This window comes from Urocitellus parryii, chromosome 9 (assembly GCF_045843805.1).
Source record: "Urocitellus parryii isolate mUroPar1 chromosome 9, mUroPar1.hap1, whole genome shotgun sequence".
NCBI lineage: Eukaryota > Metazoa > Chordata > Mammalia > Rodentia > Sciuridae > Urocitellus > Urocitellus parryii.
This window is the reverse complement of record NC_135539.1, coordinates 112615027-112841630: the sequence shown is the minus strand read 5'-3', so window position 1 is coordinate 112841630 and position 226604 is coordinate 112615027. Positions and strand designations below refer to the sequence as shown.

Here is a 226604-nt window from a genome sequence, read left to right as displayed (position 1 = left end):
TCGGCCCACACCCTTGCCCGGTCCTGTCGGTTACCATACTTTCATTGACTTTATTTTTGCTTTGTGCATCTTCCAAACCTCCAGACCCAATGTCTCCATTTTCTTTTGAAGATGTGTTCCTGGAAAAAGAAAGAATAGGTGGATTCTCCCCCCAGGAAACCACAAAGAGACGGAAAGGACGGATCCCTAACAGAACGTAGAGAAGAGCCGTAGTATTCAAACCGCCGCTGGGCCAGCATGTTTCCGGAGGATGCCTTTCTTTGCCATATTGTCCCCCACCCTTGCTCCCAACCCATCTGCCTCTGTCTTGTCAGTTGCTGAGCTGGGCTTGGCTCCTTCCTGGAAAATGACAGTATTTTTTGGCAGGGAGAGGGTGGGCAGTCGCCTCGCCCCTCTCTGGTTCATTTGGGAGGTGAGTTTACCTCTGTCTCCTCGTTCTTACCCTGCCCCTGCCTCCAGAGTGTCCAAGAATGAGCTGCACTGACTTTGAAGGAGAAGCTGGAGGCACAGGAGTGGGCACTGATGGTACGAACTTCAATTGCAATGACTGGACCTCAGCAGAAGAAAGTCAGGGGTCTGGTCTCTTGGGAACTGTGAGCACCTCTGGAGAGAAGCAAAGGGCTGGGTTTGGACTCCTTCCTTCCCATCAGTGAATACAGGGATGTAGGAGAGAGGACCACACCCACCATGTCCAGAGCAGAGGGCATCCGCCCACCTGGCCAGGGTCTACGCTGCTACCCTCAAGGAGTTGGAACCCTGCAATGCAGAAGCCTTGCTGGTGTGTTCGGGGGTGTAAACCACCACCCTCTTCCTCCTCTAGCAGATGTCGGTCGTCTCCTTGGTCAATTCTTTATGCTGTTGAGACTCGTGTTTGACGTGATGTGTGGGTGGAGACCTGCTGCCCCGAGACTGAACCTGTCTGTCCTTTCATTAGGGTATATATACATATCAGGGGACCCTGTGGTGGCGCCATCTAACAGTGCTGTGACGCCCCCACCCAGAGAGGACTCAGTGCTCTTCGTATGCCTTATGCAGTTCTGATCTGTCCCTGGAATTCCCAGGTTCCCAGCCCCTCCCTGCAAGCCTTGAAGCCTCCAGTGACGTCTGACTCAGAATCAGGGCAGCCTATGCAAGTGTCCCTGCAGGACCACAAGCAGCCACTCCATACACACCCTTACCCCGTTGCCCACATGGAGACTCGCAGACCTGCAATTCTCAGACCGAAGGTGCTGCCTTCACCCTCCCCACCTAATTCATTTTTGAAACCAAAGGTACCTAGCCTCAGTGATGCAGAGAGAGGGAGATCTTGAGCCTGCGTGTGCCCCTGTCACTGTTTCTGTAGCTCAAGTCGGTTTCAGGAGGGTGAGGCTGAGCCCCAGGAATGGATCACCTGCTACTGACGCAGCCTCCAGTTTGAGCCTCCAGCTGCCATCCAGGGGCCCGGAAAGGACCAGGGCCGTGTCCTTCAGAGACTTTATTAAAGCATCATTTGCCACATGTTTAAGCCACAGAGGTATTAGCAATGCTTACATCACTTAATAATCATTCAGCTGAAGGTCAAGCTCATAGGCACACACGCACTCTGTCTGCAGATAAGAAACCATAGCCCAGAGCTGAGCCAATAATGTTGTTTGAACTAGAAAGTAATGGCCCTGTGGCCCAAGCTGCCCCCAGGTCTGCTGCCCAGAGGCCTGAGAGGCAGCTCTCTCATGGTGAAAGGGGACAGGGTAAAGAGAAGGGGACTGGGGATGAGCTCAGGGTCCTGTCCCCTGGCTCTCTTCCAACTCCTGCTTGGATGCAACTGAGCAGTCCTGCAGTCTAGGCCCACTGTCCCTGAAGGGAAGTGTCAGGGACATGTACCTGTGAGCTGAATCAAATGACCAGCCTTTCCAGAATATGCTTTGGACCTGAGCAGTCAGTTTCTCAGGCCCTCACTTCGCCCTGCTTTGTCCATGCTAGTGAGCCCATTCACAGAAGGCCCTAGGGAGGAAGAGGCTGTCTGACATCACAGAGCCATCTCCTCACCTCTGGAAAGTCTGTTGCACAAACCAATGGCTTTGAGGGGCTTTCTCTATCTGAAGGGTCTTGGGGAAAGGTCAGCTCAGGTCATCTTTGCACCTTGTTCCAGTGTCCCACCGTGCTCTGTACCATCATCCTCTGTACCATCGTCCTTTGCAGTTAGTGCCTCTCTCGGGCTGTTGTTTTGTGAGTGCTGACAGCTGCCCCCCCTACACCACCACCACCACAAGACCATAGCAGGAGCATTTGGGACTGAAGAACCGCTTTCCCCAAGCAAAGATGACGGGTGCTCAGAGAGCTCAAGACTGGAGGTGTGTGGGTGGCAGGGCTAAGGAGGCATTCCTTAGAGGAAGAGGAGAGGCCATTTTCCGTAGCACCCATGCCGGTCCATCCAGCTCAACAGGAAAGCAGTATTGCCCAGCACTCCCTGCTAGCTGGGCCTCTCAAGCAACTGCCCAAAACATCCTCACAACAACACCAGGAGTGGGCCCTACCATTGGTGCTTCAGCCTCTCCGGGTGGGGCAGGTGGTCATCTTACAGTGGCTCTAAAAGTTCCATCGACTAGAACTGCCATCTGCCAATGTGCTCAGCCACAGTGCTGCAGCTGCCTGAGCGCTCGTCTGCCCTCGTGTCCATTCATCAATACTCTTTGAAGATCCAGCCGGGCCAATGCTTGAACCCTGAGTACCAGGTGAGGCAGGTCAGGAGTGGTCTCAGCCCTCGCAGGACTGACATGACTGGAACCATCTTGAGACAGGAGCCACTGAGTCGGGAGCATTCTGCCTTTCATTGCTCAAGCCTCTGATGGCTCCAGAGTGGAAGGGAGAAGTTTCCAGGACTTAGTCCGGCTGGTCAGCAAGACCATGCAGGACAGGGCAGTCAAGACCCGCTGGGTGGGGCAGAGGATCAGTCCTGCTTCTGGAGCCTCTTTGCTCTGCCCTTTGGGGCGAGTTGCTTAACCTGTCTACTCCTGTGCCTGTGCCCCCATTCGTCCCTCCTTTCAATACCTCTCTGAACAGACAACAGGGGTCCACCTGAAGGAGCACGGAGGTCAGGATAGCTGCCTCCCGCCCTGCCTTGTTATGGTGAATAGGTCATGTATTTCCCAGTCTTGCTTTTGAAGAGATGGCTGAGTTGATGCTAAGAGGAAAGCCAGACCCACCCCTCCCTGTCCCTGCTCTGTCACCCTGCGAGGTCGGAGACATCTGGTGTACCCGCTTGCTGGCAAGTCCTGAGGTCTGGAAGTGATGAGAGTGAGCCAGTGCCAACGTCGCTCATCCTACAAGGTGCGCCTGCACCGTGGGCCCAGATGGTGCGCCCCTGGTTTCCCTGACCACAGTTAGTGTTGGGAAGGGAGTGCAAGCAGATCTGCAAGGGTTTGTGGGGTTTCTAGCTAAGGGACAGCTCCCTGCTACTGAGCACCCACATGTGCTCACATCCATACAGCAGAACTGTCACAGAGCAGTGCCTCCAGCAGGGAGCAATCCAGGTCATTGTCCTGGAGAGAGTCAGTCCATGCCCGGGCTCCTGTGAGATGAGCTTCAAAGGGCTGCGTGTAGGCATGGTGCGCAGCCTGGGGGAGGGGAGAGGCCCTATTTGGGTGACTGCTGTGGGCAGGACCTAGAGACAGAGTGATCCAAAAGAGAGGAAAACATTCCCCAGGAGCTGCAGCCTTCAGGGCATGTCCTGGAGGCCAGCCAAGTCTTAGGGCATTGCCCTCAGCCTTTGATGGAAGGAGCAGGGATTCAGTGCATTTTTATCTCAGCTTTTGTGAGGTTGATAATCTGAAAGCAAGAAATTTCTCAGGCTTCCATGGGCTGAGACTGGGGCCAGGGACACTTCTCAGTGGGAAGGCAGCAGCTTCCTACCTGGTAGGCCAGCCCAGAGCTTGCCTCCCACTCGTAACTTTGGGTGGGGTCCCAAGGCACCAGTCCAACCAGCCTTGCCAAACCTAAGCCCATGGCTGTGGTCGGGTCCACCCAGTTAGGCCCACGGAGTGACTTCTTTCTAGTGAAATGAAGGATTCTGCCTGAACTATGTGTGACGGAGTAGCGTGTGGGAGGTCACTGATTAAAAACGGAAGACTCAGACCAATAAAGCAAAGAGCTTGAAGTGTAAGGAGACTCTGTGCCCTGGGAGACATAGGCAAGTTGGCCAATGCCAGGCCTGGCCAGGCCCCTCCCTTAATAGACAGGGTCACCCTGCATGAGCTCCATTGGACCTGGTGGCACAGTCCAAGCCCAAAGAAGTACGCTTTCTTTTGGTCCTTTTCTAGGAAGGGGCCTTCCTGAGACACTTTCAGGGGAGGGGCCAAGGGGAAAGAGGATGACCACCCAGAGAAAGCTGTAAGACCCACACAACAGCACCTAAGCCGCCTTGGGAGGCAGGGCTCCTCTTAGGAGTACCTTAGTATTAAATGGATGCTCATGGCGATAAGGGTGGAAATGAAACAGATACCAAGGCATCTGGCTCAGGACAGTCAGATTTCAGCCTGTGAAAGAATCTCAGAGCTGATCTAATTGAAATGACTCATTGGGCAGACAAAGAAATGAGGACGCAGGCAGGCAAGCACAGGGGCTTGCTCAACACCACAGAGCTGGGACGTTTAGGTAGGATTAGGACTTGAACTTGGGCCTTCTGGCTCCTTGTCCAGTGTTCTCACCACAACTGCCTCCTTTAAAGCAGAGGTATTACTGCAGATCTGCCCGGCTGGTTCCCCCTGCCATACCTCTACCACCTGCACATCCCCCCAAGACCTCCCCAAATGAAAGACAAAAAAGATTTTTCTGAGTTCACGATCAGCCTGTCTGTGCAGTTAACCCAGCCCTGCAGTGACAGGCGGCCCTGGCTACTAGACTGGAACTGACCGGCTGATCGATATCTGTTACTGTGAAACTAGACTGTACCCCCCACCCCAGCATGGCAACTCTCGCTCCATCATGTATTGGACCCTCAGCACACTGTATTCCCCAGAAGTGAGGGTGCAGAGGGGTCTCTGTCCTTTTCTTGGCTGCAAGGTGCTGAGGGGGCAGCAGGGCTCTGGCGAGCCTGCCACCTGGGATTTGCTGGGCTGGAGTTCAGCCGCTGTAAAGACTTCAGAGAAGCAATAAACACAAAAGTCTGGGAAGAGATATCCAGAATTTTGTGTATTACTCGGTTTGTTTTTTGAAAAATGATGCAGATCAGATGACCCTGGCCTGCTCTTTTTTTTCTGATTCCCAAATGCAATGTCCTCAGTCAGTGTTGTCCCTCTGCCCGGCTCCCCAGCTCTTTGCCAACTTCTTCTCACTCCTCTCGAGCTGAGCATTAGTCGCCTGTGACATGGCCGCCTTCTGTCCTGGTCCCACCCCCAGCCCATGCCGGACCCCAGAAGACCTGGGCCCTGCGCCCCACACACCATTCCCATGTATTCTTTTGATGGGGAAATTCTTCCCGCGTCTCCATCCCTTCCCATGTCCCCACACGCCCGCCCATCGGTCTGATCTTGGTTCCATTGGTTAAACATGTAACTCTCCACAGTAGGCCTTGTTTTAACCCCTCTCACATCGTGTTCTTTCCTTTTCGTGAGTTGATTTTTGCATTAACCAACGTTGTCGGCGACAGATGCGTATCTGAGGGCGTCACCGCGACCTTCAGAAGGGAAGATTTTTCTGGGCTGTGGAGGATCGTCTAATACATGGACTTATAAACTGACTGCATGAACAATGAAAAGGCCAAATTATTCCGAATTTTTTTTGAATCACTGTAAAAAAAAAAAAGACTGATTTCTTTTGTATAGAGAACACTAAACGTATAATAAAAGTTGTTCAAAATGGATTCTGGGCATGCGATGGACTCATTTTCCTTGGTGAATGGGTAGGTGTCACATCTGCAGGCCCAGTTGTGCCCCGGGGAAACGGAGTAGGTTGCAGAAAAGCCAAAGAAAGGGCCTAGAGACAGCCCTCAAGCATATGACTCACTGGGGAAAGCTTACCAGAGATCAGAGGCTGCCCCACGAGGAGTTCTGTGGCAGTGGATTGAACAGAGAGCTCCTCCGTACCTCGAGGTGCTCTGCCAAGCATCCTGTCCAGTGGTGGGCCAGCGGGACTAGTGACATGTATCCTTGCCACAGTGCCCTCGGTTTTACACCAGTCGCCACCAAAAGGGGGGTTTTATATATTAAGTTGTAGGATAGTGATACTCAGCGTTAGCTTGCTTAGTTTGCTTTTATGAACAGCCGCCCAGGAAGCAACTCTCCCGGTGTGCATGCAAGTAAACAGCTTTCTCCAGGTAACTCTGACTTGCCCTGGATCCCAATGTGCAGAAGAGGAAGCCCGAGTCCTTCAGGGGAATATGTATCTGGACTTTCCAGCCACACTTGTTCTCATTGTTCCCCTAACTTGACTAGGCTTTTGGGAATAGAAAAAGGGGCATGTTGTTTTACTATCCTTTCTTTCTTTTTAAAGGACTACACAGTGGGAGAGGGTGTCAAGTGGTTCACGACACAAGGAATCAAATGGTTTTGAAGGGCCTCAGAGAGCTCCTCTGGTGTTGGTGGTCTACCAGGCCATCTTGAAGTCACTGTCATTTGGGGGAAACTCTTGCACAGTTTGTATTTTGAGGGTAGGGCGCCTGGTTTAGGAATGTGTGCAGTCGTGGAGAGACCCCTGATCCAACATGGCTCTGTGTGCACACAGCATTTAAGAGGTGCCATGCCGAGGAAGTTGGGAGAAGCAGAGACAGTGGCAGGGATACCCTGTCTCCTACCCGTCTTCTTTCTGGACCCCATTCATCTTGCCTGGCAGGGAACAGACATTCAATATTGTTGAAACAATGCATAAAACTGCATACTAGAAAACAAAGCCCCTCAAAGGAATCTCTGTCATTAATCAAATAGGGAAGGGAGAGAGAGAGGGGCCACGTTGACTGAGGAGGGACGTGGCTTTGCCAGCCTCCTGTCTTGATGATTTGGCCCAGTTCTGGTGAGTCACATGGGGTGGGGTGGGGGATGGCCAAAGAGCATCACCTGGGAAGGATACATTGCGAAGGGCCATCGTGTCTGGGGTCCTCGGGCAGATGTTGGGGTAGGAGAGAGGGCAGGGCTGGGGGGTAGCTCTGCTCTGTGGGAAGATAACTGACCGCTCATAGGCAGTCATAGCAAATAAGGGCAAAGGGCTCCATTGAAAACGCAGACCCCACTTTCTTGGACAAAGAGCCCCTTGGCTCTCCAACCTGCCTGTCCACTCGTCCTTCAGAGGTCCTCAGGGTGCATTGTTGACTTGAGGAGTGATCACTTTATTAGCTTAAAATGAGACCTTCATTTCCAGATCCGGCTCCTCCTGGACCGTTGGGGTATGTCACACAACACCTCTGAACCGCCCTGCTCACTCCCTGGAATATGAGAAAGGACCTTTCTCATCACTCTCAAGTTCACAGGCTGTCTCTGAAATTCGTCCTTCAAGTTCATTTGCACAGTCACACCCTTAGTCCAAGCCCTCACGGCTGGAGTTGACAGTGTCCTTGTCTCCTGTGTTGCTCGCACCCGTGAATCTGCAGCCAGAGGAATCTTTTCAAATACAAATATTACCCTACAGCTCCCTTACTTAAAGTCTTTGTTTACTACAATAGAATAAAATCTATACTCCTTGGTTTGGCATGTTAGACTTTTGGTGCTCTGACTCTCACTTCTCCAGCTTAATTTTTCACCCCCGTCCCACATGTACCCTAAATTCTAGCCATTCTAACTTATTTCCAGCTACCCGTGACAAGCAAAAATTCTCCTGCTTCCCAGGTTTGAACTATTCAGTAAAAAAACGTGTCATAATAACCTACTCTGTGCCAATGAATGATGTCAGTAGAACAGAATTGAAGTCCTCTGGAAGCTGTTCTGGGAGATAGTCAAATCAGCAAAAGTGATATTAGACTGTCCTGGGCAAAGGGCTCGATAAATGTGGATTCAATGAACACACTCTTGACCTTCTACACCCCCCACTTCTGGATAGTTCACGATCACTAGAGTTGATGCTCATAACCAGGATTTGCAATAATTTGGCGCCGCAGACTCCGGACTCCAGACTCCAGACTCTTCCTATTCTCACCCCTCCTAATTCCTTTCTGCTTATAGACCATCCCTCCCATACACCTCGAGGCAGACAGTGGCCTCTGTGCTGGGTCATGCATCTATTAACTTTTTGAAGTAGATCCTCACTATGTTGTCTGAGCTGGCCTTGAACTTCTGGGCTCAATCTCAGCCTCCTGTCTTAGCCTCCTGAGCGGCTGGGACTACAGGTGCCAACACCAGGCCTGGCTTGACACATCTTTCACAGTCAGCTCAGGTGATGCTGTCCCAGGAAGTCTTCCCTGATGCCCTCATGTGCACCCCTATTTTCAGTCTGGTTAGACAGCCTGCAGAGCACCTGTTTCACACATAATGGGATTTGGTGTATGATATTTATTGTCTCTTTCTCTCATTAAAGTGGGAAGATCGTAAGTCTAAGAGACCTTTCCTTTTCCTTCTCTGCTTCTGGAGGCCAATGCCTGGCACGTTGCAGGTGCCATCTGAGGGACAAAATAAATGGAGATAATTGAAAGGAGGAGCTGGGAAACCTGCATGCCTCTTGCTGCTGTTCTTTGTTTTCTGTGGTGCTAGGGATGAACCCAGCCCCTCTTGCAAACCAGGCAAGCACCCTGTCACTGAGCCCCCTCCCAGCCCTTTCTTTCTTTTTATTTTGAGATAGGGCCTCACTAAATTACCTAGTCTGGTCTCAAACTTGTGATCCTCCTGCCTCAGCCTCCCAAGTAGCTGGGATTACCATCGTGCACCACCCTGCCAGGTTGAACTCGTGTTTTTGTATGATACTCTTTGAATATTTGGACACATGACATTTCAGGGGAGAGGGGTCCACTTTTTAGAGCAGGCGTTTCCACTCCAGAGGGTGGAAGTGAGAAGATGAAGAGAGCATCTTGTTTGAAGAAAGCCAACCTCAATTCAACCGAGGCCAAACAAAGCAACCGCCTCCCTTCAGAGCCCCAGGGACCCCCAGAATATCTGTCATCTCTCATCCCTGTCTCCTGAAGCTTGCACCTCCCAGCCCATTAGAAATGCTAATCTCCAGCTTGGAGTTGGATTAACAGACCCAGCGGGGAGGGGACAAGTCATCTTCCAATCTTTATTAAGAGGGAAGGCTGTACCCGCTTTTGCCCAGCTGCCCCCAAGGGCTGGAGTCTGGGCATTCATTACAGCCCTCCTCATCAAGGCAGCCTTCCTGCACCACGATGTATTAGGTGGAGGCAAACAGGGGAGGGCCACCCCGGGGAGGGCCACCCCCACCCCCGCCCCACTTAATGCATCAGAACCCATTTGTTTGATGTCAGTTCCTGCTGGAGCAAGGACCAGGCAGTGGGCCTCACAGCAATTTGGAGCCACAGCTGCGGCCCAACCCCAACCCCCTCTCCCACCCCCACCCCAGAAATTGCTGTTGATTAGCCCAGACCCCACCACAGAAAAGCATGGCATTGTGCAGAGCAGGGACCACTGAGTTGTATCGTTTCCACACCCAGACCCCCGGTGCTGGCGCGGGTCCCTAGGAACCACCTTCCCACCCGGAGCCCACCCAGATGTTCTCGTTGCTCAGCTTCACCTGGGAGAACACAGCGGAGTCAGGGGGCGGCTGGAGGGTGGTGATTTCACAGTGATACCAACCTGCAAAGCTACCCATTCTGTATTTAAAATACCAATTGTCCTCCAAAAAGGACAATGAAATGAAGAAGGCACTTTGCAAATAGCAACCGGGGAGAATCCCGCATAAGATTCGGGAACTCCAGGGCCATCCAGGAGAGCGTTTAGGGAGCAAAGATTAGAGCACAGTTCTCTTGCAGAATCAGTCACCTGGGAACTGGCAGAAATGCAAATTCTTGGGCCCCTCCCAGACCTTCTGTATCAGAAACTCTGGAATCTGTTTTAACAAACCATCCGGGTAATTTTGACACAGGCTAATAATGCTTGAGAACCACTAGGTTAGAGGGACAGTGAAAAAGTCACGTACCCTGTGCCCTCCAAATTGGCAGTCAAACCTACTTGATTCGTGAATTTGCTTTGTTGGAGCCGATGCTTTATGCAAACTACAAGGTTTATGGATTTCAGATCCAAATTGATGCAGGGGGAAGCAGAGATGGTATGAGAATTTGGGGTCAGTGCTGGAGTCTCCAGAAATCAGGCAACATTGTGGGAAGGGCTTTGACTTTCTCAGACCACAGAATTGGCAGGAACTGAGCCATTTATAACACTGATGTCAAAGAAGCAAGAGGACAGCAGATGGTATGTGGGTCACAATACATTTACATTGAGTTGCTTATGAGGACGACACAGTGATGCTCACTTTATGTCAACTGTCTCGAATGTGCACACAGCTCTTGGAGGCTGGTAGCTTTACATCCTGAAGTGCTTGAGGAACTGTGACTCCAAATGGCAGAGTAATTTGCCCCAGGTAAATGACAAAGCCAGACCTAGCTGCCAGGTCTCCTTGCTGACTCAAAAAACCCACTTTGGCTACTACACTGGGGTATGAATGGGCGTCTCTATGAAGAATGAGCCCTGGCGTCTGTGCCTCAAAGGCACCTGGCCAGGGCGGCCCCTGCCAAGTCTTCAACACACTCAGGCAGCCAGTCGCCCCTTTCTCCTCTGCTCTGCTGTGGTAGGTGAACCCCAGAGAGGCTGTGGGTGCTGTGCAGCTCATGGTCATGTGACAAGGGCAGCAAAGCAAGAGGGACTGACTTACAGAGGGACAAGTCTGCCTTGTTCATTAAATAAAAGGTGGGATTCTGCAGATAGGTCACACACTGGCTATGTGACCTCAGGAGAGTTACTTAACCTCTCTTTGCCTGAGTTTCCTCATCTAGACTGGGATTATAATTGTAGCTACCTCAGAGGTGAAAAGTTCTAAGAACCGTTTATATAAGAATTGGTTGATTCAAATAAATAAGTGAATCACCTTACATTTCCTTTTTTCTGTTTACCAAAATATTCTTCTAGTCTGCCTTCAAAAGCTCTCTAACCTTCTCAGCAGGCTCAAGTCCAAATTTCCTTCCGCCCTGCCCATGGGGCTGCCTCACCTAGGAGCTTTTCTCCCTATTCTTGCTCCTCTTGACCTTGGCCTTTGGCATAACTCCAGATCCTGCAGAGACTTGTCTCTTCTCTTGCTAGCCAGAGTACAGCCCTCCATAGGCTCTTATACCGTGCAGTACCCAACCCTGTCCCTCACAAGTAATAGGTGCTCCATAAACACATGCTGACCAAGCTCAGGGACCCAGCAGTCCCTGCAGCGTAGCCAGATCCCATTTGGACTCTCTGCAGCCTGTGCCTACTGCCCAGGTTCGGTTTTAATCCTGTGGTGCTGGGGCCAGGGATGGGGAGCGGACCGGCCATATCCGATTTCTAAGCAAGTTTAGCAGGTTCCAGTGGCTGGATGGAAAGACCAGCAATAAGTGTTACGAGCTGGAGGTTCATTCTACAGCCCCATTAATTAACTTTCCCAAGGTCCCCTAAGTGCTCTTGTCTGTCTTTCAAGCCTCAGAGCCATGCTCGTTTATGGGAAAGAACACATCTCTCCCTCCTGCTCTTTCCACCTGCAGCCTGCCTATCTGGACCCTGCACAGCCCTCTACCCACAGGACAACCCACATGGCAGAAGAGGATAAGGCGAGGAGTCCAAAAGGCCTGGCTTTGTCCCAAGAGGGAGTGACCACAGAACAGGACCCAGCCCACATCCTCTCCATGAGCCCTGGCAACACAGGTCTCCAAGGAATTGAAGGGCGTTACCTCCCTGGGGCCACTTTACACAGAGCCTTAGGAGCCTGGTTCCCAAGCTTAGGGCCTCTTCCAGGTCAAAGGCATAGGATTCAGGGTTCCTTCCTTCTCAGCACCTGGCAAAAACTGACACCCGTGTAATCAGTTCTGAGGCCCAGAGGACCCAGTATCTACCCAACTTCTCCCTACTGGATCCCAGCAACAACTCTTGAAAACAAAACCCAAAGGGCCTTCCTTCTGCAGCACCCCGTCAGCCTCCTCCCTGAGTGTCCAGCCAGCGGTCAAGGCTGCAGGCTAACTGCAGGAGAGAGAGCAGGGGCGGGGCTGGACTGGGCATCTGCTGTAGGCAGGCTCCTCTGGGAGGCCCCAGGTCCCTCTCCATTAAATGCATGTGTCTCAGACTCACAGAATGACTATAGGGTTCCAGTGAGCCTTGGTCCACTCCCTTGTTTTATAGATTCCCCACATCAAATGCAAAGCCCCAAACGGGCTTCCCCACCACGCAGCAAATGCACCCTCCCTCCTTCCACATTAGCTAATGCATCCTCCGGGAAAGCAGACACTTTGCAAATGAGGCCAACCAGACGCATCAGAAAGGGCTAAGGGATATATATTTTGGGGGGTGGGGGTGGGGATGGGATTCGGGGAATAACACATGAACTTCAAAATGTGCTCATTCCAAAGGGATTTTTCGCTGCCCAGGACTCTCGCCAGCCCTCTAGTTGCCTACCAAAGCAGACGGTTGTGAGCTGAGCTCGGTTTGGGGAAGTTTGGAGCAGCAAGAGGCAATATGGTAATTCTCCGGCACTCTCATCCCCTGCCAAACTGAGGAATATAGGTGAAACTCTAAGAGGCTGGCAGACCCCAGACTGGGGCAGAGGCCCTCCACCCCTCCGCTCCCCTTCCCCACCCTGACACCCACCCCTTTCCAGTTCTGATTCTCCAGCCCCTCTTCAGAGCTGTCAGATTCACTCTCGAGGGTCCATCAGTGGCTTTTAACCGAGCCCCCGGCTTTCATCCTATTAGTGAGCCCGGGAGTAATTATGACTTCATTAGCCAAATAGGTTCTTGGTTCAGAGACTCCCTCCCACAAAACCAAACACACACCCGCTTCCTCCATCTGAAGTCTGTCCCGGGGGGCTTCTGCTAACAATGGAGCTGGCTCCAGGGAAACCTGGCAGGAAAGGGGGAAGGAGCCAGGATGCTGCCAAGGAGGAGGAGGCCCCCACCCCCCTCCGGGGCCCATCTGTCGGCTGGTCCCCAGAGAGATTTGACAGGGAGAGGGATGGCACTCCAGCAAATGAGGGGCCTGACCCCTTGCATCTCTCTCTGCTGCTCCCTGCCCTCTGGCCCTGCCTGCCCTTCCAGTCATGGGCATAACTGATGGCCAGTCCACCTCCTGGGTGGACGGGAGGGCCTGCTCAGCTGGGGACCCTCTGGGCCAATGCCCAGAGACCTCCAGAGGATGAGTGTCCCCTGTCCCCCTACCTGTCTGCCACTCTCTACTTCAGCACTATAGCTCCCAGGGCAAGGAAGTCATAGATATGACAAGCAAGGACCAGCTGTGTCCAGACCACCAGGCTAGGGGACTATTAGCAACCCTCAGCCCTAGATCAAGCAGGTAGGTCCCTGACACCTGAGAGAGTCCACAGGTCCCATGGTCAATTATCTGTCATCTCACATATCAGTCTTAGAAAACATTTTCTTTGGATCTAAATTAATCCCATATTGTAATTAAAAACTATCCACGCTTGAAAAATTGCTTATCATCCTTCTCTTTTCCTATTCTTCTAATAGATTTGGGGAGTCCAGTACTCCTGGCTCTAAATAGCACCCAGCTCCTCGGCTCTACCCCAAATCTTCCTCAGTGTCTTAGCCACACAGAGCTAATCACATCCTCCCGTGTCTCCTGCAGGGCAGGTAAGCTTCCAGAAGGAGGCCACACTTGCTCCAGCCACTCACACTCCCCATTCCCTACCAGGAGAAGGCCCAGGCCTCCTGCACAACCCTCAGATGCAGGACTCTTTGTCCGTGAAGCTTTCAAAGAGAGCTGGCTGCCGCTTCTGGGTCTTTGCAAGTAACAGCTGGTAAATTCTCATTCCTGCTGAGGGACCCTCTGCTTGGGTCCTCTGTTGGCAAGATGCCATCTGCTGGGGCTAGACCCAGAGGCAGAAGGATAGATGAGATGACCTCCAGACAGTCCCGCCACTTTCAAGATTGAGCTATGGGCAACCTTGGCCCTGGATCCTGCACTACCCTGACCCTGTTTTGCCCCCAGGCCTGACATCTCAGTCACCTCTGCTTCCCTCCCCACCATCCCCATCTTCCACCAGCCCAGAGCCCTGACAGGAGGATCCCGGCCTCTCACCCTTCAAGGCAAGGGAGTCCTCAGAGGCCGGCCCAGCTGCGCATACTGCGCCCTGCTTGTATCCCTGAAAGTAGCTCCCCTTTTGTTAATTCTGCAATTTCCCAAAGTGCCGGAAGCCTCTCATCTGACAGCCACAACATCTGTTCCTTGCACTCTCCAGAAGGTCGGTGGGAGCGTTGCCAGCCTCTTCCCTGAAGCTCCCCTAGCCGCACGCTCCTTCGCCTAGAGTTTGGGCACCCTGCTTACCTGGTCACCTGGGAGCGCTCCAGGCCCCTCTTTTATCCCCAGCCCTTGGTGTCCCTCCCATGACCAAGAGTAAGGACCTCGATAACCATTCCCTTTCTAGAGTCAAGCTCACCTGGCCAAGCAGATGAGCACCTATCCAGGTCCTTGGGGATCCAGGAAGGAGGCTATTCTGCCTCTTGAGGCCTGCCCAGGGACCTAGCAGGAGCCAGGACTGGAAAGCCCCCTTCTGGTTGCCCTTTCCCGGACACGCTCCTTTTTCAGGCCTCTCAATTCCAGGGCAGTGGAAGCTCTGGCGGGTCCCCAGCCCTGCTTTGGCCTAGGGCTGCTCAACCCCAGCACCATTGACACGTTGAGTTGGGGAATTCTTGGGGGCTGTCCCAGACATGGCAGATGGTTCAGCAGTCTCCTGACCTGCACTCGCTGGAGCCCGCAGCACCCTAACCCTCCCCACCCCACACACCCATTGTGATGGCCACAGGTGTCTCCAGACCCCACCAGTGTCCCCTGGTTGAGAACCACTGAGCTAAAGCAAAAGAAAAAAGAACCCGACACTTGAGTTTCCAAGACCGACATTTCTCTAGAATTTCTAGAATCGAGGTGGCAGAGGGGTGGCTTCAACCAAGGTCTGCAAACATTTTCTGTGAAGGACCAACCAAGTAGTAAATATTTTCATCTTTGTCGTCATGCAGTCCCCATTACGACCACTCAACTGTCACCGTGGCATGAAAGCAGTCACAGACAACACCAAATGAACGAGTGTGGCTGGGTTCCAATCGATCTTTATTTATGAACACTGAAATTTGAATTTCATATTATTTTCATGTGTCATGAAATAGTCTTCTGATTCCTTTTAGCCATTTAAAAATATAAAATTCATCCTTTGCACAACAAACTACATCACTGGCTTTAAGGACCTCAGAGGAATCAAAACATTAGGTCCCAGTCCACCAGCTTCTGTGACATCCACAAAGCCCAGGGCAGACACCGAAGTTGCAAGTGAAGTCCTGCTCCTCTGAGTGGGACCAGGGGGTCGTCTACCCCTAATTCCTTCTGACTCGGTAGCTCTGATACTGGTTTTAGGGAGGCAACTCCACTGACCTCAGCAAGACTAATAGCATAAGTAGCAAAACTCAGTAAAAACTAGGAGCTCTTTGTCTAAAAATTACTTTTAATTCCAAGAGAGCAGCAGAAAAGCTTTGAGCCAAGCACAGGCCCTCTGAGGACAGACTGTGCAACTGCACGGGTTGCACCCATATAACCAGCACTGAACCTTGGCCTTCCTCCCCCTGAGGTCTGCACCCATCTTGCAGCCAGCCTCTAGCAGCCAGGGAACTGGCACATCAGGCTCATCTCTGACCCTGATGAACAGCTTCTCCCAAGGGACCTCAGGCTGGGCCGCACATATGACAACTAGCAGGGATGGTGAGTGGGGCATTAAACCCCGTCCTGCACCTTTTGCTGAGCTGTGTGCCCTCGTGTCATGCTGCACCTACTTGGTGGAAAGCACTTCACCAGTTAGTACTGGCCCTGCCTCCAGGGCACCCTGGGTCGGACAGAAGCAGCCAACTATGCTCCAACTTGGTCCTGCCTCCCTCCATCCTGAACCCCCAGGGAAGAATGGATGACCAGTAAGTCAAGAATGCAATCCTATCACCACACAGATGCGTGAGCCAGTGAGCGGGGTGCCTATGACGTGGTTAGGACACGATACACAGCCACCAGTGCCTCAGGTCTGGAGGGGACGACTGTTGGCCTAATTCTTGAGAGTAAGGGGGATTTCGCCAGGTGGAAAGAAGAAGACCACTGTTCCAAACAAGGAACAGTACAAGAGAGTGAAATGAGAGAGTCCGGCACTTTCCAGAATAGGACTAGATTGAGCTGGGATCACAGAATCAATGCAAAGACTAAAGAAGTCTGGGCTGGGGATGTGGCTCAAGCGGTAGCGCGCTCGTCTGGCATGCGTGCTGCCCGGGTTCGATCCTCAGCACCACATACTAACAAAGATGTTGTGTCCGCCAATAACTAAAAAATTAAATAAATATTAAAAAAAAAAAAGACCAAAGAAGTCGGCTCAGAAATGGCAGGAGCTGAGGGAGGCCAGCCAGCAGAGACATGGGACCTCCCTAGGTGTGGTAAGAATGCCACCACTAGCATCACTCACACGGGACACTATCTCCACTGAGGCCAGAACCCAGAGATTCCCATTGCCCACCACCACCGTCCAAAAGGTGAGCATGGCCTCATCAGATCCATGGAATTTGAGTTGGGTCTCCATTTTACAAATGAAGAAATTGAGGCTAAGAAGCTTAAGGTCATTGCTAATGAGCACAGTAGGTAGAAACAGAATCAAGGTCTGTCTGCCTTCACGGCTGTCCAGCTACCCTGCTTTGCCTCCTTCTGAGAGCATCATTGTTCTAATGTCAGTGGAGCTGTCTGAGACCCTACATTGATGTGCCTTGATTAAAACTGCTTCCAAGATGTTGTAGCAGGTATCCAGGGATCCTGGAAAACACAGGTCTAACCTGAGGCTCCGGGGGCCTGCAGAATCTAGGCAAGGACTCCAGTGTCCCCCTCTGCCCTTTCATGGCTGCCCATCAGCTACCCTGGTCAGGCTTAGGCAAGAGCACTCAGAGGCCATCTTCTCTGTAGCCCTGCCCACTCTCAGGCCCCAGCTCCTCCCAAGACTCTTCCTTGTGCTCCAAAAAATGCCCCTACCAAGGATCTCCTGGGGCAGTCAAGGGCAGAGCTCAGACAGAGAATCCAAGCACCTCATCCTAGTTCTCCCCTGCTCTGTGACCTGGCGCACGAGTTGGGCTTCGAGTTCCCTGCACCTCCATTTCTCCCCACTGCCCTACCCTCCCACCCTTCCACCACCTACACTAGCCAAATTGTTTCATTAAAAAAGAACTCAGGGTTCTTTGAGCTCTGTGGAGAGACCACATAAATGGGCATTATTAGCATCATTACTATTAAATATTAATAATGACATTAGCATTGTCTATTATAAGCCTGAAAAGAAGTTCCAAGAGCCCTGGGTTGAAATGGCAAAGAGAACAATTAGTCCCCTCCAAGCCACAGACCCCTCCAGGCCCTCAAGTGAAATGAGGAGGGCAACTGCAGATGGGATATTGCACGGTCACTTTCGGGGCCCTGCATGGGTCAGCCTGGCTCCTCTGGACCCTGCATAAATCATGCTCTTCTCAGGCCCCAAGTCCTGGCTTCTGTCACCGCCCATGCCCTCAGGCCATGCATCCTCCTTCTCTCTGGCCAATTCCAGATGCACCTTACCCCGCCTCCAGTGAACCTCCCCACCAGCTACCCCTCCCTCCCCACCCTGTAAACCGTCACCACACTCACCTCCACTCATTCACCTAGTTAACAAAGATTTACTGAGTCTCTTCCATGTGACAGGGGCTATGCCAAATAGGAGGAGGGGGACTAGGAAAATACGGGCCTCACTAAGCTGACCCGGCCTCCAGGGTTGCATGATTGTGGGAATGATAATGGATGTTCTGTAGGACAACTATCAAGGTGACAATTCACAAAGTACTTTTAAAAATCGTATGTTTTAGCCAGGCACAGTGATGTACTCCTGTAACCCCAGCAGCTCTGGAGGCTGATCACGAGTTCAAAGCCAGCCTCAGCAATTTAGGGAGTCCCGAAACAACTCTGCAAGACCTCTGTCCCTAAACAAAATATAAAAAGGGGCTGGGGAAGTGGCTTAGTGATTAAGTGCCCCTGGGTTCAATCCCCATACCAAAAAAAAAAAAAAAATTTTAATAAAATAAATATCATATGTTTAACCCACATATCTCACTACCATCCCAAGTAGCATAAGTTTATTCCCATTTTACTGATGAAGACATGGATTCTCAGAGCAATCAAGAGTCATCAATGGGGCCAGGGTTATGGCTCAGTGGTAGAGCACTTGCCCAGCATGCATGAGGCACTGGGTTCGATCTCCAGTACTACATAAAAGTAAATAAATAAATAAATAAATAAATAAATATAAACAAATAAAATAAAGGTCTTGTGCTCATCTACAACTATATATATATATATATATATATATATATATATATATATTTTTTTTTTTTTAAGAAAGAGAGAGAGAGAGAGAGAGAGAGAGAGAGAGAGAGAGAGAGAGTCATTAACAGCCTGCCCCTTGTCATTCAGGTAGAAGCGACAGAGTGGTGCAGTCTGTTCTCCAAATATTGCATCAGCCAGAGGAAGAGCAGAAAGGGCTCAGGCTCACGGGAGCACACCCTGATTCTACAAATGGGGTTGCCAGTCCCAAAAGGCCAAGAGAGAGGCATCAACATTTATTGAGCACCTTTCATGCTGGATTCTTCACATGTAATTCAAAGCTCACACCAGCTCAGGGAGGTGTGTCCATTTTCTTGATGAGGAGGGAGGCCGTTTGTCTGTGGCGGCAGAGCTCCTCAGGAGCAGGACTGGGTGCCAAGTTGGTCTGTCTTCAGAGCTTTGCCTAACGGCCACCTCACTTGTCCCTTACCACTGTGAGACTGCTTCCCACATGTTTACTGGCACTGTGAGGACAGACCGCGTCCTCTGGCTCCTGACTCCCCTCCTATTTGAGGCAGAGATACTGCTCCATAGACACCTGGTCTCGGGGAACTCCGAAGGGCTTAGAGTCCAAAACCAGAGATGACAATGCTGGTGGCCGGAGAAGTCAGAAAAAGAGAAGTGCAGACGAAGACAAGTGGGGAAGGAGATGACAAAGCCACCAGCACCCGGGGATGATGGCGGGATGTCCTCCCCACACCACTTGTTCCCTGGGACTGAGAGTCCTCTAGACTCTGTCATTATTGATCTGGTGGAGCTGCCACAGGGAGAAGCAGATGGGAAGGGTGGGGGGGGGTGTCCTCAAAATGCCTTCTGATCCTCCCCAGGGGAAACAACATGTTTACAGGCAAAACAGTGGTCCATTTTATTAGCGACCTGATCACCTTTGGCTGGTCTTTCTTTGCCCTGTTGATCGGGTGTCCCAGCTCTGGACCAAGTGGAGTTGCCCCTGATGGTTAGTCACACTGAGGATTCCAGGCTCTGATAACCACCAAAAAAAGAGAAAACCAGATCATTTTCTATTCTCTGTCCCACCCTCCAAGAAGAGTGGTAGTGGGCATTGGGCACCCACAGCACAGAGGTAAGCCAGGAGGCTGGAGCTGACCTCTGGGCACTGCTGCTCCACACTTGACAGGTATGGCATTTAAAGGTTCAGTGTTTATTTCAAGCAAGTTCCTGACTGGCACAGAACCTCCTCTGTAGATTGAGGATAATAATAATAACCACACATACCTCTTAGGTGAATGAATGGTTTAGGTAAAAACTTAGCTTGGCTCCTCAATTTTTGGAGATGTTCAAAACAGATCTTACTTCTGGTATTATCAAAATAATGACCCCCACAAGCATAACCCAGCCTGGACCTCCAAGCATCCACCCCACGATCTGAGAGCAGAAGCGTCTCAGAGACTGGCCCTGAAAGTCCCCAGAACCCCCCAAGTTCATCTGGACCAGGTTCAGATGAGAACTCCACCCACACGGGAAGACAAAATTGAGGAACTATCTTTTCAACTCCAGGTCTAGTTGGGTAAATATTCCTGTTCTTACCCATTGTGCCCCTCAGAATCCACCTGGGGTGGGGCAGGCTAGTTGCATGGGGATCTGAGAGAGCCTTTGAGATCAGAGCTACCTGAGCTAATAGTCCTCCCCAGGAACCCAGCCCTCAGCACAAGGGCAGCAGCTGTCCTAAAATAGTCACAGAAACAGCTGTCTCTGTCTACAGTGATCCTCGCAAGCATTTCCTGACCCTTGGCTCCAGGGCCAGCCAATCTCCCAGCCCATCCACCCCACAGCAGCGACATCATCCCCTGCCTGGGCAGGGACCTGCTCCTACCTCTTTCCCCTGGGAGATAGACACCTCTCAGAGCCTCTGCAGGGCAGGGCTGACCTGGGAGGCACCAGGGGCAAGGCTCACCTCAGGAGCTTAGGTCAAGCGTGATGGTCCCAAGAGAGACAGACAAGACCATGTGGGCAAGGGCAGGAAGGGGTTGGACGTGCCCGTCTTTAGGCAGCAGTATGGCAAGTTATCCAAGAAACGTCATTAGCAAAACCAGAAATCTCCATGTCAGGACAAGGATGGAGCTCACAAGTGGCACGAGCCCTAGGAGGGGAGCTTAAGGAAGGGAGGGGGCCCGTGGGAACTGAGCAGGGCGTTTGGGCCATGAAGGCTGGACGGCAGAGCCTCCCCGCTCCTTCTCCTTTCCAAGCCTTCTCCCTCCTGCGTAGGCCCCCAGGTCCCGGTCACTCAAGAAGACACAGAGTCATGCTCCACACTTGACAGGTATGGCATTTAAAACTCCAGGCCTGCCAGCCCTGCCAGCTGTTGCAGCATCTGGACCCTTCATCAGTCTTGCCTGTGCGAACTGGACAGCAGGCAGACCAGAGGGGGGTGGGACAACAGTGACAGCCTGACAGGGACTGACTGGTGCTGCAGATGGCTGGTCCCTCTGCCTCCAGGCCCCAGCCTTCCAGGCACATCCCCACATGACAGGAGCTGGGCAGAAGAGAATGCATCACTGACCAGGGTGAGCACCCAGAGTCTCAGAGCTGGCAGGGACCTTGGCCATCTTTAACCCCTTCCGGTGGCCAGTGAGGCTCAGAGAAGGCAAGGCACTTAGCCAAACACACACAGCCAATCAGTAGCAGAGTGCAGAGTACCCTTGAGACATCCACAGGCTGAATCCAGTGAGCTTTTCGTGACATCACACGGCTGGTTAAGTAACAATGGGCTTGGATCCATATGTACCGACAGGCAAAGGTGTCCAAGATCAATTATGTAGTTAAAAAAATATATATTTTGCAAATCATGATCTAGGGTGTGATTCCCCATCTTCATAAAATAGTACTAATGATCCAGATCATCCTACACATGAAAATTTGAGGCAGGTTCTCAAATTTTTTGAGGGTGGTGGTTAAGGGACTTGCACTATCTATTTTTAAATTTAAGGTTGGGATATTTTTATAAGAAGGAGCCTGTGCTACTTTGGAGCAAGGGATGCAGGGAAGATGAAGGCCATGTGGGTGGGCACCCAAGCCGGCCCCTCTCCACCTCACTGGTACCACACACAGCCGACTGGGCATTTCTGATTTGGATCTTTTCCTCTAATAGGAAATTTCTGGGGGAAACTAGAAGTTTGGGCTCCATGAGTCTCCAGGGTTTGAGGAGCAAGAGCCACTTTCTTTGTCCCTCCTGGCCTCACCCCTCTCGGGCCGGGCCCCTTGAGCTCGGGGTGGGGAGAGAGGGGCAGGCAAGCCAGACAGCACGGGTCCGCGAGGAGCTGCCCATGCATTATGGAAGACGGGCGATCGGCTGGCTCCCTGGTCCTTAAATGACAGCAAATGAGGTAAAGCCAGGAGGGTGGGGACGGAAGGGGGCGGGAGGGGGGCCGAGGAAGCCATCTCCAGGGCCCCGAGCGTTGGCTGAGGACCGGAGCCAGCCAGTGAGCGGAGCCTGGGGGAGGGAGGAGCACATCTTGATGCAGAGATGCTGCAGTGGCTCCGGCGGGCGCGCACACACACACGCGCCCTCACCCGCCACCGCCGCCACTGCCGCGGCCGCCGCAGCAGCAGGACAGCAAGCGGCCGAGGCCAGCAGGGGCCGAGGGGAGCCGGCCGAGGGGCTGGCCGCGGGGCCGGCCTCCTCACCGACCAGGGCAGCGTCCGCCGGCTCCAGCCAACACCCGTGCTTCACCCCAGGTAGGTGCCCCCCGCTTTTGTCTGCCCCAGTCCAGGGGCTTCCTCGGACCCTGCTACAGCAGGGGCACAGAGCTCAACCCCTGTGATTATGCCCCTTGTAACTTGGAAGGGGACAGGGACACCTGGCCGGCCGGGCCAGTCTTGACTTCTCAGCCCAGCTCCACAGTGGCCAATGGACAGAGGTTCTCCTCCGCCCTGTCTACGTGGGTGGCATCCTTCAGGGGCCTGGCAGGCCAAGCCTGCCCAGGAAGCCGGACCCCAGGAGTGAGTCCAGGAATTTGAGCTGGCCTGCTGGCAGTCACAAATCCAGCCGACAGGGCAGTGGCTCTTGGGCCTGCCCTGGGCCCCCTGATCTGGTGTTGTACAAGTCCTGAGGCCAGGCTCCAGGCTCTGGCCTGCCCTTAGAAGCCCCTGGGTGGAACTGAGCCTGGGTTCCCAGATTCCAGGTCACCTGGGGGGCCGCCTTTACAGGGTGACCTCTTTGCAAAGTCCTGCTTCAGTTGGACAGGGGGAAGCTGGGGAAGAGACAGAGACAGAGGAGAGCACAAGTTTGGGAAAAGGCCTGTCCAGGAGTGGGGACTCAGGGAGGAGAAACCCAGGCAAGTTGCACCCCAAGGGTGAGCAACTGGGATGATGGGGACTGAAATTCCTTTTCTTCCCCTCCCCCCTGCTCAACCTTGTCTTCTCCTCAGATCCCTCCCCCTCATTCTGGCTGGTAGGAAGGAAAGACTTGCTGGAAGTTTTCCTTTCCAGGGGATTCTGAAAACAGGGGGATCCCTCTGTCCTGCACCTTGGGCTTATATAATGGGCCAGAGGTGGGGAAGCAGCTCCGACCAGTGAGTGTCCCGAACTGAGTCTTGTCCTCTTCTCCAAGAGGGACTTTGTGCTCTGGGAAGCCAGGGGGATCATGAGGCAGTGCCTGGGGAAGGAGCTGCCCAGGCAGAGGAGGCATCAGATCACTGGACCAGGGGTGGCGAGCCCGTGTCCCTGGGGGAGAAGCTCTCAGTCAAGGTTGTCTAGAGGTTTGGGAATCCAGTGTGGTCAGCACAGAGTGGGCTGTGCATGTCATGGCCACAGCCCTGGACAAAGATGGGCTGGGACATCTTTTCCCTCTGCCCAGGAGGGAGAATAGAGCAAGTAGCCTGGTCCATCCCTGAGCACCTGAGCGCAGTTGCAGATGGCAGCTTCCACCTCCTCTGCTAAGCCTCTGGCCAGAAAGCCCCTCAGTCCAGGCAGCCCCTGAGTCTGTCTGTCAACTTATCCCCGGTCTACCTAAGAGACACCGGACAAGCTGCTAGAGACCAAGGGCAGCAAAGAGTGGGCCACCTGTAAGAGAAGCTGAGATGGCCATGGCTCCTGGGGGTGGGGTGGAGCAAAGGCCCGGAAGTCAGAACAGGTGCCCTCTCTCCTGGCCTTGGCAGAGGGAGTTTTGCCCTCAGAGGCATTTGTCCAAGCCCCCTCCCCAGGGTGCCCACCACTTAACCCCTTTCTAGCCAAGCTCAGCAGGAACCACTTACAAGTCTTCCGCCACAAGGTCAAAGTCCTGCCTAAGATCCTGAGGAAGTCCTTAGCCAGTGGTGGAGGCAGGAGGTGAGACAGACAGGGGCCCCTGAACTGATGGTATCAAAGTCACCCAAGTCGCCTGCCTCATATAGAAACCGCTATTCTTCTCCTGCTCTTCATGAGCATCCAGGGTCACAGTGGTGCGTCCTGATGAGAAGAGGCTGTGCACTGAGGAGCCTACTCTTGCAGGTGCTCTCTCTTACTCTCCTTCCTTCCTCTGCTCCCCACCTCCCCACTGGGCAGCTCCCCCCTTGCAGCACCTGCACCCAGCCCTCAGCCTCCCCACAAGGCTCCCCTGCCGGCTTCCTCTCCTTATGCAACCCCCCTCCGGCATCTCCTCCGCCAGCAGTTGTTCAAATGGGGACACGTGTGGAATGGGCTCCATGCAACTGTGTTCAATGGGACGGTTGCACACACTGCCTTTGGCTGACCAAGCTTACGCTGCAGGGGCGAGTATGCAGTAATGAGTACCCCAAGGTATCCTCTCTGCTCTGACCCCATCAGCAATACATTTCAGGGTGGTTTGGAGATTACAAACCACTAGCAACCTTTTCAAGCCAAATGTTGATAAGAAAGTGTATTTCAAAGACAGTCTTCAACCTGGATGTGGGTGGAATTTGTGTTTGGGGAGGAATTCCTAAGACAGAGCCAGTGGTTAGGGGAAAAAGAGATGGTTAATCAATACACAAGAAAGAGCCAGAGCAAAGAATAAGGTAGTAAAGCAGGAGGGATTTAAGTTAGACTGCAGGAGATACTGCCTAAGTAGGAAGATGGGCCACTCACTGGGCAGTCTCGTTTCAGATGGCTCTAAAGAAGGCTTGAAGAACTGGGGCGTGGTCCAAAGTTAGACAGTCTTGCCTAGAGGTGGTGAGGGGTGAAGTGACCCAGTAAATTTCTTCCAGTCTCAAATGGTAAATGGCAGTTATGATTCAGGAATCCATAAGACAGACCACATTTTTTTTTCTCCTTCACACTGGCCATTTCCCAGCCTGTAAGAGGACTGTGACCCCTAATCCAAGCCCCCCAGGGGATATTACTAACCTGGACCATTCTTGGGAGGCGTGTGGACCTGTGCGCTGATGTTAGCACCCTGGAGTGAAGGGGTCCGTTCTTTGTTGGGATTAGTCCTTGCTACAAAATTAGCCCTGGTTTCTTTGTTTACCAAAGAGGTCGCAAACAAAAGCAAAGGTGTATAATGTCCTCACTGAAGACCTGAGCCCCTTCCACCCCAGCACACGACCCAAATGCACCTCAAGGTCCTCCTCTAAGGAGCCATTTAGTCCCTCACTTAGACGTGCGTGCCAACCCCACGCCTCACACAGGACACCCTCCAGGTGAGACCCACTGGCTCTCCGTCAGCCGGAGCCCTTGTCCGCTCAGTCTCCACCAACCTCAAGGACCACGAGGTTTCCCTACCTTGCGTCCAGTGGGAGGGGGGCAGCCTTCCTGCCCTGTGCACCCCAAGTTTCTGCCATGAACCAGCCTATGGGAAACTGGCTGGGAAATGGGGGCGTCTCCTCTCAGCAGAAAGGGGGGATACGCAGAAATTGTGTCACGAATGCAGGAGGGACTTTTCCCCCGCTGATTTTTTTTTTTTTTAGAAACAAGTTGAAATTATTGTTCTTACTCCTAGAACCTTAGAGGTGGATCCTTCTGGGGCCAGGGTGTAGCTCAGGGGTAGAGCCCTTGGCTAGCACGTGTGAGGTCTTGATTGCCGTCCCCTGCCCCCCAAAAGAAGGGGGAACTCCTCGTATCAGAGCCCTGACTCCCGGGAGCCAGGCAGCAGGTAGGAGACAGCAGGTCTCGGGGTGGCTTGCTCCTCCTGCTCCCGAGCTTCCTCCTGGATTAAGTCTCCCCTCCTGTCCACTGGAGATACGGGCACACGGGAACCCAAACCATAGGCTGCAGACCAGGCACCAGACTGCCCCATGCCCAATGCTGAAAGTTCAGACAAATCCGTGTGCCTGGGAGTCACAGTGTCCCCAGAAGGCACATGAGCACCTCAGGGAACCTTCTACGAACACAAAACTAAGGGCCAGGAGGAGGGGAGCATGCTGCCCCTCCAGCCCTCATTTGGTGTCAAGGCAGTCCCTGTCCCACCCATATCTGCTCTAAGAACCTCTCCAGCCCAGGAGACCAGCTCAGGCCACCACAGAGACCTCTTGACCATGGCCCTTCCCTGACCTGGCAGGCCAAGCACCCCGACAGCACCCTCCAGACTCCCACAGAGCCCTGTCCTTCCAGAGGGGCAGGTAAGTGACGGAGACCTTCCTGGAGGAGGATGGTTCTGTCCCAGGTGGCAACTCCCATCCTAGGCAGGGGACATGGTGGTGATCTCGGACCTTCAGTCCCCCAAGGCAAGAGCTGGGGTCCTTGAGAGGGAGGATCCTCTCTGGAGGGCTCCTGTGGTGCCCCCGCCATGTTCCTCCTCTGCACATGGTGCCAGTGTATCTCAGCCATGGAGCATCCTTGTGCCCTAATCCGAGGTGGCTGCTGGTGCTCACTGGGTCCCTACACCTATAGGATTAAGAGGAGGAAGGCGCCTACCGGGGAGAGGGTGGGCTTGTCAGTGTCCTCACACATGGAGGACAGCCTGGAGGCGGTGGTGGTTTGAGTCTGACTGCAGACATGAGTTCTGGAAGGTTCATCAGAGGGTTCCTGATCTTTCCTGAGAGCTGGCGATGGCCCCCAGTGTGGCTCTGAGAGCTTCATAGTCCCTGCGTTGGAGCCTTCCATCTCCTCCCCATTTTGCAGATGGAAGACTGAGGCTTAGAGAGGTTAAGGAATGAAGGTGATAACCCCAGTTACACTAGTTAGCTACACTGGGATTATGTAGTGACTCATAACTGACTCACCTGCCCTGTGGTGTGCTACAGGGTGGAGGCTGGGGAGAGATCCCAGGGGTGCCTACAGTAGTTTGAAGGCTGACAATAATCAGTCTGTCCCCTCAAGTGGGCTCTAACTTCTCTTTTCCTACCCACCATCTAAAAGTTGCCATATTTCTTAATGCACCAGTCTCCATTATCTAGGGCAAGAAGAGATAGATCCAGGGTCAAGAGGAGAGCATCCCAGTGTAGCATTTGGGGGAGTTATCTGTCATTTTTGCAAGCTCCATGCAGGGGTCCTTAGCCCAGGAAACCCTGTTGTGTCCTAGAGACCATCTCACAGCCTTCTGTCCCCCAGCTGTCCCCAAGCCCTTTGTTTCCTGGGCTCAGAACTGCAGCCAGCTTCCCCTGTGCCCTTGAACCCCCAAGTGGCCCATTCCCCATACACTGGTCCTCATAGGACCAGCCCCCAAGTGACAGCCTGTGCCCGCCTGTGCCAGCCTGTGCCTGCACCCCTGCACCAGGGCAGCTGGCCTGGGCAAGAGTCCACTGACTCAGAGCTGGCAAGGCCAGCTCCGGGCCTGGCATAGCTCCACTCCAGCCTTGCTCTTGATAAAAAGGCCTTCTCCACCCTAGGTATTCTAGAATGTGTCATAGGACAGATGATGTGGGGACATGACTGGCCTATGGACCTGGGAGCCCTTATGGCTGCTCTCGGTTGGTCAGGGGAGTTCCCTGAAGGCTGTTTCTTTCTTTTTTTTTTTAAGGGTGTGGGGTTTAAAGGGGATTGAACTCAGGGGCACTCAACCACTGAGGCACATCCCCAGCCCTATTTTGTATGTCAATTAGAGACAGGGTCTCACTGAGTCGCATAGTGCCTCACCCTTGCTGAGGCTGACTTTGAACTTGTGATCCTCCTGCCTCAGCCTCCCAAGCCGCTAGGATTACAGGCATGCAACACCATTCCCAGCAAGGCTGTGTCTTTAATATGGTCTCCCCTGTGCGTCACACGATGCCTCGCCATGGTTAGAAGATGGAATGGGAAGGCATGCAGGGCAGCACTGGGTGCCAATCATCTCACCTTCAGGGAGGCAATAGCTCCAATCTTTAGCCCAGTTCTCTGAGCTACTGACCCCACACACACTCTGTGTGTGTGTGTGTGTGTGTGTGTGTGTGTGTGCGTGCGTGCACATGCGCGTGTGCGTGCGTGTGTGTCCATTTACTCAAGACCTTGGCACAGAGGGGAGCTCAATATTTATCTGATGAGGCTGACAGGTGTCTAGTGCTCCCCATAGGCAACCCCAGGTCCTCCTAGATCCCCTACATATATCCTCTAAGGCTGCAGGTCTGTTTCCAGAGGGGACTCAGGGTCTTGGGCTGGGGAGATGGCTGATAAAAGTCTGGATGAAGTTGAAGTTTAAGGTGGACAGTGGGATTGGACTATCCGTGATCTACAGTAATGACCTATGGTAATCTAGACAACAGGTCATTCTGCAGGGTGGGAGTGATCATGGTGACATCCGCCTCTGCCTTGCTCTGGCACATTCAGAATAAGTGCCTTCAGCCCAGACTCCGCCCAGGCCAGCCCCTGCCCCTCCCTGAGTTCCCAGGCCTGGCAAGCCGACAAAGGGTGGGAGCCAACGATGATTGAGCACCTTCTCTGTGCCAGACGCCAGCTCGTGGCTCCCTAGTGCCAAGGGGGTGATTTTCAAACTCTCCGGAGGAGGTTTTCTACAAGGGAACCTCCTGGGAAAGTCCAGTAGATGAAGCAGATACTAGTGGGGATGTTCTTGCAGAGGTGGGGAAGGGGTCCGGTGCCCCAGCAGGTCTCTGTCTCTCCCCACTGTGGCCTGAGGCTTCCTGGCAGCTTGAGAAGCGCTGCAGGGCACTCTGCTGATTGGCTCTGTGGAGGGCATGGTGTCAGCTCCGCTTTGCAGATGAGCAAACTGAGACTCCAAGAGGGAGACTAACCTGTCCAAGTTCACAGAGCTGTTAAGACATGAAGTCAAGTCTTACCAACTCCTGTCCATTAGATTCCAAACCCTGGAAGGTTCCATACTGCCCCGATGGCTCCCTTCTGAGGGCAACTCCCTGTATCTGAATAACATCTAGGAACACACTTTCGAGATTTCCTCATGACCAGACACCTGCCAGCCTTAGAGACCTGGGCACATATGTGTGCACCAGCGTGGGCCAGTTTGCCCCGGGATTGCCCAGAGAGCACTGAAGTCCTATCAGCCTGCTCAGATACATATTGACCTCTGTTATATGAATGTGCGCGTGTGTGTCGCTGGCTCCTGGAGACATGTAAGCACAGTTGTTCTCCATCAGTTAAATGTGACACACAGTGACACCTATTATGGACCAGGCTCAGTGATACCAAGATGAACGTGACACGGTCTCTCTCCTTGGGGAGCGCACAGCCCTCTAATGGAGACAAACAGCTCCATGGGTGGGACGCCAGGGAGTCAAGGTCAGAGCTGAAGTCTGACTGAGCTGATGGGGCATCTGGGGGATTCCTAGCAAGCGTGAGATGGGCACAGGGCCTGGTAGGAGGGGGAGCCTCTCTGCGGAAGGGCACCACAGGGGGGAGAGATAGTGCTGGGTAGTGTCAGCGGGGCTGGCAGTGCCAACAGTCGGAGTTCAAGACTAGAACTGAGTGGCAAGGACAGGGAGGAGCAGGCCCCCTCCCTAACAGCAGGAAGTGGGTATGAAGCTGGAGTTGGGGTGGGGAGGGAGTGCCATCTGCTCCCTGAATGCATACCCAGACACCCCATTTCTCGGCTCCACACAGGATTCCTGCCACATCCACCCTGACAGACCCTGGGGCCATTTCTCCGCTCACTCCCAGAGCTCCTTCAGGTGCCAGCTGTGGCTGTGGAAAAGGTGTCAGTGTTATGGTGACTATGTGAGGAGGGGCGGGGCTCTCTCCAAGGAGAAGGAGTGTGAAGTGGGGCAAGGGGGTGCCCGTCCTCAGGCCCTGCACCACCCAGTGCAGCCTGCAGCTCCCCCACCCCACCCGCACCCAAAGGGGAGCACCTCCCGGACCTCAGTTGCCTGTAATCTCCAGGAACAACAGAGTACCAGTGCTGAAGGGACCTTAGCGCCCATTTTACAGAGGAGGTCACAGATCCAGAGATGGCAAGGGTCTTGCAGCCAGTTAGTGGAGAAGCCTCTAGCCTCAGGCGCCCCCCCCCACCCCGCCCTGCTCTTTGTTTGGTTGGTTTTGTTGTGGTGGTGGTTGTTTTTGTTTGTGTGTTTGGTTTTGGTACCAAGGATTGACACCAGGGGCACTTAACCACTGAGCCACATCCCCAGCCCTTTTTCCTAATTTTTTTATTTTGAGACAGGGTCTCGCTAAGTTGCTGAGGCTGGTCTCAAACCTGCAATCCTCCTGCCTCAGCCTCCCAAGTTGCTGGGATTACAGGCTTGCACCATCGTGTCTGGCCCTGTTTTTGGTTTTCTGCAGGGCAGGCAGGTGGGGCACATGTGCAGAATCTACCCCAGGTTATCTGGACTCTGTGGCAGCTCTGGGAGGGGACTGTGGGAGTCAGTAGCTCAGGCTGACTGCAATTACTGGCAGGCAGGCTCCCAAGAGTCCCTGAACCCTTCAGATCTCAGATGTTCTCCTGGACACAAGAAGTGGACAAGGAGGTTGATTCTGCCCCTGCCCTTCAAGATGAAGTCTCAGCTCTCAGGCTGATGGGTGGAGTCTCTGGCTTGTCCTCAGTGGCCCTCAGTGGATAGTTTCTTGGGACCTCTGTGTAAGAGTGGTTCTGCCACCTCTGTGTAAGAGACCTCCCGGGAGTTGCGTTAACTCTTTGAGCCCAGAAAGCCTCTGGGGCCATTAGCCGACCGGTCAGAGTGTGGCTAATGGGTCCAAGGTCATAACTCCATCAGACAAAGTATAAAGTGCTTTATCTGGAGCCCTGGCGAGGGGTCATAGATAAATCATGAGACCCCGTCTCACCACTAGAAAAACAAGGCTGGTCCCGAGAGACTAAATGCAGTTCCCAGAGGGACTTGTTAGCCCCCACCCAGGCAGATGTGGGGGTTGGCGGGGGAGAGTCGGCCCCAATCCCCAATTGCCAGAGGAAGGTGTGCAGGTCCCCCAACCCAGAGACAGGTGCTGTTCTCCTCCTGATCCTGCATCAGGAGCCAGTGCCTGCATGCAGGCAGGTGGGTTCCTGTCTCCTAATTAGCTACTGCTTTCACTTCCTGAGCAGCCCCCCGCTGGCTGGAGGGGGGCAGGTGGGGGCACAGAGCAAAGCCAGACTCCCAGGGGACGGTTGGAGGCACTCAGCCCCAGGAAGAGCGCCTTGGTAATGGCCAAGCCCCTTCCCCTGGGGCTCCGGGAGGATGAGAGCCTGTGCAATCATGTAGGGCTCAGGCGGGTGGGAAGCAGGACTGGCCAGATGAGCCTGTGCTGGGCGGGCGCTCAGAGCCCTCCTCTCCTGCCTCCCCAGGTGCTCCTGTGCCTCCAGCCAGACCCTCCCTGAGCTGGGCTGAGGCTCCTGTCCTCTGATCCCCTCCTCTATCCGCGATGCCCACCATGGAGACATTGGCCAGGAGGAAGCCACATCTACTGCTGCTGCTGCTGGTCACCATGGCCCTTGTTGCCTCCCCAGGTAAGAGGGGCTGCCCAGGCTCCAAAAGGATCATTATATCATTAAATCATTGCTGTATTCAGGGCAAATGACTACAGATAATTGCCTTTACACTGCTGTAGCATCTAGATTCCCGAGACCATTTCCTTGCTAAAATTTTTGCATTTGTGGATCTTACCTTCCCTTGGAGACAAGGAAGGAGGAATATGTCTTTGTCACATAGTAGATAAAAGAAGACTGACCCAGAGAGGGTGAGTGGATTACTCTGGATCACAAAGCAAGATAATAGCATAACCAGATCCCCACACTATCAGCTTGGAGCTGTAGCTTCTAAGGCCGTGCTGTTCAGTAGGATAGCAATACCCACAGAGGGACGGCTGACCTAGGATTCAGTTGGATTAACAAATGATGCCCTCAGTAGCACAAGCCATGTTTCAAGGGCTCAATAGCCACCTCTAAAAGCATAGACCATGGAACATGTCCATCATATCTAAGAGTTCTCCTGGAGGGACCCTGACACTAGGAGACCACAACAATATCACTGAACTCTGGGATGCTCCCTCCAGGAACCCCTGTATCTTGCTGAGGGACGGAGAAAGGGCAGGATGTGGGATGGAATGAAGCAGACCTGGAGACGCTCAGCTTGCAGGAGGGAAGGAGGAGGCTGCAGATGGAGGGGAGGGCAGAGAGGGGGGCTGGAGAACTCAGCTGTCCTGGAACTGAGGGACCAACATCTCCCAAGCCTGCTTCAGAGGGCTCAGCCTCTTCCTTGATCTCCTGCCAAGGTCAATTGACATTTCTTTTCCCCCTCAAAGAGCTCCATGGGAGAAGGAGTCCATCCCCACAGTCCGTCTGGAGTCCTAACCACCTCAGACTCCACCTCCCTTCCCTCCCAGGCCCCCGTGAGGCCACAGCCAGTGTGCATTGGTCCTGGGTCTCCACTGGCCAGGCCTTCTCCTGTCCTCGCTGCCTCCCAATCCTACATCCAACTTGGGCTGACCCAGAAGGTGGGGCACTCCCTAGCCCCAGCCCTGGCCATCTGTGCCAGGGCCCACTGGAGTGAGAGGAGCTGCCAACATGGGGAGCCTGGCTGCACAGGAAATCCCAGATGGTCAGAGGGGCAGAGCTGGGCTCCTCAGCACCCCTCCCTCCATCCGAGGCAAGGAGCATGAGCAGTCTCCAGGGTCCTCAGACCAGGGTGCCCAAAGGCAACTGCCAAGGAACCAGGACCTGGTCTGACACCTCCCCAGGCAACAGAGGGAGGCAGGGTGGGAATCCCCCTGGCCCACAGCCCTGCCAGGCAGGTGCCCAGCTCTTGCTTCTCTTGGCAACCTCACCTCTGGATACGGTTTTGGACTCCTGGCACCCAGAGCAAGGAAAGGCCAGAGGATTCCCCCTCACCTTCCCATCCCTCTACCCTCTTCCTCTGCAGGGTTTCTGAGGCCTGTGCAGGGGGGCAAGAGTCACCAGAACAGGGAATCAGGAGGAAATCGGAGAATGTTAAACAGGACAGCAAAGAAGGGCTGACTTTGCCCGGGAGCTTGTGTGTGTGCACGTGTGCATGCCCACATGTGTGGAAGGTGTAGGTGGGTGTGTATGCAGTCATGGAGGGAAGTGGGGCATGTGAGGGCATGTCCATGCACGTGGGTGTCATATTCAGATGTGTGAGTATCTGGCCATTGGAGCGAGGCGTGGTGTGGAGGGGCATCACCCTGGGTGGCAGTCCTGGCAAGCCTAGCAGCACAGCACTTGCTCTCGACCCCTGCTGTCCTTCCGAACTCCACCAGGCATGTTTTACAATCCGGATGCCTAGTGATTCTGACTTCAGATCTTGGAAGGAACAGGGCCTCTGATGGTTCCAATGGGGAACCAAGGTCAGGAATCAGGGACGGTGGTGGTGAATGACACGGGCTGTGGAGCAAGTCCAGCCAAGGTCAGGACCTGCCCTCCTCCGCCCACCAATCTGCTCCTTCTTGCTGTGTGCTGTTGGGCTACGTTATTTAACCTTCTAAGTCTCAGATACTGCGTTGGTTAAAAAGAAAACGCAGTACCTATCTGTCAAAGGGCGTGAGAAGCAAGTGGGGAATGTGGTATCTGATAATCAGGAGGCAATCCATCAATAGCGTCTGTTTTTATTATTTTTATTTATTTTATTATTATCAACAAACACCTACTTATGAATGCGTGCATATGTTAATGTATATACGTGCCACTTGCAGCAGTTCGTGGGTGGGAACAGATGTGTGTATACACTGTGTATCTGGCCATTTGAGTAGCTGAGAGCCACATGTCAATGTGTATCTGAATGTGACCTAAGAGTGCGTGTGAGGAAGTGTGCCGGTGAACCACGTGAGGTGTGTCCATATGGATACCCGAGGGAGTGTGACGGTGTGCACTGCAGAAAGCTTTTTTCGGGAAGAGGGACAGTCTTAGAGCATCAGTGTGTCCTGGCCCACTCAGCCGCCCCACCCCGCAGAGTTCCTGGAAGCTGCTATTGTACAGGCAATTCCCAGCGCCCTGGCTGCCTCCATCTCTCTCCTTCCCTCCCCTCCCAGTGGTCCCAGCTGGGGCAGGATCCCTATCCTCCACCGCCATCATTAAATGGGGATTAAACTGGGCTTTCCAGGCGAGATGATGCTGGTGCCTCAGACCACCGTCTCCAGGCCTGGGGCGGCAGTGAGGGAGAGTGATGGGTGGCGGGAGGGGCCGGGTGCCTGCACCAGGCCGCTTCTGGAAGCCCCATCTCCTCCCTCATTCTGAGAGCTGCTTAACAGCTGCCCTCATTCCCAGGGGGCAGGGCAGGCTCAGCTGCAGCATGGAGACCCTCCCTTGAAAGGAGGCCGACAGCTGGATGCACTGGGGCACTAATTGTTAATGGGGATCCCGGCCTCCTCGTGACCTGCTGATCAGGGCCTGAAATCAGCCGCGTGGAGAGCTAGGAGCCAACTTGGCGGTGGGCACTGGCTCCTGCTGACACCACAGAGACAAAGTGCACGGGCCCCATCAGGCGGCCGACAGAGACACCCAGGCCCTGTCACCTGTGTCCCTCATACACTGTCCCTGTCCTGGAGAGGTGGGACAACGGTGCATGAAGTGAGGGGTGCCTGCTCAGGAGACCGGACTGGCAGGAAAGTTCCATTTGTGGGTGTGGTAACCATTCTTTCAGCAATTTCAGGAGAAGTGGGGTTTAGACGGGTCTGTGTCAGACTTACCGTGTGACCATGAGCAAAGCACTCCCTTTCTGGGCCTCTCTTTCTTGAATTGTGGCACAGGGATTTTAGAAAAGTGCCACCAATCAGCCATCCACTCATCGACTCATCGTCAGGCTGCATCCCCCGCCCCTCCCGCCCCACACTTGGATCTGATCTGGCAGACACACCAGATGCCTGCTAGGGCTCTGGCTGGATCCTCCTGTGGGCCCTGGAGGGGGTTCACAGCTTTCCTTTTTTTTTTCTTTTTTCTTATCGGTACCGGGATTGAACTCAGAGGCAGGACTGAGCCACATCCCCAGCCCTATGTTGTATTTTATTTAGAGACAGGGTCTCGCTGAATTGCTTAGCACCTCACTTTTGCTGAGGCTGGCTTTGAACTCACAATCCTCCTGTCTCAGCCTCCCCAGCTGCTGGGATTACAGGGGTGCACCACGGAACCTGGCTAGTTTTCTTTTCACAGGTAGAGACCTGGGAGGTCAGAAGAGTCCCACAACTTGCCAAAGGTCACACAGCTGTCGGTAGGAGGCCAACCCAGCCCCCAGCCCAAGGCTTTTTACTGAGTCACATTGTCCCAGAAAGGCATTAGACTCCAGGGACAAACCCCTTCCCCTGGGGTTGGCCAGTGACTTTTCCTGCGTCTCACGCCCAATGGATCAGTTCTTTAAGGCTCCTCTGAGAGTCTCCCAGGGTGGCAGCAACTGCTTCCATTCCAAGGCCCCAGCGTCTTGATCACTATTAGGACACGTGCCACCTTGGACCATCAGTTTTCTGTGTCATGTGCCGCAAGCTCCTCCAGGGAGAGGGGCTGTGTCTGCTTCACCTTCGCAGCCCAGTCTCTAACCCAATGTCAGGTACAAAGCAGGTGCTTAATACCTGAGTGTAGGGTGGGGACCGACTATGACAACTTGACCAGAGGGGCCTGCCCAGCCTATTTAAATTCAAATTTAAATTAGTTAAAATTAAATTTAAAAACTGATTCCTTAGGACTGGGGCTGGGGCTCAGTGGTAGTGTACTTGCCTGGCATGTGTGAGGCGCTGGGTTCAATTCCCAGCACCATATATAAATAAATAAAGGTCTATCAACAACTAAAAAAAAAAATTTTTTTAATTGCTTCCTTAGCCACATTTCCAGTTCTCAATAGCCTCAAGTGTCTAGTGTGCAGAAGATGGGACATCTCCTGCACTGCAGGAAGTTCTGCTGAGCAGCGTGGCACTAGAGGCCAGGCCCCAGCTAGCCTCAGGCTGTGAGCCCCTCTGGTGATGTCCTCTTCTGCAGCTTGGAGTTTGGCCCAGGGATCCCTGGCCACCTTTGGGCCTGTCTTTGAAGAACAACCTGTTGGCCTGCTATTCCCAGAGGAGTCTACAGAGGAGCAGGTGACGCTGGCATGCCGTGCCCGGGCCAGCCCTCCAGCCACCTATAGGTGAGGGCCCTGCAGGGAGTCCTTGGACACCCTGGGCAGCCGCACTGTTTTTCCCTCACATCAGCCCCGACTGCAGGCAGGATTCAGAGGTTCCCCTCCTCTGTCCCTTTGTCAGGTGGAAGATGAATGGCACCGAGATGAAGCTGGAGCCAGGTTCCCGCCACCAGCTGGTGGGGGGCAACCTGGTCATCATGAACCCCACCAAAGCACAGGACGCCGGTGTCTATCAGTGCCTGGCCTCCAACCCAGTGGGCACTGTGGTCAGCAGGGAGGCCGTCCTCCGCTTTGGCTGTGAGAACAATGGGTGGCCAAGACACTGGGGGAGGGGAAAAAGAGGCAGGAAGCCCAGGGTACGCCCTCAAGCCAGGCTTTCCTGCCCTCCCCTGACATGCCCTCAGGAACTCTACTGCCCCGGGGAGGGTGATGAGATGGGGAGGGAGCCTCGGGCACGGAGGACGGTGCCCGATTCCCAGTCTCCACCTCTAGTTCTGCAGGAATTCTCCAAGGAGGAGCGAGACCCCGTGAAGACCCACGAAGGCTGGGGGGTGATGCTGCCCTGTAACCCACCTGCCCACTACCCAGGTGAGTGGGACCCTGTGGGAACACAGGAATGACTTCCGGATATTCAGCCAAGGAAGGTTGGAATAAGAGGTGGCAAGTGCCCCTTGCAAGCACTAATGCTGGGTCCCCCTACTTTAAATGACTCTTTGTTTGGTGGGTCTGCCCTTTTCTAATTGTCCCTAAGGGTGCGTTCACCAGTACCTTGTGCTCCCTGAGAACAGAGCCTCTAGGTCTCTCCTCAACTCCGGTTCAGAGAGTAGGAGGCTCCCAGAGCAAGGTCCACAGATTCTCTCCAGCATGTGGGGTCCCCCCACGATTGCCCCTGAGCCCTGCCCCCCTGGTTTCCTCAAACTACCTGCACCCTAGGCTTGTCCTACCGCTGGCTCCTCAACGAGTTCCCCAACTTCATCCCGACGGACGGGCGCCACTTCGTGTCCCAGACCACAGGGAACCTGTACATTGCCCGGACCAACGCCTCGGACCTGGGCAACTACTCCTGCCTGGCCACCAGCCACATGGACTTCTCCACCAAAAGCGTCTTCAGCAAATTCGCTCAGCTCAACCTGGCTGCTGAAGGTCAGGGTTGCCAGGTGTGGCGGGAGGAGGGCGCTGGAAGCGTCAGTGGGTTTGGGAATAGGTCCCTCATCTTCCTCAGGCCTCAGACCTTTGCCCCAGGCCCCAAGGGGAAGGGAAGTCCTCTGAGACCCCACCAAGCTGGAGACTGCGGGCTCTGAAGGGTGCCTCACAGGATCCTAGCACAGGAGCTAGGTGACTCCCCTGGAGTCACTTATGTATAATGCGCACCTCCCCCTCTCCCCAGATCCCCGGCTCTTCGCGCCCAGCATTAAGGCCCGGTTCCCAGCAGAGACCTACGCGCTAGTGGGCCAGCAGGTCACCCTGGAGTGCTTCGCCTTTGGGAAGTGAGTGGCACAGAGGAGGGGATTCCCTGGGGAGCCCCTCAGGGACACAGGGGACCCCAGGGTGAGAATGGACAAGGCCAACAGGCAGCTTGGTGCCCCTCTGCCCCAAGCAGAGTGCTAGGTGGGCAGTAGGCACTGTGACCACCCTCTGATCAGTAATTGCAGGTGAGGCATCCGGTGCCAGGGCCCTTGCACACATTGGATCACTTGGTCCTGACAGCAGTGCATAGTGGGCTCAGATGGCCTGAGCAACACTGGGGCAGGGGCGGGAGCAAAGTGGGCTCCACCCAGCCCGCCTGGTGCAGATCCTGGAGGTCACTCACTGACAGGGAGGCCTTGGGCATAAGATGAGATAACCCGAGTATCTCAGCTTCCTCCTTTGTAAACAGTGAGAGTAACAGTAACCACCTGGTAAGATTGTTATGAGTAAATAATATACTTAAAGCCTGAGAACAATGCCTGGCATTTAGTAAGCATTCCTTGAATGTCAACAGTCACCTATTTCAAAAGTACTATAGAAACCATTAACCTTCCTGCTCTCCCAGAAAAAGCCTTCACTGGAACAGGGCTAAGAAAGAGCAGGTGCTCAATAAATGTCTGTGGAATGAATGAAAGAATGTGATTTGGCTTTGGTCCCCTCTTGCTTCAAATATGTCCTGGGGCTGCTGCTTTGTGGAAAGTTATTGGACCTGCAGAAACCCTACCTGAAAGGCACATGGAAGGGTAACATAGTGGCCCTTCAGGATGCTGATTCCTCAGTCCATTTTAGGACAACGGTTATTCATAACTAAAGCGCCTTTGAAAAGTGGGGCCATAAGAAAGGGGACCATAAAGACCCAGCACATAGACTACAGCTGACCAGGACAGTGAGAGGGCAAACCGGACCACCTGAAGACCACTTCGTTGGCTTCACAGCTGTGGCAGTGGACAGGGGCAGTAGAGGAGGCCTGCTCCTTGTCCCTTCCCTGATGGCATTCCAAGCCTAGCAGGGAGAAGAGCTATGAATCAGCCCACATGTGCCCTCTGTCCAGCTGTCCCCTCCCAGGACTCCCACCCCCAACCCAAGAGCCCGGGCACGGGAGGAATATGCCCAGCTCAGCCGTCCGCTCTGGCTTTGTCTCCCCTGCCAGTCCTGTGCCCAGGATCAAGTGGCGCAAAGTAGACGGCTCCTTGTCCCCACAGTGGGCCACAGCCGAGCCCACCCTGCAGATCCCCAGCGTGAGCTTTGAAGACGAAGGAACATATGAGTGTGAGGCGGAGAACTCCAAGGGCCGCGACACCGTCCAGGGCCGCATCATTGTTCAGGGTATGGAGCCGGGGACACCTTCACCTACACCTTTGGCCCTGAGGAAACACCCCAAAAGTCAGAGGGAGTCCGGGGGGCCTCGCTTCAGCCTCTTGCACTGAGTGTGGGGTCAGAGAGGCTACTGCCGTGGCCAGCACAGAGCTTCAGTTGGGGGTGCAGGCGGCACACAAACACTTTAGAGTGATTTAAGTTGTTAAAACCGCCACTACACAACCACAGAGGGCCGACTTTCCTGTGCCTGCTGCTTCTTGCCCTCTCCTCATCCTCTCCATCCCCAGGGTGCAGAGCGCGCCCCTGCTGTCGGACACACCCACCACAGCCTCCCTGTTCCCTTCTATTTAATGAGCCAGAGGCTCCTCTCAGGTCATCCCAGCTTTCTTCTCCCTTGGTCCCCACAGCTCAGCCCGAGTGGCTCAAGGTGATCTCAGACACAGAGGCTGACATCGGTTCCAACCTGCGCTGGGGCTGCGCAGCCGCTGGCAAGCCCCGACCCACCGTGCGCTGGCTGCGGAATGGGGAGCCCTTGGCCTCCCAGGTAGACCTGGGCTTCCTCCCACATAGCACACCCTCTTCTGCTCCCCTGGTTCCCTTGTCCCCAAAGCCCCCCCCCCCCCACGTCACTGGTAGCCCTTCTTGACTGCCAGGGTGTTGTGGGGGGTTCTGGGTGCTTCTTTCCATTCCAGAGTCACCTGGCCATAGGCTGGTCAACTGGATATAATCTCCGAGACCTGGGTCCAAATGTGACTCAGACACAAAAACAGAATGTGGTCTTGAGTGGATCACCTGGCCCTCCTGGCTTCGGGGCAGGGCTGGGCTGGGTAACCGCAGAGTCCTCAGATGCCAGGTTGTGCTGAGCTAGGACTGGACACATGAGCCCCATCCCAAGGAGCTACGAGCCTCGAGCCTCCGCTGCATGCATCCCTGCTGAGCCCTCCTTCCCAGGCCTCCAGTCATCCCGATTCCCCTGCCCTGCCCTGGGCAGGGCTCTTCTGCACAGAACCGGATGGAAGTGTTGGCCGGAGACCTGCGGTTCTCCAAGCTGAGCCTGGAGGACTCGGGCATGTACCAGTGTGTGGCAGAGAACAAGCACGGCACCATCTATGCCAGCGCTGAGCTGGCTGTGCAAGGTAAAGGGCCCAGGGAGGGAGGGGACATCCTTATGCACATGGCAGTTGGGGGGTGGGCCATCAGAGTTCTGAACTGAGCATCTCCTGTGGCTCACATGTGCAAGTGCACAGGCGTGTGCGGGCAGCTGCCCTCAGTTTTCCAACAGCCTCTGAGTAGGAGAATTGAGAAATTTCAGAAAGGAGATGAGACACCAGATTGACAGGTCCCAGAGGACCAGGTCTCTGACTCATTCCACGTCTGGCAGGGACAACGCAAATGGAGTAGGAGAAAAAGGTAGCAAAAAGGATCAAGAATCAAATTGATGAGCTCTGTTTAACCCCGCCCCTTCAGAGATGTGGACTTCGGCAAGTCGCTTAGCTTCTCTGCCAGTTTCTTTTCTTTTGTTTTTCTTTTTCTTTTTTTAGTACTGGGGATTGAACTCAGGGACCACTGAGCCACATCCCCAGCCCTATTTTGTATTTTATTTAGAGACAAAGTCTGAGTTGCTTAGCACCTTGCTTTTGCTGAGGCTGGCTTTGAACTCACAATCCTTCTGCCTCAGCCTCCTGATTGCTGGGATTATAGGCATGTGCCAACACACCCAGCCACAGTTTCTCCATATATAAAATGTGGGCAATAATGGTCCTGCCCTGGCCAGGCATGGTGGCACACGCATGTAATCTCAGCAGCTCAGGAGGCGGAGGCAGGAGGATCACTAGTTCAAAGCTAGTCTCAGCAATTTAATGAGGACTAAGCAACTCAGTAAGACCCCCGTCTCTAAATAAAATATAAAATAGGGCTGGGGATGTGGTTCTGTGGTTAAGTGCCTCTGAGTTCAATCCCTGGTATCCCCCTCCCCGAAAAAAATGGTAATAATGGTCGTGCCCTCGTTCTGCTACTGTGAGGGTAAATGAGTTGGAGAGGAAAAGCATAAAGCGCCTGCCCATCTTATGACGAGTGCCCATGAAATGTCATCTAGTGCTTATGCTTAGTTCATATGCCTTTGGCTTGCTGAGGCTCGGCTTGCCCAGCTGTAAGGTGGGCATAATAATACTTACCTGGTTAAGTTGCAGGGAGGCTGGGGATATAGCTCAGTTGGTAGAGTGCTTGCCTCGAATGCATAAGGCCCTGGGTTCAATCCCCAGCACCACAAAAAAAAAAAAAAAAAAAAAAAAGATCGGAGCTGGGGTTGTGGCTCAGTGGTAAAGCACTTGCCTCACACTCTCGAGGCCCTGGATTCAACCTTCAACACCACATAAAAACAAATAAATAAAAATGAAGGTATTGTATCCATCTACAACTAAAAAAAATTATTAAAAAAAAAAAGTTACAGTGAGGCTAAGGGTGACTTGCTCATTCACCCATTCAGAACCTCCAAGGGAATGAGCAGAAAGAAAAGATAGTGCCTGTGTCCTCAAGCAGTTTATAAACTGTTGGAAGGAGAGGGACAAATGGAAAACAAATTTGGGATTTGACCTGTGTGTTAAGGAGGAGCCAGCCTTGGGAAGAGTTGGGGAATTTCTAGCCACAATTAGAGCAAGCACAAGGGTCCTGAGGCAGGATAAGGCTTGGCAACTTTGAAGGACAAAAGAAAAAATAAATTGGCTGATAACTGGAGTGTAATGCGCGAGGGCCAGGGGAGCAGAAGGGATGGGAGAGGTGGGGACTTGTTTTCCATGGCTGTGAGCTGCTGGCTTCATTCTGAGTGCTTGATTCACGTTTTTACAGACATTGCGGGTTGCGGGGGTGGGGAGAAGTGACTGTAGGAGGGAAGCTGAGTCCCAGGAAGACCAAGTATGGGGCTTTGTCAGCAGTCCAGGCAGGAGAGCTGATGGCTGGGACGAGAGCAATGGCAGTGGCCAGGAGGGGAAGGGGCTGGATGCTGGGTGTGTCCTGAAAGTGGTGCTGCCGGGAGCTCGTGGGTTGGTCTCTAAGGTACTGATGGTGCTTAGTGCCTGGCCCGGCCAGGGCGACAGGCACTGCTGTTACTCTATGGTGACTGCACGGCTCTCCCCTTTCCCTCCAGCACTGGCGCCTGATTTCAGGCAGAATCCGGTCAGACGTCTGATCCCCGCCGCTCGGGGAGGAGAGATCGTCATCCCCTGCCAGCCCCGGGCAGCTCCGAAGGCCGTGGTGCTCTGGAGCAAAGGCACTGAGATTTTGGTCAACAGCAGCAGGTACCACCCCGCATCCCACTCCCAGCCATCCACGCTCCTCCACATTCTCCTTGGAGGCCGGTTCCCCGCCGTGTCTGCAGTGTGTCCCTGGGTTGGCCAGATCTGCTTTGTCCTTGCTGCAGAGTGACGGTAACTCCGGATGGCACCTTGGTCATCAGGAACATCAGTCGGTCCGACGAGGGCAAATACACGTGCTTTGCTGAGAATTTTATGGGCAAAGCCAACAGCACCGGGATCCTGTCTGTGCGTGGTAAGGGCTGTGGCTGGGGGCCACCTCCCCCACCAGCCTACTCCTGTAACCCCAGATGGCTTCTGGTTGGGTGTTGAGACCACCCCAGGATTCAGTTTTGCATGGGGCCATCCCCTTGTCACTGTCCAGAATCTGGTCCTGCTTCACTGCTGGCCACACACGCATAGGGATGCTGAGGGATCAGGACACTATCGGTCACAGTGCCTCTGTTCTTTCCTGGGGCCCAGGACGAAGCCTTGTGCCTTACTGCAGCCCCTGGCCTGGCCTTTTCCCTCCCCCACTCACCCAGGGGTCCTTTTTTGTTTTGTTTTCAGATGCAACCAAGATCACTCTGGCCCCCTCAAGTGCCGACATCAATGTGGGTGACAACCTCACCCTACAGTGCCACGCCTCCCATGACCCCACCATGGACCTCACGTTCACCTGGACCCTCGATGACTTCCCCATTGACTTTGACAAGCCTGGGGGTCACTATAGGAGAGCCAGTGTGGTGAGGACTAAGGCCAAACTCCCTGTCACTCCTCCCTCCTTTCAGGTAGAGAGGGGACCCAAGATGTCCTCAACTTGAAGGACATCTGAAGCCACCATTGTCCACCAACTGAAGCCCCTCCAGAGCCTTCCCCATTCCCTGAGGCCCATGCAGGCAAACTTGTCCCTCCGGGATCCCAGTCACTCAGCGGAGGGTTGGAGACAGACTGGGAACCCAAGCATCCCAGGAAACTCCCTCCCGGCTACTCTTCCTGTTATCCTGCCACCCAATGCAAATGACCAATGGCTTGCAGTGACATTGACTGTCTTCCGTAATAAGCTTTGTTCCTTAGTCTCCGGGGTACTAAGCAGGAAGTAGCTGATTCCTCCCATTGAACTGAGAGGCAAAGGGGCCTGCGGACATAATGGAGCAGGGGAACCCCAGATCTCTGCTTTGATCTCATGGCCCAGTGAACTAGTAAAGGCTACTTTCTCTGACCTGGATGTCCCCTTGGGTGCAGAAGGAGACCGTTGGGGACATGACCATCCTGAATGCCCAGCTGCGCCATGGAGGGAAGTACACGTGCATGGCCCAGACAGTGGTGGATAGTGCATCCAAGGAGGCCACCGTTCTGGTCCGAGGTGACGGGTTCCCCCCACTCTGCCCCACCCCTGCTTTCTTGGCAGCCAGCAGGGCTATTCTGGCCTGCTGTCCCTAGCTCCCCTCCTCCCCTGCAAGCTGTGGGGAAGGGCTTCTGGCTCAGGTCATCTGCTGAGCCTGGTATAGCCGTTCTGTGCCTGTATGGTTGATTTTTCGTGGGTTCTGAATGAGTCGAATATTTTTCTTGCGAAGACAAATATTTTTTAAAAATCCATCCTTAAACCAAGGCAGAATACTTTGCTAAACCCAGTTTTCAAGTCTGGTGCTTGGGAATCTACACATCGCTTTGCCAGTGCCTTTGTGAGCACCCCCAGCTTGAGGCCACCCCTCCCACTATGCCCCCCCTCCCCACTCACTGCCCCTCCCTTACCTTCCTTCCTGGGTGTGTCCACTGCTCCCTCTGCTGCCCTGCTTTGGTAATGCACCAGCCCTGGAGAAGGTTGGCTCAGATAAGAAGCTGCCCAACTCTGACCCAGTGTGCTCTGCTCTCGGTGCAGGTCCACCAGGCCCCCCAGGAGGCGTGGTGGTGAGAGACATCAGTGACACCACTGTCCAGCTAAGCTGGAGCCGTGGCTTCGACAACCACAGTCCCATTGCCAAGTACACCCTGCAGGCCCGCTCTCTACCTGCAGGGAAGTGGAAGCAGGTTCGGACCAGTAAGTGTGAGGCCCACCTGGCTCAGCACTGAGAAAGCTGGGCTGTATGTGTCAGAGGCAGGGGGCAGGGTGTCGTCAGGGTCAGGAGTCAGGGGTCAGAGGGTCAGCAATGAACCTGGAGTTTTGAAAAGATATGAGTTTTGCCTCCTACTATCCAGAAGCGTCCAGGCAAATAAAGAGACAGAGAGCAGGAGAGGGGAGAGAGTTGAGGAGGGGATGCTCAGTCTGCACCCTTGAATACTTGGAGGAAGGATTAATACTAGAGAAATGAAAATACTGGTTAGGGTGTGGGGTGCACACACCAGGGGAGTTGACTAGTTTTTCAATCGTGTCTGAGGAGGTTTTGAGTGCTTAGTATACAGCAGGTGCCACCATGCGGGCTGGGTACCAAGGTGATCAGGCCCAATGCCCACCCTCATCCAGATGAATAACCAAGTTTTGTGCACTGACTCCCTGGTACCTTGCAGATCCTGCCAACATCGAGGGCAATGCCGAGACCTCCCAGGTGCTGGGCCTCACGCCCTGGATGGACTATGAGTTCCGAGTTTTAGCCAGCAACATCCTGGGCACCGGGGAGCCCAGTGGCCCCTCCAGCCGAATCCGGACCAAGGAAGCAGGTCAGGGTCCTGGATGTCCCAAAGGAAACACAGCAGGGCAGAGACATTGGCTCCCCCTACAGGGGGACTTCCAGCATGCAGCCAACACGGAGTTCCAGCCCTGCTCACCAAGCTTTGGGCTCTAACAAGACAGCTGAAAGGACACACAAGCGAGGGTGAGGGCGAGGCTGCTGTGGGGAGAACCGTGAAGTCCAAACCGCTCATTCAAAAGAATCAACCTGACAACTGCATGCAAATCCATAATTATTTTTTAAGTTTACATTTTTAAAAAATATGGAAAAACAGAAGTTTGGAAAAGGGAAGGGGTCACACCAGCAGAGCCTGAACTTGAACTTGAATCATGGGGTGGCATTCCTGGAAGTGCAGAAGCTGCAGAGATCAGTTAATGAGGAAGGGCTGTGTGTGTGTGTCACCCAGTGGGGACAGGGAAGCAGCCAGTGTCTCCAAGCCCTTTTTAGATGACCTCTTTGGGAACAGGAGGAATTGAAGAGTCTGCCCATGACCCTCAGTGAAAAGTGTATGTCTCAGAACCTGAGTGGGGACAGAAGTGGGGAGAGAGCCCAGGAGGAGGAACAGGCACAGGCCCCATCGGCATCTGCTGGGAGGCTCTTGCCCACCTGCCTCTGAGCCATTTGCAAGTGAGGGCCTGGAATGAGGGATCCTGGAACAGACAGGACTCTGAACCCTGCTCCCTCATCCTGCCTCCTCTGACCTGCTGCACCACATGTGTAGAGAGGGTCCATCCTGATGTCACCTTTAAGCGCATTCTATGTGTTCCAGGATGACTCTCCAGGCTGGTTCTGGAATCACCAATATTTTTAGTTGGTACCTCTTAGTAGTAAGAAGTTTCAGAGGGAGTACTTTCTTTAATTAACCCTGAACTTCTTGGTGATGTGAGTAGGAAGAGGTCTCCTCTATTCTAGTCTCCCAGGAGTTGTGCAATGGAAAAAAAAAAAAAAAAACGGGCTTTAAAAATCAAAAGAACTGAGTTCAAATTCTAGCTGTGACATATGTTAGCCATGTGACCTTAAGCAAGTCACTTAACTGCCCCAGACCTCAATCTTTTCTACTACGACAAGGATGATAATAATGCCCACCTTGCAGAATCAAATAGGCGATGTATTTAGGTGACCCATGCAAAGTAAGGCCTGAAGAGACCATCATCGGAAAAGTGAAGTCTCCCTGTGCTGAATTCTCTGCAGAAATATTTAGACCCCAGCCAGGTTACTTTCAGCCAAGCTGCATGAGCAGATGAAATACATTCTTTTTTAACATCAGCCATTTTTTTTTTTTTTTTTTGTACTGGCGATTTAACCTAAGGGTATTTTACCACTGAGCTACAGGACCCTCCCATCTTTTTTTAGTTTGAGACAAGGTTTTGTTAGGTTGCTTAGAGTCTCACTAAGTTGCTGAGGCTAACTTTGAACTTGCGATCCTCCTGACTCAGCCTCCTGAGCTGCTGGGATTATAGGTGTGTGCCACACAACATCAGCCTTTTTAAATACTATAGCCAATTAGGGAATTAAATCTGTCACAAAAAGAATAAGTAAAAAACACTTTGGAGCTCAAAAGAAATAGTTTTTGTTTTTGTTTTTTATCATTGTTGTTTATTCAGTGGTGTGTGTGTGTGTGTGTGTGTGTGTGTGTGTGTGTGTTGTGGTGCATTAACCGCCATTCTGAGTTATTTATTCTGCTTAAAGCAAACCCAAGTCGGTGTCTGTGATTTAGTTTAAGCTGACAGGAGTGAAAAGGGCCATGACCAATTTTTGGAGCAGCTCCCTACCATGTGCTCGCCACACCTTTAATTTCGTTTTCATTATAGCCTTTGAGAGAGACATTATTATCTCCATCTTATGAAGAGGAGAAGCAGAGACTCAGAGAGGTTGAGTTTCTCGCCCAGGAAACCCACGTAGTCAATGGCAGAAATGGGAGTTGATCCTGGGTCTGTCTGACTCCAGAGCCCATGCCCAGAAGGGCTGCTGGGGACAAAACCAGGATGCATTTGAAAGGATGTTCCCATCCTGAGATGTGCTCCAGGCACAGGCTCGAAGCTTTTGTTCCTTCATTGCCCATTAACAAGCCACATCTGTGTCCCTTGGCCCCTGACAGCCCCCTCAGTGGCACCATCAGGACTCAGCGGAGGAGGTGGAGCCCCGGGAGAGCTCATCGTCAACTGGACTGTAAGCTGCCAGGGACAGAAGCAGACGAGTCCCACCCCCTCCTCCCTTCCTGACTCTTCTGCTTGAGCCCCGGGCAGAAGGGTCCACCGCACAGTTCTGACTCAAAAGCTGCCAACTTCCTCCTCCCCTCCCCTTGCACCTGCTGCCCCCGACGCATACCCACTGCAGGCGCAGGTGTCCCAGGGCTGCCCCTCTTGGTGAAGGTTGGGTGGGGACCAAGGCTGGGCAGGGAACCACATCCGTGACTCCTCGCCCATGCCACCCTCTTGCCCTCAGCCCATGTCACGGGAGTACCAGAACGGAGATGGCTTCGGCTACCTGCTGTCCTTCCGCAGGCAGGGCAGCACTAGCTGGCAGACCGCCCGGGTGCCCGGCGCCGATGCCCAGTACTTCGTCTACAGCAACGACAGCATCCAGCCCTACACGCCTTTTGAGGTCAAGATCCGCAGCTACAACCGCCGGGGGGATGGGCCTGAGAGCCTCACAGCACTTGTGTACTCGGCTGAGGAAGGTGGGCCACTCCTGGGCCACCACTCCGCCCCACCCCAGCCTTTTGTCCCTAGGGATATGGGATGGGGAAACTGCTGCTCCTGCCCCAGCTTGATTCAGAGTAGGAGGTGGAGAGGGCCCCTGGGTGCTAAGCCACCGGACTCACTTCTGCTCATTGAGCAGGAGAAGGAGGGGAGCAGCTGTCTGGGAAGAAAGTAAGCCCCAGGAGACACTCTGGGGGCTCCCACCCGGCCTTTGTCCTGGGCCTGCACCCTTCCTCTAAAATCCTGGGCAGTCCTGATTGGGAGCTGCTCTGTAGGGCATAGGAATGCTCCAGAAATCCAAACCTATTCTGTGTTGGTCCCCAGAGCCCAGGGTGGCCCCTACCAAGGTCTGGGCCAAGGGGATCTCATCATCAGAGATGAACGTGACCTGGGAACCTGTGCGGCAGGACACAAATGGCATCCTCCTGGGGTATGAGGTGAGCACTAACCCGGGGCCTGAGAGAGGAATGCGGTGTGCAGGGGTGCTGGGGCTTCGAGGCTTGTGGGGGACGCCTGACAGCTCACTCAGCACTCTTCCTGGAGTCACTCACTCTCTGCCTGGCAAACTGAGCTGCCAGTCTGTGGAGCACTGTGGATGCAACTTCACTAAGATCGGTGGCTGAGCCAGGAGCGATGGCACAGGCCTGTGATCCCAGTGGCTTAAGCGGCGGAGGCAGGAGGATTTCGAGTTCAAAGCCAGCCTCAGCAACTTAGTGAGGCACTCAGCAACTCAGCGAGACCTAACTCTAATATTTTTTTTAAAAAAAGCTTGGAATATGGCTCAGTGATAAAGAGCCTCTGGGTTCAATCCCTGGCACCAAAAATCATCATCATCATCATCATCATCATCATCATCATCATCATCATCCATGGTTGACCCCCAATGGGGAAGAGAGACTCATAGATGTCATGCATGAAGTGAGTGCTTGGGTAGAGCTGGCACAGGACAGACCACACAGGGAGAAGTTCATTCCAAACTCTCCCCTCGATTTGGAAAAATGTTTAGCAGTTCTTAATATTCCAGCTACTATTAAATCGGGTCTGTGTTGGTTGAACAGCCATCATAAACTTGCTGGAGGCCAGGGGCTACTTTGCAAATATAAACATGATGTTCCTGATGAGTTGGGCTCTGGCAGGCCATCACCAGGCTGAGCCGGTGCTCACCCCTGCTAATCCCTCCCCCACCACTCCCTCATCCCTACACCTTTCTTGGACCCAGTACTTTTGCTGGCACTGAGAGATACAGGGACTCACACCCGGGTTACCCTGCTCTCTGGGTGCTTATAACCAAGTATCCCAATTCTAAGACTCAAGAGAATGAGTCTCAGGACCAGGATGAGCAAGAGAGAAACAGAATGTGGGCATCAGGATTAGGGTAGCCCTGAGATCCTGGGCTTGACCACTGACCCTAGGGTACCCTTACCCCCTTCAGATCCGCTACTGGAAAGCTGGGGACAAAGAAGCAGCTGCTGACAGAGTGAGGACAGCAGGGCTAGACTCCAATGCCCGAGTCACCGGCCTCCACCCTAACACCAAGTACCACGTGACCGTGCGGGCCTATAACCGCGCCGGCACCGGGCCTGCCAGTCCTCCCGCCAATGCCACAACCATGAAACCTCGTGAGTCTGTCTGCCAGGGGTGATGGGGATGCTGGGGGTGCTTCCAGGATCACTGTTTCTCCAGCAACAAGACACATGCTCTGGTCCACAGAAACAAGGGGTGAGCCTGTTAAAAACGAGGTAGAAATTCACAGCCTCTGTCTTCTCCAGCCTTTGGACTTCCAAGGACTTTGTTTTTGAGGCACTGGTGGCAGAATGTTCTGGGTGTAATTAGTACAGGCAGACATCGGGAGAAGGGCTGGTGGATGCTGAGGCGGGGGCAGGGGAGGGACAGGGGACCATGTGGAGGTCTCTCCAACTGTCCCTCCCCTGGCAGCTCCCCGGCGACCTCCTGGCAACATCTCCTGGACTTTTTCAAGCTCCAGTCTCAGCATTAAGTGGGACGCTGTGGTCCCTTTCCAAAATGAGTCTGCAGTCACGGGCTACAAGGTGAGGAAGAGATCCACAGGTGAGCAAAGCTCTGGTCTTTCTGGTAAATATGAAAGCTACAGTCTGCAGCAAGAGGGATCTGAGTGAGATAGAAGCAGAGTGTGGGACCGGTAGAGGCTTGCTGCACAGAGGTGCTCTCTAGCTCGCCTGTGGTAGAGACTATTAAACAGGAGCAGATGGGATTGCTGCGAAAAGGCAGGGGTGGTGGGGCAGCAGTGGGGCTGGAGGTGAGTTTGCAAGCTCACCTTCCACCAGGGAGGAGCTTGGCTAATGGAAAACCCAAGGAGGGGTGAGGAGACAGAACCTCAAGGGCCCAGAACTGGGCTCCCCCCAGGGACTAGATCTGGGCAAGAAAGAAGGATCTGCCCTGGCATAAGGAAACTCCACCCGGAAACCTTCCTAGATGCTGTACCAGAATGACTTACACCCAACTCCCACACTCCACCTTACTGGCAAGAACTGGATAGAAATCCCAGTACCCGAAGACATTGGCCACGCCCTTGTACAGATTCGGACCACGGGACCTGGAGGGGATGGCATCCCGGCAGAAGTTCACATCGTGAGGAATGGAGGTGCTGCCTCTCCCCTCTCCTGTCCCCCAGAAGTATCAGGCTCCACCCAGACACCCACCCCAGCCACCTCCAACCTAGACCCCAGGAGAATGGAAAAGCCAGGCAGGAACCAAAGTAGAGCAAAGCCATTGCCTTCTCCCACTCTCCACCCAGCCCGAGGGCCACAGAAGTGAGGGTGCTTCTTTTACTGGGTACAAAAGGAGGCTGCAGCCAAGGACAAAGGCCCTGGCAAACTATGGGAGTAGGACTGAGAATACCAGGCGCCGTTGACACTCTGGGGTCTGTAGTGTTCCACCCCCTGCCCCCCATCCAGTGTCTATTTAGGAAAGGTCTGGATCCTGTTGCAAGCATGGGGCTAGGGTCACCCAGGCCCTGCTCACTCAGCCTGCATTTCTGCTGGTTTCAGGCACAAGCATGATGGTGGAAGACGCGGCAGTCTGCCCAGCCCCACACCCCGGCGCCATCCTCTCCCACTCCACAGCGATGCTCATCCTCATAGGCTACCTGGAGCTCTGAACTCGGCGCTTCTCCTTCTGCAACAGAACTGGAACCCAACTCTGATGGACACAGCCAGCTGGCCCTGGCCCTTCCCAAGCCAAGGTGGCCCAACACTGTGCCCAGAGTGGTTGGTTTTAAACACCTACTTTAAACAGGACCCTTTGTGCAGGAGGTAGGATAGTTCATATTCTGCCACAGGACAGAACCATAGGTGGATCTTTTTCTCTAAATGAAGATATACTGGGCAGTGACTTCCATGATGATACTGAACCCAACCCCTCGGCCCCTAGGGGTTCTGGATGGAAGAAACGAGCCCATGGGAAGAAGGGGGTTGAATGCATATCTTGAATGGCAAGAGATGGCACTCAGAGTCCGCATGTAGACTCTGTCACCTGAGTGCAGAATCCTGGGCCCTGTGGGAACACCTGGCAGGAGTGGGCTGAGGACCTCCCTCAACTAAGAAAAGGACGAACCCTGGGACCAAGACCTCTCCTCGTCCTCCTGTTGAGGAGCAGCGCAGCCGGACCCTGGCGTTCTCCTCCGACTCCCCAGCAGCCCCTGCCTGCCTGGGCGGCTAGAACTCTTGCCCTGCTGCTGGGATCGGGAGCCTGAGCCCCTTCAGCATTGAGGGATGAGACTCCAGACTTTTAGGGGTGGGAAAAAAGAAGGGTTGGGAGGCTGGGATGCCTGGTGGAATGGGGCACCAGCCTGAGCCTGAGTTATGGGCACCATGTGGGTGACACTGCCCTCTCAGCCAACACTGCCAACCCAACCCTGTCACCCGAGTGCCAGAGCCACCTTAGGTGGCTGGGACTAAAGGGCTTGTCTTGGGGAAGTCCCTCACCAAGACTTATCCTGCACAGCCCCTCCAGGGTTAGGACAGGAGACTACCAGGCGCTCACCCGCCCTTCCCTTCCAGCTCTGCCTGCAGACCTGTGGCCACCTCCCTCACTGCCACCCTCAATGCAGCATTCCTTCTCTGTTCCAGCATCTGGAGGCTTCTGAGCCAGGCAAGGATCAATATGACCCTGCCTGCTCCCAGGAATACCCTGGACCACCTGGAGAGCCCTGTTCCCTAGACTGCCTGGACCGCTCTTTAACCCCAGAAGAAAGAGGGATTAATAAAGGGGACAACCCACCTTGAGCTCAGGTGTACTACCAGTCACGGACAGCAGAACTGGAAGAGGCCTGAGAGCTCAAGTTGTCCACGTCCTGCACTCCCCAGATGAGGAACTGGAGGTCCAGAGAGGATCAGGGACTTCCCAAGGTCACAGGGCCTATAAGTAGAGGGGATGGGACAAGAACACAACTCTTTTACCTGCCAGTTCAAGGCTCTGTCTCTGCAGAAGAAGGAGGCAGTGCTGACGGCTGTTATAAAGGTGGTCAAGGCTGATGGGGGGGTGAACAGTCTACTTCAAGGGTCCCCATTGCTGACCACGAGGATTGCATGGCTGAGCCCAGCCCAAGGTGTGGCATATTCTGGGAGATGCCCAGGCCTCCCTTGCCTTCTGAGCCTGGCTTCTGCTGGGGACTAAACATGCACTACCAACTTGAAGTCCCAACCCCCTTACCCTTGCTCCAAGAAGAGGCCAAAGCAAGGACAGAGTTCCCCAATCCAGGCAGCAGTAGCAATGCAGCAGGAAACCCCAAAGCCTGTGCTCTGCCAGGGGACTCTCACATCTGGGAGCAGCGTGGCAGGCATCTTGAAGGGCACTTGTCCCTGAAGCTCCCTGGGCCAGTTTTCTGTAGTTTACAGTTAGAGCTCTATTTTGTTATGGTTTTTTAAACTTTTAAGTCCTGCTCTATTTTCCTGGGCAGGTTTATGTTGATGTTTACCCAGTACAATTTTTTAAAAAACGTCAGCTCACACAACTTCTCCCTGCCACCCCACAGCCACCTCCCTGCAATCCAGGACTACAAGGAGGCTACGGGCTTAGCTAAGCGACCATTCCCCCTCACAGGGACCCCAGATTTGGCCTAGCATCTCTCTTTGTGCCCTGCTGGCTATGATTTGGCCTGTGCCCAGTTCTCTACCAGAAGGGGACACTGAAAGAAGCTTCCCCAAGGTTTATCTGATTCTTTCCTCACTGCCTGGGGCTGCAGCAGGGGAGACAGGGAGCCTACTTGCCAGGCTGGGATGAGCTGCTTTGGCACAGGAGCTAACCAGGGATGCGGGAGGCTGCAGCCCCTAAGCTTGTTTGAAGGAACACTCATGGTCAAGTACCTTACTTCAAAGAGGTCCATTAGAAAGAGGGGGATGGTGATCTGCTTGGGAGACCCAGGAAGGTTTCTTACCAGAAAACCTGACTGCTCCACAGACAGAATTTGCTTGGGGGACAGAGCCATAGAACTCTATTATTATAGCAGATGTTCCTGAAGCATGAGACTGCATGTGACTGAGGTTACAGGCTTGTAAAATGGAATAGCTTCTTGCTGGGGTGGCTTGGAGGAACAGACTAGATTAGGCAGCTTCCAGAGTCCCTTCCTGCCTGAGGGGCCTATGATTTTGTCTTCTCTGCTTGGATGGGCAGGGGGAGCTAAGTAGGGCTCAGTCCTTCTGCAGTCCGGACTCAATTCTGAATTCCCTCCTCTCACCAAGCCCCAGAGAGAGGCAGAAGCAAGGGTTAGTTCAAACAAGTATTTTGCTGCCTCACAGTTTAATAATGACGAGTAAATGCCCTGAGAACTAGGGACAGCCAGCCTAAGATGCCTTCTCAGGGCTGGGCAGACAAGCGCCCACTGATCTGCAAGCACTGGGGCTCAGGCAGCAGCACACACCTCCTTGGTCCTTGTGTCTCTAACAGGGCAGGAGGGCGGGGACTCTCTGCATCTGCTCACAGAGTTGTGGGGCTTACAGGGCAGCTTCTACTTTCATTCAGGGTAGCAAATCACAAGGTGATGCCAGGGAGTAGCAAGGCCATGGGGGGGTGGGGGGGGTGGGGGATTTTTTTTCCTTCTTTTAATAAAGTAACAGGAGAGACTGAAGTTAGACATGAGAAGAAGCTTCTGCAATGAGACCCTGGAATAAGTAAGCAGTTACTTCTCTAGAGACCTCTGAGGACTTTGGAGTGTTGGTGTAGTCTAGGTTAGGTGAAGCTGTGACTGGAGGGATAGGAGATGCTGTCTGTCCTTCCAGAGCTGAGTCTTAGAATCAAAGCATAGGAAGATGTCATCTGTTGTGGTCCCTGTGTCTTAAAGGAAGCCATTAAAGAGGAAGGGTCACCCAGGAATTGTGGTGGCAACCCAGTGCCTTCCCCAGCACGTACTGCCCCTTGGCAGACCCCAAAGCCATCCAGCCTGCACTCTGGGCAAGAGCCAAGACGGCTAAAGATGTTTTCCTCCTCTCTTCCTGAGATCACCAGTGGGGCTCCTGCATGTCACAGGGATAGTAGTACCCTCACACCTGTGTCACCGGCACGGGTGTGATGTTTGTCTCCCCAGCTCAAGACTCAACCTGGGCCAAAGACTCCTGGAGTAGTTTAGTGATCAGATAGTCATTCTTTTCTAAGGAACTTCAAAGAGTCCCGTGGAAACAGGTACCTAGGAGCCAGTGGCAGGAGGGGCGGTGCCCCATGAACTTGTATATATGGTCATAGGCTTTGGGAAGGAAGGGCCATAAAGGAAAACTGGAGAGGAACAAAATGGGTCAGACAGATTTGCCCAGAGTCCTAGGAAGCCCCAGGCCTAAGGCACTTAGTACCCTTGGATAGGGTGCACCTGCCTTGGTCCAAGGTGCCTCCAACTTGCCACCTGCTTCAGGGCCTGCCCAGCTTAGAGAAGCTCAGGACTTGGCAAATGCTATGGCCTAATAGACCACTGACTATACAGCTTTTGTTCAAATGGAGCCACTCCCACGGGCCCATTGTTCCGCTCTTATACTTCTTGTATGGTAGTTATTTATTGACTCTGGTAGCAGACAGTTCGTAAATAAAGATGGTTTCTCAACCTGTCGGCTGACAGCGGCTGTGGATTTTTATTATCACTTAGCTCTAGCACATCTCCTATCCTGTCTGGTAACCTGAGGCCTCTATCCAGGGCCTTCAGCCATCACAGTGAATCCTGTTAGAACATGCAGTCTGTATCGCTTCATCCAGTCCTGGGAAGGGAGAAAACTGCCAGGGGACTCAAGCAGGTGACATAGAACACAGCAGGCACTTTGCCAGATGGGCTGGCTTCATCTAACACAGTGGCAGCAAACAATACCTGTGGATGGGACCGCTTTAAGGTCCCCTGGCTTTGAAAACATTTGAGGTGTTGACTCAGTGGTCCCAAAGGGAGGTCTTTCCCCTTAGAGAGATCCCAACTGGGGGGCACGTGACTGCTCCCTCTGCTCTCTGCAGCCAAAGGTTGTGATTACTACTCAGTTTGCAGCCACAACTCACACGTTCAACAAACACTGATCCAACATCCACAACAGATGAGCTGTGCCTGCGGTGGCACACAGCCCTGTATTGGATTTTCAGTGCAAAACAGGTACAAAGGGGTCCATCCTGTCTCATAATTTTCTTGAGGGAGATCAAGGTGAGTGGAGAGGGCCTGTTCAGCAAGAGAAAGGTCCCATGTAGACACCAGTCTGACACAACAAGGTCACCTCTTCCTTTTTCACCCCAAGTGGATGTTGGGAGCTCAGGTCACTATCGAACCCAAATTTTAGTCCAGTCAGCCTCTCCTTGACCCTCTAGAGGCAAATTACATGCACAGAACTCCATTAACTGAATTTAGTTTGTCTTTGGTAACTTGTGAGAGTTTTTTGTTCTTTTCTTTGCTCAAACCCTTGAGTCAAGGGATTTGCCATCCTAAGTCAAAGTTTAAGAGCCCAAGGCACAGAGGGCAGTAAACCAAGAGCTGTGGGATAGGATCATCTGACTGCTGGTTTGCAACTGAGTGCTGGAAGCTATTTAGCTCTTCCAAGTATCAGTCTCTCCATCTGTAACATGGCAAGCAGCAGCCCTCAGCAAAGTCAATACGCAGTTCACTACATAAGATGCTGTTTCCCGACTTTGAAGTACAGCAAGCTATCTCCTGAATTCTTCAGTAAAACAGTACTGCAGTAAAAAGAATCATTAATAACATTCCCAAACTTCAGTTTACCTCACTGCACCCTCATAATCACCTATTTCCAAGATAAGGCCTACAAAAGGTGTTAGCTTGTTCCAGTACAGCCCATAGCAGACCCAGGCCAGAGTTGCATCTTCTGAACTCCCCTTTGAAGTGTGCAGATGAGAATTAAGGGTCTGTGTACAATTTAAGGTCTTTTAAAAATAACAGCAATAGTAAAACAATTCCCTATCCATGGGCCTAAGCTACTGATTGTCAATCTCAACTATGTATCATAGTCATTGATAAACCTGTTAAAGATGCTTTGATCTTTTATGTATAGCTTATCATCAATAATCATGGGCCAATCTAACACCATGAGCCACCTAATGTGACATAGTAAGTATGGATCTACGTAGGGCTCTTGTCATAAATGTCTAAAACTCATTTCTTGTGAATCTAATGTTAAAATGACAAATCCAGATTGTGGGACACCACCCAATACTATTGGACTAGCCAGACACTTCAATAAAATCAATGTCATGCCCTGTGCGGTGGTGCACACCTGAAGTCCTAGAAACTTGGGAGGCTTATACAGGAGGATCACAAGTTCAAGGCTAGTCTCAGCAATTTAGTGAGACCTATCTCAAAATAAAAAAATAAAAAAGACTGGGGTTGTAGCTCAGTTGTAACGTATCTTTGGATTCAATCCCTAGTACCACAAATAAATAAATAAATAAATAAATAAAGGGATTGGGGATATACCTCAGTGGTAAAGTACTCCTAGGTTCAACCCCCAATACCCACCCCAAAGTAATAAATTCTACAAAATCAATGTCATGAGAAAACACACAAACGCATATATATGATCTTGAAAAATGAAGACTTGAGAAAATATTGAACGCAATACATAAAGCTTTATTAGCTCCTAGATCAAGAAATTACATCAGAAAGCTCTAAGATTTTGAAAATTGGAGCAACTGAACATAAATTATATGTTAAGACTGGGAATTGTTCATTTTCTTAGGTGTGGTAGAGGTATTGTAGTTATATAGGAGAATGTCTCTACAAGATACATACCTGATTTACTTTCCAATAAAGGGTCACAATGTCTGTGACGCTTTCAAGTGGTTCATAAAATCTGTAACTTAGGCAGTTGTTGTCAAACAGCTAACAACTGATGAACCCTAGGCAAAAGGTTTATGGGTGACCACTATAAACCTTTCTTCTAACTTTTCTCTGGGTTTGAAATTTTTAAAAGTAAAGGAAGTAATAAGGACCCTTTGACCATAATTTAAAGTGAAGTAGCATCTCCAGAGTTGGGGCTCAGGAATCTATTTCCCAAAAAAGTTATCCAGGTGATTCCGACACATGGCTCAAGGGAGAGAGAAAACCACCAGTCTTTGATTCCTGACAGTTCCATAACCCAATTATCTTGGATAGTCTCAATGGTCCCCAAGAGTCTTAACACTGGATCTTGTACAGAGGAATAAGGTGCGAGTCCTCCCATGGGAGCTTTGGCTACTATCAGAGACCCATACATTGATCTTTCCAGGAGCACAAACTTCAGGGCACTGAGCAAGCAAAAATAAAGGAGCAGGGAGCAAGCCACAGAACTGCTTCAATGATCAGGTGAAGTATCTCTGTTTTGCAAGAAAATTTAATTTAACATTGAACATAGAGGGTTCACCTGGGGAGGGCAGAGAGGGCAGGTTAACATTTAGGGATTATTACACACCTGAGTCAGGTGTCGTTACTAACAACTTCTGCCACCTATGGGCATGGGCCCACTACAAAGCAATTTGTCCATTGTCTACTATTAAGAAATCCAAGGGAAATTGAAGCCAGGCTGATTATGGGACCATTTAAACAAATGCAAGAAAGAAAAATGCTAGGTTTCCATATAAATTACTTTTATTGAAGAGGAAAAAAATGTTTTCACTATGAGTACGCTGCTCAAGAGAGGGGAGATGGAGATGGGAAAGCACAGAGGTTAGAGAGAATGCAAGTTTGAAAGACAGAACTCTTCCCAGGAACAGGAGGTTGCCTGCAGTCTCCTGAAAACTTAGAGCCAGGGAGATGTGGAGCAGAGACCCACGTGGGACACAAAACAGCTGGTGATGGTTGCCCACAGCTAGCAAGAGGCTGCTCCTTCCACACCCCTCACCCAACCTTTTGGCAGTAGGAGCCTCCCTCCTAGCCGATTCACTACCTGACACCCAGAGCATTCCCTGAAGAGCTAGCCTGGGTTTCTGGGTGGCAGTCCCTCGGGAGCAAGGCTTGTAAGCTCTTGTGGCTCCAAGTGCCATCAGTCCCCCTCCACATACTGCAGAGGACAATGCTCACCAAAATACCACCAACCACTCCACCAGTAATTCCTATTCCCAAGGCCAATGTCACCTTCTTTTGCCACTTTGGCCGGAAAGGCTTGGAATGGTTGTCCAGATTAACCTCCAAGCCCTCATCTACTAACTTCTGTTCCTCGGTAAGAGATTGAGAGAAATTCAAGTTCACCAACTTTGGAGGAAGGACCCTCAGCCCAAAATACAGCCTCTTCACAAACCTCAAGTTTTTTAGCAGCTGCACATCACAGCGGTATGTCCCAGAATCATACTCCTGGACAGGTTTAAACCTCAAAAAATAGGATTCAGCTCTGAAGGGTCTGAAGAGCTCATCGTCAGTGGAAATGATACCCCGTGCAAGTCTCCAGGTGAAGCGGAAAGCTTTCCGTCCAATCTCCAGGATGTCTGAACTCAGACAGCTAAGCTCAAACTCCTGCCCATCGAGGACGGTGAAATGCAGCATCCCACAGATCCAGTTGGTCAGACATTCCAAGCGCTGAGACTGACACTTCCTCCTCACTCCATCAGGGCCCACCTCACAGATGGTCTCCTCTTTATAGCCAAGGCCGCAAGTCACAGTACAGGTTGTAGCATTGACAATAACTTTCCCTACAGCTTTCTGAAGCTTTTCAGGGATGGCCAGTGTTTTAGGTGAAGTCACCACCAATGGCGGGTAGACAGTCAATGCCAGACTTGTGAGGATGAAACCAGTGGCTGAAGTCTTCATGTCTCCATAGGCATTTCACCACCCTTAGCCAGAGCCCTCTGGGTATTCCAGTTGAATTCTCTCTGCATCATAAATGAATTCCTTCAACATGGGATGTCCTTCAAAGTCAAGAGATATATGATGCATGCACTGTCAACTAAACAATGCAACCAAATACACAAAATCTCAGTCCTTACTCACAAGTGTGGTCCCAAGGCAGAAAAAACAACAAAAATCAATCACAATGTTGCTGCTGCTTTACTATCTATGCTTGTTAATGACCACCTTACCAGTCTCCGTTCCTTTCATATCCTCTTAATAGATTTAAATCCACCTCTTGAAAAGACACAGATGGAGGGCTGGAGATTGGCTCAGTGGTAGGGTACTCTCCTAGCACGTATGAGGCCCTGGGTTCAATCCCCAGCACTCCAAAAAACAAACAAAAAATCCCCACAGATGGACAAGTGAATTTCCAAATGAAGTTACATTCTCCTACCCTTTCACTCCCCTTCCATGTGGGATAATTAAAGATTTCAGGATTCCCAAGTTGAATCTGATCAAATAAAAAAAAAAATACCAAAGTCTAAAAAGAACAGATAGTTAAGCAAATTAAGTTCCAGTTCAATACCTTGAATTATTTACTATAAGTGCTCCTAAAGATTCTATAAAAAGGATCAAGAACTCTGGACTGGGAGGCAAGTGACTTACCCTTTCTGAATTTCTAATTGTTTCCTCCTCCATAAATAAAGCCTTCCCCACCTATTTCAGGGAGATCACTTTTGACCATCAAATGATGCAGGGCACGTGAAAACACTCTATGAAGTGTGACACATTGGTCGGGTATAAGGAATCTTTAAAAAGAAAGAAAATTCATGAAGGCAAGGGCCAAGACGCCCTATCAGATGAGCAAGAGAGGCTGTCAAAAGTAGCGCCGCTCCAAGCTGAAGGTTCTCCTGTCTCAGGGTACTGAAGACTTGGGCTGGGCCAAAGGATGCAAGCTGCTGCCTCTGGGCCTGTTCCCTTTGCCCCACAGAGCACAGGGGCTCACTGATTCCTTATGCTGATGAGGGTTGCTAGGAAACAGCTATGAGGTCAAAGACAAGTTCTCAGTAATATGACAAAAAATTAATAAACAGACACTCAGATTTGGCAGTGATTAAAATCAGACTTTGAAAGATCTTATTCTTGAGGAGACAATGAGTAGTTGGTGGATTTTAAAGCTATTTAATACAGGAAAAAAGAGGAATAAAGAGGAATTTAAGAAAGGTCCCTTGGAAGCCTGGAATTTCCTGGCATGCATTTTTGTAACCTCCAGAATTTAAACTATGGCCTCTTCATGGTAATTAAACAAACTTACACTGAGTTAAAAATCTGAAGAGATCATTCCTAGATGATCTTTTTGATTAACAACACCTTTTGTTTCAAATCATTTATTTATGATCTTGTATAAAGGCATAAATTTAGACACTGTGCCCCCACCCCACCACGCTCTCCAGCTCTCTAGTTCCATACAGGGCTCTAACACCATCACAGGAAGTCACATTCCCCAGTATATGAAAGTGGCTGGTGAGCTCCAGAAGTGATCAGTGTTTACAAACGAACATCTGCACCTGTTCTTTAATAAACATCCGATTTTATTTACAAAGCATTAAAGCTTCAGCAAGAAGTACCCAAGGCTACGTTTTTATCTTGTACAAAACTACAGAATATTTGAAAAACAAAATGGTGGGCAGGGAGAAGATGACAAAGGGAAGAAGAGAATATACATATATTACACAAATCAAACTGAAATGCACAGACAGTTTTAGGGGCTGAAAAAAAAAATCCCCAAAACATAAATAATTATCAGGAGCTGCTGCCAGAGATAATCTGACAGGACGTGATTTTCTCAGTAGCCAGTTGAGGAGTTGGACAGAGTATAAACACCAAATGCCCAGGTGAGGAAACCAAACTCCTTCATCATGGGAGTAAGGCAGAAACCCTCTGTATCAGTCTCCACACTATAGTGTGCAGCACAGAGAACAGGAATGAATATAATGTCTGCAAAACAGAAACATGTCCAGTGAGCCATCTGCCAATCTTAACCACTGTCCAATTCATGTGAAATTCACAAAATGAGCACTTGAAGAAGTAGCAGTGGCAACTAAAAAATTCAGGAAGAGTTCTGACTTCTGGGAAAAATAAAAAATATATATATTCTGAAAGATGGGATGGGAAAAAGAGGCCCTTACTGATGTGTTCTACTTTGATTTCTATCCTACAATCTAAAAAATAATCAATGTGTTTGGCTACCTAAAGGAGCATCCACCAACTGATAAAGACTTCCCAATAATCGCTGTATTTAAATTCTCCTTTGAAAATACTGAGAAAATGATGATCCAGGGTAAGCACTTTGGGTCAGCTAAAAGCTCTACTCAGACAGGCTACTAAGCCCCTTCCACACCTGGTTTCCTCACTCTGGAGTTTCAGAAAATTTCAAACACCTAATGTACACATCCATCCAATCTGCTACTTTTTATTTAAACAATAGCAAAAAAAAAAAAAAAAAGGAAGAAAGAAAAAAAAAAGCTAAGCAACCTTTCACAGAAAGGAAGTGACTGGGAAACACAGCAAGAAAAAGGAGCACGAATGCATGGATGCAAGAGGGGAAAGATGCACTGGCTGATGGGGACAGGTTTCCATAGGCAATAATAAAAAAAAAAAATTTACCTTGATCTTTGATTTGAACTGTTTTGCTGCTTTGATTTTGGAATCTGTACTTTAGTCCTTGCACAGGTTCCCCACCCCAATAAAAAAAAGAAGCTTGTTGAGAAACACCTTGTTTTGTTTCCAACTCTGGAAGCCAGCACAGATAAGGTAATATAAACTGTTGATGATTCTTGGCTGGAGATGGATAAAACTAGTTATCTTCAAAATCCATGATTAATGAGACTGAACCAATACTGGAGAAACATGCAATGCAAGGAAAAACCCTGAATCTCCTACTGCCCAGCTTCTTGAGCAAAATGTATGACAGGAAGAGGGGGCCTTCTTATCTTTCTTCTTTTCCTGTAAATTTGAAATCTTTCAAGCACGTTCTTTTCTGCCCAACCTTTGTACACTAAATGGAAATACAGGAGTTATCTGAGATAGGGTACATTTAAAAATGAAAGAGAATATGCAACAGAAGTTTTCCTAGGATATTGGAAACAAAATTTCAGATAAGAACAAGTCACTCGAGGACATGCATTGAGGACGGAAGGCAATCAGGAGACAGGAAATGATATGTCAAAATGATTCTGGGTACAATAGCTAGATGAACAAAACATAGGTATCTTTTCTCCAGCAACACAACCAAGCGTTGAAGTTTATGTGAGTCAAATCTCCTACTGGATGCCTTCACAAATCCTCGTTCCTGAGAGCCTATTTGGACTTACGCTTGAAAGGGAAGGTTAGGGACATATACTCTTCTTCCATAATTCACTTCTTCATTCAAACATAAAATTCACTCCTTCCACCTCCTGGGTGGGAGGCAGAGGCCTTTGTTTTAAGTTAAAGTCAATCTCAAATAACTGACCACACTGTCCAGAGGCCACCTGATGGCAAGTGAGGAAGAACGAAGAACTTCAAGGTCTTCATAATAGTTCTGAGATTGCTCCTCCTGCTAAAGAGATTAGACACAAAAAGAATTCTTTTACCATCAATTCAGATTAGTTACTTCTAAGAACAGAAATACTGATGGATGCTGCACTCCAAGCATATATGCGCCAAGAATGTCCCCCCTTTAAGGAAAAGTTATAACCAATTCCAACTCCTAATTACTCTTTATTGAAGCAACAAATAATCTAAACCCCAAATCTCCTCCCCAACACTTTTTTCAGTACTGTCCCAAAGGGATGGGGGTGGGAGGTACTAAGCTGCTGACCATTCTCTATGGTGTTAGAAAGAATGCTTAGCAATCAAAAGGGTGTGATAAACAGAAGAAAGGAAAAGTATTGAACTTTTTCTATATTAGACTAAAACAGTCACTAAATGATTAACAATGAGAAACCCTGTTCAAGTACCACTATTCCTTAAGTGACATTTCCATTACCTGAGAATCCCAAATAAAGTGAAATGTTAATTAAAGCTATTGTCCATATGTCTACACACCAATAACTAACTGATACACAAAATCCTAAATAGTGAAATCAAATGACCACTTCCCTGGTTACTTTACAGAAGCTGTTCAACCTCCTAGGGATGTCCTTAAATGAACTGTTGTAAAATTATAAACTAGGAAGCGTAAAAAGAGAACAAAGTGAAGAAAACCCTCCCAGATGTCACTTGGAATGGGAGAAAATATACTGCTTAAGAGTAAAAAGCTAAAAAAAATAAAAAGAAAAAAAGAAAAATTGCCCAAGTTATGAAGGAAAACTATCCATTTATAAAAAAATTAGCTTGAACCGATTTTAAAGTTCCAGTATAAATGAAATTAGTGTTTATAAAAATATATTCACATTTGCCTGAGAACAGCCTGAAATCAGGACAAGATACAACATTCTCTCCCTGATATAAGCTCTCTGCTGAATACTACACTGTTAAATCAAATTAAAAAATTTATGTAGCACCTGTTTTTCAGATCACTCCCAAAATAAAACATAATAATAAATTTGAGTTTGTTTTAAAAAATCTTAAGATAAAAGAATATACTCTACAAAGCTCAATATTGTGCATTTACCCACTTAAAGGCTAGTCTCACTGATTTTTCCCATAGGTACCCTGATCAATTTAGTTTTAACAATTTGGAAAGAGATACAACATTGCCACTGTAATTCTAAATCATGATGGGAGAAAGTGGTTTGATCACAAATCAATGGCCTTGGGGCTGGGGTTGTGGCTTAGTGGTAGAGAGCTTGCCTAGCATGCATAAGGTACTGAGTTCAATCCTTAGCACCACATAAATGTAAAATAAAGATGTTGTGTCCACCTAAAGCTGAAGAATATTAAAAAAAACAAAACAAATCAATAGCCTTAATAATGGACACTCAAAATGACTAAGCACCTTATACTGATTATCTGTGTAATTTGTGTTTCAGTAACATCCTTATTCTTATGAAAAGACATGAAATACAAACATACATAGGCTTGTTGAGGCATTAGGCACAGAACAAAACCAGAGCATAAGATACCAAGCAACGTAATATACACAGAAATAGCAACACAGAAGACCCGCAGCAGTTGCCTGAAGGGAACACACTGTTTAGCTACAACATAAAGGAAATCTCCAGTAATATAATATTAAGGAGTTCAGTTTAAGATGAATAGCCATTTTTGGTACCTCCTAATAGCAGCCTCATCCAGAGTAGCTTAAGAGAATGCAGGGTCATGATTTTCAAATTCTACCTTATTCAGCTAATAAGATCACATGAGAAAGAATATCCAACTCGCTGAGTATAGCAAGATTTCATAAAATTAGTCTTTGAGACTGTTCATAAAAAAGAAAACAAAACACACACCTTACTCATTAACAAATGATTAAAACAATTGGGTTCTGTGACTTGTAGGTGATGGGACAGCATCAGGGAGCAGTGGTGCAGAATGGCCCAAGGCAGGAAAACCTGCAATGGTGTCTGTCGGCCCCCAAAAGCACCACCTCTGCTCACTTTGGCCTTTGCTACCCAGAACAGACCCAGGTGCACACCAATCCCTCTTGCTCACCGTCCCATGAGGCCTTTAGGCCATGTATGTGATAGACCAAAACTTTGTGTTACTTTGCTCCTGATAAGCCAAATTCACCACCCTACGGGCCCTATTTCTTAGGCTACATGGAAACGCGAGTCTGCTCACATCTTGTTTCTTTCTAGGACTCTCCTCTGGAGAGTAGCCAATATACTGAAGAACAGACATTTGATAGATGGCACTGATCTGCCAGCCTGGCCTTTCCCTGGGAAGTCCCGAGCTCCAGGGTTACTCCTGCCATGCTTCACTGATGGGTCCTCACTCAATACAGAAACCATATCTTCATGAATGTAGGCACTCAGTTGCTAATCCAATACTAATGAGCTGTTTGATAGGAAAGAATGTTCTGTAGCTCTAGATTCCAGGTGAATTCTACGGTGATTCATTTGTCTTCCAATTTTCCCTTGAAATGCACCGTATCTCAACACACACAGGGTTTTGTGGAACAGGTTCTATAGCAACTGGCTAATTGCAGATATGAGCAAACAGTTGCCACCCATCTAGCCTGGGTAGCATAACAACCTACACCTAAGACCCTGCCTTCAAACAATCTGGTTTTAAAACAAAAGCTGTTCCATTAAATAAAGGGGGTTTACAAAACATGAAAACTCTCAGACTAGATGGATTTCTAAAGATAGTTCGACCTCTGGCATTCTGAATTAGGTTTCACTTCTTAGTACCTGTTGCGAAAGCAATGACTACATACGGACTTTTATGGAAAAGCTTGAAGGTAATCTTTTATTGAAAAATCTTCTGTGGAAGAATGAGATCCAGATGCCAGTTTCCCTCAGGGGCCTTGAAGGGCTGTGTGCTAATCAGCTTTGCCTGCTCAGGGTCCTCAAGATGACCATGCCAATGGATGAACCCCAACCCTCAATCAAAGAATCCCACACCCAAGATCTGATAAGTGTCCTAAAATGGAGACTTCCCACAGGTTATCTAGTCTCACCACTGTCCCAAATTTGCAGCCTTCATAATGATGGAAACTACACTGCAGCTAGCCACAAAAGCTACTGCAGCCCTCCTGAGGGTCCAGAACCTCAAAAGCTGCAAGACCCTGCTGGGGGTTTTTTGTTTTTTTGTTTTTTTAAATGATCCTACTCTGTCTGTTGGCCCCCAGAAGCAACACCTGTCCACTCTGAAGTTTAAACTGGCCATATCTGTTCTGGAGATTTCCATTAGGATAAGGTTGAGGAACCAAGGCCAAAAAAAGGAAGGAGAAAATGGGAGGGACAGATAAATCAGATGGGTAAGTATGCAATGCATGCAACCACGAGGAACTGGGGAAATGCTTGCAGTCATCTATGCATTGCTTTGTCTCTATCACAAAATGTATCATCACTCTGGCCCTTCAAAGGAAAGCCTCCTCTAGCCCTTGTAAGGGGTAAATTTGTTAAAGGAGCTTCCCCTCTGCTTAAGGTTGATCCACTTTGGTGTCTAACAAAAATAAGTAGAAAATAATAGTCCAGAATGAAGCACCCTGCTATTATAATACACAAGCAAGGTCAGTACCTCCTAACCTTATCAACAGTCAGTGTGAAAAATCTTGTAATAGCCACCCCTCCCTGCCCCCCAATAGCAGTATCTACTCTTCCTAGAAGGGGCTTTAAAATGCTAACTTGTATAAATACTATAATACGTATATCCCACATTTAGTTCAAATTTTTACTACAAACTTTCTTCTGTCACTAAGATAATAATACTAATGCATTTGAGAATTTTAGGGAATTAAAAAGACTTATTCCTTCAGGGCTGAGTAAACTTTTCAACATGGTTTACTTTAATTCTCATTTAGACAGTTGCTGTCCAGTGACAACACTGTATTACTGAAGAAAATGTGAGTTTAAAATAAAAACAAAAACAAACTTAAAATGGTTTATTTACAACCACTTCCTACAGAAAACACAAGATTAATTACAGAAAAGTTTAAAGAAGGTGGGAGACTATGTCCTAAAGAGTTTAAATGAATTAAATTCCTTTTGGTCACATTTCTAATTTTTATTTTTAGTTATAGATGCACATAGTACTTTAATATTTTTATGTGGTGCTGAGGATCAAACCCACTGCCTCACTCGTTCTACACAGGTGCTCTACCACTGAGCCACAACCCCAACCCAGTTTGGCCACATTTTAAATCACCCTAAGCATTTCTTTGGGTCAGGGAAATCTATTTAAACTTTAAATTGCTCCGTCTGTATAGCATCAGTTTGTCCAAGAAGTGGGCTATGAAAGATCATCTTTATTTATGTCTAGTCAATTACTGATGTGCATTTTTTGTTGACAATGACCGTCTGTTACAGGCTATTTTTTTTTTTTTAATCGGGGAGGAGGTTATTGTGAATGGGACAGTTTTCCAAATTTCTTTGTCAGCTGATTCTTCATTGGTGTATAGGAACACAACTGATTTGGGGTGTTAATTTTATATCCTGCTACTTTGCTGAATTTGTTTATGGAGTTTTCTGGTGGAGTTTTTTGGGGTCTTCTAAATATAGAATCATGCTATTGGCAAATAGAGATAGTTTGAGTGCTTCTTTTCCTATTCATAGCTCTTTAATTTCTTTCTTTTGCCTAATTGCTCTGTCTAGGGTTTCAAGGACAATGTAGAATAAAAATAGTAAAAGAGGACATCCTTGTCTTGTTACTGTTTTTAGAGAATGCTTTCCATTTTTTTTTTCCATTTAGAATGATGTTGGCCTTGGGTTTAATATTTACAGCTTTTACAATGTTGAGGTATGTCCCTATTATCCCTACTTTTTCTAGTGTTCTGAACATGAATGAATGCTGAATTCTGTCAACTGCTTTTTCTGCATCTATTGAGATAATCATGTGATTCTCATCTTTAAGTCTACTGCTGTGGTGAATTACATTTACTGATTTCCATACATTGAACCAACCTTGCATCCCTGGGATGAAACTCACTTGATCGTGGTGCACTATCTTCTTAATATGTTTTTGTATGCAAATTGCCAGTATTTCATTAAGAATTTTTGCATCTATGTTCATCAGGGATTTTGTTCTGAAGTTTTCTTTGCTTGATGTATCTTTTCTGGTTTTGGTATCTGGGTGTTACTAGCTTCATAGAATGAGTCTGGAAAAGTTCCCTCCTTTTCTATTTCATGGAATAAATTGAGAGGGATTGGTATTAGTTCTTCTTTGAAGGTCTGGTAGAACTTGACTAAGAATTTGTCTGGTTCTGGGTTTTTCCTTGTTGGCAGGCTTTTGATGATGTCTTCAATTTCATTGCTTAAAATTGACCTGTTTAAATTTTCTACATTCTCCTGATTCAATCTGAGTAGATCATATGTCTCTAGAAACTTGTCAATGTCTTCAAGATTTTCTATTTTGGGCTGGGGATATAGCTCAGTTGGTAGAGTGCTTGCCTAGCATGCACAAGACCCTGGGTTCAATCCCCAGCACCACAAAAAAAAAAAAAAAAGATTTTCTATATTTAGGGGAGTATAAATTTTCAAAATATATTCTGATTATCATCTATATTTTCAGTAGTGTCCATGGCAATATTTCCTTTTTCATCATAAATTTTAGTGATTTGAGTTTTTCCCCTCTTTCTCTTGGTTAGCTTGGCTAAGGATTTATCAATTTATTTTTTCAAAGAACCAACTTTTTGTTTTGTTGACTTTTTGAACTGTTTTTGTTTTAATTTCATTGATTTCAGCTCTGATTTTAATTATTTCCTGTCTTCTACTGCTTTTGGTGTTGATTTGTTGTTCTTTGTCTAGGGCTTTGAGCTGTAATGTTAGGTTATTTATTTGGTAACTTTCTACTCTTAATGAATGAGCCCATTGCAATAAACCTTCCTCTAAGAACCGCCTTCATAGTGTCCCAGAGATTTTGATGTGTTGTGTCATTATTCTCATTTACCTCTAAGTATTTTTTAATTCCATCTCTGATTTCTTCTGTTATCCATTGGTCATTCAATAGCATATTATTTAGTCTCCAGGTGTAGCTACTATTTTTATTTTAGCATTGATTTCTAATTTTATTCATTATGATCTGATAGAATGTAACATATCTTTTTTTTTTTTTTTTTTTTTTTTGCCAAGAATTGCTTTGTGGCCTAAGATATGGTCTATTTTATAGAAGGATTTGTGTACTGCTGTGAAGAAAGTATATTAAAAAATATATATATATTCAGCCACTGATGGATGAAACATTCTATGTATGTCTGTAGAGTCTAAATTATTAATTGTATTTTTTAGTTCTATAGCTTCTTTATTTAGTTTTTTTTTGGAGGGTCTATCCAGTGATGAGAGAGGCATGTTAAAATATCCCAGTATTATTATGTTGTGGTCTATTTGATTCTTGATATTGAGAGGGTTTGTTTGATGTACGTAGATGCTCCATTGTTTGGGGCAAAAATATTTATGATTATTATATCTTGCTGAGGTATAATTAAATAGTATGAAATGACCTTGTTTGTCCCTTCTGATTAACTTTGGCATGAAGACAAAAACCCCTGCTTGTTTAGGAGATCCATGAGAATGATATGTTTTTTTCCCCATCCTTTCACCTTCTGTCTGTGGATGTCTTTTGCCTGGGAGGTGAGTCTCTTGGAGACAGCACATTGTTGGGTCTTGTTTTTTAATCCAATCTGCCAGTTTATGTCTTTTGATTGATGAGTGTAGGCTATTTACATTCAATGTTATTATCAATAAATCATATGATAAATCATATTTTTTATCCCCTGTCATAGCCCGGCCTGCTTGATTTATTTCTTGTTTTAAACTTGAATTAATTTCTCCTTTATTTGACTTATTTAATTTCTCCTTTATTTGACTATTCTTCTAGTGTGTTCCTCCTCAATATTTTACTGAGTATGTGTTACAGTGCAGGCTTTGAATTGTGAATTCTTTTAACTTTTATTCATCACGGTTTTACCATCAATTCTGAAGCTTAGTTTTGCTAGGTATATTTTCCAATATAGACAGAGTATTAAGAGGATTGAATGTGATGGTGGTAACTGAATAACAGTGAAGCATACTGTTGATGGAGGAAAAAATACTAGCACAGAGTGGCATGATATCAGGTTATGAAAAACTAAAGTCTAAATCTAGCATACTTGAGGTGGAATATTGCAAATAATGACTAATTCCATTTGTTTTCTGTTTTCTGCCTCTCTGTAGAAGAAAAGTCATATTCATATACAATGATTAACTGACAAGGTATAATTAAGGAATTCTGTTAGCATTCTAGTGCTTCATTGTATATGGGTTAAAATTTTTGATTGAAGTTTTAAAGCAGGAGGGAAAAAACCTGAATACAACACTAATATTTTATTAATCCTGCTTTGAGACTACTCAATTAGCCTAAAAAATTGAAAGTATTATATTAACTCAAGTAGTGCTTATATATAAAACACTACACTCCAAAATTCAACATCTAATAGAAATGAATTCCAATCTGGTTAATATTTTTCCAACAAATAGTCTAGGTTAACAAATATTTGATAGGAAATTAAAATGGCTCTCTATCCTCCAATAAAAATCTCTCAATCATATACAAATGAGAAAACCAAATGTTATATATCAAAAGGCTTAGGCTTAAGAAGCTACAAAGAGCACAGTTTCTGTCTTTTGGGTAATTTCCTCCTGTTCTCAGATATGGGGTTTCATGTAAAAACCTCATTTTCTTCTTTACATGATGGTGCTATTTGTGCAATTTGAATAATATATGTAAAGAAAAGATGCCACAGACAGGGGTTATATTTTAAAAGCTTATATTCTGGCTATTTATGAGGAAATGAATTAAGCCAGTGTTCTGACCTTTTTGGGTCAGAGATTCTTCTATAAGAATCTGATAAAACCTAGGAGTATCTTCCCCAGAAAAATATCTCCCTAATATTTTGCATATACTACTAGGGGAATGAAGGCCCTCTGAAACCTACTTATGGATCCAAGGTTAAGAGCCACTGAATTAATCCAATTGAGGTTTAGCCTACCCTTAGCAGCTTAAAATTCAGGCATTATCTGCTGCTGGAAAAAAGGAGGAAAGGGGGGAGGGGAATGCTGCAGTTATAGGAAGTCAGGGATTGTACAAAGCAAGGCCACAAAGCAAGCCAGACAGTGCTCCCAATGTGTCCTTACCTGTCAAGGGCTGGCTGAGTTCCGCCTGCACTTTACCCTTCGTTGATCCTTCCAGAGGTAAACCTCTGTCCCCTTTGTAGAGTTTCGGTTTAAATGGAGAATCTTTCTCTTTACCTTTTGATCCTTTAGGCCGGCCTGCTTGCTTCTTCTTGGATTTGCCATCCCCCTTCACACCCAGTAGTGGATGGACTTCTGTAGAACAAGGATAGATAGAGATGGAAAGGGATCCACACAATAACAGTCTCAGCACCCCACCAGACCTCTGTGAGCAAAAACAGTGCTTTTGTGTCCCAGTTCTAATATCATAAACAGAAAAGTCTGCCTTATTAATTGTTTAAAAAACTACACTAATTGTGGTGGTACACGCATGTAATCCCAGCTTCAGGAGGCTGAAGCAGGAGGATGGCAAGTTTGAGGCTAGTCTCAGCAACTTTGCAAAACCCTGTCTTAAATTTTTTTTTAATTTTAAAAGGACTAGTAATGTTGCTTAGTCAGAGAAGGCCCTTAGTTTCAATCTATAGTACCAAGGGGGGGGGGGAACAAAACAAAAAAACTATAAGACTATATATTATATGACAAATAGTTGCCTTACCCAAAGGAACACACAGCCTATATATGGTTCACACCAAGCCATAGCAACTCTAAACTGAAAACGTAACTGAAAGACACACTGATAGTATATTAAATCAAGCTCTGGTATGAGGGAGCAGAAAGGGAATAGGCTTTGGGACTGGGGATATAGCTCAGTTGGTAAAGTGCTTGCTTTGCATGCACAAGGCCCAGGATTCAATTCCCAGCACCAAAAAAAAAAAAAAAAAAAGAAAAAGAAAAAGAAAAAGATGAGCTTTGGATTTAGAAAGATCAGGGCAAGAATCCTGGCTCCACCACTTTCTGTAAGACCTTGACCAAGTTACATAATATCAGCTCAAATTTTCTCCTTTCTAAAGTAGGGAGAGTAAAAGAACTTGCAGAGCCGATGTAAAAGTCAGCAGGAGCATATAAACTACACGACAGTGCCTGGAACAGGGCAGACACACACAATCCAGAGCATCGGGGAAAAATGCAGTTGCATATTTAATTGATTTGTAGCCAAAGAAAGGAGGACTCCCAATAGTAACACACACACACACACACACCCACTTCCATCAATTCCCCTAACCATCCCAACACAGGATAATAAAGGTTTGCAAACTCAGCTTATAAACGCAGACAGGCCGAATAAAATGACTGTCAGGGTCTGACTAGTACTTTACCATCTAATCAGACCACTCTATGGGAAAAGATTAAAAAAGAAGATGAATATAACAAGGAAACAAATTTTGAGCCATGAGTCAGAAGACTTAAAGCATGTCATCTTAGGTAAGGTACCAAAGGGCAGAATTTCCATTTTAAAAGAGATGTGAACACAGATGTAGTCATTAAAAAGCTGTAAAGTACAATAAAGACTCATGGGAAAATTTCCTTAAGGCAAAATTGCTCAAATAGGAAATGATCAGTTTTAAAAATTAAAAGTGGTGCCTCTTGGGCAGCAGGGAGATGCAGCTCTTACCGTCATTTGGTACTCCTTGAAGTTCAATATTGGTTGTTTTGGGTTTCTTCTTAGGTGGCTGGGACCCATCTGTTGAAGATTGCCTCTTCTTCTCTGAACCAGCCCCTTCATCCATCAAGGAAGTTTGGACAGCATCTGGTGGAGGGCCATAAGGATTTTCTTCTGGGTCTTCTACCTCAGGGGCAATGGGTAAATACAACAGAGCCTTTGAATCTTCCAGTTCTTCATCACTATTTGGAAAAGGATCAGACAAGGGATTGGAAAAAAAAGGAGAGAATAGCTTAAACCATAAGCCCTCTTCCTCTGACGCCCATATTAGCATATACAACAGGTACAGATCTAGAACTTTAGGAAAGCCAGGAGGAATCACAGGAAATCAGACAACACGAATCACAGGAAATCAAAATTCAATAATCATAAACAGATTACATGTATTACTCCAGTTTCTTTAAATTCTGTATCAGGAAGATAGGGAAGAGAAAGTAGGACTAGAGAATAAAGACTGAATTGTTTTTCCTGTACCAAAAGAGTTCTCTCTTTCAATTAATATGCAGATGGGACTGAGAGGGCAGTCAAGGAAGCAGAGTTACATACTCCATCAAAGACTAAAGAGGAGCATCCCAGATGCCCAGCATTCCATGCCAGCTCACCTGCTACAGAAGGCAGCAATGGGGTCCACACTGGTGACATCCACCTCCTCATCTTCTGCAGCATCAGCTCCTGCACGACAGAAACACAGGAGAGGTTTGAGGAGAAGTAGAAAACGACTTTTTATTTGCAGCTTAATGATTTCATAAACTGAAATTCGGGAGAAACAAAGGAAGAAAACCAAGTACACTTAATCATTTAACAAACAGGTGCTGAACTTCCACCATATGCTAGGCACTAGGAAGAGTATGATGACCAAGAAAGGTGTGAAAAGTTCTTCAGTAAAACCTTCACAATCTAAGAAAACAGACACAAACAGATCACTTCCATTTAATATAGTAAACACTAACACAAAAGTATTTGTAATGTGCTTACAAGAAGGAAGGAGTAATTTATGTAGATCTTAGAACATCACAGGAAATTATCCAGGAATGCCAAAATAATCCAGAACATTCTGCAACCCTGGAGGGGTTCTATTTGACAGGAGGCATACAAGTTATCTAACACCTAACGTGAGTGGTAGAGAACTAAAATTTTCCTGATTCCTTGGTTCCTGGCACCATACAGTGGAGTCAATGATTGCTAACTGTAATCACATACACAAATCCCTACTACATATAAAAACCTGTTTAAAGATCATCAGGATAAAAAGGGAAATCTTTATTTTTATCTTTAAGGAGGTCCTATCTAGAGATTCAGAAGACAAAAATAACAATGATTAGGCTGGGGATACAGATCAATAGGAGATCAATTGCCTAGCATGTGTCTGGTCTTGGGTTTGATCCCCCATCTTGCAAAATAAGATTACAGTCATAATCATAATAAAAAATGACATTTAAGCTGGGCACAGTGGTTCATGCTTATAGTGCCAGCTACTCTGGAATGGAGGTGAAAGGATAACTTGAGCCTCCGAGTTCAAGACCAGTATGTAGAAAAAAGAAAAAAAAGACAAGCATGAGAAGACCCTATCTCAAAAAAAAAGACACCCCTCTCCAAAATAAAAAAATAAATTAGGGACTAAGGCTCAGTAGTCAGTGTTCACCTAGCATGCTCAAGGGTCTGGTTCCCAGCACCATAAAAAAAAGAAAGAACAGGGCACAAATGATGCATACCTGTAATCCCAGCTACTTGGGAGGCTAAGGGAGGAGGACTGCAATTTGAGGACAGCCTCAGCCACCTAGTGAGACCCTGTTTCAAAATTTAAAAAAGTAAAAAGGGTTGGGGATATAGCTCAGTGGTGAAGCCCCTCTCAGTTCAATCCCTAGTACCACCCCACCAAAAAAAAAAAAAAAAAAAAAAAAGAATTGGGGTGCTTATTACAGCCTAGTCACATACTAGGTGCTTTACATGAATTATTTCATTTATTCCTATAATCCTAATTGACAGGTACTATTATTACACGCTCCACCCTCCCCTGCTTTTTTTGTAACAGGGATTGAACCCAGTGGCACTTAACCACTGAGCTCCATCCCCAGCCATTTTTATATATTATTTACAGACAGAGTCTCACTGAGGGTATCACTAAGTTGTTGAGGCTCGCTTTGAACTCATGATCCTCCTGCCTCAGCCTCCTGAACCACTGGGATTACAGGCATGTGCTACTGCACCCAACTTATAACCCCTATCTTACATTTGAGGAAATTCAAGTTAAAACTATTAAAATTAAATTTTTTGTTCAAAGCTGTCAGACTCTAGAGTCCATGTCCTTGACCTTGCAAACAAGTGACAGAACACCATAAATAAGCTGAGCACTCAGCACATCTAGGTGCTCTGCTAGGTGTAGCAAGTAAATCCTAACAATCATCTGCACTTAATCAGAAAATACAAGTGAGATATCAAGAGGGCTGCTTGAGCCCTAGTAATGCCTTAGTAAACCCTTAATTAATGTTTTATATATTAAGACTCCCCAGACATTGTGAAAACTGTACTCTTAAAGAAAAAAGGTGAAAGATTAAGTGCTAAAATAAATTTATACAAGAGTATTAGGTAAAGCAATCATTTTTTTCCTTTTGGAAATATTACCTGTCTGCTCAGGCTCACTCTTATCTTCATCTTCAATATCAAATTCTGATTCCCTTTCCTCATATTCTACATTTTCATCCAACTCTTTGAAATCTGGTGCGAATGCACTCCAATTTTCCTACACCACAAACAAAATAAAAACCACACAAGAAAGCAATAATCTGTAATCTAGATATTAATGATAAAAATGAAAGAGTTAAGCATGAAAGAGACTCAGAAGTCTAAGATTAAATGTGGGAGGTTTTCCTATCTTATGGTATTTTCTATTTAAACATTCCAAGTTTTAAATGGTGGCTCTTTCACAAAAACTGCCTTCTTTAATATTTTAAGATGTAATTTTGAGGTGAATTGTTAAATTTTCACAAATACAGTATAAAAGTGTTTAAAGCAAAACCAGGATGTGAAAATAAGAAAAAGAAAAACATAGCTCAAGAAATAGAAAAATATAACAGAAAGTACACTAGATTTTCTCCATGAAAACAGAGCTAGTAATCTAGCTTGGGACCAAGACCTTCCAATCAAAATAGAGTGAAATGAGACACACTGAACATAACTGGGTGATAGAAATCATATACCAGATTAAGAAAACAAAATAAGGTAAGTTCCTAGCCTTTTATAGTGTAAGGCTCTTATATGTAAGAACTACCTTAATATGTGTGAGAAGTATCTAGTTTCAAAGCAAGTCAACCAGAAAAATACTTACTACTTGATTTTGTGCCCAGATAGATACCACACCACTAGAAATGGATGCTATGATGGGTCGAACAGGATGCCACTAAATTTTAACGAAGGAAAGAAAAATTGGCTGTAAGAACAGATTCAAGATGTTCTGGATTATGTGAGTAACAACAACAATGCCCTGCTCTACTCACAGCTACATCCAGGAGGAGTTCTCCTCTCGTCCCATGGAGAATCTTCACCAGGTTGCCAATGCTCTTCTCCCAGATGTACAGGGCATGCTGCCGAGCTGAGCCTGCCACTATGTACTCCCCATCCCCAGAGAAGCAACATTTCTTCCATGGGGTCCTAAGGAACAAAGAAAGTCCCCACGGGGAACTGGAACCTGAGTCCCAGTGAAGAACTAACTATCATATACTCTTTCAAGCTGTGATACATACCTATTCACCAGGTCCTGCAATTTTTGCATGGGTTCAGGCTCTCCATCTCTTCCACAGGTTAAGATTTCTCTGCCATCATAAACTCTGATTATTCGATCTGCTGTGTTAATTAAAAAGCAACTAAAGAAAGGAAAAACATATTGACAGCAGAGGTCAGAAATCTGTTCCTATTAACTACCAGATATGTAGAATAGTACCACAAAACAAACTGGTGAGAATCTGAGTAAAAATGTAAGTGTAGAATTCTTGTATCTTCTTGTCACCTTCAAAACTAAGTGAAGTGAGAATATATGTTCTTTATCCCTTCTAAATATCTATGAATCCAAATGTTCCAACTGTCAGTATTTAACTAGGATCCAAGACCTCTAAACTGAAGCCAGCTTGCTAAATTCAAAGTTTATGTAACATGTATATAAATAGTTCATTTCTCTGGCCTGTTCATACACACAATATGTCCTTCTTAATGAGTTAAATAAATATATCATTTTAAAATGTCCAACTTTTTACATTTAGGACAATAAAAATCTTAGAAATCTGTCTAAAATAAGTTATTTCATTACTTACATCACTTCACTTACTTTTCTTCTTCTTCTTTTTTTTTTTTGTTGTTGTTGCAGTCTGACAATAGGCAAGCACCCTTTCACCGAGATACATCCTCAGGCCTATTTCATCACTTTTTTTTTTTTTTTTTTTTGTGGTTCTGGGGATTGAACCCAGGGCCTTGTGCATGCAAGGCAAGCACTACACCAACTGAGCTATCCCCAGCCCTCATCACTTTCTTATAGATCCTATTGACTAACCTTTTCTTAACTCAAGGGCAATTTGAGGGACAGGGAATGTAGCTCAGTATTAAAGCACTTGCCTAGCATGCAAAGGCCCTGGGCTCAAACCCCAACACTACACACACACACACACACACACACCACACACCCACACCCACACCCACACACACATTGTACACGCATGTGCTTCAGCATTTTTAAAAATTAGTGCATTATAGTTAAACATAAGTGAGGCTCATTTTGACATACTCATAAATACACATAACATAGTTTTCTTCATTTCAATCCCCAACAAAGGAGCATTTTTATTTTATTTTTGTACATGGGATAGAACCCAGGTGTGCTTAACCACTGAATCACATCCTCAGCCCTTTTTTATATTTCTATGTAGAGAGAGGGTCTCCCCAAATTGCTTAGCACTCCCTAAGTTGCTGAGACTGGCTTTGAACTCGCAATCCTCTTGCCTCAGCCTCTTGAGCCACTGGGATTACAGGCCTACACCACCATGCCTGGCCAAAAGAGCATTTTGAACATGAGTATCAAATATATATGAGTATCCCCAAACAGAACAGGATGAGTGTTTTCTGACAACCAATTTATTTTTGTTTCTGTTGATATCTACTTTTAACTTGGGTAAACAGGTTTTCAGTAAATGCATGTTCAATTACCACGTGAATTTTATGACATCAGTTCTGATTATAACTGGGGGTTAAGTTCAGTGGCATAACACTTGCCTAATATGTACGAGGCCCTGGTTCCATCCTTAGCAACACTAAAAAGCATAAAATACTAAGTGCTTAATACATGCCAGGCATTCTGGCTTTAAGCACTAACCACTCAAATATCTTTTCTGTAAAGGAACTATCTGATAACTATCAGATAAGGAAAATGTGACTAATTATGAACCAAGAACCAGATAATGAAAGTTTCTAACAACTTTAATAAAAGTTTTAAAGTTTAATATATAGAAAAACTACAAAGTTCAAATTTTTGCATTCTTCTTACTTTTAAAACACTCCCTAAAAAGACAAGGTTTCACTCACCTCCCCTTCCGGGCAAACTCAATTGACTTAATGGCTGTGGTATTGCTTGTTCCAGTTGTTACTCTGAAGGAAGCAACAAGATCCTGAGAATCTGTTTTTAGGACCAAAATCTAAGGTTTACAAGAAAAAAAGGGGGGAAAAAAGAGTAAATATTGTGAGAGACTGGGTAAAAATGTAAACAACTCTATTCCCATGTATTCAACCTGAGCAACTGATAGTCCCTTTTCCCTCTTCAAATTTATTTATATGTCCTTTAGGACATAGTATAATAGAATATTTAACATTATTTACAATAGTCAAAAAGTGGAGCCAGGCATGGTGGTACATGCCTGAAATCCCAGTGGCTTGGGAGGCTGAGACAGGAGGATCACGAGTTCAAAGCCACAATCAGCAATTCAATGACACCTTAAGGAACTTAGTGAGACCTTGTCTCCAAAAAAAAGGATAAAAAGAAAAAAAAAGTGGAAGCAACCAAAGATGAAAAAACAAAATGTGACATATATCTACAATATTAGTGAACTTTGAAAAAGAGGATAATTCTGACAAATGCTGCAGCATGGATGAACCTTAAGGACATCATGCTAAGAAAATGAGCAGCCACAGATGGGAAAATAAGATCTGATTTCACTTAAGAGGTAACTAGAGTAGTTAAATTCACAGAAACTAAGTATAATGATGATTGCCAGGAGCTGGGGGAGAACAGAGACTGGGAAATTATTAATGATTACAGTAATTCAGTTTTACAAGATAAAGAGTGTTCTGGAAAGGATGGTGGTGAGGGTTGAATGTACTTAATACCACTGAACTTCACATTTAAAAATGCTTAACATGGTCAATTTTATGTTATGTGCGTTTTATCATCATTTCTAAAAAATTGTCATTTCTAAAGTCACCATGAAATTATACTAGCTCTCATGCCCCCATCAAATCAAAAAACCACAAGGTGCCTAATGCAACTACAAACTCTTAAAGCATAAAAAGAGTCTGAAAGCTCACCTAACTTGACTTCTTATTCCACAGAAGAAACACCTACTACAATGCATCCCAGGAAGGAGTGCCTACACCTTCCAAACATTCCAAAAGGCAAGGTTAGACGTTTAAAAGGAAGGGAAAAAGAAAGATGATGAAGTCTCAGTACTGCAGGTTAAGGCAGCCTGAATAACACAAGATTTTTTTTAGTTGTCAATAGATCTTTTATTTTATTTATTTATATACGGTGCTGAGAATCAAATCCAGTGCCTCACACATGCTAGGCAAGTGCTCTTCCACTGAGCTACAACCCCAACCCCACACAAGGTTGTATACAACTAGCTGTGAAGATGTTTTCATCAGCAGTGTTCCAGCTGGTGACAGGACTTCTAAATTTGGTTTTATAATTTAGTCATAGCCCTTCATTAGCATCTAGTAATGACCCTTTTCTATGTCAAATAACCTCTGCCCACTTTAAATCTAAAGAACAGAAGTGATTATTAAGGCAAGAAAGAAAAAGAACCTACATTTACTACAGGCAAAAGCCATGCTTAATCCAGCAATGTTTTAAAAACTCAAAAGAAGTAGAATAAGTACACATAAAATGAGCCAATGCAAAGATACATGATCCTTTCACCAACCTTTAGGCTTCTTGGCTTACCTTGCCTTTTGCATTTCCTGTATAGATATATTCCCCTCGCCTATCAAAAGATGCCACCACGTTCAAATCAGAGTCATCGTCTACCGGCAGAACAACATGTTTGGAATCTGAAAGGGTCAACATGACAGGAGCAGATTTCATGGGACACACGAGAACCTTGTTCCTGTTTAAAAATATGAACAGCACATTGGCTATTGCTTTGGTATCAGCAGGCTGATTCCCTGTCCTTTTCACTGATCCTGTCCACTACTCTCATCAACTCTCCCAGACCAACTTTGAAATAGTGAAAAAGCAAATAATCTACATGTCTTATAACAGTAAAAAAAAAAAAAAAAAAAAATTTAGAAAAATTATGAGATCTTATTTTAACAAAATCTGATTATTAAAAATAAATATGAAGATAGAAAAAACTAGTAAAATATGAAATAAAGTAAAAAACACTGATTACAACTATGTAAAAAATGCATATTTAGGTACATTTAATATGGACTGAGCTACAAAGCATTAAATAATAAGCTTTATACTTACAGAGAAGCTGACAAGAGAACCCAGAGAAATAAAAGTAGTTCTGTCTGGGTAATGGAATGTAGATATTTCTTTTTCTTAAAGGTAGTTTTAGTATGAACTACATCCCCACGCTAAAGAAATCCAAATAATCAAGGAAGGAAATGCCCCAAGTCAAGGCCCAGTTATTATATGTATTCTCACGTTTGCTCATTTCTAAAGTCTTAATATTGGCCAGTTTTTAACTATATAATACAATCACAATCTCCTCAAAACGTACCCAGAAGGCTCAACCTATATGAAGAGATTATTTTATTTAGATTTGAAGATATGTGCATATGCCTTCTAAAACCTTTAACTATCATGAGCCCAGAGCTAATCCTTTTAGAATTAGACCCCACCCTAGGAAAGGAACAGCTTAAACATACTGATCTCTTGGATGATATTGGACTTTTAAGATGGGTGAAGGAAATCGAAACCTCTGGTCACAGTCTCCTGAAAGAACATCCCATTGTGACACTATGTTATCAGTGGAAGCACTCACGAGCTTATGGCCATCTCGACTCCAGCTAGGAAAAAAAAAATAGGTAATTTAGCATATATTTGAGGTTAAAGTTTAATGTGCCATGATTGTAGATGAATCGTGTTAGTCACACACATTGCTCTAATTGCACAGGTCAATATTTTTTTTAAAGTATACTCAAACTGGGTATGGTGGCACACACCTGTAATCTCAGCAACTCCAGAGGTTAAGGTAGGAGGATCACAAATTGGAGGTTAGTCTCAGAAATTTAGCAAGGCCCTAAGTAACTTACTGAGAACCTGTCTCAAAATAAAAAATTAAAAAAGGGGTGGGGATATAGCTCTGTGATATAGTGCCCTAGTTTCAATCCCAAGCACCAATAATAAAAAAGAAAGAGAGAAAGAGATTTTGTCAGGGGGTGGGAGCTGGTTTCAGGGGTGAAAAGTATCTGAATTTTCTGAAGGTATCCCAGAAGTAGCACCATGAACAAAACAAAAAGAAAGTATCAGTTATTTAAAAATAATTAAGAAAAGGAAGAATGAATTTTTCCTGCTAAGCACATCTAAATACCCTGAACATGATATGAATACCAGAAAAAACACTGCAGCCCACCCACACCCCAGTCCTCAAGGTCTAAACAGATAGCCCAGACTCTACCTTTACCCAATTGTAATAGGACACCTTTACCCCATACAAGGGTGTTGTCAGAGAAGGCTGAGTGGCAAGTAAGACTTTTTTTTTTTTTTAACCAACAACAGTAATGAGGTCCCATCACCACCGTGTTAGTGGAGGCCACAAGGAGAAGAACAAGGCATTCTTATCCTTCCCACACAGGATGGCATCAGCAGAAACCTAGTGGAGACCTATGCTTCTACTCTCACCCAGCAGTATCTGCAAAGTAATGGAAGATAAAAGAAAAGAACCACTAAATGGAATTCAAGAACTGAAAAATATAATAACTGAAATAATAAACTCTATGGATTCAAAACCAATGGAGAAAGATCAAATGAAGAATCTGCAAACTGGAAGACAGAATAATAAAAATACCCAAACTGAATAGAAAGAAAACAGAATAAAAAATTAAAAATTAAAAAAAAAAAAAAAAAACAATGACCATTGCCCTCAGGTACCTGCAGGACTATAACGAAAGATCTAATATTCATGCCGATTCCCAAAGAGAATGAGACTTACAAATACTTAAAAAAAATAAACTATTAAATAAACTGGATGAAATTTCTTCTAATTAGGTAAAAAGATATTAAAACCTACTGATTCAAGCTAAGTGAGCCAGGTGCAGTGTAATCCCAACAACTCAGGTTGTTGAAGCAGAAGAATCATAAGTTCAAGACCAGCCTCGGTCTCAAAATAAAAAATAACAAGGGCTGGGGATGTACTAATAGAACAACCCTAGATTCAATTTCCAGTACAACTGAAAAACAAAGAAACAAAAATAAAACCATTATAGATAAATAAAAAACAGAACTGTAAAACCTTGTTCAAGTAATCCACAGGAAAGCAGGAATCAGAGAAATAAATAACAGAAGGAATGCAGGGCATAATGAGCATGCCTGTAATCCCAGCAATGTGAGAAACATGTCAGGAGATTGAAAGTTTGAGGCAACTTAGTGAAACCCTATCTCAAAATTTAAAAGTAAAATAAGAAGGGCTGGGGATGTGGCCCAGTGATAGAATGCCCAGGTTCAATCCTTAGTACTGGAAAAAAGAAAAATGATAAATTATCTAAGAAATAGTTGGGGGCGAGGGTGGTGGTGGCTCAGTAGTAGAGCGCTCGCCTTGCATGTGTAGGGCCCTGGGTTCAATCCTCAGCACCATATACAAACAAAATAAAATAAAGGTATTGTGTTTTTCTACAACTAAAAAAAAAATATTAAAAAAAGAAAAGAAATAGTTCCCAAAAATGGCAGTAGACTGGTAGTGCCACAAGATTAGGGATAAACAAAGGACAGCTTTTGTGCTATTCTTGTTAAGCCTTTTTAGTACAATCTGCATAACAGTGGTGGCTGTGATTTCATTTTCCTTTAAACCTTTCTGCACTATAGCATTTTTCCCTCTTTCAAAATGAGTTCATATTTCTGTTATAGTAGAGGGGAATCTAATTTTTAAAATTATGTTATAAATAGAAGTGAAAACTAAGAGAGATTTCCCTTCTAAAAAAATAATTCTTGGCTGAGAGTATAGTCAATGGTACAGTGCAGTTAGCACATGTGAGGCCCTGGGGTTCAATCTGCAGCACAAAAATAAAATAATTCTTTAATTTTAAATTCTATAAACTCAAGAATTAGGGATTATGACATCTGAAAATTTTGTATCTTTGCAAAAAAAAAAAAAGATAGATCTTTACTAAAAGTGTTAAGAGTTTTAACGATCATTTAAATTTTTTGGTTTTTGCAGATGGAATCCAGGCAGCACTCCATTACAGAGCCACACCCCCAGACCAAGACTATATAGCTGTAAAGATTATTTAGTTGTACCTATGGCCCCCTCCCAATGTGCAAGAGGGGACAGAAAGCCTTAGCAGGGAAAGTCCCACTGTTCTTTTTGGGCAGTCTATCCCATCCATGGCATTTCTGTTGGGAAGCTCTTCTCTAATCTAAGCTAATAATTTGTTTTCCTATGACTTATATTCACTTATAACTTACATTGACTGTGTTATGGTTTAGATGTGGTGTCTCCCAAAAGCTCACATGTAAGACAATGTAAGAAGGTTTGGAGGAGAAATGACTGGGTTATAACTTTAACCTGTTCAGTGAATTAATCCCTGATGGGATTAACTGAGTGGTGACTATAGGCAGGTGGGGTGTGGCTGGAGCAAGTTGTTCACTGGATTTGTGGCTATCGGGTATATATTTTGTATCTGGAGAGTGGAGTCTCTCTCTGCTTCCTGATCCTCGCTTCCCTCTGCAACACTCTTCTGCAGTGCAATTTTCTTATCTTCATTCACTGTCCCCTTCCATCTCTTTTCCACATATTGCTCTAAAGACCTTTTAAATAAAAGCTCATCAAGTCACTTTCCTGCCTAGAATCTTGTAATGACTTCACAGTACCAAGATAAAGTTCAAATTCATGAATATGGCACACAAGGCTTTCCATGAATATCTCATCTTACCTTACTTTTGTCATATCATGTCTCCCATAGCATCATCTAGCTCTCCTGAAATATCTTTGTTCCATCTTATCATACTTGTTTAAGGCTGATATGCAGTGCCCTATGCTTGGAATGCACCTGGCAGATGCCTACTCATACTACAAGTATGAGCTAGAAACCACCTCATCTACAAAGGCTTTTCTGAACACTCTTCTCCATGGGCACAACTGACACTTCTTCCTTTATATCTTTGCCTCCACTAAATCTTAAATATAGTTCTAGTATAGAACCTTTATTATATGCACCTGCCTGCACACTCACTTCCCTTTAATAATCAAGAATTTTGCCTCTGGGTTCAATGCCCAGCATGGCAATAAATAAATAAATAATAAAACAATAACTGTTCATTTGTTTTGGGATTCCCAATGCCAAACATAAATCCTGGGACATAAATGTTTGCTGAATCAATCAATGACTATATGAGAAAAACCTTATGGACAAAGACATACACTAAACATTATATAACAGGGGAAAAAAAAACCACAAAAAAATAGTTAAGTAAGTTATAAAATGCAAGACCTTGGATTTGATTTTAGCACTACAAAAAGGGAAAAAAAAACTACAGTTTAACTGTCAGAATACATGTAGCCATAAAAAAGTTATTAAGTAGGAAAATGTTTAGATAGTGTTAGGGAGGAAAAAAAAGCAAAATATAAAATAAATTATAGCATTAACTTTAAAAAAACTGTATGTAGAAATTTATGAAAACATTTATAGAAGTAATATCTAGATGATAGGACAAAGGAGAAGAGTAGTTCTATTGTTTTATTTTCTAAAATGATGAATACATATTTCTTCATAATTAAAATGTACACATAGTTTAATAAGTAGGAGTTTCAAAATTAGATTGTGATGATGGCTATGCAACTTTTAAAGTAAAAGAAACAGTGAACTGTACACTTAAACTGGGTGAATTTTATGTTATATGAATTATATCTGTCCTACTAATGCTGTTAAAAATACATGTATCTATTTAAATCTTTATTGTAAGAATACAACAGCAAAAATGAAATGCACAGGAGCTGGAGGGGACCTAACACATCATCCAGGCCAGGCCATTTTGTAAATCAAAGTTTGACCAATCATCGTTCCTAGATCCCAGATAGGCATTCAAGCCAATTCCCAAGCCAGTGCTTTAAAATACTGCTGCCCCCATTCAGACAACAGGAAATAATTATAATTTAAATAACCCTGATCTAACTAAGTGCTTTTTAAGGGCACCAAGTTCATTAAAAAAAAAAAAAAAATTCAGTCCCCGAATTTTCTGACATGAATAAAGTAAATTCAGAGAGTAAGAGTGAAGTCAATGGGAATTTATATAACAGATATCAGCCCAATGTATTTGATAATAAACCTTATCAAATACATTTCAATGAAGGAACAGGCATGAATTCAAGAACAAGACTTGAAAGTTGGACTAGATGACTTCCAAGGTTTCCTCTTTACCATGACTTTATTTTAAATGAAAGGTCATGTAATGATTATACTATAGCTACAATATCTCATTTCAGTAATGCAATATTCCCAGAAGGAACCTGACTAAAAAAATCTCTATGATATCCAGGCGCAGTGGAGCATGCCTGTAATGCCAGCTCCAGAGGCTGAGACAGGAGGATCCTGGGTTCAAAGCCAGCCTCAGCAATGGCGAGGCACTTAGCAACTCAGTGGTAAAATACATAAAATACAAAACAGGGCTGGGGATATGGCTCAGTGGTTGAGTGCCCCTGAGTTCAATCCCCAGTACCAAAAAAAAAAAAAAAAAAAATCCCTATTATAGTGACTGTCTCCCTACAAAGATATTTTAAGGACAGTATGGGTTCAGGGTCTACACGGACTACGAGCTACAACCCCAGCTGATGGTATGACTGATGGCTGATTATCTAAAACTTTAAATATTAAAATATCTACATTGAAAATGGCAGATACATAGTCACCATTCATTCCTCTACTTTAACTTGTATTTAACATATTAACCTAAAAATTTCTAGAGGTATATCTCGGTAGCAGAGTATTCCACTAGCAAATGCAAGGCCCTGGGTTCGATTCCCAGCAGCACCCAGAAGCAAAAAACAAAAACACATAAAATTTTTTTCTATGTACAGGTGATGGATTTGTTTTTTCATAATGCTGGGGATTGAACCCAGGGACTTGCACAATCCCCAGTGAGGCAAGCATTCTAACAACTGAACTATATCCCCAGCTCCCCACCAAAAAAAAATTAAAATAAAAATTCCTTACCATAAAGAACAGACCGGATGAATGTGTGCACTAATTATTTTAGCAATGCCTCTTGTCAAGAAATCCCAGATGACAATTCGGCCATCATTACAGCCAACTGCAAGCAATGTACCCCACCTATTAAAGGTGCAAGTCAGGGCCATGCTGATGCAATCCAAAGTTCCATCAGCTTCCTAAAAATTAAAACAAATACAGAAATATAGACAATAATGGCCAGGCATCTAAATTATTTCTTAAAGGCTTTCTGCCATTTATGACATTTCTCTTGAATTTAAATAATAATGCATATGGAAATAGTCTCTATATGTCTTCTTATACCTTTCAATTATGCAAAATGAAGAAATATTTATAAAAACTAACCATGAATTTTTGGAAACAGATGTGATCTATCCCTTACATTCCACTATAACTGTATAAACTTTCTGGAGGCCAAATGGGCAATATCTAAGAAAAACCACTAGAATCATACCTGTTGACCATTTAAGAATAAAAACCAAAAACACATAATAGCCTAGGTAACATTAGGGAAATCAAATAATTATTTTATGTCAGTATTAAGCCACTTAAAATAACAACAGCTATGCTGAAACATATTTAAGTGTTGTAAAAGCACACTGAAACATATTGATTATTACTATGTAAAAATAAAAGCCCACAGGAACAAAAAAAATGTATGTACAAGTGATGGAAAAAAAAACTCAATTAAAATTTTCTGTTTTGGGGAGCTGGGGTTGTAAACTCAGTGGTAGAGTGCTCGCCTAGCATGTGTGAGGTCTTGGGTTCAATCCTCAGCACCACATATAGATAAATAAATAAATAAAATAAAGGTATCCATCTACAACTACAAAAAAATTTTTATAAAAATTGTGTCTGCTTTTTTTTTTAACCTAAAGGCAAATGACAAGATTTATAACATTATGGTGAAATTTTTAGCTAATATTATTTATCTACTTACCCCCCCCCTCAAAGTTAAACATCTACATCCAATCCCTTATCCCTTAGTCATAGCGAAAGATCTATCACAATTAATGTTATTTTGTCAACCAACATAATCACTACACAATCACGATTTTCCTAAAACTATGACAAAACTATACTCTTACCTCCGGATAGTTCTGCCCAAAGGATTCTGCAACAAAGCAAAAGAAAGAGATTGATGAAATATGCGTCATACAGCTCCCGAATAGTACAGAGCAGAGGTTAACCAAGTGAAGGGGCAACTGCTGCCCTTTCTGGGACTCTGTAAGGTCACACCTATTTTCATTATCATGCACAGATGGTATCTTCCTTCTTAACTCCCATCTCCCAAGTATGCAGATGAGTTTTCCTAAGGCTATGTGATCTGTGACATTTCAACAAAGTGAATGCAGAAGCAGATGTATGAACCCAGCCAATTTCTATTTAGGCAACATTAAAAAGATTTGTGAAAATACAAAACAACGCCATTCTTCTTACAATATATTCATATAAACATCTCATGTTATTATGGTTACATTTAACTAATAAGCTTTAAAAATATGTTTTAACTTCTAAATTAGTAAATATCAGTAGCTATATCCCACATAAACAAAAGCATCTTCAGAGATCCTTAATTTTCTTTCTTCTTTCCTTCCTCCCTCCCTCCCTTTTTTCTTTTTCTGTGATGCTGGGGGTTGAATCAGAGCCTAAACAAGTGCTCTACCATTGAGCTACATCCCCAGCCCTTTTTATTTTATCTTGAAACAGGGTCTCACTAACTTGACCAGGCTGGCCTCGAAAGTGTCATCCTGGGCTGGGGATGTGGCTCAAGCGGTAGTGCGCTCGCCTGGCATGCGTGCGGCCTGGGTTCGATCTTCAGCACCACATACCAACAAAGATGTTGTGTCCACCGAGAACTAAAAAATAAATATTAAAAAATTCTCTCTCTCTCTCTCCTCTCTCACTCTCTCTTTAAAAAAAAAAAAAGAAAGAAAGAAAGTGTCATCCTACTGCCTCAGTCTCCCAAATAGCTGGGATTATAGGTTGGTGCCACCACGTTCAGCTGGGGAATCTTCAATTTATTTTTTAGTAGATAGTCACCATTCAATCCTCTATCTTAACTCATATTTAATATATTAATCTAAAAATTCCTAGGGGTGTATCTCAGCAGCAGAGTACTCCACTAGAAAGTGCAGGGCCCTGAGTTTAATCCTTATAAATTTTAAAGTATAAAGGGACCCTAAGATCAAAAAGTTGAAGGCGTGTTAATATATCCAGGTCTAACATCAGTCTTTCCCCACCACATTCTTCAGGCTTTTCATAATTTATTTCCTATTTATTAAAATGAAAGGAAAGAACCAAATCAAATCAGTCAAATTATCTCAAGCCCCAACTACTCTCTGAAATCCTTAATAAAGCAACAATCAATCAGCAGTGTTCACTCCTCTTCCTGGCTAATATAGTAGTTACCCGCCTCTCCACGACTTCAGTTAATCCATGGCCCCAAAAATTCTGGAAATGATTTCTAAATTTAAATTACAGTTTTGGGTAGCATGATGAATTCCTGCACCATCCCACTTCATTCTGCCTGACCAGGATGTGAATCATCCTTTTGTCCAAAGTATCTACAATGTATATACTACCCACCCCGTAGTCACTTAGTAGCCATCCTCAATATCAGATAATTGTTTAAGTATCATACTGCCTATGCTCAAGCAACATTCATCTTACTGAATAATGGCCTCAAAGTACCATTGTTACACACATGGGCATAGGAAAAATCACAGTACATATAGGATTTGGTACTATCAGCAACTTCAAAAATCTACTGGAGCTCTTGGATTACATTCAACCTCCCTCAGCCCTGCCACTGATAAGCGGTAAACTACTGTAAAAGCATTTAGACTGAAACATAATTTGGTAGTTGGTTAAACACATAATTCTCTACATTCATTTCTTATGTAAATAATGCTTTGATACACACATTATACATTTGCTATGTTAATTTGGTATTTGTATGTTAGTAAAGAACGTTTTGGGCTATTGTAATGGTATATTATCTACTTGTCAGAAGTCTAATTTTGGCAGCAGCCCTATCTTTGGGTTTGTTTATGTAATTTCCAAAAGAATTTATTATAGTAGCTCTTTACAGTATATTCTTTTTAAAAAAAAAAAGAGAGAGATGATTTTAATATTTATTTATTTATTTTAAGAGAGAGAGAGAGAGAGAGAGAGAGAGAATTTTTTAATATTCATTTTTTAGTTTTCGGCGGACACAACATCTTTGTTTGTATGTGGTGCTGAGGATCGAACCCGGGCCGCACACATGCCAGGCGAGCGCGCTACCGCTTGAGCCACATCCCCAGCCCCTCTTTACAGTGTATTCTAAGAACTATATATGCAAGGAATTGTTTCACATGTAGGATATCCATGTGATATCTTGACCAACTGAGAGCTTTTCTTGGCAACAACAAATGTTCACTTTACTCTAAAAAATTATACTTTTGCCATAGAAGCAAAAGAAAAATAAGAATTTAAACATTATGTTTATCCCTTGCCTACAAAGGTCATAGTAGGTACACAAAAGGTATTTGTCTAAATGTTAAATGAATAACTCTGGTGTTATACCATCCAGCCCAACAGGTCCTTGTTCTTCATACTACTCAAAATACTGAAAACCCTTGGGCTGGGGATGTGGCTCAAGCGGTAGCGCGCTCGCCTGGCATGCGTGCGGCCCGGGTTGGATCCTCAGCACCACATACCAACAAAGATGTTGTGTCCGCCGAGAACTAAAAAATAAATATAAAAAAAATTCTCTCTCTCTCTCTCCCTCTCTCTTTAAAAAAAAAAAAAAAAAAAAATACTGAAAACCCTTTCTTGTGACCCCATTTTTACAATCCTGGCTTTCAATCACATTCCCTTTCCTACCTCTATTCTTAAAAGCCTGTCACTCTCACATGTCCACCTGTAGCTGTGTGCCCCTCTTTGGTACATGCCATTCTGGAATCTGAGTTTAAACAATTTTCAGTGCAACCACATGGCTTCTTCAAATACCCCTTCAGATCTTCCTTTTCCTGTTAGGATTCTTTCTCCAAACTTCCTGTGGTTTTCTAAGCCTCTCTAGCCTTTTTCCTTCATTACATGTATCACATATACCTCCTTAAAGTCTCAATTGTCATATGCTCTAAAATATCATGTACCTTTTCTCCCAATAGCTTTTTTGTTTTCCACTTGCAAACCAGTTACTCCCTATTACATTAGTTTAGGACCAGAACAGCAGTTTCCATCCTGCTTCCTCTAATAGATGATGGGTCCATTAGTATTTCTCTTAGAGAAATATAACTGAAATGTCTAGATAATTTATACTGAAATAAGGATAGAATAATTTTTTTAAAAAAGTAGTAGAAGATATTTTAATCTGAGGTTACACTAACCTTTCCAGGCCTGTCACTTCCTAAGCCAGTCACTCTCCCACCTATCACCCCCAAATTTCTAGGAAATCTATAAATCTTAAAAGTTAACCATCATGGGCTAGGGCTGTAGCTCAGTGATAGAGCGCTCGCCTAGCATGCATGAGGCACTGGGTTTCATCCTCAGCACTACATAAAAATAAACAAATAAAATAAAAGCATTCTGTTCATCTACAACTACAAAAAAAATTTTATAAAAAAAACTAACCCTCAATTTGTTCACTTATGACAATTACCTTGTACACTGTTAATTAACCCACCAATAAACAAAAAGTAGAGAGAGCTATGACATTTTAAGAAACCTACAATTTTAGGGACTTTCCAATGTTATCTTCTCATCACTTAATGGAGTTCACATCAGCCTAAGAATAATCAGATTGATGTCATCCTCACATACCTTCCCATGCCCACCCCTCACCAAGTTTCCTTTAAAAGAGGAGCCAAGAACCCCAAAAATGTATCTCTCATTGAAGATGGCCTGCATTCTCCCTTGAATACATGCTCCTTACTCTCCTATATAAATCTCTGTGCTTCTACTGACATGTATGTCAAGGATCTCATGGGTCCTGGGTTGAGTTTTCCTCTCTCTGGAAACTCCTCGGGACCTTACCCCAGAGACATCTCTTCTCCCATGACAATCCCATTGTACCCGCATCCCAACACAATAATTGTTGTATTTCCCTGGCTCCAGTCTTGCCCCTCAATCTTTCACAAAGCTGCTGGAGCTGACTTTCTAAGCCCCAGATTACATCTCTCACCTGAATAAAAACCTTTCTAGCTAAACAGTATACAAACTACTAAATATAATTTTCAAAAGTAATTTCATTCAGACCCCAACCAGTATTTTCCAATTTATCTTTGGCTAATTCCCTATCCACTGGCATCTAGAAAAGAACCTCAATTTACTCATCCTGAGCAGCAGCTGCATATTAGTACTTCCTGAACATAATGTATACACATCATGCTTGGGAGGTTTGTTTGTCCCTGCAGTTGTCTTCAACTTCTCTCTGGAAAAATCCTACTCCATCCATTTTGGATGTTTGTTTTGTTTTGTTTTGGTGGTACTGGGATCAAACCCAGGGCACTGCACATGCTAGGCAAGCACATTACCTGTGAGCTGCAGCCCTAGCTCCCTACCCCATCTTTAATGTCTAACTGACACTTCCTCTAATAACATCTTCCCAAATCCTACAGCCAGTTCCACCAGTAATGTAGAATTAACTGCTCAGTTGCTGGATTCTCATAATATATTAATTTGCTATGATTCCCTATAACACAGAGTTACTTGTTTAAGTTTGTCTTTCCTTTTAGTTCTAGTTGTTTATCCAGAGCAAAGGCAGTATCTTATTTTAGTGTTTCTCAAATCATAGAATTCAATTCACCATAAATGGGAAAATTAATTTAATGAATTTCAATAAATTAATAGATTAGAAAAGAAATATCAAGATACTAAGCATAACAAGGATTACATATAATTTTGAAAGTTATATGTATATGTATATATAATAAGCTGTGATATAAAATATATTTCTTACTTTGGGTTGTGGTAAAAGAGTTCGAAAAACTGTCTTATTAACTTCATATCTCCTGTGCATACTACTTGATAACACAGCAGGGGCTCAAAAAGTGGTTGCAAGTGTTAGTGTCATACCTAAGATCCATCTGAGTGGCCACATTAGGAACACACTGCTGGGCATACAGACACATGCCTGCAATCCCCCAGACTCAGAAGCCTGATGCAGGAGGATCACAAGTTTAAGGACAGCCTAGGAACTTGGCAAGACCTTGTCTCAAAAAATAAAAAGGAGTGGGAATGTATCTCAATGGTAAAGCACCCCTGGGTTCATTTCCTAGTTCTACCAAAAAAGAAACACACATTATCATCTCCTTTATCAGACCAGGTGGCCTTTAGTATGCTCCCACAATCACATCACTGTTTCTTTCACCCTTTTATATGTACGTATGAATCTTCTGGCTTTAAATCTGAGTCATTTCTACAATGATTTGTAGCTTTTAGACACATACTTCATTTAAATTGTCTAACCTCTCAATGCTAAATATTCCCTTCTTAGTTTCCCCCTCATGAATCTTCTGTATCATTTGAGAAAAAAACCTTTCCCAGGCTGGGTAGAGTTCAGTGGTAGAGTATGTGCTTAGTACGCATGGGGCCCTGGATTCAATCCCCAGCACCAAAAAAAAAAAACTCCTCTTCCCATGACCCGACTTTCTCTTTAATAGTAATCTGCCTTCAGCTCAGGTTGCTGGGGAGCCCAAGCTGCCTAAGAGCAAAATAGAGCAGCCCTTTCTCAGCTGTCAACCTCAACTGCTCTACAACTGGCTTCTATAGGAAGGCACCACAGTAACCTATTTTCTCTTCTACGCCTATCTGGAAAAATGTAAGGAAGGCACTTGAAAACGTGCCTAGCTGATACTAAGCACTAAACAACTGGTTTCTAATTTCTTACCATTTATTCTTCCTCTTGTCCCCTAATTATACAATATTTTGTCCTTGGCAATTTTCTGCCCCTCCTACATCCCCCCTTTGGTCAAGTCACCTATTCACAAGATTTCAGTTAGTCCACCTATGACAATTATAACTCTCTCTATAAATCCAATCCTGTCTTCTGAATTCTAGGTACACACAACACATTCAAACCTAACTCTCTTTTCCAAATATCATTAAATTTTATCAATAGCACCCCTATTTGCTTCCATTATTTTTCATTTCACTCTCTTCCTCATCATCACTATATGCCATAAATTCTCAAATTCTGTCAGTTTTTCCTCCTCAATGCATTTTCTTTCCATTTCCTAATTCAGGCTTCCTTATCACTCACCTACTGTAGCCCACCAAATGGATTTTATACTCCACTCAGACTCAACTACACATTACTGTCAGATAAAACCTTGCAAACCAAGAGATGATACTGAGTTACTTACCAAGTCAAAACCCTTCAATGAACCTACTCTCCCTTCTTTAAAATGCACAGACTTTTCAGCTTGGCATTCAAGAGTGCCACAAAACAGATGGCACCAACCCCACCTCCTGGCCAAAAAGGAATTCTTTAGTTCTTGTATCACTTGACTTGTAAGCATTTCTCCCCATATCTTCATACTTAATCTGTCAATATTTTACCACCTTTAAATAGCCACTCCAACTCCTCTAGGTTTGGGGGGTTTGTTTTCCCTGATGTTTTAGCTCCCCTGCTCCACAGATATTATTAACTCCTTCTTCAACATGTTCTTAGCACTTGATAATGATTTGTGAAAGCCTATGTTCTGCCATAATATACAGCTATTTACATAATCACCTTACACTCCACACTTAAAGGCAAGGCCATTTCTTAAGTTATTTTTATAACCCTCTGGTCAACACATGTTCTGAATCCTTCTTTTCTTAAGAGAAACCTAACCAATAAAGATACCAAGTCATGTAGGAGTTCTCAAACATCCCAGACACCTTAGGCTGCCATGCTAAACGAAAACTTAAACCTAATAAAACCCTTAAAGATTGGACCAACTTGAGTAAGGGGTTGGAGGAAATGTCTCAAAGAGAAGGTAACAAAAATCAACTGCCTCTGTTTTCACACTTTAGTACTGTATACACCATCCATGGTAGCTAGGATTTTAAATTGGCGGTCAGGATAACCGGATTCCAGTGCCAACTGTCCCAGTTACTTGCCTAGTGCCTAGTCATGACCCTCTGAACCTTTTTTCCCCCAAAAGCTGTTCAATGAGATACTTTTACTTTAAGTTCTCCAAGTTGCCTTCTTAGACATTCCGTGTTTCTACAAAATGATTTAACCTGTCCTGACATTCAATAGTGACAGGTCTTTAAAACTTCCAACTCCTCACTTCCTCAGATTTCATCTCCAACAACTATGCTTCTGCCTGCTCTGAGCTACTTCAGCACCTGCGACCCTTGTAAGCCCAGCTGAGTCACAAAGTGTCCTTATCGCTCCACAACTGAACTGAAAGTGGCTTCACAAAGGCAATGCAGAGTCTATTCCGGCAGAAGCTGGATTTCCCCCTGCTGCTGCAGCTCCATACCATTAGCGCCCAAAGATCCATCGCAGGACAGAGTCCCTAGGTTGCAGCCTGAGTCCCCTCCAGCCCCGGTTCCCTCTTTCCAGTACCAAAGGGTTCTCTAAGACGCAGTCATAGCCCTCCTCACCCAGCAACTCGAGGTTCATCCCTGCGGACTCTGGCCGCCCGGTCTCAGCTCCGGCAACAACTCCGTCTCCCCAGCCCGCTTCTAAGACCCGCGTCTAAGTGCCGGGCGGCGCAAATAGCCAGGCGCAAGCTCTGGAGACTTTCTGACTTAGAAGGCCCCGCGGCTTCCGCTTTCCTCCCCCGCCTTCCTTCTTGGTTTCGAGTGGCTGTCTACATACATGCCTAAACAAAAAGAAAAAGAAATTCTCCTAGAATTAACTAATTACTATCTTTTTAAGGTATAAAAATGTAATCTTCACCCAGGACTTTAAAACGTTTTAAAAATTAAAGGTTTTCCCGTCGGGACTATGTAGTTAAGCTAGAAATTTCGGGCATCTAGTTAACCCACTAATTCTCGCTATGTTGTGTGTTCCGAGGCGTTGTCCGGGTAGGCTACCTCAGACTCCGCCGGAAAGGTTCCGGACAGGTGCTACTTATAGGAAAACGGGAAAGGTCGGCCCCTAATGCCAGCGACTTGGAGCTCCGCTAATATCAAGGCACTTACTTACCCTGTATGTAGAATAGTTATCATGTATCTGACTCATTTTCGTGAAAACTATTTCACCCTTGTAAAGATATGCCATTGACAACATTTGTTAGGCCTTTACCTAAGGTTTTGTTTTACCTTGTACCCAGAGTTGACTTGGACACTGTGAAAGAGAATTGGAGAAATGGACTGAGTTCCCCGGGAGAGGTCCATCAGACAACTGCGGTGACATACACAAAGCAATTAGCGAAGGCCAGCTGATGGTAACTACGCGGGGCGGGGGACGGCTTATGTAAACCATTTCCGACTACGGATGCCGTGGGCTTTTACGAAAAGGAAAGAACCCAGCTCGGTAGCACACTTAGGAGGATCACAAAGTTCAAAGCCAGCCTCAACAACTTGGCAAGACCCTGTCTCAAAATTTAAAAAAAAAAAAAAAAAAAGCTAGGGATATAGCTCAGTGGTAAAGTGCTCCGGGTTCAATCCCCAGTTACACCCTACCCACCCCAAAAACAAAAGCGTGGGGAGAAAGGAAAGTTGCTGCAGAAACTCAGGCTTGGTCTCCTATATAGATACAATAGTCCCTGCTCTACCCCTAACTCATTCTATCCCTTGAGCAATATTTGTATCCCCTGTTTCTCAGGAAATCGTAATAATAGTACTTAAAAGTATTATCACAAGGATTAAATGAGTTAACACATGTGAAGCACCTAAAATAGCAAATGCTCAATAAATATTAGCTGTTATTTATAAGTCATTTTCCCCTACATTTTGTCACTTCCTTGAGACCATTAGAGTAGGTGTTAACCTCATTTAACCAATACTGTAATTGAGGACCAGAAATATTAGGTAATTTGTGTTCCTTCAAATATCAAAACATTCTCAAAATGCCATCTAAAATATTGCACTACCAACAGTAGTATATAGGATTATTTATGCACACTCTTGCAATCATTCGTTATTAAGTCTCTTAAACTGCCTATTGGATAAATGGAAAAAAAATGTCATTGTTACCTTTAACAAGAATGTTACATCCTGATGAGGGGGAATGAACAACTTTTCATGTGTATACCTGTTTTGGTTTGGTTTGGTTTTTCCTCTTCAAAGAAAAGTGGCTGGTGTCCTTTGCTATTTTTTGGATGGGCTATTAATCTTGTGAGATTTTAAAGCAAGGGCTAATATAATCAGATTGGTGTGTAAAAAATATAATCCTGCAACTCCCAGCTACTAGGAATGTGGAGGCAGGAGGATCACAAATTGTATGGTAGCCTCTGCAACTTAGCCAGACCTTGTCTCAAAATAATATTAAAACCAAAAAAGGGCTGGGGGTGTAGCTCAGAGGTAGAATGCTTACTCCAAAGAAGTCCATAAATAAATAAAAATGAAAATAAAGCATTTTTTTCTTTTTGCAATATTGAAGATAGAATTCATGGCCTCCTGCATGCTAGGCAAATGCTCTGCTACTGAGCCACATCCCCAGCCCTAACATGTTTTTCATTTTTTTTTAACCCACTCCACCAGAAAGCTACACCTCCAGCATAAGAAATAAAACACTTAAGGACATTGCCAAATAGGAATTGATTTGAGAGGTGGAAAGTCTTTAGGAGTTTACTGCTGAAGTCACATGGAGATAAGAGGAAGACCTTCTATGAAGGAGAACCACCATACAGGCCGCACGCTGTGGCTGTAATCCCAGCGGCTCAGAAGACTGAGACAGGAGGATCATGAGTTCGAAGCCAGCCTCAGCAACAGCAAGGTACTAAGCAACTCAGTGAGACTCTCTCTCTACATAAAATACAAAATAGGGTTGGGGATGTGGCACAGTGGCCGAGTGACCCTGAGTTCAATCCCCAGTACCCCCCCCCAAGAAAAAAACACAATAGAGGAGAAAAAAAGGCAATCCATTCAAGAGAGATGTAGGAGCCAGGCACAGTGGCCCACTGCAATCCCAGTGACTCTGGAGGATTGCAGGTTCAAGGCAGGTTCAAAGCACCCCTGGGCTCAATCCCCAATACTTCAAAAAGAGAGAGATGGGGCTGGGGATGTGGCTCAAGTGGTAACACGCTCGCCTGGCATGCATGCGGCCCGGGTTCGATCCTCAGCACCACATACAAACAAAGATGTTGTGTCTGCCGAAAACTAAAAAATAAATATTAAAAAAAAAAACCTCTCTCAAAAAGAGAGAGATGTAGGAGGCAGAATTGATTTTTTAAAAGAGACCTCTAATATGTGAAAATTAATAGCAGCTCATGGGTCTGACATGACTCCAGTGTCTGTAGTTTGCATGGCTACATTTGCAAGATATAGAATGCAGGAAAGGGAATGCCTTTGGCAAGGCAGATGAAGACTCTAGTTTCACACAGGTCAGGTTTAAAGAGTGAATGAGAAATCCAAGTGACCTTACCGGCTCAGAATTCAAAGACGAGGTCCAGGCTAAAGACGTACTTTGTTTTGTCAATTCTAAGACACACATTTTCTTACATATTAAGAGCACCTGCCTAGCATGTGTGAGGCCCTGAGTTGATCCCCAGCACTACTAAAACAGAGGAAATTAATGATTGCCTGGGAATATTTATATACTTTCAAAGCTAACTCCCAAAGTGTGTGGGGGGTAAAGGCTAGACTAATACCTATGGGAGAAATCAGAGTTGGTGAGGTTTTTGTTTGTTTGTTTTTAATTTTGTTTTCTTAATTATAGATGGACACAATACCTTTATTTTATTTGTTCATTTTTATGTGGTGCCAGAGATCAAACCCAGTGCCTCATGCATGCTGGGCAAGTGCTCTACCACTGAGCCACAACCCCAGCCCCTGTTTGTTTTGATGCTGGGAATTGAATCCAGGGCACTTAACCACTCAGTCTCATCTCCAGGTCTTTTTATTTTTTATTTATTTACTTATTTTGAGACAGGGTCTCACTGAGTTGCTTAGGACCTCGCTAAGTTGCTGAGGCTGGATTTGAACTTGTGATCCTCCTGCCTTAGCCTCCCAAACTTCTGGGAAAACAGGCATGTGCCACCACATCCACTGGAGATGGAATTTTTTAAAGATAATCCATTAGAGATACCTGGACCATCTGTGAACCCATCATGCTTTCCCCCACCTCCCCTGACACCAGGGATTGAACCCAGGGAGACTCTACCACTAAGCTACATTTAGCACTCTTTATTTTAAGACAAGGTCTCAATGAATTGCCCAGGCTGGCCTCAAACTTGTGATCCTCCTGACTCAGCCTCCTGAATTGCTGGGATTACAGGTGTATGCCATCAGCAAACCCAAGATTTTTAAGAAATTTCTGGGATATGGAAAGTGATTGAGACTATGTTGCAAACATTTAGAACCTTTATGTAGTCACATTTATCAGTGGTTTTCTTTGTTGGAGGTCACTAGCTCAGCTGTCTGGGAAAGAGATAAGTGAGGGAAGTAAAGGAACAAGCTACTCTAAGAGGATAATGGTATGATGCAGAGAAAAAGAGCCCCTGCTAAGGGAAAGCAAGAGACACATTTTCAAGGGTTCCCAGCTCTTTTTTTAGAGGAAACTTGGTGAGGAGTGGGTATGAGAAGATATGTGAGAATGATATCAGTCTGTTAATCTCAAGAAGGTGTATGGCAGTCTTGTCATTTTGGGGAATCTTAGGTTGACATGGTCGCCAATATCTGATCAATAGATAATGCTGGAAAGCCCTCTAAGTTACAGGTGTTTCAAAATATCATATCTCCCTTTGCTTAATCTATTTATTGGTGGGTGAACTGACAGTGCACAAGGAGATATACAGATTTCCCAGAAATGTAGAAGTGACAGGCTTAGGAGAGACACTGGCTTGGACAGTGACAGGCCTGGAAAAGTATGCAGAACTTTAAAATTATATTTCTTTCTCTGGAGGCTAGGGCAGGAGGATCACAACTTTGAGTCAGCCTCAGCAACTTAGCAAGACCTTGTATCAAAACAAAAAGGTCTGGGGATGTAACTCAGTAGGAGAGCACCCCTGAGTTCCAACACCAATACCAAAAAAAAATTTTTTTTAATTTCTTTTGCCCTTCCTTTATGTTTCCTTTCTATTTTTTATTTCTTATATTCTACCAAAATTCTTTTTTTTTTGAGAGAGAGAGAGAGAGAGAGAGAGAATTTTTAATATTTATTTTTTAGTTTTCGGTGGACACAACATCTTTATTTTTATGTGATGCTGAGGATTGAACCCAGAGCCCCGCGCTTGCCAGGCGAGCACATTACTGCTTGAGCCACATCCCCAGCTCCATTCTACCACAATTCTTGGTGACCTCCATACCCAAGTAATTTTATCCAGTGCCTTGGTCTCATGGTCTTTGCCCTCTCCCTTCCAGTCAACTTTTTCCTTCACTCCAGCCTCTCCCAGGATCATATGCTTGTCAGTATCAATTAACTGTACCACCTTTGAAATCTCAGTTTCAAACATTCCCATCCTCCAACCCCCACATCTTATTCTTGTGGTTCATTTACTGTGGACTCACAGTCAAGAAGTCTGCAGTCTCATCAAGATCACCACAACCTCAAGTCTAATTTTGCTCTCTGCCAGTCCTCTCATGTTCTCTCTGCTCATCTTACCCAGCTTAGATTCTGTGGTCCTTCAGTATAATTCTTCCCTTGCACACACCTTACCTACCTATTCTTTCTCCTTTCACTACTCCTCATGAGCTGTAGTCAAGGGCTGGGGTCAGGTTGGTAGCACAGTAGTGGAAGGTATACTTAGTATGCACAAGGCCCTGTGTTTGGCCCCCAGCACACACATACAAAAAAAAAAAAAGTTGTGGTAAAAACATAACATAGGAGTAGGGTGTGGTAGCGCACACCTATAATCTTAGCAAGTTTGAGGTTGAGGCAGGAGGATCATAAGTTTGAGACTAGCCTCAGCCACTTGGCAATGCCCTAAGCAACTTAAAAAGACCCTATCTCAAAATAAAAAATAAAAAGGGCTGTGGATGTATGTGACTTAGTGGCAAAACACCCCTGGGTTCAATTACCAGTGCAGAAACAAAAACAAAACATGTGACATAACATTTACCATTTAGGAGGCTGAGGCAGGAGGATTGCAAATTCAAAGCCAGCCTCAGCAAAAGCAAGGTCCTAAGCAGCTCAATGAGACCCTGTCTCTAAATTAAAAACAACACAAAATAGGGCTGGGGATGTGGCTCAGCGGTCAAGTGCCAAAGTTCAATCTCCAGTATCCAAAAAAAAAAAAACCCCCAAAACAAAAAATTACCATTTAAAGTGTACAGTTCAGTAGTGTTAAGCATGGTCATACTGTTGTGCCACAGAGCCTTTTCATATTTAAAACTGACATAACACATCCAAAAGCTGCTCACTTTTTCTTCTCCCATCGCCCTTATTAGCAGCAATAGTGATGGGTTTTATTTCCACTTTGGCTGGACCACAGTGCCCACATACATGGGTAAACATTTTTCTGGATGATTCAGTGAGAGTGTTTTGGATAAGATTAACATTTAAACCAGTGGCCTTTGAGTGAAGCAGACTGCCTTTCATAATGTGGGTGAGCATCCAGTTGAAGGCCTGAATGGAACAAAAGACTGATCCTACCCCCAAACCCCCAAGCAAGAGGAGAACTGGGCAACAGACAGCCTTACAATCTGAAGGCTTGAACTGCATGCAGCATGGGCTCTTCCCCAGGTCTCCAACCTGCTGGCCCCCCTGTAGATTGGAGACTTGACAATTCCCATAATCATGTGAGTCATTATCAACTCAGCCCAAAGTGTCTCTCTCTTTACACACACACACACACACACACACACACACACACACACACACACGGTTTAATTTCTCTGAAAAATACTAATATACCACCTTTCTATTTTATGTTTCTTTGAATTTGACTTTTTCCAATACCTCACATCAAGGGGATAATACAATACAGTATTTTGTGTCTGGCTGTTTCACTTAAATCATGTCTTTAAGGTTCATCCATGTTGCAGTATGCATCAGAATCTGCTTCCTTCATAAGGCTCAGTAGATTCCTTGAATATTGCCACAACAACATACATATTTGTATACCACAAATATATATTTATTTTGCTACTGTATCAGGTTCCTGGAAGGAAAAAAAGATGGCATATGCAAAAGGGGGAACTGATGAAGGAAGCTATTTAAGATATAAGCAAGCCAGGTGTGATGGAGCATGTCTATAGTCCCAGTAACTCAGAAGACTAAGGCAGGAGAAACACAAGTTCAAGGACAGCCTCAGAAACTTAGACACTGTCTCAAAAGGAAAAAAAAAAAGTTGGGTGTTGGGTATGTATCTCAGTGGTAGGAAGTCTTGCCCAACATGGAAGAGGCCCGGATTTACTCTTCAGTTAAATAAATAAATAAGCAGGATTATGGGAAATTTAACAAGCATCATAGGACTAACAGCACGGGCAAGCTGTCACTCCTAGGCCTGATAGGGTGCAGGGAAGAGTGGTTACTAGAATGGGTACTGTGAGATCCGCAGCTGCAGGAAGGAGAGAAGGCCATCAGACAGGAAGGCAGGCATTATCAACACTGCCTGGCTGGGAGTGAGCTAGATGAAAATTCCCCAGCCCTCTCTTCTGCCACCTTCCATATCCCCAACAGGTCCAAAAGAAACCACTGGAAGCCTCAAGACAAAAGACCATAGAGGCCAGCAGGCTGAGGCAGGAGCTGGGTGAGAAAGTGGAAGAGTGAACTCAGGGGGCATTAAAAGTCCCTGTCATGTGTCAGACACTGAACAAAACTTCTGTTCAGTGCACTTGCCCTCTTCTGCTTGTAGTCTTAAAGGGGAAAGTGGACTTTGATCAGTGAATCATGAAAAAGCGAAAGGCCTACTGTAGAAATGCTGGACACCTCCCACCCCATTCCTTAAATCCAAGGCTCCTCTCTTCCCACAGGTCCCTCTCCACAAGGACTCCCAGATATAACTAGGCAGTCTCCTCTCACATACTGCTGGGAAACTCAGAAGGACTGTGTTCTTGCTGGTGTGTGACACTGAAGCCAGAAATAGACAGGCAGTCAGTGTAGATAGGTAAATTGAGTCTGGTCAGATCAAGGAGGCCAATTTTGAGAGTCTGGGAAGTTGGAGAATGTCCCCTGAGGGATTGAAATGTTCATTTCTTTAGAGTTTATCAAGAACCTGCCCCTGCTCCAACCTGTAGCCAAGGTAACCTGTCCCAGAAATTTCCCCTCCCTACAGGGATTTATAAGGTTGTTAATGTGTCCTTGTCTTCTCCACCCTGCCCTTCCCCCTTCAGCCCACCTGTTTCCCACCTTTTGGCCATCCCACTGAGCATTCCTGGGCCTAGTCACCTTCTCTGGAAGGAGAAAGATAAGGGGCAAAGGCAGGAGAACAAAGGAAGCCTAGGACATATAAAAGGACAGAAAATCTCACTTCTTGGGATATCATGATACCAGCTATGGTCCCCTTCTCCCTCGTGGGAGAAGTCTGTGTTACCCTTTTTTAAATAAACCCTGCTTCATATACTTGCCTCAGCGTGCTTCTCTAATGTTCAAACTTCAACATGTGGGGAAGCAGGGCTCATCACTGGTAACCAGCGGTATCATATTTGGAGGTCCCACCAAGGTTTACACCGAGGTAAGCTCCTCTCCATGCACCCCACATCTGTTTGAGGTGCATCTTTCTGTCTCATTTTGGAGGATGATGGGCACCTGTCAGCTATTTAAATGCAGTTAGTGCAGCCATCAGGTGAGAGGTTTCCTGGCCTGGGTAGCTCTCAATCACCTGTTCAATACAGAGCAGGCATGTTGGTTCTGCTGAAGCCGCTTCCTACTCTTCTGTCCAAGCCTGGAGAGCAATTGGCGTGAGTACACAGTGTCCCTAGTCCCAATCTGCCTTGGATAAGTGGAGGTGGATGAAGGAGTATGGAACAACTGCGGAATTTCTGGTCTGGGCTACACTCAGGCCAAAATCCTAAGGTTCCTTCTCTCGAATCCCCTCCCAACTGTCTTAAGGGGTATCTAAGGTGATCGGTAGATGAATGGCACTGAGGCAAAGCCCCAATTATATTTGCCTCGTGAGGGCCACGCAACACTCCCCACCCCCACATCCAATCCCTCCTGGATGCTCCTTTCCTTCACCAATCAAAAACACTAGCAATTCTTCAGCTTGTAGGACTGAAAGAAAGACATGGGATGATTAGTAAGAAAACATCCAGGTTCCCTTTGTTGGCATAGTTAGCCTTCACAAGCCAGTTTAAAAATCTCCCATTACTGTTCCTATGCTCAGATGTACTTCAAAGTATTTTTTTTTAATTGCTACAAGAGGGAGGCACTCTATTTTAACCAACTCCTCCCATAAATTCCTCCAGAAAACGGTGTTTGTTAAGCACTTAACAAACAATAGATGTTCCCCTTACACTCTGGAGATTCCTTTAGTTTGTAGGACAACAGGCACAAAAGGTTAAGATGTATACAATTATCCTCTTTTTTCATAGGTTTTTTATAGTCAGGAGTTATAGTGGCACGGAGGAAAGCTGTAGCCCTTAAGTCTGAATCCTCTCAGGGTCTCTGGCACAGGGCAAACTGGGATCTAGCACTTTGTCAAAGGAAGCCAGAAATAACTTTGGCAAATCCAGGAGATGAGAGATGGGTTTTCTGACTGTAATGAAGCTCAAGTTTAGGGAGACGTCCCTAAAATTTCTATCATTCAGGTGGGATCTTCTCTCAAGTCAGTTTGTAGATTGACCACTAGTCTACATACTGGGAAATTACAAATGATCAGGAAAGTGCTTCATTTTCAAGTGTTGTCAGGCCTAACCTCAATGTCTACTAGAAGAGAAGGCCTTAAGGAATCACCTATGAAGAAGAGAAATCAAGAGGACCTACCCCCCTTAAAACAAATAAGAACAAATTCTGGGAAATTTTTGGAGGGTCTAAATACATATATTGGGATGTTTCAAAACTTATACCAGGTGTTTGACCTCACCTGGAAAGATATTAAAGATATTATTACTTAGCCAAACTTTAGCCTCCAATAAGGAGGAGACCACCATCCTAAAGCAAGTAGCTAAAGAATTTGGGGATGGACCTACATCTTGCCCATGCCCCAGCATCACAAACTAGAAACAAACCTAATTATTCATCTAGAGCACAGGCAATTCCCAGAAACATCCTGACTGGGACCCAAATGATGAACAGGATGCTAGGAAGATGACATATTTCCAAATGTTGGTCCTTGAAGCCCTCAGGAAGATCAGGCAAAAGCCCATTAACTATTCCAAGGTCTCTGAGATTACTCTGGGCCCCCAGGAAAGCCCTACCATTTTCATGGAGAAACTTGGGGAGACAATAAAAACACACCACCCTAAATCCTGAATCCACAAAGGGCCACTTACTTTTAAAGGATAAAGTTACCAAAAAAAAAAAAAAAAAAAAGTTTACTCCTCCTCTGAGTTATTAACAGGTTTTGGAAGCCTTTAAGACATTAAAATGGGGCCTTATTTTGAGCCTCTGTTCTCAACTATGGAGCAAAATTAAACCTGTTTGTCGTTGAGGCTCTAGGAATGGTCATACAAAATAATGGACCTGCTCAGTAAGGAGCTTAATATCATACCTTTGTTCTCAAAATTAATAGAAAATAATTTTCACCATACAAACTTGTCCAAATACCAACTAGGAAAAAAATTGTTCAATTTAAATTGGGTAAATAGATGAAAATAAAGATGTCTCCAAAATTAAATTTACAAGTCTCTCTAGGTGGTCAAAAGAACTAATAAAATGGGATGTCTATAAACTGTCTAATATCCCTTGGTTCTAAAACTTTTCTTCAACAAAGAAGAAATGGCTAATACTGTTCAGTACACTTGTCTGATATTTTGGTAAAATAAGTAAAGTAGATTTGACATGGGATTACTCATAAATATTTTTTGTTAGACATCTAATTAATTTACAAGGTTAAAACACTAAATGTTAAATATATCATCAAGTACTCATAACACCTGAATTCCATTGGGTAACATTGATGTTTTCATAAATTGATAAATGAAGAAAAATGGATTTAAAGTTGCTTTGTCATCACTGAAAAAGGTTACTAAAAATTTAAAGTCCCAACAGGTATAATTCTATGAACTTAAACATTGTGTTTTCATAAAGTGGTAAACAGATGTGATTCTATATACAAAGGTTTATAGAAGATTTCTGTATACAAAGGCCCAAAAGTTTCAACTGTTTCAATTAAGAGTACTGTAAATAAAATAAAGTATTTTTATTAAAATGAATTCAGAAATTTACAAGGATTGTTTCAAAATGTGAACAGAAAAGGAGGTTCACAGATGGAAAGGAGGAATTAGAAGGTTCTAGGTATGAAAAACATTTAATAGAAGGGGAAAAAAAGTGTTTCTGGATAAGAAAGTCTTTATATGATGAAGTGAATAAGAGGGTTTAAGTAAATGATAAATAAGGTCTGTGTAAGTTGGTTTTATACATATAGGTGAAACAATCAAAGCTATTTTAAGGTTTTATCCCTAAGGTCAAATGTAAATACTCATAGAAACCAAAGTTTGATCTATATGTTAAAAAAACAAAAATTTCTTAAAACATTAATTTACCCATAACATTGTTTATTAAGCTTTGTTTCTTTTCTTTTTTTTTCTTTTTAGAGCAAGTAATCTTAAAGAAACTAAATAACTTGTTAAAACAACAACTGTTATTTTAGAGCATTATACTGTTACTTAAAAGCTAAACTTGACTAATATAAAAACATAAATATAATTATGGTGCTATTACTCTGCTTTATATATGAAATGTGTTCATATCTTCCAGGTATACAAATCTTTAAGGTAGAAATTTTAAAAGAGCATTCTATCAAGCTGGTGTTCTCCAAAATAAAGTTGTATAGTAATTTTAGGCTTACAAGAACATTGGAGATTTATTTATACCATTTAATGGTCTGGGAAGGGAATAAAGAGGTTAAACTTTATATCATATATACATGGCAAAATATCAGGATAAACTAACAAAAGAATAGAGAGTAAAATATTTTGGGGGGGGATTGAACCAAGGGGCACTCTACCACTGACCTAGATCCTTAGCCTATTATTATTAGGGAATTGAACCCAGAGACACTTTACCATTGGGGATTGAACCCAGAGACTTCACCACTGAGCTACATCCCCAGTCCTTTTTATTTTTTATTTTGAGACAGGGTCTCACTAATTGTGGAGGCTAAACTCAAACTTGTGATCCTCCTAAGTCATTGGGATTACAGGCATGTGTACCATACTAGAGAAAGTACAATTTACAAACAAACACATAGAAGGGATGAATTGACAAAAAATTTATTTCAAGATAAGACCCCACCCCCACCCCACCCCCCAAAAAATCAAGTAAGACAACTGAAAAGCACAAAACTCACCATTTATTTTATTTATTTATTTGTTTATTTATTTATTTTGTGGTGTTGGGGATTGAACCCAGGGCCTTGTGCATGCAAGGCAAGCACTCTACCAACTGAGCTATATCCCCAGCCCAAAACTCATCATTTAAAACTCACATGTTTCCAGATTGAATTCTAAAAACTTAACTATTCTGGGGCTGGGGATATAGCTCAGTTGTAGAGTGCTTGCCTCACATGCACAAGGCCCTGGGTTCAATCCCCAGCACCAAAAAAAAAGATGAAAACAAAACTTAATTATTCATGTTTTAGGAGAGATATAATTAAAAAGTTTGTAAAATGAAAACAGAAAAGCTGAAAGTAAAATGATATAAATAATAAAATAATGACATCATTATCAGACAAAATAGATTTTTTTTTTTGGTAGTACTGGGGATTGAACCCAGGGGTGCTCTATGCTGAGCTACATCCCCAGCCCATTTTTAATTTTGAGGCAGGCTCTCACTAAGTTGCTTAAGACCTTACTAAGTTGTGATCTTGAACTTGCGATTCTCCTGCCTTAGCCTCCCTAGCTGTTAGGATTACATGTGTGCACCACCATGCCTGATTTTTATTTTTTAAGACAGAGTCTAGCTGCTCTAGGTCCCAAGCTGGAACGTGGAGTTTTTTTGGTACTAGGGATTGAACCCAGGGGCATTTTAGCACTGAGCAACATGCCCATCCCCTTTTTTTTTTTTTTTTTTAATATTTTTTAGTTTTCGGCGGACACAACATCTTTGTATGTGGTGCTGAGGATCGAACCCAGGCCGCACGCATGCCAGGCGAGCGCACTACCACTTGAGCCACATCTCCAGCCCCAGTGCCCATCCCTTTTTATGTTTTATTTTGAGACAGGGTCTTGCTAAATTCTTGGGGTTGGCCTAAGCTATCGAGGTTGGCTTCAAACTTGTTGCTGGGATTACAGGCGTATGCCACTGTGCCCAGCAAACAGAGTCTTTTTACGATGAAAAATCTTGAGAGATTTAGCAGTGCTTCCCATAGATCAAGTTGGGACCTCTCCATGTAAATGCAGGCACCAATCAGTCAATCCTCTTTTATGATCTTGTCCCACAGTCATGCCAGAAGAGTAAATGGATATGGAGCTGCCCAAGAAGTGATCTGTACTGCCATCTGTCACCAGGGCCTGTCCTGAATCTAGGTCCCTTTTCTAACTGTCTTTGATTACCTTTCAGGAATGATATCTCCACTAAATGCAGTTTTTAGCAAGCAGGCAAACCTAGATGTCTGTCCCCGGCTCTTGCCACCACCATGGAATTTGAAGGGGATAAATCTTTTCCAATTTTGAACTAGTACAGGTTTAGAAATGGGCCTGGGACCTATGCAGGGCCAGTTGGGAAAACCCTCCACACCATGTCCTATGAGGGAGTAAGGTGTTCATCACAGGCATAAATAGGGAGGCCTTGGCCATAGCCTGCAGAGCTGCCCTACTTCCTACTCAATTCGGTGAGCCTGATCTCTGTTTCCTATTGATCTTGTGAAATCCTAATATCTTTCCAATAAATACTTCCTTTCTCCTAAATCAGCCAGACTTCATTTTCTTAAATTATAAGAGATGAATCCCATAATTTGTCACCAATTGCCAGACATTAATATTGCCTATAACTTTTTCATACAACCAATAATGATGCAATAAACACCCTTTTATAGATTTGCACATTTCTGCAAACATTTTTACAGATAGGGACCACCTAGAAAGCATTCTGGGACAAAGGATACAGTATACATTTAAAGTGTTTATAGGTACTGCCACTTCTGCTCTGGCAGCTTCCCAACATAGGGAAGTGCTCATCGCTACACCACCATGAACAGAGATTTTTAAGCATGTATATTTTAGTAAATTAATAGATGGAAATAGCTTTTTCATTTTCTTATGCATTTACGCAGTTGCTTGTAAGATGAAGATCTTTTCAAAGAATTACTAGTGATCTATTTTTAGATGACTTTTTTCTTAGTGATTTCTTCATATACTAAGTATGTAAACCTTGTATTTGCTATTTACTGCAATTATCCTCTTAAGGTTGGTTTAGGTGTCTTGGATTGTACATAACATTTTGATCATTTTTTTCTTTACGATTTCTGGGTTTTCCATCACATTCAAAGAAGTTCTCTGTACTATAAACAAACATATTTTCATAATTTTTTTTCTTTCTCTTTCTGGTACCAGGGATTGAATGATGGGCACTGACTAAATCCCCAGCTCTTTTTATTTTTTTCTTTTAGAGACATAAACTCGCTAAGTTGCCCTGGCAATTCTGCCTCAGCCTCCTGAGTGGCTAGGATTACAGGTGTGTGCCACCGCACCAACTGAGCTTTTTTAAAATTTATTTTTGATATTTTTTAAATGTAAGTGGACATCTTCATTTTATTTTAGTGTGGTGCTGAGGATCGAACCCAGCACCTCACGGATGCTAGTCAAGTGCTCTACCACTGAGCCACAGCTCCTATTTGTTTGTTCTGATGAGGATTTGAGTCTATGTTTTCTCAGATGGTGCTACAGTTTGAATGTATATGACTCTTGTATATGTTGCAACTTAAAACTCAAGGTGATGGTAATTAGGGGACTTTGGGAGGTCTATTTTGGATCTTGGACATCCTCCAAAGGTCCATGTGGTAAAGGCCTGGTTCCTAGTGTAGTGATTTTGGGAGGGGGTGGAAGCTTTAAAAGATGGAGCTAGTAGGATATCCCAAAATCACTAAGGCATGCCCTAGAGTGGGCCAGTGGGACCTCAAGGGACATGCCTGCTTAAAAGAGCATATTAAATCTAAAAATGTGTACACCACATGTTATTTTTTCCAATGTAGCAATGGGAAGGGGGGAGGTTAAGGGAGCTCAATCACATTGAACTTTATATGAGAATACAGAGTATGTGCATAAAAGGTAGGGTATGACTGGCTGAGAAGGGTGGCTGGAGTTAGTGAGGTTTCACCAGCAGAAGAGGCTTACCAGCATTGTGTGACCACTGCTGTGTAGGCTAGGTTGGGGACCAACCAGATGTTCACTTTGAACTTTTCTCTTAAGTAGAAACTCGCTAACTCTTTAAGATGTGCTGCCATCTCCTGGCCAACCTTGTGCTGCAGTCAAATCACAAGCAGTTTTAGCAGTGACTCAGCCACATGTTCAATATGATACAGTCACCCCAAACAAACCAAAACAAATACACCCATGGGAGAAGACACACACTATGTGATGACCTTCCATAGGGACTAGACAGTGCTGCTTCAGGTGGAGGCCCACACTGGCACCTGCAGGCACTGCTGAACAAGCAAACCTGAACAGTGGGGTGGGCCTATATGAACTCAAAGTATTCCAAATGCAGAAAAACTGGTACATAGATTATAGCCCCCAATTAGCTCACAGTTAATAAGGAATAACTAGACTCATGTATAAACTCTGAATGCTGCAAATTCGTGCTGAAAATTGGAGTAAAGGGGGTCACCTCAGAATAGGGTCTGAAAAATACACTGCTAGTAGTAGTAATGCAAAATATTTAGTTACCAAGAGTAATGACCATTACGGAATAAGGCCCCTGCTGGAGGAGTGGCGTGTGGCATCAGTCTCCCCTAAGGCAAAGGGCAAGACTTACGCAGGTAACAGTGGAATGGAATGCATCAGGGAGCATCCTATTCACATGGGTAGTGAAATCAAAGCCAAAGCCAAACAGATGTAAAACTAACATGTTAATATGATCTTTATTATATAGCACATCTGGTATTTGTGCATCCTAATGATTATACAGAATACTCTAAAAAACCAAACCTGACCATTCAAAATTACACTGATGAAGACCTGACCCCTAGTTGCATCTCTTAAAAATACATACATCGTGGTCGTGCTGTAACAGTATTTGGAAAAAGCCAGATAGTATAGGAAAGAAGGGAGTATAGAGACTGACGTTTGTGCCAAAGTAATTTTCTTTTGTTATTGCACTTTTATTCTACACACTTAGTATGTTACACTTTTATTTAACACTGTAATAAACATTAGTTCTTTAAAATAAACAAAAAAACATTGCATGAAGACCATAAGCTGTCCAGGCCAATTTTCTTTATGGACTCTCTGAGCAAGCTGGCCTCCCCATGTCAGATATTCTCAACAGTCTCTGCCATCTCCTCAACTGGACTAGAAATTAACAAAGCAGATGATGTTAACAATAACTATAGTGCTACTTAAAACCTCCGGGGGAATTTTCAAAGCAAGTGCCTCCAGATCACTCCTTTCTTACCCACTTATCACACTAGCTCTAAGCCATCCCACCCCCATCATTAGAATAAACCTCATTTTAAAGAAAAAGTGGGTTATTTAATCCAGCAAACCCAAGAATCAAGATTTGAAAACTTAAAGTAACTCCCCTTTCAGCAATGGACTTTTCCAGTACTCTTCATTCGGCTCTGATACAACCTGAACTTTGGAGGCTTCCTGATGAGCCCGACAGAATACCAAGCATGGTGTCTCTCCAAAGCATGGTCAGAGAGTACCTCAGTTTCCCAAAGTGCTACTGTAATCACCACTTCCCTGGGCTTCTCAGTGCTAAATAATAAGCCAAAAAAATAAAGTGTCATTTACTGCAGTTGTCACTCCACAGCCCTGCCATCCTGAGCCACTTCTGTCAGGAAAAAATTTTCCAAACACTCTACCTTTTCTGGTTTTTTTTGTTTGTTTGTTTGTTCGTGCTGGGAACTGAACCCACCGCTAGGTTTATGGTAAGCACATGTTCTACCACTGAGCTATACCCCCAGCCCTCCAACTTTTCTTTGGCAGCCCAAGCAAAGATACAAAACTGCATTTGAGAGTTTACAGGTACTGGTCAAAAGTTCTATCATTCCCCTAGTCCTATCTACCAGTAATGAATCCTTTCCTCCACTGTTTCCTCCAGCTTTAGTGTTAAGTTAGGAGCAGTTGCTGCGAGGCTCTGTCCCCTTAAAGTTGATGGAGTCAAAATTGACTCTCTTTGGTCTGGGAACAATCAGTGCAGTCCCCTTCCTGGAGCAGTAATAGGCGGTTCAAGAACCAGGGATGCCTGTGGACACCTCTTGGAACAGCAGTTCCTAGGCAACCACGTTGCTGCTAGCTCTCTAGGCACAAGGTCAGCCATCCCAGGCCCCAGGTGTCACCGTCATTTCTTGCTCTCCAGGAAACCTTTCGCTCAGCAAAATGAGCAATTTTTCATTAAAAATAGCCAGGTGAACATTTTTGGGCTAAACTGCCCTCATTCAATTCTTTAGAAGGACTGAACACAGTGAGGATAATTCTTCATGCCACTCTTCTTCCTCCCTAAGTCACAATCTCACCTTACCACTTGGGAACACAACTAACTGAAGCTGGGAGGTAAAATCTTCAGCCATACTAAGCCCTGTATCATTTAAGTGCTGCACACTTCTCTGAATGCCTAGTGTCCTCCCAAGTAATATACAATACAGTACATTTCATGGCATACCATCACATTAATAATAATAATGGGTGCCAACGAGCTAAGAATTCAAAATCGGCTAACAAATTTATAAACCAAAAGTAAAATATACACACATCATACACATATATTCCTGCACTCAGCCTGCTGAGTGTTTAAATAACGCCCCCAAATATCCATGTGGACTTTGGCTAGCCTGGGGACTTTCAGGAGTATCTTGCACCATTTCTCAGAATACTTTTTAAAAATTAACTGTAAAACAACTCCTGACTTAGCATTAGTTTCTCCCTTCCTCCCTCCCACTGGGAAAAAAAATGTAGAGAACTTGCTAGAAAACTGGTATCAGAGCAGACTAAGCCACAGGGATAAAATGAAAAGGAACTCGGGTAGGAAAATCTGACCTCCCATGTGTGACTGGAGTATGAGCTAAGACTCTGCAAGAATGTGAGGAATGTAGTCTCCACAATGGAAGTACAGACTTCTGATTACTTGAGGTTTAGAAGACAAAGATCTGACAACAGGAACTAACTATATAAGACTTCTTTGAAATTTCATACAGTACAGATTATAATGATTTTCACCCATGTAGAGACTACTTGCTTCTCCTTTAACTTGACACCTGGCTTCCTGTAAGTCCCATCATAGTTCCCAGAAGGCAACAAATTCATGCTGAGAATAGTGACTTGAAGTATATAGCTAAACAGGTGTTCAGGTTCTGAGATAAACTGAACATTCTACCAGAACAAGGCCAGAACCAGCGAACCCAAAGACAATGGGTCCCCTTTATCATTTGCAAATAAAAAGGTCTGTAGTATGACATAAGTTTTGAAGGGATGCAGTGCTTAAGGGTTATTGTGCTCAACTGCATCATAACCAGAGTTAAAATCGAGCTTTAATAAAAGTTACATAAAAATGTTTTAGACTCCACTTATACTCCGTAAATATGTAAGGGATGGTCATTCGGTTATAGACAAACCTAGAAAATCCCAGCAGCTAATGTAACATTCATCTTTTTAGTTTTTTTTGAATGTACAGAATGTCTTTGTTTATTTTTATGTGGTGCTGAGGATGGAACCCAGTGCCCATGCTAGACAAGCGCTCTGCCACTCACTGAGCTACAGCTCCAATCCTACTGGGAACCTGATTCACACACTTTGGAGATGAACACAAAGGGCCAGACCAGAGTTCTTGAGACTGGACAGATGGATGGAGGCTATTCACCTCCACAATTTCTTCATCTACTTGTATTTCTAAATCTAATGGAACAGTTTGTTGGTAGAAGGCTTGAAGTCAAGACCTGAGATGCACCAGTGTCAAGTTGTTCCCCTTTCCTCTGACTGGAGTTGTCCATCTCTGTCTCTATGTGTACTTCATAAGAACACCACCAAAGACCACTCAGAAGGGAGCAGAGCTTCCAGCCACCAACACACTGAGCTACCACAGAGCTATTCTTCTCTTTCATCTGGTTCCTTTTTCCTTCTAACAGATCATATCTAAAATAAGGTAAAGAAAGGACAGAAGAAACCTTGGCCTTTTAACCACTGGTCAAGCTTTAAAAATATTAGTGTGTTAGATTCAACCCCCCAAAGAGTTTCTGATTAAAGTTTTGAAAATAAGCTGGTATGCACATTTCAAACAGGCTGTATGCAGGCCGTGGCCTCCCCTCGTTGCCCCTCTCAGGTCTTACCCACAGCCTCACTTTAAGTCAGTTCTGTTCACTGAATCCTAAGTACCATGTAATCTGGAGCTTTCCCACCTTAAGATCAAAAGAAGGGAGAGGCATGGGAGGAAGACCCAAGGGTAGAAGAACAGATTCTGTTCTGGAGTTAGCAGTAACTCAAAATCCAATAGCTTATGTATATACAGACATATGCACACTTTTTTCTTTTCTTTCTTTTTTGGTCTCTTAGTATTGTAATAGTGAAACCTCCCAGGAATCAGGGATGTGTAGCCCTATACATGTAAACACACTGGCACTGTGAGGAAAATATAGGTTTGTTTCTAGCTCCCTTACTGGGGTTTCTGACCATTACAACCTGAAATTCCTGGTTACAGATAGCAGGATCCAGGTATCCACAAGTTTTGTCATGTGTCCCTATGTTAACACAATCTTGACCTAAACTGAAATTTTCTAAGTGGTCCTTACCACTGGGTAGAATCAAACTATTCCTAGCTAGTGCTGAAATCATGAAAATAATACATTTTCAGTACTATTGCCACTGCAGTGTCCCACTTATTGTCTTCGAAACATAATACAGTGAATAGACAATGGTAACAATTGCCTCCTTTAGTTCTGAGGCCAGAACATTACATTCCTCAGCTTTTATACATCTTAGACAATCTTTTTTGACAAAGGGATAGGATGGGGCATCCATGACCCGCCCAGAATGCTCAGTCATCCAACTCTCCACTGTCCAGGAGCCACCTCTGCCTAGGAAGGCCTTAAGTTGACCAGCAAGCACCAGTCTCTCAGGAGCTCCCTATAATGAAAAAAAAAAGTCAAATTCTCCCCATGCCCAAAAGGTGAGGGGGGGAAAAAAGAAACAAAGAATGGAGGAGAAAGGTCTTTGCTTTCAAGTAGAGTCATCAAGTCCTCTGTTCAGCCGCTCAGAATTTGACTTGCACAGTCGATCCATGATGCCCCGGAGCATGGGCTGGACAATGCCCAAAAGAGGCCTTTTAGAGGGGTCACCATCCCAACAGGCTTCCATCAACTGCCAGCACTCCTCATCAAACACAGGGAGACGTTCTGGGCGGGCCCCTAGAGAAAGGAGCAAGGAAATCAGAGAGTCAGTGAGAGGGAGCCCAACCCAACCAGCTGGCCAGGCCAGCTGGGCCTCAGGGAACTAAAGAGTAAAAGGAGCTTTGGTTTCCACTGCAGACATCTAGGTTAGAATCTAATAGGAACAGTGAAGAAAGTCTGGAACCCACTCGACATAGGAAATTGAAGAGGAAATTTTAAAGAAAAAAAGCATTTTGAGATAGTTCAACACAATGCTTCATGGAAGCAAAGGTTTGACTTATGTCTTCTCTGGATTCCAGGATGATCTAAATATGCATGTGTTGCTGTGGAAGAGACAGGGCCCTGCTGCAATGCCAGACTCTGCTCTCACTAAAGGAGTGGAGGCAGAGCAGTGCCTTGGCTCTTACCTTTCCGCACATTGTTCCAGAGATGGTCTTTGCTAGCACACCTCTCAAATGCCTCAGGGAGCTTGACGGAGCCTGAGCAGATATACCAGAAGAGAATCCCAAAAGCGTACACATCCACGGAATTATCATACTTTCCTACAGCAAGAAGGGATGAACACTAGTGAACCAGAGAGGGAAGACGGCACATGGCCATCCACGTGCATTAGCAGGTCTTTTTATGTTGTTTTTTTGTTGTTGTTGTTTTCTGGAGCTGTTAACATCCAAAGTCTTTCAAAACAGCCCTGCCAGGTAGTCAGGGCATGTTTACAATATGAACACGAAGGCACGGGGAGGCCAAAGCTAGGCACTGACAGCATACTAACACTTGAACTGGATGAAGGAAAAGGGAGGAAGGCCTTTCATTTTCATGGGGTAACTACAAAATCAATCCTAATAGGTCACATCAGGGAAATACAGGTGGGTGAGTACACTGAAACTAGAACATAATAGATTCTTTTAAGTCAGGGAGGAGTCTGGAGCCAGTGGGCAGCAGATCATTTACACCTTAAGGCAGGAGGTGATGTGAAAAATATTTTAGAAAGATTACTCTGACAGAAATAGGGTAGACTATAATAGAAATAAAGGACTTTAAATATGAAGCAGTCAAAGTAGAATAATAGTGTCAGGAATAGAAATATTTTTTAAAAGTCAGTTTAGGGAAAGAAAAATGGTGACTACTTGGTTCAGATGTGGGTAGGACTAGAGCTGTCTACCTAACTTCTAATCCTCAGAGCACTACTTGATGAAGAGTTGAGAGAAGACTTGTGAACAAAATAAAAGAAAACCAAATACACTGCTAATTTCAGCTATTATCAATTCTAATGACTGACCTATAATTACCTTTCCATCTTCCTGATATAGTACAACCCTTCTCTACTCACTCCCATTCAAAAATTCAGAGTCGGGCTGGGTTGTGGCTCAGTGGCAGAGTGCTCGCCTAGCATGTACAAGGCACTGGGTTGTATCCTTTCAGCACCACATAAAAATAAATAAAGGTACTGTGTCCAATTACATCTAAAAATATATATTTAAAAAAATTCAGTCATTTTTCAGTCATTCTTCCCTGTTCATCACTTATATCAAATAACAAAAAATCTTGTCTATTCCATCCTCTGAATTGATTTCAAATCTATCTCTTTTTGCTTCAGCATTAACACCAACCTAATCCTGGAGATAACCACCACGGAACCCTCTCATTGTTTTTGGTTCTTCTCACTCAAATCCCCTCTACCAACTCCTGCTAAGCTAATCTTTCATAAGCATCTTCTTTGTATTCTCCCCTCAGGAGCTCAGCAGCTGCCCACTCCTGCACAGCAGGCCTACCTCCTCCGCCAGAATTTCAAGCTCAGTGTATTCACTTCCAACCTTGCTTGTCACTGTTTCTATCTTGTCATACTTATTTCTATTATTATTTCTATTCTACAATATTCCTTAATATTTCCCCTTCTCCAGCCTCTGGAAGTTTCTCTCCTTCATGATCCATGGTTGGACTCTAGAGTCAGAAAAGACCTAGATTCAAATCCCATATCTATTATTTTCTAGCTAAATATTTTTTGGGTGAGTTAATTCATCAATCTGGATTCAACTTTGTCCAGGAAATGAACAAAAAAATACACCAAATTATCACATAATTATGAAGATTAAAGGAACAAAATGTATAAATGCCCACACTGCTTACCTCAAAGTATATACTCAAATAAATGAGTTCCCTTTCCACATACCAACATTCCAGATCTGACTTGAGTTATACCTAAAATTTCACCTCTAACACAAACCGTCAAACATTTCAACCTTCCTCTTTCCCATCGTGGAACACCAACGGTACATCATATAGCCCTTCACTTAGTATTAAATTATATGCTGCTGGATAATGGTTACAAATTACTTTACCTCTCTTAATATTCCTCTTTGTCAATTGCAAGTTCTTTATTGATAGAAGACAACTGCTATTATATAAGAGTTATTTGATTTAGAATTTATGATCAAATAATTAAATGATTATAGCAATGATGGCATAATAACCCAGAGAGAGAGAAATCCAAAAGAATGCACTGAGACTCCCCATTTGCACTTCCCTTCCTACTTCTATACCTCTTCACTTTTCCCCTACCTGCCTTAGGTTTGCCCTCCTCTGGTTTCTCCCCTGTCAGCCAGACCTGCCAGCAGTACTTGTACATACTGCTTAGTCTGATGAGTAGCTCTCAGGATTGTAGTTCTGACCCTGCCCAAATCCACTCCCTGCCCTCCAGACCTTACCTGTGAAAAGTTCTGGGGCCATATGGATGGGTGTCCCCACAATGCTGCCTGACATCATGGCCTCTGGCTTGCAGAATCCTAAATCAGTGATCTTGGCACGATTCTGCTTGTCCAGCTGCCAAGAAAGCAGGGGAAGAATTCACCTTGTCTCTGAGCTTGCAGGTAGTATTCAATTGTATATTCAAGTTCAAAATATGCACTTCAAAGTAGTACTTAACAAAATCTGCCTCCACCTAGCCCATCTTCACACTCTCCTCCTCAGAGACTGTGAGCAACCTGATGGCAGGAACTGTTTCTTTCATGTTTGTATCCCTGGCACTTAGCATGGAGCCTGGCACCTATGAGAATCTTCATAAATCTTGAAAGAATGAATAAGTGAGGATCTATGGAAGAACAATGAGGAAAACATTTCAACTCCGGATTCTTCACCTGACCCCAGGACAGAAAGGTGAAGTCCTCTAGTCAGCCTAGAAGCTTCCTGACATTCCTGTATTTCCTTTCCTAAAGATCCAAGAGAGAAATCCAACAGAATGCACTGTGACTCCCGTTTGGGGTGTAGCTCAGTGGCAATGCACTTGCCTAGCACACTCAAAGCCCTGGGCAGATTCCCCAGCAACAAAACGTTTGGGAGAGGTGGGGCAGCATGGCAGGGGGACACTTTGGCTAATGATCAGCCTTCCTCTTAGATTTCACTTTTACTTTTAGTAAGATTGTTCCCTTCTCTCAAACAGCTGTCATCTTTGTACATCATTGAAGTGCTACCAGAAATACCTTAATGATACTCTAAGATATTTACAAGAGGTCTATGTTGAAAGATTTTTGGAGGGCTAGGTGTGTGTATGGCTCAGTGGCAGAGCACTTGCTAATGTGCATGAGGGCCTGGGTTTAATCCAAAGCACCACAAAACAAGATTCTTTTTCAAGAGGAGTATGTCTAAATTAAAAGAAAAAAAAAAAAGTGGAATATGTCAAAAGTTCCTCTTACTTTCTTGCAGTCCTGGGGATTGAATCCAGGACCTTGGAACATGCTAGGCAAGCACTCTACTACTGAGTTACACCCCAAATCTCTAGCCCAAATTATTCTTCATAATTTAGATAACAGGACCAGTGAGTTCATGACTCTCTTACCTTTTAAGCTTTATTAATTTATCTCTGCTCTCATCCAATATCACCATAAGCAATAACAAAGGCCTATGCTCCTCAAAAATGTAAATGTCATAAAAAGCAAAAAAAAAAAAAAGGTAGACTGTTCTAGATTAAAGAAAACTAAATAAGCATGGCAACAAAATGTACTACATGATACTTGGACTGGATACTGGATCAAATAAACAAACAGACCATATTTGGAGCAATTGGATATATTAGGGGAAACTTTAACACTGTTAATACAGACCGCATGTTAAGTAACAACATTATATTGATGGTAAATTTCTTGGGTGTGATGACATTTTAATTTTGTCTAAGACTGCCTTTTTATTGGGGGATACATGCTTCAGTATTTAGAAATGAAGTATTATCTGCAACTTACTTTCACAAAATTCTGAGAAAAAGTATGCCTATTTGTGCACGTAAGTGTATACATATAAACAGTGAGAATGTGAGTGAGTGAGGAGAAATAGAGAAGAGGAATCTGGATAAAGGATATCTAGGTCTTCACTGTACCACTCTTTTAACTTTTTCTATAAGGTTAAAAATTTTTCAACAGTGTACAGGGGGAAAAACTCTATACTACTATAAGGTAGGTCTGTACTGAAACTCCTGCCTAACCTTAAATTCCAAGAAAACCATCCATCCACTATACTGTTAACTCTACTTCTTTCCATCTGGATTTTTCTTAGGATCAAACTTACATTTTGTGCATCCTCCACCCACAGAAGCAGGGTGTCTTCTTGGGGACACAGCTCTACTTACCAGTACATTTTTCAGTTTGATATCACGATGGACGAGTCCCTGGCCATGCAGGAAGCGGATTCCCTCCACCACATCTAGTGCTATCTGCAAACGTGTCTCCAGGGCCAGTCCAGCCTTGGAGAAACAAAAGAACTTACTGTCACAAACAGAGAAACTCCTCAATCCAACTTGCTTGAACCAACTGAGACTTCATTCTTTGAGGAACTAAAAGACTGACCACATCAGGACACACAAAGACAGAAAAACGAATAGAAACAAAAGGGGAAGAGGAAAGCAGTTAGGAGAGGGAAGTGGAGGAAAAGCAAGGAAGTGCAAGTTGAAAAGAACACAAAGCCAGATAAAATCCCTTGGGGGCTGCAGTTGGGCCAGCTGAATGATGCCCAGAGGTGACAAGGAGAGGTGCAACCAAATAACTAAATCCATGAACCCTGATTTTTGTTTTTGTTTGTTTGTTTGTTTTTGATACCAGGAATTGAACCAAGGGGCACTTAACCACTGGCCACATCCCTAACCCTTTTTTATATTATATTTAGAGACAATGTGTCACTGAGTTGCTTAAGGCCTCTCTAAGTTGCTGAGGCTGGCTTTGAACTTGTGATCCTCCTGTCTCAGTCTCCCAAGCCTCTGGGATTCCAGGCACGAGCCACCATGCCTGGCCCATGAGCCCACTTTTTTAAAGTTTTTATTTGTTCTTTTTGGTTATACATGACAGTAGAATGTAATTTGACATATCATACATACATGGAGTGTAACTTCCCATGAACATATTTTGAACATTTGAACACCTCAACTGCAGAGGTGGATTTACTTCTGCTGTTTTACAGGCCTAGTCACTGCAGATTTTGTTTAATGACTTCAAATACCACTCATATTACTTTAGTTTAGGAGCTCTTGGGTTCTGGAAAATACTGTGTTATTCATCCAAAAGATCAAGTGGGGCTGCTAGTCCATAGGTACAAAAGCATCAGACGTTCTGAGCTTAACTCGTCTGTAATAGAGAGGATCATTTGAAGAGTCATTTTCTTCATCCAATCAATTCGTCATGACTCCTGGGAGCATTTAAGTTGTTCTCTGCCCTAGTTCTGGAAGATTCTGTGTAAACTTGTAGAAAAGGAATCTGTAAGAAGGGACTACCTAGATATTCTGATATCTGTTTTTCTCTCCTCAGCTCGAATGTAGGGAACAAACAAAAGAAACCACTTTTTTTTTTTTTTTTTTTCCTTCAGCCCAGGGGCTTGAACCCAGGGCCTTGTGCATGCCAGGCAAGCAATTCACCACTAAGCTACATTCCCAGCTCCAAGAAACCTCCCTTTTGGTGGTGGTTTTAGATGAGGGAAACTCATCTAAATTGCAATATCCAACTGAAAGTTTCATCTTCACTCAAATAAAATTCTTCAGTGTGGCATATCTCAATTCATAAAAAGATCATATGATTAAAAACAATTTTTTTTTTGTAGTTGTAAACGGACAGACTGCTTTTATTTGTTTATTTTTTGTGGTACTAAGGATCAAACCCAGTGCCTCACACATGTTAAGCAAGAGCTCTGCCGCTGAGCTACAGCCCCAGCCCATGATTTCTGTTTTAAACCTTATTGGGACTTGTGTTAGAATGTGTAATCTGGAGTTTTCATTGTCTAAAACAAACTTGAATTCTACAGCAATTCTTTCTTTCCAACTGCCAAAATTTTACCCATTTTGATACGCGTGTCAAACTCAAACTCCACATCCTCACGAAATATTGACTGTGATTCCTTTGAAAGCTCCTGGAAGTTATATTTTTTGATATTCCCTAATGGTTCTTAATACACTGCGTTATGCATAAATATTTATTGACTAAATAAAACTGGCTTTATCCACCAAGAACAAAAAAAGAGAGAAAGGGGAACAGAGTTCCAGGAAGTTTTTCTGCTTTTCTAATTTTAATCACTACTTAAATGACAGTAAATGACAGTATTCTGGATATAAATATTGGGACCAAAAAAAAAAAAAAAGACTTTTTTACGTCTGAGACATTTTTAAGGATTTTGGATATAAGTGCAATAAAATCTGATAATTCCAACAATATCTTATGAAAATAGGAGGCTCTGAATAAACAAGAATAGATGAAAGGCCAATAGGGAAGTAGAAGTTCTAGTCCTCAGCTGGATAGAGATCTCTCCCTGCTCTGCCTCACCTTCAGCCCTGTGTAGAGGTCCCGGTGTAGTCGCTCCATAATGAGCAGCACAGCAATGCTGGAGCCACCTCCATAGTTGTAGTCGATGACTGAACCATGGAGATCCACCAATCGCTCATGCTTCGGCAGAGATCTGTGGGAAGAAGAGAGGTCTGGGCTACAATACTTGGGTTCTAATCTCGCATAACATGTCAAAATGTAGGAAGGAACAGCTTTAAGACCATGCTTGGTTTAGGTCCATAGGGAATGGCTCTCAGTATAGACAGAGTGCTAACAGAATAACCTTTCCACCAAGGAAAAAGAATCATGGAATCTAAAAATCAACAAGCCTTGATGACTAAGGAAGAAAGTTAAATAAACAGCTGGGCACAGTGGCTCATGCCTGTAATCTCAGCAACTTGGGAAGCTGAGGCAGGAGGATTCCATATTCAAAGACAGTCTTAGCAACTCAGTGAGACTCTATCTCAAAAAAATTAAAAAATAAAAAGGCTGGGGATGTTAGTTCAGTGGCTAAGTGCCCCTGAGTTCAATCCCCAGTACCAAAAAAAAAAAAAAAAAAAAAAAAAGAAAGAAGGTTAAATGGAATGAGAAATCTAAGAATTTAAACTGGCTAGAAAAGACCAAACCAAGATAGTAAAGTCCTTAAAGAGTACCTATGGCTAGGCTAGACCCACAAACATTTTGAAACCTAGGTATGGAGAAACAGGGAGCTGGAGCTTTTGGTACAACACTTATTCCCGGTTTCTGGCCTCTTCTAGGGATCTTTCCCAGAGAGATGGATGAGACTAGGACCCACCTCATGTAGTGAAACTCCAAAGCCAGATCATTCCAGTGCTTCTCATCTGGAGGGACGACCGATTTAAGGGCACAAGGGAAGTGTCCTCCCCAGTTGTCACAAAGGTATACCACACCATACTGGCCCCGGCCCAGTTCCTGTCCCAGTTTAGGTTTACCTACATGGGACAGAGACAGAGAAAAGGAAGGAGGGAACTTACTGGGAAACCTCTGTAAGATTCTTAGATGTAGGTCTGCCTAGAGACCAGAAGTCATAATCATGCCAGGGGAAGAAATTCTAGTGTCATTCTAAAACAGTGGAAAGTAACTAAATAAACTTTGGTAATGTTATTTAAGCTATATAAATAGCAGGACCTGGGCTGGGGTTGTGACTCAGTGGTAGAGCACTTGCCTAGCACCTGTGAAGCACTGGGTTCAATCCTCAGCACCACATAAAAATAAATAATAAACAAAACAAAAATAAATAGCAGGACCAAACAGACTTCAAGAATTCAAAGTTGGGCTGGGCTTGTGGCTCAGTAGTAGAGTGTTCATCTAGCATATGTGCAGCACTGGGTTCAATCCTCAGCACCACATAAAAAAGTAAATAAGTTACAAAAAAAATTTTTTAAAAGAGTGGAAATTAAGAGTGAAAAAAAATTCAAAGTCACATCAATAAGTGCTTAAGCAACTCCACAAGGAAGTAGCTTGAGATATTAGGATTCTCAGAAGCCAGAAAAATAAAACAAAACAAAAAACAAGGACTAACGATGCAGTAAGACGTCCTGTAAAGAACGGCTCTCCAGAGAAAGGCGGGCCAGGCGTGGGGCATGGTCTTTCCGAACCTTCAGCCACAGATCTTCAGTTTTCTCCAGCCGGCCTGAGTGGCCAGCTTCCAGCTAGGAGGGAAACAGAGAAAAGACACATAATAAAAGACACATTAAGCCCTTAGCCTCAGCTTCCTCACATGTTATACAGGAATAATAATATCTACCTCAATGGGAAACTGTGAGAATTAAAAAGCACGTTTAGCGCAGTGACTGTTACAATCAGAACTTTCAATAAACAGTAATTTTTTTCTGTCACATCTATCCACTCTCTCCACACACACATACACACATGCACACACACAAGTTATGTCACGAAACTGAATTAGAATGGAAATTGGAAAGTCATCTCTGTCATTCATTCCTAAAAACACTATATAAACTTACAAAAAAGTTCCTATACCTCTATTTTCTTTTTTTCCTCAGTACTAGGGATTGAATCCTTGGGTGTTCTACAAATGAGCTACATCCCCAGCCCTTTATAATTTTTATTTTGAGAAAGAGTCTTGCTAACTTTCCCAGGCTGGCCTCAAATTTGCGATCCTCCTGTCTTAGCCAGAGAAGCTGGGATTACAAGTGTGTGCCATGGAACCGAGCCTGTATCTTTTTTTTCCTCATTCAGTGAAATTGAGAGAAATTAACTGAGCTCCCTCCATTCTCCCTAGAGTTAGAAAAATATCCACATTAAAATTTTATTGGTGAAACTTCCTATAATATAGAATTATCTTTAACAAAATAGAAAAATACAATGGTGATTTTTTTTTTCAAAATAATATGGACACAGCAAAGAGCAAAATATTTGGGGCTGGGGTTGTGGTTCAGTGGTAGAGTGCTTGTCTAGCATGCTTGGGGCTCTGGGTCAATCCTCAGCACCACATAAAGGTAAAATAGATATTGTGTCCACTTAAAACTAAAAAATAAATATTAAAAAAAGAGCAAAATATTCTTCTTTTGATGAAGCTCTCCTTTGCTTATTTTAGCTGTATCTCCTTTCCTACATACCAACCTGCCGTAAGGAGGCTGCAAAAGCCTCATGAGAACTATTGAGCCGAGTCCGGAATTGGCTGCAAATGCTCTTGGCCAACTTGGAGGCACTGAGGCTCTCAATGGCTTCCTGGGCCACCTTCCTCTTCCATTCTAGAGTGATGGCAGGTGGGCTCACCCAGGTGATACGCTGGATGATCTGCCAAGATAAGGACAGTGAGATCACTGAGGGATGGAGAAAGGAATTACTAGAAGGTCCCAATGATGCCCTTCCTTTTCTGGATTACCCACCCATTAGCAGAAGGTTCTTAAGAATAAGAGCCTCATGAAGTTCAAGGTTCCTCTCTAATTCCATCTAGCCCTATCTACCCCACAATCAGGGTTCAGCCCAGAGGAAGGTATCAAAGAACACTAAGCCAAAAAAAAACAAAACAGTAGGCTGAGTCTATGAGTCTACATGCTCACAAACCCTCAATACATTATATGCAGTCTTGGGGAGTGTCCGAATCTGAAGCAGTAAATAACTACTTCATAACATAACATAACAGCACAAGAGCCAGAGTCAATTCCAGAACAGGAACTGCATTCCTTGGCCTGTGGCAACACCACCACTAATTCTGAGAAAACATTCAGTCTGTTTAAGAAAAATATGAAAAAACTAGTGATGGAGAGGCTTATGGCTCCATGAAATATCATTTAAACCTACCACTTTTAAGAATGAAAGGGATCACAGTTAATAATTATTTAATAGGCACAAAGTAGAATTCTCTCAGGCAGACCAATCAGAACACAAGGCCAATCTATCTTAAGAGGAGATCCTAGCCATGTGCTCCCTCCTAGAGTGATTAGGATCCCTGTAAGTCAATAAGGAACTGAAAACTGTCCCTCAAAGCAACGCCTACCTGCTTGATTTGCTCCCACAGCATCCTTGTAACCGAGGACCCTGAGTGAAACGTGACTTCAACATGATAGGCAGCATTTAAGATCTAAAAGAGTATACACAAAGAAAATTCAATACAGGATATTTACTTCAAGAACACAGTCCAGTCTCAAGGTTTCCAAATTTATCCATATATATATATATATATATATATATATATACAGAATTAACTCAATTGATTGCATACTCTGTGACTAGTTAGGCCTTTTTACTTCCTCTTCATGTTTACTGACTATAATTTACAGCTCACCAGCACCTCCCATAGGCAGTGGTCACTGGTAGGAAAACAATAAAATTCAAACAATAGGTAAAAATTTGAGAGGGAAAATCCTGGCTAATTTGAAGTTGGACTAGTGTGTGAATTATTCCAGGTTTTCTATTTGAACCATTTTCTTTGCATACCTGTTTGAGATAATTACTGGTGATATGAATGGAAACATCCTGTGACTTCTCCAGGCTCTGCAGACACCGTTCCAGAGTTCCAACAAAGCTCTCACGTAGGTAATCTACGGAGCTGATTAGCTTGTTAGCCACTGCCTGATTAAGCCGGGAGATGATGAGTTCCTGGATTTGTCGAATGCAGCATTTGATCTCTCTGGTGCCCACTGGTTCTCCATTCTCTGGGACGATAACATCTATGGAGGCAGAGAAATAAGCTACTTAGCTGTGAGGGAAAGGGGCAGACCTACTACATAAAGGCCTCTCCCAAATCAGAGCCAATGAATCACAGGACAATGGCTATAAAAAGACACAACTGGTTGATAAACACTGACCCTCAGCATGATCAGGGCCACATAATGCTCAACTACTTAAGGCTACCAAGATCCTGAGAAGCAGCAATTATGTTTAAAAACAAGTCTGTTGATTTTGTTAACTTTTACGTCAAATTTATAGGAGGGGATAAACACCATTTATTGCATGCAAACTATTTGAAAGACATAATAATAAGTATTTTAACATATGCAATCTAATTTCATCTTCACAATAACTTTGACAGGTGGGTATTATTAGTTTTATTTTTTAGATCAGGAAACAGCCTCAGAGAGAGGACAAAGTGGGCACTGGAAAGGGGAAGGTACAGTTAGGAAGTAATTCAGCTAGCATTTGAACCCCAAGCTTATTGATTCCAAAGCCTCATGTCTTTGTAATATTTCTCACTGGTCAATATATTAATGAGAAGAATCCAAGAGAAGGAATTCTAGTCTAATCAATTACTAAATAAACAGTGAAACTCAACTATTGTCCCTATCATGCCACTACCTCTCAGAATTTAAAAATCTATTTTATAGGCCAGTGGACAGAAAAAAAAGAAGTCAAAAAAGATCTACTCTTGGAAAGGAACTCTCAAATCTATTGGTGGAAACTTAAATTGGTACCACCTCTTCAGAAGAAATCTGGCCATATCTATCAAAATTTTAAACCAACCATGCCAAATATGGGTGGCACATGCCTTGTAATCAACCTGGGAAGGTAAGGCAAGAGGATCTCAAGTTCGAGGCCAGCCTGGGCAACTTAGTGAAATCCCATCTCAAAACAGAAAAAACAAAAACAAAAATAAAAATAATGCCTGGGTAGCTCAGTGGTGGAGCATTTCCCTGGATTCAATCCCTAGTACTGGGGGGTGAAAATTACACAAACAATAAAAAACCCACATACTCTTTACTTAACTATTCTGCTTGTAGGAATTCTTTTTCCAGAAATGTATCCTTACAGATATGAAATACATTTATGGACAATGATGATTAATACAATAAAGTTTGTAACAGCAAAAAGGAAAAAAAGGAAATAGTTTAAATATCCATCAATAAGAGAATAGTTAAATAAATTAAGATATGTCCATTAGAAGAAGACATTTATGGGAGAAGCCCTCTAAGATATACATTGAAAAGGTGAAATGGCAAGATACAAAAGAATATACTGAGGGGAACAGAATGGCTGGGGACAGTGCCTCTGTGTGTTTGAATTAAGTAGTATATATGTATGTTTTATCCTTTAAAATATAAACAGTCTATAAAGTAGGTATATTATATTATCCAGAGTACATGGGTTACCTTATATATTTATTTATTTTTATTTTTTGTTTATTTGTGTTGCTAGGAATCAAACCCATGGCCTGCAAATGCCAGGCAAGCATTCTACCAGTGAATTATACCCTAACCCTCATTACATTTATTTAAAGAAAAATACCAGTAAAAGAAATCTGCCTCCACAAGATATGTGGTTGCTTTCTTTAAACCTTTTTATCATTGCTTAAAGAGTACTCAGAATAGTCTTAGAAAAAAGTAAGAACTGAACATACAAGTTGTGTCTAATAAAACTAGGTGCAGTGGCACACGCCTGTAATCTCAATGACTTGGGAAGCTGATGCAGGAAAATTGCAAGTTTAAGGCCAGCCTCATCTATTTAGTGAGCCTCTGTCTCAAAATCAAATAAAAAGGGTTTGGGGTGTGGCTCAGTGGTAGAGAGTCTCTGGGCTCAATCCCTAGTACCCCCTCACACACACACACAAAGTGCATCTAATGTATCTCCATCTAGGTAAGTAGATCCACAAATCCACAAGGAAGTTAACAGAGTCAGACACTTGATCTACTTGTTCCCAATCACCCCATGTCTGTTTAGCTAATCACTATATCCTAGGCACTATATATGGCATGCCTGGCACAGTACAATGAAATATTTCACTGTCTGCTCAACCTAGCTGCCCTAACCTTCCTTCATCATGCACACTATGATATTAGCATTGATGCTCCAATGTCCTTAATTAAATATTGAGAGGACTTTCTAGTATTTCTACTGCAAGTGAGCATTTCTCAGCCATTCCTTCCTGCAGTGGGAATTCACCAAAGATGTACCTTTGTTGATCTTTAGAAAGACTTATAAAAAATCAGACATCCTATCCTTGCTAAAATCAACTGTATTTCCTTTGTAAAAAGTGTGACATAGAGACCGTTATTTATAAACCCTTTCATTCTTCAAAGACCTGCTACATTCAAGGGCTGGGGATGTGGCTCAGTGGTAGAGTACTTGCCTACACTGGCAAGCCCCTGTGCTCCATCCCCAGATTCACACACACACACACACACACACACACACACAAATGTGTGTTATTTGCTACAAGGGATATGATGATGTAAGACCCAGATCTATTCTCTTGAACTCCAGGATTTTAAAAAAATAGTCAAAAGAAAATAAATAACTATATTAAAACATAGAAAGTGAAGCCCCAGTGGTGGTGCACATCTATAATCCTAGCTACTTTCGAGGCTAGGGCTAAGGCAGAAGATGGCAAGTTCAAGGCCAGCCTTGGCAACTTAGCAAGACCTATCTCAAAATAAAAAGGAAAAAAAAGGAAATAGCTTAAATATCCATCAATAAGAGTTTAAGTCCAGCCTCATATATTTAGTGAGCCTCTGTCTCAAAATAAAATAAAAAGGGTTGGGGTTGTGGCTCAGTGGTAGAGAGTCTCTGGGCTCAATCCCTAGTACCCCCACCCCCCGCAGCCACACAAACTTAGCTTAAATATCCATCAATAAGAGAATACTCTCAGCAGTAGAGCACCCCTGGGTTCAATTCTCAGGACTTCCCCCTCCCCCAAATAGTCAAATACACCAAAAATAAGTTACAGATGAAATGCTGTGGGAATTTCAGATGACTGCAATTGTTAGTAGGTATTTGAAAAAATTCAAGAAGATTTCATAAAAATATGGCATCTCTGTAAGACCTTAAAGAAAAATAGGTAGGATTTGTGCTTGCCTAGCATGCCCTGGGTTCAACGTCCAGCATCACCACATAACCAAAAAATTAAAAAATAGGTACAATTTGGAAATTCACAGAAAATAAATGACATTTCAGGTTTAAGGTTAGGCACAAGCAAAGAAAAAGTGAAGAGAGTGTTCAGAGGACAGCAAGCAGTTAAGATCAATCCAAATAAAAACAAGAGGCAGATGCAGAGTAGGAAACAAGACTAGCAAAGTTGGTAAGGGCTCAGCTTTGGAGAATCTGTGACACTAGGCTGAGGAGTTTAAACCGTCTATAGGAACAGAGATCCAATAAAGATGAAGTGGAGAAAGGAGAGAAAGAAGTCAGGTAATGATAGTTCAGTTAGACTAAGGAAAATGAAATAGAAAAGATATAGAAGAATAGGTAGGATTTGTGCTTAGTTCAAGGCCAGCCTTGGCAACTTAGCAAGACCTATCTCAAAAATAAATTGATGAACTCAATTTCCAGCTAGAAAAGGGAAGAAGACTCATCAATACCTGGCAACTGATAGCCAAGGGAACAAGGGGAAGATGACAGTTAATAGATCTGCTGAGGTGTGGATGCTGGCTATCAAGAAGAGGGTGGTGAAAGAAAGAAATTAAGAATAGGTAAAGCATGGAAATTAAGAGTATGGGCTGAGGAATCAGGCAGTCTGGCTTCAAAGCCTACCTCTGTGACTCACTAGTTGTGAGACCTTGGGCACAGTACTTAATCATTTTAAGTCTTGTTCCCTCATCTAAAAAATGGAAACAAGTGGAATCCTCCTAGGGAGGACTCTCGGAAAAACACTGACACTCGGTGCTATGTCAGAAGTCCTGACTAAGTCTGGAGTGGTCTTTAGCAGTCTTGAGCACCAGTGTTTTCAGAAAGCCTCTCAGGGGATTTGGATTTCTTCTTATGATTGAGAATCTAAACAGCACCTTGCAAACTGAGTCATTTCAATTAAAGGTAGCAGAGTTAATGTTCACACATGGGGGTTCACACAGTAGTCAATATACAAAGTCAGCGCATTTAAACCTCAGACACCGAAAGACCTGACCAATTGCTTTCACCCAATTTTGTTAATAGCCATTTGTGAAAAATGGGACTGCCAGAAAAGCTAAAAAACATTACTTTGAGAAATCCTCCTGTGTTGACTTTCAGGAGCAGCTGAAAAAAGAAAAATGAGACCATGAGATAAAAAGAAGAACCACGAAGAAGCGTGGGCCACACTGATAGAGCAAAGCACAACCTAGTAAACTTCTCCAAACAGCTCTTCTCCAGCTCCTTTATGGCCCAGGGACAGATGCAAAGTGGAGGGTGGAGAGCTATTAGGATGGTTTTACCAAAACTCAGCCTAATGGCCCTGGAAGGAATGACATGGAATCTTCCAAGAAGGTCCCTGAGAACAACAGAGGCCACCAAGGCTTCATGATTTAAGAGAGGTTTCCGCTGGAACCTTAAGAATTGATGAACTCAATTTCCAGCTAGAAAAGGGAAGCTCCTAACATTCTGCACCCCACATAGCTGCAGGGACCTACCTTTAAACTCCATGTTGGCAGCATCATCCAGAAGCTCCTCCTTCATGGAGTTCAGTGTCTCGACAATCATGTCCTTCATTTCCTCCTGCTTTCGGTTGGCAATATTCATCAATGATTCATACAACTCATTTTCCTTCTTTCGAGTATATTCCAGACGTTTGGGAGTAATTTGCAGGTCCCGCTGCATGTCAAAGGCCTGGTTGATGAAGATGTCCAGGCAGTGGCAGTGCACGGAGTTCAAGGCCTTGGCCGCTTCCACCAGGCGGGTCTGTAGCAGCTGGTGAGAAAACGTGCTCAGGTGTCTCAGCTTCTCACTGTGCTCCACCAACATGCTCTGAGGTTTAGTGTCCTGGCTGGGGGCCCCACAGTTCCAGTGACTGCTGCTTAGATAGCCCAGGTCAATTAGTTGGCGATATAGCGGTGATCTTTCACTCTCCATTCTCCTGATGGAGGAGTCTATTATCTCCAGCTTTGGCACTTTGAAAAAGAATACGGGAAAGGAGAAATACTTTCGGATTTCCTGAAGCTGCTGCTCCTCCCTCTCAGAGAGCTCATCTTTGTGGAGTGCATACATTATCACAGGTAAAAAATCATTCACCAAGTCACCCAGAACATCCACTGTGGGCCGGAGGCCTTGGCATGGTGCCACCACAATGTCCACCTCCTGGAAGGGGAAGGGGGTTATATCAGCACCTCAGGGTCAGAACCATTCCTTGCCTCCCCAAAGTCCCAACTGATACCAAAATCCAGATCTACGGTGGAGCAACTGGACCTCAGTGCACCCCAATCATATGTCCACCTCCTTCCTTGGTTACCAACACTCCCTTGTACAGCCTGTGAGGGCAGGCCCTCCTCTAGAGAGTGAAACAACAAGTAGAAAGATGGCGGTCCCTTCAGCCATTTCAGATAAAGCAAATATTTAGTCCCTGCCTTCCTTTGTTGCTTGGAAATTCCCACCGATTCCCTCGGATGAAGAAATAAGACAAATAATGGAAGAAAAGGGAATTGTTGTGGCAATTATCAGACTGGAAGTGAGTCTGCCTGGAATTCCTCTCTCTCTTTCGCTCTTCACAAACCCTCTTCCCGTTTTCTAACCTGGCTAATAACTCCTAAGCATCCTTTAAATCAATGTGTATGGCAGTCCCTACACACTGTGAGCCTTACAGAGCCTTTACTATTACACAATCCCAAACACTCTTTAATTCCCTAATTAATGTTCAACACATTTATAATAATTTATTTAAAATCCATTTTGTTCTACATTAGCCTGTAAACCTTTTTGAGGGCAAGGACCATGTTTGTCTTGTTCACTATTTTAACTTCAGTGTTGAGCACACAGTAAGTCCGCAACATTGTTGAACCAATCAATTATGCAGCAAACTAAAAGCTAAGTACAACATTCTAAGATTTTGTAGGTCTTAGCCACCTAAGTCTTAGAAATACTTTTAAGAATATGATCACTTGGCATGACAGAGATCAAGGTCTACCTCACCAATATCTCGGCTCTGTATTTTGGGGAAAGCAACGTCCTCTACAGATAGAGTAGGGCTTCCAGGAAAGCTCTTCAGGGGAGGGTGATTCTACCAGGAAGCAACACCCGTTGACCTGGCCCATCTTCCTACCCGAGTGCAGATGTGATAGCTGGAGCAGAAATGGTCATGCTGTAGACCTAGGCAAACCTGAGGCTGGAAGCCAGCACTAAGCACCATGAAGCAAAAAGAAGCTGTGGACTTCTTTTATGTAAGAAAAAAAAATTAAGCACTGCTTTGTTTAAACTCTTGTTTTTGTGATGATGTTACAACTGAATCCAATTTAATCTATATCCTAAGTTTCTAAAGTGAGATTCCAGAATGATCTTGGGTTTAGAAACAAACCTTACAAGTCCTTTTCCAAGCTAGAGTTTATTTTTGTTTTCTATTTCTTTCCTGAGGAGTTTCAAAGCACTTAAAGTACTTATTTCCATTTACTGAACAGATTACTCCTCATATTTCTGAAAATGTCTACACAAAGGGGTGACTGGGAACTCAGGCCCACATCACTATCATAAGTACACAGGCTCTTGATGTATTCTGAGGTTTGTAAACTCAAAACAACCCCCTCCATAGCACTCTAGAACTTACTGAGTTATAAGACAACTCAACACATATCTGTTCAACTTTAAAACCCTAAAGAGTTCTCAGACTGAATATTCAAAACCTAAAAGGGATGCAATTTTATTTTGTTTATTTCCTTTCAAATTAATATCTGCTTTCACTCATTACCTTATTTGAAGAGCAGGTATTTTCTGATAAAAGATTTTTAAAAAATAAAAACCTGAGCCTTTTACCTTTCTGATATCCTTCTCTAGATAAGGAATGGGAAATGCCAGCCTATTACATCCAGTATCTGTTTCCACTGACACTGACTCAGCATGTATGTTGTTCTTATTTTTTCCACTCCAAGCGAAGCACAAATGTCTCACCTTCTTCAAACAAAGAACTAACCTTCATTTTCAGGTAGGTCACATGATGTTCACTTGGCTGGCCACTTTACACTCCCAAAAGCTAAAGTGCTTTTTAGCATCTCCCCATTTATAATTGGAGCAAACACTGCATAAATCCACCTACTCCTTACCCAAGGCCAGACCAAGAGGAATTTGCTGTTTCATCTGTGCCTGAAACTGCAGAGAATGTATTCTGGTTGGAAAACTAGTCTGACACTCATCTTGCTGTTCAAAACAACCCCTTTTGCTACCCTGAGTCACAAATGCTGATGTGTGAGTCACTTCAGAGAGGCATTTTTAAAAAGTTGGCATGTAACAAATTTCAAAATTTAGAATGGACTATACAATTGCATAAATACCAACATTATAGTCACATATAATAGATAAAGAAAAAGGAATCCCAAGACATGAAAACAGTTATACTAGGTAGAGAATTATTGTTGACAATGTTTTGATCTTGTAAAGCTCCCATAAATATGTACATTTTCAAAGATATTAAGCAATCAAACCTATAAAAAGAAAACCTAAATATCTGAAATCAAAGTATTATTTAGAAAAATCTTTTTTTAATATTTATTTTTTAGGTGTAGATGGACACAACACAATGCCTTTATTTTTATGTGGTGCTGAGGATCGAACCCAGGTACCGCCTGTGCTAGGCAAGTGCTCTACCACTGAGCCACAATCCCAGCCCTGAAAATTTTTAGGAAGAATTTTATCTGTTTGTTTATTTGATTTTTTTAAATTTTTAAAATATATTTTCAGGTTTTCCTCAAAGGACCATTTTGTGTACACAACAAAACCAGCAGCTAAAACTGCCAAATCTACTTATAAGACCCTTTTAAAAGACCAGTTGACTTTATTTGCTCATAGGTGCAAATTCATTAAAAAAAAAAAATTCAAGGCTGTCTAATGGTAGAGTATGGTATGATATACTGACACCTAGAAAGAATATATCCATTCCTAAATATATCTTGTACTAAACAAATATGGATGAAAACCAGGTATATTCTCTCTTCTCCTTTCCCCAGTTAATTCATTTGTGCAGTTGGTCTTGCTGTTCTTTCATGACTGTCAGAAGACAGGCAAAGAGCTGCAGGCTGAGACCCTGGCAATAGTACAAACTAGACTGGAATGTGGTATGTGATTCTGCAATACTCACAGTGAAGGGATGACTCATGCTGGATGGTTATAAACAAAAAGGGAAGCCAGCACTGTCTCCTGGAGACAGGGAGTGAAAAAATAATAATAATTAATATAGAGAGGATGAGCTAGAGCTCTCCTGGGCCCTATTACAGCCACCTGAGACACAAGTCTGACCTCAGATTATTACTCAGAAGACCACCCTTCCTATAACCCAATACAGTGCCTGGCATTTAGTAAGCATGCAGTAAATAAATGTACAATGAATTAGTAAAGAAATGATGCCTTTACTACTTGCTCAAAACCATTCAATCATCAAATGTAAAATTTCTTTCAATTCCTACCCCTCACATCTTATCCCACACATTTAGCGATATTGCTGTTTGCCTCCACTCCAAGAATGAAGCACTGAGTAAGCCTTTTGTTCTTACCAAGGAAAAAGAATCTAAGGAAATTGTTAGAAAAATCCTTAATTCCCATTTTGAATCACAGTAAAATCCTAAAAGAGATTTCTCTTATAAAATGCATTTTGTACAACTCCATGTAATGTACAGAAGCTGATCTGCTACCATCAATTTTCTTGGCAGGATTAAAACAATGTAACAGAAAGGTGCTTGTTACTCTCTAGATAACAGAATGATGCTTTGGTTTTGTTTTTTTATGTAAGATGATACTACTTGAAAGGCCAAGAAGCAGTCACTCAATTACTGACTCCTTCCTGAGAAATACTGGCTCTTATTGGTGAGGCCTTCTTACTCACAGCACATTACCAACTCCATTGTGGCAAAGGGGATTATACTAATTGATGATTCAAACAGAAAACAGTGATGTACTCAGGCTGAAGTTGGTAAGAAGCAGATGTCTTTGCTTTCTCTACTATTCTGAAGCCTCAGGTTTACATCACACAGAAAAGGAGTACACAACTATTTAACAGTCCTGCCCTTGTTCAGCAATTTACACAACCTCAACCTCAGTCACTGTCTCCACATCCTAACCATCTTTACTTCCAATTCTCCTCCCATATCATTTTATAAAAATCTTTATTTATTTTTATGTGGTGCTAAGAATCGAACCCAGTGCCTTGAACATGCTAGGCAAGCACTCTACCACTGAGCCACAACCCCAGCCCCCCCATATCATTCTTATAGAGCACTTGAGAAATTTTTCTTGTTGTTTTTCACAGTGTTGGTTCTGCAGAACTCATTTTCACTCTTAAATATTAATTGCCTGTTAAATAATATATCTCTCTGTTCTTACGACATTGTAGAAAATACCTTGATTCACTGGTACAAATACTCTCCAAGGGTAATTTGCGAATGGATGGGTTTTCTAGGCTATAACATGCCTCATGAAAAACTGGGATTAATGTGAAGCCAACCAGGAGCTCTATCCCAGCAGTCAACACCGAATGGATACAAGCTCATCTCTCTACCTAGTAAAAACATCATATGGTTATTCAAGGGCCAGATACAAGACCTGAAAAAAATTAATCACAATCATAACCTTCAACTAGCCACAGAAAGCATGAACCATTATGCTCAAAGAAAATAGATTTACAGGGGCTGGGGTTGTGGCTCAGTGCTGGAGCACTCTCCTACATGTGCGAGGCCCTGGGTTCGACCCTCAGCACCACATAAAAATAAATAAATAAAGGTATTGTGTCCGATTACAACTAAAAAATAAATATTTTAAAAAGAAAATAGATTTACAATCCCAAATACCCAAAGTCTTTCAGGATTGGAATTATCCTCTCTAATTATATACTGCAATGAATTAGGAGACAGATAAGATAACAAGAATGTACTGAATAGCCTCTGTGCATTCTATCTTCAGGACAAACTTCCATCCAGGTACCCATAGATGCAAATCAAAGTAGGAATCTGAAGCTTTATTCTCTTACTACTTACTAGAATTATTGAGAGACAAAATAATAGAATGAAGAAGAGATAAAGAGGGAGGAGGGAAAATTATACCTTTTAACTTTATATATATATATATATATATATTTTTTTTTTTTTTTTTTTAGTTGATGATGGACAGTTATTTTATTTATTTATATGTGGTGCTGAGAATTGAGCCCAGTGCCTCACACTTGCTAGGCAGGCGCTCTACCACTAGGCTACAACCCCAGCACAAGTTGTTTTTTAATATTTATTTTTTAGTTATAGGTTGGCAAAATGTATTTTATTTTTTTATGTGATGTTGAGGATCAAACCCAGTGCCTCACGTGAGCTAGGCGAACGCTATACCTCTGAGCCACAACCCCATCCCATATCTTTTAACTTGTATATACTTCTGATTAATGACCTTTTGTGACATCTTTCTCCTTTCATTTTATTATAAAAGTAAGTCATAATCGATTATGAAGAATTTTTCCTCTAACAAGATAGAACTGTGACTGTAAGTTAGCTGGAACAAGAAGGACTTAAATTTGACAAAAGGAAGGACTTCCAAAAAGGATGGTTATCTGGGAAGGGAAGGGTAACTGAAAGAGTAGAAAGCCCTCTTCTCAAGGACACTGATTTATTCATTTAAAGGAAAGAAGGATCTGGCTTACTATGTGCCAGACACTGCTAGATGCCTTAGACATAGTGTCTCATGTTGGCCTCACACCAATCCTAAAAGACAGGGACTACTAGCCCACCTTACAAATGAGTCATACAGCTAAATAACAAACCTCGGATATAAACCCAAGTCCATATAACTATAAAGACCACATTTAATCAGTCACTGAAGACCCACTGTGTCAGGCAATTCTGAAAGCAGAGTAAAGGACAGACAAGATGATTTCAGAAATTCCAAAAATCCTAGGGGTCTATGTTTAAAAGTATATGCTAAGCTGGGCATGGTGGACATCCCTGTAATCCCAGCAATTTGGGAGGCTGAAGCAGGAGGATCCAAGCCAGTCTGGGCAACCTAGAGAGACACTGTTTCAAAATAAAACATAAAAAGGGCTAGAGACCAGCTCACTTAGAGAACACCCCTGGGTTCAATCCCCACTACTACAAATTAATTAGTTAATTAAAATAAAATAAAAAGCATATGCTAGTACAGAGCAAAGACTCTGCTAAAAAACAAGATAATATCCTCCAAGGACTAGATGAGACATCATAAAAGAAGTGAGAAAGAAAATATTTTTAAGCCAGGCACTGTGGCACACACCTGTAATCCTAGAGGCTTGGAGGCTGAGGCAAGAGGATCATGAATTCAAAGCCAACCTCAACAAAAGCAAGGCGCTAAGCAACTTAGTGAGACTTTGTCTCTAAATAAAATACAAAATAGGGATGGGGAGGTGGCTCAGTGGTCGAGTGCCCCTGAGTTTAATCCCTGGTACCTCCCCACCCCAAAAAAAAAAAACAAGAGGAAATACTTTTTAAAGCCCCAACAAAAGTGTTCTGCTGGGCTAGGGGTATAGCTCAGGTGGTGGGGTGCTTGCCTCACATGCACAAAGCCCTGGGTTCAATCCCCAGCACCACCAAAAAAAAAAATAAATATTCTACCTTTCAAGTTCTGAGTTAAGAAAGACTCACCTCTTCTCAGAGGTGGATGGGAACAAGTTTTTGAATAGAAAAAACAGAAAGGAATCCATTTTGTGCAGGAAAGAGGTAGGTAGATAGGGTCCTAGCAAAAGGAAAAGACAAGCGGAAGATGAAGGTTGTAATCTCTGTCAGATTTTCTCCCTAAAAGCTTGAGTACAGATGGTCCCAGCTTCAGGCTGTTCCTTTAGAGATATCAAGGCTATTATGATGAGCTCAGAAATTTTTTGAAAATACCAGCAGCTTAGGAGGTTGAGGCAGGAGGATTCTATGTTCAAAGTCAGCCTCAGCAACTTAGAGAGGCCCTCAGCAACTCAGTGAGACTCTATCTCTAAATAAAATATATAAAGAGCTGGGGATGTGGCAGAATAGTACAGCACCTTTGAGTTCAATCCCTGATGCAAAAACAAACAAACAAACAGCTTGCCTCTAAATTACTCACATCCTTAATAGCCATATTAACCTATAACAGGGTATTCTTAGGTCTTTTTTGGCAAAAAACAATGTATGCAGGGTAATTACATTTCACTATATAATACTGGTGTGTGCTAGAAAAAAGATAAAAGAAACATTAAAGAACATAGGATTACTGATGATAAGGCATTTATAATTCGGCATTTGCCTGAACTTCCCACATCTTTTTTTAACACATCAGTTTAGTTTCCCTTTTTACAACTCTTTTTACAATGGTTTCTTTATTTTATTTTAATTATACTCTAAAATATCATTCTGTATTCCTCTGCCTTGTAATGTATTACCACACCCTTTACTCTTTTCCCTTGGAGTAACCATTTTGGGCCTAATTCCAAATATTTCCCTCTTCCCAAGACCATCTTCTTGCCTTGAAAACATCAAAGAACCTTCTTTTTTCTCCCCCTTGCACTACTAGAATTAAACCCAAGGCTGCTCTACTTAAGCTACATCCCCAGCACCTCCCCCCCCCGCCCCACTTTTTAGATTTTTTTTTCACAATACCTTTATTCTATTTATTTATATTTATGTGGTACTGAGGATCAAACCCAGGGCTTCACACGTGCTAGGCAAGTGCTCTACCACTAAACCAGAGCCCCTGCCCCCCAGCCTTTTTATTTTTTATTTTGGGCCTCACTAAATTGCTGAGGCTGGCCTCAAACTTGTAATCCTCCAGCCTCAGCTTCCTAAATCATTGAGATTACAGGTATGTGCCATACCTGGCTTTCTTTCCTTCTTCTTACCTATCAAACCTCATTTTAAAATCTAGCTACATTCAAGAGACAACGTGGTATCTAACTAAATGTAACATAAAATTTGTCTTGTAAGACACCACATTAAATGTCAAAAACAGAGAAAAACTAGTTTTCTAGTAATAAACAATGTGTAGGAAATATGGGGAGTTAAATTTTTGTCTAAGCTACTGTCATTTTAAGATCTTATATAAACTGTGTAAGGCAGCACATGCCTGTAATCCCACCACTCAGGAAGCTAAAGTAGCAGGATTGAAAGTTCAAGGCCAGCATGGGCAACGTAGTAAAGACACATACTCCCAACTCTCAAAAAAAAAAAAAATCCCTTTATAATCATTATGGATTGTGAAAGCATTAATTACCAAAATTTTTAAAAATCAAAATCAATATCTATATGATATTAAGATATTATTTCCATTGATAGCTATTCAGAGTGATATAGAGAAAACTTTACTACTCCAGTAGTTTAGATTTGAAAATATTTTTTAAATAAGTTTATTTGCAAGTCATTGACCTTGCCTGGAAATATTAGTCTTCATCAGCCCACTAGGTATCACCATCAGCCAATATCCATGCAGCTGTGTGACACAGGTGACATGTACATTTGTCCAAAAGGCCAGAAAGTACCTAGTGGAGAAAAGGGCAGAACATTGCAGCTGTTTAACTATCACAGTAAATGGAGCAACACTGCTAGGCTACAGCAGCTGTGGACCAAACACCTTGAACCACCATAATTGGGCTCCTGTCTCTGTTAAACACATCAGAGGTGACTCAGCTCACTATTGGAATCCAATTATGGCTGCTGTTTACACCTTTTTATTCCTTTTCTTACAGACGTTCACAGGTGAAAAGAAGAGATACACACACAATCAGACTGAGTAACTGAGACGCCAACAATGGTTCTATCAAACCTATAAGAAGAAATTAAAAAGAAAGGTGGAAGGTGCTAGAAAGAGGGATTGAGGGTGAGGAAGTACTTTTTTTTTTTCTTTAAGATTGTAGATGGACATAATACCTTTATTTTGTTTATTTATTTGTGGTGCTGAGGATCAAACCCAGGGCCTCAAATGTGCTAGGTGAGTGCTCCACCACTGAGCCACAACCCCAGCCCAAGAATTACTTTTGTATACAAAGAATAGATACAGTGAGTATGGATAATGGCAAAATATGTTACAATTGAAAGAACAATATATTTTAACACCAAACCAGGTTTCAGATACTAACAGCTTGACAGTGTCCCTCTGTTATTGAATAGTGAACCAAGAATCCCACAGAAGCCAGACTAAAAAGCTGGGAATACCAAGCAGTGCGGGTCCATGTGAACTGGACTATTCTGAAACAAAGTGAAAATGGCTAATTTATGAGGACTTTAAAATAATATCTTAGAAGAATGGCCATTGTACAAGAGTGCAGGGGGAAACTCTGCTTTGATAATCTGACAGTTCAAAATGAAGATCCCATTTCCCCTAATTCAATCTTCATTTCCTTTAGCTAAATGCTTCCTTTCTTTGCCACCCTCTTTACAAACCAAATAGAAGGGCTGTTTAGAGTGAACTCAGTGGTCCTAAATAACTGAAGCTAAACAAAAAGATCTTTCTCACTGGTAGAACAATCTTCCAGGTAGCCATGCACAGATTCCAATAGTGAGCTGAGGCACCTCTGATGTGTTTACAGAGACAGGAGCCCAATTATAGCCAAAGGGCAGTGCCTGAATTCCGCAAAGGCTGGAAGGGCCTCTGGTGCTCAGCATCAAGGGGTTCTAAACTTAGACCACTAGGGTCTGTTACCAGTTTTACATCAAAACCACTAGAGAATAAAGCAGATCCGGAGAAACACTGGCTAAGGAAGCCCCACCAACCACATAAAATAACATGAGAGGCTACAGAATTCCTGAAGAAGAATGAGAATCTACATCTTAAATGAGCCCAGAGAAAACTGATTTGACACTGCAATTCCAATTCCTCATCAATTGTGACCTCAGTTTGTATGCTTAGCACATATCAGGAGAAAGCCCTGGGAACTTTTAGTAAATACTTGGGGGAACAGCTTGCACTTTCTTTTATCACTTCAACTCATGGAACAAAAGAAAATGAGAGTTGGGTACAGCAGCGCATGCCTGTAATCACAGCAGCTGGGGAGGCTGAGGCAGGAAGATCTCGAGTTCAAAGCCAGCCTCAGTAATGGAGAGGCACTAAGCAATTCAGTGAGACCCTATCTCCAAATAAAAAAAAATACAAAATAGGGCTGGGAATGTGGCTCAGTGATTGAGTGCCCCTGAGTTCAATCCCCAGTACCAAAAAAAAAAAAAAAAAGTAAATGAGCATTAGAAATTTAAACCAATTAGGGCTGTGAGAATAGTGCAGTGGTAGAGTGTGCCTAGCACACACAAAGCCCTGGGTTTGATCAACAGCACCTGGAAGGGAAGGGAAGCGAAGGGAAAAAGGAAGCCATGTCAACGGGGAAGGATTTAAATTTTTAAAATAAAAGGACAAGGTGGGAGCACTGCACGCCTATAATCCCAGTGGCTCGGGAGGCTGAGGAAGGAGATCACGAGTTCGAAGCCAGCCTCAGCAAAAAGCAAGGCGTAACCAACTCAGTAAGACCCTGTCTCTAAATAAAATATAAAATAGGGCTGGGGGTGTGGCTCAGTGGTTGAGTGCCCCTGAGTTCAATCCCCAGTAACACCCCCCACCCGAATTTTTTAAATGAAAGGACACAGAGAATCAAATAACTTGCCTCTTCTGCAGATGGCTCTGTTTACATTCCAAGGCTGTAAGGCAAGAATGGGAAAAATCACCACCCAACTTACAGCAGGGTCATTTCAGCTATTCAAGAATGGCTTGGTTTTTGTTTGTTTTTGATACTGGGGATTGAACTCAGGGCCTCATGCATGCTAGGTAAATGCTCTACCATTGAGCTACTCCCCCAGCCCTTTTTCTTATTTTATTTTGAGATAGGGTCTCACTAAGTTGCCCAGGCTATCCTGGAATTTGGTGATTTTCCTGCCTTAGCATCCAGAGTTGCTGGGATTACAGGAATATGTCATAGCACTCAGCTTGTGACAGTGTTTGTTAACACAGAGGTCACAGTGTATCAGGTCATGCATCAATTTAGTGGGTTATTGTCATTATTTTTTAAAAAATCAAGTCAAATAGAGAAGAAAATATCAGTGTACATTTTAGGAAGTAAAAGTATTGCTTCATGCAACTTTCATTTCAAAAACATATGTCTATGTTTATGTATATACTGGATCCTGATGGAAAATATATTTCCTCTTTGTTTTAAAGTCAGTTTTAATGTGCATATTCAAAGAGTTACATTGTAATGTTATGGAACACATAAATAATAAAATGATTACTACAGTGAAGCAAATCAACATATCTATCATCTCACATAGTTACTCTTATATGATAAGAGCAGCTAAAATTTAGTTATTTTTTTAAAAATCTCCAACACAATACAATTTTATTAACTGTAGTCCTCTAGATCTCTAGACCTGTTAGATCCTACATATCTGCTAGTTTTTAAACCCACAACATTACACCTCACAATGAAACCCCAGGACTGATGTCCCTATACAAGGGCTCTACCACTGAGCAGAACCCCCAGCCCCATATCAGCTACCTTGTAACCTTTGACCTGCATCTCTTCATTTCCTCCCCGAAAACTCCACTCTCTTACCCACCCACTGAAACCCTGTTTTTATTCTCTCTGTATGTTTGACCCTTTTTAAAAGATCTCACATATAAGTGAGATCATGTAGTATTGTTTTTTTGTCTGGTTTATATCACTTAATGTCCTCCAAGTCCACCCATGTGTGGCAGAGGACAGGACCAAAAATGTATTTCTTATAGTGAATTAAAATCTAAAAACTTCTGAAAACTGTTGAGTGAATGAAACCATAAAGGAACTATATATCACTATAATATCACAGAGACATTAAATATGAATCAAATATTGATGAACTATGAAGAAGTTCATGGATCAACTGAACAGGTATTGATCTTAATAAACAAGGATTACTGCCAGAGTTACTGTCAAGAGTTAATCAAAGAATTTTCACACTGACCTGGAGCTAAGAAGTGTAAGCTTGTAGTCTGAACACAGAGAAAACCCACCACTAAAACTGAGCCAAGAAAAAGTGGGAGCTTGTTACACAGCCCCCTCTAGCACACGAAGATAAAAGAAATATGCGGAAGGAAATTAGAAGGCAGTTTCTACTTATAGAGTATCCCAGGGTACAGCCACACCAAAGGGTTCATTCACTGACTGAGAGACCAAGAGGAGTATATAAAGTAGTAATAAGAAAGGAAAAAAACATTCTCCCAAATCTTGCTAAACTAGTCCACCCTTCCCAGCATTGCTACCCCAGTTGATAAATTCCCCATTCTTAATATCACTGCATTCTTTTCTTCATATCCATTCCTGACCCCTGGCATAGTCTCATGCTTTACTGACCATCATTTGGTGTAGGCAAATGCCTAGCCCTAGCTATTCTGTTCCAAGGGAAGCCCGGGGGATAAAGAGAGCCCTTCCAAGTGGAGGTAAGAATGCTAGACACCTGATCTCCTAGGATATGACACAGCACCTATGCTCTCTTAGTGAGGTTACTTCAAGAGAGAAGCCAAGATATTCTTCAAATGACAGGACTACTATGTCTCCTTAAATTGAACCAGACCTGCATTCCTTCTAACGTAAGAGAAATGACCAGTCCCACTCAGTAAATTAATGACTAGATCTAAGGAAAAACCCACAGAAATTTTCACGTGGTCTCAATTCTAATAAGAGCATTAATTGTCTATCATCTTAACCTTCTTGAAAGAGAAAGAAACAATTCCAACAACATCCTTCTACCAAGAAATTAAAAAAAAAAATGAACTAACCTTGATGATAACTATTCAATAAAAGCTTACCAAGATGCAATCATCAGATTATCACATATTCCTTTTATTTTCTTTGGAGGGGTACTAGGGATTGAACCTGGGGGCATTTTATCACATCCTTAGCCCTTTTTACTTTCTATTTTTATTTTTTAAATATTTTGTTAATTGTAGATGGATACTATATTTATTTTATTTTTCTGTAGTGCTGAGAATTGAACCCAGTGTCTCATACGTGCTAGGCAAGCACTCCACTACTGAGCCACAATCTCAGCCCTGCCCTTTTTATTCTGAGACAGGGTCTCACTAGGTTGCCTCAGCTAGCTTGAAACTCGAGATCCTCTTGCCTAAGGCTCCTAAAATGCTGGTATTAGAGGCAGCCACATATTCCTTTTCTTCCAGAATTACTCCCTTGCAATATCATGGGCAGAAACAGGGATGGGTGATGCTATGCCCTTATCTGTTTTCAACTTTCTAGATTTTGTTCCTCTGATTACATAAAATGCTGTTCAGAGCTCAGAGTACATATTGCCAAACCACTTTTTCAAGAAGTCAAAATAAAAGCTAGTATGTATGTGAACAACTGAGGTATGAGACTGGTACCTGTAAGAGGGCATGGTGCATCGTCACCTCCAATTCAGCTAAAACATGAGCAGCATCCTCACTGTCCTCTTGAACCTCCAAGTCTTCTTCAGGGATGGTCTCCCAGTTGCCCTGGTGAGCGGTGAGCGTGTGCACTAATTCATACTGTCCAGGGAGTGCCAGGGTGACCCGGGTCTGAGTCCCATAGGTGAAGCGAAGGCGCCGGAGCTTACAGCTCTCTTCACTGCCCAGCTTAGTGGTGGGAAGCACCTGTACCCCCAAAAGCAGGTTCAACAACTGACACTTGACATTACAATCCTGGCCAAGGATTAATATGCAGGGGAGGCAGTCCACAATCTGCTGGAGGTACTCCTCTTCCTTAGGTGGGAAGGAAATGCAGCTCAGCTGACCTGGTAGGGGAAGGGGAAAGTGGAGGAAAAAGGAATAAAGAGAGAAGAATGAGAAAGAGAAGACAGAGACTCAGGCTGTCAGGACCTAAAAGAAAAATTTCTAGAAGACTTTCACTTAAAGGAGATATCAGGAAAACATACCAGTCAAAAAACATTCATCAAATACCAAACAGAGGTCCCTTCCCAGCTGATCCCCAGGGAAAAAGCTATTAAAGGTGGCAGTGACCTGATCCCTTCTCCCCACTTATTTTACATCCAGTGGAGAGACAGCCTAAGAAGTTTACAAGAACTGTATCACAAACACAAGATAATTAAAATGATAATTACTAGGACATGAGTCCAGGAAGAAATCATACCTCAGTGTGTGAAAATTAAAACTTACCTCCTGAAGAAGACCCAAAGTTTAAACATGTACAAGTCTTTTACATTTCTCTACCATATGTTTTAGCTTATTTTCCTTATTTATGACATATTTTGTAACTAAATATTCGAGCTGATCTGTATATACACTTAGAGTGAAATGAAGAGTTTTTAAAGACTGCATGAGCTCTAGACTATTTTCCAGTTCATCTCTCTTGATAGCTGGTGACAATGTCCCAGCTGCTAAGTCATCTGTTTTTAGAATATCAGGTGCTCAATTAAGATCAAGAGTTCCTATCAAGTCATATTTCTTCTGTTTATAGATGACAACACCCTGAGTAAGACAAAGGGAAAGAACTGTCTGTGGAGATAAAATCTAGGCATGCTAGATTTATTAAATAGAGACCAACAATCCTCCTAAAGCAAGAGAACTTCTGTTTGGGGAAAAAGAACCAGAAGTTGATTCCCTGAATTTGATCCTTTCCCACTTTTTCAGCTCCAGGGCCTGCCTATATCTAAGATTCAGAAAGGCCAATCTTTAAGCCAAACACATACATCATAATTTAAGTTTTGGGGGCAGTACTACTAACCGAAATAGTATTTGCTTTAGTCACTTTACCATAAACTACATTAAACCAGTGATAGGCTGACTGATTTGTTCATAAAATTGAAGCAAGAGGCCTGATTTACTTCAAAAGTGTTTTTACTTCAGGATGAACCTACCCTACTACTATTTCAAACCTTCCTGCTCCTCCACAAATGGCACCACCAAAAGGGTTAAAAAGGTATGTGTTCATGCAGGCCTCTCTATGCATTTCACTGAGGCTCTTCCTTTCATGCCTGTCTATATGAGCATCACTCTGGCCTGCAATAAACATCAGCAATACCAGACACTGAAACAAGGAAATCTAGTCTCCTGAGGAAAAGATGGGTTCCTTAGAAAAATAAAAAAGCATGCATTGAGTGCCTAATTTGGTGCAAGATATTTACTAATAAGCATGAGAGCAAAATACCAGGCTACTGGTTAATCTTTCTCCTATGATCTAAAAGCAAGGGTGCTTCGTCAATTGTCTATGTGGCCACTTAGCAAGTAGCATGGGCTAGGGCTAGATCCATTTGTGTACAAGGTCCCTTTGTACCTTGTTCATAATTATACACTTATCATAGTTTATACTAATTATCTGTTTATACTTATCAAAAGCCATGAAGAACCATCCTATTTCTCTCTGTATCCTCGACATCCAGTATAATGACTGACAAACAGGAAGTGCTTAAAGTTATACTTTTGTTTGTTCTGGGTCAGAATCCAGAATCATAGAGAGTTGTCTACAGAAACCTACAAGTGAATACACAAAGTATTTAAAAAAGTACAGTATCATGAAGAATAGTTAAGGGGAACTATTATTCCTTAAAAAAATGCCTTTAACTCAATCCAGAAAGTATATATGGACAAAAGAAAAGAACCTTCCTCAATCATCTGGCAGAATTTAACTGCCATAGTGTCAACCTGACCATTCAAAGTCCAGCCAGACTATCTTCTCTCATCTACTCTCCCCAGCTTTCTTCTTTTCCCATGCCCCATGCCCAGATTTTCATGTATCAGGAGTCAACTCACATTGACAACCTTTAAATTCTTATAATAAAAGTTGTTGTTTCCTAAGGAAAAAATAAATAAAAACAGCAAATTTACATGAGCTTTGTTACTGCTATTACAGAAGAAAACAAACTAAACTACTTTTGAGAACTAGAAGGAGAGGCCTCAACACCTCTGAGACCAAGTGCTAGCTATAGGAAAGCCAGTAAAACATGCAGCATCAGCCAAAATCACGGGAGACACACCCCATTATTCATCTCACTAAATTATCACCTCCTTTGCTCCATCTCTCCCACAAAAACAGTACCTACACATAAAACTGCCACTGTCAAAACAACCAAAGACCAGCTCAATGCGCAAGGCTGAAGTTGAGCCCCATCCTAATTCTCTGTTTTCAGGTACTCTGCAAGGGTTCCAAGCACAACCTACTGGACTGAAGAAAGGTCTTCAAGATGGACGTAATCATCTATCTCTCTTTTTCAATATATCACTATCCAAGCCCTTTGTCCCCACCCCCCCACACATATCTTTGGTTTTTTTCATTGACCTCCAACATGTCTATGAGATTTAAACATGGACATAAGAAATGAAGAAGATCATTGCTTTCTTTTTTTCTTCCCCCCTGCAGGATTGGATTCAGGGGCACTTTAACACTGAGCTACACCCCCAGATCATTTTATTTTGAGATAGGATCTTGATGGTTGCCCAGGGTAGTCTCAAACTTGCACTCTTCCTGTCTCAGCCTCCCAGGTAGCTGGGATTAAGGCATGTGCCACCATGCCAGGCTGAGAAATGAAGTTGAACGCAGGTGTCTTTACTTATTGCTTCTCTAGGCATACAAGGTCAGTAGTGATGAAGTGTACAACACAGAAGTGGGAAAAACACGAGAGTGAAGGCAGATGTTCTGATCCCAGGCTTTGTCACTGACTTGCTCTATGACTTTGGCAGTCTATTTGCTCTTTTTGTGCCTTGAATTGCTCACCTGTAAATGGAGGAAGTTGGATTAGATCTTCTTTAACATCCTTTCCAATTCTAAACTACTGTCAGTTTTAACTATTGAAAGAGTAAGGATGGGGAAGAGATGGAAGGTTGGTCTGATTGTATTTATTTTACTTCAACTTATATATGAACTTAATTATGCAAGCTCTCCCTGGACTCCTCTAACTACAGATGAAAAAGTTGACTGAACTCACCAGGAGCTCTGAGGACCAACAGCGCAGTCTTAGCAGTTCTCTAAAGAAGAGATCAAAAGTGGTAGACTGACAGTAGGAGGGAGGAAGGAAACCTGTTTCAGAGATGGAGCAGCTGCCTCTCTGACAGTCAGAAGACTTCTGAGTTAATGGCGTTTTCTTCTGTAATTAATACAATAGCATCTGTGTATGGGCTGCCAGAAGGTAACAGCATGGCTTCTCAGCTGGTGCACATTAACCCTGCCAACTCTGGCTGCAGAAAAATTCATATCAAATGTCTTAAGTGCAAATCAAGGCCTTCTTTTTCTTTCTGTTTTTCTTTTGCTTAGTGGCTATACTTAAATATAGATGATCTTGACTGGGGTTATTTTTAAACAAAGGTTTCAAGTTGGAAGAAGAGAATAACAATGGAAGGAGCAAGTCATTTTGCTTATTTGTCCTAGGTAACATTTATTGAACCCTTTCTATATATTGATCACTTTGTTTGCCTAATCTCATTTAATGCTCACAACTCTACCAAAGACTCCTCTTATCCTCATTTATAAATGAGGAAACATAAGTTTAAAAATCAGAACTAAGAAACAGCCCAGTTTCCTCTACTTATCTAAGCAGATAAAAGGTGAAATGTAGGGCTGTGCAGGAGATGTCCCCAAAGTTTCAGGGGCCAGGTTAATACTCAGTAGCAGACAATGCTCTCTACTACCCAAATACATCATTTCTCAATCTGGAGCCAAACACAAAATTTAGTATTGTAAGACCCAAATTTAAAGCAGAAGTTGCCCCAAACCACAAGGAATACAGACTTTGAGGAGAAAAACAGAATTACCACTACCTGGTACATTTTCAAAATTGGTACTATTATTCTACCTAAGATCTCTAGAGTCTCTTTTCTATAAGAAACTATAGGTGCTTTTCATAGAAATTCTTAACATACTTCTTATCAGTCAGTATGATTACTATTTGGATTTGAAGTTAAATTACACTAGTAAGAGAGGTCAAGGGAAGGAAGAAAGGCTACACAGAAGGACCAAGAAGAATCTGGGCAGATTTTGCTGGGTCCACCTCGTCTATTACCATTAGATCCCTTTCTCTACTGTTTCCATTCATGTTCATTCTCTAATAAACCTAATCATTAATAGTTTTGCCTGAGTCTTGGGGGCAGTTTCCCTTGAACTTGGGATCCTCCTGCCTCAGCTTCCTGAGTCACTGGGATTACAGGCATGCACCACTGTTTGGCAGATTACCAACAGATTTTTTTTTTTTTTTTTTTTTTTTTTTTGGGTACCAGGGATTGAAGCCAGGGGCACTTAACCACTGAGCCACATCTCCATCCCACTTTAAAATTTTCCTTAGAGACATGGTGTCACCGAGTTGCTTAGGGCCTCACTAAGTTTATGAGACTGGTTTTGGACTCATAATCCTCCTGTCTCAGCCTCTCAAGCCACTGGGATTCCAGGAGTATGCCACTGTGACCAGATCCAACAGATTTTAAGCAGATTGTCCTGTTACCAGGAAAAAGGGGGGTTTACAATGGCAGGAGCCACATGAGACGAGAAGAAGGCACTCAGCAGCCTGCTGACAAGTTCCTTTCTGGGTGAAACTGCTCCTGAAGCTGCTCATGCTACAGGGGGAACAAAAATGTGGCTGGAAGATGAGGCTGTAATTTATGGGATATAGAGATGGAAGTGGTTCCCCAAAAGACATCAAGTACAGGCTTCACAGAAAGCTTAGATTCTGTAATTTAGAAAGAAGTGTTTAACAGCTCATAACCAAAGAAAGATTCAAAAGTGGTAATATGTCAAAAGGATACTGGAGCCAGGTATAATGTGCATGCCTATAATCCCACCTACTTGGGAAGCTGAGGCAGGAGGATAGTAAATTCAAGGACAGCCTGGGCAACTTAGCTAGACCCTAGCTTAAAATAAAAAGGGCTGGTGAATTGGCTTTAGTGGTAGATTGCCCATAATAGGTTCACTCCCCAGTACAAAGGGAAGGACAATGGAGCCTGTAATCCCAGTGACTTAGGAGGCTGAAGTAGGAGAATAGCAAACTCAAGGCCAGCCTCTAAAACTTAGTGAGACCCTGTCTGAAAATAAAAAGGACTGGGTATGTAGCTCAGTGGTAGAATACTTCTAGGAGATTAAAAAATGTTGGGAGCAACCTGAAGGAGGATTTAAATGACCAAATTGGAGATAATTTATGCATAAAAATTAAAAATGACAGAGTTATAACCCATTGAAAAAAATTCACACGTCCCCCATTGACATAAATAAAGAAGTGAAAAGGAAAGGTCTTCTCCAGCAGAATGCCAACTAATAGACACAGAAGGAACATGGAGACAGGTGGGAGTGTCAGTGGATTCTAGGTCTAGTGGAAGGAGGTTTGTGGGGAAATGGGATGAATATCAGTGAAATCTCAGACACTTCCCCACAAAGGACTAATGAAGTGCAAAGGGGGAAATGGAGAATTTCAAGCTTAACATCTCCAGGGAGGGTTGACACCATGCACTCTGTGAGGTGGGTGCATCACAGCATCTCTCCGTCCTGTTAAGAGCCCATGACCTGGGCCTGGGATTGTGGCTGAGAGGTAGAGTGCTCACCTAGTAGGTGTGGGGCCCTGTGTTCGATCATCAGCACCACATAAAATGAATGGAATAGAATAAAGGTATTGTAAAAAAAAAAAAAAAAAAAAAAAACCATAACAACAACAACAAAAAAAAAACGCCCATGACCTAAGTCTAATAGTGAGGAAACAACATATAGATCCAGGTGAAGGGGCCTACTACAGAATGTAAGGCCTACTTTACAAATTTGCAGAAGACATGAATGACAGGAAAAGGCCAAGGAACTGTTTCGGATTAAGGGAATCTGAAGAGACATAATAACATGTGCTCCTGGACAGGATTCTAGATCAAAAAGAAAAAAAAAAATCATTGTTGGGACAGTTAGCAAAACTTGAATGGGATCTGAGGACTGGTTGGTAATATAGAATCCATGTTAATTTCCTGATTTGGAGAGCTGTACACTGACATGTACAAGCATGTCCTTGTTTGGGAGAATGTTTGAATGTTTACAGATGAAACAACCTATTTGCATCTTGTTCTCAAAGGTTCTGAAAAAGACAAGACATAATATACCAGAAGGTGGGGGGAGCTGGTTATACATCAAATGTGTTAAAATGTTAACAACTGGGAAATCTGCGGGAAGTAGGTGTGAGAGCTCTTAATATTTTTCTGTTAACATTTATGCATGTTTGAAATTACTTAAAAATTATTTTTAATGATAAAAAGAAACCCTAGCAAGGCATATGCAGCTCTAGATCTCAGAAGTAAGTGATCAAGAAACAGAATTTTACCTGAAAGGAAAAACAGCAGGGAAAAATCCATCCTACTCAGTAATAACAGGATGTGAACAATAACAGTTTCTTCATTGTTCCCACTTTTGCCCTGCATACTACTTTCATGTCTTCAGTCTTCCTGTGATGGTTTATGGCTGCCCATTCGGACTGAGAAGTTCAGGGCACTAATTCAAGTAGTTCAGGGTCAGACTTAGAACCCAGATTCACAAGGCTAAGCAGCCTAGACGACACCATGCACAGGACACTCTGAGGAAGGTAACCTCTAACCATCAAGCTCATCTGTTAAGAAGCCACCAGAGAAGCCTGACCTTGCAATGCCAGGAGTGGCCTCTTCTGTTTACTCAGGGTTAGAGAACATATTGCCACCTCTTCAGGAGTACAGGACTCTTCCTTAGCATACTCTTAACTACTTTTCTTCTATGCTAAAAACCATTTCTGAAGTGGTGAACAGCAGAACTTCTCCATTTCTCTTCACAGGACAATCACCAGCAGAGCAAGACAGTTTTCAATCAGGAGAAACTGAAATAGCTTTAACTAGAGTTCTTGTATGCCAAAAAATAAGAATGACTTTTCTTCTAACAAGCTATTTTCCCCCAACTTCTCCTTGCATTTATGTATTACCGCAAGATTAAAAACTAAGGCTAGAGTACATTTTTTGGAAAAAGCTAAGCTTCACGCTACTAGTTCAATTGCTGTCCCTCTAATCTAGAGAGAATTTTTATCAAAACTAGTTCTGTAAACCTAGCTGCATTTGTGACAAGGCTTTGGTCCTTGCAAAGTGGTTTTATTAAAAACAAAGAAATCCTGGGAAATTCTGTCCCCATTATATGGACTACAAAGGGTAAAAGAACACCAAACCAAAATCTGTCTGGCATAAGTAAGGCACTAAAGCTCTTAATCTGATGAAGCTAAAATTAGACACTTTTTACATCCAAGTAAAAGAATACAAATAAAAGCAGTTTTTAAAAAGAAATGTGCATTTTTTTAAAAAATCAAAGTCTTTTATGAAACCAAGAAATCATTCTTCGGGCGATTCTGATACATCATTTAGACAACTGAAAAGAAAAACAATTCTCCAGTCCTACTTCTCATCTTCCTGCCCAGAAGCACAGCATAATAAGACCAACCCTAAAGAGAGTAGGGGTAAAAAGGTTCCCACAGCCACACGACACACAGCAGGGGATCATATCCAAACCTTTCACACTGCCTGTGATGGGCATTTAATCTGGAGTCCATAGGGGATCGATGGGTCGTCAGGCTCTGACCAACCTTTCTTCACAGTTTTGGATTGAACTTTGGAGGAACATTATACATAAGGAGGCTTTCTCAGTGATACAGAGAAAGCAAGGAAACACAGATCTCTACCACTATTTTATATATATATATATATTTTTTTTCTCTGCTCAGGTGCCAAATCCTAAGACCCCAACATCACTAACTCCTCATTTGGCAAAGAGCTGAATCAATCTGCCAACCTAGAAATGGCCTGAGACTGGACATCCTCACAGGGAACTTCAGATAGACCTCTGAGAAATAAGAAAGAAAAACTGCATATTCCACATGGACTCACTCCCTGTACTCGTTATAAATGACACCACTCAGATTCCCTGGGCCACGTAGGAAGCAAAAAACTATCATCCCTAGAGGCTGACTATTTTTCTACAAGAAGGAGCAAATTGACTTTAGGTCTTAGAACTGTTAGGGAGAAAAGCACATCTACCTACACACCTTACACTCTCACTACTGGTTTCTCTGTAAGTAATCTCTAAGAAAGATATGGAGATGGAAAGAAACTCTAACAGTAATCCTTATGAATGCATCCTGCATTTGAAACCTGTAAACACAACAATTATCAATACTCTAACAAAGAAAGAAAAAGCTTAATTTTCTTGTACTTGGTCAGATAGTCAGCAGAACGTCTCAACTCCTACTTTTTTTCCTTGCAGTGCTGGAGATGCAGTGCTCTGGGCCTTGTATATGCCAAGCAAGTGCACTATCTCTGAGCTACACCCCAGCACTCAACTTCTATTCTTAACAGTGCCATTTAATCTTACAAATTCCCATGTGCCCTACCCCATCAAAGAAGCTGTTGGTTAAGTAGATAACTAATTTGTAGACAACTCCCTAGAGGGTATGCAATGAAACATCAATCCTTCTTTCATAACATTGCTTTGGAATTAATAATCTGTTAGTTGGACAGAGTGGTTCACTACTATGTCATGTGCCCAGTACAGAATCAGAAAATAAAATAATAATTTTTTTGAGTGAAAAAAATTAAGAATTCACTTCCCAGGGCCTGGGGTTATGGCTCAATGGTAGAGTGCTTGCCTTGCATGTGTGAGGCACTGGGCTCAATCCTCAGCACCACATAAAAATGAAGTAAAGGTATTTTGTCCATCTACAACAACAACAAAAAAAAATTTAATATTTTTAGAATTTTTTTTTTTTAAAGAACTTGCTTACCATATCAGAGTGAAACTCTGGTCTATTGGTATTGTATGCAACTAATTCATCCTCTGGGACATGAAAAACATTATTTGGGATACCAGCATAGAATGTAACTCTAGCCTAGCCAGGCACATGGGGTGTACCTACAGTCCCTATAGGTGTACCTACAGTACTCAAGAGGCTGATGCACAAGGATCACTTCAGCCCAGGAGTTCCAGGCCAGCATAGCCAACATCGAGAGACTTGGTCTCCAAAAAGAAGTAATGCCAGACTACTCATCATCTATCAAATGTACATTATTGTTCTTTTTTTAGGGGCCCAAGAAGTAAAATGTGGGTGAGTCTACAAAAATCCATATCTTCTCTGGTAAAATAATAACAACAACAACAATAACAACAACCACCTTCTGAAGTGGGAATTAAATTGCACTTAATTTCTTTTTTTAATATTTATTTTTTAGTTGTAGGTGGGCACAACATATTTATTTCATTTTTATGTGGTGCTGAGGTTTGAACCCAGTGCCTCACATGTGCTAGGCGAGCACTCTACCACTGAGCCACAACCTCAGCCCCAAAATTGCACTTAATTTCAAAACATCATTCCAACATCTACCAGCCATGGAAATAATTTAAAATATATTTATTTGCTCATGGTAGGCATTGCAGGGAATACAAAGAAAAATAAAACAGTCTTTATTCTTAAAGATTTACAATCTAGTCAGCAGGATAAAACAAATACACTCACAGCTATCATACAAAAACAAACAAACAAATAAATAAAAACAAGAGCCTATAAGAATTAGACAGATACAATGTGAAATTCATATTTATCTTTATTTCAATAATATTCTTTGAAGTTTTATTTTTAAGATTTTTTTGAAGTGTACTTAACCACAGAAAGATCCTTTGTTCTCTCAATCTAGTGAAACAGAGAACAGAGAAAGGAAGAAAGCAAAGGAGAAAGTGGACAGACCAAAACAAACTTTAACACTGGATTTTTATCAAAATCTGTGGGGGATTTTTTGGGTGGAAGGGGGTACTGGGGATTGAACCTTGGAGCACTTCACCACCTTACCCCAGCCCTATTTATTTATTTATTTATTTATGACTCAGGTGAAGGGGGGGGGCACCTCACCACTAAGTTACATTCTCAGTCCTCTTTTATTTTATAAGATGGGGTCTCACTAAGTTGCTGAGGGTCTCCCTAAATTGCCAAGGTTAACCTCAAACTTGTGGTCCACCTGCCTCAGCCTTTCACGTTGCTGGGATTACAAACCACTGGCCCAACTAATTCTATGCTGCCTTTAAAAACACTTGCATGGCTGAAGCACAAGCCATATTGAAGTAATGACTTATTTATTTATTTATTTATTTATTTATTTATTTATTTATTAGTTGTAGATGGACAATACCACAATACCTATATTTTATTTATTTATTTTTATGTGATGCTGAGGATCAAACCCAGTATCTCACAGGTGATAGGCAAGTGCTCTACCACTGAGCTCCAGCCCCAGCCCTGAAGTAATGACTTGAAGACTAAATACATTGCAGTTGATAATAAGTTAAAGGCAATAATGTTTTTTCTTTTTAAGAGCAGGCAGAATTTTACAACCCTTTTTAAAAGCAGGCTTGCCCTGAGCTATGGGAAACAGATTTTTCCAGGAAAGGAAGATTAGGAAGGGAAAAGGCTAAAAAGGGAAAGGGTGCGAAGCACCACTGTGCTTGAGAAAGCCATTTCCTCCCAGGTTCCTAATCAGCAAAAGGAGACCTGGTGCCCTGAAAGTCAGGGAGGAGAAACTGGAATAAGGGGCCTGAGTAGGCTACATCACACTATAGTCACTGAATCAAACAGTCTCCCACTGAAGTAAATCATGGTTCCATGACAAGCTACGTAGCCTCGGTTATGACTCATTTGTAACAAATTCTCTCTACTGCAGAGTGCACTTTGTATTCCCATGGCCAGCCAGGTCAAAAAAGAACAAGGAGTCACAGAAGCAGAATTGGACTGGGAGCCTGGAGACCTGGGCCTAAATCTGGCTCCCACTCAAAATTGTTCTGTCCCATATTCCATCTTTTTGCCCTCATTTTCTTTCCCCAACCCCATTTGCCAGCTTCCTAATCCAGTGTTCACTAACTACACAAACACACACACACACAAACACATAGATTTAGCACTAAGTATACACCTGAGTTTTAATATCATTGTCACCAAATGTCACAACTTTGGAAAGTTGGCATTACCACTCCCATCTTATTTATTAAGATATAATTAGCCTCCTCCCCACTCCCACTTCTTTTTTTTTTTTTTTTTGGCAGATGGAAGCCAAGGGCAATTTACTATGGAACTACATCCCCAAGCCCTTTTTGTTTTTTATTTAGAGACAGTCTTGCTAAATTGACCAAGCTGGCCTCAAATGTATGATCCTTGTACCTCAGCCTCCCTCCTGAGTCCTTGGGATCATCACAATGCTTATAGATGTGCGACACTATGCCTTTAAAAAAAAAAAAAGTTTTTTTAGATGTTGATAGACCTTTATTTTATTCATTTATCTATATGTGGTACTGAGAATTGAAGCCAGTACCTCACACGTGTGAGGCAAGCGTTGTACCACTGAGCCACAACCCCAGCTCCAATGCCATGCCTTTTTAAGTGTAAAATTCAGTGGTTTTAGTATGTTCACAAAGTTGTACAACCATCACTACTATTGAATTCCAGAGCATTTCCAACACCTTAAAAGAAACCTCAAACCCACCAGCAGTCACTCCGCATCTGCCTCTCCCCACAATGCCTGGCAACCTCTAATCCACTTTCTGTCTCCATAAATGTGCCTATTTTGGACATTTCATATAAATAGAATGACACAATGTGTGGCATTGTGTATCACTCCTTTATACAGAAAAGACTCAAATAGGCTAAGTAACTTGCCAAAGTCACACAGTTTTGTGATGGTGCACGCCTATAAACCCTACTACTGGGGAGGCTGAAGAAAGAGGATCACAAGTTCAAGGCCTGCCTCAGCAACTTAGCAAGATCCTCAGCAACTAGGCAAGACCCTATCTCAAAGTAAAATAAATAAATAAATAAATAGGATTAGGATGTAGCTTAGTGGTAAAATGCCCCTGGGTTCAATCCCCAGTATCAATACATACGTGCACACACACACACACACACACACACACACACACACACTAAATTTAAATTTGGACTCAGGTCTGATTAAATGTTCATGCTTGCTTTTAACCACTGTATGCTGTTTCCACATAGGTAGAAAATTGAGAAAGAGAAAGTTTCATATATACTTGAAAAGATGGGGTTTTGTTAATCTAAGGTAATAAAAATAAATAAATAACTACAACTACAAGACCATCTCTACTAGAGCTTATAATTCATAGGCAGCTCTTCTAAACATCACAAACTACTAGAATACACAGTAATTCCATCTCTTCTCTGTGTTTTGCCCCACAACCTGTTCTCCCCAACCCTCAGCCCCATAAAGATGGCAGGTATACAAAACCAGGTTGCAAAGAGACTCCTTTCTCCCAGTGTTTTGCATCTCCCCCAAGTGTCGCTCTGCCACTTAAACTTTATCATCCATACAACTTTCTAAGATAATGTCTGTTTTAAATAAGTGCACTAATGCTTTTTTCCTTCTTTTAAATTCTGGCAACAAGTTCATACTAGACATGCCAAAAAGGGAATGAAGAATATTGGGGAAACATAGCTATCAGCTAACCAAAAGCAAAAAGAGTTATAAAAACCTAAGAATTATAATTCACATAAAATGCCTATAATCTGGTACTGACACAGTGGTGCAAACCTGTAACCCCAGCAACTCAGGAGGCTGAGGCAAGAAGATTGCCAAGTTGGTGGCCAGCCTGGGCAACGGAGCAAGACCCTCAGCAACTTAGCAAGATCCTGCCTCAAAATAAAAAAAGTCTGGGGATGTAGATCAGTCGTAAAGCACCCCTGGGATCAATCTCTAGTACCAAAAAGAAAAATTCCTATAATCTTACACCTTCCTATTATGGTTCCCACCACCTCCCATGCTTTATGTGTTGCAGGTGAATAAAGTTTGGATTAGATTACACCTTTGTAGAGGACCAAGTTCAGGTCTACCTTGTTCTTTTATGTATCATCCAACATAAACAAATAAGTATTTTATAGTGAGGATAATTATAATTATTTTTCTTTCTTAGGAGAAAAGCATAGAAGAAAAAGACCAATGTCCACTAGCCCAAAGCCAAAACCGACATCTTTTATGCTTTATCCACATATATCCCACAGACTAGTACATCCCAGGAACTCAAATTTCTATTGAATAATAGCTAATATTTACATGGCACCTGTTCTAAACCTGTGCATATATTAACTCCCGACAATCCTACAGGTAAGTAGGATTCAAATTCCCTTCTCCAGATGAAGACTATGGGAAACACAGTTGTGGTTTGTCATTCAGTTAGTAGGGAGTGGAACCAGGATGGAAGGAAGGCAACACAAAGAATAGAATTCCTTTGGAATGAATTGAGTCACTCCAGTTTCTTAAAATTGAGAGGTTTATGACAAACTGCAAAACCAGGAACTCTACTGGATCATAAAACACGAAAAACACTTTTCCCTCTTTTGTTTTGTAATATTCTATCCTGCCTTTCTCCAGAAGTGCTCAGTCTTTATCTCATTACTTCTGAACCCTCTGATGAAAAATCAAGATATAAGGGGAGTCTCATCTCCCATAGTAAAATGGGAAAAAAGGCCCATTTGGGCAGCAGAACTAAATAAAGGAAACTTCACTTACAATTCCATTTTTTTTTTATGCAAACCAAGCTACTCTTTTAAAAAAAATCATTTTGGAGTCCTATTCCACCTACTTTTTAACTCTTAAACTTCTAAATGTTTAACTTCTAAAATATAACATATTGGGCTGGGGATGTGGCTCAAGCGGTAGCGCGCTTGCCTGGCATGCGTGCGGCCCGGGTTCAATCCCCAGCACCACATACCAACAAAGATGTTGTGTCCGCCGAGAACTAAAACATAAATATTAAAAATTCAAAAAATAAAGATAAAAATAAAATAAAATATAACATATTATATATTCTCGACATCATAAACCAGGCATGGTGGTGGGAAATAAACCAGGCATGGTGGTGCATGCCTATAAATCCAGCTATCCAGGAGGCTGGGGCAGGAGAATGCCAAGTTTGAGGCCAGCCTGGGCAACTTAGTGAGACTCTGTCTCAAATAAAAAAATAAAAATGGTTGGGGAGCTGGGGTTGTGGCTCAGAGGTAGAGTGCTTGCCTAGTATTCATGAGGCACTGGGTTCGATCCTCAGCACCACATAAAAGTAAAATAAAGATATTGTGTCCACCTATAACTAAAAATGGTTGGGGATGTAGTATGTGTGAGTCTCTAGGTTTAACCCCAGTACCAGGGGGGAAAAAAAAGGGAAGTATTATTTTGAGGTTCTTCCCAATCCTTTGTGGTTGAAAGTGAAATAACAAAACTTCTTGGTATTATATGGCACTATAAATAGTATATAAAGAAACAAAAATTTTTTCTATTGTTACCATCCTTATAGTCCAACAATTTCAAATTTATAGTTTGTCCCTAATTTTCAACTGCTTAAATACCATACTGCCTCAAGCCCAGAAGGTCACTGCCATTCTGAAATGATTAAAACTTTTTTGAAGTTTCTTAAGAATTGAGTGTTCCTTTCCTTAACATTCCAGGTTCCTATTAATCAGAAACCAGCATTCACAAAAGAAAGTTGAGACAGTCTCTGAATGACATTGACCTTACACAGATAGCCTATAAAAAGAGAGAACAAGAGCTAGTTGTCTTTTACAGAGCGGTTTCTATTTCCTAACATAATTACCTAAATAGCTGATAAAATGGCACCCCTAAATACACATAGCAAGTATCATCTAATTTTCCCTGGTGTTTTCTACTTCCCCAAGACAAGACCCTCCACACTGTCAGGAAGGGAAGTGTCTCATGGAACAAATCAAACTGCCCCCAGTCTTGTCTTCTGCACCCTCTCAGTTTTTATTTAGGATGGACAGATTCCAGAGGATAAAGAGAGCTAAATATGCAAAATTAGTTCATGATGCAGTCAACCAGAAAAGTCAATGAGGCAAAATACAAAGGTGTATTTGTATTGCTTAAGTTGACTTTTAAAAAATAAAAACAAGAGCCAACAAAGATGCCTTGAAAACGTCCATCTCCCTAAGGTGACTCTATTCTCTGATTTTCTTAAGAATAATTCTAAAATAGTTGTGTAACGTAAGATAGCAAGAGCTGAGGTGGTGCACACCTGTAATCTTGAGGTTGAGGTAGGAGAATTTCAAATTCAAGGTCAACCTGGGCAATTTAGTGAGATCGTGTCTCAAAATAAAATAAAAAGGACTGGGAATGTACATCAGAAGTACTTGCCTATTATGTGCAAGGCGTTGGGTTCAATGGTAAAATGGGAAAAAAGTAAAAATAAGTAAAATAAAATAAAACAGCCTGGCTGCGGGTGTAACTCAATGGTAGAGTATTTGCTTGCCAGAGGTCCTGGGTTTGAGCCCCAGCACTAAATAATAATAATAATAATAATAATAATAATAATAATAATAATTTAAAAGAAATTTTAAATACTATTTAACTAAACTAAAATAAAACAGCAATAGAGAGCTTTCTAAGATAAACTTTGAGAAAAGTTTCTGAGCATGAAAGATGCTGGAAAACACTGCTAAGAGAGAAGGTGAAAGTACACATTCCCAGGATCCTCTCCGAAACCATTAGTTATTTTATCAGCTGTTTTCTGATAGCCTCAAAGAAAACAGTTCCATCTGCAAGTTCATTTCTAGAACAGCAAATCCCCGGACATAAGATGTCAAAAACCCAACTTCAGAAAAGCTAGTTATCATCCTAATCCCACTTATCCCCTAAGGTAAATAAGAGCTTTTAATAATTGATATCCAGGCCAACTAAATGAAATGGTATAATTTAGGATACTATCAGAATGTTACAAGCTCTCCCCTTCCACTGGAGATTGAATCCAGGGGTACTTTTACACACTGAGCTACATCCCCAGCCCTTTTAATTTTGAGGCAGGGTGTCCTTAAATTGCTGAGAGCCTGGCTAAAATGCAGAAGCTGTCATTGAACTTGCAGTACTCCTGCCTCAGCCTCTCCAGTTGCTGGGATTACAGGTGTGTGTGTGCACAATGCAACTGATAGGAGCTCATTTTTATTACCAATTCTGGAATTTCAAATTCAAGATATTAAACACACACTTTTGGGAAAATAAGATCTAACACACAACCTCAAAACATTTCATGCAAGTTCTCAACATAATAGTTGTTCAAATTTGCTATCGGCATCTAAACTCGTGTTTCTGATAGTGTTAGCAGATCACCTGCATCCGAATCTCAGGGTCTTTTCATGTTAAATCAGATTTATAGGATCCCTTACCACAATTATTTAATCAGAATCTGAGAGAAAGCCTGAGATATGGTATGATTTTAATACGCATTGTGGTTTAAGAATTAAACCAATGTTGTCCCTGAAATATCTATGTGGAATGCCAGTCCCTTCTCCTTTTCAGTCTATATCCTAATAAGACACAGAAGTCAATTGACCCTCCAGTTCAACAACAACAACACTTTAAAACAAGAAGTTAGGAAAGATTAAAGACCATGCATAATTTTAAGTGCTCTGGGACATCGGGGACATGCCAGAAAGAATCATGTAAACAAGGGCAATAGTAACTAGTTCTCCAAGAGCTCAGGACTAAAGCGATCCCTTCCTTCCCTCTAACTTCTTCACCTTTAAGCAAAAGCAACATCTCTGGGCAATTCCCTGACACCCATCAGATACGGTTTCCTTTGGCGACACCCAACCCTATTAGAATACATTCCTTCTCTACAGAGCTGCCTCAAGAGGGATGTACAGGCATTTTATATACTTGAACACACACCCACCCACCGCTGTAGTCCTGAGGCTTCCTCAGACTCTGGGACACCTTGACTGCTGTCTCTCCTCCATCCCTAAACTGGGACTCCGAGCCACAACCGCTCCCCTCCAACTCAAAGCAACTTTCCCCACTCCTCGGATTTACACCCACACTCCTCACGCACCCGCCCTTCCCAGTCCGCCCGCGCACAGCCGGGTCCCTTGGGTCCTGGCTTCTGCACTCGGGACGCCCCTGGCTCCCAGGTCCCCGCCCGAGCCCTCGGTACCCCTCCCCCAGGGATGCCCTCCCACCGCATCACGGATCCCGCCGGCCCAGGCCTCGAGGCCCCGCCACGCAGCCCAAATCCCACTTAGCGCCTCTTCCCAGGGTTGTTGGGTAGGGGCAGGGGCAGGGGTGAGGTTCGCCTTCAAATTTGCTATTTCCCTCAGGCCTGTCCTCCTTACCGGCCTGCAGCCCGGTTTCGGCGACATCGTCGGCAGGGCCAGGCTCGGCCCCACCGCCGCCGGTGGGGGAGGAGGGGCAACTGTGGTTGTGGGAGCTCTTGATGTCGCGGAAGAACTTCTGGGTTTCGCGCAGGTTCTGCCTCAGCCGTCCCAGGTAGCGGCGGTAGCGACCGAAGCCCCGGCACAGCTCGCGGATCATTCCGCCGCCTCCGGGGCCAGGACCCGAGACCGGCTCGCTGCCCCATGGCAGCCCGTCGCCCTCCATATCCTCAGCGCAGTGTCTTCTCGGCCGGGTCCTCGGCCGCTGATCCACTCCCCCTCCTTCCCGCCCCCCAGTGCTTCAGGGAGGCGGAATCTGCCTCCTGACGCCCCCGCCTGCAGTCCTCCGGGCTGCCAGCCTCCGTCACTGCCGTTGCAAACAAACCAACGCACAGTGCGCCGCTCACGGAACCTTTCTCTTAGCGCTCCGGGAGAGCCAGGGAAGGATGATGGAGAACATCATCACCGCGCGGTCTTCTGGGACTCGTAGTCTGGGCTGAGGCCGAGCACCAGAGCCCCGAGGCTGAGAGGCTGAAGCTCCGGAGTTCTTAGGTGGGACTGATCCCTCTTGGATAAAAACCTCACTCGTTCTTACGCTTACACACACTAATGTGTTAAAATTGTGTTCCTGAGCTGGGGTTATAGCTCAGTGGTAGAGTGCTTGCCAAGCATGTGTGAGGCACTGGGTTCGATTCTCAGTACCACATAGAAATAAAAATAAAATAAAGGTCCATCGACAGCTTTATGTGTTCCTAAATGTGTTTCTGCTCCCTACACGAATGCCCTTGAAGAGGGAGAGGAGCTGAGGAATCCAGACGCCTGCAGAGGTGGGGTGCATTACTGAAATCAGAGGGAAAGATTTCAATAGCAAAGAAAAGGAAGGAAACAAGACCGAGGACAGCACTATCTCCACGGTTACCTAAATGGCTGTCTCACTTTCCGGACACAGCAGATACTGAGGATCAACTGAAAATACCCTGAGAATAATGAACTCTCTCTTTTGGGTTGCATACTTCTTTTCCAATTTTCTTTTTCCAAATGTGGAGAGGGGGGATGGGGAAGGGTCAATAAGAGCTATAAACTAAAGTACAGTTGGTTTCTTGAAGTAGGGAGACCGGGTTTGAGAAGAGGAAGTTGAGGTTTGTAGCCTTCCAACCCCATTTCTGATTATCTTTAACCGGGCTTCTGCCAATACAGAAGACTTCCATTGACACAAACTCTCCTATCGCCAGACACAATCATGAAGAGGCAAAACTTGTCCTCCACCTCTTTTCCCGTTTTCTGCTTTCTCTCACATGCTCACCAGGCACAGAGTCCACTATGCCTGTCTTATGTGAAAAGATCCCATCTTTGAATCGAGCTAGACCTCTTCTTTGAGAGGCTGGACGGTGTAGTTCCTTCCTCAAATGAATTTAAGAGGAGATTTGAGTTTGGATCTGGACTTCCCTGATACCTTGCGTTGAAATCTCAGGCAAGACCTGTTTCATTATCTATGGAATAAAGGTTTGGACTAGTTGATTTTTAGGTTCTGTGAGTCCTGCTTTACCTTTCCAGGGACTTTTAACATTTTATAAAAAATGGCCACTAATCCAAATTAACCTGTACTTGGTAAATGATGGGAGCCTCATGCTTCTTCCCATTTACTCCCTCCCTTATATTCGGCCACATATTTTCCACTAGCTAGTCTTCTTTGCAAAGTTGTATTCCCCATGCACCCTGAAAAGGCTTAGTAAATTAAAAATGAAAATTCAAAATGGGAGCAGTGGGGCACGCCTGTAATACCAACAGCTGGGGAGGCTCAGTCAAGAGGATTTTGAGTTCAAAGCCAGCCTCAGCAACTTAGGAGGCTCTAAGCAACTCAGCAATACCCTATATCTAAATAAAACGTTGGGGGTGGGGGGGGCTGGGGATATAGTTCAGTGTTTGAGTGTTCCTGGTTTCAATTCCAAATACCAAAAAAAGGGAGGGGTGGAATTTTTGTACAAGAATGTTAATGTTACTTTTAAAAATGGGAAAGCTGGGGGCTGGGGATGTGCCTCAAGAGGTAGTGCGCTTGCCTGGCATGCGTGCGGCCCAGGTTCGATCCTCAGCACCACATACAGACGAAAGATGTTGTGTCCGCCGATAACTAAAAAAAAATTAATATTAAAAAATTCTCTCTCTCTCTCTCTCTCTCTCTCTTTAAAAAAAATGGGAGAGCTGTAACAAAGAGATGCATAATGACTTGCCATGAAGAATAATTTCCAGCAAAGGGCAAAGGATCAAATGAGAGAGCACTCCACTGGAGTTGTCCAGAGTGTCATTTCAGGAAAGGTCATAGAGCCCATACTCTTTCTTTCTTTCTTTTTTCTTTTTCTTTCTTTCTTTCTTTCTTTCTTTCTTTCTTTCTTTCTTTCTTTCTTTCTTTCTTTCTTTCTTTTTCTTTCTTTCTTTCTTTCTTTCTTTCTTTCTTTCTTTCTTTCTTTCTTTCTTTCTTTCTTTCTTTCTTTCTACTGGGGATTGAACCCAGGGCCGCATGCATACTAAGCAAGCTGGAACCCACCCTTTCAAAAATTATTCACTGATATTTTTAATTAATGTTTGAAATAAGTGATATAAGAATGTGGTATAAAATTCAAATAGTACAAAGGGTACAAGGAAAAATTAAGTCTCCCTGTCTTCCGGTCACCTAATTTCCTTCCCAGGAAACACTATACTACAGATTATGTATGTATTTTAAACAAATGATAGCATACTATACATACTCTATTATGAGTATGTCAAGACTTCCACAGCAGAACATAAAGATCTGCCTCATTCTTTTTAACTGTATAATATACTACCATATGGATGGCATATTTTATTTAATATGATGTCTATTGATAGACCTTTAGGGTTTTTCAGTCTTTTGATATTGCAAACAATGCTGCAGTAGCTAGCTTTCTATAATCATCATTTTGAATATGTGTAAATATACTCACCCCCATTTTTTATCTGCTGAGAAAAGGGATCATTTTTGCTACTTAAGAATCTTGAGCTGGGGTTGTAGCTCAGTGGTAGAGCGCTTGCCTCAAATGTGTGAGACCCTGGGTTCTATCCCCAGTACCACATAAAAATAAATAAATAAAAATAAAGATATTGTGCCCATCTACAACTAAAAAAATATTTTAAAAAAATCTTTAAGGATGCAACAGCAAACCCTCTTAAATCCAAAGATCTATCAGTAAAAATACATATTTTATTCAAATATTTAATTCTAAAGACAAAAGGGGAAAGTTAAGTATTTGGATTTTAAGAAGAGAGTATTTAAATTAGTAAATTAATTTAAATTAAATTAGAAGAAAAGTGTTTTCAGAAAGTGAAGAGTTAATTAATGAAGATAAACACAGAGATCTACTTCTGTTCCCTCCTAGAAGACTATTAAAATAACAGTAAAGGGATTTTTAAAAGCATAAAGTCACAATAATAGGGGCTGAAGTTGTGGCTCAGTGGTAGAGTGCTCGCCTAGCATGTGCGAGGCCCTGGGTTCGATCCTCAGCACCACATAAAAATAAATAAAGATATTGAGTACAACTAAAAAAATAAATATTAAAAAAATAAAGTCACAATAATAAAAACAGCCATTAGCAAAACTAAATTGATGAAAACTGGAAAGAAAATATTAATTAAGATAGCATCCTGAAGAAACTTGAATCCTAAACACGAAGTGAGAAAAGCTCAGACCCAATCAGATTTATACTGCCAATTTTCCCAAGTATCCGGAATTGGTGGCAGTCGCCTTGCCCCATGCCTACTTTGGAAGTATAGGAAAGCAGAGCTGCATGTGCAGGTTGTGCAGGGACCCTGAACAGGAATTAAAACAAGGATTTCAAAAGTTTTTTAAGAGCAGTTAAATCCTCAGGTCCTCTTAAAGTGTCCCACCCCACCCCAACCTCCTGCAAAAAGGACAAGTATTTATTCTCCAGATAATTAAATAGGACCTCTCTGTTTCAACAGGAAGAGTTAAGTGAATGTATGGATAGTGGGTGTTCTTTTTCTCTGTTCACTTCCTGAATCTTTGACTATCAAGTGTACCAAAAGAAGAAACTCAAAGTGTCTTCTCTTTTTTTCCCCACATTTTTTATCGGTGCATTATAGTGTACATACTGATGGGATTTGTTATTACTTATTGGTACATTCACACAATATGCAATATAACAATATAATTTGGCCCAAATCACTCCCCAGCACCTCCCTCCCCTCTCTCCCCTTGAAGTATCTTCTTCAAAGAATCTGAACAGCCCAAGAGGAAAGGCCCAAAGACACTGATGTTAAGAGAAAGGTTTTGAGCCAGGGTTATGGCTCAGTGGTGGAGCGCTTGCCTAGCATGCGTGAGGCACCCCATAAAAAAATTAACAAATAAAATAAAGGTATTGTGTCCATCTAAAATTTTTAAAATATTTTTTAAAAAAAGAGAGAGAGGTTTGGGTTTTGGGTGGGAGGTGGGGGTGGGTTTCTGACTTGTTCACTCCTATATCTCCAGCACCTAGAAAAAACATTAGGTAGTTGATGAATGAATGAGTGTTCACTGTTTATATTTATGAATATTCAGGAAAGCACAAAGGATGAAATAAAAACCACTCATATTTCTAGTATCTAGAAAGAACTAGTAGGTTATATTTATATTTATTAATGTTGTAGTTGGAGGAAGGGGAATAGATGAAAAGTATAATGTTTTATTAAAAATTCTTATTTAGATGATTTCTAAAGAGATTCTGAAGCCCTGATCCTCCCATTCATGTAGATGAAAATTGGGGTTTTTGTAGAATACCAAAAAAAATTAGCACTTAGGAGCTGTGGATATGGCTCAGTAGTAGAGCACTTGCCTGGCATGCATGAGGCCCTGGGAATCATTCCCAGCACTGCCCTCCCCCCCTAAAAAAAGGACATTAGCACTTAATTGTCATGTGAATTTTTTTTAAACATGTATTTATTTTTTAGTTGTAGTTGCACAATACCTTTATTTATGGGTGGTGCTGAGGATCGAACCCAAGGTCTCACACATGCTAGGTGAGTGCTCTACCACTGAGCCACAACTCCAGCCCCTGATTTTTTTTAATATTTATTTCTTTTAGTTGTACACAATTCCTTTATTTGTATTTATTTATTTTTAGTGGTGCTGAGAATTGAACCCAGGGCCTTGCACGCACCAGGCTAGCCCTCTACCGCTGAGCCACAACCCCAGCCCCTCTCATATGAATTAAGAATGTTTACTAACAAAGTTTGACTATTCTCTACTGGAAAACACACAATCACAAATCCAGTACAATAAGCAATTATGCCTGTCTTGATTGTCATCTTTTCAAATTACTAACAGGTAAATAAAATTGGGTTCTGAAAAAGAAAGGAAAATTATGGAAGAAAAGATGAGAAGATACAACTACAATTCCAGAAAAGATCACTTATCAAACTGAGCACCAAAAACATACTTTATCCCAACTCAATACTGATTTCCAAGGACAGATGTTTGAGAATGCCCAAATCTAGATTGTTCTAGACAATCCTGCTTTTTGTATTGCTGATAGTATTGCAGAACAGTGCTTCTCAAACTTCAACATGCACATGAATCACAAAGGGATTTTATTAAGATACATTTCTTATTCAACAAGTCTGTGGTGGTGCTTGAGAGCCCACATTTATAACAAGTGGTGCCAACACTGAGGATGTAAGGATGTACTAGAGTCAGAAAAGCCTCGTGGTTAAGGAAATGGATCTTTTTTTAAAGATATTTATACTTAAGCTTTAGATGGACACAATATTTTTATTTTACATTTGTGTGGTGCTAAGGATCGAACTCAGTGCCTCATGCATGCTAGGCGAGCGCTCTACCACTGAGCCACAACTCCACCCTAGGGAAATGGATCTTGTAGTTAAAGAAACCCTCATTCATATCTTACTTCTATGCTTCCCAATTTGCTCTTGGTGATGTTTCTTATTTTTCTCTGAGTTTTAGTTCCTGATCAATAAACTGGGAATAATAGTACTCTGTAGGGATATTGTGTGTATTAAAAGAACAGTACCAGTTAGGGATGGAGGTGCACACCTGTAATCTCAGCAATTCAGGAAACTGAAGCAAGAGGATTACAAGTTCAATGCCAGCCTCTGCAACTTAGCAAAGCTCTGTCTCAAAAAAAAAAAAAAAAAAGAAGAAGAAGAAGAAGAAGAAGCTGCAGTTGTGGCTTAGTGGTAGCATATTTGCCTGACATGTGTGAGGCACTGGGTTCAATCCTCAGCACCACATAGAAATAAAGAAATAAAATAATATTGTGTCCATCTACAACTACAAAACAAAACAAAAAAATCTTAAGAAGGGGGCTGGGGATGTGGCTCAAGTGGTAGTGCGCTCGCCTGGCATGCGTGCGGCCCAGGTTCGATCCTCAGCACCCCATACAAAAAAAGATGTTGTGTCCGCAGAAAACTAAAAAATAAATATTTTTTTAAAAAATTCTCTCTCTCTCTCTTAAAAAAAGAATTAGCCCCTTGTTTAAAAAAAAAAAAACTTAAGAAAAAACAGTGCCAACTAATCTCAGACTACATCACAACAATTTTCTTAAAAAAAGAAGCAGAATCTGCATATGGTAAGTACTCAATAAATGGCAGCTACTTTTATCAGTTATATAATCATTCCTACAAATATGAGTTCTAGGCGATATTACCAAAAGTTCTCTATAAGTTCAATGCAATGCCAATCAAAATCCCAACAGCATTTCTTGTAGAAATAGATAAAACAATCATGAAGTTCATATGGAATAACAAAAGACCCAGAATAGCAAAAACAATGCTAAGCAGGAAGTGTGAATCAGGTGGAATAGCGATACCAGACTTCAAACTATACTACAGAGCAATAGTAACAAAAACAGCATGGTACTGGTACCAAAACAGGCGGGTGGACCAATGGTACAGAATAGAGGACACAGAAACCAATCCACAAAACTACAACTATCTTATATTTGATAAAGGGGCTAAAAGCATGCAATGGAGGAAAGATAGCATCTTCAACAAATGGTGCTGGGAAAACTGGAAATCCATTTGCATCAAAATGAAACTGAATCTCTTTCTCTCACCATGCACAAAAGTTAACTCAAAATGGATCAAGGAGCTTGATATCAAAACAGAGACACAGCGTCTGATAGAAGAAAAAGTTGGCTACGATCTACATACCGTGGGGTCGGGCTCCAAATTCCTCAATAGGACACCCATAGCGCAAGAGTTAACAACTAGAATTAACAAATGGGACTTACTCAAACTAAAAAGTTTTTTCTCAGCAAAAGAAACAATAAGAGAGGTAAATAGGGAGCCTACATCCTGGGAACAAATCTTTACTCCTCACACTTCAGATAGAGCCCTAATATCCAGAGTATACAAGGAACTCAAAAAATTAGACAAAAAGACAACAAGTAACCCAATCAACAAATGGGCCAAGGACCTGAACAGACACTTCTCAGAGGAGGACATACAATCAATCAATAAGTACATGAAAAAATGCTCAACATCGCTAGCAGTCAGAGAAATGCAAATCAAAACCACCCTAAGATACCATCTCACTCCAGTAAGAATGGCAGCCATTTCGAAGTCAAACAACAACAAGTGCTGGCGAGGATGTGGGGAAAAGGGTACACTGGTTCATTGTTGGTGGGACTGCAAATTGGTGCAGCCAATTTGGAAAGCAGTATGGAGATTTCTTGGAAAGCTGGGAATGGAACCACCATTTGACCCAGCTATTCCCCTTCTCGGTCTATTCCCCAAAGACCTAATAAGAGCATGCTACAGGGACACTGCTACATCGATGTTCATAGCAGCACAATTCACGATAGCAAGATTGTGGAACCAACCTAGATGCCCTTCAATAGATGAATGGATAAAAAAATGTGGCATTTATACACAATGGAGTATTACTCTGCATTAAGAAACGACAAGATCATAGAATTCGGAGGGAAATGGATGGCATTAGAGCAGATTATGCTAAGTGAAGCTAGCCAATCCTTAAAAAACAAATGCCAAATGACTTCTTTGATATAAGGGAAGTAACTAAGGACAGAGTAGGGACGAAGAACAGGAGAAGAAGATCAACATTAATAGAGATGAGAGGGGGGAGGGAAAGGGAGAGAGAAGGGAAATTGCATGGAAAGGGATGGTGATCCTCAGGGTTATACAAAATTACATACAAGAGGAAGTGAGGAGTAAGGAAAGAATAATACAAGTGGAAGAAGTGTTTTACAGTAAAGGGGGTTGAGAGAGAAGAGGGGAGGGGAGGGGAGGGGAGGGGGGATAGTAGAGAATAGGATAGAGAGCAGAATTCATCAGACACTAGAATGGCAATATGTAAATCAATGGAAATGTAATTGATGTAACTGATGTAATTCAGCAATCTGTATACGGGGTAAAAATGGGAGTTCATAACCCTTTTGAATCAAACTGTGAAATATATCAAAATAGATGTAATGTTTTGAACTACCAACAATAAAAAAGATCACTTTACCTTAAAAAAAAATATATGAGTTCTAGTCCCAATTTGCTATTGTAAAATCTTGAGCAAGGCATTGACTCCTCTGTGCCTTGGTTTTCTGGTCAATCAAATGGTATAATAATAGTTCCCACCTCAGTGGTTATTGTGAAGATTAAGTGAAAAAAGTGTATAAAATTATAAAATTCTTAGGACAGCAGGGAGCAGTGGCACATGACTGTAATCCCCGCAGCTCCGGAGTCTGAGACAGGAGGATCAAAAGTTAAAGCTAGCCTCAGAAAAAGCGAGGTGCTAAGCAACTCAGTGAGACCCTGTCTCTAAATATAAAATAGGGTTGGGGATGTGGCTCAGTAATTGAATGCTTCTCAGTTCAATCCCTAGTACCACCGCTCCCCCCAAAAAATTGCTTAATACAGAGTCTACACATTGAAGGCCATCCAGTAAAGGTAATTGAGACAATGAGGATGGGGATGAACACAGTATCAATCCTAACCCTCTGACTTCTGTTACCAGGAAGAATCCTGTCTCTTGTGATCAACATCACTGGATTGTTAGGCGACTAAATTGAGCCATAGCAAATGAAAGTGCTTTGCAATAGAAATCCTGTAAAATTTTAGGGAAAAGCAAGGAATCACTGTGAAGAGACTCTGACTTGAGTTCCATTCATGGCTGTGCTGCTTGCTTATTTCATGATCTTAAGCAAATTACTCCATTTCTTGGAACCTCACCAAATAGATGAAGTATTAATCTCAGAGCTGGGAAGGTTAAATGAAAATGTACAAAGCTGTTGGCACCTTACACACAGACATAGACATAGACATAGACATGCTTAAGAAATGTCTTCTTCTCAAAATGTGGTGTGTGTATATACATGACAGGGTTTTATTCAGCCATAAAAAAAAAAAAAACCCAGAATTGTGTTATTTGCAGAAAAATGGGTGGAACTTGAGAGCATTATGTTAAGTGAAAAAAACAGATTCAAAAAGTCAAGGGTCATAAGTTTTCTCTAATATGTGGAAGCTAGAAAGGAAAAAGGGGGAAATGCAGGGGATCCCATGAAATAGAAGGAGACCACTAGAAAAAAGGTAAGGGAACAGAGGGAAGGAGGAGGGAAGGGAAAGGAGAGGTACTGGGGAGATGAAATTGACCAAATTATGTTATATGTATGTATGAATATATAACAATAAATCTTATTGGTATGTATAATTATAATGCACCAGTTTAAAAAAACTTAAAAAATGTCTTCTATCTAGTAATTATTCACATTCAAGATTATATAGTTTTTTCCAAGGAGGATAGTATTTCCAAGAATATTTTGGTTTTGCTTATGAGATTCCCTACATGAAGTTTTATCATCTTGAAGATTAAAGGTCTATAAAATTGAACTGCACAATGCATCCTATTTAATTATACATCAAGTATTGTCCCAATGCTGAATATTTCATCAGTGGTATCTCTGGCTGTTAGGAGGCAGAGCATGGGGAGGAAAAGCAATCAATTAAAGGGAATTTGGTATAACCCCAGAGATAATCTTTGTTTTACTGCCAAGTTGAAGAACAAGGTTTTCCAGAATTTTTTTTGTAGTAACTGACCCAAAGCTTTGCAGAAATAGCCTTGAACATAGTTTTGCCACAACTCGTTTTCCATCAGTAGAATTAAAAGATCAGTATTGCTTTTCCAAGTGTAAAGAGTTATGATCTTTTCTCCACCATGTTACCTGAAAGTTCAGTGGGACCCACCTTTGGTTTATTTTCTTACCTACCTAGAATGAAACTTTACAATGGGTTATGTTCTTATCTCTGGGCCAATCCTGGATGGAGAAAGATGGATAGATGATAACCTACCAAATACCCTTTTCTATGTCAACAGTGTCTTGGTAGAGGTTTTTTGTTGTTGTTAATTTTTTTTAAGTTGTAGATGGACACAATACCTTTATTTTATTTATTTATTATTATGTGATGCTGAGTATCGAATCCAGTGCCTCACAAGTGCTAGGTGAGCGCTCTACCACTGACTCACAACCCCAGCCTCTTGGTAACGGTTTTCTAGAAGATTCAGAAGAGGTTTTCTAGAAGCCTGATTTTTCAAACATATTCCAACTGACTGGGTCTATATCTATCCATATGTGCTTCACATGAACAGCATACTCAATATGTATCAACTGAAGCAAAATATTCATTTTATCCCCTTATCTATCCCTCTTTCTCATAAATCTAGCTCTGTTAGGATTCTGAAACAGGTAGATGGAAGGCAACTGAACATGAGAACATACTTTAAGACTTCAGAAGGAGACCTCCGCCTCCAAGTGCTTAAAAGGGAGTCCCTAGGCTGCGTTGTGGCTCAGTGGTAAAGCGCTTGCCTAGTATGTGTGAGGCACTGGGTTTGATTCTCAGCACCAAGTATATAAAAATTTTAAAAAGGTCCATGGAGATACACACACAAACACACACACACACACACACACACACACACACACATACACATATATGGAGAGGGGAATCCCTGGCACCTAACAGAGCCACCTTTTCACAGGTATTTATGTTGTATTTTTCCAGAGCTGACTTCAGAAGCACTGATCTAACACCCTTTTCAACACAGGGGTTGGTGGTAAGTTTCTAGGCTACATTCACATATTTCTTACATACAGAGAATGAATATTTCTTTTTTTAAATCTTTATTTTATTTATTTATTTTTATGTGGTGCTGAGGATTGAACCCAGTGCCTTGCATGTGCTAGGCAAATGAACGCTCTCCCACTGAGCCACAACCCCAGCCCCCCCCCCCAGAATGAATACTTCTAAGACTGGAGGAATAAAGGAGAAAATATTATCACATTTTAAAAAAATTTAAGTTGGGGGCTGGAGATGTGGCTCAAGCGGTAGCGCGCTCGCCTGGCATGCGTGCAGCCTGGGTTCGATCCTCAGCACCACATACAAATAAAGATGTTGTGTCCGCCGAAAACTAAAGAATAAATAATAAAATTCTCTCTCTCTCTTAAAAAAAAATAAGTTGTATATGGACATGATAATTTTATTTATTTTATTTATTTATTTTAATGTGGTGCTGAGGATTGAACCCAGTGCCTCACTTGTGCCAGGCAAGCACTCTCCCACTGAGCCCCAATATTACATTTAAGACATAAAAACAAATTCATTTCAAATAGTCCCATATCCTCGCATAAAATTTAAGATTATTTCTTAGCACTCCCTATTGTCTTTATCCACGGTTTATCAAAAATTTATCCATATGGTTAATATCATCTTTAATTCTTATAATGACCCTGGAAAGATGGATGTTTTTAGCCCTACTTAATTTTTTTTTTCAGTTGCAGATGGACACAATTTCTTTTTATGTGGTGCTGAGGATGGAACCCAATACCTCACAAGTGCTAGGCAAGCGCTCTACCATTAAAATACAACCTCAGCCCCTTTAGCCCTATTTTACTGATGAGAAAATTGAGACTTGGGTTACATGATTTGTGTGAATCCATATATATAATAACACAGATTTGTCTAACTCCAAAACCCTAATTCTTCTAACACAACATAATTTTGCATTCTAATGCTTTCATTTTAGATTAGGTGGCTCTTTCTCTATATTGTCATATTTGTCTCTTGACAGCAGCATGACATCCCCTTATATTGTTATGCCATTATTACTCATCCGATCTCTGCCCTTGGACATTTAGGTTGCTTCAGGTTTTTTATTGTAAACAATGCTGCTATAAGAATTTCTGTTGTTATACATGTAGCCTGTTTTCTTCTTTTGAATTATTTATTGGAGATAAATTCCCAGGAGGGTATGACTAGGCAAAAGGTCAACATCTATTTGGCTCTAGCTGTATGTTACTTAAGTGTCCTCTGAAAGAGTCCTACTGTGTCACTGTATCTTGAAAGAAAGTACTATATTCTATCACCAGCCCCTTGTGAGAGAGATAAGGCAAGCTCGGGTGGAACCACTAATGAAAACAGCCCTTTGTCCCTCTGTCTGCGTGGGTATGCCCCCGGGATCTTATAATGATTCCTGAAAATGATTTAGGACCTACGTATGCAGACTCTAGAAGAAGCCCCACACGGGAGGGTGGGAGTTCCCCTTCCTAGGAGAGGCTGCCTTGATGAAGTTGTCTTTTTGAAGTCATAAGATCAGCAGAAGGTTTTTCAAGCAACTGACATTTTTGTCTTGAATCAGATACCAGCTCTCCACCCAGATAGGAAAGTTAGACTTGATTTCCCATTCCAAATTTGCAAAAAGAGTTGGGATAACTTATGCCAAGGAAAGGAAGTCCTGACAGCTGGGAAGGGTTTCTGGAACTGTCAGGAAGTCACAAAAATGAGGGAAAGCTCTGTTGCAACTGTCAAAGGCTATTTTGAGAAATCTCTCCATCTTAATTATTATACGTGGTAAGAATACCATTTGAGACAATTGAAAGGTTTAGATTTAAAGTATATGGCCAGGTCCTCTAGTGCATACCAGTCATTCCAGCAACTTGGGAGGCTGAGGCAGGAGGATCCCAAGCTAAGGCCAGACTCAGCAAAATAAATAAATAAATAAATAAATAAAGAGGTCTCGGAACATAGCTCAGTGGTAAAGTGTCCTTGGGATGAATCCCCAGTACCATCATCATCATCATCATCATAACAACAACAACAACTAAAATTACATGGCACATAATAGGAAATCAGATGATAGATGTTATTATTACTAATACATGTGGTAACCATAGTATTCTCTAGGTAACAGTGCAGTAGGTATCGTGGGAAAAGAATGAACACTGAAGCCAGCAGAACTGGTTTGACTATCTCCTTAACCAGACAGGTTACCTCAGGCAAGTTTTTATCCTCTTTGAGATTCAATTTCATTATCTATAAAATAGAGTTATGATATTTATCTATAAATTTTGTTTCACAGATTAAATAAGAGTGCCTAGCACACATATAGTGCTTAATTCATAAATCTATCCATACTCCTGTGATTATAATCGCCTGTAATTCCAGTGACTTGGGAGGCTGAGTCAGGAGGATCACAAGTTCAATCATAAGCCTCAGCAATTTACCAGCCCTAAGCAATTTAGTGAGATCCTGTTTCTAAATAAAAAAGGGCTGGGGATGTAGCTCAGTGGTAAAATGCCCCTGAGTTCAATCCCTAGTAACTGATAATAATAATAATAATAATCCTGTGGTTAATCAAGTCTTCCCCTTGGGGAAGTCGTTTTCAAAGTTTAATGTAAATATCACTTGGAATTCTTGTCTATAGAGGGAGTTTCAGACTCTACCCCTGGAAACTGTTTCTATGGTTTGGGCCTAGGGAATCTGCATATATAAATTCCAAGGTGAATATGTTGCTGTGTTTTTGAACCATACTTTGAGAAACACTTCCCTGCAGTCTCTGAGATTAAAAAGAAGAAAATAGTTTTCTGACACTAATATGCCACAAAAACTCTAAGCATGCAGATGTAAAACCAAAGAGATTCCAATATTGAATGATTCCATTTTAATATGATTTATGTCATCTCATCTGCTTAAAGGAATGAGAATTGTCTTAAAGTAACATTTGCTTCTTTTAATCCTCAAAATATGGATAAATGCATGCTAACACTTTTCTTTATAATTGTCTTGATCCATCACAGCGATCTCTCGCCTCTGAACTGTGGTACCAATCTCTTGCATCTAAACTGTGGTACTTCTCTCCCCCCTGCAGTGTTGACAAACATTACCATTTTAATCTTGCGTTATTTTGCCCTTTATTTGTGTCTCATCTCCCCAAATGGATTCTAAGTCCAAAGGCAGGGATCAATGTCTTTTATTGTTCTATATCTTACACAAGCATCTTGTAAAGGCTTTGTACATGATGTCTTTCAGAAATATATTTTAATGAATATGTGGAGGCTCCTCTAAAGACTAGGCATGGAACCACCATATGACCCAGCTATACCACTCCTTGGTATTTACTCTGAAGATACATGCATACTCATGTTTGAAGCACACCATTCACAACAGCCAAACTATGGAACCAGCCTAGGTGTCCATCGGTGGATGAATGGATAATGAAAATGTGTTATGTATGCACAATGAAATTTTATTCAGCCATAAAGACAAATGAAATTATGGCATTTGCAGGAAAATGTATGGAACTAGAGACCATCATGTTAGGTGTAATAAGTCAAACTCAGAAGGTTAAGGGTCATATATTTTCTGTTATAATAGGAAGCTAGAGAGGATAAAGGAAAACAAAAATGGGGGTGGATCTCCTAAAAATCAAAGGGAGATCAGGAGAGAAAAAGGACCAAGGGAAGTAGGGGTGTGCTAGGGAGTGATATTGGTCAAATTATATTGTTATACTGTGTGCATGTACGAATAGTAACCACAAGTTCCATTAATATGTATAACTACATTGCACCAATAATTATATGGGAAAAGATGCAATAAGAAAGAAATATATTTTAATGAATATATATTCATACATATGTACACACACACACACATACATATATATATATATATATATATATATATATATATATATATATATATATAAACTGTGGATTTATAATACTCACTGATAATTCTTCACCATAAAAGTGGCTCAGAATTACAAGATGAGACTTTATTTAGGCTTTCAGGCTTTGAAATCAATAGAATTGAGTAGGTTTCAGCCCCATGACAGCTCTGTAACTTCTCTGAGCCTGTTTTCTCATTGCAGGGTGGAAAGAACACCTTAAAGGTTGTTGGGAATTAAGTAAGGAGTATTCACAAGGTTCCTAGCAAACTGCCTACTACCTGTGGTTCTTTTTAAGTGAAAGACACTTGTCCTTGCTATTATATCTAAAAGTACCACATAGAATAATAGAACTGCCTTAGATACTTATCTTCAGATGCAAAATAATGAACAACTGATTGTCTTCAAGCAAAGTTGAATTTTCTCTTTCTTCCTTTTTAAAGTCTAGAATTTTAAGCTTTAAGTAACAGATTGCCCAGAATTTTGCATGGATTCCCTATAGAGATGGGAAAGGACACAAAACAGCCATTTTACCAGTCTGGGGCTTTCACACAGAGCAGTACAATCAGGGTTTAAATATATGCTTTATAGACCTTCTCTGTTCAAATGATAATCATGACTCTCCTCACATTACTAAGGAACACCCAGCACCCAGAATAAGGAATATGCATCCTACCTGAAATGAGAAGCATAAGCTTCCGGCTTTTCATATAGGTAGAAGATTCACCAGCCTCTCATGAGGGAGACACTGGGATCTCCTGTGTAGGTCTTATGGCTGTTTTGAGAAAAAAATTATTACAAGCTGGCAGTCTGGGTTTGCTTACTCTCCTTTGAAATACTGCCAGTTAAATGTCAGAGACACTGAGCTATGGAGGAAATAACATATACTATTTCTGCATAAATATAGTAATTGCAGCTTCATTTCTAAAGTCGAAAAAAATTGACTCAGGAGTCTGAGTCAGGAGGCTGTCAAGTTCCAGTCAGCCTCAGCAACTTAGCAAGACTCTGTCTCAGAAAGATGGGAGGATGGGGATGTGGTTCAATGGTCAAGTGTCCCTAGTTCAATTCAAAGTACTGCAGGGGGTTAAAAAAAAAAAGGCAAAAATTTGAGACAATTCTTAGTGACTAAGAATAAAGTGGATAGTGGTTAAATAAACCATGATCTGAACCAGGCACAGTGGTGCACACCTATAATCCCAGGTACTTGATAGGCTGAGGCAGGTGGATCACAAGTTCAAGGCCAGCTTGGGCAATTTACTAAGACCCTGTATCCAAATAAAAAATATACAGGCATGTAACTTAGTGGTAGAGCACCCCTGGGTTCTATCTCCAATACTGCAAAAAAAATTTTTTTAAATTAAAAAAAGGAAGAAGAAAAAGAAAGAAATGTTCACTTGATAGATGGCTAAGCTGTCACTTAAAATGTTTACTTACATATACAGAATATGACTAAGTAATACAGAATATGACTAAGTAATAACATATGGAATAGAATAAGAAAATATAATAACATGTAAAATGCTTCCAAGTACAATAAAAAAATAAATAAAATTTCGTTTACTCTCAGAGCCCTCTCTGATTCTGGTATATAGAGTCTTCCCTGCTCTCCCTGCCTCTTACCATAGCCAATAAAAACCTTATACTTAGGTGGTGGGATTGTGACATCATCGACAATTCAGCCAATCTCTTTGATGATTATTTGCATAGTTTACTCCTCCTAATCCAACAGAATTCAATTTCTTTTAGGAAAAGCCTTGAATGGAAATGTTAAATCTATAACAGAAAAGGAAGAAAGTCACATTAACAAAGAAATATTTGCAGTAATATTGGTATCAAAATACAGTGATCAAAATTATATCTAGTTCCTCCCGAAAGTACTTTTACATTCTAAGCACTCTACTCAGTATGTTAAGTCTTAAATAACTGACAACTACTTATCCATTTGATGTTAAAAATTTTTTAAAAGTACTACTACAGGGTAGAAAACAGAACTTCTTGAATAATCTGCAAGCCTCTTATTATTGGCAAAAGAGAAGGCTTTTATTTCTCTGACCTAATTGCTCTTATTAAAAGATGAATATTAAAAAAAAAACTTCCTATACTTACCTGTTGATCTTGACACCTTATAATGAATCATCAGTTTATCAAAGTACATGACCTGGATGTTGGCAAGGGAGCAAGATTTCATAATCCTGCTCTTTATCATCCTTGTTTATATACTTACTGGTTTTAGCAAAATCTGATACTACCAGCAGTGTTCTCATCCCCACCCCCAGCCCACCACCGGTACTGGGGATTGAACCCAAGGGTGCTCTGCTACTGAGATATACCCTAGCCCTTTTCATTTTTTATTTTGAGTCACAGTTTGCTAAATTGCCCAGGCTGGCCTTGAACTTATGATGCTCCCAGGCTTAGCTCCCAAGTTGTTGGGATTACAAGAGTACCACTATGTCCAACACATTATTTTAACCAAGGTTTCAGTTCACAAAAAGCTTTGAGTTTAGTGGGTTAATTCTGCCTTTCTCATATATCAGAGAAAGGGGCTTCAACAAGTTAGTTATGTTTGTTTTGTTCAGGTTTACTGAGCGTATATCATGTGTCAAGAGCTTTCACATGCATTGTCAAGTTAATCTTCACAGCAACCATATGGGGATAGATGTCCTTAGCCCTATTTGTAGATGAGAAGAACAACAAGGGTCAAAGAAGTTAAGCAGGGGGCTGGGGCTGGGGCTGTAGCTCAGAGGCAGACGCTTCCCTAGCATGTGTGAGGCACTGGGTTCGATCCTCAGCATCACATGAAAAATAAATAAATAAAATAAAGGCAGGCTGTCCATCTACAACTATAAAAACAAACAAACAAACAAAAAAAGAGGTTAAGCAGGCCAAAAGTAAGAAAAATAGAATTTTTTTTGAGAGCCAGAACTCTCTTTTTTTTTAAATTTATTTTTTAGTTTTAGGTGGACACAATATCTTTATTTTATATTTATGTGGTGCTGAGGATCAAACCCAAGCAAGCACTCTACCACTGAGCCACAACCCCACCCCAAGAACCAAAATTCTTATATGAGTTTTCTGACTAGTACTCTTCCCATTACACCATGCTATTTACTTACAATTAACAAGATGTGCCAAAATGGAATGGAAATATTACTTTAAAAAACCAAATATAACCACTTACACTGTAAATCTGCAAATGTTTATCTTAATCTTGAATATCAAAACATAGTTTGTGCTTGTTTATATTTTCCTAAATAAATAGAACAATAGAATGACCCAGTCCTTCAAACAAAAGTTCAGTCAAAGTATTTTCAAGTTCTATTTATCTTAAATACTCAATAGTTTACTATGGCAAGTGAAAATTTGCCATTTACTTTGAACTGGTGGTTGCAGGTCTCTTAGCTCTCTGCACAGTCTTCCCACCCAAACTTCTTGGGCAATAGCATATTTGTTTTAAATGAGTGGGACATATTTGAACTCCTAGGAGAGAATCATTGGAATGAAATGGGTGACCCTTTTGAAACTGGACATCTGTTATGATAGCTACGGTCTTTCTCTGTGCCAGGCAATGTCTAAGTGTTTTACATATACTATCCAATACTCTAAAAGGTAGATATTATGATTATCACTACTGGAGAATTAGGACATAAAGAATTTATGCTGGGTCCTAGGGCGGGGTTGTGGCTCAGTGGTAGAGTGCTTGCCTAGCATGTGTTCAATCCCCAACACCATGTAAAAATAAACAAATAAGGGGAAAGGGGGAAAAAAAAAAGCAAGGGAGAGAATTAAACAACAGCAGATGGGGTAGAGAGGGAAAATGAGAGGGAAGGGGAGGGGGGATAGTAGGGGATAGGAAAGGTAGCAGAATACAACAGTCATTAATATGGAATTATGTAAAAATGTGGATGTGTAACCGATGTGATTCTGCAACTTGTATTTGGGGTAAAAAATGGGAGTTCATAACCCACTTGAATCAAATGTATGGAAGATGATATGTCATGAGCTTTGTAATGTTTTCAACAACCAATAAAAAAATAAAATAAATGTATTTTTTTTTTAAAAAAAGAGTTTACTGTTGGGGTGTTGCTTATTGGCAGAGCACTTTGCTTAGCATGCATGAGACTCTGGGTTCAATCCTCAGACCCCCTCCCAAAAAAAAAGTTGATTTTACAAAACACACCAGACTTTTGATGATCTGCATCACACCTTGTTAGATATGGCCACAAACAAGAAATTTGGGCATCATGTTCTAAGTATATGTTAACATAAAAATTGAACTTAAGAACAAATTCAATCTATTATAGAAATGAGGTATACCTGCCCGCCAAAGCAGTCCATGCCTGCAATCCCAGCTACTCTGGAGGCTGAAGCAGGAGGATTGCAAATTTAAGGAAAGCTTGAGTCACAGTGGGCAATTTAATGAGATCTTATCTCAAGAAAACAAAACAAAAGGGTTGAGGATGTATAGCTCAATGGTAGAGCAACCCTGGATTCAATCACTGGTACTGCAAGGAGAAAAAAAGGAGGAAGAGAAGGAGAAGAAATGAGGCATAATTCAAAATTATAATGCTCTCTGTTTCTTTAGAAGTTCACAAAGAATCCCTCCACTTCTCTTCAATTTAGAGTCTGGCTATGAACACTGTCAATGTGTGCTCATCATTCATTCATCACCACTTGTCACCCAAGACCTGTCCAGGATCTGTGGGGCCTCTGCACTTCTCTGGGCCAACTCTGGAAGGGGGTAATATGTTCCTCTGCCTTACACCTTGCACCATAGAAATCTGCTCCCACCATTTCTGTCTAGTCCTGCCCACGATCTACACTGGCATTCTGCCATTCCTCATCATTGAAAATGCTAAAGATTATAGCTTTCTGTTTCCGAATTGTGCCTGATTCTGTGTAGTGGATGTGGTGGGGGGTGGTTCTGCATTCCCAGCCCATCCTAAATTTCTGTCTTCTAAAAAAGGAGCTGCTTAGTTTAGCAAGTGGCTGCCTGCATATAGTAAATTCTTAACAACTTAGTCTCTTCTAGGATACACATTAAAATGAGTGGTTGGAATGGGAAGAAGACAGAGTCAGGAAACTCATAGATTACTGGGACTGAAGTGAGGGTACAATGGCCCAATGGGTGTGAGAAAGATTGGTAAACTATAAAATCCTTCAGAGATCGTCACTGTGACTCATGGACTTCGAAAGGCCTTTCACCACAGTCTAGGTCAAAGCTCTTCGGAAGTTAACCTGTTAGAATTCCCCAGATAGACTGTCAAATTTGCATTTCTCTCAGGTTCCCAGGGTTGCTGATGCTGCTGGTCCAAGGACCACACCTTGAGAACCACTGGTTGCTGGATAAGCAAAATCCATTGTAAACACAGCAGGCATGCGATTTGAACCCAGACAGTCATTATTACTACTCCCCATAACTCGGTAACCCACATTTGCTCTCTTCAAGCTAGAGCCGTTTGGCTGATGTTTACGGGCGAGATCACTCCTTTTCTATTCTTCCGTTTGTATCAACTTCCTGACATCAATACTCATTCACAGTAATCAAAGGACTCTAACGTTATTGTCCTTTAATGTGAAATACTGTCCAATTTCTGAGCCTAAAACTAAGACTCTTAAGATGTGTACTTAAACTGGGGGAAGGAGCGATGGGGCAGATCACACCCTCCCCTTACCATTTGCGGCTGACTGTAAGCATAGGTTTGTGACTCCAAGTATCCTGGAAGGGATCTGTGTCTCTCACAGAAGGGATGAATACAATACAATAGGCAAATTTAAGGGCGGGGTGAGAGCAGTGATGATAAACATCCCTATTGTGCCCCCTCTCCGCCAAATATAGCGAGTGGGGGATGGATGGATCCCGGGAGCGGCTCCCCAGGGAACGTCCCTCAAGCAGCTGCCCAAACCACGTGTCTCGTGGACCGCAGCCCCCGCCCTTATCCCGCAGCCGGCTCTCCGCAATGCTAAAACGCAGCAGCACGTCGCCCTCCAGACCTCTCTTGGGGGACCGCGCGGTGCAACCAACCCCAAAAACGTGGCCGCGCGACGCCCCCTCAGCCCTCAGGCCTTCCCATTGGCCGGATGAGGTTGTCACTCGCTCCTCGCCTCGCCTTCCAGCTCGCGGGCGGAGGCCGCAGGGCGGGGTAGGTTGCGCGCTCGCGGCGGGCTCTGGCCGCGGCCGCGGCTTTGCAGCAGGCTGCACGGCGGGCGGGGAGCGGGGCGCGCGGGCAGGGGAGGAGGCCGGGCTCGCTGCGGGCTCCGCGGCCGGCCCATGCGGGGCGAGGGCCGGCGGCAGGGCCGGGGGCCGCAGCCGGCGCAGGGGGAGGCCAACGAGGACCTGCCCCGCCGGCTGCCCCGTGCCCTGCCTCGCCCAGCAGCCCCGCCAACGGTGAGGGATGCGCTCTGCCGCCCGGATCCCCTGCGCCCTGCCCATGCCCTGAAGCAGAAAGTTTGGGGGTCGGGGACTGCCTTCCTCTTCCCCTGCAATGACTGCCCAAGGACTCCTGCTGCCCTGCTTGGACTGTGACCTGCCTTCGTTCCCCAGGTCGGAATGAACTCTTCCAAGGCTCCCCCTCCTCGCCCCTCCCTCACCCTCCTTAAAAAAATTTTTATTTTCTAAATTCAAAAAAATCGTGATCTGCTGACTCCCCTCCATAATTTAGACCCCAGGTCTTCATTTCTGAATGTAAGAGGGGGTGCGGTCTCCCCCAAGACGGCGCGCTGGAAGGACAGGTTCCCCTTGCCGACCCACATACACCATGAAGAGGTGCAAATCGGACGAGCTGCAGCAACAACCGGGTGAGGAGGATGGAGCTGGGCTGGAAGATGCAGCTTGCCACCTGCCAGGCGCGGAACTCCGGCCTGGGGAGGCCATGGGTGCTAACTCCGCTGGCGGGCCAACTTCGGATGCGGGCGCTGCGGCGGCGGCACCCAACCCGGGTCCCCGAACTAAGCCTCCTGATTTAAAGGTGAGCGCAGACCATCCCTTGGCAAGCCCAGCCCGCGACGTAGCTTTCCCATCCCCTATCGAAGTGCTTTAACTGTACAAAAGTGATGGGGAAGCCAGGCAAAGGTCAACGAGGATGAGCGGATGTTCAGCTAGAATCCTAGAGGGGACATCAGGTACCATTTAAGCCTCAGTCTGTCAGCTCCATTTCAGGCCTATGTGTTTGTTCCCTTTTATTCAGCAGACGTTCTAGTGACTCACCCATCTGAGATTGCTTGAATAACGTGTGTGAAGTGCTATTCGCAGACAAAGGGCTGGAGAAATTCAAGATGCTACCTAAAAAGTTGATATCACTTTTCCTCCTGTAGGATGGCAGGGGAAGAAGATTGCTGGGTGGGAGGCCAAGTAGGTGACCCTTAGTCTCTTTTGCCAGTTGCTCCTTGAGCACCTTCCCTGGGTGAAGCTCAGTTTGTCCATCTGTGAAAGGGGGGTGTGGATTTCTTGCCGTTAGGTGGAGCCAGAGGTTAAGCGAGTGCTTGGAGATCCCTGCCTGCCGAACCAACCCCCAGGGTGGAGAACTGACAGGTGGCGGAGCGGTGCTGGGGCTGGCTGGGGCCTCGGTTCAAGTTGCACACACGCTGAGCCGGCAGCTAGAACCAGAATCCACAAGAGCCTTTCACATGGAGCTGTTTATTTTCCAGCCTGAGGTTGTCTAGACAATTGGCGAGCTGTATTGAATCTATCTCTTTATCAATTAAAACAGCAGCAGAGATAAATAATGTACCTTTGCTGGAGCCGCCACAGAAACCGTGGGCTTAGGCTCTTCCAGCCAGTTCAGGAAGGAGCTGAGCGAGATGTCAGCCCCAGGAAGGAACTTAGATGCCTTGGAGATTGATGCCTCAGGGGATTTTCTCCAGAGACGGTGCAGGGTCTGGGCTAGGGGAGCGGAAAGGACTCCCATTAGGTAAATAGAGCCTGTATCCTATGGCAGCGGGCACTAAGGAACTCACCAGAATAAGCCAATGACATTCCTCATTTGGCCTGAGCAGCTTGGAGTCAGGAAGTCAGAGCACAGGTGAGTGTCTGCTTTTACCTGGGTATGTTTGTTGTCTGTGCTCCTCTATTCCTTGGGGAGGGGGACAGCTAGCTCCTCATTGTGTGTCCTTTTAAAAATTTGTGGTAGTTATTCCCATGGGACCTCTGGTTCTGCCACTGCCCTTTTCAGAGGTCTGTGGCTAGCCTGGGGTCTGTAGATGGGCTCTGTTGGATAGGTTTTGTGCATGAAGCTTGCCCAAGTCCTTGGTGTCTGTCCCAGCTGTCACCTCCGAGTCTACCTTGTGTGATCAGGAGGTGTTTCCTGTTTTATGTGAGATGGTGAAAGGAAAGGGGTGCCCTCGATGCCATGGGGGGGGGAGGCAAGTCAGAGGAGCTGCACTGGCCCAGATGGGACCCTCACTGTGAGGCCATGAGAGGCAACCTTGGAGACACCCCCACTCTCCATTCTGTCCCCCTGCTGCCTTCTTGAGGAGAGGGGCTGGCCTCAGTGTGGGGGCTGCAGCATCTTTCTCTGTCAACAGGCTGCCTTAACCTCGCTCCTTCCTACCGTCCTTTATCGTCCCTTTTCTCTTTCTTTCTTTCTTTCTTTCTTTCTGTGGCACCCTCCTTCTGGTTAGGGGCAGATACAACAATTCTGTACTTGATATTAACTACTGAAACTACTAAACTGCCCTGAACCAGAATTGAAATCAGGTATGAGAAGAGGACCCCCCTCCAAAAAAAAAACAAACACCCCACAATGTGAGCCGAGCTGCCGCCTGCTCGTGGGAGCAGGGGAAACACAGGAGCTTTTCCTGTTTATCTCTGTCTGATTCAGCATAGCATGTTTACTATAGGAAGGAGGCTTCCCAACCAAAATTTGAGGGCCACCATAATTTGATTGGTTGTGTGATCTCAGGCGAATCTCTCAACTTTTCTGAGGGGAGGGAGTAGACATATGCTCACATGTCCAAACTTGTTTTTCAGTGCTGGAAAAGTTGCTTTCTATGGCTAACAGTTTTCTAGTGATGGAAAAATTCCACCATTGGCTCTGGAACTGGGTAGAAGCTGACTTGTTCTGGATGAGATATTGATGCCCAAAAGGGGCATTTTTCATTTTTAACCCGTGTTTGGTTGAGGCTCATCAGCAGTTCTAGTTTGCTTTTGTTTTAAATTTGAACTTTGTATGAAATAGGAACTTTTAGTCCCTTAATCTCGCTTCTGTTTTCTTATGACAACTGAGGCTCAGAATAGATTAAGTGCATTAGAGAAAATCATCTTGAAAAAGGGACAAATAATCATAAGAGGCTATGTCTAAAATATCTCCATGGTAGGAGAGGAAGAAGAGAGAATTTTAGTCTTTGCCAAAGAGATGTGACTGGCACTTCACTAACCAATGGTATCATAGACCTTTGGTCTCCCTCTGGTCCTTAGCACTGTAGAGTTTTGAACTGTGCACTGTACATTTCTTTTTTTTTCTCCCCTTGTAGTGCTGGGGATGGAAGGGCTTCCTCCATGCTAAGCAAGCCACTGAGCCACACCCCCAGCCTGTAGGTTTCTTTTATGATGTCTGGGATCTGTGATTAAATGACAATCTTAAAACTGTAACTATAACAGAAAAATAACCTGAAAATGGGCATTTTGTCCCCCTGCCCCCAAAGCTTGTAAATACTTTGGGAGCTGTCTCTACCACTCAAAACCTTGTGTGTCCTTGGGGGTAGTCTTAGCAGATAGTCGTTCACTGGGAGCCTAACACATCAGTCATACTCCCCAGCTACTTGGTTGGAGTCCTGTTAAACCCCTTGAGCTGATATCTCCACTCACTTATTCGCATTATTCAGTCCTTTGCTGCCACCAGATTCCCTGCTGATTGGGAGCAGATGCTGGGATATCTGGCCACAGAATGTGCTCATCAAAAGCACAGCAGAATTCTCCAGCGAGGAGACCCAGCTCCAGTGAGAATGGGAGTAGAGAAGAATTTAGGGGAACCCTGCAGAAAGAGATCCTGTTAAAAATACAACTTGTAGCTTGGTGAGGTGGTGTACACCTGTAATCCCCAGTATTCTGGAGGCTGAAGCAGGAGGATCACAAGTTTGAGGCCAACTGGGGCAACTTTGTGAAAGTCTGTCTCAAAAATCAAAACAAAACAAAAAAAGGGCTGGGGATGTAAGGCAGTGGTAGAGCACCTCTGGATTCGATCCCCAGTATCAAAAGCAAAACAACAACACCAAAAAACCCAGCATGTAGAGATATCGAGGCCTGGGATGAATGACTGAGCATAAGGATGTGCTGGTTCTGTCCTGAGAGACTGGAGAAGGCTGAAGTCAGGGGAGGACATTGCTCTCCTCACTTCTCCCTACCCAGGGGAATTGAGCCTTTCCTGAAAGGAAGGGTCAGGGGTGCTGGCTATGGGCCTTCCTGGATTCTCCTGAGGTTCTCTTTTCCCTCACAAAAGCCCCAGGAATAATTTCCCTGGGAATTTCTGAGCAGTATTAATGTCTTTCCCTGAGGACAAAAGGGTGCTGGAAATCTCATTGTTCCCCTTTGACTCCAGACTGATTGGAGTTCCAGCTCCTGTTCTTCTATTCATGTGCTACTCTGGTCTTCCTGCCTGCTGAGAAAGGGCAGGGAAAATAATTAGAAGCCAAATAGCTGTGGGGAAGAGGCAGATGTTCTATCCCTTCTCTCCCTGCTGGCCCAACCTTCGATGGTGACCACAGGTGCTCAGCCCCATGACCAGCCCAAGTTCTTTCAACGTGCCTGTGAAGAGCTCACTGGAGAAGGCTTGGTTCTGTCAAAGCATATTGGACACCTTCAGCAGAAAAAGCACAGTTCTATTTTCATTTTCCTGTTTTTTACTTGTTTATTAATTTTAGCTGGGCTGGGGATAGAACCCAGGGCTTCGGCCAAGTGCTCATCCCTGCGCTTCACCTCCAGCCCAAGGCACTGTTTAAAATAGTGAAGTAGGACATGCATATAAAAGTGCTTGAAAACAGATGTGCAGTTTAAGTGACAAAAGCAGAACAGACACCTCATCTGCTCATTGTTCAAGTCAAGAAAAAGAGCATTGATGTCCCCAAGAAGCCACTGCTTGTTTTTCTTTGTTTCTTTGTTTCTTTTTTTTTTTTTTTCTGTTGTTGTTGTTTGCTTTACTTTTTTTTTAAAGCCCAGTGCTTTGTTAAAGTTTGTGGGACTCAGTTTCTCCCCTCCTCCTTTTTTTTAAATATTTATTTTTTAGTTGTAGTTGAACACAATACCTTTATTTTATTTATTTATTTTTATGTGGTGCTAAGGATTGAACCCAGGGCTTCACACATACTAGGCAAGAGTTATACTGCTGAGCTACAATCCTAGCCCCCCCCCTTTTTTTTAATGAGAAGGAAGACAAGCTACTTCATAGGAATACGGGTGGGATAAAGGCATGTGTGTCCTGGGGTTCCGGGAGTCCCCGGATGGTGGGGTCTGTCTGACCTTGCTGCAATTGAGGCTCCTAGTTCTGCTTTGCAAGTGACAGGTTCAGTTTTGAAAATTCCTGCAGTCCTGTGGCAGCTGGACCCCTGGGGTAGATTTCATGGGTGGAATTCAGTAGATCTAAAAACAAGGAAGTGGGAAAGATGTTCTTTTGCAATGGGCACTGCTTTTGGCTCCAGGTGAGCTCCCAGGCCAAACAGGATAAAATACTTGCAGGAAAAAGTCACTTTAGTTTAAGGGTGCTTCAAGCATCAGGCTGTGAATCAGAAACATAGGTTTAATCAGGAAAGGTAGAGAGGGGGAGGTGGGTTTAGAGCAAGCCATTAGAGAAAGGGCAAAACATCAATTACCAAATACGAAGAGAAGGGCTTTCTAACTGGAGGACGTGACATGGCAAGTGCCATTGGCCCCTTTGTGGGTCCATTGCTCTGTCCCCTCAGCTCTTGAAATAGTCTGGAACCGCAGAGGGTAGTGGGGAATGTGAAGGTGGCCAGTGCCCCCCTTCTTGCACCTGCTGTGAGGTGGGCAGAGGGCCCTGAGGCCCAGGATTGCCCCATGCCCTCCCCTTCAGCCTTCCACGATATTCAGAGCAGCTCTTAGGTGGGCTCTGGAGGAACTGGTGACTGATGGGAATGCATGTGGCAGGCGAAGCTCTCTGTTCTCCTGCCACATGTTGGGTTCTAAATTCATTCCCAGCTGCCCTAGTTGCAGATCAGTGTTTACAGATTGTGCTGCTTTTTTGAGTCTCAGCTGCCAATCCCATTAGCAAGAATGTAACCCTCAAGAAGGACTTGAAACATCTGATAGGACCCGGATTGGGGGCTTAAAAGAAAGTCCCGGGTGTCAGGGGCTGGGGAAACTCAGGCAGTTGGTCCCTGGTAGTCTTTGAGCCAACTCAGAACTCGGCTCAACTCTCAACTTTCCTCTGAGCAATGGCATCTCCCTTGGAAATCCCCGGGGACTAGGATGGTGCATTTTTGGAACGAGGCCATGGCTGGACAATGTCCACCTTTGTCAGCCAAACACTGAAGTCACTGTCCATGTTAAGGAGTTAGAACAGAACTGTTGGGGGAGAGAATAGCAGGTATGCTTTGTGATTGTGTTAGAAAAATAATATTTGACTTCCTTCTTCCAGCCAAGTTCACTGAAGGATGAACACCCCGTGTGTTAAGGGTGCAAGTTCACCGAACTCTTTGTGAAGACAGTGAACACATTCTGGCCCTTTGGTCTGTATTCATTTCCCCCCAAGCCAGCTCAATCTTGACACAAGGATGATAGTCTGAGTCAAGGGTGCATGTGACAGCAGGAGGGATCTCAGACACAAGAAAAAGGTGCCATGGGCTAGAACTTGCCTCGCATGTGTGAAACACTGGGTTCGATCCTTAGCATAACACAAAAATAAATAAATAAAGATATTGTGTCCATCTACAACTAAAAAAAAAAATATGTTAAAAAAAGAAAAAGCTGCTTGACTGGGCATTCTTAATTTGGGGGAAAAATCAAGTCTATGGAAAAGGTATTTGCTTAAGATTTAAAAATGGTTTTGTGGACTTGGAACAAATAGTTAAATAGCAGTCACCATATTTGCACTGAGGTCTTTACAATGCAAAGGGACACAGAGATGTAGACACTAAGCCCCTGACCTCCACTCCCTGGAATTCTCATCAAGGATTCTGTCCATCAGTAGGTGAGAAGTTGGATCAGGTTAGAAAGAGCCCTGGAAGCCATGTCACATAGCGGGCTCACGATTAATTGCAAAATAGGTGGCACAGATAAAGAGCACCCAAGAGTTCAGAGCAGAGGATGATGGAAGCCGACTGGTGTGATCACAGAAGGCTTTATGGAGCGGGGAGATGGCAAAGGACAAGGAGGACTGGAAGAGGCAGAGAGGGTGCACCGTGGCGGTAACTAATAAAAATCTACTACAGGGCTGGGTGCTGTGGCGCACACTTATAATCCCAGTGGCTCGGGAGGCTGAGGCAGGAGGATCAAGAGTTCAAAGCCAGCCTCAGCAATTTAGCGAGGCCTTAAGCATCTCAGTGAGACCCTATCTCTAAATAAAATATGAAAAAGGGCTGGGGATGTGGCTCAGTGGTTAAGTGCCCCGGGTTCAATCCCTGCTACCAAAATATATATATATATATACTATGTTATGTTGGTGTATGTTGAATCAGTTCCATCCAAAGTCCTTGTGGTCGGGGTGACCTTTCTTGGCTTGCATGGGCTCCAGGCAGACCTCTCTAAGCAATAATAGAACAGGGAATGAAAATCATTTTGGGATGAGAAATCATTTGTCCTTGAGTTGAGATCCACTTTTTAATGTCAACTGTGATGCTGGGGAAGAGAAAATGATTTCAAAAATCTCTCATTGCTGTGTTTCTAATAGAAACCCCAAACAAGCCTGAGCCAGGCAGCTGCTCCCTCTCCTTCATTACCTTGGTCACCAGCGGTTCCTGTCCTGCACCCCCACCCCCACCCCAGGCTGCCCATCCAGAGCTTCTCAAGGGCAACTGGAGACTTTCACAATCCACTCTGGATCCTGACAGTAGAACTCTGTGGGTTTTTACATGATTAGCTCTGTAATGCTGGCCCTGTTTCCATAGAGACCCTATAAATAGAGGGAACGTTGGCGACCTAGGCTTGCAAAGGCTCAGGGTGACCTAGTCACCCCGCCAAACCCTGGCAGCCATACCTTTGGTGGGGAAGAGGGAGCTTCACACCCAGGTGGGAGGAAGGGCCATGCAGTCATCTGCCAGGCAGGATAATTATCTGTAGGTTAGTGTGACTTTCCAAGATCCTTTCAGCTTTTCTGGGATTTGTTGAGAACAAATTGGAAACTGCTTATGGCCATTTTTAACCAGATGGTGCCAAAGTCATTGTACCTCCAGGCATTTTCCTTTGGGCTTCAGGAAGCTGTGTTTGCAGAATTTGGAGCAAACTTCCCCTTTAGGGACCCACACCCAGGGAGGAAAACGGATGAAGCCTAACTGTTCAGAAACCACAGGCTTCTCTGGAAGGATCTCTCCCAAACGATCTAGTCCACCCGTTCCTCCTGAGGGGACGATGCCACCCAAAGACAGTTGCAGGGAGGAGACAGTGCACTTCCCTCCCTGTCCTCCCGGGTGTTCACAGCTCATCCTGGGAAGCGCCCCTTTCTGGCTCCCTGCTGGGGACACTCTTCTTGCTCCCTTCCCACGGCTGGTGAGAGCTCTGTTTGTGTTCCACTTCTAACTCGACAGCTCAGCTCTTTTCCTAATGCATGGCTTCGTTGGCCACCAAAATGGTTTTTTGGCAGCTGGAGAAAAGCAAAAGTCAGTGTGGAAAAGCAAGTGACATTTAGTAGCTGGAACCTGTTAGTCAGAGCAGGTGGTGCTTTCTGCTGCGTTGGTGGCTAAGTTCCCTCAAGCTAGTCACCATGGTTTTCCTCACTTTTGAAACTTGTGGCTGGTTATGTGTATGTGCTGAGTTTTTTCTTTTTTTCTTTCTTTTTTTTTTTTTTAAACACTTACCGTATTATGTCAAAACTCCTTAACCATCTCCTCCCTGACACCCACGTGCAGAGGCAGCCCAGCCCGCGTGTCGCCCTGCTGTTCTTGCCTCACACCTTGAACACGAGGGACCTTCCCCCCCATAACGTTCTTTGACTCTTTGTTGTGGTTGTTCTTTTCTCTCTTGCCTTCTGTGGACCTTAATATGAGTCCTCAGTGCTGCTGGAGCAAGAGTCCTGTGGTCACCTGGTCACCACCCCTGGCTTGTTTTCACCTGCAGAATAGCTGAGGTGGTGGGAGCTGGAGCCCTCGTGGTTGGAGGTCTCACCCAGGTCCTATAATGTGTCCACAAGTACAATTCAGGGACGTAGAGCCTTCTGACCCAGGCGTTTTCATTCAGTGTGGACCCTGCCTTGGACACTGTTCTGGGACACATGCAAACACTGTATCTGGTTTTGCCTTGCAGTCAGTAAGTGGGGCCAGCAAAGCTAAATTAAACTGGAAGTTAGGGGCTCGTCAGCGTGGCTTGGATGAACTGCTCAGCTGTGTTGTGCCTCAGTTTCTTTGCCTGAAAAATGGAGACACTGGTAGTATTACAGGCTTGGAGGGTTCTTGTACTCTCCATCACAAGGATCCGATTAAGGCTCAAATACCACCAGAAGACAACTCTTGTGGTTTTTTTTTTTTTTTGGTACCGGGATTGAACCACTGAGCCACTTCCCAGTCCTATTTTGTATTTTATTTAGAGACAGGGTCTCACTGAGTTGCTTAGTGCCTCGATTTGGCTGAGGCTGGCTTTGAACTCAAGAGCCTCCTGCCTCAGCCTCTGGAGCCACTGGGATTACAGGTGTGTGCCAATGAGCCCAGTGGGAACACAACTAACTTTTTTTTCTTTAATATTTTTTTAGGTGACAATGGACCTTTATTTTAATTATTTATATGTGGTGAGAATGGAATCCAGTGCCTCACACAGGCTAGGCAAGCACTCTACCACTGAGCCACACCCTCAGCCCCCAGGGAACACAACTCTTTATTGAGCTTTCTTGTTTGAGCTGAAGGGTGAGGCAGCACTGACCAAGAGGGAGTCACACTGGCTCTCTGGACAAAGGAAAGAGCTATTATTCTCTCTCAAAGGAGAGAGTTAGTTGCATTTGTGTGAAAGGGTGGTGGGCTAGAGTTTAGGAATCTAAGTTGGCATTGGGTGCCTTTTTTAAAAAACTTTTTTATGTGTTCTAATTAGTTATACATGAGAGCAGAATTCATTTTGATTCATTGTACACAAATGGAGCACAACTTTTCATTCTCTGGTTGTAACGATATAGAGTTGCACCACACGTGCAGTCATACATACAGGGTAATGATGTTCATCTCATTCCACCATCTTCCTATCCCCCAAGCCCCCATGCCCCCCCTTCCTCCCTCCCCTTTGCCCAATCAGAGTTCCTCCATTCTCCTCAGGCCCCGCCTCCATTATGGGTCAGCATCCACTTATCAGAAAGAACATTCGTCTTTTGGTTTTGGGGGATTGGCTGACTTTGCTTAGTATGATATTGGCATTCGTTGCATTTTAAAAGGTGTTTTTCTTTACTTGGATGAGAACTTAAATCTTGAGGGAGGGATAGTCAGCCAGTCATCTCTAACACCAAGTGTTCCATCTCCCATATTGATGTCGTGTCCTGCATAAACATCTTTATCCTGTGATAAAATGATTTGCTGCAGCTGTTAAGAGAACATATAGAACTGGGCTCAGTGGTGCACGCCTATAACTCCAGATACTAGGGAGGCTGAGGCAGGAGTTTGAAGCTAGCTTCAGCAATTTAGTGAGACCCTGTCTCAAAATTTTAAAAAAGGGGCCAGGGATGAAGCTCAATGATGGGGCATTCTTGGGTTCAATCACTAGTATCGAGAGAGAGAGAGAGAGAGAGAGAGAGAGAGAGAGAGAGAGAGAGAGAGAGAGAGAGAGGGGGGGGAGGGAGGGAGGGGGAGAGAGAACGAGAGAACACAGACAGGAAATGGAAGAGAACATATATGGCAAATAAAACGTTAAGGATCCTGGGAATTTGCTGTTTTGGTGATTCAAGTAGTTTTATCCTTTGTGTTGTTTGTCCTTGGAGAGTCCTGGCGATAACACCCTAATGATGCACTTGGTCTCTGAAGCTCATAAGGTCAAGTGTGGATAAGTAAGCCACACACCTCGCTCTTAATAGCTGATAAGCTATGAGTTGGGTCCCTGGAGCCCATCTGCCCTTTTAGAGGGCAGGAGGGCTAACTGTCTGGTTCCTCCCTCAGAGTTTTTGCTCTCTTAAGGGGAGCTGTTTTTCATGGAGGTCTCAATACCATGGTCTGTAACATTTCCAGCTCCTGAGATGAGGTCAGTGTCAGGCTAGAAGGGCAGCACAAGTTGGAAAACACTTTTGATAATTTATTTTATTTTTATTTGGGGAGTACTGGGGATTGAACTCAGGGGCACTCAACTACTAAGCCAAATCCCCAGCCCTATTTTTTGTATTTTTATTTAGAGACAGGGGCTCACTGAGTTGCTTAGAGCCTCACTTTTGCTGAGGCTGGCTTTGAACTCGTGATCCTCCTGCCTCTGCCTCCCAAGTCACTGGGATTACAGGTGTGCACCACCATGCCCAACTGAAAATTTATTTATTTTTTATTGTATTTTATTTTTTTGGTACCTGAGATTGAACCCGGGGTGCTTAACCACTGAGCCACATCCCCAGCCTTTAAAAAAAAAATACATATATATATATATATATATATATATATATATATATATATATATATATATATAGTTTTTAGTAGTTGAATGGACCTTTATTTTATTTAATATGTGGTGCTGAGAATTGAACCCAGTGCCTCACACATTCTAGGCAAGTGCTCTTCCACTCAGCCATAACCCCAGCCCCTCCCCAGACTTTTTTGTGTTTTATTTAGAGACAGGGTCTCACTGAGTTGCTTAGGACCTCAATAAGTTGCTGAGGCTGACTTTGAACTCACGATCCTCCTGCATCAGCCTCCCAAGCTGTTGGGATTACAAGTGTGCACCACCACACCTGACTCTGATAATTTGTTTTAAAAATAAATTGGCCAAGGATTATAGAGTCGAAGGCAAATGGCAGACAGGGATGGCCCCAGCATTTCTCCCTGGGACCTCCACCAGATTCCCAGGGTGAGGAAAAGGATGTGCCTGGGGGCCTTGCTTGTGAAGCCAAATGCTCTCCCTGAGGGAGAGAGCACAGCAGCCTCGGTGTTGGAGAAGCCAGTTTTGGAATGAGGACAGGAGAAAGGGATCTGCAATGAAATGCTAGAAAGACAGTTTGTAATATGTAATGTGACCATTTGGCAGAAGCAACTGGGCAAAGGCCAGAGCCAGCTGGCCCCATCTGGGATGCCTGGAGGGCGGCCTTGCATCAGCGTGGGCCTGAGAACCAGGGTGGTGCGCTAGCTTGCCCCAGTCTGGACAGCACAGGATCTGGCCTATCCGAGCTCCTGGCAGTGTGTGCTCCACCGTCCACTCTACCTTGGGTGCCACGGTTCTGCCCAGACCAGATTCAGGCTGGCTGTGAGCGGATGGTGACTCCTATGGGAAACCTGGTACCATGCCACCTTCCATCTCCAGGACTGCCCCCAAACAGAGGTCCTCGAGAAGTAATAATGTTTCCATCTGTAGGTGGAAATGCTGCAGTTTGTTGCTTTTATTGGCATGTGGGGAAATCAAATGAAATCATGCTGGAGAAAAGGTACCTGGGACACAGCAGACCCTCAGCTCGTGGTGAGGTGGGAAGGGCGTAGCTGGCCTGTGAAATGGTGATGTCAGGGCCTCACCCACTTTGAAGATTGCAGGGAGATGCAATGAGAAGAAAAATGAAAACCGGACCTAGTTATTTGAATGAGAAGTAGGTGTGCTACTTCCACAAACTCAGCACTAAGGTGTAAAGTAATGAAAGAGTACCATCAGCTAATTCAGAAAACAGATAATTTTTTTTCTTTTGTAGTACTGAGGATTGATCTACCACTGAGCCACATCCCCAGTCCTTTCTGTTTTTTATTTTGAGATAGGTTCTTGTTAAATTGCCAAGGCTGTCCTCAAATGTGCGATCCTCCTGCCTCAACCTCCCTAGTAGCTGGGATTACAGGTGTGTACCATCTTGCTCAGCATAAAATGACTTTTTTCCTTGATTTCTGCATCGTCTAAGTTTTCTGCTCTCTGAGTTTGTTTCTGGGAGCGGGGATAAAGGGAGAAGAAAAGAATAAAGGAAAGCTAATTTGTGTAATTTTGGGGGATTTTTTTATGAAGGATCGTGGCCTTGAGATGATGGAAGTTCCTCCAAGGTGAAAACCTACTCTGACTTAGTAAGCCCACGTGGCTGGTTCTGGGGTTCCCTCTTAGGAGTTAAGAGTGTGGGGTCTCATCTCATCTCCTGAGTCCCACTCTTCTTCCTGCAGCTCTGAAGCTTTTGCAGAGGGCTTGGCCTGGCCTGGCCAGATAGGCCAATCCTGGAAAGAACAGCTGTCTGGAATTATACCACAGCTGCTGCACCCTGGGTCCATCCAGTGGCCTATCTCCCAGCAGTGCGGCCTGAGGGGCAGCTGGGGAATCTCAGTAGAACATTAGAATGGAGGGCTGGGCCAGGGCAGCACTGGACCCCAGGGCATCTTTGCTTTCCTCCAGTCTACAGGAAAAATCCTGTAGATTTTGTCTAGCAGGTTCCTATGTGTTTACTGAAGAATTGCTCACATTACTGACTATGCTATATGATAGGCTCATAAAAGTAAAGTTTATTTCATTGCCAACTACATCAGGAATTAAATTGGCCACATATAGCAGAAACTGGAGCTAAAGACATGTAGGAAAAGGTAGGTTTGTTTATTTCATAAAAAAAGAATTTCAGGGTAGGCATTCATGACCCGTTTGGTGGCTCCACAGGCCACCAAGTCCCCAGATCCGTCTTTTGGGCTTCACCATTTGTGTATTAACCTTCATCACTAACTGTGTCACTTTGTGGTTGCAATATGATTGCTGCATCCCCAGATATTACCCCCCACATTCCAGATAGGACAAAGTAGGAAGGCCGGTGCCTTTATCAGGAAAGCAGAAGTGTTTCCAGGAAACTTCACTCTGCTTTTCATTGGCCCAAACTGTGCCAGCTGCAAGGGAGTCAGATGAAGCAGAGGTTTTTAGTGAGGCACAGTAAGGCCTTGAAGTTTAGCTGGTAAGAAAGAAAGGGAAATAAATATTGGGTGGACAGTTAGCTCTGCCTGCTACAGCAGTATAACCTGCTTATATGACTCTGATTTTTCCAAGGAGTGTCACAATGAGACATCTTTGGAAATGGATGCTTGGTGGTCTGAAAGAGCCTCCTGCACTTGAAGCAGGATCTAACTTGGAAGGAGGGAGGCACTGGGGCTGGGGGGAGATCGGCCTGGAGGAATGCAACTCTGGAGCCAAGTGCTACTTGTGTGTACCCATAAGCCTCAGAATGCAGCCCTAGAGCATCATTCATAGAAACCCTGAACCTATCCTGTGGGGCTGTTTCTTTGGGAATGAAAAAGTGGTTCAGGATTGCAACTTTGTGCAGGTGGCTTTTTAGGCAACTCCTGTAGGAGATACGCGGGTCTTCCAAGGCCAGAGCCTCCACCTTCATCGCCCACCGAATAGGCATCCAGGAGCTTTCCACTCACCAGGCTTCTTCATCTCTTTCCCCTTAAGAAAATCCAGCAGCTCTCCGAGGGCTCCATGTTTGGCCACGGACTGAAGCACTTGTTCCACAGCCGCCGCCGGTCGCGGGAGAGGGAGCATCAGGCGTCTCAGGATTCCCAGCAGCAGCCGCCGCAGCAGGGCATGTCTGACCATGACTCCCCGGACGAGAAGGAGCGCTCCCCAGAAATGCACCGCGTCTCCTACGCCATGTCCCTGCACGACCTGCCCGCGCGGCCCACCGCCTTCAACCGCGTGCTGCAGCAGATCCGCTCGCGGCCCTCCATCAAGCGCGGTGCCAGCCTGCACAGCAGCGGAGGGGGCGGCAGCGGCGGGGGCAGCAGCCGGCGCACCAAGAGCAGCTCCCTGGAGCCCCAGCGGGGCAGCCCCCACCTGCTGCGCAAGGCCCCCCAGGACAGCAGCCTGGCCGCCATCCTGCACCAGCACCAGTGCCGTCCCCGCTCCTCCTCCACCACCGACACCGCCCTGCTGCTGGCCGATGGCAGCAATGTGTACCTCCTGGCCGAGGAAGCCGAGGGCATCGGGGACAAGGTGAGGTGGGGCAAGAGGAGCACCTCAGGGTGCGACTTAGGGAAAAGAGCCACCTGCTGAGTGGCCTTGGGACCTGGGGGAGCCAGACGGGGCCATGCCTAGTGGTACTCATGCAGGCTGCCATGCGTGCAGTTATCTGCCTTGATTGCAGGAGTCACAGGTATGCCAAAAGGAAGAGAGAATTCTCCAAGTGGCTAATTTTCGTTCGTTTGGGATTTGTTTTCAGAATGATATTTTGCCCAGGCTGATATTAATTTTGTTTTATTTTCCTTATTTTCCTTCAAAGAGGCAGTGATTGCTGTAGTTAAAAGCTCAGAGGCGTGCTGGGGTTGTGGCTCAGTGGTAGAGGGCTTGCCTTGCATGTGTGAGGCACTGGGTTTGATACTCAGAACCACATTTAAAAAAAGAAAAATGAAGTTATTTTAAAAACAAAACAGAGGAGCCCTTGGATGTACACCTGTAATCCCTGTGGCTTGGGAGGCTGAGGAAGGACAATCACGAGTTTAAAGCCAGCCTCAGCAAAAGTAAGGTGCTAAGCAATTCAATGAGACCCTGTCTCTAAATAAAACAAAATAGGGCTGGGGATGTGGCCAGTGCCTCTGAGTTCAATCCTAGTACCCCCACCAAAAAAAAAAAAAATCACAGAGGAGAGCAAAGCCTGGTTCTGTCACTTCTTTGTACCTCAGTTTCACCAATACAAAATGGGGATAATGAGGGTATAGGTTTTGGAGGATTAAATGAGTTAATATATGTAAAATACTTGAAATAGGACCTGGCATGATATCATATATATATATATATATATATATATATATTTTTTTTTTTTTTTTTTTTTTTTGGTATGGGGAGGTGTACCAAGGATTGAAGCCAAGGGCACTTAACCACTGAGCCACTCCCCAGCCCCTTTTTATATTTTATTTAGAGACAGGGCCTCATTAAGTTGCTCAGGGCCTTGCTAAGTTGCTGAAGCTGGCTTTGAACTCCAGATCCTCCTGCTTCATCCTCCTAAGCCACTGGGAGTAAGGCATGCTCCACTGCACACAGCTCATTTTTATAATTATTGCCAATCAAAGGAGATGGAGAAGAAATCCATGAAGCGTTGTTTGGCAAAGAGCTGGCCTTGCACTTCATGAATTTATATATTCATGCATTTATTCACGTAACAAATATTTATGGAATACTAATGAAGTGCTATCAGAATGAACCAGCTGTCCCCCTGCTTCTCACTGTCTAGGGGAGAGACAGATATGTGAGTGATGGGTGAACACAGTAGTGTGATGGACACTATGGGAGCTTCTGGGGAGAGCCAAAAGTGAGAGGGAGGGGAGTTGGTCAAGACTTTCTGGAGGAAAAAATTATCTGAATCTTGAAGGAATACAGTTTAGCCAGGAACAGGACTGGGAGGGCACAGGGTGTACAGCAGTAAGCTGGGGCCAGCTACCGCATCCTACACCTTTGGGGACGGACAGGTGGGCAGAGGCCAGATCATAAAAAGTCTCACCATGTTGAGTAAAGCGATCAAGGCTATTGGAAAACTGGAGAGAGGAGGTCCCTGTGGGGCTTAGTGTAGACAGCAGATTGGGAAGCGGGGACAGGACTGGAGTCAACCCATTTTGGATGCTGTTGCAGTCTAGATTGCAGCAGTAGAGATGAAAAGGAGGAGACCAATTCAGAAGACATTTAGGAGTTAGAATTGAAAGTGCTAGGTGGGAAAGTGGGTATGGAAAACAAAGGAAGGGAAGGAGTAGCCCATGCTCCAGGATGGAGCTGAACAGCTTTAGGAAGGGAGGCGTTCTCTGGTTGAGGAATCACGGGAACAGGAGCCATTTCTGGGGGAAGGTAGTTCAGCTTTGGACTTGTTGAGTTGCAGGCGCCTTTGGGAGCTGTCCAAGAAGAGAGCCTATGGGCCATCTGGTCACTGGGGTAGAGGTCTGGGCTGGAGCTAGAGCCTGGGAGTCGAAATCCACACTGAGGTTGGATGTGGGTGAGATCCTTGAAGGGGCATGTGTCGAGTGAGAAGAAGGCCAAGGACAGATGGAGCTAAAATGGAAGGGACAGGTGGCCAGATCTGACCTGCCACTTCTGCCACTGAGTGCTTCCTCCTCCAAGGCCCTTCCTCATTTTTTTTTCAGCGCCGTCTGTCTGCAAGTTATATCTGCACATCTGGCTGCTTCTTCTCAGACTCCAGGGGTTGTGGTTTGTTTTTCCTCCAGTGGTTCTCAGCAGCTGGAGGGTAAGAGCAGATTTGAAGTATTGCTGGGACATCGCTGAAAGGTCAAGAGTGGCAGAGAAGTTAGGGGTTTGGGTCGCACAGCTTCAAAGGGCTGGAACGTGCCGGGCTCAGTGGTGCATGTCTGCAATGCCAGCAGCTTGGGAGGCTGGGGCTGGAGTATTGCAAGTTCAAAATCAGCCTCAGCAACTTAGCAAGGCCCTAAGCAACTTAGGAAGACCCTGATTCTAAATAAAAAATTAAAAGGGCTGGGGATGTGGCTCAGTGGTTGAGCGCCCCTGGGTTCAATCCCTAGTACCAAAAAAAATAGTGGGGGGCCTGGAACATGAAATCTTGGCTGACAGAGGAGATGGGGATGAAAGAACTGATGATGTGGGGAAAGGAGATGAGGGCTTGAGGGGGTCGGAGAGCAGGTGCATTGAGAGGGATACAGGGAGAGAAACAGATGCCATTGGGGTTTAAGATTGGGAAGTAGGGAAGACAAGGCTCAAAGTGTATTTATAGAGTGGCAGAAAGGAATGAATGGAGAGATATTTAATTTGACATGACAAGAGCTGAGAGGTTAGGTCATCACTTGGCTGTCCCATGACATTGAAATCCCCCAAATGTCACAGCATTCGGTAGAGAAGATGCCTGGGGAACAAATACTTTGCTTTGGGGAGGATGAGTAGGGGAGTGGCCAGGAGGGAAGAAGCAGGGGAGGGCACAGCAGGAAAGAGAACTATGGCAGGGACCTCAGGAGGGCAGGCCAATCCACAAGGGTGAAGGGGAGGGCAGCCGAATACAGTGGAATGCTGGTCCTGCTTGCAGAGTGCACGAAACGTGGGAGAGAGTCATCTCAGTCAGAGAGGACCCAGGGGAAGTGGAGCTGTAATGAGGGCCCACTGATAGACCAGGCACCGCCTGTGGGCCATGGGAAGCTTGCCTGCCGTGGAAGAAGGGGTCCAGAGGATCCCTAGTGGAAAAGATGGCCAGAGTGCAAAGAAGGGAGAGGAGGAGAAACGATGGATGGTCCTGCACTGGGGGAATGTGAGGCCCAGTGGGTTTTCTTTGGTCTTTTTTCTTTTATTTTTTTGGTACCCAGGATTGAACTCAGAGGCGCTCAACCACTGAGCCACATCTCCAGCCCTTTTATATTTTATTTAGAGACAGGGTCTCATTGAGTTGCTCAGGGCCTTACTAAGTTGCTGAGGCTGGCTTTGAACTCAAAATCCTCCTGTCTCAGCCTCCCAAGCCACTGGAATTACAGGTATGCCCCACTGTGCCCGGCCCAGTGGGTTTTCTTGCATCAAGGTTCTCAGGGACTGTCTGGCATAAGGCCACAGATTGTCACCAGTGCATATTCAGCTCCTCACATGTGATCTAGAACTATCCTCGTAGCCGCACTGGCTGTCCCTCTAGTTCTTGTGCCTCTCCACTTTTGAAAAATTCTCGTTCGCTCGGTAAACATTGCATGCCCGCTGCGTGCCTGGCACCGAACGGCAGCTCAGGTTTGCTTTTTGCACTTTTCCAAGTCGGGCTGTGCTTTTGCAGATGTCTTTTCATGAATTCATTAAATGGTCCTATGAACTAGATAAGCCAGGTATAGGCCAAATTTTTAGGTAGGAAATAGATCCAAACAGGGAAGGTGACTTGCCCAGGAGCTCTGAAGTGACAGAGCTGGAGCTAGAATCTGGGTTACCTGACCCCACACCTAGTGCTCTCTCCTCCATGCCAGGCTGCCCCTGCACATGCCAGCCCGCAGCCACAGTCAGTGACGCGGCACAGCCTCCTCATGTTCCACCTGGGTTGGTCCTTTGAGGTCCTCGTCCCTCTTGTGGGGGACTTTCCGGCAGTCTCTGAACACCAACTATTGAGTCATATCATATATTTCACAAATGACCTTGGTTTTAGATTTCTTCAAGGGAAAAAGGGACTTTGGAGGATGGGGTGCAGCTCAGAGGTAGAGTGCCTGACTAGCAATGTGCAAGGCCCTGGGTTCAATCCCCAGCAAAAAAGAGGTGGGGGAGGACTTTGCAGGTATTTTGGTTCATCTGCCGGTAGCAGAGCATCACTGGTCAGCCACTGAGTCAGAGCTGTCCTCTTCCCTTCTTCAGCACCACAGTGTGCATTGTCACCAGGCACCTCCCTGCTTGCCCTGTATTCAGTGTATGTCCGCTAAGCACCATCTGCTTTGTGCCGGGCACTGTTCAGGGCGTTAGGGATACTTAAGTGACTGGAGGCAAAGCCCCAGCTCTCAGGAGCTTGCATCCTGGTGAGCAGTGACAACTACATAACCTAGTGACTCTGTAATATATTTGGTGGTAAGGAGTGCTAGGAAGCAAAATAAAAAAGCAGAATAAGGTGGCAGAAGATGGTAGGGGTGGGCATGCTATTTTGACAGGCGGGTCAGAAAAAGTTTCTCTGATAACCAGAGGGGAGTGTATCATGTGTGTCTCTGGGGAAAGGCAATTCGGGAAGACAGATCAGTCAGTGCAAAGGCCTTGAGTTGGGAGCGTGCTTACATGTTCTGACTGGAGTTCAGTGAGCAAAGTGGAGCACATGGAAGAGCCTCAGAGAGGCCTGTCAAGGCTGAGGGCTGGGAGGGAACGGGGAGACCTGTGGATTGCACGAGGCCCAGTAGATCAGGAAAAATACTTGGGATTTTTTTTTTTTTTTTTTTTTGAGTGAGATGGGAAGTAATGACTTGGTATATATGAGTGACACCTTGAAAAAGATCACTCAGGGGCTGGGGTTGTGGTTCAGTGGCAGAGCGCTTGCCTAGCCTGGGTGAGGCACTGGGTTCAATTCTCAGCACCATGTATAAATAAATGAATAAATAAAATAAAGGTCCATCGACAATTTAAAAAATATTTTTTAAAAAAATCACTCAGGCTGTGTGAAGAATAGACTGTGACAGTGTGACAGAGCTGAGCAGGGCGTCTAGTTAGAAAGCCATTGGTATACTCCAGGGGCAAGGTGACAGTGGAAGTGGTTGTTAGGGGCGGGGAGGGACAGTGGGAGGAGTGGCAGGACTCTGGATTTGCTTCAGGGATCAAGCCCACAGGTTTCTGATGGATTGGACACAGGGCATGACAGAAATGCTGGTTCGCAGGTTTTAGGCCAAGCAGATGGAAAGACGAAATTGCCATGAACCCAGTCACAAAGGAAGATGGAAGATGGAACAGATGCTCTGGGTGAGGGGTTTGTGGGGGGCAGAAGCAGGGCTAGGTTTTGGATATGTTAAGTTTGGAATGGCTATGAACCATCCGTGGGGAAATGCCAAATAAGCAGTCAGATGAACGAGTCTGGAGTCCCGGGGAGAGATCCAAGCTGAGGCATAAATTTGGTAGTTGTCAGCATATAGATAGTATTTAAAACGACGGGACTGCACCATTTGCAAGCCTCGCTTCCACTGGGAGAGGTGCCATCTAAGACTGAGCTCTGGGTACGTCGGCCTGGTGGGAGTGTGGCCTGGTGAAATCAAGAGCTGGAGGTGAACCAGGCTGCTCAGCCCTTAATGAGCAAGAGCTATGTGCACAGCAGCCCCACCCACCTCTCCCGGGTGAGTCAGTGAATACACCTTTAAAAACCAAATTAGAAAGATCCTGTCAAGCCTGGGTCTCTAGTACTGCAGCTATTGAAGAGGAGGGAAAACTTGAGCTTTGTAGCCTCCGGTCATCTAGGTCTCCCAGGAAGGTCCCTGGCTGCTTGAGAAGACAGAGGGTGTGGGGGTGGGCAGGCAGCGGGCACCTTGGGAACCTGGCAAGTGACTTTGATGTTTTCGGACAGGGAATGGGGGGTTCTGAACTGAGGCAGGCACATTAGCTGAAGGGCTTTACCACGTGGCTCCTGTTGGTTCTTTTACACTGTCTCTGAGATGCCTGGAAAGGAGGGAGGCCTCTGCTCTTGCTGTCACCCAGAGGCTCTTGGGTGATCTGGCTGGGGGTCGGATGTTTTTTCCTGTGACTATTCTATATCCTTCTTTGGAACTTTCAGCTTTGTTCCCTATCTTGCCTGGCTAATCTTAATGACATACTGTGAAGTTGGCGGAGCAGGTGGTATTATCTCCCATTTTACAGATGAATAGACTGAGTCCTAGAGGAAAGGAGAGCCTGCATGTTCAGGGAAGCCAGCTAGGTCTTGGCAGAGAGGAGACTAGATCCCGTGTTTCCAGTCTGTTCACAAGACCCAACTGAGATCTGAAGTTATTAAAATAGACAGGGACCATTTCATGCAACACCCCCAGGGAGCAAGGAGGATGACTTTGTCTCTTGGTTGCTATTTCTTCTTCATGGGCATGGCCCTGGGGGTCCTGAGGAGAGAGAGATGCTTTCATGTCCCATGGGAAAGGGACCTTCCAGCTCTCGGTGAACCCTGAAGCCTTGTCTGCTGACTCCCCCAGACCCAGGGGCCATTGGTTGGTGTGAGAAGCTGCGGTCTCTGGGGCATGAATAGGAAGCATTCTTCTTTCTAGTAAACACAGCCCACATGCTCTCTGCAGACTCCCTGGCGATTACTAGCATCTATTTTTAATTCATAAGCCTCCCCCACTCCCCATACCCCTTGCCATTGTTCAGCGCTCACCAGCTGGCTTTGGGACCAGAGGCTCCCTGTCAGGGGTTGAGTTACCCAACCAGCCCGGAGGCCAGAGCAGAGTGCCCCGCCTGAGAGGCTGTCCCAGCCCCCACCCTGAAAAAGCAGGGGACCTTGAGCCTCCAGGGGAGCAGGGTGTGACAGGGCAGACAGGGGCTCACATCCAGAAAAGCAGCTCAGCCTTGGTCCTGATCATTTGGCCATCATTTGTTCCCTCCAGACCCGTTAGCTGCCTTTGAAGTCGGGCTGTCAATTGTTTCCTTATAAAAACAAACAAAAATTGCCCTTTCAGCCTCACCTTTCTGCTTTCTACTATGTGTGTGACACTGAAAAAGGTAACTACAAGCTCTCTATCTTAAATATGCAAAGTGGGGTGGGGGGGTCGTTATTTGTTGGTGCCCTGGGACATTACAAGTGAGTAGAGCCTGCAGGTGACATTCTGTTACCCTATGTGCTGCTCCAACCTCTGGGAAACAGGCCCAGGAGGCTGGAGGAGGGACCGCTGGCTGGAGTTGGGCCACTTGGCTCTTCAGAAAACAGATGAGTCCCTGACATGGCGCCCCATTTTTTTTCTTGTCTTCTTTTTGTTCTGAACAGCAGCTCCTGGAAAATGAGGAATCAGAGGGCTTATAGTCCCCTTCTCCCTTCTCTTCTGTGTCTAGAACCTCTCCCCAGCTATCCCCACGGTCCCCGCTCAGCCTTGCCCACTCAGGGCTTGTGCGGGATGTACCCAGGGGAGGGTGTCAAGAGGGGAATGGCACAGAGTGCTGGGGTCATGGCCAGCTCCTGACTGGGCCTCCTGTCCAGTGTGGCTGAGGAGGAGCAGCATGGGGCAGGGCCTGGTGGGCGTCTAAACAGCCTTAGCTCAGCGGCAGGAGGACTCTTTCCAACAGGCCGACCTGCTGCCCTGGCTTTGTGGGCAGACAGGGTGCAGGGTACAGGTGAGAGTGTCTGCTGCTGAGCAGGGATGTGGTAAGAGTGGAGAGATGCTGTCTTGACTGGATGTTTGCCTGTGGCTGGCAGAGGTGTTATCTTTAGGTTCCAGATGGGGAAAGGGGCAGAGTACAGCTCATTACCTAACCCAGAGCAGATTGGACATCCTGTCCTTTCCGTACACTCCCTACCAGATTTAAACAACTGGATTTCTTCTCTGCCCCAGCATAAATAAGCACCCCTGTTTACAGGATGGGGAGCGAGGGGCCACCCTTCTTGGCTCTAGCCAAGAAGCCTGAGAGATTGGCATGCACCCAGAGGCCCTAGTTTGTTTATGTCTGGGAGTCTGCTGGCTCATAGGCGGGTGTGGCCGGTCCTGCTGAGGGAGGTTTCCAAATGTGTTCCCTTGGTAATTGGGGACAGCAGACCACTGGGCCCCCAGGGCCACTGCTGTGTCTGAGCTCATAGACAGAACTCAGACTTGGTTACCTGGGAGGCCACAGGGGCCTTGCTTCAGGGTTGCAGCCACCTCCTGACTCACCCGCCACTCACATACACCCATGGACATCTGGGAAGCTCAGCTGCCATCTCTGTCCCTCTCCTCTACCCCATCTTGTCTTCTTTTCCCTCTTCTCTTCCTCTCTGCATAGAAATGTCTCTTGGGCAAAAGGAGAGCCAGAAGCAGCTGCCCAACTCCCCAGAGGAGCCTTCTGAGACCATGCCACCAACCAGGGCTCTGGCGGGCTAAGCAAGTGGCTCTGTGATTTGCCACGTGCCATTGTTCCCCATCTCAGCAATGGTTTCCTGGGTGCTTGGGTCCCCATGCAGAAGTAGATGGTATGGTGCCTAAAGAGCTACTGTTTTCCTTTATCTGATTTTAATTTCTCTTGTTCAGGTGAAGCCCCTTGCTTTGTTGGGGTCCTATCCAATTAGAGAGGGGCCCCCAGACGAGGACTCTGCCCCCAATCTCTGACTCTAGAGATCCCAGGCAGCAGCATGCTTTTATCCTTTCGAACAGAATCTGGGCTCACTTGCTTCAGCAACGCACTGGTCTCCAAAATCAACCTGTGTTCATCTGTTTCCCACTGACACCTACTGACATTCCTTCTCAGTGGAAGTATTCCATGCACTCTAGGTTAGCTCTGGCTATGGAGCACAGAATTTCCCAAGATCCTGCCTGGGGATGACTTAGAAGCTTCCAAGTTACTACCAAGGGACTGCGGATGTAGCTCAGTGGTAGAGTGCTTGCTTAGCATGTGTGAGGCCCTGGGTTCAACCCTCAGTACTGTCAAAACAAACAAACAAACAAACAACAACAACAACAATATATATATATATATATATATATATATATATATATATATATATATGTATGATCCAAGGTCATACCTTCTTTTTCTTCTTTTTTGGTACTAGAAATTGAACCCAGGGATGCTTAATCACTGTGCCACATCCCCAGCCATTTTCTATATTTTATTTTGAGACTGGCTCCTTACTGAGTTGCTTAGGGCCTTACTAAGTTGCTAAGGCTGGCTTTGAACTCGTGAACCTCCTGACTCAGCCTCCTGAGCCACGTGTGCCACTGTATCTGGCCCAAAGTCATGCCTTTTAATCCCTTTGTCACTAAACCCAGGCCACAACCTGCAGGAGAGGAATTCTGTCTTAGCCCCTGGGGGCTGAGGGGATGCTGGCCCCCATGCAGATGGGAGACACCAGCCAGGCTTTCACCCTCCTCCCTCAGCCTCAGCTGCCTCAGACACGCCTTGCGCTGCCTGCTGCCTACAGGAAGGTATGCTCAAGGTTCAGGTGTCAGCCCCCACACCAGAGCCAGTAACAATCAGCAGCAAGAGGAGCTCTGTCATCGGGCTCCAGACGGTGTGGAGCCGGCGCTGGGATGTGAGCATAGGTACTGGGAGTTGGCGAGCACATTCTTCCCTGGATCTGCCACATCCCTGAGATGAGAAACGTGACCCTGGTCCCTCGGGGCTCCGTGAGGCAATGGAAATACAGTACCGTTAACCTGATCCCTGCTTCTACCTCTTCTCTCTTTTCGTAGGCAGTTTGGACTTTCTGTATTTACACCTACAGGGCAAAGGGCTCCGAAATAGAAGCAGAGATGAAGCACACCCGGCATTGCATTCCCCCGAGGGTCCTAGGGAATCAAGGCCCCCCCCCCAACTGCAGTGCAATGCCCCTCCCACCTACTTTTCACTCCAGGGACAGGAGTCTGGGGTGCCGCAGGCAGGCAGCTTGGCAGACTGCTCTTGAGGCCCCCAGTTCCTGTTTCCCAAATCCTTTAGAGGCCAGCTCAGTGGTCCTCCTGCTTCTTTTGACCACTTTGACCTTCCCCCAAGTCTGGTTCTAGAACATCTTTCCATCCTCTTTCCTTTCCTTTCCAGATACCCCACCCCCGAGACCCTGGAGCTGGGCTGGTATCCATGGCTAGTGAATAATTCAACATGCTCAGCAAAGCTCAGCCAGATCCATGGTGATACTGTGCCCAGGGCACCTCCTTGGGGCAGCTGGAAAGGCAAACCCTGCCCTGGAAAGACAAGTGCCCCGTAACATTAACTTCACGATATAAGGTTTCTTCACTGCCTGGGAAGGCAGCTTCAGACCCAAATATTATCTGGGCCTGTGCCTGTCTGCTGACTTTGTGGGGGGCCCAGTGGCCATTGAGGGCATGCCCCCTAGGATGTGCCGGTTATGTCCCTTTGAAGGGCTTTCTGGCGTCCACAGTCCTTTGAACAGCATGTCACAGCAAAGTGCTTTCATGCACATTTCTCATTTAATCACATCAGCCTGTGGTCAGCTCAGAGCCCTTGAGTCAGCAGGAGCCCACAGGAGTCTGTTTCAAATCCTCTCCTTTAGAAAGGAATCCTTCTTGGCAAATAGGGTGGAGGAGAGAGCACTGTGCATCCTAAAAATTGCCCAGAAAGGAGATGCGACTTTCTCTCTGAGTCACTTTATCCTGAGCCTGTTCTCAGTACACCCCTCTGGTGAAGCAGTAACTATAAAGGCATGAAATCATCCTCTTTCTACCTGCCTGGCACACATTTTTCCTTGCCTAAAAGTGACCCAGGTCAGTGGTTCTCTCCACTGCCCAACATCTGGGCTTGTTTCCATGCCCAAAGAGGCCTCCCTAAACAGTCATCTCCACAACATTGGACCAGCAAAGAACCTGCAGGGGAGGAGATAGTAGCCTCCTCCTTGGAGCAGCTGGAAGGTCGCGCTCGTAGGGCTGATGCTATGCCACAGCTTCCTGCTTGTGGGGTCCTTCTTTTCCAACTCATGTCTCTGGGCCTCTCCATGTGCACCTAGGAAACACACTCACCTTGCCTAGTTCATGCTGAAGAATATTGACCTTTCTCTGTCATCTCCCCAGAGGGAAAGCAGGGCCCTTTGGTAACCTGAGTTCCTAAGGTGCACCTTCTGGCCAGGCTTGAAATTGAGTGTGGGGGAGGGCATCTGAATAATGGCAGTCCCCATTTCCCAGAGGGACTGGTGAGCAGCGGGAAGCTGTCCAAGGAGGAGTCCTCTCTGGAGACTTTCACAGCACAGGTGGGGCCTGAGATTTTCTAAAGCCTCACTTTGTATTTTAAGGCACTAAATTTAGCCTCTTTTTAGCATTAGTCTTTGCTCCTAAAACCTATGACTTCTCAGGTTTCCCACCCTACAGAATGTGTGGATTGTGCTTTTTCAATTTTTGTTTATTTTTTGTGGTGTTGAAGATTGAACCCAGGGTTTCACACCTGCGAGGCAGGTCTTCTATTGCTGAGCTAAACCCCCAGCCCTATTTTTAGGTAGAAAGATTTTTTTAAAGGCAAGGATAGGGGAAGGGGCTGAAGAATAATAAGGCAAAGATAAAAAATAAAAATATTTTTAAAGTGTTAAAGAGCTGAACACATGGCACAAACCTAGAATCCCAGCTGCTCAGAAGATTGAGGCAGGAGGATTACAAGTTCAAGGCCAGCCTGGGCAACTTAGTGAGTCCCTGTTTAAAAATAAAACATAAAAAGGGCTGGGGGTGTAGCTCAGTGGTAAAATGCTCCTGAGTTTAATCCCCGGTATTAAAAAAAAATTTAAAAAATAAAAAGTTAAAGAAAGAAGGGGCATGGTGTTAAAATTATGGGAAGAGGAAAAAGGATATGGGGAGGGCCGGGGGGAGATAAGGGGAACCGGCAAAAGAAAGAACTGAGCCTGCCGTCTGTGCAGGGAATGGTTTGTGCTCAGAACCGAGGCTTCCCTCCAGCCTCCTCTTCCAGCATGACAGGAGCCCATCTGTTACCCCCAGACTCTGTCTCCACTTGGAAGGGTAGAGAGAGTGAGGCCAGAAGCCCCCAGCCACAGACCAGCTGCCTGGTCCTGTGGACTGAGGTGACCACCCTGCCTCTCCTGGGATGCAGCCTTCATCTGAGCCAGGCCAGGGAGGAAGTGACTGAGGGGGACAGCCAAGACTTACTAGGAAGTGCACCCAGTGACATTTACCCAGCAGCATTTTTTCTTTGCAAAAGGAAAGTTACTTTGCAGATGGTGGTTTTGTTGTTGTTTGTTTGTTTGTTTATTTAGGGTCGGGGTGGGGTGGGGTGTGGATGAGTACCTGAGATTGAACCCAGGGACGCTTAACCACTGAGCCACATCCCCAACCATTTTTTTGTGTTTTATTTAAAGACAGGTCTCAATGAATTGCTTAGGGTCTTGATAAATTGCTGAGACTGGTCTTGAACTCATGATCCTCCTGCCTCAGCCTCATGAGCTACTGGGATTTCAGGCATGCACCACGGCACCTGGTAGCAGCTGGTGTCTTTTAAGAGCCCTTTATTTTGGGGCTGGAGATGTGGCTCAGCGGTAGCGCGCTCGCCTGGCATGCGTGCGGCCCGGGTTCGATCCTCAGCACCACATACCAACAAAGATGTTGTGTCCGCCGAGAACTAAAAAATAAATATTAAAAAAAAAAAAAGAGCCCTTTATTTTAATGCCTGTGACAGCTCTCCCGTGTCTACCTTTGCTACATCTAGCAGCTACTTTTCTGGCTTTTTATGTCCTAGTCCAAATCTTCAGGTACTATGTGGAATACTATGCTGTGTGTGTGCGTGTGTGTGTGTGTGTGTGTGTGTGCGCGCGTGCATGCACGTGTGCACATTCACCTGTGGCGAAGGGCCTCAGGATCAGTCATCTATTTCAATGAGACCTACCATGTGTTGGGCTTCTCACTGTGGCCCTGGGTGGCAATGATTATATGTACCCTTGGTACTAAGGCTAAGCTGCAGGGAGGGTCTCAAGGCTCAGCTCATTCACCATTTCTGGATGCCTTGTTCTCATTCCCCTGAGCCTCATCCAGGCCACTCTGTGGTTGGCCATTGTGGTTATAAAGCATGGACAGTGCCTGCTGGGATGCCTAGCTAGCAGGTGGCAGGATAAAGATTTATACCAGATGCTTTTCTGACACCAAGCACTCTGGCTGGAAGTATCCCCTGACCTTATAGATCAGAGTGGCCCCAGAAATTGAGAACTGTGTAATGTGCTTTGCCAGACTTCTGTCCTCACAAACCCCAAGTCATGGGCCAATGCACATGTTTGTACAGTTTCCTTGAGCCTGGGGTGTGGGGACTCCTGGTCTCAGTGATTTTGGCTGCAGGCGTTGTTGACACTGGTCCCCAGTGATAGCACTGGGCCCTTCTTATCTCTTCACACCTTCTTGAACTGCCTGCCCTATCAGCATGATTCATGTCGGTCCTCTGTATTTAAGGCCTGAGTGCCTCTCTAGGCTCAAGTGGGTGCAGAATCCACATCTTTGAATGGAGATTCTGCCTGGGGAAGCTGCCACTAGAGACTCCCCAGGATTCTGCTAGCCACCCCATCTCTACCCTCACTGCCTGCTCTCCTCAAGTGTGGACCTCTGGCCCCCTCTGCTGGCGACAGGATTTCCTACTGGAATTGTACAGATGAAGTCCAAGGAGAAAGAGACTCCTGTGAGTTTGCCTCTGTGTTTAATCTTGGGTGTTTTGGCCCGGGTGTTGCTGGGGGTCAGAGAGCAGGGAGTGGGAGGCAGAAGCTTATAGAGAAGTAGCCACGTGGTGTCCAGCGCAGTGCGTTTCTGGGACAGAATCTCAGGGCAGAGGAATTCCCCTGGTGAGGCTGGCTGCTGTCTCCTTCAGGTGATTATTAGGGTAGGGAGGTTGTCCCGGGAGCACAGTGGAGTAGGGACAGGGCAGCAGGTGGAGAGGGAGAGGATGCAGGGTGGAGCTGGTTCTGTTTAGATCTTCCAGGCAGGTCTTTCTAACTTTGGAGAGCTCTCTCCATTCTGGAAGCCTGGCCAGGAGACCCACTTCTGTTCAGAGCTGAAGCAGGGAGTGGGAGAGGCTGTGTTCTGAGAGGTCTTCTGACCCTGGGAAGCATTTCTGGACATGTGAGATGGGCGGGGCAGGGTGCCTGTCTGAGTGTACAAGTCTTATGTTCCCAATGCTTCCCCACCCCCTCCCCTGATCAAGGTGTCACACCTGGGCATCTTCATATACTTGGAACTCACAGTGGCAACAGCTGGACCAGGGAGAAGCTCCTCAGAGCTTGGTCCTCCTAGCCCAGCTCTGTGATCCTGCCAGATGGGAAGGAGCAGCTGTGAGCCCCAGGGGAGGGGGAAATCCAGAGCAATCCGCCCCTAATCCCCGGCTGGGCCTCAGACTGGAGATGGCGGCTGCAGAGCCTGGGAGCTCCGGCACACCTGCTCGCAGACCCCGGCTTCCCACAGCCAGCCCAGTGCAGCCTAGGGATTGTGACCCTGGCATCCTGGCACAGTCCTCTGAGAGCTGGGGCCTTAGAGCACCTGGTGCCTCATCACCAGCACGGCTTTGGGAAACTGTGCCCACACAGGTGAGGCCTGTGAGACGGGGTGGCTAGCGGAATCCTGTCGGTGGAAGGAGAAAAGTTCATCTGGTGGGGGGTCCGGGGAGGGGGAAGGGCATTTCTGGAGTTTGCCAGAGGGCTGTGCTTACTCTGTGGGAGCAGCATTCCCTCACCTCCAATTACAGAGAACTCTGGATGCAGAGAAGCTGGCATAAAATTAAGTGGAAGGGGTCTTTCCAGTTGTGGTCACTTGTCTATGGAGAAACAGTGACAGGAAGGAGAGGCCCCAGGAGGTCCCACACCCTGGTGGACCAGGGGAGACTCCTGGTGGACCATGGGAGACCCAGGAACAGAGCGTGTGGCTTTTGGAAAATTTGGAGGATGGAGAATGGAGGAGACCCCAAAGTAAGAGGGCAGCTCTGGAGGATTCTCCAGGGGCCTGCAGGTGTGAGGACACAGGAGGAGAGTATAGGACATTTATGTGGACAATATGGCTTTGTTCTCAGGGCAGGGACTTGGAGGTAGGATGTAGTTCTGACCACAACCTAGGGGTGTCCCCAATGGGCCGGAAACCAAGGGTTAGATGAGGAAGTACCTCTCTGCCAGGAAGAGAGTGGCCCTTAGGGTTAAGGACAACTTACTGCAGGAGGAGGAGGGTTGATGACAGCTGCCTTGAGATGGGGGTTCTTCTGGACGCACCAGTGAGCGTAGTCTGCCTGTAGCCTGCACCCTGGAATCCTCTGGTAGAAATGTGACATGCTTGTGAGGCCACTGAGGCCATGCCTTGCCCCTTGCCTTCCCTGCATGGTGCCTGGGCACAGGAGTGTTTTTGCTGTGCTTCCAGAGGGGGACATACCACCCTGCATGCACCCTGTTAAGTGTCTAATTATTTCCCTCCCTGCCCTCTGAGGGGCATCTTAGGCCTGCAGGCACCAGACCAGGCGCTCAGCAGGCTGTTTCCCACCCCTCGCCCACTCTGGCTTGCTTGGGTCTGTAGTAGTAAAGCCTCCAGAGGAGACTGAACAGCTTCGTGTGGCCTACATGTCCCCACCAGGAAGAGAGCCACCAGCCAAACAGGGCGATGCCTGCCGAGGTGAAGGATGGGAGCTGGACTCCTGACTCCAGCCCGCTCTAGCAGAATGCCAGCTCCCTGCCCCCAGCCTGGCCATGGGCTCAAGCTACCTCTTTGAGCTGAAGGATCTTAGCTGGCACAGGCTTTCCTCTCCACCCCAGTCTAGGTTGCATACCTCTCTCTCTAGGGTCTAGTAGAAAAGAGGGGATCTGAGGGTTTTCATCCTGGAGGGCTACTAAAGTCAGCGTCAACAGGTCTGAGCAACTCTGCTGAGTCACCAGGCCTGACAGTCCCCAGGCCACATGAGCCTGCTGGGCTCTGACCCCCTGGAAGGTTAGACAACACCCTCAGGAGCAGCATCCTGTATGGGTCCATCTGCTTGGCCAGACACAGGGACAGGTCAGGGCTGACCCCTCACCTGACTCCATTGTTCCTCAGATGGCAGGGTTGCCCTGGCTTCCTGAAGGGAAGCATGGGAGCCCCAAAAGACCTGTTTCGTTTTCTCTCCCTCCTCCTCCTCCTCCTCCTTTAAGAGTGACCTCAGCGTTGTCTTTCCACTTAGGATATGAAGGCCCTTCTTCTGTGTCAGCCTGCTCTGGGACCCTCATAGGAACTCTTTGTGAATCCAGGAAGGGGTTGCCTGCCCCAAGGTGGGGGTACGGGAGGCCACAGGTACACCTTGCATCCTGGAGAATGTCTCATGCATTTTTGTCTCTAAGAAAAGAAAACCTCTATTCCCATCTCATAATGTATGCAGCCAGGACCCTCCTCTGTCCTTCCAAAGCTTCACTAAGCCTGTACTTTCTGTGCCTCCTGGATTTCAGGGATCCAGGCTGCTGGGCCAGTGTACAATGAAGAGAGCAGGCATCCCCTGTTGGGGTTAACACGAAGACACTGAGCTCAGGTCTCCAGGAGAAGGTGGGAGCCCCCAGAGGGTCACGGGGGTCAGGACTTGGCAGCCTTGATCCAGCAGCTCCTATAATCTGGTGTTGCACCTAATCCAGCTTTGCTTAGTGTTGCTGGAAGGGGGCAGGGAGTGAGTTTGTGGTGCTACTGAGGGCAGGGGATGTCCCAGGATTTGTGGGTAGGCCTCATCAGAGCCAGGAAGGGGATAGAGAAAGTTGGCCCTTAGATACTCAACAGAAGAACCCTCGCCAGCACTTCTTGGATCTCTGTCTTTATATCCAATGAGGTCTATGGCTCCAGCCCTGCTGGTGCCTCCCGCCTCCTTCCAGCAGAGGCAGGACCTGTCCTCCCCAAGTGCCTGGCTTAGGCAGGAATCTTAGGAAAAGCATAATCTTCCTGCCAGTTCTCTTCTTAAATCCTCCCCAGCCTGTTCACAAGGAGTTAGCAGGGGTCAGTACCTGCAGAATGACAATCTCAAATAGGAAATGGGATGAGGGGACAGGACTCCAGATGTGGTGCTGGCAATTGTGCATGTTCAGAAAATGTGTTGGCCTGAGCTAAGTGAGGCTCTGCAGCCACTTGGAGAGAGGAACAGCACTCCTGGGTAGCCCCCGTCCCCTACTCCAGGCTGGGGGCCCTGGGAGCTTCCACCCGCAGATGACTGGGCTTGAGGAATCTGTGTCACTCCTCTTTCTAGACACCTAGCCCAGGATAGGGGTGCTCTGGGAAGAGCTTCTGCTCTCTTAAACATGAGATAGTGAAAGGAAGACCCAGATACCCTCCTGCAGACCTGCTGTGAAATGGGGCACTGGTTTGGGGCTCAGCCCAGACCATTGGAGGACGTGGCCTTCCACACCATGTGGTGCAACCGTCACTTCCTTCTAGTTCCAGAACACATTCAACATCCCCAAGGAAACCCTGTCCCCATTAGGTACTCAATGCATTCCTCCCACTCCCCAGTCCCTAGCAACCCGCTCACCTGCTATCTCTGGGGATTTCACTGCTCTAGAGATTTCACTGCTCTAGAAATTTCCTATACTGGGATCATTCGATATGCAGCCTTTTATGTGTGACTTCTCTCACTTAGCACACTGTTTTCAAGATTTGACCATTTTCTAGCATTATCATAACTTTATTCCCTTTTATGGCCAAATAATATCCCATCATGAAGGACATCACATTGTGTGGACCCATTCATTCATACACACACACACACACACACACACACACACATTTTAGTTGTAGATGAACACAACACCTTTGTTTTATTTTTATATGGTGCTGGGGATCGAACTTAGTGCCTCACGCATGCTAGGCAAGTGCTCTACCTCTGGACCACAACCCCAACCCCTGTGTGGACCCATTCTTTGGTTTAAAATGACCATCTTGAGTTGCATCCACCCTTTGGCTCTTGGAAAGAGGGATGCTGTGAACCTTGTATACACATATTTGCTTGAATACCCATTCCCAGTTCTTTGGGCTCTATACCTGGCAGTGGAATTGCTGGGTCACATGATTATTCTGTTTAAGTTTTTGAGGAGCCACCACACTGCTTGTCACAGTGTGGTGGCTCCTCCTGCATTGCCATTCCTACTAGCAATGCAGGAGGATTCCAATTTCTGCACATGCTCACCAACACATTGACTTTAAAAAATTCATCATTGCCATTTTAATGGGTGCGCAGTGACTGGCTTTGTGTTTGCTTTGGGGCACCTGTGTCCACCCTTTACTCCGTGTCTCCTTTCATTCTCCTGATACTCCTGTGAGGAAGGCAGGATTACTGTCCCTGCTTTCAGATAGGAAAAGGAGTCTCAGAAGGGCACACAGACAGAGGCAGGGGTCTAAGTCAATGTCAAATGCAGATTTGGGACTTTCCCATTGCCCTGCTCTGCCCATTCGCTGTCCTGTTGCTGTTCTTCTCTGGAAGCCTCTCCCCTCTTCATATTCCCCTGTTCCATCTTCTCAACAGGCTTCTCATCTTGTCGTCCAATTTTCTTCCCTTTGTTAAAGCAGAATCTTTCTCTGAACCTCTGCCTGTCTGTCTGCCAGTTCTTCTGTGCTCTTTGCCATGGTCACTCTGTGCCCCTGTTGCGTGGCACATGTGCGTGGAGAAGGCAGAGCCTAATGCCCACATTCCTCACACATGTCACCTTCCTCCTTGGGCAGCAGAGCCAAGTGCAGATGCTCTGTGACTGGAGACAGCCCAGGCACCCAAAATCTCCATAGAGGAGCAGAGAGGAGTTGGTATCTTGCTGCAGGACTCCCAGATGGCCTGACAGTCTAAAAAAGGAGGCCACAAGGGGACCAGGACCCAGTGCCCCTCTGGCCCAGCCGTCCTGGGAGTGTCTGCTGTCCTCTTCTTCACAGGGTCCCACCGCCAGGTTCAGTTCTGCTTTTCCATGTATCACCAGACAGCGCAGCCTGTCAGGGGCCTTGGAGGACCAGGGGTCTCCTCAGGGGTAGAATCACCATCAGAGACCCCGGAGCGGAGAGGTGGGGGGATGTCTGGTATTTCCTGTTGGTGTGCAGGACGTTCCTTGTCCTGCGAACCCTAGAAGAACCTTGTATGTGCGGAGGGAGAGCAGAGCTGAGGTACACGTAGGGTCTGCACCAGAGGAGGCCAGGTGTCTCCATCTGAGCAGCCTCTCAGTCCAGACTGAGGCTCCAGGTGAGCTCTGCCTTCATTTGTGGGTCTCTTCCTGCCCCCTTGATGGGAAGTGTGGGGACTGTGGGGGTCTAAGGAGGAGACTAGTGACAAGAGCAGCCCTGAGGTACTTTCCTGTGGCTGGATCCAGGCCAGAAGCAAGGTGAGCAGTCTCTGAGTCAGGAGCCCTGGTGGTCAGACAGATTGAAGGACTGACTGAAGATGGAAAAGGCTATCTCTCCATCGCCAATTGGCCAGGGCATTCTCCAAGGAAGGCCATTCAGATCTAAGTGGTAGCTGGGGTGTTCCAGTGTTGAGAGCAAAAACCACAAGAGGATCTCAGTATTTCCCACAAGATGTCCCTGGGGTCCCCACCACACACACACACCCTTCATCTCTCCCTCTCATCTCACCCAAGTGCTCACAGTCTTACCTAAGCTCTAGAGGGGGCCCGGTGCTGGGGTGGGTGAGTGAAATTCCTATGGAGCCCAGCAAGATGAGGCATTGGCACCCATGAGGGAAGCCGGAGAGGTCACAGTGAAGTCTCAGAGGTGATGTCACATGCTGCAGCCACTCTGGATAATTCCAAGCATTTGTACCTGGTCACGGAGATCTCAGGCAGGATGGGTTGGGAGGAAACGCCTTTCTTTGCTCACTTAGGGATAAAAAGCCAACAGTTTAAATGCTCCAGGGTGAGGCCAGGTCTTGGCTGAGGATCACTGGTAGAGGACCAGTCTCCCTGTGTGGGACAGCTGGGGCGAAGATGCCTAGAGCTGCAGAGCTAACCAGGTCTCCAAGGTGGGGTCAGGCTTGGAGCAGGACAAGATTGGAATCCTAGACCTTTGCTCACTAGTGAAGTCCTGGGCAAGGTCCTCAGCATCTGTGGGCCTCAGTTCCTCTACTGTAGAATGGGAATGACTGTATTGCTGCCTTCTGGCTTTACACATAATTCATCTGTGTAAAGCACTTGGGGGCTCATGAGCCCTTGGAGAGCAGTGGCAGGAATTGTTGTTATCTTTATTCTTTGGTCAAGGCATGTAGAACAGTCATCCAAAGGAAAGAGAAGAGCTCAGGGATTGAAGGGACAAAGGGAAAAGATGCTAAGAATCCTCCCCCAGAGAAAGCACAGTGGGGCTATCCTCTGATGTCCAAACCAACATCATGGTAGATCCTGTGTCACCAAGGGGGTCTCCAGGAAGAAGGGACAAGAAAAAGCTGATGTCCTGTGGCAGGGCAGGACCCCAGGCTCCAGTCTGGACCAATGGGTAGAGATGAGGTATGGGCGAGGGGAACAGAACCCTAGCCCCAGGCCACCCCACCACCAGGCCCCAGCAGCGTCTTCTCATTCGTGGGGATTCCACAGCCAGCTTTAACTCTGCTTTTCATTTTTAAGCCAGACAGATGCCAAACGGAAGGAGGAAAGAGCCAAGCTGCCAGGGAGGGATTTGCTCTTTTCCACTTGGATGGAGTCCTCGGGCACCTTCCTTTTCCATAGCACTTTTGCATCCATTTCTCATCAGGAGGTGGATCAAGTCTGTTCCCTTTCCAGTTACAGAGCAAATGGCCATAATGCAGCCAGATTAAAAACCTGTTTCCTGGAGGCCAGGCACAGTGGTACATGCCTGTCATTCCAGTGGCTGGGGAGCCTAAGGCAGGAGGATCACGAGTTCAAAGCTGGCCTCAGCAACTTAGCAAGGGCCTAGCAACTTAGTGAGACCCTGTCTCTAAATAAAACATAAAAAAAGGGCTGGGGATGTGGCTCATGGTTAAGCACCCCTGGGTTCAATCCCTGGTACAAAAAACAAAAACAAAAACAACAAAAATGAAACCTGTTTACTGGAGAGTCTTTTCCCCAGGAAGGGAGGAAGAGGTTTGGGCATCTGTAATTAGGACAAGGCCAAGTTCTTTAGTAATCAAGGCCACATGTTTAATAAAGAACTGTATTTTGGAGGCAGGGCTGTAGTTCAACGGTAGAGCTCTTGTCTAGTGTACAGGAGGCCCTGGATTCAATCCTCAACACCGAACAATAAACAGAACTTAATTTTGTCAATACTTGAATAAGTTTATTGGTATAATCTTTTAAATAAATTTAGGCCACAGGCACCCACACACACACATATCAGGATACAAAAGGCTTATACTGCCTAGATCCAGACTCAGCCTTTCATGAGTGCCTTCTGTGTGTTCTACACTTTGCTAAGTGCTGCAGGACATCATCTCTACTGTATTTCACTACAACAGCATCACCACTGCATTAATATTTGGTTTTGGGTATTCTATGCATCCTAATATTGCACCAAAGACATTTACTAATAATAATTTTAAGCAATATTAGTACCATTTTTTTAAAAGCTTCACATAGGACTGGGGTTGTGGCTCAGTGGTAGAATGTTTGCCTAGGCACTGGGTTCAGTTCTCAGCACCAGATAAAAATAAATAAAATAAAGGTATTTTTAAAAAAGTTTCACATATTGGTCACACGTTTTTTGTTTTTGAAAAAAAAAACATTGGCACAAAATCTGTACATGGGGTTACCTATATGCAGTGAACTATGGGTAACCCTCCAGAAGACTTGAGAGTATATTTTTTAAATATATATATATATATATATATATATATATATATATATATTTAGTTGCAGGTAGACACAATACCTTTATTTTATTTTTATGTGGTGCTGAGGATCGAACTCAGTGCCTCACGGGTGCTAGGCAAGCGCCCTACCACTGAGTCACAATCCTCATCCCTAAGAGTGGATATGATTTTGCCCATTTTACAGGCAAGAATATTGAGGGTCAGGAAAATTGAGATGAGCAGTTTGCCATCACCACAGGGAGCCATCCGGAGCATGGGTTTTTAAGTCAGACTGGGGAGACAAGTTTGACCTTGGGATATCACTGAAGAGAGGCTGTGGAGGGGGCCTCTTAGGTGTGATAGGTCAGACACTGCGAGGAGCAGAGGCCTGAAGGCGCAGACACCTGGCAGGAGGGCCAGAGGACATGAACAGAGACCCAAAGCAAACCAAGGGGAAATTCCTGACTTCAGGAGAGATTGGGAAGGGGACGGTCCTTGTTGTCATTATCCTTGGAGAACCTGTGACCTACAAAAGCCCCAGAGGAAGCCCACAGGGAAGCCACCCTCCCGTGGCTCCTGGGTTTTGCAGAGCTATTGTTTTCAATAGTGTTTTCCAATAACTTTGCGTCTTGGCAGATATGGAGCAAGTGACTTATGCCTGTAGTTGGCAAGGACTGTTTCCGGTCCCAGTGCATGTGACTGGGCCACTTTCTTTGTGTTTAACTCCTTCCTCCACAAAGAGTCACCCACCCCTGTCCCCCTAATGATCTGACCCGGTCTTACTTGGGATGTGCTATGTGTAAAAATATATGGGGTTGAGTCGTTTCCTGCTGCTTCTGTTTCATGGTGATAAGGCGCTCGGGCTCTGCTGTGGACAGAGATGGTCCAGGAGGCCTGGGGGCAGCAGTCCCTGAGCACCCGCTCCAGGCCTGCCTGCACATCCAGCCTGGCATTCTGTCTTTCCTATCTCCTGTGATCTTTCCTTCTTTTCTGTCCTCCCCCTCATCCTTTCTCAGTCCCTCTACTTTGCCTCTCCAAATTCTGTGCCACCCTAATGTGCTGGGGAAGCTCGCCTGCCTGGTGAGGAGGAGGGGCAGCTGAGCGACAGGTACCCTCAGACCCCAGACTGCTCCCAGCATCCTTTGGCCTGTGAGTTACCTCTGGGACCTGACTGGCAGGGCGGGTGGGTGCATGCTTCTCTCCCAGTTCTGGGAGACAGGTCAGGGCAGAGTACGCCGGGTATCATGAAGCGGAAAAGGTTGCTGGTGACTCCAGAGAGCTGGAAGGTAACAGGGGGGGTCTGGGAGAAGTGTCAGCAGGGGCAGGTGACCTGCTCTCTGCTGGGTTCCTGAGGACAAGGTGGGAGGGCAGGGAGGCTTGGGGCCAGAGTGCAAGCTTTGGTCAGCTCAGAGGGGGACCTGCTCAAGGCAGGAGCTTTCTGGGGGTGGGGGTGATCTCATCCCCAAGAAACCAACCACACAACTTTCCAGTCTCACCTGCTTGGTCCCTGTGCTGGGGCAGGTAGAGAAACCAAGTTCCAGAGGTCTCCATGGCCACAGGAGAGAATCCTGCCAGCCCCTCCTGTGGGCTCGTGATTTATCCCTGCTTCCTCTGCTTGCTCCTTCCCTAGGGCGACAAGGGAGACCTGGTGTCCCTGAGCCTTCCCTCCGGCTCCGGCCATGGTGACACTGATGGTCCCATCAGCCTGGACGTGCCAGATGGGGCACCAGACCCCCAGCGGACCAAGGCCGCCATCGACCACCTGCATCAGAAGATCTTGAAGATCACCGAGCAGATCAAGATCGAGCAGGAGGCGCGGGACGACAACGTGGCCGAGTACCTGAAGCTGGCCAACAACGCGGACAAGCAGCAGGTGTCCCGCATCAAGCAGGTGTTCGAGAAGAAGAACCAGAAGTCGGCCCAGACCATCGCGCAGCTGCACAAGAAGCTGGAGCACTACCGCCGGCGCCTCAAGGAGATCGAGCAGAACGGGCCCTCGCGGCAGCCCAAGGACGTGCTGCGGGACATGCAGCAGGGGCTGAAGGACGTGGGGGCCAACGTGCGCGCGGGCATCAGCGGCTTCGGGGGCGGCGTGGTGGAGGGCGTCAAGGGCAGCCTGTCTGGCCTCTCGCAGGCCACCCACAGCGCCGTGGTGTCCAAGCCCCGGGAGTTCGCCAGCCTCATCCGCAACAAGTTTGGCAGCGCCGACAACATTGCCCACCTGAAGGACCCCCTGGAAGACGGGCCCCCAGAGGAGGCGTCCCGGGCCCTGAGTGGCAGCGCTACCCTGGTGTCCAGCCCCAAGTACGGCAGCGATGACGAGTGCTCCAGCGCCAGCGCCAGCTCCGCAGGGGCGGGCAGCAACTCCGGGGCGGGGCCTGGGGGCGCGCTGGGAAGCCCCAAGTCCACTACGCTGTACGGAGCCCCCGGAAACCTGGACTCTCTGATAGAGGAGCTGCGGGAGATCAAGGACGGACAGTCGCACCTGGAGGACTCCATGGAGGACATGAAGACTCAGCTGCAGAGGGACTATACCTACATGACCCAGTGCCTACAGGAGGAGCGCTACAGGTAGGTGTCTGCACGGCTCTGCTCTGCCCAGCGGACCCCATGAACCGGGGTGTGTAGGCTGAAGGAGAAGAATCTAGAAGGATCCTGGCTGCTGGGAGGGACAGAAAAAGGGCCCAAGGAGCTTCCCCCAGACTGATCAGGGCAGGAGGGAGATAGACTCCTGGGGATTCTGTCTACCTCAAGATGCTTTAGGTATCCCTGCCTGAGTTGCTATGGGGTTAGTGCACAGGAAAGGAGACTGAGGCAGGGTCCTGTCGCCGGGAGGGACTCTGGAGCCAGCCACCCAAGTTCAAATCCCTGCTCTTTTATTTACTGTGCACCTTGAGCAAGGCAATCAACACTGTGCATGTGGGTTCCCTGTCCTCACAGTGAGGATAATGTTCATCCTGACCTCAGAGGATCACTGTAAACACTGAATGTCCAAATTGTAAGTTTAAAGTGTGTAAATATGTGACACAGAAAGTTTAAATATCCAGTGGAAGCTCCTAAGGTCAGCCTGCAATTGAGCAGTAGTATGGGTCCTCCCTACTCCTTCCCCTTGGCCTGCTTTGCTCTTTGCTCTGTGCCTATAGTCTCTGGCACCTGCCACTTCCTCCCTGGGATTTGAGGGAATCTCTTCTGTAGTTAGCACTTTTTCTTCTGTATATGTGAAGAAGGAAATTGAGAGGGAATCCCATCTAAAAACCAACCACTGCCACTTAGCAGTCATCTTTTGATATTTTTGTGCCTTTCAGAGCAGGGATCATGTCCTCTACACGCAGGTGTCCCTGTTACCCAGAGCCCAGGTTAAAGTCTGTCAATCCTGGGGCTGGGGATGTGGCTCAAGCGGTAGCGCACTCGCCTGGCATGCGTGCGGCCCGGGTTCGATCCTCAGCACCACATACCAACAAAGATGTTGTGTCCGCCGAAAACTAAAAAAAAAAAAAAAAATATATTAAAAATTCTCTCTCTCTCTCTCTCTCTCTTTAAAAAAAAAAAAAAAAAAAAGTCTGTCAATCCTTAACTCCTCCATGTGTGAGCTGTGTAATCCTAGGCAGGTTATTTAACCTCTCTGTTTTAGTCCTCCTATCTCTCAAATGGGGATGACCCCAGTTCTGTCTGATGGGATTGTGGTGAGGATCTTATGTGGTGATGTGGGCAAATTGCTTAGCTCAGTGCCTGCATGTGGAAGTGTATGCATCATGGCTTCTGTCGTGGGGTTAAAGTTAGAACAGGACTGGACACACTGCGTGAGTTCAGTCATTGTTTGCTGAGAGATTGAATGAGCCAATCCTGGGGACAGAAGGAAGGCTTGGGAGCCGGGACTGGTGTCATTGTTTCTCCCGCTGCCAGGTACGAGCGGCTAGAGGAGCAGCTCAATGACCTCACCGAGCTTCACCAGAACGAGATGACCAACCTGAAGCAGGAGCTGGCCAGCATGGAGGAGAAGGTGGCCTACCAGTCCTACGAGAGGGCTCGGGACATCCAGGTACGGCCAGAGTCACCCTGACGAGGTCCCAGATGTGCCAGAGCAGCAGCCAGAGGGCTGGGCTTTTCTCACTTGGGGGATGATGGGACAGACTGTTACATGATCCAGGACAGATAGGCACAGGGCTAGAGAGGGCAGCATGGAGGTGGAGATAAGGGCAGGGCGGGCTGCGGCCAAGGGGGTGCACTGTGCAGAGGCAAGGGCCACCATGCCCCCCACCTCTTTGATGGCAGCCTTACAAATGAGTAATTGGCATTTCCAGGTATCAGCCTGCCTCAGAGGGAGCTGGGATTGGGCCAGCTTCTCACCTTCCCATTTCCTAGCATTCTCCCCCCTCCCCCAGAATTCATCCATAAAGGGCTCTCCCCCAGCTGCAACTGATCACTCTGCACCCCTCCTAGATCCTGGGGTGGTATGTATTGGTCAGTTTTATGTTGCTGCCATAAGATGCCCGAGGCTGGGTAGTTTGTAAAGAAAAGAGGTTTATTTAGCTCAAGATCTGGAGGTCCAAGAATATATTACTGGCTCTGATGAGGGCGTGGTGGCATCCCAATGGCAGGGGCTGTGTAGAAAAGATCACATGGTGAGGCAGAAAGGCAGAGAGATTCAGGCTCACGTTTGTTCTTTTGTAATAATCCACACTCTCAGGAACTCACTCTAAGAAACTCTAGTCTTGGGGCTGGGATGTGGCTCAAGCGGTAGCGCGCTCGCCTGGCATGCGTGCCGCCCGGGTTCGATCCTCAGCACCACATACAAACAAAGATGTTGTGTCCACCGAAAACTAAAAAATAAATATAAAAAAAAAAAAAAAAAGAAACTCTAGTCTCTACCAAGGGCAGCACCCCAGGGACCCAGTTGCCTTGCACTAGTCCCTCTAACATGGCCACATTGGGCCCCAAGCTTCCAAACCCTGAGTCCCAGGAGGGCACATTCAAACCCTATTCAGCAGGTGGGTGGGGCTCCCCCTCGAGGTCCCACCCGTGCTGAGCTCCCCTGCACCCCTGCAGGAAGCCGTGGAGTCCTGCCTGACCCGAGTCACCAAGCTGGAGCTGCAGCAGCAGCAGCAGCAGGTGGTGCAGCTGGAGGGCGTGGAGAACGCCAACGCGCGGGCACTGCTGGGCAAGTTCATCAACGTGATCCTGGCGCTCATGGCTGTGCTGCTGGTTTTCGTGTCCACCGTTGCCAACTTCATCACGCCCCTCATGAAGACACGCCTGCGCATCACCAGCACCGCCCTCCTGGTCCTCCTCCTCTTCCTCCTCTGGAAGCACTGGGACTCCCTCACCTACCTCCTGGAACACGTGCTGCTGCCCAGCTGAGCAGCCAGCCTGCCCCTGCTCCATGCTTTCTGGCCCCCAGTGGCCACACAGCTCCAGGAGGGACTCTGGGACTCCTGAGTCCCTCGGACTTTTTTGTGTGTCTGGTTTGGCCTCCTGCCCAAACTGTCCATTCCAACGGCTCCTGCCCCTTCTCCATACTTCCTTCTGTCCGACACCCTCTCCCTCCTGTCCTGAAGGGGGCTGAGAGTATGACCCTGGCTGGAGACCGTGGGGACACTTGTGGCGAAGTGGAGCCGAGGTGGACACTGGGACTGGATTGTTTTGGTGACCTACAGTCAAACAGGACTTCTCCCAGCTGACCTCAGGATGCCCCAGCTCAGGAAGGCCACAAAGAACAGGAGAAGGCAAAGGCTCTGCCTCGACTTTCCTGGGAAAGAGCTCACCCTGGAGACAGCCACAGTTCCAAGCAAGAGAGGGAGGAGGCTGTGCTGGTCCCAGAGGAGGAGGCTGTGCTGGTCCCTGCTGACACAGGAAGGGGAGGGTCCATGGCCTTTGGTATCTCTAGGGCCAGAGAGCAAGCTCAGAGTGGCTACTCAGGAGTTGAGCCCACCCCTTCCTGCCAGAGCTGGTTTGAGGCTGGCCTCTGAACGGGGCCCTTCAGGATCTGCAGGAGGCTGGCTCTGGAGGCTGGGCGGGGTGTGGCTTTGGATTTGTTTTCCCTGCTAGTCTTTCTGCCTGCCTGTCACTGCTATTTTCAGGGAAACGGGGCCCCAGAGGCCCTGAGTCTCAGTCCAAACCCTTTGGCCTTTGGGAACACATTGGGTCCTATTTATTATTTATTTGTTCCTTTAGAACCTTACCCCCACATCTGTCCCACTGAGCTCCAGGGAGAGGACCCGCCCTGCCCTCCCTCTGAAGCCAGGGCATATTCTCAGCTCATCGGCACCTCCATGCCATATAGCCTCTGCATAATCCTGGGAGAAGTGGGGGGCAGCCACCCAGCCCCACTCTCCCCCGCAGTCCTGGCCGGGTGGGAGAAGCGTAGCCTCTCTTTTATATGTCTATTTATTTTGTACGTGTGTATTTGTGGGGAGGAGGTTGTGTGTTGCTTTATTTTTTTAAGGCTCTGGAGTGTTGCGTATAGTTTCTGTCCCCATCCCAGCCTCCCCACGGCACTTCCAAGCACAGAGGGGATTTCTCGGAACAAGAGCGAGGAATCCCCTGGAACAGGGAAAAGCAGTGCCTGCCAGCTGTTGTGGACCTTCCCAAGAAATAAATATCCTCTAAATTTTCAAACCATCCTGTCTGGTGTTGATTGATTTAAGTGGTCTCCATGGGAACCTCTGAGTCTCTGCCTCACCCCAAAGCACTCTGGGTAGCACAGGCTGAGCGATTCTTGCTGGCCCCAGCCTTTTTCCTTCAGGATCCAACATGGGTGACAAGGCATCATCTATGTGCCCTTCCCACCTTGATTTGTGCAGCCAACACTCTGGCCTAAGTGATAGGACACCCACCCAGTCCAGCCCTCCTGGAGTGCCTTTCCAGGGGGAGGGAAATTGGGAGATTCCTCTAGCTTGGTGCAGATGAACAGCGGGAGGCCTGAATGACAGCAGTCATGCCCAAGTGTAGCCAGGAGAGGGCAGCAGAGTTCTTACTCCAAACCCTTTCTCAAGGTTCAGCTCCAAGTGGGCACCTGCTGAGGGTAGCTTAGCCTTGCTAATGCCACTTAGCTGGGGCATAGAGCACCTGCTGTCCAAGTGGACCATGGTCTTTTGCATAGAGGCCAGGCCCTCAGTTTCTGTTCTGTGGCTGCAGCATCCACTCCTGGCAGTTCCTACAGAAGGGCAGCCCAGAAGGCACTAGATTCCCAGCAGGAACCCCCATGGGAGTCTGGAAGAGGCCACCAAGTCTCCTTCCTGAGAGGGGG

General features: G+C 45.0%; 5 protein-coding genes and 1 long non-coding RNA gene across 11 annotated transcripts; 3 read left to right on the top strand and 3 right to left on the bottom strand.

The window, feature by feature from the left end:
* The first annotated feature begins 31136 nt into the window (after positions 1-31136).
* Positions 31137-50525, top strand: Cntn2 (contactin 2). Its single transcript, XM_077802744.1, has 22 exons — positions 31137-31212; positions 35680-35824; positions 35940-36115; positions 36311-36406; positions 36752-36961; positions 37206-37305; positions 38436-38611; positions 39010-39146; positions 39609-39738; positions 41745-41895; positions 42018-42145; positions 42460-42635; positions 43135-43255; positions 43772-43930; positions 44398-44547; positions 46657-46727; positions 47004-47238; positions 47585-47697; positions 48693-48879; positions 49196-49308; positions 49712-49880; positions 50287-50525. Exons 1-22 carry the CDS (start codon positions 31137-31139, stop codon positions 50394-50396), a joined length of 3129 nt encoding a protein of 1042 aa, XP_077658870.1. The 3' UTR covers positions 50397-50525.
* Positions 50526-56425: 5900 nt separating this feature from the next.
* On the bottom strand, positions 56426-59782 carry Tmem81 (transmembrane protein 81). Its single transcript, XM_026387452.2, has one exon. The coding sequence runs from the start codon at positions 58482-58484 to the stop codon at positions 57624-57626; it is 861 nt and encodes a 286-aa protein (XP_026243237.1). The 5' UTR covers positions 58485-59782; the 3' UTR covers positions 56426-57623.
* A 136-nt stretch (positions 59783-59918) lies between these two features.
* On the bottom strand, positions 59919-94864 carry Rbbp5 (RB binding protein 5, histone lysine methyltransferase complex subunit). Of its 4 annotated transcripts, none has more exons than XM_026387450.2 (14): positions 94089-94225; positions 86591-86616; positions 85488-85660; positions 79989-80129; positions 79057-79219; positions 77427-77536; positions 75602-75721; positions 75356-75509; positions 75187-75258; positions 74484-74601; positions 72464-72533; positions 71814-72043; positions 70379-70456; positions 59919-62106 (listed from the first exon to the last, which is right to left on the bottom strand). In XM_026387450.2, the coding sequence occupies exons 1-14, from the start codon at positions 94105-94107 to the stop codon at positions 62078-62080; spliced, it is 1503 nt and encodes a 500-aa protein (XP_026243235.1). In that variant the 5' UTR covers positions 94108-94225; the 3' UTR covers positions 59919-62077. The 4 variants fall into 4 exon arrangements, with proteins under 4 accessions (XP_026243235.1, XP_077658928.1, XP_026243234.1 ...); XM_077802802.1 differs by lacking the exon at positions 94089-94225 and adding an exon at positions 94752-94864 and having other exon boundaries at positions 59921-62106; XM_026387449.2 differs by having other exon boundaries at positions 59922-62106; positions 70265-70456.
* On the top strand, positions 94552-101981 carry LOC113181788 (uncharacterized). The gene is made up of 4 exons (XR_003300630.2): positions 94552-94638; positions 94763-94876; positions 96135-96369; positions 101868-101981. It is a non-coding gene; the product is annotated as an uncharacterized LOC113181788 (long non-coding RNA).
* Positions 101982-109550: 7569 nt separating this feature from the next.
* Dstyk (dual serine/threonine and tyrosine protein kinase) lies at positions 109551-161780 on the bottom strand. Of its 2 annotated transcripts, XM_026387425.2 has the most exons (13): positions 161370-161780; positions 143632-144020; positions 129765-130428; positions 124888-125120; positions 124448-124531; positions 123568-123744; positions 122504-122633; positions 121757-121913; positions 120961-121093; positions 118788-118901; positions 116878-116992; positions 114583-114717; positions 109551-114193 (listed from the first exon to the last, which is right to left on the bottom strand). In XM_026387425.2, the coding sequence occupies exons 1-13, from the start codon at positions 161632-161634 to the stop codon at positions 114006-114008; spliced, it is 2784 nt and encodes a 927-aa protein (XP_026243210.2). In that variant the 5' UTR covers positions 161635-161780; the 3' UTR covers positions 109551-114005. The 2 variants fall into 2 exon arrangements, with proteins under 2 accessions (XP_026243210.2, XP_026243211.2); XM_026387426.2 differs by lacking the exons at positions 109551-114193; positions 114583-114717; positions 116878-116992; positions 118788-118901 and adding an exon at positions 118912-118999.
* Positions 161781-182667: 20887 nt separating this feature from the next.
* Tmcc2 (transmembrane and coiled-coil domain family 2) lies at positions 182668-225933 on the top strand. Of its 2 annotated transcripts, XM_026387518.2 has the most exons (6): positions 182668-182926; positions 183045-183350; positions 197042-197581; positions 220989-221929; positions 223262-223397; positions 224405-225933. In XM_026387518.2, the coding sequence occupies exons 2-6, from the start codon at positions 183141-183143 to the stop codon at positions 224714-224716; spliced, it is 2139 nt and encodes a 712-aa protein (XP_026243303.1). In that variant the 5' UTR covers positions 182668-182926; positions 183045-183140; the 3' UTR covers positions 224717-225933. The 2 variants fall into 2 exon arrangements, with proteins under 2 accessions (XP_026243303.1, XP_077658510.1); XM_077802384.1 differs by lacking the exons at positions 182668-182926; positions 183045-183350 and adding an exon at positions 184278-184403.
* The last annotated feature ends 671 nt before the right edge of the window (positions 225934-226604 follow it).

What these genes read in the sequence shown, in the direction of transcription:
- Tmcc2 (XM_026387518.2), top strand. Translation starts at nt 183,141, where the DNA reads ATGAAGAGGTGCAAATCGGACGAGCTGCAGCAACAACCGGGTGAGGAG. An exon ending in CTACAGGAGGAGCGCTACAG is followed by an intron (nt 221,930 to 223,261) that starts GTAGGTGTCTGC and finishes TCCCGCTGCCAG; the next exon opens with GTACGAGCGGCTAGAGGAGC. An exon ending in AGAGGGCTCGGGACATCCAG is followed by an intron (nt 223,398 to 224,404) that starts GTACGGCCAGAG and finishes GCACCCCTGCAG; the next exon opens with GAAGCCGTGGAGTCCTGCCT.
- Tmem81 (XM_026387452.2), bottom strand. Translation starts at nt 58,484, where the DNA reads ATGAAGACTTCAGCCACTGGTTTCATCCTCACAAGTCTGGCATTGACT.
- Dstyk (XM_026387425.2), bottom strand. Translation starts at nt 161,634, where the DNA reads ATGGAGGGCGACGGGCTGCCATGGGGCAGCGAGCCGGTCTCGGGTCCT. An exon ending in ACCTCTACACAGGGCTGAAG is followed by an intron (nt 118,902 to 120,960) that starts GTGAGGCAGAGC and finishes TGTTTCTCCAAG; the next exon opens with GCTGGACTGGCCCTGGAGAC. An exon ending in GGCCCCAGAACTTTTCACAG is followed by an intron (nt 114,718 to 116,877) that starts GTAAGGTCTGGA and finishes TTCTTGCTGTAG; the next exon opens with GAAAGTATGATAATTCCGTG.
- Rbbp5 (XM_026387448.2), bottom strand. Translation starts at nt 94,845, where the DNA reads ATGTCACCGCAGTTGTCTGATGGACCTCTCCCGGGGAACTCAGTCCAT. An exon ending in AAGTCAACTCTGGGTACAAG is followed by an intron (nt 86,617 to 94,751) that starts GTAAAACAAAAC and finishes GCTTTGTTGCAG; the next exon opens with AATCCTTTGGGCAGAACTAT. An exon ending in TTGGGCAGAACTATCCGGAG is followed by an intron (nt 85,661 to 86,590) that starts GTAAGAGTATAG and finishes TTTAATTTTTAG; the next exon opens with GAAGCTGATGGAACTTTGGA.
- Cntn2 (XM_077802744.1), top strand. Translation starts at nt 31,137, where the DNA reads ATGGAGACATTGGCCAGGAGGAAGCCACATCTACTGCTGCTGCTGCTG. An exon ending in AGCTCATCGTCAACTGGACT is followed by an intron (nt 46,728 to 47,003) that starts GTAAGCTGCCAG and finishes TCTTGCCCTCAG; the next exon opens with CCCATGTCACGGGAGTACCA. An exon ending in TGCCACAACCATGAAACCTC is followed by an intron (nt 48,880 to 49,195) that starts GTGAGTCTGTCT and finishes CTCCCCTGGCAG; the next exon opens with CTCCCCGGCGACCTCCTGGC.